General features: G+C 41.4%; 9 protein-coding genes and 1 long non-coding RNA gene across 18 annotated transcripts; 3 read left to right on the plus strand and 7 right to left on the minus strand.

Moving 5' to 3' along the window:
- Positions 1-5866: 5866 nt before the first annotated feature.
- HNRNPC (heterogeneous nuclear ribonucleoprotein C) lies at positions 5867-18526 on the minus strand. Of its 6 annotated transcripts, XM_072149322.1 has the most exons (11): positions 18238-18518; positions 13626-13675; positions 13167-13196; positions 12554-12665; positions 8989-9261; positions 8581-8656; positions 7989-8036; positions 7742-7899; positions 7235-7345; positions 7000-7136; positions 5867-6135 (listed from the first exon to the last, which is right to left on the minus strand). In XM_072149322.1, exons 4-11 carry the CDS (start codon positions 12558-12560, stop codon positions 6055-6057), a joined length of 891 nt encoding a protein of 296 aa, XP_072005423.1. In that variant the 5' UTR covers positions 12561-12665; positions 13167-13196; positions 13626-13675; positions 18238-18518; the 3' UTR covers positions 5867-6054. The 6 variants fall into 6 exon arrangements, with proteins under 6 accessions (XP_072005423.1, XP_072005439.1, XP_072005413.1 ...); XM_072149338.1 differs by lacking the exon at positions 13626-13675 and having other exon boundaries at positions 7766-7899; positions 18238-18526; XM_072149312.1 differs by lacking the exon at positions 13626-13675.
- A 12209-nt stretch (positions 18527-30735) lies between these two features.
- Positions 30736-31677, minus strand: LOC140107419 (olfactory receptor 11L1-like). Its single transcript, XM_072131694.1, has one exon. It carries the CDS (start codon positions 31675-31677, stop codon positions 30736-30738), a length of 942 nt encoding a protein of 313 aa, XP_071987795.1.
- An 8342-nt stretch (positions 31678-40019) lies between these two features.
- On the minus strand, positions 40020-41018 carry LOC140108845 (olfactory receptor 6B9-like). The gene has a single exon (XM_072132013.1). It carries the CDS (start codon positions 41016-41018, stop codon positions 40020-40022), a length of 999 nt encoding a protein of 332 aa, XP_071988114.1.
- A 15395-nt stretch (positions 41019-56413) lies between these two features.
- On the plus strand, positions 56414-93020 carry TEP1 (telomerase associated protein 1). The gene is made up of 54 exons (XM_072149363.1): positions 56414-56572; positions 60308-61145; positions 61223-61351; positions 61936-62070; positions 62192-62353; positions 62456-62620; positions 62887-62958; positions 63058-63182; positions 64686-64843; positions 64925-65034; positions 65116-65206; positions 66688-66862; positions 67002-67212; positions 68221-68373; positions 68855-68941; positions 69065-69192; positions 72038-72100; positions 72282-72425; positions 75341-75517; positions 75615-75735; positions 75909-76036; positions 77093-77206; positions 77297-77414; positions 77760-77957; positions 78072-78235; positions 78544-78697; positions 79356-79535; positions 80149-80241; positions 80318-80450; positions 80704-80857; positions 81266-81402; positions 81610-81698; positions 81785-81899; positions 82006-82282; positions 82369-82486; positions 83543-83667; positions 84030-84129; positions 84215-84370; positions 84458-84667; positions 84866-85022; positions 85106-85318; positions 86603-86757; positions 87022-87132; positions 87218-87325; positions 87405-87543; positions 87796-87863; positions 87942-88074; positions 88155-88291; positions 88528-88646; positions 88760-88892; positions 90057-90156; positions 90499-90581; positions 92533-92637; positions 92715-93020. Exons 2-54 carry the CDS (start codon positions 60330-60332, stop codon positions 92856-92858), a joined length of 7890 nt encoding a protein of 2629 aa, XP_072005464.1. The 5' UTR covers positions 56414-56572; positions 60308-60329; the 3' UTR covers positions 92859-93020.
- A 1115-nt stretch (positions 93021-94135) lies between these two features.
- On the minus strand, positions 94136-156365 carry PARP2 (poly(ADP-ribose) polymerase 2). 2 transcript variants are annotated; one of them, XM_072149385.1, is made up of 19 exons: positions 156226-156365; positions 147460-147652; positions 139912-140048; positions 126447-126653; positions 125556-125669; positions 125389-125459; positions 120088-120138; positions 105708-105804; positions 105449-105524; positions 103888-103990; positions 102662-102824; positions 102436-102574; positions 102292-102355; positions 101103-101237; positions 100744-100868; positions 98304-98403; positions 97138-97236; positions 94678-94802; positions 94136-94528 (listed from the first exon to the last, which is right to left on the minus strand). In XM_072149385.1, the coding sequence occupies exons 1-19, from the start codon at positions 156266-156268 to the stop codon at positions 94369-94371; spliced, it is 2202 nt and encodes a 733-aa protein (XP_072005486.1). In that variant the 5' UTR covers positions 156269-156365; the 3' UTR covers positions 94136-94368. The 2 variants fall into 2 exon arrangements, with proteins under 2 accessions (XP_072005486.1, XP_072005479.1); XM_072149378.1 differs by having other exon boundaries at positions 125556-125678.
- Positions 156366-156484: 119 nt separating this feature from the next.
- METTL17 (methyltransferase like 17) lies at positions 156485-197018 on the plus strand. Of its 3 annotated transcripts, none has more exons than XM_072149398.1 (14): positions 156485-156615; positions 171122-171275; positions 172407-172553; positions 173234-173324; positions 174518-174599; positions 177155-177228; positions 183791-183885; positions 183974-184044; positions 185350-185457; positions 185544-185616; positions 189547-189593; positions 192349-192441; positions 192526-192713; positions 196201-197015. In XM_072149398.1, exons 1-14 carry the CDS (start codon positions 156580-156582, stop codon positions 196310-196312), a joined length of 1371 nt encoding a protein of 456 aa, XP_072005499.1. In that variant the 5' UTR covers positions 156485-156579; the 3' UTR covers positions 196313-197015. The 3 variants fall into 3 exon arrangements, with proteins under 3 accessions (XP_072005499.1, XP_072005508.1, XP_072005516.1); XM_072149407.1 differs by having other exon boundaries at positions 173237-173324; positions 196201-197014; XM_072149415.1 differs by lacking the exon at positions 156485-156615 and adding an exon at positions 156922-157068 and having other exon boundaries at positions 196201-197018.
- A 3832-nt stretch (positions 197019-200850) lies between these two features.
- LOC140077938 (uncharacterized) lies at positions 200851-229129 on the minus strand. Its single transcript, XR_011849863.1, has 3 exons — positions 229061-229129; positions 215266-215366; positions 200851-201512 (listed from the first exon to the last, which is right to left on the minus strand). It is a non-coding gene; the product is annotated as an uncharacterized lncRNA (long non-coding RNA).
- Positions 229130-229345: 216 nt separating this feature from the next.
- Positions 229346-239217, plus strand: SLC39A2 (solute carrier family 39 member 2). Its single transcript, XM_072149426.1, has 3 exons — positions 229346-229686; positions 231738-231856; positions 234735-239217. The coding sequence occupies exons 1-3, from the start codon at positions 229572-229574 to the stop codon at positions 235419-235421; spliced, it is 921 nt and encodes a 306-aa protein (XP_072005527.1). The 5' UTR covers positions 229346-229571; the 3' UTR covers positions 235422-239217.
- Positions 239218-262598: 23381 nt separating this feature from the next.
- On the minus strand, positions 262599-263555 carry LOC140110342 (olfactory receptor 5V1-like). The gene has a single exon (XM_072132282.1). The coding sequence runs from the start codon at positions 263553-263555 to the stop codon at positions 262599-262601; it is 957 nt and encodes a 318-aa protein (XP_071988383.1).
- Positions 263556-278599: 15044 nt separating this feature from the next.
- Positions 278600-279562, minus strand: LOC140111807 (olfactory receptor 6F1-like). The gene has a single exon (XM_072132457.1). It carries the CDS (start codon positions 279560-279562, stop codon positions 278600-278602), a length of 963 nt encoding a protein of 320 aa, XP_071988558.1.
- Positions 279563-285624: the final 6062 nt, after the last annotated feature.

Here is a 285624-nt window from a genome sequence, read left to right on the forward strand (position 1 = left end):
TCAAGCATTAATGTTATTCTATCTTCAGATACTTTCAGGTATGGTTCTTTGATAGATAATGCCTGGATTTCTCCTAGACGCCTGGCTGATGTTATGGCAATAAGAAAGGTTAATTTGAGCGTCAATCCTTTAATATTTTTTGAGTCTAATGGCTCAAATGGAGGACCGGTAAGATAATTTAGGACAACAGATAAGTCCCAACTTGGGACAGCTATTCTTACGGTAGGTTTTAGTCGGGAAGTAGCTCTTATAAATCTCCTTACCCATTGGTGATCCGCTAGAGGACTATCGAAGAAGGCACTCAACGCAGATATCTGGACCTTCAAAGAGCTGGTCTTCAGGCCCTTGTCAAACCCTGCTTGGAGGAAATCCAATACCTGGGAAATATTGGGAGAGTTCTGGTTAGGAATCTCAGGTCCACAGAATGTTACAAACTTATTCCATATGCGGAAGTAAATAGCCTGAGTGACAGGTTTCCGACTCGCCTTTAAGGTGGAGATAACCTTGTGGGACAAGCCCTTGGTTTTTAGCAATTCCCTTTCAGGATCCATGCTGATAATTGGAGAGCCTGGGGATTTGGATGTAGAAGTGGTCCCTGGAATAGTAGGTCCGCACGAGGAGGGAGGTGAATAGGTTCTTCCAGAGATAGCCTCCTGAGTGATGGAAACCATACCTTCTTTGGCCAGTAGGGCACTACGCGGATTACTTTTGCCTTCTCTCTTTGGATCTTCTGAATCACTCTGGAGATTACTGGTATTGGTGGGAAGGCATACATCAGTGCCGCTTTCCAGGGATGTCTGAACGCATCTAGTTGGCTCATAGGTGTTGAATTGTCTAGCGAGAAGAAAAACTTTGTCTTTGCATTTGTGCGGGTTGCGAATAGATCTATTTTTGGAACACCCCATTTTAGGGTTAGATGTTTGAAGATCTCGTTGTTCAGGCACCATTCGTTCTGGTCGATGGTCTTCCTGCTTAGGTAGTCTGCTACCGTGTTTTCTTCTCCTTTCAGATGGACTGCAGATAGGGATAATATGTTCTGTTCTGACCAACTGAAGATCTTTTCTGATAGAAGAAGAAGATCCAAATTTTTTGTGCCCCCCTGGTGGCGTAGATATGCCACTGTGGTGACATTGTCTGAGTATATTCTTAAATGATGGGATTTCATTAAATCTCCGCTGACTTTCATGGCTTCCCACACTGCTCTCAACTCCCGGTAATTGGAAGAACGTTTTTGTATGGATAGAGGCCATTTCCCTTGAAGAAGGGATCCTTCGAAATTTGCCCCCCATCCAGACCGGCTTGCATCTGTCTGGAGTGACCGCAAGGGCCATGGGTGCCAGGCTATCCCTTTTTGTAGGTTCTCTTGATGTGTCCACCAGGCTAAAGCTTCTTTGACCTTTGCAGGGATCTCTATCTTCCAATCTAGATGAGTCGGATCTTTGTCCCATACTAATAGGAGCCAACTTTGTAATCTGCGGGTATGAAACTGACTCCACTGTACTGCTTGGATACATGCCGTCAGTTGGCCTAATAACTTCATCACATCTCTTATGGAACAGTTGACTCTGTTCTGAAATAATTCTACTTCTTGAGAAAGTTTTGATACTTTTCCCTGAGGAAGGAAGGACATCTGGAGTGATGAATTTAGAGAAATCCCCAGGAACGTAATAACCCTGCTGGGATTCAGATTTGATTTTTCCCAATTTATGATCCAACCCAACTGTTTGAGGGTGGTAATTGTGAAATCTCTGATGTATTAGCTCTTGTTCGGATCTTGCCACAATTAGTAGATCGTCCAGATATGGGATTACGATTATCCTTTTTGTTCTTAAGAAGGCAACTATTTCGATGATAATCTTCGAGAATGTCCTGGGAGCTGAGGATATTCCGAAGGGAAGTGCCTTGTACTGGAAATGACTTATGATGCCTTCTGGGTTGAGGACCGCAACCTTGAGAAATTTTTGGGATGCTAGATGTATTGGCACGTGATAATAGGCATCCTGCAAGTCGATTGTGCACATGAAGGCCTCTGGGGGAATCTGGGTGATCGCCAAGTTCACAGTCTCCATTTTGAATTTCCTGTATAGGATGTATTGATTCAGGTCTTTCAGGTTGCATATCATCCTGAATGTCCCGTTGGGTTTTTTTTATTAGGAATAATGGGGAATAGTGACCTTCCCATATTTCTGATTCTGGAACCGGAACAATGACATCCAGATTCAATAACTTCTGAATTTCCGACCATAACTGAAGAGCAAGCTCTGGAGACGGTTGTCTGGTGAGAAAGAATCTTTGGGGAGGAAGAGATGTAATTTCCAGCCTGTATCCATCTTCCAACATCGATAAAATCCATGGATTCTGTGTAATTTTTATCCAATGTTGGTGAAATTTCAGGAGTCTTCCCCCCACTCTGGCGTCATTTCCTAAATGATGGGGTGGTGTTGCTGGAACTAAGGAGGAACCCCCTTCCTCTACCCCCCTTTGGGTAGCTCCATTTCCCTTGCTTTCCTTTCCCTCTATAGGGAAATCTCTTTTCTTTTTGGTCCCGAAAGGGCTGCTTCTTCTGAGTTGTTTTTGCCTCCGGAAAGCCCTTCTTCCTATCGGCTGCCTTTTCAAGAATGGTATCCAATTCTTGTCCAAATAGGTATTCCCCTTGGAATGGAAGGCCACACAGTTTAGATTTTGACCTGAAGTCTCCTGTCCACTGTCTTAGCCACAGTGTTCTCCTTGCCGAATTGGATAGTGCTCCTTCTTTGGCGCTAAACCTTACACCTTCCGCTGAGGCGTCCGCAACAAAGGCTGCTGCTGATTTAAGTACAGGAATTGTTTCTAAGAGAATTTCTCTCGGTGTTCCATCCTTGATGTGGTTTTCTAGCTCAGATAGCCAGTAAAAAAGGGTACGAGAGACTGACGTAGTGGCGATGTTCGATTTAAGATTCCACATAGACGATTCCCATGTCTTTTTCAGCAGGCTGTCTGCTTTGCGGTCCATGGGATCTTTGAGCTGAATAGAGTCTTCAAAGGGGAGATCGGTCTTTTTCGCAATTTTTGTGACCTGGACATCTACCTTAGGAAAGGAATTCCAGATCTTTGATTCTTCTTCCCCAAAGGATAGACGACTCTTAAACTCTCTTGATATAGAAATTCTATTTTCTGGTTCTCTCCATTCCTCAAGGATTAGATCCTTCAGGGTCTTATTGATCGGAAAGACGCGTCTCTTTTTAGCCTTAAGGATCCCAAAAAGCTCATCCTGAATAGATGTTGGTTCTTCAACCTCTAGGGTGTCTCTTATGGCTTTTAATAGAGGATCTAAATCCTCGGACATAAACAGGTATTTGGATTCCATTTTTACTGCTGATGCAGATGGAATTGAATCTAAATCTAAGGAGTCCTTGACCGAACCCTCTAGTGATTCTATATCGGACTCTGACTGATATTCAACTCTGCCTTTTTTGTACAGGTTCCTGAGGTATTAGGTTAGCTAGAGATGAAGCTAACGAACACTGAACCTCCCCTTTTATAAAAGTCCTCATTTCGTCCATAAAGGATGACTTTTCCTCTTTCAAGAGGCTATCAATACAGTCCTTGCAAACTGCTTTTTTATAATCGTTAGACAATTTGTAAAAGCACATGTTGCATCGACGGGAGGTAATTTTTCTTTTCCCGGCATCTTTGGGAGGTGGATCTTTAGATTCTCTATGCTTCTCCTTCTCTTTCGGTTCCTACCAATAGAGAAGGAGAACAGTGTTACTAAGAATAGTAATACTAAATCTTTAGGCATAAATAAATTTGTGTATGTTAGGATATGACCCACAGTAACACTTAGATACCCCGAAACCACTCACAGGAGCTATAGGCGGGGGATCTATAGACACAGCATCCATAGTACAAGATTCCACGTTGCCAATGGTAAAAAAAACGGCACCTATGTGTACACATATATATTAGCATATTTCAAATAAATATATATATATATATATATATATATATATATATATATATAATGGACTGCTGTTCATACTTGCCTTGGACACACAAGATCGTGAGGTAAGGCAAAATTTTGGCCCAATATGGTAGTGCCTGAAAAATATACAGCCCATATATAATACTAAGTCATTGTATATTAAATGTCTCAGGCCGAGTTTACAATGAAAATACCTTAATAGACCGCAGTGGAGGATATGGTGCGCCGGAATACAGGAGCATTAGACCTCAGATCATTGTGCGTCCCCGCCAGCTTTAAATCTTACCGCTCCACGCGCCTGTTTCCGGACCGTGCGACAGATTACCTCACTTCCGGTGCGCCACCGGAAGTTGTCACTGGCGGCCGCGTCAGGCACGCCGCCACCATTTTGTTGAAGTCCGGGTGTCGTTAACCTTACGGGGTCGCAGACAGAGCCGGAACTACCGGCCCCAACATGCCGACAAGGGAAGGGTCGTATGCACCGATCGCTGTCCTGGACCGGAGGGGTAAGAGGATGATCCCCGCGCCACACATGCTCCCCTCTCACTGTCCCTCTTGGATGGAAGGATCAGAGGAGAGATCTTCTCTACAACCTGCCCTGTGTAGGGACAGGAAGACACTGGAGTATGGATGCCGGGGGTGGGGTATTTAACTTCTCTGCTTCCTGTCCCTACAGAGGTCAAGGGGTCATCCTCCAAGTGGGGCCGTCATGGGGGACGCAATGGAAATTCATATTATTATTGTAGTTTCCCTCTAATGTCCCCTTAATAGGATGAATCTCAGGTCCGAAGAAGGGGCTACAATGATAATCAAGCTGTGTCCACACCTCTTGATTCGGGTCTTGAGTCCTGAATGGTGACCTTTGTGCTGGCCTGAGTGCCCACTGAGGGGGCTGAGTGCCACCTCTGGCAGCCGTGCCACCACTGCACTAGAATATGGGAAAATGAATAAACAAGCTTTATTAATCACAAATCATGATAAAAAAAATGTGTTAAAAAGTATGGCTACAGGACAGACCAAGAATGAGATCAGTAGTGATAAAAGGCATAATAAGGTAACCAACCATTATTAAGTGTGCCCATCCGGACCATAAGTAATGTTAACCATATGAAATGCAATATAGTAACACTGAAGTAAAAAACGTAAGTGCATTAGTATAAAATAATGGTCCGGATCCCTGTGACCATGGTTACCTGGCTTGGATTTCGCATGGCTGCTGCTTATGTAAATTTTGGTCTCTCCTGTACCCACACTTTAACACATTTGTTATATCATGATTTGTGATTAAGCTTGTTTATTCATTTTCCATATTCTAGTGTATATCATTCCTCTCATGTTCTTTTTTGTGCAATGGATTTTCCTATTTAGTTGAGAGGAGCACAGTGTCCCTTGTCATAACTGCCTTGTATATTGGTATAGGTTTGATTAGCCTCTATGTACAATTATTAAAGATTTGTGTTTATTATTCTAAGGATAGCAAACTGTACATCATGTATGTGATAACATGAAATCACAGCAGCCACCATGAACTCCTCTCCATCCGCAACGGAGGCTGCTGCGATTTCAGGTGGTACAATTTGCTATTAAGAAGGACCCGATATGATGTCACTCCTGTCACATGACATGAACTGTGACCAGTAAGGAGACATAAGGAAGATTAGATGGGAAGGGCCAGCTGAGCAGGACGCACCCCCTCTGTTGCCAGGTAATACAAGTTAAAAGGTGATTTATGTGGATGCAAGAGAAATAATTTTAATCTAAAAGTAGGGTGTCAGGCAGTTAGTAGAACTCTATAGGAACTTGTCACTGGCTGTATATTTGCAAGTGTTGTGACAAGCTCCCTTTAACTGCTGCAATCTATGCAAACATTGATCCTAGGATAAAAAACAGCAAAACAAAATGTAAAAACAATACACTTTAATTCTAGAAGTTGCAATAGGTATCAAAATGAAAAGAAGGCAGAGGAAATGCAGGGTGCATAATAAACAGGCTTGAAGAGCTGGTGGTGTAAATGATGTACAGGGGAGCTATGAACCAACTATACACAATAGGCGGAAGGGAACAAATCATTAAAGGACTGGACATTTATTTTAAGAATCTTCTTCGTTTGCACTGTCCCCTTCATCTTCTCCTTCTTCTGTTTCTTTATCACCATCTTTTATTTCTTCAAGCTAAACAAAAAAGAAATTTGGTTTAGTTTAATTCTCCAAGGTAAACTTTAACTATTGAATTTTTAAAGGCAATTTCCAATGCTGACACAAGAAATTTGTATTTACTTAACTAAAATCCCCTACTAAACAGGATACAATATAAACTTCATGAGCTATAACTTTGCATTCTTTGAGGCTGTGTTCACACACTGTATGAATTGTTTAGAAATGCTTAAGTTGCTAGAGTTAAACAATTGCAATTGAGCACCATGTATTTTGTAGGTAAACCCTGATAAACATGTGTTGCTCCTTCCCAATCAAATGTTTAGATCTAAACACATGTAATGGGAAGAAACTCCTCCACACTGCACTTGAATTGCATTTCAAAACCCAGCTTGGAAGGCTTTGCTCAATTGTCTGCACGCTGGAAATAATGGTCATTAGCTCCCTTTCTGTGTTAGATGGAACGTGCTAGGTCAACAGTTCCAGCCAAGTTCTGCCACCAGACTGGAAATCCTAAACAAATACCAGTAGCACAGATTACAACATTTATTGAGTAGATGCAAATTAGATCAAGATATTAAATATGTATTAACTACCCTGTGCAGAAATGAGAATCTAAGATGTAAAAAGATGCTTCTTAATTATTTAGGCACCTCTCTGGCCATCTTTGAACTAGAAACGCAACTCTGGTTATGCAGGGCATTTAGAGGTCTACAACAGCTAATTTAAAAAAAAAAAAAAAAAAAAAAAAAAAAAGAAAAACTGCATGAATTAAAAATGGTCCTTCATAAAATAAGCAGTTCATGTGTTCTACCCAAAAGTAGTCTGACCAACAGAAACCCAATGTATAGCCATCAATTAAGTGCAATAGTGGTTCCTTACAGTGTCTTCTCCCTGTTCATCATCATCAAGCAGGTCTCCCTCCTCTGCTGAATCACCCGCCTCCTCTGCAACCATTTTGACGCTTGATTCCTCTTTTTTTGCAGAGCTACTGCTCTGATCATCATCCAGTTTGGTCTCTGAAGTAAAAGTTTATTAATATCAATACACAGCTTATAACCATTAAAAATTAAATGAGTCACATTTCATAATAGACCATAAAAGTACCATGCTTTACCTTGTTTCGACTGCTCACGCTCAATGCGTTCCAGGTTTTCCAGAAGAGAATCTACCCTCTGCTTTATCTGGCTGAGCTCCTTTTTAATGGTCTGCAGATCATCACCCTTCACTGTAAAAGGTAAGGTTCTTTCTTCAGTACACTTATTTGTTTTTGAAGAGTGACTATTTTGAAATTTGTTCAAAATGTAAATAAAAAACCACATACAAAACATTAGCATGCACAATCAAGTCACTATCAAAGTGATTGTAACCAGCAGTATAGAAGATATGCATCATTATTGCTGCTGTGGCACTCATGGCTCCTTATTAATGGCCTATTCTAAAAGAGGTCATTCATAGGACTTGCCCAGAAAACCCCATTAAACACACCAAGCAATTTTACTTTCCGGGCATCCAAGAACGCAACCGCAACAGTGTAATATGCAATGCAAACCACAAACACTGTTTATAGATTAAGTTCTGTGGACAATTGCTTTGTATTGTTCCACACAAATGCTCAACGTACATCTGTTAGATTTGGAAGACCCACCACGCTGACCACTCTTAGAGTTGAAACCACTCTTTCCACGACGGGATGTATTTCCAGAGACTCTTTGACGTTTTGAAGGTACTACTGCTCGAGCAATTGGTGGTGGTGGAGGAGGGACACGTGCCGCTGTATAGCTGTAAAAATGCAATAGACAAAGTAAAGGTTTAAACTATAACCTCTTGAAGCATGCAAAAAGTCCATTTTAGTTGAAGCGCTCACGCACCTGTCATAATAGTCCCGTTGGAAATCATAGTCCAAGTCAAAGGAAGACCTAACAATGAAAGGCAGAAAGCACATTTAGTTTCAATGTTTTGCATAGAAAAAAAAAACCAAAAAACAAAAAGGTGATTATGCAAGGAATTCCATTATGCAGACTATACAGTAGGGCAGACACTGTTAAAGGGCATTATCACCAGGCTGTGGGATCTCACCTGCACACTGGTCCGTTTCCACAGGCCAGCATGTTTGTGTGCATAGGGCTAAAGCCCAAGGGCTCGATAGCTGCAGCAGCCTGTGTATCAGGCTCCTCCAGCTTCCTGTCTTGAGCATTCACAGAGCAGGGTAGGGTACTAATGTAGGAGGAGACTGAGACAAAGGCAAACAGACTGACAAAAGTCTATTTGTCACCAACTAAAAATGACAATCCTGGAGACTGCTTCAATTTAATACTAGTAGTCATTGATGTTCGTGTGCCATCATACATTGTCCCTTTTATAGATCAATACACAGGATTGCATAGTCTATAAAAAAAACCTGTGTACAGTCTATTCTTTTGCAAGGTATGCTCACAGTCCACTTTCACCATTTTTACTCACCCATACATATCAGCTGCGGGTCGCTTAATCCCTCCTTTTCCTCTGTTTGCTTTGGGCTCAGCAGCCAAGTTGATATCTAAAAAGTGTGACACAAGCAGTGGACATTTATATATTTTTTTTATACTGCAATAATCACAGCCTGGTTGACCAAGATAAATGGGTATTCTCATTGTTTTATACATTTATTCCACACGTCCAAAAGGACCCTCATTCCAGAGGTAGGTGCAGGTCCCAGTTAAGACCTGCAGGTTTCAAAAATTCCAAACCATGTTCGACTGTTACATGAAGATATCCAGATACAAAGAAGAACAAACTTTACAAATAAAAACACTTTCAAGACGTAAAGTGAACAGGAATTTTATATAAGCTACTAAATAGCCTATTAAAAACTGTTTTCCAGTCACTCACCCAGGACCTGCCCAGCTATCATTCGTCCATCCTCCCCTGCCACAGCAGTGCGGGCAGTGCGTTCATTGCTGTACTGCACAAATGCATAGCCCTTGTGTACGGAGCAGCCCACAATCTTGCCATACTTAGAAAAGATTGCTTCTACATCTCCTTTCTTCACCACTAATGTGTTTAGGTTCCCAATAAATACTCTTGAGTTCATAGAGCGAGGGTCTGTTTTATTAGTGACATTGCTCGCCATGTCTCTACTCCCTACAGTAGCAATCTGAAACCCTAGAAAAAACAAAAATAGAAACTATTTTAAAAACAACGCCATAAACAACTTTGGAGAAAAAAAAAAGAAAAAAAAAAAGCTGCATGTTAAGAATCGTACAGATGTGTGGGAAAATTGATTCAAATATGATAAAATGATTGTTTACAAGCCAATCGGGACAAAAAAAAAAAAAAAAAAGAATTTGCCACATTTTGGGATATTCAGATTTCTAAAGCTCTTAAATAATTACGTTTTAAAAATATATTGAAAAAAAAAAAAAAAACAGATATAAAAAGAGCCAATGCACATGGTGTGGTCAAACTTGCCTTTATTGCTGCAAGGTTATTTTACAAAACATTAATTCTGCAGTAATCCCAGCATTTCAATTATCTTTTGTGAATTGGGCAATTTTTTTTTATTTATTTATTTTTTTTAATGCCAAGAGTGAAACAAAGATAACTTGTGTTATTCTGGTTTTCTGTAGCCATCCCAAGTTTTTACAACAAAAAACTAAAGATAAATAAAAAAATCACACCATCGTTGAAAAATGCAAAAGTGCAAATTGGCCAAAGTATACTGTTCAGACATGGTGAGAACAACAGAAATTTATCCTAGAGGCTGTAAAATCTTCTGTTGACTAGCGTAAGCCACATATTTAGAGTCAAGTCAACATCGGATTTCTTAAATTTAGGGCAGTTATAAGGAGCTTAAGTGGATTACTGACTAAAATATTTAAGGGGCAATATGTGTTTTTTTTTTCATTCTGCTCAGGGAAAGGTTGAAGTTTTGAGAATATCAAATGGGAGCAGGAGTAAATGACCATCACAAGGCCAGAATTAACACAAACAATACTAAGAGAAAGATCTGCCCCCCACCTCTGACAGAAAGAAATTAGGGTGGATACATCAAATATGTTGTAAGAAATATGTTACATTGCTGCAAACTAGTCATGCATTTTCCACACTTCATCCATTAAACATCTACCACCAAGATCAAGGATTGTAAACCAAGCAAACTTGCATGTTTGGGGTGTGCTGCTCTGGCAGGATCCGCACCTTTTAGATTATGCTGTGGCATAAAAGGCTTTCTAAATTATGCAAAATGAACTGGACAAGTTCCAGGCTCCATTATGCAAATGAGCCAGAGGGGCTTTTTTCTTTTTTAAATTGTGTGTAAAAACCAGGGAAGCAGCAACTAAAAGAGCAGATCCTGCCAGAGGGTGCACACACCAGTTAGTCTCTGATACAGATGGTAGATGTCCTTTAAATACTCTATAATCTTATGCTGGCCATGTGTAAGGCATCTTTTGCGAGATGAGATGGTATCAATATTGTATCAAGTTGGGACCCGTGTGACCTTCGGATCACATTTTATTCAAATATCTATAGATGAAAGAATGGTGAAAAAGTTAAATTTTCGGTTGGGGGTTCACTGACTAAAATTGGTAGATTTCCTTTAAAATATTAAATCAAAATCAAGCATGATTAACCAGGGCACTCACTTATAGATCCATACACACTTCATGCTCATTAACATAATTTTAAAAGTTGTTTTTAGAAGGACCAATATAAGATTACCAGTCACAGTGCCTGGATCTACAAGTGTCCTTGGCTTATGCTTGACTGATTGAATAATAACTAATAATTATCTTTATTTACAAATCATAGGGGACATATAATATTACATTACAGAGTACAAACAGTCATATGGAAGAATAGGAGTGCATTTAATAGAACGCCATTTTGGGAGGCAGGGATATCAAACATGTTCATGTGTTCTAGGAAAATGAGGGGCAATTTGAAGTTTTAGAACTTACTTTAACCCTAGGGAAGTGATGGCGAACCTTTTAGAGACCGAGTGCCCAAACTACAACTAAGACCCACTTATTTATCGCAAAGCGCCAACATAGAAATTTAATTTGTGATTTATACTCCCTTCTCTGTCACAGCTTTCATTGATACCAGCACCTGAGGACACCAATAAAGCAGAAAATAGAAGAAATTTGGATGATCATTGTAACTTCCCTCCAGGGTCTCATAAACAGGAAGAATTGTCAGGGCCGGAGCTACAATGATAATCCAGATCTGCCCCCCCCCCCTCCAGTAGTCCCAGCTAGCGCTGCCACATAAAAATAGCTCTGTGCACAGCAAGTCCTGGGCTGTCTGGGACTGTAGGAAGATAGTGATGGCCTGGGTGCCCACAGAAAGAGCTCCGAGTGCCACCTCTGGCACCCGTGCCATAGGTTCGCCACCACTGCCCTAGGGGATCTTATCGCTCCTACAATATACAGACTGTCCCCTACTCAAGTAAACAGACTTACTGACTGACCCCTCTGCCCACTGTGACCTCTGGCAAAGCTCTCTGGATGCTTTCCTTTAGTCCCAGGGTGCAATGATCAGCTGTAAGGTGCCTGGAATGAAGCTTTATTGATAATCAATATTTGAAGATCCAATTGTCACTGGGACAAGAATTTTTTTGTCTTGAGGTATAATTAAAATATAGTATACAAAGTCAACTCAAGTACAACCCGTAGGAACCCATCTTGAGCGTAAACAAGGGACGGCCTGTATTGAAATACTACTGTACTTTGGTGACTATTGGAGATTAGTAGTAAATTTACAATATACTAGAGTCTGAGACTCCAGGTTGTCATGGCTACTGATTATAATAAACTATTCTTACCTACACACACAAAAAAAAAAACTTTATAATGTTTAATCATGCGTCAATACACATTAGGCCAGAAAAAGATGTGGAACACTTCAGCTATCTTTTATAAAGAGTTATTCCCATGAACAGGATAGAAGGAAAGTGTGGCTGCTGGGACCCAAACTTCTCAAAACAATAACGTTGTATAAACGGAATGGTAGTGAATATACAAAGCCAACACGTCATTCAAGTAATCAAATGAATATAGTGGTGGTCTTGAATGTACACTACTAATCCATTCCCAGAGGACTCCATAATGCAATCACTCATTTGCTATCCCATAATGGTTGTGGAAAAAATTTAAATCACACATGCAGGATTGAGGCCAAAGTCAGGAGTGGATTTAAAAAAAAAATTATAAAAGCAATATAAAGGGGGACTTCTCCTTGCTGGACCCAGTTCTGGCTTTGGCTTGAAAACACATCTCAAACTGCATGTTTGTTTTCTGCATTAGTAGCTGTGCAGCAATTAACAATACCCAAGACCATATAGTAAGGTAAAAGTACAAATCTGAAGTAAAGATAGAAAGAGGGGGCTCATTTAACAGTAACATGTTATCCAAGGACATGTATATTTTTTACCTTATTAATCAACCAGTCTTACCAGGCATCAGTAGATTAACTTGTCAGTGGTCTCTCTCCGTTCTCTGCAGCAGATTGTCAACGGTGGGGCAAAAAGGTATGGGAGGTGGAATGGGGAGGGGCAGGGATAGGGCCTAAATGAAGGGACATTAACTTGAACTGTCAAAAATGCCACTGCCCATAAAGGTAATGCACAGTAGGAAAACATTACAAGTGTTCCAACAGCATTACTAAAAACTATACCAAAGCTTGAAAATATTTAATTAAATAAATCTAGTTAGCTGCATAAGGTAAATCTTACAACAAAATTAAGAAATTTTTTTTTTACATCTACACATCGCAACTGGGAGAATTTTTTAATAGTTCATCACAAAAATTATATATTATGCATAATTAAAAATTATAGAAAGACTCTCCTTCCCAATCCAACCCCCACCATGAAAAATTAAAAAGAAAAAAAAACATTGAGAAAAATTTTGCATCAGTACCAATATTTATACATACAGTTTATATAAAAACTAAAAAAATAAAAATAGAAACACAGTAATGTTAAAAAGGAGACCAGTATGGCAGGAAAAAATTTTAAAAAAAAAAGAAAAAAAACAATTTAAAAACACAGGAAATACGAGACTTACTGTAGTTGACGTTTCAAAAAAAATTCTTCGCTGTGAAAAAAAAAGGGGAAAAATTATGAAAATAATCCAAATCAGGGGAAAAAAAAAAAAAGTAGAGAATTTCAGTCCACTTAAAAATACTAGCAATTCTTAAAAATGATTTTGTTGCTACTTGTCATGATCAGGTAATACACCCCAAAAAATTTGCATTGAAGAGAAGGGAAAGGGAGGGGTAGGGAGGAGGTGCAAGGCTGTTCTGAGCACCTAAGTGCAGCATCCTGTCGTTCTGTTCAATGTAAAAAATAAAATTGGTAACAGCAGCAAATAATGGAGAGGTGTCCATGCTCATTTCCCAGTAACAAAGGGATGCCATTTGAGCACTTGAGGTTTGAAGCACCTTGGCTGTTACATGTGCACTCAAATACTATTCTATTGGGAATAATGAAAGGGAAGGGGATGAATTTAAAATTCTTTCAGAACCGTTCAGGGAAGGTAGAGGGGTAATTTGGAGAACTGCTCAGATCTCTGTCCTGTGGAAAGGAGAAGGGGAGAATAGTTTAGATTCAGGGGATATGGAATAAGGAATAGTTGGGGATAGGAGGTGAAAAAAAAGCTACAAATAAACATGTAGCATCTACACTGTCCAAACTGAAACAAAGAACTAAACACTCATCATATGTGCACAAAATTAGACTTTGAAGCACTATGACTATGTTCATATTTTTAACAGATACTCTGTTAGGAACATTCGTCACCAAGTCAGTCTAAAATTGAAGCATAGATATTCTAAAGATAGGACCAAAAATACTCCACTGTAGTCAATGGGGATCCCTCAATATCTTTGTGTCCATTATAGACAGATGAGTCATTTTCATCCATTTTGTATTGTTGTTCCTATGACTGTAGGAGAACAGACAAACATAGGATGCAAAAAAAAAAAAAAAAACTTTATGGATACTACTGCAAACAAACTGCCTGAACCACCTGTTAAAAATAAAAAAACTGCACACAAACACAGCCTCCAAGACTGTCTATATCTGCCATAAGGGATCAAGCAGATCCATCAGCATGCAAAATATAATCATGTTTCTTTGTGCCATTGTTAAGGGGACAAGTCCTAGGTCATATTCAAATTGTGTATGATGCATGTATATTCCATGCAGAAAGTCAACAGCATAAAGGCTCATTCAAATGACTAGTAAATGAGGACAAGTGCTGCTGCTATTAACTGCACTCATGTGCAGGAGGCCTAATACAGAACAAGTGTAGCAAATGGGATTTATGAAAATCCCATACATAGAGGAAGATTACTCCGACAAGAACAGATTTCTGCTGTGAATAAATGAGCCGCAGCAAGTCATTTTTTTGCTGCTAATCTGGTTTCACAATTTCACTACCTATGCAACTTTATTTTATAAACCCTCACCAGAAACCAGCAGATTTCAGGTAGATTTGATGTTTGAAGAATGCTTGTGGAATTACCACTGGGCAAGTTCTAAAGTGTGTGCAGATAGCCCAATGGCTCATTCAGATGTCTGCATCTGTTTTTTCTTCTCACATCTGCAAAAACCCAAACAAAAACACCATGGATTTCTAATCTGTTAAACCATGCCCAGTTGGTTGCCTAGAAACCTTTGAAAAAAATGACCCATACCCATAGTATTCCATCTTCTTAAAAAAAACAAAAAAAAAAAAATAGATAGCATATTGATGTCAAAAACACAAGTCTGCATGAGCCCTAGGAGTCAACTTATGTCCGAGGGTGCCTAGAGGCCAAAACAGAACATTCAGATACCAATTGGCCAAATACATACAGACTTTACAGTGTACAAGCTTCTTCAGTGGGGAGAAGAGGGATTAAAATCTGCCAGCCTGTTCTGTAATGGAAATTCTCTCCAAAGAGTGGACACACAAAATCAATAGTATAAGCAATCTCTTCTAGACATCTGTCATTGGGTAAAGTCAGCAGAGCTTTACATGGTCACATAGCTGCTAAATCCAGGAAACCATAAGCAAATGCTTAAACATTTTAATATGAGGCTTTGTTGCAATACTTGACCAGAACTTATGGACAAATACATTGGGCATAATAAACGTATATTATTGTGTGCAAGATGTAGACATACATCCTGTCGACTGATGCCAAATGCCTTAACTCGATATTCTTAAAAGGGTTATCTGAGGTGTAAAGTATGGGATGCCATCTAAAAATAAACCGCTTATACTCGCCTCCATTCAGCTGTGGTGCCACCAATCACTTCTGGTTTCTATATGTATACAGACGCCAGAGGTGACATCCCAACCACAGCAGGAGCAGTACAAGCTTGCCCCCCATTCTGTAAATTTTATCTACAATTTTGATCCCACACAAATCTATTGAATTGCAAATAAAGAGGTTCTCTTTTGGAAGCCATGTTAACCCCTTCCTGCCGCGGCCCTTTTTCGATTTTGCTTTTCATTTTTTCACTCCCCACATTCAAAAATCTAACTTTTTTTATTTTTCCATGTACAGAGCTGTGTGATGGCTTATTTTCTGCGTAACAAATTACACTTCAAAATGGTGGTATTAAATATTCCGTGCACCGGGAAAAAAAATTCCAAATGCAGTGAAATTGGTAAAAAAAAACGCATTTGTGCCGTATTCTTGTGGGCTTGGATTTTACTGTGCACCCCAAATGACACGTCTACTTTATTCTTTCTCTAGTCTCAGAGAAATTGGAGTGTAGATGGGTGGCAAATCACCTGAAAATGTATTACAATACAATTCAATAAGGGGCCAACTAACTGAACCTGAAACTCCCATCACTAATTAAACTACTCTACAGCCATTCCCATTTGCTGAACTATCTAACCAGAAGCCTTAACTGCTCTTACTCAGACACCAACACAGGAGTGCACCCAGTCCAGCCATAATCCTGAAATATAAATGCGTTTTTCACAGTGCTGCTACACAAGAATTGATCACAGCTCTCCAGAGTAAATACCCAACAACATATGCCCCAGTTTTTATATATGGTATATAAAGCTGATAAACTATCATTTACAAGTGGAAAAACTTAGGCTGCATACACATGAACGTTTTTGGCGGCTGTAAAACGGACCATCCTGCGGCTTCCATAGACTTACACGGTGAGCACAATGAGGGACCTTTAGTATGGGATTTCCACCTTATTTTGTGGCACTTTTCTCCTTTCTATCCCTGTTTATTAGTGGTTCCCGCCAGAAAACAAATTTGAGTTTCTACATCCTCCAATTCTGAGAAGAGGAGTGGAGTTCATGGTATGGAAACTGACATAATATATCGGTTCTTTCCATTTTTTTGGGCACTGAAAAGTGGTAGAGAATAGACAAAAGAAAAATAGTCTAGAACAATAAAACTAGCACTTGGGACAGAAATATTAATATGTACCTCATTACCGACAGCTATTCTGAAAGCCAGAAGAGACAAGGACACTTAATATAAATGTCCCCCACTGCGTCTCATTCTACCGTGACTGAACGGGAAAGTTGAAAAAGATGGAACATATCCTATACTTGCCCATATTGCATCACTGCCATCTGCAGGTGGCCGTAACTTCCGACCCGCTATGTGCACGTAGCCTAACCGTGCAGAATAGACCATTATTTCGAATAGCACAAAGAAGAAATTAAAGTATTTTTTATAGTAAGTTGCATGTCACTTGCATGCTTTTGAAGATGACCGCACCACACTTTAAAAAATAAAAAAAAGTCTGCTGCTGCTGCTTTATTCCTGGACCAGGAGGTGAAGGGTGTTGAATGGCAACCATTTATCCAAGAAGTTAATATGGCGTGTTTTTAAAGTAATCTCACTAGAGAGGAGTGGACCCACCGTTCCTGTTCAGGTTTCGGCTGCAGGATTGAGACACCGAGCAAACCAAACAGCCAATTCAGCAATACCTCTGAGTTGCACGACAGAACCCAAACAACAACGTTAAGTCGACTCATCTCCAAATATCACTTTTGCTAATGCAGGTTAATTTTCTCCAGCAATTTTCAATATGGATTATTCCTCTACAAAAGTCACAAAACAGATCACACAGGACTATTCCCGTCACTTCACTATACTGGCGTGAACATAGAACTACTGCAATGCCAGATTAATGACTCGCTCCTCTTTAATGAAAAAACGTCAAACATTCACTCCTGCCCCGCTGGTGTATGTGCTGCAACTGAGAGAACCCCAGACACAAGTAGAGCATTAGAATATTTATTAAAAGGGCCAAAGCCACTTTAATGAATCAGATTGACATTAAAGCTCCATAGAAACAGAACTGTCCCAAGGATACCTCTAATGATAAATAACCCCCACAGTGCTCTCATTACTGCTCGAACTATAAGCTCGGGGCCATCACATGAAAATGTTGCTACTCTAATGTCTTACTTGTATATGTCCCCACATAATCTGTAAGGCGATGTGAAATATGTTAGCACTATACAATTTATTATTGGATTTTGAAACTGTCCATCTGCCCTCATTCACATATGGATATGCTCTGCTTTCTATGCCAATGATTCTGGAGCTAAACCTACAAAATAATAGAAGTCTCTTAATTAAGGGTGCACCTGAACCGCCTCAAAATCCAATCCATAGAACAATGAGAAAACAGTCTAATTAGAAGGATTGATAACGTGATGGGGACACATCCCTCATATAACGGACACTGGAAAATACTGATAGACCCCCATTGATCCAGCATGTACAAGAACAAAACCCACTACAGGAAAGCCAGGATTCTGTGAACATATAGTGGCAGAGACCCAACTAACCCCCTACCGTGGTTCGACAAGATGCCCTCTCCATCCGCCCCAGGTGCCCATCATGCGGTAACGTCCGGCACAAAGCTCCGCGCGCGCCATTTTCTAAGCCCAAGCCGCCATAACCAGCTCGTCGTGTCCCGCGGCGCCTCCGTGAGGTAATGTGTGGTATCCCCCCCCCCCTGCTCTACTAGCCGGCTCCGGGAATGAATAACTGCGCCACGTCCCCCTCCCGGCGCATGGCGAAGCCATTGGAGCTTCAACGCGGCCTTTACACGGGAGCCATTTTCAGACTCAAATGGCGTCGATGACTCACCTCTTTCTGCCGCCTTTTCGGCGAGTACCGCTGAGCGTTCTGGATTCAGCTCGTCTAACACGACACGGGCGAGGAAACGACTGCGGGTAAACTAGCGAAAATACGCTGGAAAACGTCCTTTACTTCTTCTGCGCCTCTAGCACAAAATGGCGGTGCACCAACCTTCTCCACTGCGCAGCTCGGTAAGAGATGGACGTAATGAAAGACTGCTTCGTCTTCGAAAGCCAATTGGACGGACGACTGGCCAATTTCAGAAAGAAGGCGGCAAGTCTACCAATGAAACATTAGAGGCGGGACTTGCCAGGTGCACCGTCACCCTGGAAATAAGGCCGGCCAATTAGGACCAAGTGTGTGAGGCTGCTCGTCATCAATTCCAGACGTCCGGGTGACGTCACGAGCATGAACGTTGCCATGGAAAAGGGGAGTAGGAGAGCGCGCGCTGGTGAGGGGCAAGGCCGCGCTAACCAAAAATTTCTCATTGTGCGGCCTGCATATTCGCGGCTGTGCGCGGCATTTACGTGTAATTATTGTATGTGGTAACACCAGACCGCACGAAAAATGGTTGATTATCATTCATATGTGAAAACACCCCCAAAAAAGTAACCCCTTCTATGCCAGTGATGGGAATGGAGTCGTCTTATGTGCTCTCTTTGCACCCCTTGCCAGCTTGCAGGGAGATGTGCACCTAGTGTAAGAGTCCTTCAAGGGTTTCCACCCTACTTCTGGAAATAAAGCTGTCCAATTTTAGAGGAAGCTAAGATGTTTGCCTTTAAAGGGAACCTACCACCACAAATCTACCTATAAAGGTAGATTGGGTGGTAGGTGGATCATTGGGACGTGAGGATAGCCCTTTTAAGGGCTAATCCTCACGTCCCTGCACTTTTTTGAGAACTTTAATTTGATATTTATTCAAATGTACTTATGTGGCTACCGGGGCGTGGAGTAGCCGCTTATGAGATTACACGAGGCGGCTACTCCACGCCCCGGTAGCCACTTTACTCCTCCTACTCACCCATCTTCGGCGCGCAGCTCCGCGTAGCTGCGCGCCCTCGTCCGGCGAGCCTGCCGTCTGCGCATGCGCAGAAGAGCAGGCCCGCGCCTGTTTCGGAGTTGTGACCGCGCAGGCGCGGGCCTGCTCTTCTGCGCATGCGCAGACGGCAGGCTCGCCGGACGAGGGCGCGCAGCTACGCGGAGCTGCGCGCCGAAGATGGGTGAGTAGGAGGAGTAAAGTGGCTACCGGGGCGTGGAGTAGCCGCCTCGTGTAATCTCATAAGCGGCTACTCCACGCCCCGGTAGCCACATAAGTACATTTGAATAAATATCAAATTAAAGTTCTCAAAAAAGTGCAGGGACGTGAGGATTAGCCCTTAAAAGGGCTATCCTCACGTCCCAATGATCCACCTACCACCCAATCTACCTTTATAGGTAGATTTGTGGTGGTAGGTGCCCTTTAAGGGTGTAGTTACATGTATCGCTTTGACAATGTTTAGGGCGCGTTCACACGTTCCGCTAGCGCTGCGTTCATAATGCGATGCTAGCGCGCAGGGAGTGGGGCTCGGGCCAATCGCATATGCGTTTCCAGAGAAAAGCATGAGATCGGGTTATCAACCGCATGCGTTTCCTGGGAAACGTATATGCGATCGGCCTGACCCCTCCTGTGCGCTAGCATCACACCATGAATGCGATGCTAGAGGAACGTGTGAACGTGCCCTTAGGGTGATGTCACACATGGCATTTTTGGTCCCTTTTTGGCTGTTTACCATGCATTTGGCTGCTTACAACCTGTTTATTAAGATAATTGGGAAAAACTGACTAAAACGGATCAAAAACACCATGTGTGGCATCACCCTTTGATATGTAACCAGCACCCGGTGCCTAAAGGGGTTGTCTGGGCTTTAAAAAAAATATATGTATATGTCAGCCTGGCCCCCTGCCCTATGCAGCCAGCCCCCTGCCAGTTATGAAATGCCACATGCAGCCAGCCCCCCCTCAGTTATGAAATGACCAGTGCTGCCAACCCCACTATTGATGAAATGCTCTATGCAGCCAGCCCCCTTTGCTGATGAAATGCCCCATGCAGCCAGCCCCCCGCCAGTTATGAAATGCCACATGCAGCCAGCTCCCCCCAGTTATGAAATGCCACATGCAGCCAGCTCCCCCTACTGATGAAATTCCCCATGCAACCAGACCCCCCTTGCTGATGAAATGCCACATGCAGCCAGCTCCCCCCAGTTATGAACTGCCCCGTGCTGCCAGCCCCCCCTACTGATGAAATGCCCCATGCAACCAGACCCCCCTTGCTGATGAAATGCCACATGCAGCCAGCTGCCACCAGTTATGAAATGCCCCGTGCTGCCAACCCCCGCGAATGATGAAATGCCCCATGCAGCCAGCCCTCCGCCAGTTATGAAATGCCACATGCAGACAGCCCCCCTCCCCAGTTATGAAATGCCCCTTACTGCCCCCCCTATTGATGAAGTGCCCCATGCAGCCAGCCCCCTTTGCTGATGAAATGCCCCATGCAGCCAGCCCCCAGCCAGTTATGAAATGCCATGTGCAGCCAGCTCCCCCCGTTATGAAATGCCCCCTGCTGCTAGCCCCCCCTACTGATGAAATGCCCCATGCAGCCAGCCCCTCCAACTGATGAAATGCCCCATGCAGCCAGCCCCCCTTTGCTGATGAAATGCAGCCTGCACCCCCCTACCTACTGATGAAATGCCCCATGCAGCCAGCCCCCCACTGATGAAATGCCCCATGCAGCCAGGCCCCCTACTGATGAAATGCCCCATGCAGCCAGCCCCTCCTACTGATGAAATGCCCCATGCAGCCAGCCCCCCCCCTACTGATGAAATGCCCCATGCAGCCAGCCCCTCCTACTGATGAAATGCCCCATGCAGCCAGCCCCTCCTACTGATGAAATGCCCCATGCAGCCAGCCCCTCCTACTGATGAAATGCCCCATGCAGCCAGCCCCTCCTACTGATGAAATGCCCCATGCAGCCAGCCCCTCCTACTGATGAAATGCCCCATGCAGCCAGCCCCTCCTACTGATGAAATGCCCCATGCAGCCAGCCCCTCCTACTGATGAAATGCCCCATGCAGCCAGCCCCTCCTACTAATGAAATGCCCCATGCAGCCAGCCCCTCCTACTGATGAAATGCCCCATGCAGCCAGCCCCTCCTACTGCTGAAATGCCCCATGCAGCCAGCCCCTCCTACTGATGAAATGCCCCATGCAGCCAGCCCCTCCTACTGATGAAATGCCCCATGCAGCCAGCCCCTCCTACTGATGAAATGCCCCATGCAGCCAGCCCCTCCTACTGATGAAATGCCCCATGCAGCCAGCCCCTCCTACTGATGAAATGCCCCATGCAGCCAGCCCCTCCTACTGATGAAATGCCCCATGCAGCCAGCCCCTCCTACTAATGAAATGCCCCATGCAGCCAGCCCCTCCTACTGATGAAATGCCCCATGCAGCCAGCCCCTCCTACTGATGAAATGCCCCATGCAGCCAGCTCCCCTACTGATGAAATGCCCCATGCAGCCAGCCCCTCCTACTGATGAAATGCCCCATGCAGCCAGCCCCTCCTACTGATGAAATGCCCCATGCAGCCAGCCCCTCCTACTGATGAAATGCCCCATGCAGCCAACTCCCCTACTGATGAAATGCCCCATGCAGCCAGCCCCTCCTACTGATGAAGTTCCCCATGCAGCCAGCCCCTCCTACTGATGAAGTTCCCCATGCAGCCAGCCCCCCTACTGATGAAATGCCCCATGCAGCCAACCCCCTACTGATGCAATGTCCCATGCAGCCAGCCCCCCCTACTGATGAAATGCCCCATGCAGCCAGCCCCCCTACTGATGAATCTTAGAATGAACCACAGATCCTCCGTTTTTGACCCGAGTTCGATCTATATCTGATGTCTATATCAAAAATGCTCCCTTGGACCTGGCTGACCCTGGCTCTTTGCTGTGTTTTTACACACACAGATAAGAATTGTTAGAAACCCAGTCCTATGGTTCAGGCAAAGGGCCCTAAAGCTCATACAGAATTGTGATGTTATAAATAATGTTATGATTTAATATAGAAGTTTTTTTAAGGACTCCTCACACACTGTTGGAGCATGACCAGTTAATGTGTGGGGGGGGGGGGGTAGGTTACACCTTGGGGTGATGCCACACGTGGCATTTTGAACCCGTTTTTGGTCCATTTTTAAGTAGTCCGTCTAAAAATGCATGCTTTTGTGAAAACACATCCGTTTTTGACCAGTTTTAATTAAGATAATTGGTAAAACCTGTCAAAAACGCATGCATTTTTTAACGGACTGCTTAAAAACGGACCAAAAACTGTTTCAAAACACCATGTGTGGCATCACCCTTATAGGGTTTGATCAGCTACTTGCATTTCTACAACTACAGGCAGTCGTATGCAGTCCTGTTTCCGGGTCTAATTGTAATTCTTTTGGCTTTTTTTCCATTGTGGAAAAATCAATTCACTGATCTTCATTGCGGACATCATAGGTTTTATTTTTTCTTGGCTTAAACAATACCTCTACACTTTTTTCAACATTACTACAAGCAATGCATTTACACAGTGGCTTTCTGCTGCTGTAGTAATGTGTATTTTCAATGTAATCTTTTTCTTATGTTTTTTTTCAAATATATTCATTATACTAACCTTTAAAGTTGTATGCTAATAAGTCAGTCCATTTGCGCATGTATAGTACATTAACAAGCGAATGGTTGGGCATATTAACATATGATCAGCCAACACTGCAATCCTTTCATGGAAACAGGCTGTCTGCCCATATAAGAACATCCTGGTCATTGCATCTCCAGGGTTTTCTTTGTGACAACCTTTGTTTACACTGCAGTCAGTATTTGCTCCTTGTGGATTTGAGTCGATTATCACCAATTGTGGACCAATTAAATGGTTCTGGTCAGTCTGCAATCAGACAATACCCTTTGTGCTGCTTTAAGAAAGGTTCCATTTCAATTCATACCCTTCAGGGCCTTATTTGCATTTCTGTTTCTTACTTCCTGTATTCCAAGAGTCATAACATTTTTATTTTGCCATTTACATGGCAAATGTGGGACAAATCTTCAACATTATCCTTCCTAGTGGCATAATTTACTATGTGCAATATACTGTAAAGCGGGAAAAGAATTGAAATGTGGTGGCAAATTGGCAAAGAAAATGTAGTTGCACCATTTCCGTGCTGTGTGTGTGTGTGTTTTTATTTAGTTTTTTTTTTATAGCTTTCAAATGACACAACATCTATTCTTTGCGTCAACGGGATCAAGGAGATACCAAAGATCAATCCTGTCTGTTTTTTTTACTTTTGTCTCTGATTTGCAGGAACAGACAGGCATAGTCGCAAAAATGCACCTAACAAGTCCTGAAATGTTTTTATTTTTTTTCTCTAATGCAAAAAGAAGAGAAAAAAAGCTGATCAAAATAAAGATACATGCCCCCCATTGACTTTATCTGTGGGCTGTCGGTGCACCACTCTCCTTTTCCTTCATTCTGCCTGCTGGCTTAGAAGCTGAAGGGGGGCACATTTCAGAGGGTTATAACTGGCCCCGGCTATACACGGAAAACTTCCTCCCATTACTATTTTTTACATGAATCTAGGATTATGGAGAACATCAGAAATCTATGAGTTTATGAAGTTAAAGCTGATTTGTGGTGGCCATGGGAACCATTCTGCTCTCAGAAACTTATGATAAATCTCGCCCAGTGTTTCTTTGTGTCAGGGAACTTGAGATATTGTTAAAATGACAGTCAAAAGTGATTTATATAAATAAAAAAAAGATGCAATGCCACCTCAAACAGAGCAACATAAGGTTTTGATCTATCGTACAGGGATGCATCAGCACATTATTTGAGACAATGTCCCAAATGTAACTTATTTAGAGCTGATTTGTTTCATGCTATCTGGCTTTGTCCACCGATATGGGAATTATGGGAAGGAATACAGGAGATTCACAGAAAGGTATGTAAGAATGTGATACCTGATGATACCCCTGTTGATGAATTTCTATTATATGCCTGTAGTGGAAGGGAAGCAACTATAGTGGACATAAATTGTCTCACCTTGTTATCTTAGTAGCAAAAAGTGCATAATGCACCATTGGCTGACACTGGCGGTTCTGAGATTTTGAATATGTTGAAGCAACTTCTGTTGTATACAATTGAGATGGAGAGATACAAAGAAGTTCTATAACTCTTTCCCTGCCAAGGAACCATCTCATACATCCTCACAGGGTGCAATCGGTATGGCCAACGACGGCCATACTGGCTACTAGGAGTCCTAACTCTGGATCCCTGACACCTAGAATCTTAGGGTTTTTATAATCTTCTCTTTCATATGAATCTAGGATTGTGTTTCTAGGTACCAGGGAACCGGAGATATTATTTGTTAAAGTGCAGTTGGGAGGGCACATGAAATTGTCACTTATTTAAAAATGAATATTTCCGGATCCCTGACACATAGAAACGCAGCCATTTAAAAGAGATTCTTTCATAGGAAAAAAATCCCTTAGATTAAAATATCCAAAGTTATTGCCCTCCCCCCCCCCCTCCAGCTTTGCAGGCTGCAAGCAGAAGCTAGGAGGAGGGTGCACATAGAGGCTTCTCTCAGCTCACGGAAAGTAAATATTGACTGTTGCAAAATTATTAATCCTCTCCTTCCAAGAACAATCAGAGCACACTTGCGTGTTTCTTTTTTTTTGAGTGAGTGGATGAACATTCCATTTTCTTCGCTTAATGTGGCTACATATTTCAGGACGTGTCTAGAGACTTTATTCTCGACACATTAGCATATGACTGACTAGACTCCAGGTTATATAGTCAATCTGTCACCTCAAACTCTATTCTGTAAAGTCTTATGGGGCCATACGTTTCCCCCTTTTTTCCCCTTTATCTATTCTTCTACCCCAGGTCATACATCAGGAATCGCGATATACTTACTTTTTTTCCCCGGTCAATTTAGAAGCTTTTTTTCTTTGTGTTGTGTTTTTAAACGCATTTGCGGATTGCAACCAAATATTGTATGGTTTTTGTTTTAGCATTTTTGTTAAACATTTTTTGTAAATTCTTGTTGGTGTTGTGGTATATATAAATCTGCTCAATTTGACCTATTACTTTTAAATCTATATTTGTGTGTAAACCTTTTTAAGTGATTTTATGATTTATTCATGTAAACACATGTCTTTGAGGTATCTTTAAACTCTACAAATATTCATCTATTACATGTGTATTATTTTTTTAAATAAAATTTTACACTTTGAATCAAAATTGCTTGAAGGTGTCTATGTCTTTAAACTCCTTAATGCAATTTTGAAAAAAGGACAAATGTCTGTCTGCTTTCAGAAAGTATATTGTTGGGGTTTAGAATAATTTTTTACACTTTATTTCTGGTTTTATTTGTACACGTCAAATTGTAAAGGTTGCTCTGGCCAATAATGCTACAAAATTTCCAGAAATGCCTTGCAGGGGAAGGGTTAAAAAATGAAGGGATTTTAATGAGAACTATTTTACACCAGAAGAGACCCATTTTCTTATGAGAATATTTTGGTATACCTTTTGGTATCAGGCCCTTAGGGAATGCCTGGTAGGACTGGAATTTAGGGGCGAGACAACAGGATCACCAGTAGGGGTAGGGGAGGGAGTTTAGAGGTTTATATTGTTTATGTTGAATGAAGATTATATAGAGATATGGCGCATGTACAAGAAAAACAGAAAATGGAGTCTCAAACACAAGTACAAACATGTTGTAGAGAACAAACTATTACTCTTTTATGGCTTTGTATATTATATTTACTGTAATATTAATTTTGAGACCTAAAATGTTTAAAGAAAGAAACAGCACCTCAAATTTTCCATTTTAAACGTGAATATCTCCAGATCCCTGACACTTAGAAACACAATTTTAGATTCATATGAAAAATGTAAAATTGCAGAAAAATCTGCAGGGTGCTCCAACCAAAATTGCACTGCGCTTCACTGTGATAAGCATGTCTGTTCTTCTTACAAACATATACAGGCAGTACCCGGGTTACATACAAGATAGGTTCTGTAGGTTTGTACTTAAGTTGAGTTTGTATGTAAGTTGGAACTGTATACTTTATTATTGTAACCCCAGTCAAAATGTTTTTGGTCTCTGTGACAATTGGATTTCAAAAATGTTGGGTTGTCATAAGAACCAGGATTAACAATAAATCTTAATTACAGACACCTGTGATAACTGTTATAGTTGTTTATTGGAGCCTGGGATTAAAGTACAGCAAATTACTAAAATCCAGAGGTCTGTTTGTAACTAGGGGTCGTATGTAAGTCAGGTGTTCTTAAGTAGGGGACTGCCTGTATACATATCCATATTTTGCAAAACTTATCAGCCCAAAACAAAGATTTTTTAAAAGGAACCTCTCACCAGCATTTTCACCACATAAGCCAAAGCACTCTTTCCTATGGTTTTACCAACTCTACTAAACTTTATAATCAGCTATTAGCATTGTGTTGACAAATACATTATGATTTCCAACATGCCTTTTGTAATGTCGTGGTGGGAACCCGTATGATGCAGAAGGAACCGACACCGGATCACTGGACTGCAGGCTCAGAGACAACTTTATTCCATGCTTCTCCTTTGCTCTGTATGTAACAACTGCCCTAAATCAGACTGCTCCTCCTCCTTAGTACATCACTGTTGCTGGGCAGAACATGCAAAACACATTGGCAGTAAACATATTAGCAGAACACATATAGCAACATCACACCTTTATTATTTTTGTCCATTATGATGTTTCTGATATATTTCAATCTTTATGCTAATGAGTGAGTTTTTGTTCCTGCCACCTAAACCGCTTCCCCCTCTCTCCAGTGTTTCCATGCTTCTCACAGGAAACATCTCCTGCTTGTCTGATAAAGAAAGTAGTGATCCAGGGAAGTAGTGCTCCAGGTCATTTTTAGCATATGCAATAAAATGTGAATATCTTGGAAAATGGCATAAAGAACAGAAATAATAAAGGTATATTGGAAAACACAGTTTCCCTGCAACATGATGCCAATTGAGACTTTGATGCTGGAGACCGGCACTTGTCATTCACTGCTGCACCAAAAAGAAAGGTAAAGAATATGATGTGTTGCTGAGATAGGGACTTTGTAGCAACAAGGAAAAAACTTTAGGATATTGGTGCTATCTAATCTTTGTGTGGCCGGGCAAACAAGGATGCAATAGATACTTTATTTTATACCCTCCAGCTAGTCTCTCTAGTTCAGTGCATTCAGCTTTTAATCTTTCAATATTCTTTTCTATCTGTTCTAAGTTTTTAAAAAAAACAAATGTGTGTACTGTACCCCCCTGAACTTTTTTGTAATAATTTATTGGTATGCCTTAAACTAAATGAAAAAATCTATGCTTTATATCTTTTAAAGTTAAAATTCTAAATAAAAGATTATTTTTACACTAGCTATAGGTGCAATCGATTGGATCATAATTGTGGTATAAGAGATTCTCCTTTACTAAGTTGACATATAATATGTCTAGAAGAGGATATTTAATTTTTTTGTGACTTATGATGCCAATTGATGTATAAGCCAGGTGGTAGATTCCCTTTTAAAGGACACCTGTCATCAGGTCTCTGTCACTATTTCTGGCACCACTACCTGTTGGAGCACCTCACAAGGATTCAATCCCAGCCTTACATTAATCATTGTAAAATCATATCTTCTTTACCATGTAAATGAGTATGATCATATGGTCAGACAGTGATGTCACCCCTGTTACCCATCCCCTCTCCTCCCCCTGCTACCCATCCCCTCTCCTCCCCCTGCTCATGTCTGTGTGTATGTCTGTGTAATGAATAGTAACGCATTGCTAGTGTCTGTGCTTTATCTGCTGACATGCTCTCTCCTCCTATGCACATGTGAGAGACACATGGCTGCATCCTGAAGCTGTTGTATTTTTCACTAACACACACAGGCTCCAGGAGGCGTGGCTGCCATTACCAGGGAGCACATAGAGGAGCCAGCACCAGGAGTGTCACATCATTATACAGGCTGTCAGTCGTGTGTATAGGAGTATCTCATACACACACAGGCTGCAGGGGGAGCCAGCACCTGGAAGCACATAGAGGAGCCAGCATCGGGAGTATCACATCATTATACAGGCTGTCAGTCATGTGTATAGGAGTATCTTATACACACACAGGCTGCAGGGGGCGTGGCCACCAGCACCAGGAAGCACATAATGGAGCCAGCACCAGGAGTGTCACGTCATTATACAGACTGTCAGTCATGTGTATAGGAGTATCGCATAGACACACAGGATGCAGGGGGTGTGGCCACCAGGAAGCACATAGAGGAGCTAGTAACAGGAGTGTCACATCATTATACAGGCTGCCAGTTGTGCACTGGGTGTGTGGCTGTGCCTCCCACTCATGAATAAGCTGGACAGCTGAATATCATAATGATTCATTGGACATCTCTTAGGTCATTTGCATACAGCTTTAGTAACTGGTTGCTTAAGTTTACAGGCATGTATAGGAGCAATGCTTTCTAATGGCAGTTTATGAAAATATATTAAGTTTTGGGGGTTGATTTGACTGACGGGTTCTCTTTAAGGAAATCTACCACCAAAATCAAGAATAGATAAACCAGAACAATTACTCTGATCTAGTCACTGTGAATGTGGTAATTCTTAAACGTATTATCCATGGCCTCCTTTCTTCTAAAAATCAACTGTAACTTATGCTAATGAGCCTTAAAGGCTGCTGGGGGCGCTTCCCAGAGCTCTTCCGTGCTGGAGATTCACAGGCTATTACACTCTGACCCTACGCCTCTGCTCCTGCTCAGCACTCCTACTTCCCTCTGCCTCGTGTAATCTAGCTGCAGCACTGGAAGTTTTAGCACACAGTAAGAGAGGGAAGTGCTCCTTGCACACTCTAACAGCCTGTGAATTTACAACACAGAGGGGCTCTGGGAACCGGCCCATTGGGCTTTAAGGCTAATTAGCATATTTTTAAAAGTTAATTTTAGAAGGAAGGAGGCAGTGGATAACAAATATAAGAAGATTACTACAATCACAGCCCCTGGTTTATCCATTCTGGATTTTGTTTCTAAATTTCAGGTGTCAACTTCAGATAATTCTACCTTCACATTTGGATGCTGCATCTGTACTGTAGTACAATAAAAGTACATGATAAAGCAATTCTCTACGTCTTAGGACTCTTTCACATTGGCTTTAGTGCTCAGTTACAGTGTGATATTCCAAAAGGTAATATATTTCTGTGAACATCAAGGCATCTGACGGTATTTGGCTGAAAGGGTTAAACATATAAGCCACTTTTCCATGTCACATTTTTCTAATCATTTTGCGTCAGTATTTGTTGGTATTGGGAGAAAAAGCAGGCAGTGGCCAGCTTCAAATGGCTATATATCTCCTAAACCCTGAGAAGCTCCCCTTTAAATATGATATATGGATTGTATATGGATGCTTCACATAACCTTAGATATCCACCCTTTAATTTGTAGTAAGAAAATTTGATTTTTATAAACAGCTTTCTATTACTGAGATTTCCGATTAAGAGCAGTTATCTCTGGTTCTGAGAAGCATCTATACACAATCCATATAACATATCCTCCTATTTCATATAACACCAGAATTGTGTTTCTAGGTGCCAGGGCTCATTTTTTCACATTTGTGTAATTAATAAAACGTATCAAGCCAAAGTCTCACATATCATGGAAAAATAAAATTGTTTTAATATTTAAAGCTTTTCCAGGATATCATCATTTAGAGAAGCGCATAACAGAACAGCAAAAATTGACCTGGATATTCAGGGATCATAGACCCTCAGTCACCAAGGGGTTAAAGACAGAACATTATAATGAACACATAGGGGGTCATTTACTAAGGGCCCGAATAACGTTTTTCAGTCGGGTTACCCGAATATTACCGTTTTGCGCCGATTTCCCTGTATTGCCCCGGGTTTTTGGCGCACGCGATCGGATTGTGGCGCATCGGCGACGGCATGCATGCGACGGAAATCGGGGGGCATGGCCGTTAGAAAACCCAACGGATTCTGAAAAACCGCCGTATTTTAAAAAAAAAGTGTCGCTTGACATGCGCTTAACTGCACCCAGGGTAGGATGGTGAACTCCGACGGACTTCAGCGAAGCAGCGACACCTGATGGACATCGGGAGCACTACCTTAGTGAATCACCGGAAGACCTCCACAGAGAATGCGCCGCTGGATCGTGACAGGACCGGGTAAGTAAATCTGCCACATAATATTTTTTTGACACCAGCTTATTTCAGATTTAATATGTTAGTTCTTACTCATCATTGTTATGTGTTACATGCTCCACATGTCACAATAGTCTTTCTTGCTTTTAAAGAACCTAAATTAAAACTAGCCATGGTGCCCCATGAAACAAATGGCTCCTCATTTGGGTGGATACTTAGGTTCCTCTTTGGATTATTACCTGTGTAACTTTATGGTAATGAACCACTTTTTAATTTACTCACTAGTTTCCACAATGCATTTTTCATTTCTGCATTCCTTAGACTGTAGATCATTGGGTTTAGAAGGGGTACTACAACGGAATAGAACACTGAGACCACTTTGTCAATTGGGGAAGAATTTTTAGCTTTTGGACGAATATACATAAAAATAACTGTCCCAAAAAATATGCCAACAACTGCAATATGAGAGGCACATGTAGAAAATGCTTTTTGCCGACCAAGTGAGGATGGTATTCTCAAAATAGTGGTAACTACTGAAACATAGGACATAAAAGTAAAGAAAAAGCAGCCAAGAATTACTGTCCAAGCCACGGCAGAAAATATTATCTCATTTAGCCAGGTATCGGTACAAGACAATTGCAACAGAGGACTGAAATCACAGAAGAAGTGGTCAATTGTGTTTGGCCCACAGAAGACGAGCTGTGACATCATAGCAGCTGGCAAAGAGATTGCTAGACAACCTGCAATCCAAGAAGTTGCTGCGAGTTTTCCACAGGTGGACCTGCACATAAGGCTGGTGTACCTTAAAGGGTAGCAAATGGCCAAAAAACGATCATAAGCCATAATAGCTAGTAAAATATGTTGTGTGGCTCCTAGAAAGAAGAGAAAGTAAAATTGAGAAATGCATTCAGTGGAGGAGATTGTTTTATTTCCAGTTCCCAAATCTTTTAGTATCCTGGGAACAGTGACAGTAGTGTACCACATTTCTAGAAAGGAAAAGTTTCCAATGAAGAAGTACATGGGTTTGTGAAGTGATCTTTGAGATGTTACCAAGGTGATGATTAGAAGGTTGGAAATCAATGTCAAGGAGTAGACAATTAGGAACAATATAAATAATAGTAGTTGGGTATTCCTGCCAAGAGAGAAACCTAGCAGAATAAAATTTGTCACTGTACTGTGGTTAGTACTCATTTTGTCCGCCAGGCATCTTGATGTTAAAGTTCTGAAATGACATTAATAAAAAATAACTCCAGAATTTGAATAAGATAAGAAAATTCATTTGGCTCAATGTTAAAAAATCAGTTTGTAAACTTGTATATAAATCACCCTAGTGATCAGAGCATTACTAAAGTCTTAGTTTATATAAAGTAAAAAAAAAGTAAAAAAAAAAATCCAAACAATTTTAAAATAAATAAAAAAGTAGCAACCCCTAATATTACACATTCCCATAGAAACACTAAAAAAACACAAATATAAGATCCATAAGTATATAGTATCAACGTCTGCATAATAAAACTAAAAAGAGTTGAAAAAAATTCTACATGCCCCAAAATGAAACAGCAAAAAATGAGCCCTTAACCAGATTTGTCAGCTGAAAAATAAAAAAGTTATGCCTCTGAAACGATGGTAATTCTAACATTAATACGATTTTCTCCAAATTAGTTTTTAATCAGTAAAATTAGAAAAAAAATAGAGCCATAGCCATAATCAACGTGAAACAAAATTAAATGTTATTTTTATGGTATGGTGAACTACCAAAAAACAAAAAATCTTTAAAAAATTAATGATTTACATTTCTTCCACCAAGAAAGAGATAAGAAAATCTCATCGATTAGGTATAGATAATCCAACATGATGTACCTGAAAATTGCATCTCATCTGGCAAAAAATAAGCCCCCATATATCCATATTATAAATTAAAAATGTAATGCCTGTACAATGTGACTATACAAATCTGCTCTAAATGGCACTCCTTTCATTCTATGCCCAGTTGTGTGGAGCTTTGTGTCATTTGTAAAACTTATTTCATTTAATCCATTGTGAATGTTTCATTTTTCAGGTAAAATGTATATATTGTCCCCAAAAATTGCAATTTCTAGATCGCATATTTAGGCCTCACATAAAAGTTGAGCAGGTGCCTCTTAATATAGGTTTTGGTGATTTCTCCCCTCCCCCCCTCTAAAAGGTGAAAAATCACACCCAAAATCTAAGCCTGAACTGATAATATGATGAACTCGCATCACAACATGCATGGAACTGAAATGCTGAGTTCAGTTCCGGTTTGCAGAGTTCGGGTCGGGAGATCCGGGCAGCACACACGTAGCGAGTGTGATGCGAGTTCATTGCATCACACTCACGAGTGTAGAAGGTGCCTCATAACATTCTAAAAGAATGACTGCATGTTTAAATAACCACGTAAGCTATGAATTAATTTGGGAGGTATGACTATCTGTTTTAAAAGTAGAGAATTTAGAATTTTAAAATTAAAAATTTGGCAAAAATTTGAAAATATTCTAAAAAAAAAAATAATTTTAAAACTAATTTGGAGCACAATGAAAAAACAATATCAAAATCCCCTGGATATTATAAAACTTCTAAAATTATAACCACTTATAGTGACAGTTCAGATTTCAAAAATGGGGCCTTGTCCTCGAGGCAAAAATGGTTGTATCCTGAGTTAAGCAAGGAAAAAAGTGCTCTGTCCTGAAGGCTTTTTTTTGGCTATGTCCTATAAAGGAAATCTACCATCAAAATCAAAGACAATAAACCAGTGACACTTACTCATAGATTCAGGCACTGTGACTGTGATAATGGTATATTTGTTATCTATTGCCTCCTTCCTTCTAAAATCAACTTATTATACTAATCATTATTATACTTAATTATGCTGATGATCTTCCCAGAGCCCCTCCGTGCTGCAGATTCACAGGCTGTTACATTGAGCACGAGCACATCCCCCTCCTACTGTGTGCAGAAACTGCTTGTGCTTCAGTGAGATTAGTGGGGAGTGCCGCAACCAGGAGCAGAGGGGGAGACAGTGTAACAGTCATATATATAAGTAGATTACCACAGACACTGTGCCTGAATATATGAGTAAGTGTCCCTGGTTTATCATGCTGGATTTTGTTTCTAAATTTACTTTAAGGTGTCAATTTCAGATAATTGTACCTGAACATTTGGATGCTGTATCTGTACAGTAGTACAATAAAAGTACATGGTAAAGAAATTCTCTTAGTCTTAGGACTCTTTCACATTGGCTTTGGTGCTCAGCTTCAGTTATGCATCCGTTGCATTTTGTCTCTGTTGTGTCTCTGTTTTTCTTCTGTTCCATGACGGCAAAAAAAACGGAAGGTTTAACGTTGCTATAACCCTTTGACGTTCTGTGCCGTAGCTGTACAGCGCAGAGGTGCGGGGGTGTATGAAGAGGGCTATTAACTCTTCCCATGCCGCCAGCAAAGCTGCAGCATCTTGTATCCGATCGTTGCTCACCCAAACGTCTTCAGGGGGCGGAGATCGGTTGCCATGATAGCCTCGGGTCTTTGCAAGACCCGAGGCTGTCTGGTTTCTGCAGATAGGTTACAATGAGCCAGTAGCTCATTGTAATGAATACTGTGCAAAAATGCCATATAATGCAATACAGTGGTAATACAATATATGGTAGGAACTATCAGACCATCTAGGGTTAATGCACGCTAGAGGGTCTAAAAAATAGTAAAAAATTGTTGAAAAAGTTTCAAAAAAATAGAAAAAACAAAAAACCTAAAATGGATTCATTCTAAAGCTGGGAACCATGAGGCCACTCACTTTATCTACATGGTTACATAGATGGAGGAGCACATACATAACAATGATATCATTATTATACAAATGCCTTTGGTTACAGACTTCGGAGTTTATCTCTCAGCACTGTTTATTACTGTAAGATTCATAATATCTTCCATATTCCAAGGTTTTGTGTCTATTTAGCTGGTCTCAGAGAAGTAGTATGGCAACCCAAAGCCAAAGTGCAGGACTTTCTAGAGACTAAACTGGTTAACATACCTCCTCATAGCTCGTTTTTTATTAATTGTAATTGCTTTTTAAAGGGATAAAATAGTAAAGATTTGTAACTAATATGCACACATCCGTAGTGCAGATACTTAAAAGTAAAAATTTTAAAGTCATTTTACGGTAAGATCTGTGGCAATAGGGTCAAAATCTTTTCTCTCCAAGATACTATCCATGTTCTAAATATTAAATGTTACATAAATGGTACAAAAAATGTAACCTGCAAAAATCACCTCTAAAATATAGCTATTAAATGTCTGCTACATAAAAGCTGCAATAGGTTGAATACCTGCCTATTTTGGATGCTAATATAGCAACATGGCTAGGGTACTGTGTACACTGTTGGCTTATATTCCTTTCTTTAGGATCTTGGGGACCACTTATGAGTAATTGTTTTTTATCCAGGGAGAGTAAAAAGAAAGAAAAAAACAACCCATGGGCAAGTCTTGAGATCTGATGTGTTAACCCACTGTGAACTGAAATTTGTTTGCTTTAACCTTTTTCATTATTTATTTAATATTTAATAGAGTATGGAGAATAAAGACTTCATACCAACAACTGAAAGCTACATTTGATGAGATATTAGGATCCTCTGTTAAAATTTCTACTCTCTAACGTTGTTAGCGTGATACTTCATTAGGCTATATGCACGCTCGCTGACTGGATCGGACTTAGGTTCAGGAAGTGAGCCAGCTGGGTGTCACTGGACCGTGCACTTACAGCTCTCTGCCCTCCAAGAACCTGAGTGATATAGCTGCCACCACTTGTCATATATAGGTTGATGAGACACCTACGATATATTATGCCCCAATATTAGATTATAGTCACAAATTAAGCAATCAATCAATATAGGTAATGTAATGTAATAAGAAGGCTCTTATTAAATAGACGTTTAATATCAAACAGACAGCGCATACAATTAAAAAGGGTTAGTATACCAAAAGGGTGACACATTAAACAGACAAATACAACATGCAAAAAAATAACAGTTTGGTAAAATTAAAATGGATAAAGAAAGCAGAACTCAGGGAATGTACTGAGGGTAACAAAATAACACATTTTCTAATTCACTGTTATTAACAAAAATACAGCATTTCACAGATATAAGTCCAACCTGTCTCTATCAGTCCTGGTGTGCACAATTTCAGTGGAGGATGCTGGATCTATTTTATATATATAGCGGCATGATGTATTGATTTTATATTATATGGTGGATTGTTGTATGTATTTTGTTCTTTGTGGTAGCTTGCTTTGTTTATTATATAGTACACGGTGGCACACTGTATGTATTTCACATTGCTTTATTTTCATATTAAACCACTATAATTGGTTCTGGTCCTGAAACTCCTTGATATACTACATATATGGAGTGGGGGGGGGGGCGTCTTTCTATAGCTTGCCTTAGGCAGCAGAAAGGCTAGGTTCACCCCTGGCTGCAAGCTACAAACTCCAGGCAGATAAGTTATCCAGGGAAAGGGGAGGCAGGCACATATATTTGAGATCAGTTGTAGCACTGCTGACAGTGTGTAATAGGCATCTCATCATCTCTGATCTGTCTAGTTTCTCTTTCTATGTGTCAGATACTAGTACAAGGTTCAGAAGCTAAATGAGAGTGTATATAACCCTGTACCCTGATAATTTAACCACGCTGTCAGCTCACAGCACTAGATGGATTATAATGTGTCTGCTTGGAGAGGCCCCGCCCACACCCTGGAATATTACACTGACCATCACTTAGTGATAGGAGCTAAAACAGCAATACAACTGAGTAAAATTGTAAAGCAAGGGGTCAAAAATATTTTTTATTGTGTTTACATCACAAGGGGATGGAGAATTTTCTTTCGTGGGAAAACCCCTTCAATACATTATGTGATGTTTTAAGTCTGGTGCCTGGGAAAGCACAAAGGCCTGATCAAACTGTCCACATGAGAACCCCAAAGAATGACCATTTTTTAGATGGGGACTTCTGAATAGAGTCTAACATTCACTGAGCAGCCCCCATTCATTTGATGACACCACAAGGCCTGGCATATGATAATTGGGGGGGGGCTCATTTAAATTTTCGCCTCAGGCAGCATATACCCTAGAATCGGCCTTCCCTGCGGCCTGCCTATATTTCCTATGTCAGGAGGTGGCTGGAGTGCTTTTGTGCCTATAATACTGGCATTATAGCAATGATACATTTCCCACATTGAGTCTTGAAGGAGAAGGTATTATGAATCTTTCTAATAACATAGAATAGCCATACTAGAGCCAGAAAAGTGCAGCAATGATTTCTATCTGCACATGATCAATTATGAAAACAAATAATCCACTTCCTAACAAATCAGAGGATTTTTTTTTTTGTCTTAAAACAAAAATTATTAGTAACGATGTTATATAGGAAAATTAAGGAAACTTTCTGTTATCTAACTACATTTCAGGGCAATACTTTATATAATTATGGTGGCAACAAGAGATAACAACAGGGAGAACAGCAAGGAGAGAAGGGATTGATAAGAGGGTAAAAATGGTGTAAGTGTACAGCAAGGCTAAACAGTCTTCTGCTGCACTGAGGTGATCACAGAACCTTATAGAACCATTTTTGGAAATCAGCAGGGCATGACCACTCACTATGAGACAACTAAATCCTAGCATATATTTTACTTCCTATGATACTGTCTCTAGCTTGGCCTCAGGAATTTCATATTGCTTAAAGGAAACCTACCACTTCTGAAGGTAGGTATGAGATACAAACACCGGGCACCAGCTCAGGGTGAGCTGGTGCCGGTGCTTAGTCTCGTTAGTGTTAAAACCGCGGTATCGCGGTTTTAACACTTTTGAAACTTTCTAGCAGAAACTGCTTCGGCGCTTCGTGCACACGATCGTGCGCGCGCCTACATTGGAAACGCCGCAGGCGTTGCGCGCGCACGGTCGCGCGCAGCGCCGAAGCAGTTTCTGCTAGAAAGTTTCAAAAGTGTTAAAACCGCGATACCCTGAGCTGGTGCCCGGTGTTTGTATCTCATACCTACCTTCAGAAGTGGTAGGTTTCCTTTAACATGTACCCTGACCCTGGGTTGCGTTATGAAATCAGGTTTTATTAGCGGTGTTACACCTGTCTTATCAACAGGAGTATAGTCTACTTTTTTTCCTCAGACAGAGAGGTTTGGCCATATTTACATCAGGCATTACTGACACATCATGGAATGGTGGAATGAAATCTGCTCAGTCTGTCCACAGTTTTACCTGAGGGGACTGAGGTAGCAAACAGTGACCACAGTGGTGAAGAATTTAATTGGATTTGAGAACACAGGGACTTCCTCACAAAAGACATTTAGGCTTATTGTCAAATTGAATTGCATCCCAAAACAACATGGTTGAATCAGTGGATCAATAGACTAATGTGATTGCACATGGCATAACAGGCATTATGCCTGACATCAAAAATTATCATCAAGTAACACCTCTTTAATTAATCTTATGAATGATTATTCCACTTACTCTAACACTAATTAACTCCAACCCAAGGAGAAAGTCACATAGAAATATTAATATGATAAACCATACTAATCAAGCAATGTGTGAAATAAAGATAGATAACCATCAAGTGTGTTTCCAGTCTCCAACACACCCCTCATGGCTTCTACATTTTTTTAACATATACATCATATCAGTCACATATGTAGGCATCTGTTTTTACACTTTTAAAACCCTTTAAAATACATTTCTGTTTTTTCCACTTCCTCTTCCTGCACCAGTTGAAGCCATTCCCATGTGTCCTTACCAAGATTTAGTATTCATCCAAAATTCATCCAAATTGTGGCATGAAAACGGATGGAACTGGTTGATGCATACGCTGTAATACTTTATGCATACGTCGTCCCTAAACACAGCTGCCAATGTATCTATAGGAATATAAAAACTGTTATTTCTGTTTGTGAACCCCATTACTGAAAAGGGTGCCCAGTTGTTCAAATCGACACTCTTTGGACATGTCAAAACACCACAAAATGTAAATAGAAATTTATCAAAAGGGCATCCATTGCTACTGACTCTGCCCCCCCCCCCCCCCCCAATGTGACATGCTGACGCCAGCCCGGAAGGATGATGGTGTAGATAGCAGTCAGCTCTTCACATTACTCTTCCTCTACTGCTGCTATGCGCAGAGACCAATAACAATTCCAATGTTAAAATGTAGAGTAAATAACTTCAACTATTCCTGCTAAAATTAAGCCACAAAATATGTAAAAAAAAAAAAATATGGTCCATAGAAAGTATTAAAAAAATCTAATATTTTTTTTTTAAATGCAATCATTAAACATATAAAACCCTATGCATATTTGTAATTGTAGTAACATGTAGAATGGCACAACATTTAAAGAGAACATCTCACCAGCAACACTAACTCACCACAAACCAGACAGATTTATCAAGCTGTCTGAAAGTCAGAATATTCTCAGTTGCCCGTGGCAACCATCACAACTCAACTTTAAAATATTAATGAGCACTGGTAAAATGAAAGCCGAGCTGTGATTGGTTGCCATGGGCAACTAGGAATATTCTGACTTTCAGACAGCTTGATAAATCTGCCCCACTACCTTTTAGATATCTTAATACAGGCAGTCCCCGGGTTACATACAAGATAGGGACTGTAGGTTTGTTCTTAAGTTGAATTTGTATGTAAGTCGGAACTGTATATATATATATACATTGACACTGCTAACCCAGCCCCCCTCATGTGGTTTGTGGGGAGGTGTTGCTGATGACAGGTTCTCTTTATCACACATAGAACAAGCCCAGAATTTCAGTTTTTTTGTCCAACTGGTCCAGTAAAAAACACCCCCCTCATACAGTTATGGGAACAGAGAAATGAAAAAAGTGATGGGCTTAGACAGGGGATATTTAAAAAATGTATAGAAATGCTTGGTGATTCATGTGAAAAATAGGCTTCACATCAAGGACTATGTAGTTCTCACACTTCTGAAAATCCTGAAGTATTCTGAAAGTATATATAACAACCATAAAGCATCACATATATGGAAAATAATACATTGTCATATCTGGATTCTTTATCAGTTACCATATTTTTCATACTATAAGGTGCCCCGGATTATAAGGCGCACCATCAATAAATGCCTGCTAAAACATCTAGATTCATATATAAGGCGCACCTGATTAAGAGGATAAATGACCAGCAGGTGGCAGACCTGTGCACACTTCAAGGCAGCTGTTGTCTGTAAGTACAGTTCATATATAAGGCGCACTGGACTATAAGGCGCACCTTTGATTTCTGAGAAAATCAAAGGTTTTTTTGTGTGCCTTAGAGTCCAAAAAATACGTTATGTTGCCTGTATCCTAATATATAAAGAACGCTGTGAGGCCAGTAAGATTAGGGGATGATGACAGTTGTGGTTATTCCCAAATGTAACAGTGGGCTGATGCTTTTATTTTTCTTTAAATTAGAAGAGAATACCTCATTCACATTGTTACATTGCACATGCAACTTGTTATTGTTTATAATGGAATGCAAGACATGTTTGTGGTTTCTTTACTGTTTGAAAGCATTTCATTGAATCCCTTAAAGACCTCTGCATTGCTTTTTTCACTTCTTTGTTTCTCAAGCTGTAAATAATGGGGTTCATCAAAGGTGTTAAAACCGCATAGAAAACAGAAACAACTTTGTCTATGCTAAAACTTATTGTGGCTGAAGGCCTCAAATACATAAACATAACAGTTCCGTAATAAATGAACACAACAGTAAAGTGTGATGTACAGGTTGTAAGTGCACTGCGAAGCCCAGTAGTAGAGGAAGTGGCTATCACAGTCATTATGATGTGCACATACGATGCCATGATGAGGGAAAAGCATCCAATCATAACAACCCCAGCCAGGAAGAAGAACGTGACTTCACTCATCTTGGTACCACTGCAAGAAAGTTTAACTAGTGGAGAGAAGTCACAAAACACATGATCAATATCATTCGAGCCACAAAAAGACAGACGACTGACAGGTATAATAACAATCATCATAGCAATAACACTAGTAATCCAAGCACCAACTGCCAACAACCTGCAAAGTCTCTCAGTCATGATGATAAAGTATTGCAAAGGGTAGCATATAGCAATATAGCGATCAAAAGACATTATGACAAGTAGAATATTCTCAGTAGACCCAAAAAAAAAGAAAAAATAGAATTGTATGAAACAACCTACCATTGAAATCTTCCTGCCTTGGTCAAGGAAATCAGACAACATTTTGGGGACCGTAACTGAAATGTACCAAATCTCTAAAAAGGAGAAGTTGGCAAGAAAGAAATACATGGGTTTATGAAGCTGTTGGTTACATTTCACCAAGCAAATGATGATAACATTTGATGTGATGGTGAGCAGGTAGACAGAAAGAAACACAATGAACAGAACAACCTTTGTCTGGAACCCTAGGGGGAATCCTAGTAATGTAAATTCAGAAATGTTGGTGATGTTTAAGCTGCTCCATAAACTTGCCATTGCATCTAGAGAATACCAGAAACACGACCATTACTCATCTATTCATAACTATTTCATTTACAAATATAAAGTGACTATTACATTTATAAAAAGAACATGTTGTTGTACGTTATGTTGTCTATGCATCTGTACATATATTATCAAACATCCTACGGCTCAGATAATCTCCATTATGTCCATAATGCAGGTCAATATGATGGCACTACATAGAGGCAACTGTATCTACAGGCAGTCCCCTACTTAAGGACACCCGATTTACAGACGACCCCAAGTTAAAGACGGACCCCTCTTCCCACTGTGACCTCTGGTGAAGCTTTAGTCCCATAATGCAACAATCAGCTGTAAAAGTGTCTTTAATGAAGCTTTATTGATAATCCGTGGTCCCATTACAGCAGTGATGGCAAACCTTTTAGAGACCGAGTGCCCAAACTACAACAAAGACCCGCTTATTTATCGCAAAGTGCCAACACAGAAATGTAATTTGTGATTTATACTCCCTTCTCTGTCACAGTTATCATTGATACCAGCACCCTGAGGACACAAATAAAGCAGAAAATAGTCCCAGGTAGAGCTGTCACTTTAAAATAGCTCTGTGCACAGCAAGTCCTGGGCTGTCTGGGACAGCAGGAAGTTACCTGGAGTCATCTCTGGTGATGGCCTGAGTGCCCACAGAAAGGGCTCTGAGTGCCACCTCTGCCACCAGTGCCATAGGTGAGCCATCACTGCATTACAGCAAAATATTTTGAAATTCCAATTGTCAGTGGGGCAGAAAAAAAAAATTGTCTGGAACTACAATAGTAAAATATAGTTTTGACTTACATACAAATTCAACTTAACAACAAACCTATGTAACCTATCTTGTATGTAACCCAGGGACTGCCTGTATTTCATACATGTTGTTTTTCTCTCCCTGAAAAAAAAAAAAGAATTATAGCAATAATTACTGTGAATACTGATGTTACTAGATATTCTGGTAATGGGCAATTACATTTTCACATTTTGTTTGGGTGTTCTAAACGTGGTTCAATGGAAATGTTATTAATAATGACGTTATTATGTTAGTTAACCCTATAACGGAAGCTCAATGGGGTCTCTAGGTACCGCTGGGTGTTTGCTATGGGTGCTATTCGAGGCTTCCATTATCTTACCGTCCTTCTTCTATAATGGAGAAAAATAATAGGAGACACTGGCAGAGATGTGAACTCAGTTTATTTATTTCTATTCATACATTTAAGCAAGAAAAAAAATTTAATTTTAAAGACTGGGCATTTAGTGAGCATATTTGAAAATTAATTTTTTTAGACAATTTTGATAAATGAAGCATCACTCTAATATTCTCGTTTTTAAACTCAAATATTCCAGATTTTTTAACTTAAAAATTAACTTGTTGAATAATGACTTGGAATCGCCTTTCCAAATGATTGGTGGGGGTCTCGGTAATGGGCACCCAATATTATACATTTATTTAGCCATTTTTCATGAACAGAAGAATGTTAATAAAGCCTAGAGATTAATAAAGAAGTTAATTATTGTAACCCTACAAAAATCCGCTTCTATGTCAGTGTACAAACCTGTTGCCTACCAGTAAAGTCTTCTTGAAATAACACCCATACATTACATAGAGTTGTCTTTGGCACCAAAATGTCTCTGATTTTGTATTGAAGGAAAAATACATGACAAATTTAATATGTTTTTAGATGTCTAAATGGTATCCATGAATCTGATGATAATGTAGCCAATGTTGCCTGCTTTCCTTATTGTATCATTGAGGAATTGGCCATGAGAGTTTTCTTGTTCCGCTCGTTAGCTTTACATACTCAGAGGAATCCCCCAGGGTTATAAATCTCTTTGAGAATTGTAAAAAAATAAAATAAAAATAGAGCCTCTGGCGTATCTTCACTAATCTCTCTTAATTATGTTATTTGGAACAACCATGCATCACTTAATTAGTATATACTTGCAATTACTCGTTACAAATGATAGCCTACATAATGTAAATTCTAGTGCTTGAAAAGTCATACCAGAGATTTTGTTTAAAGGCTTTCACATTGTTTTTCACGTCCGTGGTTTTTTGATTTCCAAGGATGACTCTCAAAGGCATTGGGGGGCATTAATCATAGTGGGTCTCAGGTTTGCCTATTTTTGCGCCTGGTTTGTTCTCTTTTTTGGCTTGTGATCTATGATGGATCTAGTTCTGCCTTAGTAAATGCACTTTGGAATTGTCTCATGTCCGATTCATTTGCGCCAAATTTGTCTCAAATTATTAGATCTCATTTGTGACCAATAATGAAAGTAGAATGAGAAAATGTGACAGAACGTTCAGGGCTTCATCTCTGCACAAAAAAACTATCATTGTGATGCAAATGCAGGGACTAAAAGTTAGTTTTTGCCTTTTTTATTATAATGTATGGAAAATGGAGTCTGATAATATTATCAGATCTGTACAATAAGACAATAATCACTCACCAAGATAATCCTATAGAAAATGATGAAGTTGTTATTTGAGAAATTTTACATTTTAAAACTGAGCAGAAATATTTTTTATGTTGCATAGAGGGAATTCTTCATTTGGCAAATGAACATCTATGTTTTTAGTAATGAAAAGTGAATTTTTTTGGAAGTGCACCTGCTCAGAGTAGGTGCATTTTTGCGCCTTTTTAGGCGCAAATTAGTGATAGATCCCGTGCAAACATCTGTATAGGAGGCACTCACTATATCATATAAGGTGCAGGGACTCCAAAACACTAAGTGCCGAACTTCGCCATGCGCCAGAAAATGGCGCATAAATGCGCCAAATTAACGAGATGCGCCAGATTTTTGCACAAAAAAAACGCTCAAAACAGTCTAACAGACTATGATTAATGTCCCTATGAAGGGGGGGGGGGTTTGGGGAAGAGGGAAAAGTTGTGAGTGTATCACTTTAAAATGTAACTTTTATTTGTTCTTATATTAAAATAACCAAGACTGGTGTGCGTCTACATACACCATGAGGTTCTGCGTGGTAATGCAAACCACACTTAATCAATGTCACCGTGGCTATATACTGTAAGCCTGGGACAGTAATGCAGGAGGAGGTCCCCTTAGTTTGAACAGTCCTCCTGTAGTCCAATGTCACGTCCTCTTAATAATTTTTATAAGAGGACAAGAGGAGACAGTGATATATCGTTTGCATCATCCAGCGGCAGGTGCTAATATTCTGCAGGCCGCCTGAGAGCACAATGCTTCTATGTGTGAATAGAGACACAGTGCCGCGCTGTGTCAGATTCCTTGCTGGTATCGATGCGCTGCGCCGCATGTGTCTAGACACAGTGCGCCAGCAGCTTGCTGTAGCTAGTCTCCGTGCACACACACGGTATGAATTGTATCAGGCGCAGGAACCCAGCGCTGCACTGGCTCACTATTGGTATGTATGCTAGCACTGTCCCTCAGTTAATTGTCCCTATTCTGTGAGCATTGCTTAGTGAAGAGTGTCCCGACACGTGTTTCGCCAGGTCACCCTGGCTTCTTCTAGCCCCTTGAACAGTGGTGGCGAACCTATGGCACTGGTGCCAGAGGCGGCACTCGGAGCCCTCTCTGTGGGCACCCAGGCCATCACCCCAGCATGAAGTTCACCAGACAGGACTCAAAGAATCTTCCTACAGAATCTTCCTACAATGATAGACAAATTTGCCCTACTCCCTTCAAATGCATCGGTGTCTTTATGAGGCTGAACGATTGAAAGTTGTTTAAGAACAAGGAGAAATAAATTACTGCTTAAATTGCTGTGCTGGCACTTTGCAATAAATAAGTGGCTTTTGGTTGAAGTTTGAGCACTTGGGCTCTAAAAGGTTCGCCATCACTGCCCTAGAAGAAAGAAGACAGCCGCTGCCGGGGATCGAGAGCCGGCGCCGAGGATCGGGGGTATCACCGGAAGGTGAGAACTAAGTTTACTTATTTAATGTGTTGAACTTCGGGATCGGGAGCCGCCGCCGGTGGATCCAGGCACCGGAGGGTGAGTATTACATTTTTTTGTTTAATTGACTCGTGTATAAGCCGAGGTGAGGTTTTTCAGCACATTTTTTGTGGTGAAAAACTTGGCTTATACACGAGTATATACGGTACATATATACAGACCTCATAGAAAATATCAAAGAACAATAGACAACAATTTGTACACAATCAATACACTTTATTAATAATATACAACAATCACATATGTATAATCACCAAGACTTAAAAACAACCCATAAAAACAGTCCATGGTGGACACAAAGGTACATCGCTATTCCTGAGCAGTAGTAACATACTACAAAAGTGAATGGACGGCCAGAAAGGCACTATAGAGAGCAATACAAAAATACCAATGCAAATAGAAAAATGTTAACAATGTATCAATCTGTGTGCAATTTCGTAACCCATGTTGGCAATAGTACATAATATATATCACTGGCCATATGAAATGGAACCTGGTTAGTATAAAAGTATAAAGTGCACAGTGCTATGAATTTCATCTTAACTAACCAGGCTGCATAACCCAGTACTTGAACTTGGCGAAACAAATAGCTTCAAGTCCAGCACATATCGTAGAGTGGAAAAGAATCCTTTTATTGATACAAAGGGTAAAAACACAATTGGGAATGCACAGCTAGCGTCACAGACCGACGCGTTTCGACACAGATGTGTCTTTGTCAAGGTCTACATAAAAAAATGAGCGGATCTGATTTTAATAGTTTCTAAGTGCAGAGGAACCTCCCCCTTTCCCCCCCTCCGACGATTTTTTTATGTAGACCTTGACAAAGACACATCTGTGTCGAAACGCGTCGGTCTGTGACGCTAGCTGTGCATTCCCAATTGTGTTTTTACCCTTTGTATCAATAAAAGGATTCTTTTCCACTCTACGATATGTGCTGGACTTGAAGCTATTTGTTTCGCCAAGTTCAAGTTTGCATGGTCGAGCTCCGGACCAGTCCGTGCACTGCAACGAGAGGAAGTTCGTCCATACTACTGTGGTGAGAGCCGGGTGTGGGGGCTTGCTGCAGCTTTACCCCTATAGATATCTTTTCGTGTTTATGTGTTCAGGAGTTTACCCGAGCTCCCCACTAGGACGTGTATATTATTTTCTATCTATTTCATCTATCAAAGGGTTAACACTTGTGGAATTAATTACCTCAGCTGATGATGGAGGCTCAAAGTTCCCAGGCTGCTTCTACGTGCATATCCAGAGACGACTTAATGGATAGAAAAAACAAAGCCGTATGCCTGTTCAATTCGGAACTTTTGGATAGCTGTACTCCATCTTCGTTTTTATTACAATGGCAAAACCTGGAAAAACTTATGGAGAAAGAATTGAAAGTTTGGTGGGATGCGGAAACTTTGTCCTCGTACATAGACAAAAAGATGATTCCTCGGGGATTAAGAATAAGGAAGGCACCCACCACGATCTATTCAGATGAATTCATGATAAAATGGAACACGATTCTAAGTGAATGCTCTACTAAGTTAATGCTTATGATCATTGAGGAGGAAAGGAATTTACTGACGGTAATCAACAAAGACATCAAAGATGCTGAAACGGATATAAAGAATTCAGTTTCCAGTTCAGATTTTGACCAACAATATGCTCAAATCAGGAGTAAAATCGACAAAGTGGAGAAGGATCTTATGGATATGAAGAAAGGCAAGTTCCAAAGGGACGTAAGGGACTACCAATCTAATGAAGTTTATACCTGGAGAAATCACCGCCAATACAGCAAAACGGGAAACGAAACTCCTAAATCAATTTTAAAGAAACCTAGGAATAAACGACGCTCTCGAAGAATGACTAACATCCAGAGAGTGGGTTTCTCTGAAACTGAAGACTCAGCAGCCAGTTCGTCGGTCTATACTTCTGATGAAGGAGACGGCACGTCTGTTAGGAATATAGCCCACGCTAACCCACCACAGACATCAAAAAACGGGGGAGGCGTGCAGGGAGGAAGCACAAAAGGAGGCGGAATGAGTACCAGGAAGAATCAGAAACGCAAGTAGAACTTTCTGTTATTAATCTATCTAGTTATATACTTACTGAGCAACAACTTGCGGTTCTGAGTAAAGGACTAAATTTTTCACCTACTGTGGACTTTGATGTTTTTTCCACTATTTTGGATGTTAATCGTTTTGCTAGAAGTATCACACTTAAAAATCATTTTTCTAAATTACATTGTACAGAGGAGGATTCATATTTGGTTGGTGCACCCTCTCCGGTTGTTTCTGTGAACGTTGTAAATAGTGGTGTTAATTCATATGTTGATGAGGTTTCCTCGATAATTCATGAATGTCCTAGTTTTGGGGAACAAGCTGACATTTTAACACTTAGATCGCTTATGTGTGAATCTTGTCCTAAGAATGACAACACTAACGAACAATTCTTAACAAGTAATCGGAACTTCTATCCGATTGTTTCACGTACATCCAATCTAGACAAATTCCAGGAAGCTGTTGAAAGGGATTTGGTGGAATTAAAAAGTAACATTAATGAGAAAAAATGTGGTTTTTCTAACTTATCTAAAGAGGAGAAACATGCTTTAAAATTGATTAAGGAGAACACCGATCTGCTAATAAGACAAGCAGACAAAGGGGGGTCAGTGGTTATCCTCAATGCTGCATTGTATGAGAGAGAGAATATGTCCATGTTGGGCAATACTGACACTTATCGGAAAGTACCTAACGATCCCACGACAATATGTCAACTTAAATTGAGTAAATTGCTTCAAGAGGGTCTAAACATGGGGGTTTTGGACAATAAGATGGTAGAATATTTACATGTAAAAAATCCCACAATTCCCATCTTTCATTCCCTCCCCAAAACTCATAAGGGTGTATTTCCACCTCCACTCCGTCCCATTGTGGCTGGCATAGGAAGTCTCGGGGAAAGACTGGGCTCCTGGGTGGATCATTTTCTTCAACCCCTTACAAGAGTCTCCCCTACGTTTCTTAGGGACACGAAACATGTGCTACAGATAGTAAATAATTTGGAGTGGCATCCCTCCTACAACTGGGCAACCACAGACGTAACAGCTCTGTATTCGTCCATCCCCCATAATTTGGGTTTGATGTATTTGGGCAAACACTTGAATACTTATAGTAACTATTCTGACGAACTTAAAAAATTTTTACTCATGGCCACCGAGTTTTTATTGGAAAATAACTTTTTTTTGTTTAATGGACAATTTTTCTTTCAGGTAGAGGGCGCTCCCATGGGGGCTAAATTTTCCCCATCATTTGCCAACATCTATATGATACAGTGGGAGGAGAGGTTCATCTTTTCTACTGACAACCCACACCGGGCGTCTATTAGGTGGTTGGGTAGATATATAGACGACCTGGTGTGGGTGTGGATCGACGATGAATCTCACTTCCAGGAGTTTGCCCTCTACCTGAATCGTAATGACATGAATCTCACATTCACATATTTTTTTGGGGGGATAAGTGTCCCGTTTTTAGACATCGAATTAAAAGGGATTCAAGAACTCGTTCATGTAACCCCCTATCGGAAAGAGACTGCAGGGAATTCCACACTTTTGGCTTCCTCATGCCATCCCTCCATGTTAAATTTAATATTCCCTATGGAGAGCTAGTGAGGACCAAAAGGAATTGTTCTGACGATCGAACATTTGAAGCAGAAGCACGCTCTTTATCACTTAGACTCCAGAGGAGGGGATATAAAAAAGATGTTATCAAAAAGGCAGAAAAACGCATCAAAGAGGTTAGTAGATCCAACTTACTTCAGAATACCGATAAAAGAATCACACAAAGCGACACTCGACTTACCTTCAGTACAACCTTTAGTAGACAATTTAATGCCATAAGAAATATAGTGAGAAAGAACTTGTCCATTCTTACACGTGATCCTGAATTACATATTCTCATGAAAGATGGGGTCAGATTTATACCCAGGAGAGCCCCTACTCTGGGTAATCAACTCTCCCCTAGCCTGTATCAGAACAAAGATATCAGAACTCCCCCGTGGCTTGCATACCCTGGGAACCACAGATGTGGCCACAGGGTATGCAAGATGTGTTCCTACATTATTCCCGGTGATCAAATCTCATCGTATTCCACGGGGCAACGATTCAGTATCAAGTCCTATATTAATTGTAACACTACACATGTTATATATGTCATCTCTTGCACACTATGTAAGATCCAATACATCGGATGCACCACAGGCCCCTTGAAGATCAGGCTACGTAGACACCTGTCTGATGTCTCAAACAATGCCTTTAACATATCTGCAGTCTCACGACATTTTAGGGACGTACACAACAAGGATTGTGCAGGTTTTAAATGGCAAGCGATTGAGAAGGTCTACCGTCCACTGAGGGGGGGAGATCATCAAAGAAAATTGTTTAATAGAGAATCCTTCTGGATTTTTTCTATGGACACCAGGATACCTAAAGGATTAAATTCCAGACAGGACATTATCCTTTGTTATTGATTATTCCTTAGGATTATTGATCTAGTAGTTAAATGTGTTACAGTTGCCTTGTATTTTATGCTATTCTATTGGATATTATAGATATACCATTATCTTTAAATTAATGCATATCGTGCACAAACACGTATTTAGTGTTTGATGGGATTGATGACAGATTACACTGCTTTCTATTTTGCAACTATATTGTCTTTTGCCCGCCATCATGATTCATTTTTTCTCCATGCCAAGAACATAGAATGTTTTTTCTTTTTCTTTTTTGTCACGAGTTGACAAAGGTTTTAGCTCCTATGGGCGGTACCTATCAGTGTGCTCCGGACCCCTGTGATCATGTGATGGGTGATTCCCCGTCGGAGGGGGGGAAAGGGGGAGGTTCCTCTGCACTTAGAAACTATTAAAAGCAGATCCGCTCATTTTTTTATGTAGACCTTGACAAAGACACATCTGTGTCGAAACGCGTCGGTCTGTGACGCTAGCTGTGCATTCCCAATTGTGTTTTTACCCTTTGTATCAATAAAAGGATTCTTTTCCACTCTACGATATGTGCTGGACTTGAAGCTATTTGTTTCGCCAAGTTCAAGTTTGCATGGTCGAGCTCCGGACCAGTCCGTGCACTGCAACGAGAGGAAGTTCGTCCATACTACTGTGGTGAGAGCCGGGTGTGGGGGCTTGCTGCAGCTTTACCCCTATAGATATCTTTTCATAACCCAGTACACCCCGACGCGCGTTTTGCCGTCACTTACTTAGCGGGTAGTCACAGTTGGCAATAAGCATTTTTTATATTTTGATAGATCGAGCATTTTGGGACGCGGCGATACCTATTGTGTCTGTGATTTTTACTGTTTATTACGTTTTATATCAGTTCTAGGGAAAGGGGGGTCATTTGAACTTTTAGGTTTTTTACTTTTTTTATTATTTTTTCAACTTTTTTTTTTTTACTATTTTTTAGATCCTCTAGGGTACTTTAACCCTAGATGGTCTGATCGTTCCTACATATACTGCAATACAGCTGTATTGCAGTATATGGCATTTTTGCACAGTATTCATTACAATGAGCCACTGACTCATTGTAACGAATCTGCAGAAACCATGCATCCTAGGGTCTGTAGAAGACCCAAGGCTGTCATGGCAACCGATCACCTCCCCCTGAAGACGTTTAATGGAGCGACGATCGGATCCAAGATAAAACACAGAAAATCATCTGCATAGGGGCGTAAAAAGGTGATAAAATACTGCAATGCTATAGGCTAGCTGAATATACCAGAACCTTCCCTTTAAGACATTTTCCCAAATTGTTGATGAACTATACACCGTTTCTTCCAGAGGCCTTGTTCTCATATAACTGAGTGTTTATATTATACCAGCTACAAAATGTACTGAGAACAGCTACCAAAATAAGATAGGGAGAAGAAAACAGGCTGAAGGACAACTACGGTATCTCTGAGTCAAGGAGAAGCAGGCAGACAAGCAAACAGATTACACAAAATGGCTGAATCATGACATGGCTGGACAGTGGACAACATGGTCCCCGGCTAAGACAAGATGGTGGCTGTGGAAGTCCCACATGGTCTGCGCAGAATTTAACATACACATTACTAGATGTCACAACATGAAAATATGCCTGAAGTACAAAAAATGCAGTCTAAAAGCTAAAAAAAAAAGGTTATTGGTGATGAGATCGAGAAGGGGAGGTTGTATCTACCATTAGGTTATCTGATTGTAGATGTCCTTTAACAGGTTCACGACCGGCTGCCGTGTATTCACGTCGGCGGTCGGGTCCCGGTGCATGAAGAGGGCTCACGGGCTGAGCCCTCTCCATAGCCGGTAAGTCTTTGCTGCATATTGCAGCAAAAGCTTAGCGGTAACACCTGCGATCGGTGGCAGCACCTATCCCGGGTGTTTTCTTGCATGGGCGCCGCCATCTTTCTGAGGATCGTCGCTCCCCGTGATGTCATCGGGGAGCGGCGATCCGTCCCCATGGTAGCCTCGTGTTTTCCGAATACCCGAGGCTACTTTGTTTTAACCCATTCATTACAATGTGCTATTAGCACATTGTAATGAATGAGGAGTAAAATCCCCATATACTGCCATACTGTAGTATGGCAATATATGGTAGGATCGATCAGACAACCTAGGGTTAAAGTACCCTAGGGAGTCTGAAAAATAGTGAAAATAAAAATTAATAAAAGTTTTAAAAAAAAAAATTATAATAAAAAAACCTAAAAATTCAAATCACCCCCCTTTCCCTAGAACTGATATAAATCTAAATAAACAGTAAAAATCATAAACACATTAGGTATCGCCACGTCTGAAAATGCCCGATCTATCAAAATATACTAACGGTTTTTCACTTCGTTTAACCCTGTAACGTAAAATCGTGCCCAAAGTAAAAAATGGCACTTTTTTGCCATTTAAAAAAAAAATTAAAAATTCTATAAAAAGTGATCAAAAGTTAAAGGTAAAGTCCTTAAATAAAATCATTGAAAACATCATCAAAAGTCGCAAAAAAAGACACATCCCACAGCTCCGTACACCAAAGTATGAAAAAGTTATTAGCGCAAGAAGACGGCAAAATAAAAAAAAACATTTTGTACAGGAGGTTTTAATTTTTGGAAATGTATGAAAACATTATAAAACCTATACCTAACCAAATTTGGTACCTGCGTAATCGTATTGAACCAAGCCCACAAGAAAGTTTTAGATTTTTGAAGGTGGGGAGTGAAAAATAAAAATAAAAACAGGAAAGGGCCTGGTCCTGAACCGGTTAAAGGGGTTTTCCCACGAAGTCAAATTAGGCCCTATCCACGGGATAGGGCCTAACTTGCTGATCAGTGGGGGTCTCAGTGGGAAACCCCTTTAACCCCTTAAGGACCAGGCCCTTTTTCGTTTTTGCGTTTTTATTTTTCACTCCCCACCTTCAAAAATCTATAACTTTTTTATTTTTCCATGTACAGAGCTGTGTGATGTCTTATTTTCTGCGTAACAAATTGCACTTCGTAGTGATGGTATTAAATATTCCATGCCATGTACTGGGAAGCGGAAAAAAAATTCTAAATGCAGTGAAAATGGTGAAAAAACACATTTGCGCCATTTCTTGTAGGCTTGGTTTGTACAGCTTTCACTGTGCGCCCCAAATGACATGTCTTCTTCATTCATTGGGTCAATACGATCACGGGGATACCAAATTTGTATAAGTTTTATAATGTTTTCATACATTTACAAAAATTAAAACCTCCTGTACAGAAAAAAAATTCTTCATTTTACAGTGTTCTTGCGCTAATAACTTTTTCATACTTTAGTGTACAGAGCTGTGGGTGATGTCATTTTTTGCGACTTCTGATGACATTTTCAACGCTTTTATTTTTAGGACTGTGCGACCTTTTGATCACTTTTTATAGAATTTTTTCTATTTTTCAAAATGGCAAAAAAATGCAATTTGCGACTTCGGGTGCTATTTTTTCACTATGGGGTAAAACGCAGTGAAAAAAGGTTATTATATTTTGATAGATCGGGCATTTTCGGACGCGGGGATACCTAATGTGTTTAGGATTTTTACTGTTTATTCATATTTATATCAGTTCTAGGGAAAGGGGGGTGATTTGAATTTTTATGTTTTTTTAATATAATTTTTTTTTTTTAACTTTTTTTAATTTTTTTTTTTACTATTTTTCAGACTCCCTAGGGTACTTTAACCCTAGGTTGTCTAATTGATCCTATCATATACTGCCATACTGCAGTATGGCAGTATATGGGGATTTTGCATACCATCTATTACAATGTGCAAATCGCACATTGTAATAGATAGCCGAGATCATGATAGCCTCGGATCTTTATGTGATCCCAGGCTGTCATGACAACGGATCGTCACTCCCCGGTGACGTCACGGGGAGTGACGATCGGAGCCAAGATGGCGGCGCCCACGCGCCGCCGGCAGCTTTGCCGGCGGCAATCAAAGGGTTAATACCCGCGATCGGTGCAAGCACCGATCGCGGGTGTTAGCGACGGGCATTTGCTTCATCATGAAGCAAATGCCCGGTGAGTATGAAGAGGGCTCAGCCCGTGAGCCCTCTTCATACTCCCCCATGCGCAGCAAGACGTAAGGGTACGTCTTATTGCGCTATGGGGTTAAAGGACATCTACAATCAGATAACTTTATGGTAGATACAACCGCCCCTTCCCGATCACCAATAACCTTTTTTTTTTTTTTTAGCTTTTAGACTGCATTTTTTCAGTGCTGAGGCCCCCGCAGATCAGGAAAACGAGGGTCCAACCGAGCCCTTGCCGCTCCATAAGAGTAATGGAGCAGACGGCCGTGTATGACCGTCCTGCTCCATTAATCTCTATGGAGCTGATGAAGATTGCCGAGCGTGGCGCTTGTTTTCACGATCTGCGGGGGTCTCAGCACTGAGACCCCCACTGATCAGCAAGTTAGGCCCTATCCCGTGGATTGGTGCTATTGTTTTAGTCTTTTTTTGTGGGTAGCACATTGACACATTAATCTTAATGGACCAATGTACAGGAATATGTTTTTAAAGGAGGCTGTAGAAGGCAGGTGCTATTCTTGTCATGTTTGAAGCCCGTGCTTTCTCATGCCACACAGGTGTCACCCACATTTGCTCCATATCTGTGGATCAGTTGCACAATCAAGTCACCCTTCAATAGGCCGGCTCACGCAGACGGTTTTTTAACATCGAGCACGCTTTTGCATTTATTTCTATGAGCTTATGCACAAAAAATGTGCAGCTGAAATTGTTGCTCAGTGCAGAAAATAAAATAATGGACATGTCATGTTTCTAGTGTGACTGCAGATTTTTGCATGTGTTTTTTGTGTACATTAAAGTCGATGGACATGTAAAATCTGCATTAAAATTTGCACCAGATTTTAGCTCAAGACTGTGTTCACATAATGCGTTGCATTCCAAAGGCTTGACCTGTGATCACATGCTGAGATTACATTGGGGCACATTTACTAAAGACTTTTGTTGGACTGTGCACGTTTTCTAGGCTAAAACGGCTTGCACAGGTATTTAACCCCTTAAGGACGGAGGGTTTTCCGGCTCATTTCTCGCTCTCCAACTTCAAAAATCCATAACTTTTTCATTTTTACGTGTACAGAGCTGAGTGAGGGCTTATTTTGTGCGTAACAAATTTTACTTTCCCGTGATGTTATTTATTTTAACATGCCGTGTACTGCGAAGCTGAAAAAAAATTCCAAATGTGGAAAAATTGAAAAAAAACCGCACGTGCGTCACGTTCTTGTGGGCTCAGTTTTTACGACTTTCACTCTTCGCTCCAAATAACACGCCTACTTTATTCTTTGGTTCGGTGCGATCGCGGTGATACCAAATTTATATAGGTTTTATTGTGTTTTAATACATTTTCAAAAATTAAACGAATGTGTACAAAAAAGAAAAAAAAATTTTTGCCATCTTCTGACGCTAATAACTTTTTCATACTTTGGCGCACGGAAATGTGTGAGGGGTCATTTTTTGCGAAATGAGGCGACGTTTTCATTGCTACCATTTTGAGGTCTGTGCGACATTTTGATCATTTTTTATTTCATTTTTTATGTTATGTAAAAAGGTGTAAAAGTCGCATTTCGGACATTTGGGCGCCATTTCCCGCCTCGGAGGTCACCGCCGGCCGTAACCGTTTTTATATTTTGATAGATCGGGCATTTTGGGATGCGGCGATACCTAATATGTCTGTGATTTTTACTGTTTGTTATGTTTTATATCCGTTCTAGGGAAAGGGGGGTGATTTGAACTTTTAATATTTTATTAATTTTTTTTATTTTTTAAACTTTTTTTTTTCTTTTTTTTTTCACTATTTTTTAGACCATCTAGGGTACATTAACCCTAGATGATCAGATCGCTCCTACCATATACTGCAATACTACAGTATTGCAATATATGGCGTTTTTGCAGGTCTTACATTACAATGAGCCACTGGCTCATTGTAACGAACCTGCATAAACCATGTAGCCTCGTGTCAAGAGAAGACCCGAGGCTACCATGGTAACCGATCGCCGCCCCCCGATGACGTTCGGGGGCGTGGCGATCGAAAAAAAGATGGCGGCGCCCACGCGCCGCCGTCTTTTAAACGCCGCCCGCGACTTTGCGGGCGGCGTTTAGAGGGTTAATAGCCGCGATCGGTGCAAGCACCGACCGCGGTTATTAGCGGTGGGGGTTTTGTGCAAAATGCAAAAACCCCCACCTCTGTATGAAGAGGACTCAGCCCGTGAGCCCTCTTCATACATCCCTTATACCTCTGCGCCGTAGAGCTACGGCGCAGAGCGTTAAGGGGTTAAGAACTGTCTGCGCTGCTATTCTGTCGCACACGACCCTTTTGTGTGGCGCAGCTGTGCTGGCTTCCATGCGACAAGAATAAGGGGGCTTGTCGTCTGTCTGATTTGGACTGAGAGCCGCATTTAACTTACAAATTGTGGCGCATGCCCAATGTTAAAGGTGCATCACAAAAAAGATGGTGAATTCTGTCGGACCAGTGCGCGGAAGCGACACATTCATGATTTTTGGCGCACAATGTTAGTGAATCGCCACACCTAGCATTATACATGGAAATAGCACTTTTAGTGCTGTTTCTGACTTTCTAATAAATGTGCCCCGTAACCCTTGTGATCAAGGTGCCTTTGGAATACATCAAAAATACAATGCATGGTGTCAATGAAGGAAAAAAACATATGTAAATCTGCATGAAAAACATTCAAAAAAATGTGCGTATGTGATGTAGATTTTCCGCACGAAAACCTGCAACTGTGCAGTAGCGTTAGAGGAAACACAAAGTTTTGGGGAAAATATGTGTTTACCATAGTCTGCAGTAAAACAAAGTCTGTGGCAAATATACAAATTTATCATACACTTCCACTATGAATAGATATCGTACATATCATTGCTATTTGTGGCTTCCTCTGTAGATTCTTCCCAGCAGTGACAGGGTGGACGCGGGATTACCATAGTATGAGCTCCCTGCATTACACGTGTGGGTGTCTCCGGCAGTGAGAAAGCAGGAAGCAGGAACTAGTGACGAGACCGCTCCCGGCCTGTGTGTACGGGGACTGTACTGACGGAGGTCGCAGTAATAGGTATTGACCCGTGTGATAACAAGACACGCCAGTCCTGCACACACTGCCCCCGTACTCCCCCAGGCCGGTCAGCATGCTGCCCACTAGTGGTGGGTCTATGTACGGCCGGTCTCTCTGGGAGGGAGGTGACTGTGCAGGACCTGCGGGCAGAGCTCCTAGATAAGGGGGCAATAGTACATGTATAGTATGTGTGGCTGCACCACTGGAAGCCAGTCAGTTATATCAGTGCAGCTGTTATGGGGTCATCCTTCTAACTTTTGCTTGTTTGTTTGCCATTATTTAGCCAAATGACCACTACAGAATAATCTGCATTCACTTCTATGGAATTCATTTTCAGTTGAAGAAATTTCTGCTGCTTATACCCTAGATACATACATAGACATAGCCTAGATACGTACATAGACATACCCTAGATACGTACATAGACATAGCCTAGATACGTACATAGACATACCCAGGATACGTGCATAGACATAGCCTAGATACGTGCATAGACATAGCCTAGATACGTGCATAGACATAGCCTAGATACGTGCATAGACATAGCCTAGATACGTGCATAGACATAGCCTAGATACGTGCATAGACATAGCCTAGATACGTGCATAGACATAGCCTAGATACGTGCATAGACATAGCCTAGATACGTGCATAGACATAGCCTAGATACGTGCATAGACATAGCCTAGATACGTGCATAGACATAGCCTAGATACGTGCATAGACATAGCCTAGATACGTGCATAGACATAGCCTAGATACGTGCGTAGACATAGCCTAGATACGTGCGTAGACATAGCCTAGATACGTGCGTAGACATAGCCTAGATACGTGCGTAGACATAGCCTAGATACGTGCGTAGACATAGCCTAGATACGTGCGTAGACATAGCCTAGATACGTGCGTAGACATAGCCTAGATACGTGCGTAGACATAGCCTAGATACGTGCGTAGACATAGCCTAGATACGTGCGTAGACATAGCCTAGATACGTGCGTAGACATAGCCTACACGCGCGCGTAGACATAGCCTACACGCGCGCGTAGACATAGCCTACACGCGCGCGTAGACATAGCCTACACGCGCGCGTAGACATAGCCTACACGCGCGCGTAGACATAGCCTACACGCGCGCGTAGACATAGCCTACACGCGCGCGTAGACATAGCCTACACGCGCGCGTAGACATAGCCTACACGCGCGCGTAGACATAGCCTACACGCGCGCGTAGACATAGCCTACACGCGCGCGTAGACATAGCCTACACGCGCGCGTAGACATAGCCTACACGCGCGCGTAGACATAGCCTACACGCGCGCGTAGACATAGCCTACACGCGCGCGTAGACATAGCCTACACGCGCGCGTAGACATAGCCTACACGCGCGCGTAGACATAGCCTACACGCGCGCGTAGACATAGCCTACACGCGCGCGTAGACATAGCCTACACGCGCGCGTAGACATAGCCTACACGCGCGCGTAGACATAGCCTACACGCGCGCGTAGACATAGCCTACACGCGCGCGTAGACATAGCCTACACGCGCGCGTAGACATAGCCTACACGCGCGCGTAGACATAGCCTACACGCGCGCGTAGACATAGCCTACACGCGCGCGTAGACATAGCCTACACGCGCGCGTAGACATAGCCTACACGCGCGCGTAGACATAGCCTACACGCGCGCGTAGACATAGCCTACACGCGCGCGTAGACATAGCCTACACGCGCGCGTAGACATAGCCTACACGCGCGCGTAGACATAGCCTACACGCGCGCGTAGACATAGCCTACACGCGCGCGTAGACATAGCCTACACGCGCGCGTAGACATAGCCTACACGCGCGCGTAGACATAGCCTACACGCGCGCGTAGACATAGCCTACACGCGCGCGTAGACATAGCCTACACGCGCGCGTAGACATAGCCTACACGCGCGCGTAGACATAGCCTACACGCGCGCGTAGACATAGCCTACACGCGCGCGTAGACATAGCCTACACGCGCGCGTAGACATAGCCTACACGCGCGCGTAGACATAGCCTACACGCGCGCGTAGACATAGCCTACACGCGCGCGTAGACATAGCCTACACGCGCGCGTAGACATAGCCTACACGCGCGCGTAGACATAGCCTACACGCGCGCGTAGACATAGCCTACACGCGCGCGTAGACATAGCCTACACGCGCGCGTAGACATAGCCTACACGCGCGCGTAGACATAGCCTACACGCGCGCGTAGACATAGCCTACACGCGCGCGTAGACATAGCCTACACGCGCGCGTAGACATAGCCTACACGCGCGCGTAGACATAGCCTACACGCGCGCGTAGACATAGCCTACACGCGCGCGTAGACATAGCCTACACGCGCGCGTAGACATAGCCTACACGCGCGCGTAGACATAGCCTACACGCGCGCGTAGACATAGCCTACACGCGCGCGTAGACATAGCCTACACGCGCGCGTAGACATAGCCTACACGCGCGCGTAGACATAGCCTACACGCGCGCGTAGACATAGCCTACACGCGCGCGTAGACATAGCCTACACGCGCGCGTAGACATAGCCTACACGCGCGCGTAGACATAGCCTACACGCGCGCGTAGACATAGCCTACACGCGCGCGTAGACATAGCCTACACGCGCGCGTAGACATAGCCTACACGCGCGCGTAGACATAGCCTACACGCGCGCGTAGACATAGCCTACACGCGCGCGTAGACATAGCCTACACGCGCGCGTAGACATAGCCTACACGCGCGCGTAGACATACCCTAGAACCACAGCTCTCAACAGACTAGTGCTGCCTAGTCCAGGGACACCAGCCACATGGCGGGTTTCTATAATGGTTTTTCTTTGACACAACCTGTAGGTAACATGAACTTCATCCTCCTTCCAGCACCTTCCTCTTGTGTCTCTTGGGAAGAAAATAGGGAGACACCAGACAGATATGTGGGATGGAGAGACAAAACTAATGACATGGAATAGAGATGACCTTTAAGTCTGTTAACCATGAGAAAATGTGTTTCAGCAAACTCACTCTGAGCACATGCAGAATTTACTGGACCGAACTTTAGAAGCGCTGAACTGAACCCAGCATGTCCGTTCAGTTTAGTGATTATAGTAAGTCCCACATCTTCTCAGAGCAAGTTTATCAAAACATGCAACAGGCTTTAAAGGGGTTTTGCCACAAATTTAAGTTAGGCCCTATCCTGTTGATTGGTGGGGGTCTGTGATGAGATCCCAACAGATCACAAAATTGAGGGTCCAGTGGGGTCCCACGTACCTCAGTCGGGCCCCTTGTCACTCTATGCATGACTGTTCTGCTACATTCATCTCTATGGAGCTGACGGAGCGTAACTTGAATTTGTGAGAAAATCCCATTAAGGGTTTGTCTGGGGGTTAAACATAGCTGCTTTCTTCCAAAAACAGCTCCTCTCCTGACCATGTGCTGTTCTTGCTGCTCAGTTGTATAGAAATGAATGGAGCTTAGTTGCAATACTGCAGACTACCCATGATCAGATGTGGCACTGTTTTTGTTAGAACGCAGCCATATTTTTGAACCTTGTGACAATCCCTTTAAGCCTGCCTTTGTGGTGGAAATGTGTGTTACCGTTCTGGTGGTAAAAAGACACAAAGCTCTTATTTATGTGAGGAGTATACTGCTGGTAACTTTTGATAACTTTTTACATTTAGTTATCTTTTTGACTAACACAATTGTTGTGTTAAAGTTTTAGGCTCCATATTTCCACCATGCCGTTGTCTGACACTGGACTACGTGGTGCAAGGCATCAATCACAGCCTCGGCGAAGACTTGCGTTAACCTTGCCTGGTGCTAATCGGTTTACATCTGTTCAATCAGAGATGGAGCTCAGTGCGCCTAAAAATGGATTACTCCAGCCTTCCTGGGAAAAGGGATCTCTTCCTCCACTTTTGACCACTAATTCAATATTAGCCGGTGGTGTAAAGCTGTCCTCCAAGTCCACATTTTCATCAAACCTTTCTTCTACCTGCAACTCCATTCTCTATAGTGGCTCTGCTCTTACTCCTGTAGAAACAAAATGCTTATCTACATCATTTTCTGGAATATTAAGTTCATCCCCAGCTTCTAAGACAACAAATCGTTCTCTGACATCTGAGGTTGCTTGTTCTGCCCACACCTCCAATATTTTATTGTCTCCTACATATGCCTTAAGCTCTTCCTTGACTTTTGAGAGGGCTGAAAACCTGCATTATTCTTCAGCTGCTCACATTGATACCTCAACTATCCCATTGTCCACCAAGCAAAGTGAGGTCATTGTGTCACCTCTACCACTGAATGTAACCATGAAGCTTGATTCTGATTTGATTTCTGAGGTTGAAACCTCTAATCTTTCTCTGCATCACAGCAAGGGCATTGAGAAACAACCCATTCTTCAGGGTACAATGTCTAAAGAACTGCAACTCCCTTTGATAGATGACCAGTCAAAAGGTTTTCAATTACATGATGATATACAAGATAACATATTTTTATCAGAATTTCTTGAAGAAGAGGAGCAGCACGGTGAAATATCCATGCCATCAGTTGAGGTAAAGTAGAGCAGTAGGATCACATAGTGATATAAAGCAGCTGAAAAGTTGATAGCTTTTTCACTTTTAAATCACAGCTTGCCATGGAAGACTGGTCAACACGATCGCCTCAATCTGCTGAGATTGAAACCCTTGCCCAAGACCAGGGGAAAAAAACTGACATTATTCCTAGAGAGGAATCGAATAATCTGCTAAAGCAAAGGAAGGTTAGTGAATGTGTTCAGCAAACTCTGGACCTCAATTTTGTTGTGATACAGGCGACTTACAGACGACCCCAAGTTACAGACGAACCCCTCTACCGCCTGTGACCTCTGGAAAGCTCTCTGGATTCTTTACTTTAGTCTAAAGCTGCAGTGATCAGCTGTAAGATGCCTGTAGTGAAGTTTTATTGATAATTCTTGTTTCCACGACCCCAAAAAATTTCAATTGTCACTGGGACAAAAAAAAAGATTTAGTGTGGATTTAGAATGATAAAATATAGCTGTTTGGACTTGCGTACAAATTCAACAAACCTAAAGAACCTATCTTGTATGTAACCCCAGGACAGCTAACCAACAAGATGGTGGCCAAAGGAAAACATTTTTGTTCTACATTATGTGAATTTGTGGATATATTTAACTTATTGTATGTGATAGAAGTTTTCTTGGTGCATACAACATGTAGACACTGCTGACCCCAGAATGAAAGTTTCATTACATTATACAATCTATAAAGGGGCATTCCATGTTTGCCTATGTGAAAACACAATTTTGATTATTTTTAGCTATGCCTTTTACTTTATATTTTACAGATGGCTTTAATTTCTGCTGTATGTTGCTCACTTGTGAATTCGCCCAAGTTCACTGATCCATCAGATAATACCCGTGCTGACATTAAGGATTTGTGTGAAGATGTTGCAAAGTTTGACCCAGAGTTTATATTGAAGGTGAGGTGATTTGATTAGTTTGGAGAATTATTCTTCGATATTCTAGAGATTTCAGGGAGGCAGCAATGTAGCTGAGACTTACTGTTTTCAAGCTAATACAATTCTTCTTTGGTCTCTTCAGGTTGCTCTTTATACAAGACAAGAGCTCAATATACGTACTACTGCTAATTTTCTACTTGCCTTATCTGCTGTTCTTCCCGCCTGTCGACCACACCTGCGAAGATACCTGTGCTCTTCTGTGCAGCTGCCAAGTGATTGGATGGACGTACCACGGATGTACCAGGTTGGACAGATTTGATACAAATTCTCTCTTCTCGTTTGCAAAGTTGTCTTCTCACCATAGGCAACAGAGCCCTTAACTATTACATTTTATTATCATTCACAGAGTTTAATAGGGACTGGAGATAAACTAGCACCACTGCCTTCCTGCCTCCGTAGGGCATTGACCCTCAGGTTTCAAGAGTTCAGTGAATATCAGCTGGCCAAATACAATACCCGTAAACAACGCGGGAAACATGCCTCAAAGAAAAAAAAGGAAAAAAAAACTAATGTAAGAGTTATTCTTATTTTTTTCATGTGTATGTTTTCTGAGATGGCGTTTGAGCTGTAAAGTTGGCAATTGCATCTAGTCTACATTCTAATGTCCAGACGTTGTACAAAGCCACTTGACCAGTAAGTGTTTGTATACCTCTTTTCCTACCAAATTTGCTTTGACCCCTATTGGTTTAGAATGGTAGTTGAGAAACATCATCTCTGCATATGATGGTATATATGAATGAATATGTTAACAATCAACTTTTTTTTTTTTACATGAAGGACTCAAGAGTTTTGAGATGTGGTATAGGTTTACGGAAGCTAGAAGCTTTATTTAAAATACTAGAAAGCAAGGTGAGTTGTTCTACCATAGAGAGATTAGAACATGTTGATTGGCAGTTAAAAAGTCATTCCTTTTATGTATATCTATTGTTATAAAATATCTCCTCACAGTTGAAACTTCCCACTCCTGAAATTACTGGCAAGAAGACTAAAGACAAGTTCTCCATGAAGAGTCTGATTCAGAGATTACATATTTCTAAGCCAGCTAAGCATGTAATGAGTCTCCTTGGATGCAGGTCATTATCTTTTTCCATGTGCAACTTTCCTTTTTCTAAGCTTCTCTTGATCTCTTATGTCCTTAATTTTTCTACACTCCTTGACGAATTAATTTCCACACCATATGAAAATTTAAATCGATATCATTTCAAAATAATTGATTACAATATTTGAAAGGATGCATTTATTAGGGAAAAATATACAGTAGGAAAACTATTAGCCTTTGGGGACATCTCTAGCCTGGATACATGATTTATGTTTAGGCATGAAGGCATAAAAGATCCATATGGTAGTCTGCAGCACATTTGATCAAGCATATTGGAGCTGGGTCTGTACACTCTACACACTGGAGGATGATTCCAAAATACTTAACGGGGCAGCTCTATCAGGACTTGCAAGCCAGTTTTTTGGCACAGAAGCCGTGAGGTGATTGCAATTACCTGCAATCACGATTATTTCCCCCTCCACGCCCTCTTCACGCAAAATGGGTGTGGGGGGTGTGAAGACATGGATTAAAGGGGTGTTCCCATTTTAGTAAAAAAATGTTATTGTTTTTATGATAAAAAGTTATACAATTTTATGGAATGTGTCTATGTTTGGCACTAGTGGACAGAAATCTGACCATAGTCACATAGGTGCACAGCTCATTATAACACAGACAGTATTTAGAGCTGAGTGTTGTAACGCGTTGTGCACCTGTGTGGCCATGTTCAGATTTTTGTCCATTGGTAGTAAACATATAAGCTTTCCATAGAATGACAGCAAGCAAAGATCTATAAAATCGTTAGGAATTGATACAGAAAGTATATTGGAAAATTGTATAACTTTTTTTTATTATAAAATGAATGACATTAATTTCCTGTAATGAAAATACCCCTTTAACTATAGCCTGAGAACATTCAGGCCTGAAAGATTGCAGGCCATAGCAAAATGCTACACAAGGCAAGACCTGCCATAGAATTGTCCACCAGCGCAGCCACCTGTCAGGTACATCAGGAGGCCAACAAGCTTGAGCAAGTCATGGGTCGATCCCAGACATAACACACAGCTTGGTGGAGAAGGGAGGGAAGTGAGCGCTCTTCTTCTCTTCCCGTTCCATAGAAAGATGAGCAGATGCGAAGCTCAGTTATGGCGCGGTGAGATTTTTGTGTGACCGGGTGCCGTAGACCTCTATGAGGGCCAGGATAGCGGATGTATCACAGACCCCATACGGTTGTGTACATGAGGTCTTAGAATTATGTCTTCTGAAGATTTTAGAAACTGTCATCCCTCTAATGTCTACGTAGGTGTAGTATTACATGGTGTTGTATTACAACATGCTCTATTTTTTATTTTATTTTTTTCTAGGGATGACTATCAATTGTCAGACAACAGTGTTCTCTTTTATTGTATGGAGGCCATAAGGGACAGCTTTTGCCTTAAAGGATCATTTTGCTGACAGCTATGTAGTGTATGGACAGCCAAAGACTTGTGTCTTGTGTAACACTATACTTGATTGATCTTATCCTACTTTCTTTTTGCAGGTATCCCAAAAACCTGGAATTATTTTCCCGCAGTGGTCTTGAAGGTCCTTGGCAATCCCATCTATCTGGCCAGAGAATGAAATTGAAGCAGCCTGAAACATGGGAGAGGGAGTTGAGTCAGAAAGGGAACACTGGCCCTGTGTGGGAGAGTTTGCTTGGTGGGTGTCAACAAGTGAAAGACTACTCACAAAATGTTATTATTATAATTTATTACTAATGTATTTGCTTTTTTTCCTTAGACAATCGTAAAGTACCTTTCATGGCATTGTTGAGGAATCTGAGAAATCTGATTAAAGCAGGTGTCAGTGAAAAACATCATCGCAATGTGAATGCACACCTGTCCAACCAGGTATAAAAGGTTTTCAGGGTAAATGTATTTTGCTTGCTTGGTATGACTGTGATCATTGCAATTATCTGACTTTTTTTGTAGAATGCGGTTATCAAAAGCCGGCTTTTCCCATTTCGCTTTCTCTCTGCTTACAAAATTATTCAAGATCTAGAGTGTCAGCTAACCAATGCAGGTCAGTTTCTTGTAATATATATGAAATAGTTCTATAACTTGCTCTGTAAAAAAATGCATTGCAATCTGCAGGTATCATGTTAGGATACATTTAGACAAACGTGTGCTTGCATGGCTGAACACACGTGCTGAAAAATGAGCGCTGCTCAACCCCCTTCCGTCTCCATAGAGAGGGGAGCATAAAACTTTTATAGTTTTGTGAGAAAAGATTCAGTGTAACTTTTCAGTATCAATTTGCATATCGACTCTTTCTGGCTAAGAACTCATAGGGCAGGGGCTCCGCTCCTCATTCTCTATAACATGCTACCTATAAATTACACTACATTTTTTCATAATTGTGCATTGTGTTTATGTTTTAATCCTCCTAAAAGTTTTTGACTAAATTAGCATCCGTATATTGACATTCCCTTGTAGGGTGCATCCTTACTCAGTTCACATCTAAGTAATAACTTCAGTTATCTGCATTAGTTATTGTGAGCCATAACCAAGAGTGGTTGGACGCACAGAACGGGTTTAATCATTTAATTATATATCCTCTCTGTATAGTTGCTTGAAAGATTTGCATTTGTTCTGTGTGTTAAGCCTCATCTGATTTTGGCTTCATTAACTGATGCAAATTATTGAAGAACTAATGGAGATGTAAACTGGGCGTTAGTTGAAAGACTGCAAGGAAGCATCTATATACAGTTGCTAATCTCTCCTGAGATGTGAAATGGGCCTCATTCCAACACTTTGACAATAGGAATGGTAATGCCTGGTTGTCAAATTATTTTCACATTTCTAGGAGCAGTTACAAAGGAGCACATGTAGTGTTAGCAAAAAGTGTTCCACGTTGTTATAGGTCAGTGGTGGCGAACCTATGGCACTGGTGCCAGGGGCGGCACTCAGAGCCCTCTCTGTGGGCACCCAGGCCATCACCCCAGCATGAAGGTCACCAGACAGGTCTCAAAGAATCTTCCTATAGAATCTTCCTACAATGATAGGCAAATTTGCCCTCCTACTTTCAACTGCATTGGTGTCTTTAGGAGGCTGAACGATTTAAAGTTGTCAAAGAACAAGGAGAAATAAATTGCTGTGCTGGCACTTTGCAAAAAATAAGTGGCTTTTGGTTGAAGTTTGGGCACTCAGGCTCTAAAAGGTTCGCCATCACTGTTATAGGTGTTGCATCTCAAACCAAATATTTTAGGTGAAGTTGAATGACATGAACAATAATAAAACCTACAATTTTATTTAAATAATAAAAAAGCACTAATGTTGTTAACGCGCTTTGTCTGGAGCTGTCCTCAATTCATATACATTTATTAAAGCCGCAATAACAAGCTAGGCAATAGTTGGTGCTGTAACTAGATTAAAATCTGGAAGAAAATTTATTTATCTAACTTGAAGGTAAATAATATTCTGTAGTGTTTAGAATGTGAGATATAACTAGTATATGCAACCAGGTAATATCCAAATTTGCTGTATTGTCTCCTTTGTGCACAGAGAAACCATTCCCCACCAATAGTGTCCTCCTCCAAAGAATTTTTCGTAGGGAGAAGACAAATTGTCCAGAGCTTTCTCGCAAGCATTTCTCGCGATATGAATTAAGAGCATGTTTGGCTTTTCCAGTTGTCCATCGCTTGCTTAAAAGAGAGAAGGAAGCAATAAAGAAAGCCAGGTAAGGTCTTAAATGGCACCTATCACCGCTTGCTATAAAGCAAAAGGAGCACGATTGCGGCATGTGATAAATCTCCCCCAATCAATGGATGACTTGTGCTCAGACTGACTTTCTCATAATAATTTTTTTTTATCTTTAGGACAATAAAATTTAATAAAAGTGTTGTAGAAAGCTATAAGAAGTCACTGGAGGAAGCCATTCAGATATCTGCACGTCACAATATCCCACCAATACCAGGACGCACAGTAATTCTGATGTGTGTTAATTATTCAATGTATGTATCATGCCATGGAGCCAAAGAACTCGCTGTTAGCAGTGAAATAAGTTTTCGGAGAAGTGAATCACCCACAGTAAGTTACATAATGACCAAATTGATTTGCAAAATAACTTGTAACCCATGTGTCCTGTTCATTTGTTGACTTCTCCAAGCCACTCAGCTAATAAGAGAGTGAACATGGCATTGTCTGAAGAAAGATCTGCTTTAAGATCTGATAAGTAGCAGACTTGTCAGTCATGATGTACAGTATAAGAGCAGTGATTGGCTGCAGCAGTTTATTGCCCTTGAATAAAATACCATATAAAAGTCACAGAATGGGAGCCACACTATCTGGAAAATCTAAACATCTAACCCTTCACACACACATATATATTGTAGGGGTTCAACTCAAATGTGGGGGTTGGCAATGACAAAGCTCTCATGGACAGCAGGGTTCAGGTTCAAACTGTGCATTTATTCCAGAAAAACAGCAGTATCAAACAAAACATCAAACAAAATCCTTGCCTGTCCGGCACTAACTATACATTTGGCGGCCCTTACTAGCCACTGGAGGGCTTCTCCCTGCCAGCATAGAAAATACGTTCAGTAACCCTGTGTCACTCACGTGTGGCTCTCACATAGTCCAGCCTCTGTGTCTCCAGGTAGAGAGCCCATTCTGACTGCTCCACACCCTTCTTTAAGGGCTTGCGCACCTGGTGCATTGTTAGACACATTAGAAACTGGAAGCTTTGGTCTGGAGCAGTGATTGTGCTTCTGTCTCCACTCCAGCAAATAGAGTCCTGTACCAGGTCTTCCAAGAGACCAACACATGGAAAACAGCTTCCAGTGTGACCTAATGCACATTCTGGTCGCTGTCACAATGTATATATAAACAAAATAAAAACATTAGGAAAATTTCAGAATGTAAATTTTACTAACAATAAACATTTTGTAAGTAATGTTGTTGCAGCTCTATTTGTATCCAATATTTTTCACAGTACTGTAACGTCATGAAACAAAAGGAGTATTTCCAAATTTACAATGTGTTTAGTGATGTTTTGTGTACATAGAGGGTTATTTATACATATTCTCTTTTTCCTAGCTCATAGATGTGGGTTTACTGTTGAGCCTTATGGTAAAGGACACAGCAGAAAATGCAGAAATTATCCTGTACAATCAAAACCACTATGTCAAAGCAAATCAATCATCAAGTCCCCTCCTTGAACGTGTGGGCGAGGTTAAGCAACAAGCTGAGGTAAAAGAACTTAACAATATCATACTTTTATTCTGTACATTGTATAAAACCTTGTAGAAAAACAAATACAAATCTAGCATCAAACACGTTGAGGTCTCAATAAAAACTTTATTCATGATCCATCTTTAAAAGTATTCAGAAAGACATAGGCCATACGTTGCATCAGCTTGCCGACGTGTTTCGAACTTAGGCCGTGCTCTTACTCATAAATCATTGTACATGAAAAGGAGAGTAATATAGAAGTCATAACAAAAATTGGTTCATATTACAGTAAAAAGGGAATTATCATTATCAGTAGTGCACAGTACATTTACAGTACTATGTAACCTACAAAAATGATATAATCCCTCAATATATAATTAGGTTTGTAGTCTGTAGGAGCTGTAGCGACATTACAGGTTATGGTAAGGTAGTAATACTTTCTGCACAAGTTCAAGTGCAAAAGATTTCCATTATTTGTCACACTATAATTTACTTTAAGGGATTGCACCAACTCACAGTCATGCCCTTTGAAGAAAGGAAGCCCATGGCAGAATACCTCACAGAACTTCTTGTGAAACGCACTAAGGTAAGTGTGTAAATCCTGCACATTTAAGACTCCTATAATACAAAAAGTGTCAAATGGCCTTTTCAAGTATTGTTTCATACTTTTGGCATCACGCTATACTATGATAAGTTTCTATTTATACAGGTAGACACTCTGCTAGTTTTTGGAGATGGTCCTTTAAATGAAGAGTTTAAGACTGTGATGAAAGAGTATCGACGCCTAGTGAATGCTGATTGTCTCTGTGTGACGGTGCTACCTAATGGCTTCAGAAGGTACATTTAGTCAATTTGTATTTTCACTCTGCTTTTTCGTTCTCCAAACTGTAAGGACAAATGCAAATGTACAAAAAGATTTGTTTATCTCATCTTTCAGATATTCAGGCTTGTGATTCTGTGATCTACAGAAACACACATAGTGACAGTTAAAGATATAGTTCAGATATAGTTAAATATATAGTATACAATCTACTGATAAAGATTACTCACTTACTTCTTTAACTGCGTGTAATCATACTCCCCTATCCCTGAAACTCCATTCCTGAAATGTGGCCACTGTTCACTTGGCCTACTGCCCAAAATCTAATTTAAAGGGAATCTACCACCAGCATAAGGTATTGTAAACCAAGCACACTGACATACTGATGTCTGCCCCCTCTGGCAGGATCTGCTCTTCTTTAATGGGAACATGTCACCAGGAGACCCATTTTTAGCACTCCCCCAGTCCCCACAGAGCATAGTACATACACTGCCAAAGTGTTTTTGTATAAAAAAAAAATAGGTTTTACAGAAAAAAAGATATGTTATATAGTACCTTTCAATACCATGTGCTGTGTGACTAGGCACTCGTCCCCTGGGAGTGGCTGGAAAGGAGCAGTCCCACCCCCACCCTTGGGAAACTGCTCCTACATGTCTCCTTTTCAAATAAATTAATAACTCACATCACTCGGAATTGGCTGTAGAGGAGCAGGGGCCGTCGCTTATTCAAGTGATGGGTGTTTTCTTATATTTGAAAAGGAGTAGTTTCCCAAGGGTGGGGGGAAGCTGCTCCTCTACAGCCACTCCCAGGTGACGAGTGCCTAGTCACACAGCACATGGCATTGAAAGGTACTATATAACATATCTTGTTTTCTGTAAAACTGAATTTTTTTTATACAAAAACACTTTGGCAGTGTATGTACTCTGCTCTGTGGGAACTGGGAAAGTGCTAAAAATGGGTCTCCTGGTGACAGGTTCCCTTCCTATGCCTATGCTTTTAAGAAAAAAAGGCTTTAAAAATCATGCAAATGAGCCTGGGGGCTTCAGGCTCCGTTAACACATGTGGAGCACAGAACTCCTAATTTGCATAATTTTAAGAGCCATTTAAAGGACACAAGAAGCTAAAAGAGGAGTAGATACTACCAGAGGGGACACATACCAGTATGGTAGTGTGCTTGGTTTATTGTCCTTCATGCTAGTGGTAGATGTCCTTCAAGGACTTTTACATGGTTCAGTTATCGTACTTAAAAATGTTCAACACATTTATTGATCATCTTTGCTTATTGGAAAAAGGGCCAAACTCAGCCACTTGTTATCTGGTCTCATCTTTTATGTGACATTAAAAATAATTGTTTGGAACCAGCACATGTTCCCTTGTAAACAGATTGTGTCCTGCTGGCCGTAATGGAAATGAATTGCTGAAAGAATGTATAGCTGGTTTTGTAGCGATTTGTCCCCCAGTAATTGCCCGGTAAAATATCCTTGAACGTGCAACGATAAACCTGCTGGACCTGTATACCGTCTTCACATTCTGATCTGTCAAATTAATGAACTAGCTTGCCAGAATTCTGAGAAATGGAACTAAACTCAGTATGTCAGTTCAGTGGTTGACTGTGACCGATTACCCTTCCTGGACCTTATGTTAGTATTCATAATTACAAGCTTAAAGGGGTTTTCCCACGAAAGAAAACTCTCACATCTCAATACCCTAGTGATGTTAACACAATAAAGATCATTTTAACACCTTAATTTACAATTTTACAATTTTTATTGCTGTTTTAGCTCCTATCACTCCATAGGCTGATCAATGCAAAATTCCAGGGTGTGGGCGGGGACTCTCTAAGCAGACACATTATTATCCATCTAGTTCTGTGAGCTGACTATGTGGTTAGATTATTAGGGTACAGGTGTATATACACTTTCATCTGGCTTCTGACATTGTACTAACACACTGACACGTAGAGAGAGAGAGATGAGACAGATCAGAGATGAGATGCATGATGCATGCCTATTACACAGAGACATGACTGACAGAGGATGACAGACTTTTAAACTGTAAGCTCTGCTACATCTCTGTTTTCACATATATGTGACTGCCTCCCCCTTCCCCCAGATACATTATCTGTCTGTAGTTTGTAGCTTGTAGATTTTCTCTACACACGATGTGGTGCTGGCAGGAAGTGAATCAGTGAGTGTTAGTATAAGCTCTGTGCAAGCACTGCAGGGTGGCGTGGATACAGACACAGAGCAGAGATAGACAGAAACTCAGATGCACGGAGTCGCACAGGAATCCAAGATGTTGGCCCGACCCTAAAGTCAGAATTTACAGGGTCGTGTCTAGGGGCAACTGAAATTGTATACAGTGGAACTGATAGAGACAGGTTGAACTTGTATCTCTGAAATACTGTATTTTTGTTAATAACAGTGAATTAGAGAATGTGTTTTTTTTATTATCTTGAGTACATGTAAGAAACTTGTCTTTGTGGGAATGCACCTCTAAGATGCTGGAAAGCGATTGGTCATGGACAGGTGGAGATCGCATGACTCTTGATGGCTATTATGACAGCTGATGAGCTAAAAGACATTTCTGAACCTTGAAAGGCATGCAGAACTAATAGATGTATATTGGGAAAATACCTAATATCCTGCCTTCCCCTTCACACACACACACACAGTACAAAAAACATGGAGTAAAATGGCCAAAAGATTGGTGAAGTATCCAATTTTTCTTCAGTCCATGATTTAATGCAATGTGATATAGACATAGATACTTGTTTTCCTAATGTTACATACTTTACACTTGTACCAGGTCTGTGTATATTGCTGATCCTTGCATATTAAATCATGTTGTTTTAATTTACAGTGAGGACTCCATTGATCAGTGTAATGATGTGACGTTGTGTGGTTTTACAGAACAGGTGTTGAAGTAAGTTTATCTTTATACAAAACTAAACTTGGGTGAGGAAGATATTTTTTTTCTGCAAATTTATGTACTATATCCAGAAATGTTTAGTTTATTTTGATAATATTTCCTTTTTCTGTTTCTAGTGACTTAGTTTTTTTAGTAAAAAAAAAATCTGTTTCATTATAGTATTCTTATTTTTTAGGTATGTTTCAGAGAGGGGAACTGCTAGACTTTTAGATCATGTGGAAAAAGTCAATGAAAGATTCAATATTCCAGAGGACCCAGAGAATGTCAAAAAGAGACATGCAACATCTAGTGCTCTAATTACCACTGTTCCCCAGCAGAAGTAAGTGATTTTATCACAGTCTAAGGCTAGATTCACACCGCATTTTTTTTCATATGCTCAGCATACCCAAAGACTTAATCTGGCAGATAAAGGCATAGGTTTTGCGTCCGTTTGCACAGTTTACGTTGCATATTGTGCAAAACACTTGATGGAAAAATGCGGGAAGCGCAGAGCAGTTCCCCAGTGATGTTACTGCCCATACTGTATAAGTAGAGTGAAATCAGGTGGAAGGTATCCTGAACATCATCAGCAGCCAATCAACAAATGCTGCTGATGTTCACTACTCCCTCCACATATAGAAGGGGGGAGGCACCTGGCAGTGTATTTGCATCCATCCAAACATATCCTTACAACATAGGCAAAAGACATGTCGTTATTTTTTTTTGTTATACTTTATGTAACCATTTTATTGCAAACAACACCGTACAAAAACATAAAAAATAAACCACATAGTAGATGCAATAAAAGGGTAGGTAATACAATTTATTACTAGTAATAATCTTTATTTATAGCACCATCATATTCCGTAGTGCTTTACATAACATAGGGGACTTATACAAATAAAATAGAACATGACAGAGCACAAACATTCAAATGGATAAAAAGGAGTGAGCGCCTTTCTTACAAGAGCTAACAATCTGTGAGGATGAAGGTGTGACACAAGAAGTAAAAAGCTTGTATAATGGTCCAGCCATTCTTTATAAGGGAACAGAACAAAATATAATAAATAAAGGTGCTGCTGCTTGAACCAGCAACCAGTTGCCATCTTATATATAAAGTCCAAGGTTAATAGGATTGCAGAGAATCCTCAAGCTTGGTATCTGTTGGTTGCTGGATAACAGACAGGAAGAGGACATTGATTGGGTTAGTAAAGAGAGTTGAAATTTCATGCAGTTAACGAGTGTTCTAGGCTTTCCTAAAGAGATGGGTTTTAAGAGCACGTTTGAAGCTTTTGTCTGATAGTCCAGGGCAGGGAATTCTAGAGAATTGGTGCAGCTTGGGAGAAGTCCTGGAGTTGTGTTTGAGAGGTTTGAATTAAGGTAGAGAATAATTTAAGATCACTGGCAGATCAAAAAACACCGGTTGGGCAGTGGACTGAGATGAAAGAGGAGAGGTAGGGAGGTGCAGCATCATGCAGAGCTTTGTGGATGAGGGTGATTGTTTTAAACTGCATTCAGAAGTAGAATAAACTGAAGCCATTAAGCAATCCAAAATAATAGACCGGGAAGACTTAGTTGAGATATAGAAAAGAAAAGAGGGAGAAAAAATAGAAAGGGAGGGGCAAGTAGGGAGTGCATGGTAGAGTTTGACCCCAGTCTCATCCGGGGAAGGGAGAAGGGAGGTAGGAACCAGCCAATGCTGCCAGGGTAGCCATAGGGTGCAAGGTCGCGGTTAATCTCCAGAAATCGGGAGCAATCTATAGACCCTGGACTGTCTGAACTGAGTTCACGGGAACCAGGTTGTGGAGAACTTTTTGTTGTGGAGGTACCAGCAATAAAAGCAGTTAGGTCTTCCATATGCATTAAATTGTTAACCTTTGAAAACCAGAGGGGCACAGTACGAGCATTCGTCTGGCACCATAATAATGCTTCTAGAATGCTTCTGGGTAGTAATTTCGCAGTGCTAAAGGGGAAATAGGGCAGTATCTAGAGGTAAGGAGTAATCAACAATCTGCCGAATAGGATACTGGAATGGAGTTAGCACTGGGCAGGACCAAAAGATGTGGATACAAGTCAGCAAGTCAGGTCAATATCAGGGAAAATAGAATGAATACAGGTTGGGACCCAGTACTATCTGGAGAACATCTTGTATGTGCTCTCCTGGAAACGGGAACTGATAGAGGTTTTGTGGGCAAGAGTAAAGAACCGTTCCCTCTGTTTAGGAGTGAAGGTCAACTATATAGCTTATTCCCATTGTGAGAGAAATTTAGTAGGGGGTTGCGTCTTTGGTCTCTTCAGGATATTGTATATTATAGGCCATGTCGTAGAGAAGTGGAGCCGAGTGCATTTCCTCAAAGGGGGTCAAGTCGGTGTCAAATGAGTGAGGGGGGGATAAGATGTGCAAGAATGAGCGAAGCGCGAAAGAGCGCCAGGGGCTAATGACCACAACTACTAGGGATGCCAATATGTTAGAGAAGGACTGCCAGTTGAGCCAGTACAAAAGTTTGTCACGTTGGGAAAACCTGGGGCCTTGTAGTTGCGGAAGATAGCATTGTCTGGTCCTGAGGAAAAACAAGGATGTCGGGATGATAGGAGAGAAGAGGGCCACTGAAGGCATCAGAGTGGCAAACCTGTAGAGTTGGCCAGATAGTCGGGTGAGAACGCAGTTGTGTCAGGAGGGCTTTGTTGATCCATCGGGTTACTATTGCTCATTTGATGGTGTTAAGTAATGTTGGAAAGTTCAAGGGATATAGGTCTTTGGGGTTGGTGGGGGGGGGGGGGGTATACGAGTGCCCAAATTGAACAAGACCTCAGGGGAAACAAACCAGCTAGGTGCCCTTTCTCAGCGTGGGACACTGTAATTCTCAACACCTCAGATTTGCCAAAGTTGATTTTAGTTTGACCAAAAGGGAATATTCATTGATGCGCCTCAAGAGATTGGGCACGGAAATCCCCTAAGAGGTCATTGGTCCCCATTATGTTCGATAAAGTAAGCCCTTGAGAGTAAAGATTTCTAACATGTGTAGCCACTTTTAGATTCTGTGTGCCTCTGTATGTCTTATTAAATGGGCTTGTCAATTAGTCAGTGACCTCACTGACCTTTGACTGGCTAAATCACTCACTTGACAATCATTGGCTGAATTTTAATGCTGCTAAATGGATTGTTGTCACATATCCATTGAATTGTTGAAGTGCTCATGTGCTGGGATACAGAATTGTGTTTTAATAATCACATTTACTGTGGTCTGTTTGTAGGTGGCGCAGTGTCCGGGTGTTTATTTCCTCCACATTCCGTGATATGCACTCAGAGCGAGATCTATTGATTGGACAGGTGATGCCACAACTTCGCCAGCGGGCTGCTTGTCACTTCCTCTCGCTAGAGGAAGTGGACCTACGGTGGGGAATTACAGAAGAGGAAGCCAAGAAAGACAGGTTAGATAAAAGATGCAAGTGAGCAAAAGGTAGAATCTCAGAACCTTTTATAAAAATAGTGAAATAACTGGATTATGTTTAATGTTTTTGACATTAGGCAGTTGTCTCTATGTCTCTCTGAAGTTGTGCGGAGTCAAATCTTCATTGGTATCCTGGGAGAGAGATACGGTCATGTCCCCAACACGTATTCTCTACCTCTCCTTCCTGAGTATCAGTGGGTAAGATAATTTTCCTGATATATTAATACAAGGTTTAATTATTAGACCATTCAGAGTATGCACAAGAGTGAAAAAGGTGAATTTTATCCTGACTAATATCATTTAGGCTTTTTACTTTCTTCTTAGTAGTTGTACTTTGTATTAGTGTTTTATTTAGTTTTTTTCTTTTCCAGATTCACACATATCCTACAGGGAGATCAGTTACAGAGTTGGAGGCCATGCAGTTTTTGCAGAGTTGTAAGACCATTAAATCGGGACATCCAAAGGCCTTCTTCTATTTCCGAAATCCTGAAGTCATTAGGTAGAATTTTCTCTAAATGTCTTATCTTAGCCGATTCTGGCACATGGTTTAAGAGAAGCCCCAGGGATATATATATATCTTTTATTTAATAATCAATTAATACATTTTGTAAGTTTTTGGTACCCTGAAGAGTATTATCAAATTTGCATTCACTTGTGTTGGGAAAGTGCAACTACAATAACTTTGAGGTTGAATTGAACCCGTTGTTGTAGTAATAGGTATCTTGGAAATGACTTGTGGAAATTGAAATTCTCCTCTTACTTCTGTGTAGAAACTGTTATATTGTAAATGGGGTTCTCAATGTACAGTTAGATTACAGATTTGAATTGAGGGTGATGGGTGGGCTCCTTTACTTATTACAATGTTGAAAGGAAAATATGACTAAGTCTATTCCATTACTATGATGGAAAACAGATACCATTCAGCTTACCATCCATTCCCATTGACTTGCATGTATGCAAATTTAACTTCCATTACATATCCGTTACTTATAACAACAAAAATAGTGCAACAGCGCACATTGTTATTCTGTTAAAAATAATTATTAAAAATTATTAAGAACAGGAGCGTAACTACAGGGGTAACAGCCATAGCAACCGCTTTTGGGACCACAGTGGCAGGGAGTGTGATATTAGGTGTGTATCGGGAGCGTATATGCTGTAGGTCTGCAGATGGTATTGTATGTTTGCGTATATATGCTACATGGATGTATAGGGTGTGTGTATATGTGGTGTGTGTGTGTATATACATTTATGCTGTATGTGTATGTATACAAGTATATAAATGTGGGAACATATTAATGGGTGCGATTGCATCTCACATGTATGTATATTTTAAAAAATATGTATATTTTTTTAAGTAGAAGTCTGCAATGGGGCCCTGTCTCTCCTAGTTACACTCCTAATTAAGAATAACATTTCTTAAGAATAACAAACAGTTGTGTGAACTGAGCCTTAACATGTTTAATCTTATAATAATTACTCTATTCTAACTTGAGTTATATTTGTTAGGTCCTTACCGCCTAAAATTTCACTTTGTCCTGTGATTGCTTTTTAGATCTGTGCCCAGCCATTGGCTTTCAGATTTTGCTTCCGAATCTCCAGAAGCTAAGAAACGTATTCAGGAACTCAAGAGCACAGTAGCTAAACACCCTGCTGCTATAAGTTACTTGTAAGTTTTCAACTTGTTAGGTACCCAGCAATATACATTAATGTGTTTTTGGCTTAGGACCTACATGTGTTTTTGTTTTTTTTCTTCTAGATACTCGTGTCAGTGGGGTGGTGAAAATGATGGGAAACCACACATGACCGCACTAGAGGACTTTGGAACTAGAGTTTTAAATGATGTTTGGCAAGCCATTGAGAGAGATTACCTTAAGGTATGTACTAAATAATATTTTATCTTTTTATAATTTGTTCTCTTGGTTGCTTCTGGTACAATCAGAAAGGAAGTGCTGACATCATCTTTATTCAGCTAGTAGCCACTGAACCACTCGCTGGCTTTTACTGGTTAGATACAGCCAGGGAATAACTCAGTGGTCACATGCTGACATCAGAATTTCCAGTCCATCAGGATTGGACGCACATGAGCCCGTAGGCTGCAGTTGTTTGCAGCTGAGAGGTAAGGATGTTTTTTTTTCTAATTTTCAACCCAACCTGCGGCCTCAATGCTTTTTGCAAACAACTGAAAACCCATTTAACATATAAATGTCCACATGTCCTAGGAAGGGTCAAATGTATCCGAAGATGATGAAGATCAGCTAACTCAAGAAGGTTTTCAAGAGTGGCATGAACGACATTCCTTTGCTAGAAGCAAGCAAATTAATCATGTGTGTTCACACATCCTTGAAAAGAAACGATCATCAATTGGGAGAGTGTTTGTAGTGGCTGGAGAACCAAGCCAGGGGAAAACTGTCTTTATGGTAATATTTTTGTTTGTTGAATACAGATGATTGGTGGGGTATCAGTAGCAAAATTTCTCCAAGCAAGGCTGATCCTGGAATGTGACTAACATCTTCTCTGTATACACATTGCAGGCAGACCTAGTGAAAGAACTGAGGCTTGTAAGTTCAGCATCAGTCATCTATCATTTTACAGGAGCATCCCATAGGTCTAAAGATGCAGAGATCATGTTAAAAAGTTTTTGCAAGCAGCTGAATAAGCGTCTGCAAAGGGAAAGCAAGAGCCTTAACTCGTATAGGTGAGCGTTTCCAAGTATACTGAGCATGTTTGCTTTATATTATTCAAGGTTACCAAAATACATGGTTTGTGTCTACATTGCAAATCATTGCAGTTGCCGGAATGTTAGAATATCGTGCACCAAAATATTCCTTTTGTGAAAAAAGTCTCCATAGCATCTCACTGATTTTAACAGGTTTTTTGGAAAACTGGTAAAATCTGCAGCGTGAACTTGCTTGAAGTTGAAGAAGGAAACAGTAATAGCACAAACGAAGGTTGCTGTGACATGTCGTAAACATTTCTAAAAAGAAACCATATGTCTTACTGCAGGGATGCTCTGTCCAAGTTCCAGACTCTGCTTCTGTTAATATCTCGCTCATTGAAACGTAATGACACATTAACGCTGCTCATAGATGGAGCTGATGTTGTCTGTGGCAGTGCCGGGGAGCTCACTTCTGACTGGATCCCTGACTCTCTCCCTCAGGTACTTAATGTCTTTAGATAGAGGAAGTTGTCGTATGCAGACTATTGGCTGTAGTATTCATATGTACTCATGAGCTGCACGGTGGCTACAGTATATCTCTGCCAACCCTCCCACACTTTCTGCAAGCCAATGCAGTGATGAGGTGGTCACATTGTGTATGATGGTGGTAGTAGTTTGGTTGAGGCATTTATGACTGTAGTATTTGACAATGGGAAAAAATTTTTAATGTCACTTAGAAGTTATGTCATTCCACTCGAGGTGATGATCTTGAAGGCCCAAACTCTACTCATGAAGTCCTCATGTAGGATATATAATCAACAATATCTACTAATCCATTATTTGTGAATCGTCTTGTAAGGAAAATCCCTTTGTGTCAAGAAAATCACCTTGTTTTCTGCTGGCTATTAGTGGTCCATTATAACGCATTATAGCCTGGTACCATTGGAGGATTCTCTGATGCTCTGGTGGACCAGTCCAACCTGGTAGATTTTAGATAGATAGATAGATAGATACCAATCATTCCTGAATGGGGCACTATCTCTATTTTGTAACTAGATTAAGTTATTGGAGCCAAGACAATAAACTTTCATTATTCCAGTCTTCTAATGTGTTTCTCTTGATTCTAATACTTCTTACTGGTTGTATTTTGTTTCTGCAGAGAGTTAACATGGTTCTAAGTGTAACTGAGGGATCTTCTTTATGTGGTACCTTAAGTAAACGTAAAGGTATAGCTATCATTCCCCTGGGAAGACTGGAACCAATTGAACGGACTCAGCTGGTCAGAGGAAAGCTTGCAGTCTATGGAAAAAAGCTGGAAGAATCTGCCTTCAATAACCAGGTTAGATGTGGTCTCAGCCAATAAAGCTACACCATTTATTTAAACAGAAAATATTATTTTTATAATGATTTAACCTTTTTTTATTGTTATTGTCTAACTAAACTTTTTCTGTGGAATTTCACTTCTGTTTGTAGCAGAATTACATTATGGACATTAAATAGTGCACACTAGTCAATTTACAGTAAACATACCTAGTGCCCTCCTTTCTAAAGATGCTGCCTCTGTTTCTCCATGTTGGAATCCTTTGTGTATATCCCAAAAAGGCTTCCACAGTTTTAGAATATGTGATTTTCCAAAGCAGTCCCTTCTGGGTAGAATCTAGATACTTGTGAGCTTGCTAATAAATAATTGTCAAATCATTGATATTGATTGTGTGAGGAAAAGTTATACAATTTTCCAATATACTTTCTGCATCAATTCTTCACTGTTTTCTAGATCTCTGCTTGCTGTTCTAATTTAAAAAGCTTCTATGTTTACTTCCAGTAGTTAGAAATCTGTCTATGGTCATGTGATGTCACACAGGTGCACAAGCCATTATCATCTCAGAGAGTAATCGGAGCTTCTTCTTATCAACTTCACTTTCTAATGGATTTCCTTGCATAATTTCTTGCAGATGCATCTATTAATGATCAAGAAGGGGACACGAGACCCTCTATATCTTACTCTTGCCTGTGAGGAGCTACGAGCTAATGCCGTCTTTGAGAAGGTGAGTGTGCAATTCATCAATGTCGTATTTAAGGGTGTAGTAAGTCAAGTAATTACTTACATTGTATATTGTTTAGCTCTCTGAGGATATACAAAATTTGCCAGCCACTCTCCCACAACTACTTCAGAAAAGACTAAGTACCCTAGAAGAAGAACATGGAATCGACAATGTCACTGTTGCTTTGACTGCAATTTGTATTTCACGGAAAGGTATGGACATATGTACTTTAGGCTACATTCACACATCCGTATGGGGGACGTATATACGACTGCAAGCTTGCGGCCGTACATATGTCCCCCATAGACGGCAGTGGCCGCATGGAGCGATACAGTGCCACACACGTATTCACTCCATGGCGTTGGAGGTATACCCATCCGGCAGGCATACGTTTGCGTGAATCCAGCCTTATGGAATTACAGTGAGCTAGTGATTGTTGCTTTTAATAATCTATATTCTCCTTAGGACTGTTGGAGAGAGACTTGCTCAGAATCCTAAGTTCACTGCAGCATCTAAAGTCTATATACACAGCCAGCTGGGCCGACATGGTGGCTGCTTCCTCTAATAAAGACAATCTTCCCATGGCCACTTTTTCACTGCTCCTTATGGGACTGAAAAGGTGAGACCATTGAAGCTTTGTTATATGAAAATATATTACTACTATTAGCTTCCCATTCTTAAGTACATGTATTCTTCATGAAATAAAATATAGCGCTATTTATTTTAGAATTCTTCATTGTGTCATTCATTAAAAGGTTTCTAAAGAGACTGACATTCTTAGCTGTTTTTCGGCAGTCCCAGGCTGCCCCATTTAAAAGGGATATGGGAAGGTACAGGAGTACCGATGTATTCATACATTTTCAGGAAGAATATTCAATTCAGAGTTGATGCTCCATAATTATCATATGGGGAATGCTCAGCTATATAATCTCCTATTTATTATAACCAGGCTGACATTAAAGTGAGTAGCTATTACGTTGTTCTGCTGCTGTTTTTCTGATTTCTTATCTCTTTGCTCATTTTACAGTGTTCTTGGTCTCTGGAGCCATAACTTGACTTCTGAGCCAAGGCTGCATCTCCCTAGTGGGCTTCTACAAGAAACTGTGGAGAAACGTTATTTTGGAAAGCTAGAAGTTGTGCGTGCAGTGCATATGCTTATGGCTGGTAAGAAGCTTTCTTATGTCTTCATAATAAGATAGGATTATGGACTTGATGTATTCAAACTCCCCACATAAACACAATACGTTTTAAGGCTACGTAAAGACCCCTGATCTGCAAAAATAGACATAACAAGCTTTTTTTCTCTTTTTGTCTCCCTTGCAATATATTTAAAGAGAAGTGATTTATTAATTGTTGTTTTCCTTGTAATAGCACACTTCTGGTCAGTGTCCTCCCCTATGGATCCAGAGTCTTCTCCGGTGCTCCATGCTGAATGCCTGAGTGAGCTTTCCCATCATCTGGTATGTAATCTCTGTGCAAAATGTCTTTGTTACTATTAACTATGTTAATGCTAATATCTGAACGATTAAATCTATGTTTTGTTCAGCTTTGTGGCATGCAGTTTAAAATTCTTGGACAGCTACTTGTACATCTCCCATTTCTAAGGGCACATGCACACTTGGGCCTTTTGTCGCACCTATGTAAAGTCTACAGCAGTTACGGTGAGTTTCTGCAGTTATTGCTCAGCCAACCTGCTGTACATATATATACCCGGTAATGTGTTTTTGGAATGAATGCATGGTAACCCATGAATTTATTTTCACCAAGGACTCGCCCTTTCAAAAATACCTTCATCTTGGGAGCAACTGGAGAGTGATCCACCAGAACCTCATCCTCCTGTGCTGATATTTAGGGCATTCATTGAGCGATCTTTACATATTCTGTCCCAGAATCCTTCACTGTTCTATCAGTTGGCTGTGAATGAGCCTGACAGTTCTCCAATTTGCATCCAAGCTCAAGAGATATTGGCAGCCTGGAATGGCTCAGAAGACCAGTTCATCACATTATGGGGAAATAAGTTCAATTCTGTAAATTCTTGCAGCAGGTGAGGGATTGTGTAAAAGATTGATATGAATTTTGCCATTCTTCCCTATTATTTTATACTAACAGAAGTAACTTTCTTTATCAAAGCAAATCTTTAGATGTTCCTTCTACTCCCGGATGTGTTGGACTCAGTTGCAAGGGAGATTTGGCAGTTGTTGGCACCAGTGATGGCTCCTTGCATATGCTTCATACAGACAGCGGAGAGGTGATGTCCTCTATTTACACCTGAATCAATGTATTCATTTTGCGATGTGTTAATAATACGATCAATGCACCAAATCTGCAGCTTTGGTTATGGTGGTAAAAATCAAGGTCTGGCATTTAACTAGTTCAGGAGCACATTGGATTTGGGGATATTACTTTTTTTATTTTATGATTAGTTAGGGATTAGTTTTCATACCATTCTAGTGATGGGATATATTAAGCCTTTCACGGCTATAAATGTGCTATTTGCACATGCCCTGTGCAGAAAGGACGTTTATAAACGCCATGACTGTGACAAACTTCAAAAGCTATATCTTCTGAACCCTAGAAAACATTTCTGATGACCTTAAACAGGAGAATCTCTCCTTTTAATATGATACCCTGTTTCCCCTAAAATAGGACATCCCCCGAAAATAAGACCTAGTACAATTTTGTTCAATCTTAGCAATATAAGGCATCCCCTGAAAATAAGACCTAGCTGCAGTCATTGCTACATCTCCCCCCAAGCCGTACATTAGTATTAGTAGATCTTTTATGGGTTGTGACATGGGTGAAGATTTTGTGGAATAAAATCACTGACTTGCAGCACAAATGCGCTACAAGCAGCTACATGGACATGAAGTGGTCATTTAAAGAAAGTGCTATTGCTAAACATGAGATATTGGGGACAAATATTCCAATAGTTCAGAGTTTGGAGAGTTATAAGGATGTTTAAGAAGTAGATTTGTTTAAGAGTATAAACTCTTGTTCATGGAAAAATAAGACATCCCCTGAAAATAAGACCTAGTGCCTCTTTAGGAGCAAAAATTAATATAAGACACTGTCTTATTTTCGGGTAAACAGGGTATATGGATTGTGTATGGATGGCCACAGAAGCAGAGATATCCACTATTAAAGTTGCAGTAAGATTTTTATATACAGCTTTCTGTTTCCAATTGTAACTTCAAAAGCAATTATCTCCGGTTCTGTGAAGCATCCATATACAATCTTTTATTAAATTGTACCATTAACAGACCGTGCTCTTGGGTATTTGTATTGATACGCTTGTGTGTTACAGGAAATCCGAACCTTGTATAGTGGCTGCGATGGAGTCTCTTGCTGTACATTTCTTTCTGACACATTAGTCTGTGTTGGTTCATATGATGGGACATTGGAGATATGGAATATAACAGATGGTTGCCGGTAAGACATCCTCTAAAAGTAGAAAAAAAGCAAGTTTATTTTAAGAATACTGAGAATAAATTTATGTACATATATAAGATCTATACAACATGTGAACCCCTTCAATTCATGTAATATATAGTCCAAAAATAATGAATAGAACCCAAGTTTTAAACAATATTAAGTAGTCATTCCATATTCCATACTTGGAAAGAAAAGTGCGTGATACGGATTTTCTCATTATGGAAGCCACAGGCCACCTTGTATATGTATCTATGCCCTTAAACATATAATTATATCATTTTGAACAGATAAATTCTGAGACATGAAGACAGTGTTAAATGCCAGGAATTATGTTGACTAAATATGTTTTTTATGAACAGAATACACAAAACTGAAGCCCACAGAAGGAAGGTCACAGGATGTTGTGTTAGTGCTGATCGCAGGCATTTACTCACATGTTCCCTGGACTCTGATATCAAGGTGACCTCTCAGACATGAATATATTATCCCATTTTTTATGCATCTCTTCTGCTTTTTCATTTCTTTTGAACTTCTTCCTTTCTAGCTATGGGATACCAGTCGTTGCACACTCATAGGCTCCAGCTCCTTCTCCAGTCCCGTGAACTGTGCTGCATTTCACCCGAGTTGCCATGTGGTTTCTGTGGGATCTTGGGATGGCAAAGTATCTGTTGTTCAACTGGACAGTTGGAAAAGAAGTGCTGTAAGTAACACAATTCAATCTTACAATCTTGCAATTCAAGTTGATCAAGAGTGCATTGATATAAATGTTTTTTTTTCTTCTATGCAGGTTCTTTGTGGTTCTTCATCAGTGAGAACAGTGTCCTTCTCTTTAGATGGCAATGTAGTGGTCTCGGGAAGTCTTGATGGCTGGGTTTCTCTGTGGTCCTGGGAAGCACAAGTTCTCTTGTCTCGTTTCAGAGCTCATAGTGGCTATACACTAACCTCTAACTTTCTGCAGCATGGAGAATATCTCCTGACCGGTGGAGAAGATGGCAAGGTACTCGCATCACAGAATGTACCAGAAGATTTCTCATAAGAAACAACTTCTGCATCAGCACCTAAATTTTACATGATATTACTTTTGGATGAATGTCCACTAATATGTCCACTGAGACATGGGGATCTGGGGATCTAGGGATTTTCCTAGACTTGGTTGTTTTTGATAGGACACCAGGATTAAATCTCATACTTACAGGTGCAGGTGTCTTCTGGAGGACTGGGGAGGTTACATGTCCATGGCTGTGTGAAGAATGCTCTGTCACCTGCACTTTCCGTGGCCATCTCTCCTGACAGAAGCCTTGTAGCTGTTGGCTATCATTCAGATTCAGTTTACATCTACAAAGCAGCAAATGGTAAGAGTCTGAAAGTTTTTATAGGATTTTAGAGAATTTTGGCTTAATGCAATACTTTTGTAGGCAATTTGTTTGCTTTCCAGGGGAGCTTGTATCTCAGTGTCCACTTGAGAATGTGGCAGTGGGCTGCCTTGTCTGGCTTTCGGATAACATGCTGGTTACTGGCAGCTCCGACAGTTTGATTCGTGTCTGGAACGTATCCCCTGGACAGTCGTCTTGTCGGCTCACACTGTGTGGACATCAGCGATCTGTTCAGGCCTTGGCATTATCCGCTCAGTTTCTAGCTTCTGCTTCAGGTGAGAATCGTCTCCATTTTATGATTTTGCTCTGATATAGGCCCCATACACTCGCCGGTCGAGCCGTACATACATCCCCCATAGACCGCAATGGCCGCACAGAGCTATACGACATGTCCTATCTTTCCCCTGTTATGGGCCTTGCGCAGTGCATTGCAATGTAGAGGGGAGGGTTCACCCCTCCTCCTCTCCATCGTGGCCGACGATTGCCCGCCCAGCCGTAGCCGTGCGGTCATACGTTCGTGTGCATGAGGCCATATGCTGTTTTTCAGATGTCCTTATTAAAGTTACAAGAGGTTACATATAGCCTTTGCTCCATAGCCATACTGTTTTTATACCTGAAGTAGATTGATGGATCATTACTGACCTGGACCATAAATGACATTTTGAATGCTGAGTAGTGAAATAATATGTCAGTTTTTTTCTATTATTGAAATACTTATTTCATCCGATAATATTTTATCCTATCCAGTTCACAGTTCTGCCATTTTATGTCATTATGTTTTAACCCAGAAAGGATGTGAAAAGGCAAAAGGCAGTATAGGATTCACCTGAATCCTCTCCTACACTGCACACGGAGAGAGAGAAGGAACATAGTAGGCCATGGTTAACTCCTTAGACTCTGTGGTCACAGTGATTCCTCTATGAGAGCTTAAAGGGGTATTCTCGTCTGGGTATTCACATTCAGTTTGATAAATCTGCCATATATAAACATTTCTTCAATTAGATGTTATTAAAAAAAAGGTTCCTGTGTGAAGATAATTTCTCATAAATGTAGTCATTTTGTCCCTTAGAAACGAGATAGCTTCCTCGGATACGGCCACCTCTGCCTGAGAGATTGCACAAATAAACAAAAAGGTTTTGTATATGAACTGTCCAGGAGTTACTACAAGTCCCTCAGCCACCCTGTGGTTATGAGTCCAGGAGGTCAGGCAGGACTCTATAGCGCAAGTCTGGCCACCGCTGCCAGAGTGTGACGTGATCGTATCCGAGGAAGCTATCTGGTTTCTAAGGGACAACATGACTACATTTATGAGAAATTATCTTCACACAGGAACATTTTTTTTAATAACATCCAATTGAAAAAATGTTTATATATGGAAGATTAGTGAAACTGAATGTGAGTGCCCAGATGAGAATACCCCTTTACTCATTTCCTCAATTCTTTTAGGTCTTGAGAATAAAGTTACTATGTTGTTTATATATTGCAAACTGAAAATATATAAAATATTAGTCTAGATTTAATATATATATACTGTATATATATATATGTTTTCATTACAGAGGATGTTTCCATCTGTTTGTGGTCAGTGGATAATCTCAAAATGGCTGATCCATCGGTTTCTCCTGTCTCTGTTCTTTGGGGACACACGGCAGCAGTTACATGCTGCGCTTTTAGCCCAGGGGGAAACCTCTTGGTTACTGGTGGGAAAGACCGGGTAAGAAACTATAAGAGACTGTAGTGGTTTCTAGAAGGTGTGAGTAATGTGATCGATTTAGCTGATTCTTCTATTTTGTTCTGTCATTGAAGCACAAAAAATAGAATCCAGCCTATGACGCAAAGGCTACTCGATGAACCCATTAACTTGTACTGTATAGAAGTGCAACTGTGATAATGTGTTAACTGAACGTTAATGTGTGAAGATATGATTTTTAACATAATGTTGGTAATTTTGTAGTAATTTATTTTTATTTCGGCACAGTCACTTCTCTGCTGGGACGTTTCGGTGAACCCCCCTGTGGTTGCACATACTCTATTGTCATGTCACAAGGACTGGGTAACCTGCTGTTCCTGGACTGATGATAGTATGTTGGTAAGAATAGCATAGTTTTTATTAAGTGATTTACACAGTTCTATCATAAAAGGCAATGACATTGAGTTTTCTAATGTTCTGACAGGTGTCATCTTCAGGAGATGGATCTGTATGTCTATGGGACATTCAGAATCAGAAGCAGCTCCTGACATTTGGAGGACATCAGAGTGCAGTCAGCAGCGTGCTGTGCATGGTGTGTGTCTTCCTCTTTACTGCTTCTACTAATGTTCCTGACAGTGTTTTGACTTTTACGTGTTATTGTATCTATAAAGGGGGAGCGTGTGATCACTACTGGGCGAGATGGTTGCCTCAAAGTCTGGAGTCTCACTGGGACCGAGATCGCTTGTATACCGACTCACCATAGTCAGATAAATCAGAGCACTGCATACTGGCAGGCAGAACATAGCCGAGGTACAGTTTTGCAATTTATATTAACATGACTGCAAAAATAATATGCTGGTTGCTATGTGTAATTGCTTCTGGTACACTAGGGATACATGGTAATTCAAGGTTTGGGTTACCTGCAGCTTCTTGTATTGTTGTCCGGTAAACTGTTACACACAAAACATGAAAAGTGGACTTGCTTTCCGTGAATATAAGAGGCGGGTTTGTTGGCCAATGCTGTATAATTGTATGTTCTTTATTTTTATATTTTTCATTCAGATGATGCCGATTTGGTTGTTTATACAGCTGGTTCTGATGCAATGGTATTGAAATGGAGTCCCCTGCAGGTAAGATTGTAGCACTTCAGGGCCTGATGAGACAAATGATGCTTATTGACATATACGTCAATAAAATATGTCTTTCAGATGGAACAGATACAATCTCTACATGGTCATGGAGCTCCTGTAGTATCTTCTGCTGCAGCTCCACAGCTTGAAGTGACTGTGACAGCAGCCCAAGATGGCTCCATACGATTATGGGGAACCCCATGCAGAAATGGTATGACAACAATGATGTGGGAACAATAATGATCTAAGAAAAGCTGTTTGTAATCACTTTTATGATTCATCTATTTCTAGACTCCTTATTGGTAACTGGCCACAAGGGAACAATTACTGCTGTTGCATGGTCGCCTGATGGAGAATTGGTTGTATCTGGTGGAGAGTGTGGCGATATAATTGTATGGGACCACCATACCGCTCTACTGACACTGCAGGTGAATACTAAATCTTCAGATTGCGACCGTCATTTTTACCAAAAAAACATGGACTTACCCACTTTTGTATGGTATGAATGCTTTATCTTCAGTTCCATCTAATGAACAGATATTTGTTTAAACAACAACAAAATGTAAAATTTGGGAACCTTAGGCACCTAACTTCTCGGCCAGTATCAGTTTTGGCTGTTTTCTCAATATTGCTTGTGAAACTTTGGTTTTATTTGTTTTTGCAGTGTGGTGAACTCAGCATTTCTTCAATTATTTTTACCACCAAACGTTCATTCTGCTGTGTATCCAGTGATCTGACAATCTCTCGCTGGCTCCTATTGCCTTGTAAAGAACATGGCTTCAGGTAAGTTGAAAGTTTATAAATGAACAATTATATTTGGTGACACTAAGAAGTGTGTGCTATTTTCTTTTGAGCTTTTTCCACTCCTCTTAAAATGAATACTTTATATCATGCAGAGTGAAAAAGGCTTACAGTGTTGCCATAGAGTCCCTGGTATTGTCTGCTGTCCTCACCACCTCCCAGAAGGTGCAGCTGCACACATTGTCAGGAAAAGATTTTCTATTGGACCCAAAGACTGGATCTCTCCAGGTATGGCAGCCCACAGTGTTCTGAATCAACATTTGCCAAAACCAAGAATGTAAAAAAAATATGATGGAAATATTGGTAAAATAATATTGTGAGAAATTAGCCAAGACGATTAAAATATAAACCCAATCCTGACCAATACAGATCCAATAATTCTATGAGCTGAGGGTTCACTACAATGAATATAACCAAGTCGATTCTCTGTAAATCAGAATCACAACTGGTCCAAAGAATTAACTGTTATCTGTATCATCGTCAAAGTCCAATAGGTTTATTTCACTGGTGATTACATAACTGTATAAGATATAAGGAACCAATGTCTCATTTAGGTGCTATGAAATATTCAAATCAAATCATTTTAAGAAGTTGTCAAGGATTTGTGAAGTGAAGAGACTACAACCTTTTAAAGGAGTGTTCCCACAAGGGAAACATTTTTAAATATACCTAGGATGGCAAAATAACCAATTCTCTATTTTATTAACAAAAATACAGTATCTCATAGATGTAATTCTAACCTGTCTCTATCAGTCTTGATGTTGTGTTTTAGGTTGCCATTGGATACACCAACTCAGTCCTGACTATAGTTGGGCAGGTTTTCCTGTCTGGTCAGATTCCTCTCACATAAATGTGCGTCTCCTGTACTGCAGGAGCAGGGTGGAGGAGTCTCTTGAGCCGAGGGGGTGGGGGCATAGCAGTGCTGAGTGTCTGTTTGATTGAATAGGAGAGATAGCAGAGATAAATAAGTCATTAAAAATCTTATATCATTCTGATGATGCTGATCTGTTTTAGCTCTATTTTTCTGTGCCAGATATTATTAGTAGAGCCATAAGAAGCTAAATGAAAGTGTAGCTAAACCCCGGCCATGATAATATAAGCACATTGTCAGCACACAGGAACCGATCTCACCACAGAGGAATCAGCAAGTGTTTACTCAGCTAGTGCCTGCCCACACTCCTGAATCTTACAGTAAGCAACTAATTCAGTGATAGCAGCAAAAGTAGAAATAAGACTGAGTAAAATTGAGAAGTGAATAATTTAAAGTTATCTTTATTATGTTAGCATCTCTAGGAGGTTAAGATTTAAAGGACCCTCTTTCATGGGTAAAACGCTTTAAGCTTTATCGTCAAGGTAAAGCATTTTTACTACAACTTCCTTTTCCTGCAATAGGATGTGAATAGTAATGATTTACCACCAGATCTGGACAATCAACCTCCACAAGAAGAGCTTCATCCTGGTAGCATTATCACTGCATCCCATCCACATTTCGGTAAGCACCAGCTTGCATGGATTAGTTTTGTTTTATTCATTCAAAAAAGGTGCAAATGGGTGCAAATGTAATAAAATTGCAGTATTACAGACTTGCCGAATGAGCAATTCAGGCAATTCAGCACTTCTAAAGTAAAAAAATAATGTCATTGGCGCTGGGGACAGGAAACCATCAGGTTACCTATATGTGCTTCAAATTACTATAAGTCCCTCTTGCAGTAAATAGTGGTCAAAAGGTTATAATGTGTCAAAATAAATTGTAAGGTAAAAAAGCATTTGGTGCAGGGTTTGTACCACATTTAGTACTCTTTGCTAATATTACATCTTTTTTTTTGTCCGATAGGTGTATGTGACTCTGTTGGGGCCTTGTGGCTTAAAATCTCCCAAACTTCTGGTCAAACAGCTTTCATTTGGGAGAAGAAGCAGGTAAACTGAAGCATAGATTCAGTGGTGTATTTATATTAGATGGGTAAATCCTAAAACATGTTTGTAGTCTCTCTCCATATGATACGACCTCAAAATGCCAGTCTTGGTTGTTTTCTGCAGCTTCGTGTCACTTTTCCTTCCCACAAGTAAGACACTGTTAGAGTCAGATTTTCTATACATTTCTATGGGAGACTTGAAATAGCTTCCTGTCCACACATGAAACACTGTTTTGGTTGAAAAGTCAGAGTATTGGTTACATGACACAGACGGGGACAAGTTTTTAGCCATAGATGGATGTCTTCAGTAGAACATGGCAGGCCTTCTCAAGTGCATACACAACAGATAGATAAGGTGGGAAGGCTAATGATTCCCTCGCATACACCTGGAGAATATGTCACTTGATAATTCTGCACAGGTCTATCCAGTGACTATTTAAGTGTTAAAGGGGTTGTCAAGAGATTGAAAAACATGGCAGCCATATTTTTCCATCCTACAGCTGTCAGTGTGTGTACAGGTGGAAAAGCTGACTTACTGGACACTTTTACAAACACCTGAACTATTGGTTTATGCAATTTGATTAAAAGCTCAGTTAAACTTAATCATCAAAATACATAGTATATGATTCATCATCAAATACAGGACTAAATAAGACTACATTTAATTGGCATCAATTGGCCCAGATTATCTTGGGGAGTGGGTGGGGTGAATGACAGCCCATCGACCCCATTTCTTATTAGTGGGGCAACAGTTATCAGCAGATAAAGGTTGCTGATGCAGTATAAGACTGCCAAAATGACGGTGCATTTGCTTAATGTTTGGTGCACACCCCTTTTGCCATTAATTTTAAAAATGTTTACGTTGCTTTGCTCCACATTTGTCAAGGGTTCTAGACAATTCTAGAGAGAATTCTGTTGTAAAATCAAGATAAATCTCCCCATTATCTTTAAATTCCCTGCTGTTCTTATATACACATTCCAGATAATTCATTTAATCTCATTTAATTAATGCAGAAGCAGTGGGTTTCTGTGACATGGGGCTGAAATAACCAGTCCCATGTCAATGTACAGGTTTGGGTTGACAGCTGGATCCTGCTGATGGCATTGTCAGCAAACACAGTACGTAAATCTATGGGCACAGGGCCCGGCTCATTTTTATGTGGTTTGGGAAGGGGTTAAGAAACTGTATAATAACTACCAAATTCTAAGCCTCAACTGCAGAAAAAAACTCATATCCCCCTATAGTTACCTGTAGCTCATATTTAAAGGCGTATTATATATCTAAATTTACAAAATTACTTGAGCCCTGGTAACAGAATAAAGCACTTATCTGGATTTGATAGCCTTTCCATCATGAGTGCAATAATGCTTTAATAAACATTCTTCCATTTACCAAAAACTTAGAATAACACCTGGACCATTGAGTCATACTCTGCCATACTCCATCATCCCCCTCCCCATGCCAGCGCAGGCGGTCAGCTCAAATGGGGGGAAGAGGGAGTATGACAGTTACTTGATTACACAGTGACTTGGTACATTGAGGCCGAGACCCACATGACTTGATGGTGTTTGTTGGCAGGGAGTCAAGTATTCTATTATAGGTGGCACATGTAAGATTGATTATAAAAAGTCATCCTGTTTTTTTAATTGTTTATGCTGATGACAGGTCCTTTTTTAATATGCTACTTTAGAAGAGTTTAATTTACTATAGATTTGCTCTCTACAAATGTGTGTGAATCCCTTAGTGTTTGTACAGCACCATGGAATTAATGGTGTTCTATAAGTAATATTATTCTGATAACTCCTATGAATGGAATAGTTGGTTGTTATTCATTCACTTCTGAGACTGCATGAAATTGACTGTTCTTGTGAGCTGTATTGCGTCTTCAGCATTATGCATGGTTTAGTACAGGACAGTAGTATTCTTTATAATGGACTGTGCTCCTCTGTTTCAGATTCATGCAGCTTCTATTTCTTGCCTCAGTGTGATGGATGATCTTGTTATCACCGCGTCCACTGACCACAGTGTGAAGATTTGGAAACGCAGCCCCTTCACACAGGTTGGTGGCTGTCAGTGTGCGGTGAAATCCTCACCCGTTCTAGTCCTACTGTACATGACTACTATGTTTATTTCCAGGTGGGGGTTTTCTACTGTGAAGGAGCCGTTACTTGCCTGTCGTCCTATCCTGTGTCTGGAAGTGATACACCATCGGCTGTGTGTAAAATAGCCTGCGGTGATCAGTATGGGAAATTGTATTTGCTTACCTGTCTAACAACCTAATGCTGAGAAACAAGGCGCCATGGTCCATATTAGCTTCCTCACACACAGATTATGTAACAATCTATATAGTGGGCCTTACTGAGATGTGTACCGTGTTCAAAGTGAATGTCATTTGAAGGAAATCTTTGAATTAAAGCAATGAAACCTCAAAAATGCATTGGATAACGGTGCTCAGCGCAGCACAACTCAACATGGTTGTATTGTGGTCAGGATGTGGGTAGGATGAGGAATTAGTTTCCGCTCACTTCTATATAAAGCACATGATATAGTGTGAAAGAAGCATGACCATGTGTATATCTCTACATATTGTCAGTATTGAATCCATTTTACATACTGTAGATGTGGGAGGACTTTCCAGCTCAGACATATGCTGCTTTGATCTCATTCCACATGAAACATCCCATTTCTCATTCCATCCTTCATAAGGACTCCAGTCATTAAAGTATAACTCCAAAAAGAAAAATCACATTGTACATAATGTAAAGTGTATAGGATATCCAGTTCAGTGTAGCATGGGAACGATATACAGTATATATGGTACCTCTGCTGTGGCCGTTGCAGCTTTACTTCCCTCAGTGTAATAATTATATTGACCTGCATAGCACACACTAGTGACAAAGACAAACTTTACTGTTACTTGTACATGGGATTTGTGTGGGCAACATGTAATGTTCCTAAATAATACAGAGAAGCTGTAAGAATAACACAGATGAATGCAAATACTACATACAAAAATCCCAAAATAATTTAACTGCTCTTATAATGCATATGGGTATAGGGTAAAACGGTGTGCGGATGCTGCTGAGGAGCCCGCCTATAAGCCAGAGAAATTGGCTGCTACCTAGAGCTTATTTAAGGCACATGTAGTATGTTCCGATTTCGCTGGAGATTGCAGAAGCAGGATTTGCAGTTCTTAGAAACGTTTCTATTCCCTGGCATTGCCTATGAGGCAAAACCGTGAAGGAAGGATGTTTTTTGGCAAGCTTTATTCTTAGCCACAGACCTGGAAACAGTAGGTCATACACTATAGATAGGGGGCACTGAGAAAGAGAGATTTAGCTCAGGCAAGCTTGTGATCTGCCAGAAACCTTTTAGTGGGGGCTTATATCTCCAAGAAAAAAACTGGTCAGGCAGATTAGGTCCAACATCAGCTGTTAGGAGTCTTCTACATAGAACATTACTGGTCAGTCCAAGAAATGGGATAAACTAGACCCCTCAGGATACACATATGAGCATGTTCATATCTTAACATAGGACATAACTAAATCAAGGAAATAGACAATTTAATTAGCTTTTATTGTTCACGTAGGTAACACATTTAGAAAGAAGATATTATAAGTTTATTCATGTATATAACTTCCCAATTCAGGTCTGAATGGTAAATGTTCCCTATCTAAAAGTACAATTGCTATTGGGGTTTCAGAAACCCTTTCTATAATCTACATTTAAAATAGATGTGGTGGATGGGTCTGACTACTTTGTCACTACGTCTATAGCTGCTCCTCTAGAGTTACCACAATGATTCATAGTTGAAACGCACTTGAAGCAAATACTTCATCCGGACCTGGCGGCTGTCATACACAATGTACTCATTGTAATTGAGCGTGTAGCCATCATTATTTTTCAGTCCTGTGTCTATGAGAGGACCCAAGGGCACCACAGCTCCGTTACTGCAAAATATTAGGACAAAGTTTCAGTTTATTCAGAGCAGAAAGATGCTGGAGGAGATTACACCAAAAGTAAAATAGACAAACAAGGCGAAGGTCAGTTTTATCAACTCGTGCACCCTCTGACGATATTATACATGTCTCCAACTTACTGAATAACACTCTTTTTGGGGTCTGGAATGCTACGACCTAGGCCTTTGGTGCTCTGTTTGCGTTTCAGTTTTTTCTGAGCATCATAATCTGCTGCAAGAAGTTCATTGCATTCACCAAGTGCAACCTGACAAAGAGAAAAAATATGGTTAATACCAGTTACCATAATGACCACTCAAAACAGAATATCCCATGCAGAAAAAAAAATAGTTCAGGTTTAATAAGGTTAAACGCACTAGAAAAATAAAAAAATAACTTGCACAGTCACTCAACTAGATTAAAAGTAGGTGCAGACCATATTTCGTAGATATGTAATAACGTCATCAACTCCAACACCTGCACAAGTTGTAAGCCATCACATTTGTCCTCCGTCAGACACCCAAGGTGAGAGAGTACCAGTTTTTCCATCACATTAATCACGTGAAAGGTTATTGCAATCGGGCAGTAGTCTTCTAATTTACTCAGGCCGGAGCATTTTTGTGTATTTTGGTACAATCCCCACTGCTAAACTCCAATTAAAGAAGAAAGAGAAAATCGCACATCTTTAACACTACTGGATAAATTCCATCATATATCTCAGGGCTGGTAATGCACTACATGAATAAGCATTCTTGATATTAACCTCAACCCTTTCCAAATATCTCTCCAACTCTAGTTTGAGCTGGATTATCCATTTGAAGGTTTTCTATTGCTCTAGTTTTACACATAGACATTGATAGAAGTCCGGGAAACACTCACATCCAGTTCCAAATGATTAAAATCCCCTAATATTAAAATTAACGATTCAGGATTATTTTGCTGCACCTCATGCACTTCACTATCCAGATCACCGGCAATATGAGAAGTGCCAGAGGGAAGGACATATACCACGAAGATACAGGAACATTGAATTCCCCTGGCAGGGCGGAGGCTCACATGTAAAATCTCAATATTTGCATCACACAACACTTTCTTCACAGATATATTTCCAGGATGACACCAACGTTCATTCAAGGGGTTTTCCTACAAAGGCAAGTAGGGCCTAACTTGCTGATCAGTGGGGGTCTCAGTGCTGAGACCTATGAGATCGGGAGAACAAGGTATCCGTCTGACCCCTCGCCGCTCATCAGACTAATGGAGCAGACGGCCGTTCATGACCGTTCTGCTCCTTTAATCTCTATGGAGTCGATGGAGATTGCCGCCAATCTCCCTCCGTTCCATAGACATAAATGGAGCAGAACGGTCATGAGCGGCTGTCGTCTCCATTAGTCTGATGAGCGGCGAGAGGTTGGTCTGACCCCTCGTCTGACCACTGAGACCCCCACTGATCAGCAAGTTAGCCCCTATCCCATGGACAGGGCCTAACTTGCCTTTGTGGGAAAACCTCTAACATTTCATCCCACAACCAAGTTCCAGTAAGACATACAAGACAGCTGTCCAGTAGGCAGCGTTCAGTCTTTACCAATGCATGTAATTCATCTTGTTAGCTAATGATCTAACATTACCAAGCACTAAGAAGGAACTGGAGGTTTTCATCTTTTTTTCCTTCTTCCAGCTCTTGTTCCCCTAGCTACCAAACCTCAAGAGGCACACAAGGACATTTAAAGCATAACTGTAAAGTTACTGACAAAAAATAGTGTTAGCAAAACTGGATAGAGCCTTTGACAATTCCAAAGATAATTATATCATGCTACTGGCTTCTTCCTAGCCCTGAGATATATCCGGTATTTTTAACATTAGACTCAGCTATTGCTGATGTTGGTGGGCACTTCCAGGATGTGACATCAGCTCAGGGCACTGAAGCCAAAATAGGAGAGCATAATTGTAATTGGCCGATCTGAAACGTGATGAGTCACATGCTTGTGACATCACTACAGGTCCTACAGCCCCTCTGAACAAGCCACCAATTGTCTTTAGCTGTACTAAACGGTTTCCCATGCCAGCTAGAAAGCATGGTAAATGGAGATTAGCCTGGGACAGCTGAATATTTATATGAGTAACAAAGTGCAAATCGATATAATGGGCCAAACTGGGATATTACTAGAAAATTCCATCAACAGTTATTCTATTTACAAACCTGTCTACCATATGTCGGAGTTTTTTGGGGTCTGCTGCTATATGGCACTGTGCCCATATGCTTGGCTGTAACTTACTAAACATGTAGATAAGTATTCCCAGCTGCAGGATCCAACATGTAATGCTGGAAGCATTAAAGACACTTTACACAGGAAGAAACATCTGTGTCTGAATAGTGGTATGCCAAGTTCCAGCATCACAGTGACATGGACAAATATCAAATATACTGCTTGGAGTTGTGCACTGGTTCTATGTGGAACCTCTTCTATATGCTTTAATTATACTAGCCATTGATTGTGCTGAATGTGTCCCAAATCCAGCTGACTAGACAAGGTCCACCAAGTTCTACCTGCTGAAAGGCATGCTTAAAATAATATTTGTTTCCATCATATGTCACTTGTAATTACCTCCGACAGCATTATAATCCCCACATTCTTGTCTCGGGTTGTGAAGCAATAATTTGCGCTCTTTGAGGAGACATCGGCAAAATAGATTCCTTTTCCGAACTGGTAAGAGAGAATTGCATATACTGTAACAAAGTTACGACCTATTCCAGAGATTTGTATGTTCACAGAATCCATAACCATTGTAAAGGAAAAAAGTGAAGAAGGGGACAGAAGTTTTTGGTGCGTGGCTAAAAAATATGAAAGTGAAAACACCTTAAAAAAAAAGAAAGTACAAGAAAATGAGCTGTTCTCCCGTGATGCTTGTTTCAAATTTTACTGATCTAAGATCATTCAGAAGACCATTGTGGGAACGCATAAATATACGTCACAATAGATGCCTATGGCGTGGTACTGTGAGCACAACATGTGCCTCAAAAAAGAGAGCCTGCTCTGTGCCGTTTCCGATGGAGAGGGGTGAGCAGAACTGAGCTACGACTGGGAGAGCACAACTTCGTCTGAATGAAACCTAAACATGGTCATTTATTCGGTCAACGTCTGTAACAAGCAGACATTAGTGTGGAAAACTCACCATAATCCACAACAAAGACTAATGAGGGGACTGTATGGTTATGTTCATAAAGATATCAAAACATTCTGCAGTTGCCAAAAAGGGGTTGTCCAGGACAGCATTAGTTTCAGTGTGCTGCTGTGGTTGGGACAGCCCTGCTGACCTCCATAAAGAGGCCTGGCAGTGACGTACCGGCAGCAGGTGCATTGGATCGCTGGTGGAGGCAAGTATAAGATGTTTATTTTTTTAATAGCCCCCCCCCCCCCCCAAGCCTTATGTAGCTTTTTAAAAAAAAATTTAAAATCCCGGACAACCCCTTTAATTAGGGTATTTTTTCTGTACTGAAATATATTGTGGCTTTTAGCCAGCTCCAAGAGCTCACTAGAAAAACTCAAAAGATTATAGTTTAGTGTAGTTTTATCACAATGATGTCATGTAAATATGGCTGTAAGAATGTAAACACCTATTCTAATCTTCAAAAAGCTGCATTCATAGTGACCATAGAGCAAGTGTTAGAATATAATTGCTGCCCTAAAAATCACTGATCTAACATGACTGTTACTCTGGCTACTACATAAGAGAACCACAATAATGCAATTCACATTGGAAACTTACTTACCATGTACCCAGTTACTGGAGCCTCCTTAGGAGCCACACGGAGGCCTTGGCTAAGTATACCAACCCAGTTGGACATACGAGATCCATGCCACAACAGCATCCTATGGAGTAAAAGTGAAGGAACTGACAATGTTTAACCAAGATCTCAATGTATCCTCTCTTCACATTGAAGTTTTAGCCTTAAAGAGGCAAAAAATTACCATTTTCTGATATGCAAATTAGCATATTTGACACTTTTATTCAAGATATGACTCTTGTTTTCTCTCGGCTGCCAGCCAACCACACCCCATTATTTTGACTGACAGCTCTGTGTCTCTTCAAATCTCCTGCACTGTCCTTCCTCCTTGTTTCTGATTGACAGGACTCACTGCTATGACATGCTGCTGTATGGAACTAGAACCTAGGGACTGTCTCCCAATATTCAACAACAGCCATATAAAGTTCTGTTTACTTATAGAAAATAGTGTAATTTTTTTTTTTTAGCACAGTGCCTTGTGTTACATTTATGTCATGTGACCGGGGTTATGTCTTCTAAGGTCCTTTAATTTGCAAAATGTGTCCCCATGCATACATCTTATCGTCACAGCATGCTCCATGGTGGATGGAAAGGAGTAGAAGACAAAGTAGGTTCCTGTGATTTTGTGTGATCAGATACATACATGGGTTACATTTTGGAAATGTTAAGGGTAAATGACTTTAGATGAGATCACCCTGGTCACATGACATTAAGTGCTGAACAGTGAGGAGGCATAAGACGGGCTGGCTGAGCAGAGCACACCCCCTTTGATGCCAGTTAATATAACAAAGTTGATTTTATGAGGATGTGAGGCAAACAATTTTTTGCCTTCCATCGAGAAAATAAGATCTGACACTGAACTCATTCAAATCTAAAGACAAACAGGGTAGACCCTCTGAAAGTACGAATATATCAAAATAAGCAATGCAAAAAGAGAAAACACCATTGTTCTTCATAAAACTCGATTACCATATATACCCGAGTATAAGCCTAATTTTAACGCAAAACAACTGGGAAAACCTAATTACCAGAGTATAAGACTAGGGTGGGAAATGCATTTGTCACATCCTCCAGCCAGTATATAGCCAGCAAGCACATGCCCCCCAGTATATAGCTAGCAGCCACTGTCCCCAGTATATAGCCAGCAAGCACATGCCCCCCAGTATATAGCTAGCAGCCACTGTCCCCAGTATATAGCCAGCAAGCCCCTGCCCCCAGTATTTAGCCAGCCAGCCCCTTTCCCCCAGTATATAGCCAGCAGCCACTGTCCCCAGTATATATCCAGCCTCTTGTCACTCAGTATATATCCAGCAGACACTGTCCCCAGTGTATAGCCAGCAAGCCTCTGCCCCCAATATGTAGCCAGCCAGCTCCTTGTCTAGTATCTGGCCCTAGCTAGTCTCTGGCCCCAGTGTACAGCCAGCTAGTCCCTTTGCCCCCAGTATATAGCCAGCAAGCCCCTGCCCCCAGTATATAGCCAGCAAGCCCCTGCCCCCAGTATATAGCCAGCAAGCCCCTGCCCCCAGTATATAGCCAGCAAGCCCCTGCCCCCAGTATGTAGCCAGCCAGTTCCCTGTCTAGTCTCTGGCCCCAGTATACAGCCAGCTAGTCCCTGCCCCCAATATATAGCCCGCTAGCCCTTGCCCCCTAGTATTTATCCTGACAGCCCCTGTCCCCTAGTATACAGCCAGCAGCCCCTACCCCCAGTATATAGCCAGCAGCCCCTACCCCCAGTATATAGCCATTCAGCCCTGCCCCCAGTATATAGCTGCAGCCCATAATTGTTGTGCTTAAAAACTCCGCTTACGCTAGAGTACATATGGCAAATTGTAAATTAATTAAAATATGATATTAACCCCTTAAGGACGCAGGGTTTTTCGGTTCATTTCTCGCTCTCCAACTTCAAAAATCCATAACTTTTTCATTTTTACGTGTACAGACCTGTGTGAGGGCTTATTTTGTGCGTAACAAATTTTACTTTCCCGTAATGTTATTTATTTTAACATGCCGTGTACTGCGAAGCTGAAAAAAAATTCCAAATGTGGAAAAATTGAAAAAAAAAATGTTCTTGTGGGCTCAGTTTTTACGACTTTCACTCTTCGCTCCAACTCCCCTCACTCGGGATTGGCTGTAGAGGAGCAGGGGGCGTCGCTAAGCCAAGTGATGGTGTTTTCATATATTTGAAAAGGTCACATGTTTCCCAAGGGTGGGGGGAAACTGCTCCTTTCCAGACCCTCCCTTTTGGCAACTGCCTAGTCACACAGCAGATGCTAATGAAAGGTACAATATAACATATCTTTTTTTCTGTAAAACCTATTTTTCATACAAAAACACTTTGGCAGTGTATGTACTATGCTCTGTGGGGACTGGGGGAGTGCTAAAAATGGGTCTCCTGGTGACAGGTTCCCTTTAAAACTGAACAAACCTGTTGGGCAGATCTTCACGAAAGCTTTTCTCCGTCTCTTTCTGCACACAGAAAACATTCAACAGTGTCATCGTGTAATCGCTGTGGGTGGGGGCATGGGTGCTTTGCAGGTAACTCTCAATAAGCTGTGGGAAATGTAAAAATAAAATAGCTCAGTCAAGTATAGATGATTAAACAAAACTGGACATGCAAAATCCCAAGCTTTTCTTATTGCTGATCAGTGGGTTCCTGACCAATAACAGACGCACCACACCAGGCCACATCAGCATCGCCAAAACAATGTTTTACAAAGAGAAGAAAATTCACTGGTTCACTTGACCGCGTCTTGTTCCGTTCCCTACATAACAGCCAACCTTTACCTGAAATTCACTTGACTTTTTATCCAAAGGCTCCAGGTTGCATTGTAACTGTCTGTACTGTCTGTCCACGGGATGCTCGTGGGATTGAAGATCCAGACTGGCTAATTTTACAGCGATCTGTATGTCTCCCAAAGCCTGTGGAGGAAAATGTTTTACATTACTGTTGCTAGTGATCAATACAGATCCAATTATTATTAAGACCGACTATTATTCTTAGCACTACCACAAAATATGTTTAATCTTTGGCCTGTTAAGGAGCATTATGTCATTTGTAGTGACAGTGATCTTCTCACCAGTACTTGAGTTATCTTCTCCATTTTCGTCTTGAGCTATGTCATTTGGATCAGCCATTTGAAGTCAACTTTGCTATTAATTTATATGATAGCCCCAAAGAAATGAATGAAGAAATTGAGATTACTGGGCACACGACACCTCTCAGGAAGAGAATGGCATGCAGCCATTGATAAGCATGTCACCTTCTTGTACAGGAGAGTTCTAGCAACAGGCCCTTGTCACTTGTGGTTACCCCACATACAGAAGCAGCACAGCAAACCACAGAAAGTAGATGTGGCCAAGGCACACTGTGTCTGGAAGCCCTGGTGGTATGTTTAACATTCAGCTTGTACAATGTTGTTTTGAAGATTCAGGTTTCAATTAGATGAAGTTTAGGTTTTATGATGCAGTTTGGAAGCTGGAGTGGATCATAGAGGGTGAGAGCGTATATAGCTCAGACCGTGCTTACCATTTTGAGGGCAAAACCAAGTGTTGACCATAAATAAAGAGACACTATAAAGGACATGTTCTAACTCTCATTTCTGGTATTGGACTCCGGAAAATTTGCTTCAAAATGTAAACCCAACATTACCTGACTATTTCAATAGATTTTGTAATAAAATATTGCACTGCAGCAAGTTGCCAGATTTAAGGTAAAGCTTCCTGAATCTTTAAGAAGAACAAATGCGTTGGAAGAAGAAACTACATACAATTGTCAAGCTGAGCTTTTTTATACAGATATGGAGCTATCTCCATGAAAATCCCGGTTGTAACTCAATTCGGACCGCCCACCATTTAATATGAGTGGGAGCTTCCCTCAGTGATGATGCCATGTATTCAGCCAGAAATCTAGTCTTGAAAGACTATTGTACATAACCCTCTCCTCCTATTGAGCATAACATCGGCACAAACTTACCTCAAGTAGACGCACTTTCAAGGTCAACTCTTCTACTGTCCTTATCAGAGGTGGAGTCTTGAGTCTACAAAGAAGCAAAACATGGGAATTTACTTATTACCACATGAAGGCAGCTGTCAACCAAAGCCAACCCAATATACTCACCCAAAGTCATGCGGAATGCGGGTGTAAAACTCATTACAAGCCTCCACAAGTTCCCTGCCAAACTTTTGCTTCTTGATGCAATTCTCGATGCGCTGCAGGGAGCTATATCCAGCACGGATCTGATCCCCTGTTAGCTTTCCTGAACAAAAACACACATATGTCTGCTTGTAGATACATTCTCAGGAAAGCAACATAGAACATGTGACGTAACAAAGCGCTGTCTCACCCAGAGGAGCCTTCTTGGTATCATACTTCATCTCCAGTACAGTTTCTTCCATGTTCTGGAAATTACAGATGAGCTTTAGCAATTCCTGGATAGAATTATCTAGCTTGGATTCCACTTTTGGAACTACGGCTGGCTTATCCACCTCCACAATATTTTCTTCTTCCTGTAGGAAAGATAGACATACTGACAATTACCTGATAACTCTAAGGCATTTTTTTACGCGTTTACAGGATATTTAAAAATCACACAGTACCAAAAAGAGCAAAATACAGAATTTCTAGCCGTAAGGACAATACATGCACAGAGAAGCTTTAGGCGCATCTAGCCTTTAATAGAAAAAGAAAGAAAAACAACCACAGCAGTTTTTGTCCTTTCTTTGCATCACCATAACCCTTCAATTTTTCTATATTTCCAGGGGGTTTTTTGTTGTAGAGATTTTTATTGTTAGCCATCTAGTAGAGAGTTTGACATTTTGTTCACCCATTGTGTCAAAAAAATGTGTGAGTTCCCCCATATAGGATAACTATTTTATTTATTTTAAAAACAGGTATTTTCAGGTAGAAGGATACCTAATGTATTTATAATTTGTTTATTTTTTGTGTGTGATCTGTGGCCCTTCCACAGATCACAACAAAAAAATAAATTATGTGGATGTGCCATGGGATCCCTCTAAGTTGATTTCACCTAGTATAGTTACCCTTTGTTTGATACGTTATACACTAGTTGGATGTGGACAAGATACAACTTTATCTCTGTTTAAGTGTCATCTAATCATTCAGACTTTATGAAGTTGACTGCCTGTCCATGGTTCTCTTATTGTCCCTTTTTTTCCTACTATGACTGGTCCTACATGACTAACCTGTTTGTGCCACCCCTGTGACACTATTGCTTCTCATTGATCCCCTCAATAAAGTTTATTGTTGGTTTTAAAAAAAATAGTTTGATCTCAATAGTGGCATGTCAAGTGTGTAGGCAAACCTCTGAGGCCAACGACTGGCTACAGCATGAACCTGCCCTCAAACTGTCCGTCTTCTGACAAAAGTCAAAACATAAAAACGTGGCTATAATGCTCTGGAAAACCCGCACTGGCCATAAAACAGTAGAGAAGATTTATGAAACGTGGCAGAGAGAACAGTCTTTGCTGCCCACAGCAACCAATAACTTTCACTTTTCAACAGCCCCAAACTCCCCTCCCTAACCCTAACTTGATAGAAGGCTTTGCTTACCTCTTTGGTTGAGTTATAATCCAAATGGAGAAAATCATATTTGCCAGGAACCTTTTCGAAACTGGCCCGTTCAGACCAAAGATTTTTAGTTTTATCAAAAAACCTGCAAAAATGTAATACAGAGACAATAATTAGACTTTATAAAAATGATCACAGAGCAGGTTGGACAAGAAAGATGCATGACGCAGATCCTCTTTAGGGACCAAACTTATTCAGATATTACTCATCACTGAACAACTAATGATTTGAGCACCAATTTCAAATTAGTGTAAATAATACTTATGATTTTCATTAAAAGTTAATTGTTTTATATATTGGATTTTTAAATTTTATACTGTAAAATCCATTTGATTGTTATATCCATTATGGGACACAGTACAGTGGGTATAGGCTATGCTATTGGGGTAGTGTGATGTCTCAAATATAGCCAACAAGAAAGACCTTATGGTGGTACATCAAGCAGCATTTATAATGTGCTAATAACAGTGAATTTAAAGTGCAAACATATTAAAGGACACCTGTCATCAGGTCTCTGCCACTAGTCCTGTCACCTCTACCTGTTGGAGCAGCTCACAAGGATCCCATCCCAGCCTTTATCTAGTTATTTCATACATTATTCATTGTAAAATCACATATTTTTTATCAAGTAAATGAGGCTGGTCACATGGTCAGAGGCAGTGATGTCACCCCTGTTACCCCTCCCCTCTCCTCCCCCTGCTCATGTCTGTGTGTAATGTATAGTAAAGTATTGCTGGTATCTGTGCTGCACCTGCTGACATGCTGCATCCTCCTAATACACAGGTGAGAGACACAGACATCAGCTACACAAGTACCTGACATGTTCTGCTGTAACATGGCTGCCTGGAGCTGCTGTATCTCTCCTATACACACACACATGCACACACAGGCTGCAGGGGGTGTGGCCACCAGCACCAGGAAGCACATCATTATGCAGCATCATACCATTATACAGGCTGTCAGTCAAGCACTGGGGGTGTGGCTGTACCTCCCACTCATGAATAGAGTGGACAGCTTGAATATGCTAATGCTTCATTGGACATTTCACAGGTCATTTGCATACAGCTTTAGGACCTCATTGCTTAGGTTTTCAGGCATCTAGATGGACAATGAAGGGATAGAGGCAATGCTCTCTAATGGCAGTTTATGAAAATATATTTAGTTTAGGGGGGTTATTTTGCATGACGGGTTCTCTTTAAGTACAACATTCAATGTTATTTTTATATTGCATTAGAGACAGCACCATAGAACGTTACAAAGCCCATGGGTGAGGAATTGAAAATCCACCATGTGACCCACTTAATACACAGCAGATTTCATTATATTATGGTGCAAGGAAAGAGCAAATGAAGATCTGCCAGCTAATGCCAGGAAGCCTGATAGTTCAAGTGGAGTAGGCTGTGACTTGGAGGGGTTAGACCCATCTACCTATGATAAAATAACAGAACCTTGGGTAGATCCTCCAAAACAGAGTCAAACCTACATAAAAATCACCAGCTCGTGCAAAAGAAATCCAAAAATAGTCCGTTCAGAGATGGCTTACTTTTTCTCAAAGGTAGTTTTGGCTTTCTGTAGGTCCCTTCCACAGGCTACCAGAGAATGCTGCCCAACCTTCCCCACTGAAAAGGAAGCACACCTCCAGTTATTTTCATGAATGAAGTTTTATTATTTTATATGAAGAAAAAGATTTCACTAGTGTATTATTTGGAACATTTACAGCTCCTACATGAATCCCCACCACAAGTCTAAAAATAGGATGTGATAAACAAGAAGCTCTTTGCCACAAGTGACAGAAATCTCACCTCGCCCCCAGCGCATCCAAACTGAGAAATTCTTAGCGTTGTCATCTTCAAGCAGCTGGATAAGGTAGTACTTATTGTTATTAAACTGCAGGTTTGTCTAAGTAAAAAACACAAAATATTCAAAACATTGTCTACTGCATGAAAGACATTACCATGTTAAAGTTATAGCTAAAAAATCTAAGTGATGAAGATTTATAATTCAATACCTTAAAGCCCCATTATTTTTAGCTGGTAACAGATGCACAGCCTGTGTTTCCTCATGAATTCTTCCTCTCCTCCACACCATCCCCTGCCTGCTCAATGCACATGACAGAAAAGGGGGAGGGAGCTGCATGAGAGGAGACAGACACAGGCACCCACAGGCTGCAGCTGCCCCTCCCCCCATTCTGAAGCCAGGTATTAAACTTATACAAACTACTAAAGTGATTCAGAATGCTGACACAGGCATAGCACAGGCAAAATGCAATTAAATCTAGGACTTTAGCAGAATTCAGAACACTCTGGTACACTGATGAGTGCCATCACTTTCCTTACCCCTTAGCGACTGTTCTAGTTTTCAAAAGGAAGCTGCAGCAGGGGGAGGGGCTAATAGCTAGCTTGCACAAGTGAATCAGACTTCTGTGCACAGAAACTCTAAGCTTTATTCCTTAATTATTTAAATGTCGTTGATCATATGAAGTTGAAAATAAAGCGTTCACCCCTCCCATTTCCAATGGGCCGCAAACTTTTTGGAGCACACATGTGCACTTAACTTAATAGGTAACATCCTTTTGTCTCCTTTCTACCTACAGCCACCAATGCATTGGCAAAGATTAGAACCCCAGGGATGATGGTTAGGAAGCCGTTTATGACTACTGCACTTTGAACTTTATCTTGTAGTATATCACCCATAATCTTTTGACAACCATCAGGACTACATAGACAGTTTATAAAGCAAACTAAACGCGGTTTATGATTCATGATCACACTGCACTTTAAATTTCATCTTACCATACACGCTGCTACATTTGGAAGATTTATGCTTTATGCATTGTCAGTTTAAGTGTGGATATTTTGATACAAGAGTTGCAAAAATATACTACAGCACGTTTGGGGTAAGCTACCTTGTAAAAAAAGTGTGACCCATATTATATACTTTAGCCGTGAGTTATATATTGGATCTTTGAAACTTTTAGACGTGGCTTTTACATTACCTTCCTAAATAGTTTAAGGGTGTCATCCCCATAATATTTTTTTGTAATTTTTCTGGATATTGTAGGAGAATTTAGGTAGTAAATTATTAATTTTGAGTAATGTTAGAAGCCGGAGATGAATACTTCAAACTTTAAGGTAATTAGGATTCAGTCATAAATAGTTTTTAATATTTGGTTTTTATGGATTATGAATAAACATTTGATTAAATACATTGCACACAAATTTCAATCTGTTATAGTGAATAGCTTTATCTCCTTTTTTCTCTTTAAAAACAATGGGTAAATTCTCAGCACAGCTGTTACACAACTTACCACTCAAGCATTAATAATGCTCTCAAATGTAACGTCCACAAAAGATTAGACTTCAGAATATTGCTAGCCAGGGCTATGAGACAGCTGTAGGTTATAATACTTAGTACTGTTACTAAAGCAGGCAGGCAAGATAAGATCTAAGCTCCAAAAATCAAGAACAAACATTATATGGGGTGGGGATGTACAATTAGAAAATAGTAAATCACCAAAAAATTCCCATTAGTTGAGGTAGTATGAGGATTGAGTATACAAATCCTCTTCCTATATGCTTATAAGTCATGCACATCATCAATGAGCATTCAATCAGCTATCTGGTGAGAGCTTCCACTATGCACATGTCTGTAAAGCTGCCCGGTAACATGCAGGGTCAACACTGACCTCACAATGCATATACAACAGCTTGACACCAGAAGAAGATCCTGTCATAGTGTAGGGAGTCGGACAAGAAGTTTGACAGGACTAGTGAAGTAACTTGATTGTATGCTGAAGCTCTCCTTGACTTTATACAAGTTTTACATTTGCTTTTTAGAAGAATGGAAGCACCAAATGACCATATAAAGCCAGCAATGGATGACAAATACAGTGAGCTATAAGGTTTTGTGGGGGGCATTGCTGGTGATCGTTTCAACTTGGTCATTTCAAAAAGATAAAAAAAAAAACAAAAAACACACACACCAGAATTAGGTTTAGAAGGTCTCCTGAATACTGGAAACTTTAAAATATAACTTCTTTGAATTATCTGATCTACATATATATTGTTACCTGCTGAAGCATAGGTTTAAAGAGGACCTGTCATCCATGTAAAAGGCACCAAGAGCTGCTTACAAAAGTAAGCAGCTCCTAGCGCTACAACTGACGCAGACTGTAGACTAGAAACGCCAGATAGCACTGTAAGCGGTTGAGCCTATTCATGAGGGGGCGGTCAGAGGCGCTGCTTCTCCCCCGGACTGCACCGCCCACTACATAGGCAGTTGCCCCTAGTCCCGCCCCCTCATGAACACACTTACAGCGCGTCAGTGTCTGCTAGCTTTATCGAAGGGTTCTGATGAAGCTAGCAGTGTAACACTGCTACATCTGTGCAAGGAGCTGCTTACTTTAGTCCTCTTTAAGTAGGAAAAGGATGAACTAACTTGCAGTAACAGCAATATTTAAAGCTGAACGACAAGCAATTGAACACATTTGCAAAAATATGAATATAAAAATAAGAAAAAAAATCTGAAAAAATTCTAGTAAAGTACCTACAGGACGTAAATTTTAGGAGAAAGAAAATCCACATATATTTACATAAATTAAAAGAGAGGCTATGTACTAACTGGTGTACTTTTTAGTCGCAATTCACATTGTGTTGGGAGTTCTGTTACTCTCTTTGCGAACGGAGAGTGTAACGAAAACCAAGAGAGGAGGTTATTCATAAACATGAATGTTAAAGTTTACCTCCTGTTATTTATAGCACAAAAATTAACATGGGCTACTGCACTATTTTTTTTACTTAACATAAAGGAACACACTTAACGTAGCCATAGGAGTTAAAGAGGACCTGTTACCAGATTTTGTCCACCCTGAGTAACAATGCCTGCTGATAAAGCAGCCCCCCCCCCCCATGTCACCTAAAATTTGCTGCAGTGGTGCCCTGTACCTTAATTACATATGTTTTCTGATATGCAAATTAGCTTTTGTGACTCATGTCTGGTATCTGTGACTGGCAGAGAACCACGCCCCCTTATTCTGACTGACAGCTTTCTCTTCAAATCACTGCTTTGCCTCCTTGTACTTAGGGACTGTTTGCTAATATCCAACTACATACATATAAAGCTCTATGTACAGATGGGAAATATTGTGTCAATTTTTTTTTTTACATGGTGACTTGTGTTACATTCATGACATGTGACCAGTGACATTGCAGGTCCTTTAGCCTAAGAATAGCAAACTGTACACCATGTATGTGATTACATGAAATCCCAACAGCCTCCATGGAGGATGGAAAGGAGTAGAAGTCCATTGAAGCTGAAGTGACTTCATGTGGTCAGATACATGCATGGGGTATTGTTTTCTATTGTTAACCCCTAGGCCCACCACGACGTTATACTATGTCCCCGGGGATACATGCTTAGCGCACCGGGACGTAGTATAACGTCCTGCTTCTGGCACCGGCTCACGAACGCAAAAAATAAGCCCTTAACCAGATTTGTAAGCCGAAAAATAAAAAAGTTATGCATATGAAGAGATGGTGATGCAAAAGTGAACAAGATTTTCTCCAAATTAGTTTTTATTCAGTACAATTGAATAAAATACACAAAACCCCCACATATTTGGCGTCTGTAACAATCTGCATAATAAATTATTAGAACCGCAAAGTGAACCCTGTAAAAAACCCCAAAAAAGCTCCAAAAAAATAGATAATTTTCAATACCCTATAAAAAAAAAAATGCTCTAAAAAGCGATTTAAAAAATGTTATGTAGTAAAAAGAACAATCCTTCCCGCAAAAAATAAGCCCTTAAACAGATTTGTGAGGCGAAAAATAAAAAAGTTATGCATATGAAAGACGGCGATGCTAAAATTAACAACATTTTTGCCAAATTACTTTTTATTCAGTTAAAATGGGAAAAAAAATAAAAAATCTATATAAATGAGGTCTTTTCGTAATCGTGGCGATCCATAGAATAAAAATAATATACTATTTTTATGGTATGGTTCCTCCACCAACAAAGAGTTAATAAAATCTCACCAATTAGCTATAGATGCCCCAAAATTACCTACCAGAAAAGTGCATCTCGTGTGGCAAAAGAAATAAGCCCCTATAGGTCCACATTAAAAAAAAATAAAAAAAAAATTATAGCCTGTAGAATGTGACAATGCAGATCTGGTCTGGATGGCGCCTCCTTTCCTCCTATGCCCGGCCGTGTGCCCATACAGCAAGTTACCACCACATATGGGGTATCAGTTTACTTGGGAGGAATGTTTAATTTTCCACCCAAAATGAGTGTATTGTGAAAAAATATTACAATTTGCAGACTGCACCTCCATTTTGTTTTAACCCCTATAAAACACCTCAAGGGTTAACAAACTTCTTAAAAGTGGTTTTTCATACGTTGAGGGGTGTAGTTTCCATAATGGAGTAATTTTTGAGTCTCGCTATTATTTAGGCCTCTCAGTGTCAATTAGAAGTTGAGCAGGTCCATCTAAATATGGGTTTTGGTGATTTTACAAAAAATGTGAAAAATGGCACCCAAATTCTGAGCCTCATAACAATTCTAGTAAAATATGTGGAATCTTAAAAAACCATGGCAACATAAAGCAGACATTTGGGAAATGTAAGTTATGAATTTATTTGGGTGCTATGACTATCTGCATCAAAAGAATTTAGAACATTGAAAATAAAGAATTTTTCCAAATTTTTACCAAATTTAGTTTTCATAACTAAACACATAAGATTTCATCCAAATTTTTAAACTAATTTGAAGCACAATGTGTCACGAGAAAACAATCTCAAAATCCCCTGGATATCTCATAGCGTTTCAAAGCTATAACCACTTATAGTGACACAGGTCAGATTTGAAAAATGGGACCGCGTCCTTAAGGCCAAAAGAGGCTGAGTCCCGTAGGGGTTAAGAGGCTAAAGGACCAGAGATTATGTCACTCTGGTCACATGACATGAATTATGACCAGTAGGGAGGCATACGGCACGAAGAGTATTAAATGGGAAGGGTCGGATGAGCAGGACATGCCCTCTTTGATGCCAGGTAATAGAAGATAAAAGGTTGATTTAGGTAGATGTAAGCAAAACAATATTTGGCTAAAATAAGGGTATCCGTTAATAGGGCTCTATAGGAACCTGTCACTGGCTGTATATGTAGTGACAGTTTCATTTTAAGAATAACTTTCCCATTAGACAGTAGTGGTAGATAAATGTTGTATGCAGTTTTCATTATATATATATATATATATATATATATATATATATATATATGCCTCATGCATACAAATGTATAATGGGGCTGTGTGCAGGCCGTTGTTTGAACGACTAGCACTTGTAACCATATACTTCTATGAGCTCATGCTCACAGCCGTGCGCAAGTCGACTGCACCAGCATGCAAGAGTCACTCACAAATGGCCGCTAACAAGGGACTACAGTCCCAATGCCAGACTCTATTAAAACAAAATTTAAAAAATTAAAACTTGGACAACTGATCAAATGTAGATTTTTTCACATTTTTTGTATAAGTATACTGACTTCCAGTTATGTTCATTTTGAGGATGGCTTTCCTGATGAGGTTTAGATGGAAATTTTAATATAAAACACCTTTTTTGGTGCACTCTATTCTTTTCTATTTTACATTGATTTCTAAATTTTTTATCACCTATTCACCCTATTGTTTTCTTGGCTAGCTGGAAAAAATCTCCTTGGAAAAAGGATCTGTGCTCCTTCCGAGGCAAGAGCTCATTTTCGGCAATGAGTGCCTCTTGAAAGGATGTTCATATTGAAGTGTGAATGACAGCTCCTAACGTTACCTCAGACGTAGCACTGTTATATTCTAGCTATATGTAGAACCCTCCGATACATTAGCAAACACCGCAGCGCCATAGCCTCAGAACATAGGACCAACCTCCCAGCGGTCCAATGTATTCATGAGGGGGCAGTCTGAGGTGCTGCTACTCCCCTGGACTGCCCCTCCCACATTATAGGCCAGCAGTCATTGCCTCCTCGGACCGCCTCCTCGGAACGCCCCCTCATGAATACGCCAGACTACTGTAAGCTCGGTCCAGCGTTCTGAGGGTATGGCACTGCAGTGTTTGCTTGCTTTATCGGAAGGTTCAGATAAAGCTAGCAGTTTCACACTGCTACATCTTGGGTAGTGCTAGGAGCTGCTTACTTTAGTAAGCAGCTACTAGGGAGTTTTTTAGGGTGACAGGCCCTCTTTAAAGATCTAACTTTTGTAGTCCCTGATGAAAATAAGAGAATCTTGAATCTAAACCAAGGACACTTCCTGAAAGATCCAGACACCGACTGATAATATTCTTATATTTGTTATCCATGGCCTTCTAAAATCAAATTTTAAAATGTTAATGAGTGAAGGGCTTTTCTACTGCTTTCTACACCGTAAATTAAAAACAGATTAAGGATAAAACTTGATTTCTTTAATTTCTTTTGTTCCCCAGCTTCTTAATTTATTCAGCCTCTGACCCTACATATACATAGTCATTTGCACATTAGCTCTACATTACATACAGGGAAATCTACCACATGGATGCAGTGCTTCTAAACCAAGTACACTTACATTCTGGCGGCTGCCTCCTGACACAGAAGCAAAATAGAAATGGATTCTAATAGCTTAGTTTGAGAAAACGGTCTTAAAAATTATGCAAATAAGCCTCATGGGCTCCTGTCTACCTCACATCAGCCGCTTCTGGCTCTGTAGACTGCTTACTATTCACAACTCAATTTAGCGTTTATCCCCGCTTTCTCCCTTAACCAGCCAAAGAGTCAAATGGAGGCATGAATAATTAGCCGACAAAGGAGATAGAAGCGGCTTCTGTGACATATACAGGAGCCCCTGAGGCTCATTTGCATAATTTTAAGAGATTATTTTCTAAACAACATAGCTATTAGAAGCAACAATGGATCCTGTTTCCGGCGGCACACAACAGAATGTAAATCCTGCAAGCCCAGGGTCCATTTTCAGGTGGTCACTCAGCTGAACACTTGAGTATGGTTTCTAGGGGACATTTTGTTTTCCTTTTTCTCAGTATATACAAGAGTGTATATAATGGTTAAAAGCAGAGTTCACATTAAAGTAACCATAATAAAATGAATATAAAACCATCAGTAAAAAAAAAATTAAGAAAATCAAAGTGGACTTAAGTGTTTTATAAGGTTTGGCACCATAATGGGCATTTAGGAAACCAACTTCTATTCTCTTTCATATAGATGTGGTAAATATGCAAGTTATATGTACAATGATCACATTTCTAGGTCAATGTACATGTTTGAATATTCCATGTGAAGAATAATTTCAAAGCTGGACAAACCCCAGAAGCCAACAATATATTTTGTACCCCATGATCTGTAAAGTACTGTGGAATATGTTGTTGCTTTATCATTTCTTTTTCCTGTAAGGCCTTTAGCAAAGTGTAAACAAAATGGAGCAATGTTTTTTTATATTGTTAAATTACTAATTATCATGATGGACTATTTAAGATAAAATAAGACAGACACTTTTTTTTTACTTAAAATTATTCATTAAACCATAAAATAAATATTTTTCACATAACATAAAAAAAACACCCACCCTCCCCTGTAAACTTTTCAATTTACTGTAAAAATACCCCACAATAACAAAAGCTACCCACCCGCCCCATAAGAAACCCAAAAGTAATAAGCATTTTTATTTCAAGGACTACTAAACCTGAAGTGACCACTGTGCATACATTTGGGCTTCCAAAAGGTTAATGAACAGACTGCTTTACAGTCAGCATCACCATAACCCTACAAAAAGTCTGCCTATACACAACCGCATGCACCCAACAGTACAGCAAATACACATACAACTTCAGGTTGAGTGTCCCTATAGATAAAAATGTTTCAAACAAAAAACAATCCCCCAACAAACCTGCCAACCCACAGAGATTACATAGCCCCCAAACTTGTTTCAGTTACAAAAAGAAAACAAAAAAACTTTCCCCACCCACTGAGGATGCATACCTCCATCCTCATATACAACAGAAATTTCATATATATGCAATAAACACAAAAAAAGTGGGAGGAGGAATGAAATAAACCGCTATGGGAGGTAGTGGTGGAAGGATGTTTGGTGGTAGGGGTTTTGGGTGGGTATATTACAGTATGAAACAGAGGAGGGAACACATGTCTGTGGAAGAAGAGTACCAGGTAGACAAAAAAAAAAAAAAAAAGGGGGGGGGGGGTCATAGGAAAAAAAGGATATTAGACAGTTAAAGTTGTTAAATTCATGATAGGGCAAAAGTCATACTAAGAGTTATTGACTTTGGGGTGACTGGAACTGTGAACTTCCTGATTGTGGGGTGCACGCCATCCGAAGATTAGCCACCAACGTGTCAACCTCAGGTGGGTAAAAAGGAGGGAGAAAATACTCCACAGAGCTAAGCACATAAGCCATAAACCTTGACCGACTTGGCTCAGGCAACCAACGTATTCGATCAGCTAGTGTGCGGCTAAAGGCATCAGCATCATCCTCAGCCCATGTCCTCCGCAGCAGGGCTAGAATTTCATCATCCAACTCCTGTGTAATCTTGGCCCTGCTACGGATAATACATTTTCCCCCAGTCTTTGATGGTGGGACACGGGGTGGGGGCACCGGCTCAGTACTTTGTCCAGCAACAGCAAAGTCTGTATTCACTTGTTCAGTTTCGACAACAATGGGCACAGAAGATCCTTCAAGCGGTTCGCTCTCCTTTGCCAGTGGCATCCCCATTTCTTTGTCCAGTCCTGATGAAGTTCTGTTGCAGGAAAAAAAACAGAAAAAGTTAACTTGCTGGTCACCGTATACAGCATTACAAATTTTATCTTAGTGGGGGCTCTCCGTTCTAAAGAGTTACCTCTGATTAAAAACAAGTTTTCAAAAGTCAGTTGGCTAAAGAGCGAAGAATATAGCTTCTGTGACTCGTGACGATCTCCCCTTCTAAACTGCTTACTTAGATACTGTGAAAACACATATACAGAGGGGAGACTGACAGTCATCGTCAATGAAAGATCAGATTACACGCTACCCATAAAAGTCTATGGAGAAAGGACTACATTTTTTAGCTTGGCAACTGTGTCTCCGACTTCCTCTGCTTCCTCCTCTCGTTGTCACTCTTTAGACTTTTATGGATATTTGTAGACTGATCATTCCATGGGAGCAATGAATATGCAATCCAAAAAAAAAATTCACAGGGATTAAACAATTAAGAAAGCGAGAAGAATCTCATAAGTGGAGAGAGCCATTTTTCCCTGATAGATTACAAAGTACTACGGATTTTAGAAAGGTTGGATATATTAAAAGGTACACCAAGATAACTAGACAATCATAAAAAAGTCAAACTTACTAGTGTACACAGTGTTCTCGATCCACGACATTTTCTAATTCTGTGTCAGTTTCGGCGTTAAACAAAGTATGGAATCCAAAAGAAAACATCCATGGACACATTCAGCATCAATGGATGGGCAAAGCAGACTGTAGAATGCTTTATAAGACCGTCATGTCATAAATTGATTATACATTCATATCTCTGAATGTGTGCATCTATGAAGATCATGCTCTGTGTACAGCTGTTTACTGAAAGCCAACAAAAAGTCACAGGAGCCAACGCAAAGCGTAAAGACACAGGCGATCGGAATTATTAAGCGAAACCGGTCTAACCTAGAGCGAACCGCTTATCAGTGTAAACAAAGGATAATAAAGCAGATTTGGAAAAAGTTTATTTGTATCATTTGTTTTATATCAGACCACATCATAGTATGTAACAGTACATGTTTGACATGTCATGCTGTTCAGGAGAGCCCCTGTAATGTTAGAAGTGCAATGCTTACTGCGGAGGCTGCCTGGCTTGTCTGAGGAACATCAGCAGCTGCATATATTGGTACGGTTTTCTTTTGGAAGGAGAGGTCCCACTCTTTTCCTCCATCGACATCTCTTTGCGGAATCGGTCTCGCACTGATCGCCATCTATTTTTGATGTCCTTCTCTGAAAATAAACAAAGAGAAACTCTAAATATCATTTATTAACCAGTAATTTTAAATACAAAACTTATGATTAAACCCTAAAGATTTGACAAAATGATTCATAACCTTTCTATATGGAAGGAAATATTTTAGTTGTAAGTTTTGTTTTATTCCACCACATTAAAGAACACTATTGGGTTTCAGGAGCCATAGACTGTGGACATAGACTGTAGACAAGATGGACTTTACAGTTAATTTCACTTACAACTAAAATGATGTTCTTCAGAATCAATGTGAGTATTCTTACCAATGATCCCCTGGTCTTTGGTGGTGAACGCATCCCAGGTAGGATACAAGTGGCGGAAGATGTTTGTCCAAGCGTCCTCCCTTGCCTGGCGGTCACTATACCCATCTGATGAGGCATCCCAAAGCTCGGGATGAGTTTCCACCTGCAGATGTGAAATAGAATACAAAGATATAAAAAAAAGTAAAAGAAGGTTACTTAAAAGGTGTTGGCCACTTTACCTCGTTTTTTTTGGTAATGTTTGTGTAAGTGTGAGAGATATTCGGTATCGGTAATTTACAACTATTAATACTTCTTGCTCCGCTTTCTTGATCTGTAAGGTGAAGCCTCCCGTCTTTTAACTCATCAGCCAGACATTCCTGACTGTAAAATGGGTCATGTAATCTGTACTGTATATGTCCATGATTAATAGCCCCCCAGGACCTTGATCTTGTATTCATGAATGCCGTCATAAGCTTCTGTCAGTGCGATTGCACATTGACAGGGATCACATGACCTTCCATCTGAAAAAATTTTATGGTCAGGCTGATGCGGTAAATGACAGGAGGCTTCACTTAATATACATCTATTTAAAGTTCTCCACTGTTTTATTAAGTTACTTTATATCCTGTCCCCCACACATTACAAAAACATGAGATAATGTGGCCAGCCCCTTTAACGACAAAAAAAATTACTATACTGGAGTAAAAATACTCCTCTAAGCATTTATAAGGAGCATTTTTAATTAACAGTATGAAATTTGTGGCAATGTAGTTGGCTTCACAGAAACACAATTGGTGCATGGAAACGGGAATGTGCTCAGGTCCTATCCCACGGAACGAGTAACAGTGTATTGGACAGGATCCCTTGCATCACACAGAAATATGACACAAGGAGTCCCACTTTCCCTGCAGAATAGTAACACTGAACCGTCCACTGCACTGTGCTCTGTCTGTGGGTTCTGACCGGCAAAGGGTATCATTCCAATGGGTACACAACCTAAGATGTACCTGGACACGTGCAGATTTTCACAATTAAAGTTTAAATTCATTTTAAAATAAATAGTCCAAAAAAATAGAAACTTAGAAGCTGTAGTATTTCCAGACAAAGTCTTGTCTCATCAGCAGTCTCTTACAGATTTGTAACAAATGTGACTACTTCTTACTGTAGTGTTCAGACAGAATACCCCCAGTCCCCTGGTTGATCTCATGAGGTCACACTTTCCTCTGGAGCAGCTGCAGCTCAGGAATTTGCAGATTGTAATGCACCGAGGCATCTGCAAGAAGGGGTATGCCTTTTGGAAGCTCCACCCACCTTGACCCAACTATAGGAGAAACATGTCAGGGAGGCGCTGTGTCTGGGTACTGCCCATACAAAGAACAAGTGGAGCTGCAGCCTCCATAACAGCAGCAGAGCTCCTCAGCAGGGGCGTACCTACTACTGTATCGGCCAAAGCGGTGGCTAAGCGTCCGGCCGTGGGAAGCGCTGTTGAAAATCTTCAATAATTAAGTCTTAAGATTTGGAAAATAGATAATTATTTTGTCCAATAGGTGGCAGCATTGCTCAGCAATGCCACTTCCTGCTTGGACTAGAGTGGTCTGACAACATGGAGGAGGATGGGGGGGAGGGGGGGGGGGCAAGCAGCTGTAGCATGGTAGCTTCATGGCTACCATAGCATACAATGATAGGGAGCTGGTATTCTGCTTTGTGTCCTCCCCTGCATGACATTTACAATCGCCCATCAGATGATAAGGTTAGTTAGGAGGTGTGTTTACCTTAGAGCTTAGTTTGTCTGAATATATGTGATGCCTACTTGCTGAATGAACCTCCTCTTTAAGCCGTTGATGCGGTTATAACCTTCTTGAGTTCGTGCCATAAGTAATAAATATAACCAACATACTAATCTTGTAGGCACTGCCACTGTAGCCAAAAAAATTTCACATAGCTGCTGGGCTAAAAATGTTTACATGTACCGTGGATTCTAATTTTCTAGATATAGGCAAAGGATTTCCTATGTAATCCCAACTTGATTGTAGAGGTCTAAGTGATAGACATTTGCATCTTTGGAAGCCTATTAGACTTAGAAGCAGAGGTGTAGCTAGGAAAGGCAGCAAACCCCCAACTGTGTCTTTGTGTGAGGAGTCAGTTGCTACTCCAGGAGTTGTGTGTGCTGCCATCCTCATTGTACCCTAGATACAGGGAAAGGTCTATGCATATTAATACGCATGAGGCTTTTTTTTAAGGAATAAAACTGCCTGTACTAGCATCGTGTTAATGCGACATCTGGATAACAGCTATTTATATCTGTGAGAAATAGTTACGTGGAAACATCATTACCGATCATAATAATACATGAATAAACACTGGAGTTACTCACTTGTTGAATGAGGTGCTTCACATTTATGGACATCCTTTGGTGGGACAGTTTCAAATTTGCTTTCTGAAGCTCCCAGTCCTGCTCCCTGAAGCAGTCAGTCATAAAATGCTGTCGAAGTGCTTCCTAATGTTAATTTTTGGGTTTGACATTGTGAAAAACGTATACATATCTACATGTAAGACCGCATGTCAACATGCACATGGGTTCCCTCCTAATAGAGTAAACGATAATACAAGTGGCTGCAGCGTTACTTTACACTTAAAATTAGGTCACAGTGAATTCCAGTTTGCATGTATTGATATGAAAAGTTAGTTAGTTTCTTTGTAACAGGCTGAAAAAGAGATTTAAATGCTCAAATAATAAAAAGGATTGCAGAGATGTACAGTTCACTGCCACATATTGCACAAATGCAGCACATTGTAAAATCTGAAATCTAACAAAAAGATTTTTTACAGACTTATGTATTTAATTTTATTGTGATCAGTGTTGTAGTAATTTGTAAATACTTCTTTCGGTTGACTAATCAGACTGGTCAAACTAATTGACCAAACTTTGTTAATATTACAGCCTTTATCATAAGCTGTATTTGTATTTTTTTTATATATATATTTATCATTTGTGACAGGTTCCCATAGAGTCCTATTAACTAAAGTGAGAACTTTTTTTTTGCTGAAAATGTTTTCCTTCACATACCCATAAATCAACTTAATCTTCTATTACTTGGCATCAGAGAGGTGATGTCTAGTTAGGCAGGCCCCTCCCTTCTACATTTCCCATTCTCCCATGCCTCTTCTCAGCAGTAAGCACTTAACTGGGTCCTTTACCCTACATATGATCATATGAAATCACAGCATGACTCCATGTACTTCTACTCCTCTCCATCCTCCATGGAGGCTGCTGTGATATAATGTGATCAGATACATTTGCAATGTCTACCCCATGTATGTAACTGGGTTTTAAGTACTTTACATGCTATCACCCTGGTCACGTGACATTAAGTGTCCAGATGTAACAGAGCTATTTCAATGTTCCACATAGCTGCATGTCTTGGCAGTGAGACCTATCAGGGACAAGGAGTCAGGGCAACGCGAGTAGTATGCAGGACATTGCAGTATGCAGGACTCGTTTAGTGTGATGGACTCATATCAAGTGAGTTGCATAAGTGTTTACAAACTGATTTTTATTTTATACCTTGCATTCATGGAACGGAACAATTTAGGAATAAGATCATTGCTTTTTAATCAGATTTTAATGAAATATTTATTTTGGGTGGGTTAATTTAAATATCAGGTTCTTTAAAACAGGTAAGGAATCTTGAAGTGGTTTTCACTCGATCGAGAAAGGCCACGAACCTCATCTGATCTTTTATAACTTGGCTCTTAAGAAAAATTTTGTGCATCTAGTGCAGTTATTTTTAAATATAATCACAAAATCATATTACAGTACAAGAATTTAAATTAAAAATGGATGTAAGGCAGGTGTGACTTTTTAGGAACAATGCAATGAACACTAGTTTACAGAACAAGCTCTTCTTACCTGGTTCAACATAACATCGTATACGTCTTCACCTTCACTGTACACGTGAGCCTAAAGAGCAGAAAACCACAGTTAATAAACAGATTCCTTAATGTATCATGCTTCTGCTGCTCTACAAACGGCAGGCTCTGCTTGAAGGACATATACCACCAGGATGAAGGATTGTAAACCAAGCACACTGATATACTGGTGTGTGCCCCTTCTGGCAGAATCCACTCAAGCTTCTTAAGCTCTTGTTTTTACGAAAAAAAGGGCTTTATAAGCTATGCAAATGAGCCTGACGGAGCTCTAGGCTTCATTGAAACCTATGAAGTTTGGAGCACCTCATAATTATTTGCATAATTTAAAATATTTATTTTTTGTAAAAACCAGGACATAAGAAGCTAAAAGAAAAGCAGATCATGCATAGGGGACACACTCCAGCATGTTAGTATGCTTGGTTTACAATCCTTCATTGTGGTGGTAGATGTCCTTTAATGAGGGCTGGTCACCAAGTACATTATGCTGATCGACAGATCTGTGCCCAAATTGCTTCTTAAATATGGTACATAGGTTTACAAGTGAGTTACTGTATCTTATACTTGCCAAGTGTGCAATAACAGCACAAATACATATACCAAAAGACTATAAAAGATTACGGCCGCATTTATAACAGCATCATATCAGTTTGGAAATGGTTTTAGAATCAGTTTCGTCATTTAACAGGTGAACGGAGTCTGCAGCAATATCTTCATACGTCGCTGCAGTTTTCTTCTGCTTCCACACTAGTTGCAGGAGCAGTACTGATTCTCCAGGTGTAGGAGACATATGTAGAACCTGAGAAGAGAGATGTCCGGCGCTCTGGGCTACTAATTATCCACACCCCTTGCACATGTGAATTCATGCCTTTCGCGTCTTATCCCCACACTCCGAGCTGCAAAAAAAACGTCTTGAGACGGCACAGAGAAGCCCATATCTGGACAAATGTGCTGACTAAAACTGAACTTTTATTGTTATTTTAAATTGTAAAACACACTGTGGAGTAACCACTTAGTGCTCAACTCAAGAGGTGTGTTTAAAAACACAGATGCCCTAGGCTGGGTGGCTTTCAGATATGAGATATTGACATAGTGACTAATTCAAAACTATGTCAAAGTCAAAATAGCTGGGAGAGACCCCCTGTGGGAGGGAGGGGGGTTGGTGTTGGAATTGTAGTATAGCGTATTAATAGCTAGTAGGAATAGCGCCAGTAGTATAAATATAAAATAGTATAAATATAAAATCTAAATGCAATGAGTTATTATCTTCTAAACCCATGCATTGGTTTCTGTAGCATGAGATCGAAAGGATCCCAATCGTATACAGAGAGACCTATTCCTCTACTAGGATATAACCCTGAGTTTTATCCAGCTAAATAGGTGAAAGTCCCATCCCAGCCTTAGCGCACTACACATTAATGGACTTTCACCTATTTAGGATTGGGATCCTTTCGATCTCATGCTACAGAAACAAAATGCATGGGTTTAGAAGATAATAACTCATTGCATTTATATTTTTATATCTATACTACTGGCGCTATTCCTACTAGCTATTGATGCGTTATTCCAACACCCCCCCCCCCTTCCACAGGGGGTCTCTCCCAGCCATTTTGACATAGCGACTAATTCAAAACTATCTCATATCTGAAAGCCACCCTGCCTAGGGCATCTGTGTATTTAAACACACCTCTTGAGTTGAGCACTAAGTGGTTACTCCACAGTGTGTTTTACAATTAAAACTTAACTTTTATTGTTATTTGAAGTCAGCACATTTGTTGTCCGGATATGGGCTTCTCTGTGCCGTCTCAAGACGTTTTTTTGTAATTAAGCTAAGAGAAGGACAGCGGCAGGAACAAGATGAAGAGGATCATAGGAGAGTGTTTCTAGTTATTTTTTTTTGAGTGGCTGATTTCCTTTAACCCCTCAAGGACGCAGTCAGTTTATAGCTTAAAGGGGTATTCTCGTCTGGGCATTAACATTCAGTTTGATTAATCTGCCATTAATAAACATTTCTTCAATTAGATGTTATTAAAAAAAATGTTCCTATGTGAAGATAATTTCTCATAAATGTAGTGATATGGTCCCTTAGAAACGAGATGGCTTCCTCGGTTACGGCCACCTCTGCTGGAGGGATTGCACAAAGAAACAAAAGGTTATTGTATATAAAATGTCCGGGAGTTACTACATGTCGCACAGCCACCCTGTGGTAATGATTGCTGAATCCTGGTGGTCCGGCAGGACCCTATAGTGCAAGTCTGGCCACCGCTGCCAGAGTGTGACGTGGTCGTATCCGAGGAAGCTATCTCGTTTCTAAGGGACAACATGACTACATTTATGAGAAATTATCTTCACACAGGAACATTTTTTTAATAACATCCAATTGAAGAAATTTTTATATATGGCAGATTAATGAAACTGAATGTGAATGCCGAGACGAGAATACCTCTTTAAGGCTCAGCCCCTTTTTTTGTATTCTGACTTGCATCGCTTTATATTCTTATAACTTTACTCAGATACTTATCAAAGCGATTCTGAGATTGTTTTTTCCCCACATGCTGTACTTCATTTTAGTGGTAAATGTTGGCTGCTAAGTTTTGCGTTTATTTCAAAAAAAAAAAAAAAAAATTATTATGATTTTTTTGAAAAAATGTCGGAATTCTAAATCATGTTTTCAGGCAGATTTACCACCTAAATACGTTGCTAAATAACATTTCCCATATGTCTACTTATATTTTCATAATTTTTGAAACGTCTGGATAATTTATTTTCATGTCACGCGGCTTACAAATAGAATAGCGATTTTCCGTATTTTCAGAATTTACCATTTTGGGGATAAATACAGTTTTGAATGGAATTTTACATATTTAGCATCAAAACACCCTATATAACCAACCCATTTTCAAATCTGCCCCTCTCAAACTATCAGAAACAGATTTTAGGAAGATTGTTAACCCCTTGAGATCTCCATAGTAAATGAATCAAAATGGAGGTGAAATTTAGAATGGACCTATTGTATCGGTCATACGTTCATTTAGCCCTAAAATTTACACATTTCCAAAAGATGAGAAAACCCATCTCACAATTTGTTATGCAATTTCTCCCGAGTGCAGAGATCCCCCACATGTGGCCGTTACTTGTTTTAAGGGCACACAGCAAGGCGCAGAAGGGAAGGAGCGCCCTGCATCTGCCAGGATTTTAGTTCTCATTGGCCCCTTTTATAGGCTATAAAATTTTCGCTATGTGAGGGCATTTTTTTGAGGGACGAGATGCTTTTTCCAGTGTTACCATTTTGGGGTTGGTATCCCCTATTGTTGAAAATGTATTAACTTTTTTTAGGTAGAAAAGCATCAAATCTGTACTGGATTTTTACATTTTTTATTGGCGTTATAGCCTAATAATCATGGTATCTTTATTCTATGGGTCAATACGATTACGGGGATATCATGCATGAATATTTTTTCTTATATTTTACTAAATTTGCCAAATAAAACCCTAATGTGGGGAAAAATCTATCATTCTTGCATTGCCGCCTTCCAAGTGGCATAACATTTTTACTTTTTTGGCTACAGAGCTGGTTGATGGTTTGTTTTTTGTTTGACATGTTGTACTTTGCAACATACTTTGTCACATTCCGGAGTACATATGTTTTTTTTTTTTTTATTACTTTTTATTGCATTTTTGTGGGAAGAAATAGGTAATCACAATTTTTGGTGGGTTTTTAATATTTTTGCTGCATTGTTCATCAAATGGGTTAAAAAATGATTTTTAAATCTACGAGTTGTTATGGATGAGGGGATGCTATATATGTGGGGTTTGTGTTATGATTTAGAGGTTTTTTGCGTTGTATGTATCTTTGTATGTTTATGGGGCTTATGGGCATTATAAAATTATTTTTATTGAAGAACAATTTTTTTCACTTTGCTTATTCATGTACGGTGGTGGAACTAATAATAATCATCTGATTGCTTGTTTATGATCATACCCCGCAATACTGATGCATTGCAGGGTATTAGCGGTGTCAGACTATGCACATGCATAGTCCGACACTGACTTTAAGATGACATCACAGACGTCATCTTAAAAGGCACGGCCTGCAGACAGCCCTGGGAACCCGATTAGACCTCAGGGCTGCCATGGGAATAATTGCCGCCCCCAAAGATGGCGTCGGGGGAGATCGCGGGGCAGAGACTGCTTACAGGCCACTTAAATGCCACGGTTCCGCTGACCGCGGCATAAACACACAATATCAGAGCTCACTCTAACAGCCAACACCCCAGTGTAACAACAGCGGTCAGTTACAGCTGGCACAGCTCTGATCTCGAGCTGAGCTGGCATCAGCTCTGCGCCCAATATATCAGATGCGTGACTTAGCGTTCAGCGTCCAATATAATGGACACCGCGCTGATGCCTGTTAATAAAAATACAGCATCTCAAATATATAATTCCAACCTGTTTATCAGCTCTGGTGCTCACAATTATGGTCAGATTCTTCTCATGAATAGCTTCTCTTGTCTGCACACTGCCATGCTCTCTGCTTCCAGTCCCTCCGTCTCGCATTGCAGTGATCAGATATTTACTCTAAGGTCCAAGGAAGGCATATAGCAGGGCTCACTGATCTAGGTGAGCTAGTAGAGCTGTGTGTCTATATATATCTAATGGATCTGATCTCTGATTGGTCTTGCCTCTCTACGTGTCAGACTAGTAGAATGTTCAGAAGCCAAATAAGTGTAAATAAACCCTAAAAAAGTGTAGATAAACCCTGTACCCTGAGGAATCATGAATCATTTTACACCAACCATAACCGAATAATATTTTACTCAGTTTTATTGCTGTTTTAGCTCCTATCAAAGCAAGTAAAATTATATATATATATATATATATATATATATATATATATATATATATATATATATATATATATATATCTATCTTTATTGTGTAATCACCACTAGGGGTGGAACTTTCTTTTCATGGGAAAATGCCTTTAACCCATGAATACTGTCATAAGTTGCCCCGGCAGGGCAATCGTTCATGGACAGTTAGGATCACATGGACCTCCATAAGCAGGCATTATATGGACATGAATGTCTGGCCTGATGAGGTAAAAGATATTTCTGAACCAGGAGCTTTACTTTACATATCAAGAGAGTGAAGCTTAACTATTAATAGATATATTTGGGAAAATTACCCAATATCCTTTCCTCCACACATTACAAAAAAAAAAAAAAAAAAAAAAAAAGCCAAACCCTTTAAACAACAAATTAAAGCTCATCATACAACTGACCTTTCCAAGTTTGCTGGAGCATTCTGGATCCACAGGAGCCTTACCCTTTAAAAGAATGGTTCTTATGTGCTCTGCAATAGAGTGACAGATTGGTGGAAAGACATGCGGTAGAATCATTTGATGGAATAGGCATTGAAGCAAAGATTATGTAGACTTAAAGTGATCACCTTTGCTTTCCTCTGATTCACTGTCTCCACTGTCCACACTCCTACTCCCACAAAATCGTTTTGCAGAGGATGGTCCATTACTAAGACTGTCATTTTCATCATCCATTGAAGCATCTAAAGCAACTACAGAAACTTTCATTTAAGAAAAATGAAAAACAACAAACAAAAAAAAAAAAAACAACTCTCATAGAAAAGTTGCTGCTTCCATAGTTTTACATCAACAAGTGGGTGTTACTGAGCCCTGGTCCACTTCTATCTTCATGGTGTGACTATATCATTCATGTTTATGGACTGCTGTATGCATTATCAATGCTGTAATTTCATGAAGAATTTTGTGAAGCGGTTAATAGGGGGGGGGGGGGAATAAATAAAAAAAAAAATAAAAAAAATGTTGAGGGTGTCAGGAAACCTTGGTTGATGTAACACTTAAAAGCAAAATGTCATCAGGAGCCCTGATTCTGTTTCCCTCCATGTCCCTATAGAGAATAGCGAAAGGGTTTTTATAGTAAAATGAGCTTTTTCCCTTTCTGCATGCAGAGCTGTGTCCCTAGTTGCATGAGAGCACCCGGTGAGGAGTGAGCAGAAATGCATCTCTGGGGGACATGGGTTTTTTTTTTTTTTTTTTAAATCACAGCATGATGGCGTGGTTTCCCGAGGGTGGGGGGAACCACTCCTCACTTGCCACTCCCATGGGACTAGGGACACTGCTCTGCATACAAAAAGGCAAACTTTCCTCTAACTTCTCTTTTTTCAGAAAAGGACAGTTTTACTATAAAAATACTTTGGTATTGTATACACTCTTCTTTATGGGTACATGGGGGAGCCAGAAAAAGGGCTCCTGATGACAGGTTCCCCTTGAATACCAATTACTGCCGAGCTTAGCAGACATACCCGATAAGCAACGCTGAATTTGTCGTTCATATTGCGTCATGGTATTTTTTTGCACCATAGCTCCAAGATCAATTATATAAGTTTTCCCACCAAGAGAAAGAGACACAATCTTGCTGTCTGTGTGTAGCGCTGTCTCCAGAAAGATGGAGGTTTTTGCATCATAAGAGATCCAGGAGTCATCATCCGAGAGCCACTGCCACACAAAAACTAGGAAAATAAAATGAAAAAAGAACAAACATCAAAATGTGTTACCCTTATCCTTTGAAATTACCCAGTGTATCTGTGGTTCCATTAACGGTACAATGTACAAAATGTTTGTATAATCTATTTTTGTATAATCAGAATCTTATCCTGTATTACATGTTTTTTAACCCCTCAAGGACGCAGGGTTTTTCGGTTCATTTCTCGCTCTCCAACTTCAAAAATCCATAACTTTTTCATTTTTACGTGTGTCATGTCCCAGGACTTGTTTCTATTCATTGACATGTATATGTGTTGTACTGCTTTGCCTTTTGACCCTCCTGTCTTCCTGTCCTCTAGCTTCAGTATTGTAACTCCTCCCCTCTCCCTCATGTATGCAGCCATCTTTGTCAGGAAAGGTGTATATCTGAATGTCTCTGCTACCCTGGCAAATTATATCCTTTTCACACCGTTGTAACCAGCATTTCTTCAAGATTTCTGCACTAAATAAAGCTGGAATCTTCACCCCTCTCAGTCCAGCCCTACACCATCTACAGATCTCCTTCCTCCAGCAAAGCATGGCGGGGAGAACACAGATCAAGCAGCAAGGTCTATTACAGTATCCTCTTCATGTACAGAAGTCTGCGGAGAAGATCTTTGTGACAAGTCCTGTGCAAGGATATGCCTGGTCAAGGTGTACCCAAATGGTCAGCCAGAAAAGACTTTAAAGGTGTATGCCATCCTGGACGACCAGAGCAACCGATCACTTGCAAGGTCAGAACTTTTCGATCTGTTTAACCTAAAGGGGGATGCTTACCCATATACCTTGGGCACTTGTAGTGGCATTACAGAGGTTTCAGGGAGAAGAGCCAGTGGACTTGTAGTAGCTTCTCTAATGGGAAATCTAGAGGTACCTTTGCCCACACTTGTTGAATGCAACCAGATACCATCAGACAGGAGATCCCTACACCAGAAGCTGCTCTCCATCATCCTCATCTAAGGACCATAGCCGGTGAAATACCAGCTCTGGATAAGAATGCAGAGATCCTGCTTTTACTGGGAAGGGACATTCTCAGAGTGCACAAAATACGTCAGCAAATCAATGGGCCACATGATGCACCATTTGCCCAGCGCCTTGACTTAGGCTGGGTTATTATAGGCAACGTCTGCATTGACCGAATAAAAAGGCCTACCAAGATATCCTCATTTAAGACTCATATATTGCCAAATGGTCGCAGCACTTATTTTCAGCCATGCCCATGTCATTACCAGGTGAAAGAAAAGATGAGTAACTGTAAGGGGCAGCATGACCAGCAAGATGACATTAACATTTGCCTTCCATGGGATGATAGCCTTGGATCTACAGTGTTCAACACCACAAGTGATGACAACAAGTTGGCACCTGCTAGAGAAGATAAAGAATTTCTCAAAGTAATGGATAAGGAATTCACTCAAAATGATTCCAACAGCTGGGTAGCACCTTTGCCTTTCCGTACTCCAAGAACAAAACTACCAAACAATCTGCAGCAAGCAGCCTCAAGATTTTCATCTTTAAAGCGTACCTTAAAGAGAAAGACAGAGATGGAAAAACACTTTGTAGACTTTATGCAGAAGGTGTTTGATAGAGACCATGCAGAACCTGCACCGCCACTAAAGGAAGGAGAAGAATGTTGGTACCTGCCATCATTTGGTGTGTATCACCCTCGGAAACCAGACCAAATCAGAGTGGTGTTTGATTCTAGCGCACAGTTTGAGGGAGTTTCTCTCAACAACATGCTGCTCACTGGTCCTAACCTCAACAACAGTCTTCTAGGGGTCCTAATGCGCTTCAGACAAGAACCTGTTGCAATAATGGCCAACATTCAACAGATGTTCCATTGCTTCATTGTTAAAGAAGACAACAGAAACTATCTTCGGTTTCTTTGGCACAAGGACAACGACGTCAACAAGGAAGTCAAAGATTATCGAATGAAGGTGCATGTCTTCGGCAACAGCCCATCTCCTGCTGTAGCCATCTATGGACTGAGAAGGACAGCCCAACAAGGTGAGAAGGAGTATGGTTCTGATGCTCGTCAGTTTGTTGAGAGGAATTTCTATGTTGATGATGGTCTTAAGTCTTTACCCACAAGTGAAGAGGCAGTTGATCTTCTTACCAGAACACAAGAGATGCTGTCTGCAGCAAATCTCAGACTTCACAAGATCATCTCCACTAACCATGAGGTAATGAAAGCATTTCCCTCAGAAGATCATGCCATCAACTTGAAGAGTCTTGATCTCGGTTCTGACGCTCCTCCTGTGCGCAGCCTAGGGTTGCTCTGGAACATTGAACAAGATACTTTTACTTTCCAAGTGTCTGCTTGTGATAAACCCTTCACCAAGAGAGGAGTTTTATCTGTTGTGAACAGTATTTATGATCCTCTTGGGTTCATTGCGCCCATCACCATCCAAGGCAAGATACTGCTAAGACAGCTTACCACTGAAAATACGGACTGGGACTCTCCGCTACCTATTGAGAAACAACTAAGGTGGGAAAAATGGAAAAGGTCTCTGGAAGTGTTAGAGCAACTCCAAGTTCCACGTTGTTATTCAACCAGCTCCCTTTCAACAGCCATCAGAAAGGAAGTCCACATCTTCTCTGATGCATCGGTGGAAGCCATAGCTGCAGTAGCCTATCTGAAAACCACAGGAGCCAGCAATGAGACACATTGCGGATTTGTCTTAGGTAAGGCAAAACTTACTCCAAAACCTGCACACTCTATACCAAGACTTGAGCTTTGTGCAGCCGTGCTAGCAGTTGAAATTGCTGAACTAATACGAGACGAAATAGACATTTCAATTGATTCGTTTACCTTTTACACTGATAGCAAAGTCGTGCTCGGTTATATACATAACCAGACTAAACAGTTTTACATGTATGTCAGCAACCAAGTAGAACGCATCAGGAGTTTTTCTATGCCTGAACAGTGGCAGTATATCTCCACGGAACTTAACCCTGCTGATCGAGGAACAAGACCTGCACCAATTGCACGTCTTTTAGATCACATGTGGTTATCTCCTCCGAAGTTTCTGTGTGAGGAAACTTGTCTGACTCCATCCAATGATGTCTTTGAGCTAATTGATCCTGAGTCTGATAAGGAAATCAGGCCCACAGCCTCCACGTTGTACACTTCTGTAACTTCAAAGGTCAAGCTGAAGTCACATCGCTTCGAGCGTTTCTCAACTTGGTCATCCATTGTGCGAGCTATTGCCAGATTGGTTCACATCTCTCGCTGCTTTGCTAAGGACACACCATCACAGTGTCATGGGTGGCATATGTGTAAGGAACACCCTACTGCTTCAGACCTTGAACATGCTGAACAAGTCATCATCTGTTGTGTTCAACAAGAAGTGTATCATCAGGAGATAAATTTTATCTCAAAAAACATCAGTTTGTCCAAGAGTAGTGCACTCTACAAACTCAATCCAGTGCTCGATCACCACCAGTTACTGAGAGTGGGCGGCCGGATAGAGAGATCTGACCTGTGTAACAAGGAACAAAATCCTATCATCATACCAGGTGGACATTACATTGCTACATTGCTGATCAGACACCATCATGAGCTAGTACAGCACCAAGGCAGACAGTTTACTGAAGGTGTCATCAGGTCGGCTGGTTTCTGGATTGTGGGCATGAAGAGATGTATTTCCTCTGTACTCCACAAATGTGTTAAGTGTCACAAGTTAAGAGGAAGACAGCAACAGCAGCAAATGGCAAGCTTACCAGCAGACCGTCTAAGTGCTGATCCACCATTTACTTATGTTGGGGTCGATGTCTTTGGTCCATGGCCAGTAGTTACTCGTAGAACCCGTGGTGGAGCTGCAAATAGCAAGCGATGGGCAGTACTGTTTACTTGTCTCAGCATTCGAGCAGTACACATTAAAGTAATTGAATGCATGGATGCCTCTTGCTTCATCAATGCCCTTAGAAGATTCTTCGCCATTCGTGGACCTGTCAAACAGTTGAGGTCCGACTGCGGTTCCAACTTTGTGGGAGCTTGCAAGGAACTACAATTGGAAAACTTCTTGACCAACAATAGATGTACTTGGGTGTTTAACCCTCCACATTCATCCCATATGGGAGGATCCTGGGAACGCATGATTGGAATTGCACGCAGGATACTTGAATCAATGCTAATGGACAGCAAGTCTTCTTTGCTTACTCATGAGACATTGGTCACTTTCCTTGCTGAAGTATCTGCCATAATCAATGAAAGGCCTTTAGTTCCAGTTTCCTCAGACCCTGATTCTCCAATCATTCTTACTCCTGCAACACTTCTTACTCAGAAGATCGGAACTGCTGATATTCCTCCAGGCACCTTTGACCATAGTGACATCTACAGACGCCAGTGGAAACAGGTGCAACATCTGTCTAATGTGTTTTGGCATAGGTGGAAGAGAGAGTATCTACATATGCTTCAAAGCCGTCAAAAGTGGCAGACTTCAAAACCTAACCTCCAGGAAGGCGATCTTGTTCTTTTAAAGGATAAAGAAGCCCATCGTAATGAGTGGCCCATGGGTCTCATCACTAAAGTTATGCCTAGCGACGATGGAAAGATTCGCAAAGTGGAAGTCAAGGTAACAAAGGGAGGTTCCGCAAAGGTTTTCTTCCGTCCTATCCATGAGCTAGTGCTTCTGCTACCAAAAGAAGAAGCTACATGAGTGACTTGGATACCCACTTAGTTTATGGCGGGGAGCATACCGCCATAGACTATGATATCACCTGTGGATTACAGTGTGGGTTTGTGGAAGTTTTGCTGATTGCGTCTTTCCCAATCCGAAGATGGGTTTACTTGAACTTCTTCACAGTTTCGCATCAGGATTTCAAATCTTCAACCTCAAGATTTGGACTTATTGTTATTGTTTGCATGTTGTTTTTTCTCTTGTTTACAGGTTTTAAGAACAACCTTTGGACTCATGCGACATTCTTTCAATTTTGGTATATTATGAAATCTTAAGATTTCAGACGGGGAGTGTCATGTCCCAGGACTTGTTTCTATTCATTGACATGTATATGTGTTGTACTGCTTTGCCTTTTGACCCTCCTGTCTTCCTGTCCTCTAGCTTCAGTATTGTAACTCCTCCCCTCTCCCTCATGTATGCAGCCATCTTTGTCAGGAAAGGTGTATATCTGAATGTCTCTGCTACCCTGGCAAATTATATCCTTTTCACACCGTTGTAACCAGCATTTCTTCAAGATTTCTGCACTAAATAAAGCTGGAATCTTCCCACATGCTTCTTCGATGGAGTTGACACTATCTGACGAAAAGTGATTTTCGGTGTAAGTACTGGTTAAAGCAAAGATATAAGACTATCTATAAACACCTGCTTACAGCCAGGTCATTGAGTCAGAATAACGTGTACAGACCTGTGTGAGGGCTTATTTTGTGCGGAACAAAATTGAAAAAAAAAAAAAATCACGTTCTTGTGGGCTCAGTTTTTACGACTTTCACTCTTCACTCCAAATAACACGCCTACTTAATTCTTTGGTTCGGTGCGATCGCGGTGATACCAAATTTATATAGGTTTTATTGTGTTTTAATACATTTTCAAAAATTAAACGAATGTGTACAAAAAAGAAAAAAAATTTTTTGCCATCTTCTGACGCTAATAACTTTTTCATACTTCGGCGCACAGAGATGTGTGAGGGGTAATTTTTTGCGAAATGAGGCGACGTTTTCATTGCTAACATTTTGAGGTCTGTGCGACATTTTGATAATTTTTTATGTTATGTAAAAAGGTGTAAAAGTCGCATTTCGGACATTTGGGCACCATTTCCTGCCTCGGAGGTCAACGCCGCCCGTAACCGGTTTTATATTTTGATAGATCGGGCATTTTGGGACGCGGCGATACCTAATATGTTTGTGATTTTTACTGTTTATTATGTTTTATATCTGTTCTAGGGAAAGGGGGGGGATTTGAACTTTTAATATTTTATTAATTTTTTTTATTTTTTTTTTCACTATTTTTTAGACCATCTAGGGTACATTAACCCTAGATAGTCAGATCGCTCCTACCATATACTGCAATACTTCTGTATTGCAATATATGGCATTTTTGCAGCACATTCATTACAATGAGCCACTGGCTCATTGTAACGAATCTGCAGATGCCAGATAGACCCGAGGCTACCATGGCAACCGATCACCTCCCCCCGATGACGTTCGGGGGCGCGCCGATCGTAATAAAGATGGTGGCGCTGTTGAAAGGGTTAATAGCCGCGATCGGTGCAAGCACCGACCACGGTTATTAGCGGTGGGGGTTTGCTCCAATATGCAACAACCCCCACCTCTGTATGAAGAGGATTCAGCCCGTTAGCCCTCTTCATACATCCCTTATACCCCTGCGCCATAGAGCTACGGCGCAGAGCGTTAAGGGGTTAAAGGAAATCCACCAGTCATTTTGACAGGTTTAAACCATTCACACTGCTGCTCCCTTTAAACATATAAATTGGGAGTATTCCTATCTGGCCATTCAAATCGAAATTTAATATACACGCATGATTTTGGAAATTAAAAAGAAAAAAAAAATAAAAATTTCCACAAAGGGGATGTCATGTCCTATATAAACAAGATGCTTGTCGTTGGATACGACCACAACCCACATCCTGGCAACATGGCTAACACCCAGGATCGGTGCTAGAGTATTAACTCTTCCGGGAGCACTTAAAAGACAGAGGTGCGTGGGCACTGCCATCTTTGTTTTCCTGATCTTCACTCCCCAGAGCGGCGATCGGTTAACATGACCGCCTTGGGTCTCCATCAGACCCAAGGCTGCATGGTTTCTGAACATTTGTTACAATGAGGCAGTGGATTGTTGTAGTGAATACTATGTAAAAATGCCATATGATGCAATGCACGTTCGTTTCGATTTTGAGTATGTATAAAAACACAATAAAACCTATATTAATTTGGTATCACCGTGATCGTATCAAACCAAATGTTTGAAAAAGGAGAAGCTGTGTTATCTGGAGCATACATTGAAAGTCGTAAAAACTGAGCCCACAGACACGCAAATACTTTTTTTTTTTGCCAATTTCACCGCATCTGAAATTTTTTCCAGCTTCCCGGTACATGGCATGGAATAATAAATAATGTAACTGAGAAGTTAATTTTTTTTTTACGCAGAAAATAAGCCCTCACACAGGTCTATACATGTAAAAATGAAAACAAGTTATGGATTTTTGATGGTGGAGAGCGAAAAATTAACAAAAAAATCCTGTGTCCTTCAGTGGTTAAAGAAAAAGACCTTTTAACACCACTCACAGGCTTCTTTGGCTCTCCCACGCCCTCTGGATGCTGTGGTATCGCAATTGACAAATGCTGTTTATTCTTTGGGTCATTACAAATCATAGAGATACCAAATTGTTAAAAATTTGGTTATGCCCCAACACACTTAAAAAAAAAAAAATCTTTTTGCAAAAAAATATTTTGCAGGAATTGATAAAGTTTTCATTTAAACCATTTTGACAATTGCGTTCATGACACGGCATAATATTTATATTTTGATGACATTTGGAATATCTTAAGCAATTAATTTATATATGGGTTTCTAGGGAAAGGGAGAAACCTTATTATACTATAAAACAAATATATTGTGAATACACTGGAGATCAAAATTACCACAAAAAAATATGTGGTCTGCAGAGCAACCAATCATATATTAGAGCATATAAGATTATACCTCAAACATCACGAAGAAGAGATATGCTCACAGACACAAGGCAAATACAAAAAAAAAAAAAAAAAAAAAATTAAAAAAATTTACATTTATTAACATATAAGAAAACAAATCAAACATCTAAAATCCCTAAAAGCATGCATAAGACACAATACCCACTAGAGCAGTGGTGGTGAACCTATGACACGGGTGCCAGAGGCGGCACTCCGAGCTCTTTCCAAGGGCACCCGGGCCATTGCCCAAGCACACCAGACAGGACTTTTTCCTGCAGTTCCAAACAACTTAAAAGATGCTGCTTTTAGTGATATTTTAAAGTGATACTTACTTGGCTACATGGGACTGTAGGAAGAGGGGAATGTGGCTCCTAGATTCTCTGTGTACAGATGGACACTGGAAAGAAGCTATGATGCAAATTTTCCATTTTTTTTTTCTATTATGTTGGGGTCCTCAGGAGGCCAGGATGATTGAACGTTTTTGAAGAACAGGTAGCAATAGGTTACTGCTTTATTTTTGGTTGGCATCTTGCGATAAATGAGGGGGATTTGGGGTTGCAGTTTGGGCACTCGGTCCCTAAAAGGTTCGCCATCACTGCACTAGAGGGTGAAAACTGGTATAAAACCACTCTCCAACACCCTAAATCTTCAAAAAACACTAGTAAAAAGATATAGATGCCGAGCTAGGAAGACGGGTCCCTGGAGCTCCGTGGCGCACAACACCCTCTCTCTCCCCAGGCAGCCATCCCTCACCTGTGCACACTCGATCCGGCGCCGCTGTGCCCCAGGCACCTGCCGTTGCCCACCGGAGCGCCGCTCCCCCGCACTTTATCTCCTGCAGCCGGATCCTAGCCATCCGGTGCCGCGGAGGTTAGTTGGCTGAGCGCCGACCACCTGGGGCAACCCCCCCCCCTCCTGCAGCTTGAGACGCCGCTCCCACCACCGGAGGTACCGCGGCAGTACTCCAGCTGGCCCTGCATCCTGCCGGAGGCGCCATCTTGCCGGACTTCCCTGCTGCTGCCCACCTCCTCCATGGGGACCCCAAGTTGAGCAGCTCTCCCCATAATCCCAGTTATCCCCTTGTTCCTGGGTCCAGGTTTATATTAAATATTGCTGCTGCAATACTCCACGTGGGTTTGGACTTTATCTCTAATTACTGGACGCTGGGCCCCTCAATTGTTTATCACCTGCCCTCTCTGCCCAGACGCCATGGGTAACCGGAGGAAGACTGCTAAATTGCTCAAAGCCGCGTCCAGGGCATCTGCACCTCCATCGGATTGTGAATCCGTCCACGAAGATCCTCCATTACAGTCCCTGGAACCCCTGGACGCGCAGGTATGCTCCACATCCCAAGCCGTTCTTGCGCAGATACAGTCGAACGCGGCAAAAAAGTTGGGGAAATTCTCCCGCACACAGCCCTGCTCTCCTCGGGGGTCCCCAAACGCCTCACAGAGCCTGCCACAGCTTGTGAGCTATGAGGAGGGCGACGACACGTCTGACCCAGCCACGGAGCTGGACCGCAAATTTGCAGAGGTGCTGGCAGCCATAAGTTGGTGCCAGTCCAAACTTGTCACCAAGGTGGATGAGCTGCGACAGGACTTTGTTTTACTAAGGCATGATGTCCATAAAGCCAAAGAACAAGTCATCAAAACTGAACGCAGAATATCTGAGGTGGAGGATGTTCAGAGGCCTATGCCGACACAGATCAGAGAACTTCAGCGCCAAATGTCTGCATGCATCAACAGAGCTGATGACCTCGAAAACTGTCTGCGACGGAACAACATATGAGTGGTCAGCCTCCCCGAAAAAGTGGAGGGGTCAGACCCTGTATCCTTTTTTGAAAATTGGCTCAAAAATATGCTACTTGCAGATACCTTCTCCCCGTTCTTCACAGTGGAAAGGGCCCATCGAGTGCCATCCTGCCCTGGCCCCCCAGGGAGCAATCCAAGACCCTTCCTGGCCCGGCTGCTGCACTTCAGGGACAGGGACTCTATCGTCAGGGCTGTCCGTACCAAGGGAGAAATATGGTATGCTAACAGCAGAGTGTCCTTCTATCCTGATTTCTCAGCATCAGTCAGGAAACAGCGTGCACAGTTCACCAAAGTTCGTGCCCGCCTCCGTGACAAGGGGTATAAATACTCAATGATGTACCCTTTCAAGCTCCGAATTGTGGACGGCCGGAAGACTCGATTCTTCACCTGCCCAACTGAAGCCCTTCATTGGGCTGATGCAGCGCCTCGGGCACCTGCTGGAAGGCCCGCACCTCCTAAGTGACTGAACCGATATCCTTTATCTGATGTGCTCACTCTGACAATGCATGGACTGTCCTGAATAGATGTCAAGGGGTTCCAAATCACTGTTCTAGTTTTCTAATATTTGTTTACATTGGGGCTCGCGCCTCACAAATTGTACCCTGTGACCGATTTGCTTTAGCTTTTGGTCAGCTTGGCCTATGCGCCACATATGGCATTTCTTCCTCTCCCCTCCACTCCCCATCCTGTTGCCGCTCCACCCCCCCCCCCCCCATCTCCCTCTTTAGTGCTCTCAAAATATGGCTGCCTAACAATCTCCTGTTTATCTATACATTGAGGGTTGGGGTCCCGGGACAAATGGTTTAGGTTTGCCTTGAGTTAGGGACCACTGCTCTACTATTTGACTGTTTGTGGGTATAGGTCTACACTACTGCTGGTAGGGTGTTATATTCTTGGGATTGTTCGTTTGGTTCTGGTTATATTTAATATGTTCTCTGTTGTCCGTCTGTGTCTCTGTGGTATGAAAGGATGAATGCCTGGTTCCTCAAGTCTCCTTCCCCACACCCCTCCCTCCCCTCCCCTAAGTCTTCACTTAAAGTAATGAGTTGGAATGCGAGGGGACTCAACTCCAAATTCAAGAGGGCCCTGATGTTAGATGTCATTAAGCGACAGGCCCCCCACATTGTGTGTATCCAAGAGACACACCTTATGGGTCAGAAAGTCCTCTCTCTGAAGTGGCATGTGTGGCAAGAGGATATCATTCCTCTTACTCCGTCTATGCTAGGGGAGTATCTATACTTATATCCAAAGCGCTCCCCATAGAAGTCATACAAGAAGCGCCGGATCACTTCGGCCGGTATGTGGTCATACACTGTGCTCTATGGGGCTTTACTGTCACAGTAGCATCGATCTATTTTCCCGCTCCCTTTGATCCAGCGCTGCTGCACCTAATATCCAGTAAACTGGCAACTATGCCTCCTAGTCTGCATCGGAGACTTTAATGAAGTCCCTAATCCCTCCTTGGATCGCGCAAGTGGCCTAGACTCAGACTCGGTCCGTCTGAATGAGTGGCTCACTTCTCTAGACCTCGCTGATGCTTGGCTTAGTAAGCACCCTCAAGAGAATACTCATTCTATTCCTCTGTGAACAAGAGCTTCTCTCGGATTGATTTGGCCGTTGTCTCCCCAGATGTGTTACCGCACGTCGATCAAGTATCATATTGCCTGCGCAGTGCATCAGACCACTCTGCCTTGCACATCAGCTTCCTTGTAGGCCCCACCAGCGACTCCCGCCTATGGCGTCTGCACCCGGCCTGGCTCTTATCCCCAGCAGTCCAGAGTACTGTTAAGACAGCGCACAGCGAGATCTGGGACGTACACTCAACCCATCCAAGTCCTCGGTGAGGGGAGCATTTATGTTGGGGGTAGCTGGCCATAGGAAGTCATTAAATGCGCAAGAGGAAAAGGCTGACCGCTGCACTAGTGACTGCAGAAAAGGAATATCTAGAGAAGCCTACTCCGGGGAGTAAAAAGACTTGGGCACAAGCGCAGAGGAATCATCTAGCTGTAGTGAAGGAGCGCACCAGCAAGCGCCTGCTAGCCAGGGAAGCATCCATCTTAGAATCTGGAGATAAAAATGGGATGCTGCTTGCGTATCTCTCGCAGGCTGAACGTCCTTGTGCACCGTTCCCTCTATCCTTGATGGTAACAGTGCCTTAATTATAGAAACACAGGCCATAAACATGGTATTTCACGAATTCTACTCTTCTCTTTACAGCTCCAGATTGTCTGCCTCTTCCATTGAGATTTCCAGTTTGGAGGCTTACACCGGCGCAGTCATCGGAGATGGTCCCCCATCTCCTTAGCCTGTACTCCGCTGCGCTTGATAATGGTTCCCTCCCAGATTCATTGCGAGAGGCCCTTTTTGTAGTTCTTCCTAAGCCTGGTAAGGACCCGCTACTTCCCGACTCATACCGTCCAATTTCCCTCCTAAACTCAGATGTTAAAAGTAATATTATCCTTGGTTCACCCAGACAAGACGTGCTTTATGCCTGGGAGGGGGAACTGGCATAAACATACAAAGACTACACTTAAACATAAACATGTTTCTTCAAGCTGGTGGGTGCCATGGTCAAAGCCAAAAATAAAAATTGGAGGGAACCTGTCAACAGAAATGGGCCTAATAAACCACTACTAGCATGTTGTCAAGAAGCTTAACAGCTTCCAGATAATGTTTCTTTCATGGCTCAGCGTGGTTCTATCGTGCAGAAAATCAATGTTGAAGGGAGATGTAAACAGGTATAAAGTCAAGGAGGCGCAGAGTTTAAACATCAAGCTCTCCCCCACATCCTCCCATACGATTGACACAATGCATTGGACTCCAAGAGATCTGCCGAGTGATGTTTCTGGATGCAGTACTATCAATTACAGTGAAGGAGGTAATCTGAGCAAGGAGAGCAGTACCAAGTTCTCCGCCTCCTTGACTTTATACTTTAACTAATTCACACTCCACATCAAAGCCGATTTTCTGGATGATGCCACCATACAGGACCATGAAAGAAACATGATCTGGAAGGTGTTTGGCCCCATGACAACATCATAGTAGTGGTTTATTAGGTCAGCAGCTGATGACAGGTTCCCTTTAAAAGTATCCTAAAAGTTCAAATCATTCCCTTTCCCTAGAGTGGATATAAAAATAAAAGAAATCAAACATGTTAGGTAGTACTGTGTCCTAAAAGTTACGATCTATCAAAACATAAAAACTGTTATTACCAGTATACAAATAAAAAGACCAACATTTACAGTTTCCCAGTGGTGAACGGAAAATACTGAAAAACGTCTGAAAAGCCACTTTTTAAATGTGTGTTCCTTAATGGGAAAAGAACTTAACTGATAAAAAGGTCATACACTGCCCAAAATGGTAGCAATGAAAAAAAACAAAAAAACAAAACAAAAAAAAAAAAATACACGGTTCTGTACACGAATGATAAATGGCGAAATTATTTTTTTTTTCGTACCGAGGGTTTTAATTTCAAAAGGTATTAAAGCACATTAAACCCTGTATAAAATGTGGTATCCAAGGAGATGTGTCATTTGAAAGCTCAGAGTCAAAGAAAATGGCGCAATTGTGTTTTTAACCAACTGCACATTTTTCCCCCCCACTTTGCAGTACATGGCATGGAATGTTAAATACAGTCAATACAAAGTACAATTGTTACGTAGAAAACAAACGCTCATACAGCTACAAAAAGGTCTCAACTGTTTCATCCTAGGATAATTAAAGACTATAATAACCACACCTAAACAAAAATAAATATGAGCTCACATTGATCCTGCTCCTTCACGGCAAGTCGTATGGGTCGTTGGTAGCCACTCTTTTTGTTCTTCTGGACCATATTTCTTAGATCCACTACTAAGGAGATCCCAATCTCAGGTGAGATGGCCACAGACTGTCTTCCAGTACTGAAACAAATTTTTAAAGAGGTCAACAATTTATAAGCATGAACAAAAAAAAATAAAATTCACTAACCAATGCATGCATACAATAAGGAATGGAAGAGTCTGGATTAATATGAACTTTACACTAGTAGCAGCTGGCTCTTGGATTTGAATTAAAGCAAAATGGGTAACCTCTGCACTGTTCCCAGCGTGCTTGTGTAATTGGAAACAAGATGGAGAGCGCTTTTGGGACAGCTACCGAGTGTCGTCAATACATGAAATTTTCTATAAAAAAAAATGTTGGCACAAGACAAAATTGTTTAAAGGGGACGTGTCACCAGATATTGACCACCCAGAGTAACAATGCCTGCTGATATGGGGAGAACTTGTAACCCTTTATCACCTTAAATTAGCTGCCAGTGGGGTCCTGTACCTTAATTATATGTTTTTCTGAAATGCAAATTAGCTTTAGCGACTCATGTCTGGGATTTGTGACTCTTCTCTCTCAAACTAGCAGTGAACCACGCCCTATTATTCTGACTGACAACTCTGTGTCTCTTCAAATCACTGCTTTGCCTCCTTGTACTTAGGGACCATCTGCTAATATTCAACTACAGACATATAAAGCTCTATGTACAGATGGGAAATATTGTGTCAATCTTTTTACTCTGTGCCTTGTGTTACATTCATGACATGAGACCAGTGACATCATCGCAGGTCTTTTACACCATGTATGTGATTACATGAAATCACAGCAACCTCCACGGAGGATGAAGAGGAGTAGAAGTCCATGGAGGCTGCTGTGCCTGCATGTGGACAGATAAGTGCATGGGGGACAGTTTGGTATTATAAAGAGGCTGAAGGACCCGAGCTGATGTCACTCTGGTCACATGATATAAACGGTGACTAGTAAGGAGGCATAAGGCATGAGGAGGATCAGATGGGAGGGGCTGTCTGAGCAGGACACCCCCCCACTGATGACAGGTAATACAAGATAAAAGGTGATTTATGTGGATGTAAGCGAAACAATTTTAAGCTACAAGAAGGGGGTCAGTCAGTGAATAGAGCTTTATAGGAACCGGTCACTGGCTGTATATGTGCAAATAGGGTGGCAGTTTTATTTTTTTAAACTGTATCCCAACATAGGGTAATCAATACAAACATTGGGCCTGGGACCCACAGGAGAGAGGTGAAGGGAAAGGAAGGGAGAAGTTCTATCAAGTCATTAGGTTACATTAAATTTAGAATGGCAACTCCAGTTCTCTTCAGCCGTTAGCGGGATCCTTTTCCAGCTTAAAGGTCGAAAGGTATTGGCTGGAAGAATGATGGCTTGCACGATAGTTTTATCCTGTTCTGGGGGAAAGGACAGGAGGGGAGGAACATATAATATAATTAACACAAAACAAAACCAAAAGAATCATGGCACTTGCTCATCATCTCATCCCCTGAGGTTACGTCAACCCCACCCCAGGCATGGTGCATTATAAGATGTTACGACCTTTATGTATTAGGTTACAAACACTAACATTCCTGATCCAATTTCAATCAAGTTCTACAGAGACATCTCCAACAAGCTGTCGTTCCTGGTACAACACTGTGTTCACAAAGCAATTTCTAATATCTCGCCTCATCTCTGGTGACAGCACAGTAATAAAACTTTCCCAGGTGGTGAAAAAGGACTGTACTCGCTTTTCCCCACTCAGGGAGGCCTCTATCTAGTCTATATGCCTTATATACGTGAGCTTGTCTAGAAACATTCTGAAAGGGGGCGCTGTGGAGCTCCTTGTCCAGAGGGGCCTAGCCAGGCCTTTCAATAATAGGGCCTCAGTTTTTTTCCAAATTTAAAGACTAGCCGGACAGTCGGCGTATTCTAGATATGTCCTGCAAAACCAGAGAAACTAATCTCCCTGGTTCTCAGCTGTATGCCCTGAGAACTGGAAGTGGTAGAGCAGGAGGTCTAGAGATATTGAAGAGAATAGGGGATTTTGGACAGCACTGTCTGGTTCGTCTAAATATATCAATCTGTGGAGTGTTCCTTTTGTTAACTGTGATCACAGTCTGGGATAACAAGTGGATGAGATTTTGGAAGGGTCTACCAAAGTTCCTTTGGACCAATGTGGCTTGTAGGAAAGGCCAGGAGACCATATTAAATGCCTTTTCCGCATCAAGCCCTAACAGCATTGAGACCTGGCCTGCAGTTTCTGGCGCTCCTTTGTAAATTCTGGCCCTGGCACTTTTCCTGACCATGATCCTGAGATAGCAGCCTTGACCTTGTCCTCTGTAAAGGGGACCCCTAGCACCTACCTCTGTTCCTCAGTTACCCCTGACAAAGAGAATCAAGGAACGCCTCAATGCTGGCAGTTTCAGTGGGCGCAGCTCGAGAAAGATTCTCAAAGTAATCATGTATCAGGGACGCTCCATCATCGGTGCTCGTAACTAGTTCACCGAAGTGTCTCAGGCGAAAAATGAGCTTGGTAGTTCTCCATGGCTTGGTTAAGGACCCCAGGAGTTTGCCCATGCTATTACCTCCCCTATAATATCTATTTTGTGTTCTTCCAACACTCCAGTGTGCCTGTCCTTGGACTTAGGTGTCCAGCAGTCTTATAGCATCCATGTAGGCCTGTTCAAACTGAGGTGTTGTAAGTGCAACATATGTCTATAGTGCCTGCAATAGGGAAGTGTGAAGTATTTCCCCAGTGCAACTTTGCGTTTGTGTGCGACATGGGCCATCATGTGGCCTCTCATAACGGCCTTTGATGCTGCCCAAATTAAAGCCAGGTCATCAGAATGTTCCAAGTGATCATCTAGGTGATTTTAAGAAAGTTATGGAAGTCTTCCGACTTCGCTAAATATGTGGGGAAGACTGTGTTCTGGTAGGACTGTCAAAGGTCAGTGTGATCACTGTGGTCTGATATAGTGATGTAGTGAATGTCAACCGAATGGAGGGAATAAAGTAGGGTGATGGGTAACAGGAACAGATCTATATGGGAAATGGCGTTGTGTACGGCCAAAAAGCATGTGTACTCCTTAGCAGTGTTAGGAGTCGTGTGCCAGGCATCACATAGTGAGAGTTGTTCCATTAGGTGTGATAGCGATCTAGAGGAAAGTGTCGGTCTACTATTGGGTGAGGAGCAGTTAAGCAATTGGTCAGTCACCACGTTGAATTCTCTCACTATCAAATTTTGTGCATCTACCTCCAGCATCATTTCAATGAGTTTAGGGAAATTAAAAAAAAAAAAAAAAAAATCTGTATTGGACTGATTCGGGGATTATATGTTTAATATGCAAGACCAGATATCTCCACAATCAGTACCTTGAGTAATAGATAGTGTCCCTGATCATCAGATATAAACATCTAAGACTTCATAGTTAACACTTTTTTTTTTTTTTTTTTAAATAGGATCGCCACTCCTCTAGATTTGGAAGCGTGGGAAGACGCATAGCAGGCGTCCACCCAGTGGGCTTTATGTGAACGCTTCAAATGCGTCTCCTGTAATAATATGACGTCTGGTCTAAAGCGGTAGAGATGCCGAAGAACCTTGTTTCGCTTGATATGGGGTGTTTAGCCTTGCTACATTCCAAGAGAGGAACTTCAGATTAGGGGTAGTCGTGTATGTGTCAAATATAAAAATCGCCATATTTCAGCCCATATTGAAATGTTGTTTAGCTTCCTCTGGATCTTCGATCATCAAAAGTGCATCCATTGTGTTGGACTTGCAGGCGGACAGGGTACCGAGGAATCATGTGCCCTGGTCGTGTAGGTAGCGGCAGACTTTTACAAACCGCTTTCTACGCTGTGATACTAGGGCAGAAAAGTCCTGAATTAAAAGTAAGCAATGCCCTTGGATTGTGAGCTGTGCCCGACTTCTATAGGCTCTGAGAAATTTTTTCTTTCGTTGCCCAATAAAGGTATTTGGCAATGACTGCCCTAGGACATCCTCCTCCATTATGCCTTGGTGGCCCTATACAATGCACCCATTCAAATGGATTGTCCTCAGGACTCTATGACCAATGAAGGGCTCTCGCAATATCCTCAATGAGATATTTTGTTTATTTGACTCCGGGATGCCCACAAATCGCAAATTATTTCTACAGTCCCTGTTTTCCCAAGTCCTCCAGTTTGTTTTGTAGAGACTCCTCCATTATAATTCTTTGTTGCTCTGACTGTTCCAAGGCAGCAACTGAGGTTTCTCTGGCTGCTACTCAGGTTTTCAGCTCTCCTGTATGCTGTGTGTTGTTGTAATTTGCATTAGTTCATTGTTAAAGGACACCTGTCATCAGGTCACTCACCATTTCTGTCGCCACTACCTGTTGGAGCAGCTCACAAGGATCCCATCACAGCCTTTATCTACTCAATGCATACATTAATCATTGCAAAAGCATCTTTTCTTTATTATGTAAATGAGGCTGGTCACATGGTAAGAGGCAGTGATGTCAACCGTTACCCCTCCCCGTGTGTAATGTATAGTAAAACATTGCTAGTGTCCGCTTTATCTGCTGACATGTTTTCCTCACACACACGTGGCGAGACACAGACATCAGCTACACAAGTACCGGACATGTTCTGCTATAACATGGCTACCTGGAGCGGTTGTAGCTCTCCTATACAAACACAGGCTGCAGGGGGCGCCAGCACCAGGAAGCACATCATTGTACAGGCTGTCAGTCAAGCACTGGGGGTGTGGCTGTGCCTCGCACTCATGAATAAGCTGGACAGCTTGAATATGATAATGCCTTATTGGACATTTCACAGGTCATTTGCATACAGCTTTAGGACCTCATTGCTTAAGTTTACAGGCATGTGGAGGGACGATGAAGGGATAGAGGCAATGCTTTCTAATGGCAGTTTATGAAAATATATTTAGTTTAGGGGGTTATTTTGCCCGACGGGTTCTCTTTAATGCAGGTGTGAAGGACTTTTAGTCTCTTGTCTAAAAGGTATACGCACTTGTGACACTTATTGGGCAACAGCCGCTGCCCTATCATGTGTGGGTTCCGGTGATGAAGGTGCATTATAGACAGGTGACAAATTTGGAAGAGTGCTTCATCTTGGGGGACGTACGTTAAGAATGGCTCTGCTTTGCGTTCCCTTGCGGGCCAGCCTCTAGTCCTTTTCAGTAACTAAGTCTTTTGGGAGGTAGATTATGAAGCTTTAGTAGGCATGTTGAATTGTAGAAGTAATAAAAACTTTTCCATGCCCAGGTGCTAGAGGAAGATTTAATGAGAGGAGGCAAAGTTAGGGAGCAGGGTTAGCAAGATCACTTTATATTTTATTCTAAAGTCCACTGATGGAAAGAAAAGGCAGTCCCCCAGAAAAGCAGATGGGGCAATAAATCGCAGGGACAGCAGTTAGAGAGTTGCTATAGTGTAGTGCACAGGAGGCAGATTATGGGGTTATTTCAGCACTCTGCCGATCGTACCTCCAGAGTAGCATATGGCTGTGGAGGGATGTCAGTGCTCAGGGGTAGCAATAGTATTTCTGCAGCAGTACAGCGCTACCACTCCGCAGGGCCTCACTAACGGCAGGCTGAGCTACGTGGCGGATTCAAAATAGCGGCGCCGGGGGGTTTCGCCCCTACATCCCGCCACAAGGTTCTCCTTGGCCCAATCCAGCCGCTTCGGATGCTCGAACAGCTCAGCGGGTGGTGGGGCAAGATGGAGCTCAGCTCCCTGCAGCAGAGCAGAGCCAGCAATGACAGCCTCCTCCAAGACGGCCGACGGCAGCACATGTGGTGGGGGCTCCTTTAAGCAGGACCCCGGGGCTATATATGTTGCGGCAGCTCTGGCACCAGCGCCCCCACTTGCGGGTGAAAAGAGGCCTGTAAACCACCTCCACAGGAGCAGGAACAGAGTCAGGAAAGCCATGTACGGGCAGTGTGGCGCGGAGCTGCGGCCATCCACGATGATTGGTCAGAAACAATGCAACACCATCTACACAAAACCAACTTGTGCATCAACTACTGGTCAAAACATAACGTACCACAGAGTATACTGCACACAAAAATTGGTAACACGTGCAACAGGTACTGGTCAGGAAATACAATAAGACAAGCGTACCAATTACTGGTTCATTTGGGTGGGGGGTTCGGCAAGGAAAGATTGGCGTGACCACAGGGGGTCATTAAAAGGGGTGAGACAGGATGATGATAGTGATCTTAAAGGGGAGGAGAAAGAGGACAATGAGACTATAAAGGAGTGATCATGAGGAGCGTGGGTATAGTAGTGGTGGAACAAACTGCTCTCTCCAACAAATACAGATTCAGAATCTGAATAATAGGAATACAGTTTAAACTGGCCATTTTCAGTGTAACACACCGATTGGTCAATCAAATCCAACTGACCAATCGCAGCAGTGGCCATGGCGAGACCACTCTGATTAGTTGGGGGATGTCAGTAGGAGGGCTCTCAAGTTACATCCTCCTGTCACCATGGCTGATGACCTTAACTGCATGGAGCACTATGTGACAGCGCTATGTGGTTAACCCCTTACCGCATTTGGACATTCCTGAACATCCTGTTGCGGTACGGGGAGTATGGAGAGGGCCCACGGGCAGAGCCCTCTTCATACTCAATGGGTGTTTGCTACACAATGCCAGCGCCATTAAAAGACCCGATGCAGTCTGATTTTAGGTCATTAGAGTGTTCAATTTGGGGTCTGAAAAATAGTAAAAATAAAAAAAGCCTAAAAATTCAAATCACCCCTTTCCCTAAAACTGATATAAATATAAACAGTCAAACTCATAAACAAGTTATGCATTGGGAATCTATTTCCCAAAATGTCCAATCAAAATATAATCACATTACAAAACATATATAAATTTTAATGGATGAGAACATATCATGGAGAGGTGCTACTCTCTCACGCCACACTTTGCCTGGACATCAAAAACTGTATCTGCAAACCTGCATGTGTGGACACCCACAGATTAAAGAACTAATTCCATATAACTGAACACTGCATGTGCAAGCTTCAGGCCCCTTTAGTCTCCATTTAAACAGATGAAAAAGAAAGCACATGTGCAGTGTTATCCTGCAGTCATGTGTGAAGGTAGCTAGGAGATATTCATAACCCCTCACCAAGCATGAAGATTTCTAAACAGAAAGAGGGGAAACTCCTGCTGATTATTTCCCTTGGGAACCTGACATGCACATTAGATAGTCAGGTGGTCCCAGTGTAATCAGTGGGGTAGGCAGACATACACCGCCCCCTCCCATCCTGGGCTAGAAGTGACAGGACTCTCATTACTACTATGGCCAGTCACTGAACTCAGAGGTCACTTGTGCCAGAAGGCCCGTTCATGTTGCGTATAAAAACACAATGGAGACGCAACATGTGAATGCTGCTGAACTACATCTTGTATAACCAGTGCCAATATTGCTTACTGCCCTTCTGCATGCAGAATAAGGTAATCTCTTCTTCTAACTTATATCTCACCTAAATGCCTGGTTAATCTGGATGTTTAGGTCATCTGCATAAACCATCCACAAATCTCCATCACTGAGCCATTCCCAGCGAGTCTCCATTTCTGCAGATTCCGGTTCTTTGTCAGAATCTGCAAGTGTTTCACTTTCATCTTCAGTTTTTACTACAATCTCAATATCCACTGCAGCTTTTCTCTTCTGAGATCCTATTGGAGTGAAGATAAAAATATATTAAAAAAGTCAGTGACACAGAAAATCCTATCTGACCACTGTAGTGCAAAAGTCTTAAAGGGGTTGTCCAGCATTTGAAAAACATGGCAGCTTTTTCCATAAACAATGACAATGGACATGTTGGAAGAAAGCTGCCATGGTTTGCATCCCCTGGACAAACACTATAATGAACAAAACAAACAAACAAACCTACAAATAGTCACTGAAACACTACAACAAACCAGACTTGTCTGCACACGTGCTGAATAAACATTAAGAGTTTAGAATACAGGCCCGGATGAAACAAATGAGAGACAATGGATCTGAGAGACATTCTATACAACTGTCAAATTCCCCCTGCAAGTCACTTTATAATCTAACAAAATATCCTGCACCCTGCTGCTGTGCATTTTCCTCTCCCCTTTCCCCAGCTGGCAATCATTTCCTGTAAGGCTCTATTCACACTTTGCATTTTGATGTAGTTTTGCATGCAGTGTTGTTTTTTCCTGGGAATGGATCCAAGGAGAATAAAGCTTTTAGCTCTCCTCCCTTTATGCTCCACTCAAACAAAAGAAAAAAAAAAAAAACTGCAGCAAAACTGCAAGGAGTGAACTGAAGCAGACCGTGCAGAGTACCACTACCCTGCAGCTTTAACCCTCAGTGGTGTCTATACATATATTTTATAGGAACACACATTTAATATACAGGCCAAGCCAGACTTTCTTCAGAGGATGCATTTACATGTAAGATTTACATTGCATTTTGAAACACAATACAACATCTGAGAAAAGGAGACAAACCCAATTAGATTGCTGCTTTACAAAACATTTATAATAATACCTTTATATAGCGCACACAGATTACACAGCACTGCACAGACCTTGCCAAAAAGGGCCCTGTACCCCATGGGGCTCACAATCTAATCAACCTATCAGTATGGTGTTTTTTGAAGTGTGGGAGAAAACCCATGCAAACTCGGACAGAACATACAAACTTTTTGCAGATGTTGACCCTGGGACTTGAACCCAGGTCCCCAGCACTGCAAGGCTGTAATGCGAACCACTAAGGGTGATGCCACACATGGCGTTTTTGGTCTGTTTTTCCCAATCATCTTAATAGATAAACAGGTTTTAAGCAGCCAAAAACGGACAGAAAACGGATGTTTAAAAACGGACCAAAAACGCCATGTGTGACATCACCCTAAGCAGCCCGTAAAAAAAAAAAAAAAAAAAAATGCATCAGTTTGTGACCGGTTTTAACGGACTGCTTAAAAAAACGGCACAAAAACAGGTTCACGTGTGCCGCCAGCCTAAGCCACTGTGCCGCCTAAGTTAGCACACAGTGCATTGTTTGTGCTTTAAAAAAAAAAAAAAAAAAAGGTACCAAGAACGCATTGTGTGACCACACCTGCCACAGCTGGGGAGGTTTTTCTAGTTAAATTGCAGTTATCTAGTGTTAATACACGCGTTAACAATTGCATTTTTTAAACGCAAAAGTTAACAGCAATTTAACTAGACAATTCTCTCTTTTCAAAAAACGCATGCATTTTTTAACAGACTGCTTAAAGGACACCTGTCATCAGGTCTGTGTCACTATTTCTGTCACCACTACCTGTTGGAGCAGCTCACAAGGATCCCATCCCAGCCTTTATCTAGTTATTTCATACATTAATCATTATAAAATCACCTATTCTTTATCATGTAAATGAGGCTGGTCACATGGTCAGAGGCAGTGATGTCACCCCTGTTACCCCTCCCCTCTCCTCCCCTGGTCATGTCTGTGTGTAATGTATAGTAAAGCATTGCTAGTGTGTGTGCTGCATCTGCTGACATGCTGCATCCTCCTAATACACAGAGACACAGACATCAGCTACACATGAATCTGACATGTTCTGCTGTAACATGGCTCCTGGAGGTGTTGTATCTCTCCTAAACACACACACATGCACACACAGGCTGCAGGGGGCGTGGCCGCCAGCACCAGGAAGCACATCATTATACAGCCTCACATCATTATACAGGCTGTCAGTCAAGCACTGGGGGTGTGGCTGTGCCTCCCACTCATGAATAAGGTGGACAGCTTGAATATGCTAATGCTTCATTGGACATTTCACAGGTCATTTGCATACAGCTTTAGGACCTCATTGCTTAAGTTTACAGGCATGTAGAGGGACAATGAAGGGATAGAGGCAATGCTCTCTAATGGCAGTTTGTGAAAATATATTTAGTTTAGGGGGGTTATTTTGCCTGACGGGTTCTCTTTAAAAACAGCCCAAAATGCCATGTGTGCTGCCGGCCTTAGGCTACATTCACACGAACGTATGGGGGACGTATATACGGCCGACGTATATACGGCCGATATACGTCCCCCATACACTCCTATGGGCGCACGGCACCCTACGGGAGCGGTACGGTGCCGCACACGTGCGGCACCGTACCGTTCCGTACCCGGGAGAAAGATAGGACCTGTCCTATCTTTCCCCGTAATACGGCGCCGTGCGCCATAGGTTGCTATGGAGAGGGGCGGGGGTGAGCTGCGCTCACCTCCTCCTCCTCTCCCCGTACACTGCCGTTGCCCGGTACGGTACGGGCGGGCAACGGCAGTGTGAATATAGCCTTAGGGTGATGTTTTCAAAAAACTAAGAAGATTATCACAGTCAAGGTGCTTGGATCTATTAGGAGTAAGTGCCCCTGGTTTACTATGATGGTTTTTGATGGTAGATTATCTTCTAGGTACAGGAACGCGTGAATATTTTTACTTTGATTTTTCCATGATATACAAGGTTTTCAACGCAATAGCCCCTAGTGTACAGCTCAAATGCAACAACATGTGCTTCCAATTACTGCGAGGGAAAAAAGCATTGTATAAACAAAGCCTTAGGCCTTATTCACACCTGTGTTTTACACATCATTGCAAGCCAAAACCAATGGCGGGTGGAAAATACCTACGTGCAAACCTTTCCATTTTATCTTATATAGTTTCCACAACTGGTTTAGGCTCAAAATAACTGGTGTGTGAATAAGGCTGTAGGCAAGAATAAACCACACTGAAATACAGTAAACACAAGGGCATGTTCACACAGCTTGTTTGTGGAATACACTAAACTTATACATTATAGCACACAATTATCTGTGTGGAAATAAAATATAGTATCAACAAATTTTTAATGGGCTTTCGATGCAGTTTCAAAGATTTTACCCAGTTTGTTCATGACTGTTTCTATTAGGTCTGAGCAGCAATTAAAAGCATACGCTCGGGTGCAGACTGCCAATCGCATGTGCTTGAAAACAAACGCATATGCGATCAGCCGTGGCCCGCTGCAGTTCCTTTTGATTCCATTACAAAACGGAATCAAAAACGCCAACGTGTGACAGCAGCCTTACGTTTAGAGACGCAATACAAATATACATGGGCAGGGCTTGGCCTGATCACATATGTATTTCTACTGAAGTACAAGCAATTGGTAACTAGCAACCAGTGTTTTGAACGCAAACAATGCAAAGTAATGGAAACGACATGCAACCGTGCCCACGTAAATTTGCCGTGCCCACATAAATTTGCATTGCACAAGGCAAATTCAAGTCATTAATGCAGACTAAGGATGATGTCACACGTGGCGTTTTTAGTCCATTTTTAAGCATGTCCGTTAAAAAAAACCACATGCGTTTTTGAATATGCATGCGTTTTTTAACAGACTGAATATGCATGCTTTAAAATGGACTAAAAAGCCACGTGTGACATCCCACTAGGAGTTTCTGCACATTTTGCAGATTGTCATACTAAAGAAATACATAAAATATGCACAAAGTATGTACAGTTTAGTGAAAGAGTTTAAAAACCACATGCACATGAGACCTGAAGGGTGAAGACACACATGGCGTTTTTGGGCCGTTCTTACTAAGTGCGTTTTCAGATCGTTAAAAACGCATGTGTTAAAAAACGCATCCGTTTTTTTTAAAAAGCATGCGTTTTTGAAAACGCATCCGTTTTTCCGAAATTGCGCAATGAAAAACGGACAAAAATGCATGCGTTTTTAACGATCTGAAAACGCACTTAGTAAAAACGGCCCAAAAACGCCATGTGTGTCTTCACCCGAAGTCATTAGAAGAAAAAAAATCAGCATGAAATGCATTTCAATAAAAAAAAGTTTTTTTGCAGATTTTTATCATGGCCGTAGACTTTCATGTTAAAACCCACAATGCATTAGAAAAGTGACATTATCAATTTATTCCTGCGCTGAAAAAATGAAAATAAACCATCAACTACATTACTTTTACCAAATCACATTCACTTTCAAGGAAATCTTGGTCAGGAATGTACTTATTTGGAAGACCCTTATGGGCAGATTCCCCACATCACCTTTTATTATACTCTAAAAACTAAACTACACGTTTTTATACTTTAATGGTAAAACCTTCAGAGGCTACTGCAGCATGGCGTAAACCGAGCTCCTGGGCGAAGGCTACTCCTACTAAATGGTGATTATAGAAAAGCAAGTTAGGCCCTGAACAATGGGAGACTCACTGATGGGACCACCACGGATCACATGAACAAGGGTCCAATAAACCACAATGGTACCCCGAGATGACAAGAGCAGCCGGTCGCTCATGCTCCCCCGTTCAGGTCTATGGAGTGGCCGAGCTTCACCAAGACAGCACCGATCAGGGCCTAACTTGCTTCGGGCGACAACCCCTTTAATGCTAGCGCACAAAAAGAGATGATTAAGAAAAAAAAAAAAAAAAAAATCAAACGCAGCGGGGAGGAACCACTTTCCACACATCCGATTAGACCTAAACACTTGCAATCAGGAACAAGAAACACAAACTTTGAAGGTAAACTATAAAAAATAGGTGGTCCTCATTCCTGGATACAAGAGTTTAGGTGTAAATGTGATCTGGGGATTCTCCACCCCACTGCACTTCAATTACATTTCTAAACACCATTCAAAATGTTGCGTGGGAAAGCCTAAAGCCTCCATCACAACACAGAAAAACCTGTGCCAAAATTGCTCTCCAATAGAAATAAAACAGGAGTGCGCCATGTCTTTATACCACACACAGGAATATCTGCTGACGGAAAAGCAGACCTATGCTACAGCTCCTTCTCTGAATAAAGGGCAACTTGGTCAAAAGTTTTGACCGAAATAATCATAACCACAAGGAGTTAGCAATTCACTTTTTTGTTGAATATATTTGAACCTGCCACCCCTTCCTTTCTGTATAGGCAGTGTTCAGAAAGGCTCTCTTGATTCCCTTCCTGACTCTCAGACCACTCTTTCAGCACCTCTTTTTATGGCTGCAAAATACAGATCTACTAGCTATTTTACCAGAGTCTGAGATGCATGACCACAAAAATAGGTTATAGGTCACTTGAATTTGTTAATCCACAAAACATGGGAGGCCGGTAAATTATATCACTGGATTGTCCTTACCCCCTCTAGAGAGTCACAATAGTATAACCCAGCAAACTAATCCCTATATACGGGCTGCAAATGTATTATAACCGTGTGCCCACTGTTTATTGCGGCTCCAATGAATTCTATAGGACTGGTTGAGCCGCAAACACAGCCAAAAATAGGACCTGCTTAGTTTTACCTTAGGGGCAGTAGGCTCAGACAAAAGGCTGAGGAATCATGCGCTTCATGGCTCCTCCTCAGTCACTGCAGTGGCGGCCTATCAGAAGATCACTTTCTTTAATTCAAAATTCTCAGATATCCACGACTTCTCCCAAGCTGCACCAACTCTCTGGAATTCCCTAATGTTGTCAGACTAATGACCACCAAGCAAAGTTTCAAAAGAATCAAACATATATTATATATATATATATATTTTTTTTTAAATCTGCAGGTAGGCCTCTCGCATTCCCCAACTGCATGTAACTACTACTCTTTTCTGTAACCTCTGCTGTTTTCTCCTCCCGTCTATGTAATCCCTCAACATTTCATAACATTATAAAGATTTTCTGCAGACCATTTCCCTCTGGTCTGTGAAAACATTGATAGTAACTGTTGACTGGTTCATTCTATTTATTTGATCGCTTTTGAAGATTGCCTGGACTATTACACAAGCTGTCATCTTCTGCGTCATCGCTTCTTCCTTATAGATTGTAAGCTCTTGCGGGCAGGGCCCTGATTCCTATAGTTGCATCTGAAACTGGTTTTGCTCTGCAATGTCTTATTTGTGCAAGTATCCCATGATCAGTAAAGCGCTACGGCATATGATGGCTCTATATCAGTAAAGATTTATTATTAAAAATACATCATTTACACAGGAGAGGAGAACACAGAGGCAGTCACTTATCAGGCCCGTTTTTCACAGATGGCACACTGACAATAGGGAGCCTCTTACTAGACTTAATGCCCCCCCCCTTAATTTTATTGGGCCTATGCATGTGAACGTGTTCTTCACTGACCCACGTGGAGGTTGCAGAAAACTCAGTGTGGTTCCTAATCCTTGCTGTATTTACTGCTTGAGAAATATGGAGGCAACGCAAGTATCATTCAGGGGTTTTTTTTTTTTTTTTTTTTTAATTTGCAGATCAGTTGTTATTTAATACATGACCCTCCAAGTGGTAGGGACAGGTTAGTGACATTTGTTGGCCTTCCGGCGTTTTAACTTGTGACATACGGATGACACACAGACCGTTTTTGTGAACATATGACTCAAACTGAATACACACGGATGACACATGAACCACAAAAACAGACCATGACACTAAACAGAGAAGTGAATTGATCAATCTGAGGTATCTTTGTAAGTCTGCATTCACACGACCATATGAAAAAAGCTGTATCCTACCCGTACCGTTTTTTTGTACCGCAACATTAATTTCACTGGACAATACATCCAACCATTTATATTACTGTTGCATGCTACAGTACTTTAGCCATACAAAAATATAGAGCATGACCTATTTTCTCCCATATTTCTGTTCTGTATGCCCCAAGATGTCTACGTGGACATATAAATATGGGTTAAAAACACGTTGCATACGGATGAAAACCGTCCCGGAAAACGGGAATCGAGAAATCACACGTTGGTGTAAATGCAGCCCAAGGGTACATTCCGCAGGCATACTGGTACCCTAAGGTCCCATGCACACAATTTTATGAAAACAGCTCATAGAAGTCAATGGGAATGTTTAAAATATAGGCTGTATACATATGTTACCGTATATACACGCAGTATCCAGAACCAGTGGGAGGTGCATTCTGTCAGCCAGTCAATAGTCTGCCAACCATCATCTGCCAGTACAGATACGGTGCCATGCATCCCGTATTTACGGCCAGAATACAGTCGTATATACAGAATAGGAACGAACATACGATTGTGTGCACGAGACCTTACCCTACAAACACTAGTAACCAAAATACAGACTACTCTGCAGCCTTATTAACAGTTGTGCATATACTGATGGTGTCTGGTGACTAGAGATGAGTGGAACCAATGTTTGCGTTCAGTCGCGTGACCCAGACATATTGCCAGCCCAACAGAAAGCCAATCATGGCCATGGTTAAATGCATTAATTATCCATATTGTCCGTTTGGCTGCCAATCCGGCAAAATGCCAGGGTCACACTGCCAAACTAAAACATTGGGTCTGCTCATGCACCATTATGTATGCATGTGTTGGACAAGTACCGTCATCCCTTCCTCCTCAGATTCTCCTCCGGGAGCAGGGCCCCCCATTTCTATTGTGTCATCTGTGCTTTTACACTAACATTTTAGTCTATGTACCCCATGATCTAGAAATAAATTAGGCTCCAGTGCTACTCCATACTGAGGCATTCTGCAAAATGTACACCTCAGGGCCTTTCATGAAGAGTGGGAGCTTGAGCGATGTACATGCTCCGTGTAATACACAGGATCCATACATACAGCACGCACGGTCCTGACATCTCTCTGCGTTTTGTTAGACCACAAACATTCTACAAGTATAGGTTTCTGCCAGGCTTCAAAGACTTCTGCTGGATAGGACGTGACGCTTGGGCGCAGTTCACAATGTGTGGTGGCAGAGGCCACAATACTGTGCTGGCTTATAATGGGGGTCTGTCAGTTTGACACCAGACCGATATTAGCCCTAGAGGTGTGAACAGCGCCTTACACAAGCATACATAGAGCTGTTGTGACCTGGAGCAGTGTCTTATGAAGTAGACTAATGTGAACCAGGCCTTAGAGCAGGGGCAGATTCTTCTCCCCGTCCCAGCTCTGTTCCTAGGTCAGCACACATCTGCCAGCTCGGAGGAGATAGCCACACAGGTCAGGCTTGTGCCAAACCCCCTTCTAGCACCAGGCTGCAGGAAATGGAAGCGCTGCAAGGGACGGGGTGAGAAGCCGCACTTTTACTTTACGATAATGCAGTTCTTGTGTGTGCAGTCCCATGTAACCCTACCGAGGACCATGTAAACCCGACAGAACGTGCCGCATACAGCGGGGGATAAGTGCGGACATGCACGACTCACACCCGAGCACTAGACGTAGCGAAAGCCCGGATACGTCTACAAGTAAAGTCATGGTTTATTGGCATCCGGGCGACGCTACTCATTCATGCAGTCACACTTCATCTCTCACCCCGGGGATTACGCTCCCGCCCTGAGCCTCTGCGCCCGGACATCTTCCGCAAGCAGCTCTCTACTTCTTGCCTCTCAAGACTCCAATCCTGGACGTAGGTGCGCCTCTCATTGGCTGGCCAAGCTGTCACTCAGCGCATAACACGTTACAGAACGTGGGTCCTGATCGCCGGTGAGGAAGCACGTGATTAGAGAACGCTGTTTTCGCGGGAGATTGGCTAAGAAACGCTGACAGTTCATTGGCCCTTCATATTCAGGCGGGGACAAAACAGACGTGTGCTGGTTGGCTACGTCTTGGAGACGGCCATGTGATTGGCATTCTACGGGGACCGCTCTGACATTGAACCGGCGCACTATGCTGTCATTACGGATCCGTTTCCAGCAGTTGCGGGTGAGTCAATCACGTGCCTCTGTCTGGTCACGGGATGTGTGTTTGATCGGGAAACTGTACGCTGAGCTTGTAAACACGTTTTCCGTAGGTCCCACCCCTACTATTTGCATACAAGATGCGCAAGGTGTTCTGGGAGGGCTCGTACCATACAGCCATATTGTATTAAACTGTAGTAATTACTGGTCAGGTACAACCTGACCGCCAGGCACGACGACTACATAGTATCCTAAATATTACACAGAGACTCCTTCAAATCGCTCTAAGTCTGCTACTTTCGCTTTCCTGGGCATATAAATACTCTGCGGTACTGCCCTGTGGACGAGCGGAAGGGAAGCTCAATGCTGAGGTCACGTGCTGAGTGCGTCACTCCGGTGATGTCATCTCTACCCCGCCTCCGGGAAGGTCTGAGACAAGAGCTCCTCGCCGCCCTCACAGGGCGTCACCTGATGTCGGGTGAGTGAGTCCCCAGCAACACCACGCTGGAGTGGACCGGTTCGCTACGTGGGAGGGGCCATGCAGGAGACGCTGGGCGGGGAGCTGTGAAGTGGGTGGATCACTGATTTGAGGTCCTCCCACCTTTCATTCGCATCTTCGCCCGGCTGATGCCGCCCCTTCCCCGGACCTTGGAAGTGGCTCACGGCTGGCGCATTGAGTCCAATGGCTGAGATGAGGCAGAGGCACGGCGCGCGCCTCATAACCCAAGTCAGACTACTCTCCCGCCGCTCTTTTGTTCTCTCGTACAAGGGGGCGGGGCCTTCCTCTGACACAGAAAGCACATCCCTATCAGCGGCACCTGGTAACATCGTGACCGGGGTGCTTATTCCTATTATGTTTTAATAAAAAAATATTATCAAAGGGTTTGACTATAACTCAGTAACCCTGTAGTAAAAAGCCGCTGGTTCCCCAGGCTCAGTACCCACCGAGGACCCCTCCATTCCTGCCCACATCACCTCCCTGCTATTCCAGTGTGGTCCCATACTTCATATCATCCTGATGAGCAAGAGCACCGCTCCTGGTGCTGAGGACATGACCTTCCTCCTTATCACCTGGAGTAAATAATCAAGGTCATAGTGCATCTCTCTATAACAGAGGTTCTCAAACGTTCTAATGAACAGCGTTACACACCCCACAATACAGTTCCTCTTGTTGTGGTGACCCCAAACCTTGTACAAGAATATAACTACTATAATACTGCCTCCTATGTACAAGAATATAACTACTATAATACTGCCCCCTATGTACAAGAATATAACTACTATAATACTGCCCCCTATGTACAAGAATATAACTACTATAATACTGCCCCCTATGTACAAGAATATAACTACTATAATACTGTCCCCTATGTACAAGAATATAACTACTATAATACTGCCTCCTATGTACAAGAATATAACTACTATAATACTGCCCCACATGTACAAGAATATAACTACTATAATACTGCCCCCTATGTACAAGAATATAAATACTATAATACTGCCCCCTATGTACAAGAATATAACTAATATAATACTGCCCCCTATGTACAAGAATATAACTACTATAATACTGCCCCTATGTACAAGAATATAATTACTATAATACTGCCCCCTATGTACAAGAATATAACTACTATAATACTGCCCCTATGTACAAGAATATAATTACTATAATACTGCCCCATATGTACAAGAGTGTAACTACTATAATACTGCGCCCTATGTACAGGAATATAACCACTATAATACTGCCCCACATGTACAGGGATATAACTACTATAATACTGCCCCACATGTACAGGGATATAACTACTATAATACTGCCCCACATGTACAGGGATATAACTACTATAATACTGCCCCACATGTACAGGGATATAACTACTATAATACTGCCCCACATGTACAGGGATATAACTACTATAATACTGCCCCACATGTACAGGGATATAACTACTATAATACTGCCCCACATGTACAGGGATATAACTACTATAATACTGCCCCACATGTACAGGGATATAACTACTATAATACTGCCCCACATGTACAGGGATATAACTACTATAATACTGCCCCACATGTACAGGGATATAACTACTATAATACTGCCCCACATGTACAGGGATATAACTACTATAATACTGCCCCACATGTACAGGGATATAACTACTATAATACTGCCCCACATGTACAGGGATATAACTACTATAATACTGCCCCACATGTACAGGGATATAACTACTATAATACTGCCCCACATGTACAGGGATATAACTACTATAATACTGCCCCACATGTACAGGGATATAACTACTATAATACTGCCCCACATGTACAGGGATATAACTACTATAATACTGCCCCACATGTACAGGGATATAACTACTATAATACTGCCCCACATGTACAGGGATATAACTACTATAATACTGCCCCACATGTACAGGGATATAACTACTATAATACTGCCCCACATGTACAGGGATATAACTACTATAATACTGCCCCACATGTACAGGGATATAACTACTATAATACTGCCCCACATGTACAGGGATATAACTACTATAATACTGCCCCACATGTACAGGGATATAACTACTATAATACTGCCCCACATGTACAGGGATATAACTACTATAATACTGCCCCACATGTACAGGGATATAACTACTATAATACTGCCCCACATGTACAGGGATATAACTACTATAATACTGCCCCACATGTACAGGGATATAACTACTATAATACTGCCCCACATGTACAGGGATATAACTACTATAATACTGCCCCACATGTACAGGGATATAACTACTATAATACTGCCCCACATGTACAGGGATATAACTACTATAATACTGCCCCACATGTACAGGGATATAACTACTATAATACTGCCCCACATGTACAGGGATATAACTACTATAATACTGCCCCACATGTACAGGGATATAACTACTATAATACTGCCCCACATGTACAGGGATATAACTACTATAATACTGCCCCCTATGTACAAGAGTGTAACTACTATAATACTGCCCCCTATGTACAGGAATAACAAAAATTTACTTACCCGAAATTTTCTTTTCCTGGAGTCCAGGGGCAACACACACAAATGGGTTTTAGTCCTCTAGAACCAATCAGATATACAGGTTACCAAGCAGTACACATGTATTCAATTAACTAGTTAAGGAGCCCTATAAGAGGGAGGAGGAACTAGGAGACAGTGTATTATTATAAAGCAATATAAATAAGGGAGGGAAGCATGTGCTGCCCCTGGACTCCAGGAAAAGAAAATTTCGGGTAAGTAAATTTTTGTTTTCCTGATCGTCTCAGGGGCAGCACACACAAATGGGATTTGTAAAGCAGTACCGAAAAATTCTATGGGTGGGCCAGATAACTTAGTTGGTAACTCAAGCACTCCTCTGCCAAAGAGTGCACTCTGCTTAAGAGATAGTCTAGCCTATAACATTTGACAAAGGTTAAAGATGACGACCATGTTGTAGCCTTGTCCACTTTGCCCATGACATAACTCTGTTCAAGAGGTAGTAGGCCTTATAGAAAGAATCCTTATTTCTGAGAAATAACTTGATAGCATGTATGCTGTAGCATTCTTCTATGGTGGCCTTAGACCACCTGGTGATTCTACTTGTCCTTTGCCCGTTATTGGGAGCACTGGAATAGGAGGCACAAAAATAATGGAAGATCATTTTTGAAGGGAAGACATCAAAAACTGCTATTCTTAAATCTTGAGTGTGGAGACTTCATTGATCCTAATGAGAGGTTTGTAGATAAAAAGGAACATAACAAAAATGTTATTATTGATTTTTTTTATGTCGCAAAAAAATCTGGCATCGATACCCAGATGAGGAAGTCATCTCAATTTTTGAAGTATGGATCTTAGGTTAATGGAACCTGTAGTTCAATAACCCTCCTGGCTGCGATGATGGCGGTCTGAAGAATAATTTAAAGGGAACCTGTCACCAGGGACCTCATTTTTCACTAAAGACAGATTGTAAAAGCCCATGACACCTGCAGTGCTAATCTGCCTTTCTGCCTTTTCTAAGCATTTGCATTACAATATAATTGTGTGTTATAACTTACTCTTGCACCCTGACAAAATCCTGGGGTAGTCACAGGGGCTGGACTTTGATTTGGATGCATTTCAAAAAATAACATGTGACCTGTCTGAGCTGCAGGCTGTCTCCATGTTTGTGCTCCTGTACAGCTTGTCCCTCCCCCACTGATGTCGGGCTGAGACCTCTGAGAAGAAGCAGGAGGTGGAGCTAGATAGGAGCACAAAGGTGGGGGGCCAAGCCTCTGAGGAGGGAGTAACAGACAAGCCACATGTTGTTTTTTGAAACTCCAGCCCCTGTGACTACCCCAGGATTTTCTCAGGGAGCAAGGTAAGTTATAACACACAATTACATTGTAATGCAAAAGCTTAGAAAAGGCAGAAAGGCAGATGTGCATTGCAGGTGTCATGGGCTTTTACAATCAGTCTTTAGTGAAAAATTAGGTCCCTGGTGACAGGTTCCCTTTAAATGTGAGGGAACTTTTTGTAACAGTTCTGATAGGGCCCTGTATAGGGCTGAGAAGACAACCGATAGGAAGGACAGCAGAACTTAAGGTTTTGAAGAATTCTTATTAATTTGAAGATGAGCAGTAGATGCTGGTTAGAGAATCTTAATCAGCTGGACATTTATTGTTGACAATTTGATCGAGATTTAGTCGAGATTTTTTATTTTTTTTTAAATTTGAGACAAGTTCGAAGACCTCTGGATCAAAGTTGATCAAGAGTTGATCCTCTCATACTCCGTTAGTCTTTCAACCTGGTAGGTCTGTGGGCAGCCTGTAGGGTAATAATGACCTCAGGATACGATCCCATTTGTGACATGATCCCTGCGTCAGCCTCCAGGCAATTAGCTGCCGGGTGTGTGGATGAGGATGGTGTACGCTCTTTTTGGAGAGCAGGTCCCCTGTTGCTGGCGACTTACAGTACCTCTCTTTTGACAGCGACTGTGGCAGGCCCTGTGGAGCCAATGAGGCGGGAAAACATAGTCTTTGCCTTAACTTCTTCTGAAGCTGTTCAGGACATTTGGACCAAGGGAGTAGGAAAGGAACATGTACACCAGAGCCTGGTTTCACTTAAAAAGAAAGTCTGTCAATTGCCAAAGTATGGCTGAAATAACTTACATTTTTGGAAGTTTTGAATTTTTACATGATGCCATGGCATCTGGATAGGGAAAACCTCATTTGACCATTAAATACTTATAACTGATGAGTTTAGACTCCATTCTTTTGGGTGGAATGGCTCACGGCCCAGAATATCTGCAGTGGTGTTCTATAATCTTTTAATGTGACCTGCAGATGTACTGTGCAGAAGATCTTCTGTCTGTGCCATCATCCTTACATTAGCTGGCTAAGTAATAGCTTTTCAAGCCTAGCGCTTGCTCAGAGAATATGGTCAGTCCGTTATCTAACTGGACTGGGTGATGACAGTGGAGAAGGTACTGAACGTGGAGAAAAGGGCTAGCTTTACTGCCCTAAAGTTCTTTTAGGATTTTAAGAGGAATTCATCATCTTGTTTGCTCCACTTCTTCTTAGTCCATAGATGACTAACATTTGCACCCCAACCCTCAGAGGAGGCATCTCATGCAAGTCCCTATCGGAGATAAGAGACCAGAGATTTTTTGGATGATCGAGTTTGAGATTCCTACCGTCTTTTCTGGTGTTTGAAGAGCTCTTTATAGGCTTGAGAGGAATGTCGTGTCCCTTGTTCCACTTTGTCTGAAGATCAATCTGCAGAATTCCAGTATGAACCTTGGTTCAGAGTTGCACATCTATGTAAGATGTCAGATACCCCAAGAGGGTGAGCGCACTGTAACCCTGAGATGAGCTTCTTACTTTCCTTTGGATGGCCCCCCACTTATTCTGGGGTTACATTCACCAATTGAGGTGTTTATTTAAGAAGCTCAAAACCTCGGTGACTGACGGGACACAAAGCAAGATTTCTTTGCATTAAACAGGAACTTCTAAAAGATGGGATTGGAGTAGAGGTTCGGAGGAAGCTCTATCAGCCGGCTGTCTGGATACTCTACCATTATGATACCCTTATCCTATTGCCATGAAAACCCACTGCCAATAAAGAAAAATTGGACATGCGATCTTTTAGATGTGGTTTGAATCACTATACAACACACTGTGAGTAGACAGGGAACATTGTGACTAGATAGTCCTCTTTAATTAGAAGAGCCATTGCAGACTGGATTGCTTTAATCCTGAAGTTCTCCCCCCTATTTTTTTACTTTCAATGCTGAGAGAAAAAAATGAGGGTCTATACAAAAAGTAAAAGGTCAGCTGGTAGAGTTCTCTGGACACTACGGTGCAGCCTCCTGTGATGACTGATCTCCCCAGTTGTCTGATGGTAGATCTTGACTACTGAGAGTAATATTTCTGAGGTCTTCCTCCCCACCTGATGGATGTGGGGCTTGGCGTCACATGACAGTAGGACTGGTAATAGGTAATCTTCTCCTGGAAGAGAAAACGTCTTCTTGCTTAGCCACAGACTTCTGCCTCCTAAAGACTCTGCTATGGAAGCTCTGGAGCTTCAAGAGAACCCGTCAGGCAAAATAACCCCCTTAAACTAAATATATTTTCATAAACTGCCATTAGAAAGTATTGCCTCTGTCCCTTCATTGTCCCTCTTCATGCCTGTAAACCTAAGCAATGAGGTCCTAAAGCTGTATGCAAATGACCTGTGAAATGTCCAATGAGTCATTAGCATATTCAAGTCCTGCTTATTCATGAGTGGGAGGCACAGCCACACCCCCAGTGCTTGACTGACAGCCTGTATAATGGTGTGAGGTTGTATAATGATGTGCTTCCTGGTGCCCCCTGCAGACTTTGTGTGTGTATAGGAGAGATACAACAGTGCCAGGATGCAGCCATGTTATAGCAGAACATGTCAGGTACTTGTGTAGCTGATGTCTGTGTATCACACATGTTATAGCAGAACATGTCAGGTACTTGTGTAGCTGATGTCTGTCTCGCACATGTGTATAGCAGAACATGTCAGGTACTTGTGTAGCTGATGTCTGTGTCTCTGTGTATTAGGAGGATACAGCATGTCAGCAGATGCAGCACACACACTAGCCATGCTTTACTATACATTACACACAGACATGAGCAGGGGAGGAGAGGGGAGGGGGAACAGGAGTGACATCACTGCCTCTGACCATGTGATCAGCCTCATTTACATAATAAAGAATAGATGATTTTACATTGATTAATGTATGAAATAACTAGATAAAGGCTGGGATGGATCCTTGTGAGCTGCTCCAACAGGTAGTAGTGACAGGACTGGTGACAGAGGCCTGATGACAGATGTACTTTCACTCCCTTACCTTCACTTCAGCTTTCCAGGATCATCTGCCACTTGAGGTTCAGACATGGATTCTGGCTAGAACAGGAAGCTTCAGAAGTTGTTCTTAAAAACACCATTTCCATCCTATTACTTGACCCTTAAGACTCTTCTAGCCGTACTGGCTAGGGCTAATGACTTACAGGAGAGCCTCGGCGTATCCAGGTGAGTAACAGATAATCTGTAGCTTTGACCTAGAGAAAGAAAAAATACACCGTCTCCTAGTTCCTCCTCCCTCTTATAGGGCTCCTTAACTAGTTAATTGAATACATGTGTACTTCTTGGTAACCTGTCTCTATCTGATTGGTTCTAGAGGACTAAAACCCATTTGTGTGTGCTGCCCCCTATGTACAAGAATATAACTACTATAATACTGCCCCCTATGTACAAGAATATAACTACTATAATACTGCCCGCTATGTACAAGAATAGAACTACTATAATACTGCCCCCTATGTACAGGAATATAACTACTATAACACTGCCCCCTATGTGCAGGAATATAACTACTATAATACTGCCCCCTATGTACAAGACTATAACTACTATAATACTGCCCCCTATGTACAAGACTATAACTACTATAATACTGCCCCCTATGTACAAGACTATAACTACTATAGTACTGCCCCCTATGTACAGGAATATAACTACTATAACACTGCCCCCTATGTGCAGGAATATAACTACTATAATACTGCCCCCTATGTTCAAGAATATAACTACTATAGTACTGCCCGCTATGTACAGGAATATAACTACTATAATACTGCCCCCTATGTACAGGAATATAACTACTGTAATACTGCCCCCTATGTACAAGACTATAACTACTATAATGCAAAAAAGGAAAAAATCATCGGCAGCAGGCAAAAAGAAGTATAAAAAAGCAAATCTTTATTTCCAAAACATCATTAAAAAGTGATCACTGGGGAGAGAAAAATGGTTACACGTTTCGGACCATAGGGATGAGGTCCTTATTCATACCTATATTTTGTCTGGTGTGAACTAGCTTTATAGAGGGAGGAAACACGTCAGTGTGGAGAGACCTCCCTCCTGCAGAGCTAACACGGGTGGAGACAAATTTACAACACATGGGGTGGAAACAGGAGATAAGAATGACGAAATGACAAAAGAATACAAAGTGCAAAAAAAAAAAAAAATAGACATTTCAATGCAGGTAAATATAGTAACATAATTAATAGATATAAAGTAAATCACTTTTGAAATTTAAACCTGCAGGATGACGGGTGCTGAGAGAGAGAATCCACTTAGCTTCCTTCATATGAAGGCTTTTAACCCTGTCGCCTCCTCTTTTGTTTGTGGGAACATGATCGATAGCCGTAACTCTGAAACTGGACATGTTACCAGAATGATGGTCACGGAAATGTTTTGACAGTCCAGTGATATTACGGGTACTGGATATGGTGCGAGGATTGGCACCAGTAATATGCTCTGGTAGGCGATCCTTCAATTTTCTGCATGTACACCCAATGTATTGTAAATTGCATGTGGTGCATTCCGCCAGGTAAATAATAAATGTGCTTTCCCAATTCATATGTCTGAGTGTTTTAAAATGTTTACCATTAGAGGTGGAGACAAAAGAAGATGTTTTGTGCATAAATTTGCAGATATTACAAATTATTTCCTCCGCAACAGAAACTGCCCTTACAACTCAACCAAGTAGGAGTGGCATTGGAGTTGGAAAAAATGTTGGGAGATGAGATAGTAGCTAAGGTGGGGGAACGGCGAGGTACACACGAAATGCCATCAGAAAGGATTTTTTTTTAAAGAGATGTCAGTTTCAAGTATGGGTAAGTGTTTGTTGATGATGGCAGAAATTTCCGTATATTGAGATGAGTATTGAGTACTAAAGATCGGTTTAGAGGGAATGCGGTTTTTGGTAGGTTTGGAAAGAAGATAGTGAGAACGGGGGTGAGCATCAACAATGCGCTTGGCGCGTTCACAACACGCGCGTGTATAGCCTCTCTGTTGCAGCCGATTTGTCATAGTGAAACATTCGGCTTTGTAGGAAGTATCAGTGGACGAGGAACGTTTAGCTCGAATGAACTCCCCGATGGATAGATTTCGAGTGGTATGGCGGGGGCGACAACTTTCCGCTCTGAGGGTAGTATTGCCGCTATTGGGTTTTCGATAAAGACTGGTGTGTATTCTGGTGTGTTCCAAATCACCAGTAAGAGTGATATCGAGGAAAGAGATGGAGGGACCCCCATATTCAAAGGTGAATTGGAGGTTTAAATCATTGTGATTAATGTAGGCGATAAAGTCGACGACTGTCTCCCGGTGCGAGGAGGAGGGAGAGAAACGGGCACCCATAGGACATCCAGAAATCTGTAAAAAGAAATTATCATCAAGCATGAAATAATTGTTGCGTAACAAAAAAGAAAGTACTGTGACAATGTATTCCTGGAGATCCATGGCATATTAGCTGTATTTATCAAGATGGTATGCGATGGCCACGGAAGCTAAATGGTGAGGTATACAAGTATATAGTGCGGTGACATCGCAGGATACCCAGGAATCTGTGTCAGTCCAAGGTATTTGATCAACAGCTGCAAGAAGAGCCTTCGTGTCTTGAATGTAACCCGGGAGTCTTGCGACCAAAGGTTGCAGTAAATTATCCAGCCACTGTCCAAGTCTTTCCATGAGTGAATTTGTGCAGGACCTCATGGATTTAAGGGCACATTCACATGGCCGTCTGCAAATTTGCGGCCGCATGTACGTCCCCATAGACGGCAATAGCGGCAAAAGCCTGGCTTCCTGCTGTGCCCCCCAGATAAACAACTTAGCTGCGTGTAGCTTGTAGTTGTCCCCATGCTGCTGCCACCTCAGGAACTCAGATTCTGTGTCTTAGGCCCCTTCCACACTCGCGTTGCATTCCACGTCAGAGTTTGATCAGGGTGCGATCAGTTTTTGGTCAGTGAAAAACGCGCATTTTGCATCAGAGTGCAATCAGTTTTAGGTCAGAGTTTGTTCAGTGTCTCAGTTTTTCACACGCGTTTTGATGCAATTTCAATGCGTTTTTCACGCGCAGAAACGCGCGTGAAATGGACTCAGGACTGAGCTCTATCTTTTCTATGGCAATTGATGCGTGAAAAACGCATTGCACTTGCATTGCACTTGCAAGTGTCTCAGAGTGCAATGCGTTTTTGATGCATCTCCATAGACTTGTATGGTGCGTTTTTCACGCGCGTGACTTGCAAAAGTAGAGCATGTCGAGATTTAAACGCGCGTTAAAAAAAACGCACGTGTGTGCGTGAAAAAAAATGCAAGTCTGAAAAGACCCATTGATAACAATGGGTCAGAGTGCACTGCAAGTTCTGCGCGTCAAAAGCACGCGCAGAAAACGCGCGTGAAAAACGCAAGTGTGAAAGGGGCCTTAGTATGCAGCTGCTACAGTGCAGAGAGCAGAGAAACTCCATAGCAAGGTGATCACACAGAAATCCAAGATGGCTGCCCCGACCCGAAGTCAGAAGTTACTGGGTCGTGTCTAGAGGCAACTGAAATTGTGTACAGCAGGACTGATAGTGACCGGTTGGAATTATATCTGTGAAATGCTGGATTTTTGTTAATAACAGTGAATTAGAGAATGTGTTATTTTGTTATCCTGAGTATATATTCCCATTTTTGTGGCAAAAACCCCTTTAACCCTTCACGCTCTGCAATGGATATATCCGCCGCAGAGCTATGAAGAGTGTATGAAGAGGTCTCACGGGCTGCATATCGCAGCAAAGACCCATCGCTAACACCCGCTGTCGGTGCTTGTTAACATCTTGTTTCCCGCCAGCCTAGACACCGGCAGTACTTAAAACACAGAGGCGCATGGGCGCCGCCATCTTTCTCTCAATCGTCGCTCCCCCGAGCGTCATCAGGAGGGGGGGAATCAAAATGTCCCACAATCTTTAACATGATAGCAATGAAAACGTTGGTTCATTTCGCAAAAAATGACACCTCCCCCAGCTCTGTACACCAAAGTATGAAAAAGTTATTAGTGTCAGAAAATGGCAATTTTTAAAAATCTTTTTCGTATACATTTGTTTAATTTTTGAAAATGCAATAAAACCTGTATAAATTTGGTATCATCATAATCGTACCGAACCAAAGAATAAAGTAGAGGTGTTATTTGGAGCACACAGGGAAAGTTGTAAAAACTGAGCCCACAAGAACGTGACGCACATTTGTTTTTGTTTTTCAAATTTTCCACATTTGGAATTTTTTCCAGGTTCCCAGTACACGGCATGGAATAATAAATAACATCACGGGAATGTAAAATTTGTTGCGCACAAAATAAGCCCTCAAACAGCTCTGTAGAAAATGAAAAAGTTATGGATTTTTTTAAGGTGGAGAGCGAGAAATGAGCGAAAAAAAACCCTGCCTCCTTAAGGGATTAACACTGAAGGGCAAAATGTTTGCTGCATGGCCCCCAATAACTTCTGCACCTCGCTGTATGCCACGACAAGTAACATCCACATGTGGGGTGTCTCTGTGGGTTTTCTCCTTTGGTTTTTTGGTAATGTGTACATTTAGGTGCTGAACGGAACGTATTACAGACAAAATTAGACCATTCTAAATTTTGCCTCCATTTTTTAAATTACTATGAATCTTTCAAAGGGTCAACAAGCGTGGTAAACACTGTTTTTATTAGTGTGAGGGGTGCAGTTTTGGAAATGGGATTTATAGGGGGTTTTAAAATAGTTTTTTTTTTTTCAAAACTCATTAAAAACAAAAATATGCTCTAAAAAATTCAATACTGACATTTCAGTGTAAATACAGAAAATCACTGGTTTTACGCACACATTTTTAAGCTATGGGAAATCCTCATGAAATATGAAGACATTTTAAACCCTACACGTCTTTGGACGTAATACTTCCCTGCAAGAAGATACTTCCCGTTTAAAATAAATAAAAAATTATTAAAATATACCGTATATACTTGAGTATAAGCCGACCCGAGTATAAGCCAAGACCCCTAATTTTACCACCAAAAACTGGGAAAAAATAATGACTCGAGTATAAGTCGAGGGTGGGAATACAACAAGCCCCTGGTAGTATACAGCAGCCTGCCCCCACGGCCCTTAAAAAAATAAACTTAAATACTCACCCTCCGATGTCAGCGCGGCTCCCCGATGTCGGCGCGGCTTACCGATGTCCCGTCTTCTTTCTTCTCCGTGGCTCCTCTTCTCTCTTCTTTCTTCCGGCATGGACGCGGCCATGTTTTCTTCTAGCATGCGTATACTATGACGTGGCCGCTGCTGATGTCAAAGTATGCGCGGCCACGAAGAAAACATGGCCGCGTCCATGCCAGAAGAAAAGAAGAAGAGCCGCGGAGAAGAAAGAAGACGGAACACGCTGACATCGTGGACATCGGTAAACCACGCCGACATCGGGGAGCCGCGCTGACATCGGAGGGTGAGTATTTAAGTTTATTTTTGTATTAAGTGGGTAATTTTTTTTTTGTACTAGACTCGTGTATAAGCCGAGGGGACGTTTTTCAGCACATTTTTTTGTGCTGAAAAACTCAGCTTATACACGAGTACATACGGTAAGCCCCTAATATAACACATTCCCATACAAACACCAAAGTATTAAAAACCCAAATACACAATCCCCCCACATATTTGGTATCACTGCATCCGTAGCAAACTGTTTAATAAAACAGGATCATTACTGGACTCGCGCAGTGAACGGCGTAAAAAAAAAAAAGTTCCAAAAAAGGCTCATTTTAAATTATTACCCTTTAAAAAATGCTTTAAAAAGTGATTTAAAAAATGTTATGTGCTCCAAAATAAGACCAAAGAACAACGCTAAACCAGATTTGTCAGCCGAAAAATAAAAAAATTATGCATTTGAAAAGGCAAGGATGCTAAAGTTAACATCATTTTCTCCAAATTTTTTTATTCAATAAAATTTGAAAAAAAAATTAAAATCTATATAAACAAGGTATTTTCGTAATTGCGGCGACCCACAGAATAAAAATAATATACTATTGTTATGGTGAACTGCCAAAAAAAAAACAAAAACAAAAAAAATCTTACCAAAAATCAGCTTCTAATGTGGCAAAAAAATAATCCCCTATAGGTCCACAATAAAAAAAGATAAAAATTTGTAGACCACACCTCCATTTAGTTTTAACCCCTATAAAACACCTAAAGGGTTAACAAACTTGTCAAAATTGCTTTTTCATACGATGAGGGGTGTAGTTTCCATAATCGGGTAATTTACAAGTCTTTCTATTATTTAGGCCTCTCGCAGTCAATTGAAAGCTTAGAAGGTCTAAATACTGCCCAAAATGTTTAAAATGGCACCCAAATGTAAGCCTCATAACAGTCTAGAAAAATACGTTGATGCTTAAAAACCATGCCGACATAAAGCAGGCATTTGGGAATGTTATGGGAGTTATGAATTAATTTGGCTGCTATGACTATCTGCTTCAAAAGTAGAGAATTTAGAACTTTGAAAATAAGAATTTTTAAAAATTTTTGCCAAATTTTCCATTTTTAATAACTAAACACAAAAGATATCATCCAAATTTTTTAACTAACTTGAAGTAGAATATGTAAGGAGAAAACCGTCTTAAAATCCCCTGGAGATGTTAAAAAAAAATCTGCCACGATTTTCTCGGGTGTAAACTGTCCTATAGTGCACCCTCCTTACCTGCAGCAGGTGACTGAGCCTTTTTTAGCTTCTTCTGGGGCCCGAAAATAAGTTTATAAAAAATATTCAAATGAGCCAGAGGGGCTCAGGGTCCTCTCTGGCCAAAGGGAGGGTGCGTAACAATGAAGCGGGGGGGATGCATAAATTGGGTATCGGAGGAGCCAGGAGGCAGTGAATGTTGCATAGCTGCAATGTGTCGCGACCAGCTGCGCAAGATTCAGTGACTGCGCATGCACGAGAAGTGCTGAAAGCCGAGTCCAAGCAGGAGGAACACAATAAAGATGGGGCATGCATAATTAAATATTATTATTATTATTATTACTATCTTGAAGGGGTTCTCAGGCCACCACTGTTGCCTTTTGTAGATCTTCCAAGGTTGAAACTGATGGAACAATTTACTATTTTCCACTTTGTACAGGCTCTGAGCTCGGTGGCCAGGACTGCGCACCAGATTGACAACTCCTCAGAATTCTTGTCTCAAGCTCCTCATCGAAAACACCCTGGAATTCTACGATTGAATATGGCCTGCTTGCCAACGGAGGCTCAAGATGCAGTTCAGGTGTTATTACAAAGTATGTAGTAAATGCATCTTACTATTTCTCCTTTATAATCTGCTGTACAATCATCAGGACAAGATATGATTATACTTTGACCTTATGTCTGTCTGTCAAATTTAGCCTGCTCACGTTTCACATGATGCCTTGTGTTTTCTCACTGAGGCTTTGTTCACACGTGGCATTCACATTGCGTTTTGAAACAACTGAGAAGAGATTTCTCTAATTTCATTAATGTTAACATTTGTGTTTACTAAACACAATCTTAACAGCATGCAGTTAATAATATTGTGTTGACATAAACCAAGTGTAAACACACTAGGGGGTGCAGATCCAGAGTCTTTTGGCGTTTCTGCATTTCCGTCTGCTCCTGTGCTAATTGCAGGAGCAGGACTAGATCTAACTAGGCCAGAGAACCTAGGAAGAAGCTAATAGAAGTTTACAGTTTCTGCCTTCTTTCTTCAATACATAGCTCTGTTGGTCACGTGAGCACCGGGTCTTCAGGGGTTAATAAAACCCACTACAGCTCTGATCAGCCTCCACAGGGGGTCCATTTAGATATGGCTCTTTTAGATACTCCAGTTACAGGGGAAAACTTTTAAAGAGGACCTTTCACTACCTCACTTATATGGTTAGATTTAGCATACCATTCTGTGGGAGCTGCTACACAGATTCAGGGGCACTTAGAATTTTCTTTCTAGCCCCCACAGTTGTGGAGTTCTTAGTCCTGAAAACTGTGTTTGGTCAGAGAGGAGGAGCTGGGGGCGTGTGTTATGCTAATCTTCTCATACTGTCAGTAGTGAGCTGTGATTTCTCTATGTGCATCTAAAGGTTACAGTATGTTCGCACACATTGTAATATTCTGTTGACATTGTGTTTACACCATGTTTACACATTGTAAACATGCATGCAGTGTAAACAGAAAAGCAAACACTATTTAAACGTAAGTGCAAACGAGACAGCAACGCATACACCACATAAGGAATATTTGATCTTTTAAAAATTAAGAGTGGTTCCCTGTAAATCCTGCAATTGTGACCCTGGCTTTCAAAGCCTAATAGATTCATTTACATGACAGGATTACAGCAGAAGATAACCCACAATGCATCGTTATGTATCATTGATAATATATATTTATTTGTGTTTTAGAGAACAATGTCAGACATCTGGAAGAACATGTCCTGTCTCTAAATAACTACTTGTGGAGCCGAAAACGACCACCCGAAGATAGACAATTGAGAGAGAAAGCTATGGAACTAGAAAATAAGTTTAGAGAAAACACAAATTTTAAATCGGGTACCTACTTTAAATGTATTCTGATCTGATCTAATAGTTCGAAGATCTCCTTAAACACTGAAGGACAGAAGAAAGCTGGTATTTTTTATATGGATGTTTTGCTCGATTTGCAGCTAATTCTGTTAGGTAGCAGCCCTGGAGAGCTTTGTAACCATAACTTTGTGTAAGTTGTTAGCAGCAGCAGAACTGTGAAGAATTGATTCAGGATTAAAGCTAGCAGTGCTGCACTGGGGAAGGGGGGTGTCCTCACACTGTTGTGTTGCTAGATCTCTTTATTTAATGCTCCTATGAATAAATGCAGTACAGAAACTGCATTCTGTTACACTGTAAAAATGGATTTACATTCCAGTATAGTAACTGGACTTGGTGCGGTGGTGGAGTATACTTACTCTGCTGTGCGATCACTCCAATGAACCGCTCTTTGGTAAAGCAGGAGAGACCAAAGAGTGGTTCATTGGAGTGATCGCACAGCAGAGTAAGTATACTCCACTACTGCACCAAGTCCAGTTACTATACTGGAATGTAAATCCATTTTCACAGTTTAACAACACACACAAAGATATATTTAACCAGATCTCAAGCTGCTACATAACATGGTATGCAGTTTAATAGGGTTAAAACTGCTGACAAGGGTTCTTCATGTGTGTTATGATTGTTTTATAATATTTCTATTTTTAAAGCAGATCTAAATATTTATCAAAAGGAAGAAAAGTTAAAAAATGATGTGTTGAATACTTTACGAAAGAATACTTATCACTGGCAGCCTTTAAGGTAAGCAGTTGTCTGGTGGCCTCAATAGCCTGGTCACTCTAACAGTATTTTTTGGAAATGTGATGAAAGTGTGAAGGATGGATTCCATGTTGATACTGTGTGTTACACATATTTATTGGGACGAACCTGTACTCCATGGGTTAACTCAACCTAAATGATTTATGCTATTAAATCCAAGTGACACAAGGACTGATTTCATGTGTGAACTGGCCTGTGGAAAAAATTACACTTTCATATCCTGTGGTCAGGGTGCAGTCACACAGTGCGTTCTCGGACCGTTTTTAAACGGACTGAAGACGCATGCGTTTTTGTATGGTTACCATGCGTGTGGCTGGTTTAAACTCTGTTTACCTTAATTTCTAGAATTGTAGGTAGGTGTGCAACAGATTAAAACGTTAAAGCGTTTTCAGTCCGTTTAAACATGTCACCTTTCAGGTATTCTGTATGGCCTTTCATTCATGGAGAATCTCTGATTGGACTGTCCTATTCCTAGATGACTGCTTCTAGGCATAGAGAAGGCACAGATCTAAATGAACACTTGACAAGCTATACATACAACAAAACTATATACAGGTAGTCCCCTGGTTACATACAAGATAGGGTCTGTAGGTTTGTTCTTAAGTTGAATTTGTATGTAAGTCGCAACTGTATACTTTATCATTGTAACCCCAGCCAAATTTTTTTTTGGTCTCTGTGACAATTGGATTTAAAGGGGTTATCCGGGTTTAAATTTTTTTTTATGGCCGGGCTGGGGAGGGCTAGTTAAACATAATAAACATGTACTTACCTCCTCCGGCGCCGCCGATGTCCCGCGCCGCGGCCCATTTGATCCGTGCCCCTGTTTGTTTCTATGTTTGCGCTAGAAATTTTACCACTTTGAGCCAATATTTTAGGACAAAGAAGACCAACTCATAGGAGGTATAAAGTTAGATAAAAGTGTTTACAGATATACTATATCGTTATACAGTGTGACCACTGACACTTTCAGGTCTAAAATCACTCTCAAAATATAATAATAATACTATTTTTCTACTAAATAAAGTTTATCTATTTATTTTCTTTCAATCTAATCACTGTAGGGTTCTGATATCTGGCATTTACATACGTTTCTAATAATGTAACCTTTATCAGTGCCTGTGTGATAACTAGTTCCACATAACATTCATACTGATAGTGTCCTATCTTTATCGCAGCTACACAGACCAGCTTGGCTTGGTGTATTTAGCTGCACGCTTTGATGGAGGTTTTGCTGCTGTCTCTAGAGCACTACAAGAGGTGAGAAAATGCAAGAATGTGACTTGTTATGGCTTTTATATAAGTACCAACAGCAAGGAAGTGGCATTTAAGAGTCATTTATTAAAGGACATCTACCACCAGTTGAAGGATTGTAAACCGAGCACACTCACATACTGGTGTGTGCCCCCACTGGCAGGATCCATTCTTCTTTAAGCTTCCTATACCTTTGTTTTTAAGAAAAAAGGGATATTGGATTATGCAAATGAGCCTGGTGGGCTCATACACCTATGGAGCCTGGTCATGTGATGGACACACAGGAACCGTGATTATCACAGAGCGTAATCAGAGCCATGTGATCCAAACGGATCATGCACCTGCATGTTCATCACAAGACCATGGACACATTTCTATCCACTGGACATGGACATTGAAGCTTTCTGTAGCAGGACAGCAAGCAGAGATCTAGAAAACGCTGAGGAATTGTTACAGATACTGTATTGGAAAATTTGTGTAACTTTTCCTTACACAAACCATATCAATTATTTGCTGAAAGTGGACAACCCCTTTAACTCTCACAATCAGTGCTGCCACCAGTAGCAGCAGGTAACCTATTTTGTGTTGTGGTTGAACCTGTGACATCATTTCTTTCAGAGGCTCCTAGGCCTGTCATTTGACATTTTCCTATACAGCCTACCAGAATATTCAGAATATTTGTTGTCTGTTTTTTTTTTTATGAATGCAAATTTTTCAATAAAAATGTATTGCATTCTTTTTCAGTATATTTTTATGAGTGATCTGGCCATGTAGGGTTCCAATTTTGAACTGAAAAAATAGTAATAAAATGTAAAAAAAATATTTTAAAAAAGGAAAAATGTACCTTATATACTCGAGTATAAGCCTAGTTTTTCAACACAAAATTTGTGCTCAAAAACCCTAATTTGGCTTATACTCGAGTCAACTAAAAAATAAAGTCAAAACTCACCTTTCTGACATCACCTGTAGGTCCTCTTCTGTCTGAGACAGTCTGAGACAGAGGACCTATGGGGGACGTTGGAAAAATGAGTAGTGTTATTTTTTTTCCTACTACAGGGGCTGGGCAGGCTGTATGCTACAGGGGCTGGGCAGGCTGTATGCTACAGGGGCTGGCAGACTATATACTGGGAGGCTGTAACCAATGCATTTCCCACCCTCGGCTTATACTCGAGTCAATAGGTTTTCCCAGTTTTTTGTGTTGAAATTAGGGGTTTCGGCTTATACTCGGGTCGGCTTATACTCGAGTATATACGGTAAGTCTTCATTCTCCCAGAAAGGTCCAAAATGAAATGAATACACAGTTCTTAAAATGGCATCAGTGCAAACAGCATTTGCCCTGCAAAACTGACACCTTTACACAGGACTGTACACTGAAGTATGAAGTGGTCACAGGAATTGGAATATGGCGATATAATTACATCTCAAAATTTTTTGTTAATGGTATAACAAAGACATAACTATGTAAGAGGTGGTATGGTATAAAGATGATTGTATGGAGACAAATAATAAAGGGAGGGGGTCATTTGGAACACACAGTGTGAAAGCCCTAAAACAAAACCCAAACAGTGGCTCTGTATATGGAAAAATAAAAATGTTTTGGGTGATTTTTGAAATGCAGGGTGTAAGTAACAGTAACACAAAAAAAGAAAAGGTCCTACCTGGCAAGGGGTTAATAGTTATCCATATTACAGGTAGCAGCAGCATTCCAGCCCTCTATTAATAACTCTACTTTTTGGAGTGGAGTACTTGCTGTTGTGTATTATGGAGGAGTGGGCCTAAGTCTTTATCTAGTTTGAGGTGTATAACCACCTGGGTGCTGTATCCCAGTTCACTACTCAGCACTGTAAACTATTTTTAGACTAGTCGTGTTCTGGATTAATAAATGATATAATAAATCTACAATCTGATAATTGATAGCTTTGTATTGAATATATACCATAAGGTCTGCAGATGGTTAATTTGCTAACATCAGATTGGACATAGGATGAAAAAAGTGTTTCAGAGATCTGACCACATCCCATCCTATTCTTGTCCACAGTAGCTTACTCGTAAAATAAATGCATGTATGTTAATCCTTTAAAGAGAACCTGTCATCAAAAATTGGCTTAATAAACCACTACCAGTATGTTGTCACGCAGCTGAACACCTTCCAGATAATGTCTCTTTCCGGCCCCAGGGTGGTGGCATCATTCAGAAAATAAACTCTGAAGTGAGATGTAAATTGGTTGTATGAAATCAAGGAGGCGGATAATTTAACACTGAAATCAATCTCTCCCTGCTTCAGAACACCTCTCTACCTGTAATTGATGGTCCTGGATCCAGAAACATTACTAACCGGATCTCCTGAAATCTGGCGCATGTTGTCAGTCACCGGGGAGGAAGGATTAAGAGGTGAGGAGAGATTGACTTCAGTGTCAAACTCTCCACCTCCAAGGGGTGGAAACCTTGCCATAGTAAAAGGGAGAAGGAAAAAATACATTGATTATGAAATCCTTGTAAAGTGACAATTAAGCATAGTCTCTATTTGCCAATTTCTCATGAACTCTGTTTTGTGTCCATAGATATATCAGCGTGTTCCTGATTTCAACCCACAGACATTGATGGATTTTGGATCTGGTGTTGGATCAGTGTCATGGTGAGAAGCCTTAAAGGGAGGTTACCAGCTAATTTCGGGTTAAAACAGTATTGTATAGGGCAGGTTATAAACTTTCTTGACTTTCTTGCTTCCCAAGTGTCATTTTAGAGAAAAGTTTTATCTTTAAAGACTACCTGTCATGAGGAAGGTAATTTTTATATGACAGGTTCCAATAGCCTTTGGCATGTTAATTTCCAATATGCATCTGAATAATTGGACTGGTTTTTAATTTTTTCTTTAACATTACATCCCTGCCGGCAGTGTGTGGTGAGTTCAAATGCCACAAGTCATCTTCTCCTCAATGCCTCTTCACCCCCCCTCCCCCACTCGCCTCCCCTCTGCTTACGTCAGCTCACTGCCACAAGAATTCCCATTTGAACTCCTCCCCCACCCGTCCGTGGGACTCGTCACATGCTACCGGCAGGGAGCCAGTTAATGTTAAAGAAACTGTTAATAAGCACTGGAATTATTCAGATGCACAACAAAAACTCATTTTTTAAATCAACAAGCCAGAGGCTATTGGAACCTGTCATCATTAAAAATGACCTCCCTGATGACAAGTTCCCTTTAAAGGGGTATTCCAGGAATAAACATAATTCATATTCAAATGGGTCATTAAAATATAAGCTGGGGTGCAATTATTTATTTACCTTCACTTTGCAAAAAAATGCTGTGAACATACACTATGATGGAGAATTAAAATGCTACTGGCCCTATAATCAGTCCTGTGACTTGGCCCCTGTGGAGGAGGCACAGGACAGATGATGGCTGTTGATCAATTGTCCACATCACATGTCCTGCACCTGCCTCAACAGGTCATGTGATCATCATTATGTTAGGCTGTAGTGGGTTGGTTGCAGTGCACCCAGTATGGCCAGTGTTATGGTGAGACCCATCTCAGTAAGGTAATGTGCAGTTATGCACATCATTACTTTGGTAACAGTGCAGGACAGTCTGTTACATCTTCACTGGGAGCAGAGTGTAAAAGGGAAAAGCTGTTGGTGAGAACTGAAGGATCACGGGAGTTGTAGTTGTAGATGGTGGCCATCTTAAACTCTTCATACTTTAGAAAGAAAATGTTGTCAGTCATAAAAGCAAACTATTTAACCCCTTCCCGACATTTGACGTAATAGTACTGCATCGCGGGAGGTGCGTTCCCGCAAAATGCAGTACTATTACGTCAAGCTTCTGGCGCCGGCTCCTGAACGGAGCCGGCGCCAGAAGCTGCGGGTGTCGGCTATATATTATAGCTGACACCCGCCTCTAACACCCGCGATCGGAGATTTCTCCGATCGCGGGTGTTAACCCCTAACACGCCGCGGTCGCGCTGACCGCGGCGTGTTAGAGGCATTTAAAGATAATTAAACCTGAATCAGACCCCCCCGCGGCGCTTACCGGGGGGGTCCGCTGCTCCGATCGCAGCCCCGGGACTGCCGGTGCCCGGGGCTGCGAGATCTTGATCCGGAAGCCGGGTCCCTGCCTTCTGGCAGGACCCGGCTGTAAGACACTGGGCATGCGCAGCATGCTCAGTGTCTTACATTACACAGTGCAATACATCTGTATTGCACTGTGTAACCTGTAAAAAAGCTTGCACAAGTGGTCAGAAGATCACTTGTTCAAGCTTAGATGTCATTAACTGTAAAAAAAGTAAAAATAAATAAATAAAGGTTTTTTACAATAAAAATAAATAATAAAAGAAAGTGAAAGTCCCCCCAAACACCACATTTCCCTTTACACAAGTAATAAAGTATAAAAAACACTAAATCACGAAAAAACCCCACTTATTTGGTATCGCTGCGTCCGTAACAATCTGTACAATAAATCCTAATCATAATTGGACCCGCTCGGTGAACGTGGTAAAAAAAAAACCAAAAACTTGCCAAAAATTTAAACTTTTTATCAAATTGCTTTACAAAAAATGTTCTAAAAAGTGATCCGAAAAAGTTACAATCACCAAAATGATACCAATAAAAAGAGCAACTTGTCACGCAAAAAATAAGCTTACAAACAGCTCCGTAAACCAAAAAATACTATAGTTATGCTGCTATAAAAATGGCAATACTAAAACAAATGCAATTTTTTCTATTCTAGTTTTCCTTCAATAAAATTGGACAATTAAAAATAAAACTATATAAATGAAGTATCACCGTAATCGTAGTGATCCGTAGAATAAAGATAATATATTATTGTTATGCTACAGGGAACACCCCCCCCAAAAAAATGCTAAAAATCCAAAACAAGAATTGATGATTTTATTTTCCTCCACACGTAAAAAGTTAATAAAATTGCTTCAATAAGCTAAAAACCCACTAAAATGAAGTTATTTTTACAGTGCATCTCGTCTCGCAAAAAATAAGCTCTTATCTGTCTAAATTGCTTAAAAAATAAATAAAGATTGTATAGCCTATTCCCAACGAGCGTTGTTATAGAACGGTGCGGCGAGTAGTGACTTTCCAACACCGGTCAGGGTAAGACGGCGGCTGTTCACTGATCGGGGTAAGACGGCGGCTGTTCCTGACAGCCATCCATCCTGCCCCATGGACCAGAAGGGTTACGTTCCCCCCACACCCCCCCAGTTTATTATCGCTGCTATTGGCTCATCAATTCAGACGAGCCGATAGCAGCGAATTTACTTATGACGTCAGTAATACCGGTCACCATGTCTGTAGACACGGTGATTGGGGCAGGATGGCGGCTGTTCCTGACAGCCACCAATTTTGCCTTGCGGTCCAGAGGGGTTTTGTTGCCCCCCCTCTGTCCATGTTTGCCGCTATTGGCTGGTCGATTTGGTCCAGCCTAAAGCAGCAATATTCGTCACAATGGGCATCGCTAAGGTGAATAAGAGCAACACTTGGCGATAATTTCCCTACTAAAACGAAGAAAAGTGCTGGCCGTGCACATTGTACAGATTATGCTGTACAACTCTTACGAGCTGTTCCAATGTGCAGGTCCTGCCGTATCATTTCTCCATTTTCAAGAGGAAGATATTAGGAAACTAATATTGGGACAAGAAGGACGGGGCCCCAGTACCTCTGGTTTAGATGTTCCTGTGTTTTGCCAGGACAGCATTTTCCCGGTGAATTCTGCTGCTTCTAATGGTAGGACTCAATAAAGAGTCTATTCCAAAAGAGGAGTTAGGATGGACACTACATACTACTAAGAGACCTATGACAACTCCAGAGTGACAAAAGTTTAGTTGGTCCCTTGATATATTCTACCTCCTTATACACTAGACATTCACAATTCACGCCCAACCTGTTGTGAATTAATTTCGGTAAAATGAATAATTGTAACAACTGTTATGTCCCGTTGCTCCCTATACCCCTCCATTATTTCATAAGGGGCGCCACATAACGGCACTGAACTTTCCAGAAATAATTGCAATTTCCATCTTGGACTCCATTGTACATCATATTTGGAAACCACCTATATGTTCAAAATGCTCATTTCACCACATGTATTACACTATACCACATATTACACCTTGCTATATTCCCCAAGGGGTGTACATTCAACAATTAGGGTCACTTTTGGGTTTTCCTCTGTTTTGGTACCACTACGGCTCTCCAAATCCCTGACACATGTGAAGGATTTCTTGCAAATTTGGCCTCTAAAAGACAAACATCCCTCTTTTCCTCTACTGTGCGCCCATAATGCATTTTATATGCACATGTGGGGTACTTCTACACTCAGGAGAAATAGTTTTACACCTTTTTTGGGGTTATTTAATATATTATCCCTTGTGGCTTACATAAATTAGGGGTAAAGTGACATTTTATAGGAAAATTTTCACCTTTTTAATGATTAGGGCCTAATTGGATCATTCACCTGTAGGGGCAAATACATATATTACACATTGCAAAATTCTCTAAGGGGTGTGCATTCAAAGATTAGGGTCACTTTTCGGATTCTTCTCTGTTTTATACCACTAGGGTTCTCCAAATGCATGTCAAATATTTCTGTCAAATTTGGCTTCTAAAAGGCAAACATTCCCCTTTCCTTTTACTGTGCGCCCATACAACATTTTATATACACATGTGGGGTACTTCTACACTCGAGAGAAATAGGTTTACACATTTTGGGGGGTTATTACATTTTTTATCCCTTGTGGCTATATAAAATTAGGAGTAAAATGACCTTTATAGGAAAATGTTCACCTTTTATCTATTTAAGTCCTAATTAAATCAAACACCTTTACGGACAAATACACATATTACACCTTGCTAAATTCTCTAAGGGGTGTGCTTTCCAAAATGGTGACACTTGTTGGGGTTCCCCTCTGTTTTGGTACCACTACGGCTCTCTAAATGCATCCTGACACATGTAAAGGATGTCTGTCAAATTTGGCTTCTAAAAGGCCAACGCCCCTCTTTCCCTTCTGAGCTTCACTGCGTACCCATACAACATTTTATTTGCATGTGTGGGGCAATTTTATACTCGGGAGAAATGCTAGTACACATTTTTTGGGGTTGTTTCATCTTTAATGCCTTATGGGATACAAAAATTAGCCGTAAAAGTGACTTTTTTGGGAAAATGTTCACCTTTTTCCTTTTAGGGACCTAATTGAAGCAAACACCTGTAGGGGAAAATACACATATCACACCTTGCTGAATTCTCCAAAGGGTGCACTTTCCAAAATGGTGACACTTGTTGGGGTTCCCCTGTGTTTTGGTACCACTAGGGCTCTCCAAATGCATCCTGACACATGTAAAGGATGATTGTCAAATCAGGCTTCTAAAAGGCCAAAGCCCCTCTTTCCCTTCTGAGCCCTACTGTGTATCCATACAACACTTTATATGCAAAAGTGGTGCAGTTCTGTGCTTAGGAGAAATAGTTTTACACATTTATGGGGTTGTTTCATCTTTTATCCCTTGTGGCTTACAAAAATTTGGGGTAAAAGTGACTTTTTTGAGAAAATTTTCACCTTTTTTCCCTTTTGGGGCCTAATTGAATCAAACACCTGTTGGGGAAAATACACAAATTACACGTTGCTAAACTCCCCAAGGTGTGTACTTTCCAAAATGGTGTCTCTTGTTGGGGCTTTCCTCTGTTTTGGTACCATTATGGCTCTCCAAATGCATCCTGACACATGAAAACTTTTTCAGCCATATTTGCCCTGCAAAAACGAAACAACGCTCTTTCCATTCCAAGTGCCCCCCTGTGCCCATACAGCAGGGTACAGTGACAAAATGGGTATTGGCATACTCAGGAGGAATTGCCCTCAACATTGTAAAATGCATTTTCCTTTTTAACCCATTGTGAAGGTGCAAATTTTAGTGTTCAATGAATCTATAGTGAGATAAAATTACATTTCTCTAATTTCACTTTCATTTATCTTTCACCCTCATGAAACGCTCAAAGGGTTAACAAAATTCCCAAAGGTTGTTTTGAATATTTTGAGGGGTGTAGTTTCTAAAATGGTGTCATTTGTGGGAGGTTTCTGTCATGTGGGCCTTATAAAGTCACTTCTAACTAAATTGACCCTCCAAAAGTAGGTTTTGATGATTTTCGTGAAAATCTGAAAAATTGCACCTAAAGTTATAAGCCTCCTAACATCCTAAATAAAGGAAAAGATGTTTGAAAAATGATGCCAAGTTAAAGCAGACATATGGAAAATGTTAGTTATCAAGTTATTTTAGTGATATGACCAACTTTCCAAAAAGTAGAAAATTTTGAATTTGGAAAACATTGTTTTTCTCAAAATTTTTGCCAAATTTCCATTTATTTCATAAATAAATACTAAATATATTGATTAAATTTCTCAACCAGCATGAAGTACTATGTGTCACGAAAAAACAATCTCAAAATCAACTGGATATGTTAAAGCGTTCCAAAGTTATAACCACTTAAATAGACACATGTCAGATTTTAAAAAATGGGCCGTGTCAGGAAGGTGAAAAGTGGCTTCAGCGTTAAGGGGTTAAGTTCCATTTTGTGACTAATGGCACTGAGTATTGTTGTAATCATTTAGTTATAACATTATGAGTTTTGTATCAGACATTTCCCGGAATACCATTTTAAACAAGTGAGATTCTTGTTGCACTGGAGGTGGGGCACTCCTGCTGGTGCACCCAATTTCGTCTTTTGCACTCTTTTTCCTATAGGAGATGTAAAGTGGTAGTGCTGTAGTAGTGGATAGTATAGTAGAAAAACGGGTGCACCTGCAGGCACCACCCTACTCTACTATTTTCTCTAAAATCAGTGTATTTGAATACAAAATGATATTTCTGGAAAGTGGATAAAGTAGTTTGTGTTGTAAGGAATGTTTTCTCTATTTGTTGTCCCCATTCTCTTTACTTGTGGATGGAGGTGGGCTTTTTTCTGACAAACCATAGGGATCATCAGATATTATTGGTGAAGCTGTGAGTGCCTGAAGATTTGTGAAGTGAAGTATTACATGACAAAGAAAATATTAGCAATCAAGGTTTTCTCTATGATGCTGCTTTTTTGGACATTGTGTGGCTGTTGTTCCACAGCATCTGATATTCATAGTTTCGCAGCATGTGATCACCGAGGGGTTACCCATTGCCTGTTTTCTGTTTAACATTCTTCTGTTTTTCAGGGCAGCCCATGGTATATGGGGTAATAAACTGAAAGAATACATGTGTATTGATTCTTCATCATCAATGAATGATCTCAGTGAATTGGTATTGAGGGGTAATACATTCATTTATTTTTAATTTTACATATTCAACTCTTTACTCTTTCTAGCCATTAACCTTTCTCTTTTTGTGATTTTTATCAGGCGGGTCAGATAAAGGTGAGATGCACATCTCGGGCATTCATTTTAGACAATTTTTGCCAGTTTCACCAAAGGTAAGTCTTTGTGGCATGAACCTTCTTCTGCAAACTGCCCAACATTTTGTATGGTTAAAGAGGAATGCTGAAACCAGATTCACAACATGCATGTAACAAAAACATTTAATAAAACAAGGCAGTAACTTAAACTTTAAATGGCAGCGGGGATATAGGGTATTTACTGTGTGCTCTAGCTTCAAAAATGTACAGTATTTTTCGGACTATAAGGCGCATCGGATTATAAGGCGCACCATCAATAAATGCCTGCTAAAACGTCCAAGTTCATATATAAGGTGCACCTGATTATAAGAATGAATGACCAGCAGGTGGCAGACCTGTGCACAGTTCAATGCAGCTGTTGTCTGTAGGTATGGTTCATATATAAGGCGCACCTTTGATTTCTGAGAAAATTGTTTTCCCATATTGTTTTATATCATCACTATGAAGGCAAACAGGCCTCTGGATGTTGGTAATTTGCTGTATTTTATCCCCTGGCTAAAACAATCAGTTGTAGGAGTTAGCAAAGGTGTCTGCTATTAAACTTTATTGTTAATCCTGGTACTTGTGACAAACCAAAATTTTTAAAATCCAATTGTCATAGAGACCAAAACATTTTGGCTTGGGTTACAATTCTCATATATTCTGTTCAAAATTGCATACAAATTCAACTTAGGTCCTGTAGGTTTGTTCTTATCTTATGTAACCCAAGTCGTACCTGTTCTGGGGGTTTTATCACATTCTTTTCTTTTCAACTTTTTTGACATATTGGCATCTGCGTAACAAATGTTTCCAGTGTTGCACCAGATTTATCTTTGGAATTGAGATGTTTATGTTGACTCAGATGCCAGATATAACACCATCTAAGATAAATCAAACAAACCCAAATTTAAAAAATATAAAAGGCTGACACAAATTTCCAGACAAAAGATAAGTGAATTATAAATCCTGTATCCATTGATTTTAATAATTTACTGTACTGTAATTTAATGTTTATAATAATAAACATTTTAATTGAGTTTATATAACGTGAAGTTTCATATCAAAACTGTGAAGGGATACAACATATAACTAGACTAAACCAATTGGTAGTTTCAGCTTCCTATTGTTTCCTGATAGTAACTCAAATTAACAGAGTAAAAATGTGACAAATGCTGCTCAAAAACTCAGTTCCTTTATAGAAGACTACTACTGTCAAAATCCTTCTTGTAAGACTAGTTATAATTGGAACAGTATCAGACAAGATTGTCAGTTACATTTGATAATTTGTGTAACTACTTTGCTGCTATATTAAATTAATCTTTTTGTTGGGTTATGTCTTTTTAGGTACAGTTTGACCTAGTTGTGTCTGCATACTCTTTAAATGAACTTCCTAATTTTGCTGAACGTGAGAAAATAATCCAGACATTATGGAGAAAAACAGGAGGCTTCCTGGTTAGGATTTATTAGCTACTTTTTTGTCTACTGGATTCTTTATGTATCATCATTTAACATCCTTCTATCTGTCTTCCGGACCTTAGGTGCTGGTAGAAAATGGAACTCGAGAAGGATATCAGCTTTTAATGGAAGCTCGTGATATAGTTTTAAAGGCAAGTACCGTATATACTCGAGTATAAGCCGACCCGAGTATAAGCCGAGGCCCCTAATTTTACCACCAAAAACTGGAAAAACCTACTGACCCGAGTATAAGCCGAGGGTGGAAAATGCATTGGTCACAGCCTCCCAGTATATAGCGTTCCAGCGCCCAGTAGTACATAGCCAGCAAGCCAGCCCCCTTGAAGTGTATACAGCCTGCCAGCCCCCTTGAAGTGTATACAGCCTGCCAGCCCCCTTGAAGTGTATACAGCCTGCCAGCCCCCTTGAAGTGTATACAGCCTGCCAGCCCCCTTGAAGTGTATACAGCCTGCCAGCCCCCTTGAAGTGTATACAGCCTGTCAGCCCCGTTCGCCAAGCACATAAAAAAAAAAACCTTTCATACTCACCTACAGGCGGCTTCCTGATGCTCCATTCCGCGTGGCTGGTCTTCGGCTGGTGCACAATATCACGTGGCGGTGTCGCCGCTGATGACGTCATCAGCGGCGACACCGTCGCGTGATAGTGTGCGCCAGCCGGCAGATCGCGTGGACGCGTGTCTGCCGGCTGATACAACACAGAGGAGACCGAAGACCAGCTGCGGGGAAGACAGCAGAGGAGCCGCTGAACATCGGGAGCCACGCTGAACATCGGGCCTCCGGAGGGTGAGTATGGAAGTTTTTTTTGTGTTTTATTGACTCGTGTATAAGCTGAGGGGAGGTTTTTCAGCACATTTTTTGTGCTGAAAAACTCGGCTTATACACGAGTATATATGGTAACACCTCTAGTTTTTACAATCTTGTTACATATGTACTTAAAAACAAGAACAGAACTCCAAAAACATCCTGGATGCTTGTCACGATTTTAACAATTTGTGTTTACAAAGTTCCTTTACGTGCCTACATCGTTTCAGGTAATAACCCTTTCTCAGACTGAGGCTATAAAGTACATGAAACAAAAACACAATGGCCCACATTTACTAAAAACCTTGTGCATTTTGCCTGTGTAGCACGCAGAAGGCACCAGATTCCTGAATTGTGGTGTTCTTCATAAATTTGGCGCTCCCTGCACTGCCCTGACAGAGTGCACCAATTTTTTTGGTGCACCTTTAACATGGGGCATGCAACACACTTCTGTCAGACTTTGCATGTTAAATGTGGCGTGTGCAAAGTCCACCAAAAAACTGCCTCAAGGACTTTTAGTAAATGTGCCCCAATGACAAGTATATGGGCCTCTGCCAAAGAATATTTATACTGTATAATAATGTCACGGTAGAGTCTGCAGTGAAGCAAGTCATAACTAAATATAAAGTAAACTTTCCAGCTAATGTGTTAAATTATTGAATCATAAGAACTTATTAATATCTAGAAGCAAAAAGCTGTTGTGTATAAATAGAAAATATACCAAGGATTGGGGTATCAAATTGGGTAAGTTGTATTTTAGCAGCAAATCCAATGAGATTTCAACACGTAAATCCACTGAGCACTGCATAGTCTGTTCTATGTTCTAATATGTTCTATAAACCTGAAATTATTAACAAGCACAAAGGATGCTTGGAGAAGGGGGCAGATGAGTAAAATTGTCTAAGGTACAGAGAGAGGCACTAAAATATGTGCAGGGTCACATACTGGGATGGAGGGACTAATGGGTAACTGGGGTGATCCTCTGTCAACCATATTCTTTGCAGGAGACTTTTGCATCTTCCGAGCTGTACAGGCAAAAGGCTCTGCTAGCAACTACATAGAGCAGCAGCACATAAGTAGCAGCAGCTCGATTAGCAGTTGGATGCATAGAGATAATCAGCCGAGAGTGAGGAGATAACTCAGACTGCTTTGATGGCCTAAACTGAGGGACATATCAAAGGAATTGCTGGATATGGGTAATGAAACATGACCTACTGGACTGACAAGAATAATTCCTTTGTGAAAAAAATATATTGTCACACATGCACAAACCTTAAAGGGTTTGGCCACTCTAACATAAATTGCCTATGTGCCTTTACTGCCTTAATAATAATCCCTAAATGCTCACCAATCGATTCTTCATCCTTGATGCTTCCTTTAGTGCTGTGTGCAGACTCACTGTGCATAGACATTTAAACAAAGATCCTACACTGGTAAATAAGAGGCACCTGTAGAAGGGGATTATGGCTCATCCTGCTGCCCCACCTCCGCTCTCCCTGTTTATGTCAGTGAGACAGACTGAGAAAAAAACACACTGCTATTAGGACGGACTGCAGGAGTGAGAACCAGGAAGTTGTGTATGTATGTAGAGGGCAGCATGGGGGGAACGGGGAAAGGCTGAAGCCCTTACAGGAGGCAAAGACACAGGTACATATAAATGCAAAGATCGGGCCCTTTCCTGTTTTTTAATTTCCATTTTTCACTCCCCAACCTCAAAAATGTATAACTTTTTTATTTTTACACGTAAAGAGCTGTGTGCTGGCTTGTTTTCTGCGTAACAAATTGCACTTCATAGTGATGGTATTGAATATTCCATGCCGTGTACTGGGAAGCGGGAAAAAAATTTACAAATGCAGTGAAAACACATTTTTGCGATTTTCTTGTGGGCTTGGATATTACGGCTTTCACTGAGCGCCACAAATGACATACCTACTTTATTCTTTGGGTTGGTACGATTACGGGGATACCAAATTTGTATAGGTTTTATAATGTTTTCATACGTTTACAAAAATTAAAACCTCCTGTACAAATTTTTTATTATTATTTTGCGCTAATAACTTTTTTATACTTTAGTGAACGGAGCTGTGGGTGGTGTCATTTTCTGCGACATTTGATATTATTTTCAATGATCAAAAGGTCGTACAGTCCTCAAAATGATATCACTTTCTATAGATTTTTTAAAATATTTTTCAAAATGGCAAAAAAGTGCCATTTTCGACTTTGTGCGCTATTTTCCGTTACGAGGTTAAACGCATTGAAAAACCTTTAATATATTTTGATAGATCGGTCATTTTCGGATGCTTCGATACCTAATGTGTTTATGATTTTTACTGTTTATTTATATTTATGTCAGTTCTAGGGAAAGTGGGGTGATTTGAATTTGTAGGTTTTTTTATTATAATTTTTTTTTTTAACTTTTTTTTTTTTTTACTATTTTTCAGACTCTTTATATATGCCAGTTTATGGGGATTTTCCTCCTCATTCATTACAATGTGCTACCAGCACATTGTAATGAAGGGGTTAAAACGTAATAGCCTCGGGTCTTCGGAAGACCCGAGGCTACCATGTAGGCGGATCGCCGCTCCCTGATGACGTCACGCGCCACTATCTTTTTGAGGCTGCCGGCAGCTTTGCCGGCACCGATCGCAGGTGTTACTGGTAAGTCTTTGCTGCGATATGCAGCAAAGACTTACCGGCTATGGAGAGGGCTCAGCCCGTGAACCAGTTAAGTGGCCAACCCCTTACAAAAAAGCTACTTTAAAATTACAAAAGTTTGTTACATCGTAATATTTTTGGATTGTGGGATGAAACTGAAGTAAGCTGATAAAACGCAGGGAAAACATACAGTTGTCATGCATATGCTATGAGGTAAGGATATGAGTGCTGTATGATAACATTAATATTCTCTAACCCAATTACTGGGTATAATGAAATTAGTTAAAGGGGTATTTCCATCTCGGCCACCACTGAGACCTGCATCTGTTTAATAACAGAGGTCCCTCACCTTGCATCTGCAATGAGCAGAGGTTGTCATACATGTATGTCTTCATTTTCTTCAAATTTTTTGTAAATTTCCACAATAACATACCGTAAGTAGTGAATTTTGACCACTTTAGGAAGTCCCATAGATGTGAATAGAGAAGGCCTCTTCTCACCATGGCAATGGGATATGGGTTTAGTAAATGCTGTTCTTATAATAGAAGTAGAAATATCCCTTGAACTTAAATTTAATTGGAATTTATTTTAGAATTTTTCTCCAAACAGGGAGGTGACAAAGAAGTGTGGGACCACCGTCCAGCTTATGTGTTTGCACCAGTAAGAACTTTTTATCTTTAATATATATATTTGCTACCTCCATAAAGACAACTGTATAAACCAGAATGTTCATCTATAAATTATAAAACAAAATTTGCAACTGAATACCTTTTATTGGACTACTATTAAAAATATTTATTAGGATTAGCACATCCTTCCTTTTTTTTCTATTCTTGTATGCTTTAAAGGGGGCTGTACCAAATTTAATTGCCCCCCCCCTTCCACAGATGTAGGGGGGGGGGGGGGTTAACAATTTGATCTGTGAGTGTCTGACTTTCAGAACTCCCACTGATCAAGAGATTGGGGGTCTCACTAATTAATGGAGTGGCAATTTTGGCATGTTTTCTGCTTCTGCATTGAATACTATGGGATCATAGAAAGTTTCAGAGCACAGCGCTTGGCTATCTCTGGCACACCTCTAGACAGTGGATGGGAGGGTCACACATAGCTGAGTACTCTGGTTAGGGGGTAACAAATCTAATTAATGCTCATTTCCTAGTGTTAATAGCAGAATTATTTCTGCATAACTTTATAGGTTTACCTATAAATACCCCTGAGTACATTTCTTTCTATGTAGTTCCCTTTTTTCCTGTCATTTAATGAAGTGTTTGCTCATTTTCTGTTACCTTTTCTACTTAATACCAGCTAAGCATGCAAGTTGTATATGGGGGAAGGAATTAATACTTTATTATTACACCTTATTAATGCATATGTGTAATATGGACTGTTATTTATGTTTTTCTGACAGTGAATTGTTAAATAAAATGAGATCTATACAATAATGTCATGTATGAAGCTGTGAATTTTAGATGTTATGCAGGAATCCAGTTCCAGTTTTTCAGCAGTAGATGACGCTGTAGCACAATTGCTGTGTGTAACTGATTAAACTTCTACGGTTTAACTAAGAAATAAATATGTATCTGTGTATGCAGGTTACATCCAATCTTGTTATAATACACATTATCAAATATATTTAATAATAATCTTTACTTATATAGCGCCATATTCTGTAACAAATCATATATACAAATATAATACTTCATTACAGAGTACAAACTGTTATATGGAACAATACAAGTGAGGGGCCTGTTCGCAAGAGCTTACAGTCTGTATACAGGAGGAGGTGGTGGCATAATGTAGAGCTTTGTGGATGAGTTATTATTTTAAAGTCCAGCACAACCCCAAGACAGCGGGCCTGCTGCCTCAATGTTATAGTGATCCCATTCAGCGAAATAGTGTAGTCAGGGTTGGGTCTGTTAGTAGATGGTCGAAAGACCATAAGTTCAGTCTAAGGCCCCTTCCACACTAGCGTTTTTCATGCGCGTGTTCTGCGTGTGCTTTTGGCTCACAGAATTTGCATTGCACTCTGTCCCATTGTTTCCAGTGGGCTTGTCCTTACTTTAGTTTTTTCACGCGCGTGCATGCATTTGTTTTCACAAGCGTCAAAATTGCAGCATGCTCTACTTTTGCGTTTCACTGCGTTTTTCACGGCCCATTCAACTCTATGGAGACCAATGCGTTTTAAATGGATGGGTTGCTAGGTGATGTGAAAAAAAGTCAGGAAGTACCAATTTAAGCATCATGTGATTTAAATAACGCAAAAAAACCTGCAAAAACGCTAATGACACCAAGGAACAAAGGACCAAAAACGCAGCAAAAAATGCTGTTTTTCCCGCAGTGCACCCTGACGTGAACTGCAACGCAAGTGTGGAAGAGGCCTTAGAAAGATTAAGTTTTAAGAAGAGAGGACCTGTTAGAGACAGCAGAGAGACGGTCACTGGTGTTCCACAGTAAGGCGGGAGTGATATAATGTTCAGACTTATATAGCTGGGTATCATCAGCATAAAGATGATACTGGAAACCAAACCTGCTGATGGTTTGCCCTATAGGGCAATTTAGAGGGAAAAGAGAAGAGGACCTAGAATTGAGCCCTGAAGAACTCCAACAGGGGGCGGAATATGAGAAAAGAGAAATCTAGGAAAGGAGACAATAAAAGTGCAGTCAGGGAGACAGGAAGAAAACCAAGAGAGTGCAGTATTTTTAAGGCCAATAGGGCAAATTATCCTGAGGAAGAGCTGGCGGTCCACAGTATCAAACTCTGCCAAGAGATTCAGAAGAATGGGGAGAGTTACTGGGGAAGCTGATGCAGGTAGAGGGGCGAGCAGAGGAAAGGAGCCTGGACACTTCTTCCTCTGTGACTGACTAAAAGGAAGAGAACCAACAGCATGAGGTACCACAGGGAAGGGGATTCGTGGAGTGAGTGAATTGAGAAATTAAGAATTTGTAAAATTAGATATTGAAGAAAGTCGAAAGAAGACCAAGTAGAGGATGTTTCCCTCATAATGAGTAAGAGAATCAGAGTTGTGAAGGACCTACATAAGTAGTTAGTGATGATGGTTGTAATCTCACATGATAGAAAATGAGGAAGCCAAGAGGCAAAGTGCCTCTATATGTGCCACTGTATGTGACAGTATGTTATAAGGCAAAGGAGGTTCCCTGGAACCTAAAAAACACAATCTTCCACAAATATATTAAAAAAAAAAAAGAAAATCTCCTCTTTAATATGATGACACCTGAACTGTGTTTCTAGGTGCCACAGTGCCCTGTTTGAAGCTGTCCACTGTCATGATGTCTGTAATACGGGTTAATATGGTTTTTATTAGCCCATATCCATGTCCTTTTTATCATGCTTTTCGTGAGTGATTTGTATCTAGAGTCAGAAATAAAATGTTCCAATTGTTTTTTTTTTTTTCAGTGCCCACATCAGCTAGAATGTCCCAAACTTGCTGGAAGATCGCCGTTACCCTGCAACTTTATGCAAAAGTATCAACCACTGCGATTTAGCTGGGTGAGAATTATACATCCTCATTCTTTATTGGTTATATTGTGCTACTTCTAAACGTGTTTACGATTTCTTCTTTCTATGCTATAGAACCCATCTGTGGGCTGGGAGAAATTTTCTTACATGATATTCTCACGTGGTCCTGTGGGGGACAACGACAGCCAGTGGCCGCGTGTGATTGGACCGGTGCTGTGCAGACCACGCCATGTCCATTGTAAGATGTGCTGCTCTGACGGAAAGCTGCACCATGATATCATCACAGCCAAAAGACATGGAAAGTAAGTGTGAACCACTGAACACATGTGTGATTTTTTTTTTTTCTTTATGAACCATAAATGTGTCTACTATCATTATCAGGGTCCTCTTTGAGAAAGTTCTCTGAAGTCATGAAATAAGAACAAAGTGGAAATTGTACCCATCCTCACAAATATAATGGGGGTCATTTACTAAGGGCCCGATTCGCGTTTTCCTGACGTGTTACCCGAATATTTCCGATTTGCGCCAATTGTACCTGAATTGCCTGGGATTTTGGCGCACGCGATCGGATTGTGGCGCATCGGCGCTGGCATGCACGCGACGGAAATTGGGGGGCGTGGCCGAACGAAAACCCGACGGATTCGGAAAAAACGCAGCATTTAAGAAAAAAAATGTGTCGCGAAAATTACTTACCTTCACCAGGTATAGGCCGGTGAATTTCAGGGCATTCCAGCGCGCCTCCGGGGAACTTCAGCGCAGCAACGCCACCTGGTGGACGGCGGAGGAACTACCTTAGTGAATCCCGGCCGGACCCGAATCCACCGCAGAGAACGCGCCGCTGGATCGCAAACGAACCGGGTAAGTAAATCTACCCCAATGTCTTCTAATTCTACACCATTCGCTTTAAAGGGGTTTTCCATCTATCTTTACTTCTATGTCTTGATAAATGGCCCCTTGTGTTCTCACAATAGGGGAAATGTACTAATTTGTCATTCTTTAAATCAGTGTACAGTAGAACTAGACGGCTTTCTGCTGCGCCAGATTTAACCTTGTGTCTGATGCTGGATGATTAATCTAGTGCACTAGAAGACTGGCGAGTCCTACTTTGCGTCTCCTTTTAGTTGGTCTAGTTTAGTGTATAACAAAAATGAATTCACTGACTAGACTTCACCCCTTTTCCAGCAAACTCAGAAGCTGCCTAAAATGGTCTAAGACCCCCAATAACTGTTGTAGATTGATGCATCTTCCCCGATATGTTTTAGCCTATGGGGCACATGTATCATAGCTTTTCGGCTTGGTGTAATACTCTTTGGTCCCAAATAGTAGTTTACAAAAAGTAAGTCTGGGTCCAGCATTCTCTGTATTGGGACTTGTTAGGTGCAAAAATGGGACAATTTCAGAACCCAAAAGTCTCAAAAGTTAAACATCTGGGCTACAAAGATAAATACAGCATTAAATACTGGAGGGAGCTAACAGTGGTACACTGCTTCATTCTGCACCTAAAAAATGTCTCAAACTGTGAAAAGTCTCACAAAAAGTTGCACAAAAAAAAGAAAGCAATAGGAGTGTGATACATGTCCCCCCAAATTGATAATAACTGCCCATCAGGAAGAGATCTTAGCTGCTGAGTGTGATGCTTTTATGTAGCTGATCCGATGAACAAAGAGTAATGTTAAATATGAACCTAAGTTATGTTTGGTAATCATTTATGTATATTTCATAAAGTATCAAATCTGACAAACTTTTGATAATGATGTGGTGCAAGATCTACAGTAGCTACAGAAAGTATTCAAACTCCTTTAAGTTGTTTCATTGCAGCCAATTGGTAAGATTATAAAAGTTTTTTTTGCTTATTAACTTCTCGACAGAACAAAAAACAGAAATGTAGATTTATTTGCTAATGCATTAAACCAGAAAAACTGATGGTGATAAGTATTCAGAATCTCTTTTGAGCTAGAAGCATCTTTTTGAGCTAGTACAGCCATGAGTCTTCTTGTGATCAATGCAACAAGTTTATCAAAAAGTTTGGGGATCCTCTGCCATTCTTTCTTACATATTCTCTCCAGATCCCTCAGGTTCGATGGTTAACATTGGTGGAAGCCATTTTCAAGTCTCTCCAGAGATGTTCAATTGGGTTTAGGTCAGGGCTCTTTCTGGGCCAGTCAGTAATGGTCTCAGAGATGTTCTGAAGCCACCGCTTTGTTATTTAGCTGTGTGCCTAGGGTCATTGTCTTGTTGGAAGATGAACCTACATCCCAGTCCAGAATATCTCTGTACTTGGCCGCGTTCATCTTTCCTTCAATTGCAACCAGTCTTCCTGTCCCTGCAGCTGAACCCCACCCTCCCCCGCATAGCATGATGCTGCCACCACCGTGTTTACTGTTGTATTTGGTTTAGCCACCCATAGAATTAACATAAAAAAGTTCAATCTTCTCATCAGACCAGAGAATCTTATTTTTTATAGTTTTGGAGTCCTTGGTGTGCACTGAGAAGAGGTGTCCGTCAGCACACTCTGCCATAAAGCCCCAGCTGGTGGAGGGCTGCAGTGATAGTTGACATTGTGGAACTTTCTCCATTCTCCCTGGTACATCTCTGGAGCTCAGCCACACTGACCTTTGGGTTTACCTCTCTCACCAAGGCTCTTCTAGCACAATTGATTAGATTAGCTGGACGGCCAGGTTGAGAAAGAGTTGTGGTCGCCCAAATTGTTCTGCAGAAATTCTTTTGTGTGCCACAATTCAGCCTCTGAGCTTCTTGGGCAGTTCCTTAGACCTCACGATTCTCATGTGCTCTGGCATGTGCTGTGAGGTGTTATAGGCAGGTGTGTACCCTTCCTAATCAAGTCCAATCAGTTTAATTAAACACAGCTGGACTCCAATGAAAGAGTAGAACCATCTCAAGGAGGATCAGAAGGAAATGGACAGCATGTGAGTTAAATCTGTGTCACAGCAAATAGTCTGAATAACTATGACCATGTGATATTTCAGTTTTTCTTGTTTAATAAATTAGAAAAAAAATAGATACTGTATAAGCCGAGACCCTTAATTTTACCACCAAAACTGGGAAAACCTATTGACTCGAGTATAAGCCGAGGGTGGTAAATACATCGGTCACAGTCTCCCAGTATATGGCCAGCATGCCCGCCCCCCCAGTAGTATACAGCCTGCCCACCCCCCCCAGTAGAATACAGCTTGCCCTCCCCCCAATGCTATACAGCCAGCCCGCCCAGCACATAACAAACCCCAAACTTACATACTCCCCCTCTGGGGCCCCTGATGCTCCCCGCGGCTCCCGATCCTTGTCGCGGCTCCTGACAGCTCCTCTTTGGTCTTTTTTCTGCTCCATTAGCATGCAGAGACGCTTCCTTGTGATCTGCCTGTGCAACACTATGATGCAGCGTTGTTGTCGCTGATGTCATAGTGTTGTCAGAGACGCTTTTTGTTTTTTCATTGACTCGTGTATAAGCCAAGGTGAGGTTTTCCAGAAAATTTTTTTGTGCTGAAAAACTCTGCTTATACACGAGTATATACGGTATGTAGATATTTTAGGTGTCAAGATGGAGTGCAGAGTGTACGTTAATGAGCGTAAAAAGAACTTTTTTCATTTTACCAATTGCCTGCAATGACACAAAGAGTTAAAAATTTAAAGGAGTCGTCTGAATACCTTCTGTACCCACTGTAGGTTACACAACTTTTAATGTAGATATATTTTCTATATAGAAATTCTCAATTGCTATAATGGATAAACATATTTTTTTAATGTGTAATTTGTGATTTTTCTGTTTGCCAGGGACCTTTACCGATGTGCTAGAAACAGTGAGTGGGGGGATCGTCTTCCAGCTATGATTTCCAGCTCTTGTCCTGATAAAACACAATTTGATGAAAAAGAATCGTCTTCATAAAAAGTGATATAATGAAAAAACTGTGACCAACAAGATGTGTTATTTTTTTTCAACTATGTTTCATTCTGCTGGGAAATTCATTTTTAATGTCTGTATCGAAAAAGCAGCGTACAGGACCTTTGTGGATCTCTTTGGATCCTGATATTAGTAGGAATGAACTACAAACCACATTGCCATTCAAAGCATTGTTGTATTAAACTGCTCTAAAATCTACTTGCAACTTAACTCTGTTACATATCTAATAGAAGCTTGCAAACGGCTCATACACATTGAGACAAAATGTGAAGATGTGTACTACATAGGACATTGCCTTATGTGTTGTGTTAAACACAAATTTCATTAGCTGATTTTTTTTTGTTTAAAATAACATTCATCCTCTTCAAAAATTGATGTTTTTATGGATACCAAAATAACCAGGCAAGCTTCTTATGTGTCAGCTTTTGGTGAAGTCAGTGTTTTCCGTGCAAAAATGGGGCCCACAAGAAAATGATGGAAGTAGGTTTTTTTTGTCAATTTCACCACACGTTTTAACAGCTTCTCAGTACATTGGACAGAATATTAAATACTGAAACCACAAAGTACAATTTGTTACACAGAAAACAAGCCGCCTGGATTTTGAGGCTTCTTGATGTATCCATCAGGGGGGAAGCTGGGCCAATCTGCTAGAGGTGGGTTAAGGAGAGGGCATCTCCACACAAGTTTGGAGATACATTAAGTATTACAATTAAGCATATCAGTAGGGTGGGCCCCTAAAATCAACCCCTCCCCAATAATAAAAGGCTATAAAAATGATGCAAATGAGTCTGTGGTGCTTCAAGCTCCAATAAAACCTAATGAGCCCAGAGCCCCTCAGCATCATTTAAATAATTTTAAAATCCTTTTTTTCTTTTGTAAAAACCAAGGAAAAAGAAGAGCAGATCCTACCAGAGGGGAAACACTTGTATATCAATGTGCTTGGTTTACAATCATTCATCCTGGTGGTAGATGTCCTTTAAGAGTTAATTTGACAGTCATATAAATCCTTTGTAGTGTTCCCTGGGAGTATTTTTCTCAAATACTGCCCTCCAGTCCTTCCTGGCTTTTGTTACATGTGGGGTGTGTTTATTCCCCATGGCCCCAAGATTTGCGTGTGACCCTATGATGGTCACACCTATTTGCCTAGGGTAATATTAATATTGACTGGTGAGTTGGGTCATGAGTCTGCAGATTCTTTTATTGGTTATTTAGTCTCACACCATAGTGGTAGTATTCCTAACCGTTGACATCTGCGGGAGGGGTATGCTGGAATTTATAAATGATATCAGTATGTTTTTATGTTCTAAGCATACATTTGCATTGAAAATTGTGACACATGAACTTAATAGCCTTTTCATAAGATTATTTAATCATATCACAATCAATCTGTCTCTATTCAGTATGGGTTTCAAAGTCTACTTTGTCCACAACACTCCTTTTCAATAGTCATAATAATCATCTGGTCACAAAGAAGATGCAATACAAGAAATCCCCTAATTGAGAACACCTGACTTACAGGTGACCCCTAGTTACAAATAAACATCTCTGTCCACTGTGACCTATGGTGAAGCTCTCTGGATGCTAGTAATTTACTGATATTAGCCTCCGGCTGCAATGGTCAACATAAGGTTTCTTTCACATGAAAGTATGCTACGCTATGGTCAGGACCCAGGCGTAGCATGTGCAACACCCCTGCCAACACAGAGGCAAGGTGATTGTTGAGAATAGCGCCTTCTACATGTTAGGGAGACTGGTCACCTATCTAGGAAGTCTCTAAATACTGGAGAACTTTGTAAATGCAACTGTAGCCACTGTCTAATAAGGCAAGAGTTAACAATGTGAAATGTTGTTATCCAATAAAAACCTTCGTACTATTGTTAAGGAAACTGGTTGGAGGATGCTACCACCTGACCGAGGGAGTATAAAAGCCCCTGATGGGCGGGAGTACATGGTCTTGGATTTCAATAAGCCGAGTGAAAAGCGGGTCCAGTGTGCAGCACCTGCAGAGCTGCCATTCAGACACACTACCAGGAAGCAGAGCTACCTCAGCCGTATGCCTGGCACCCTGAGGGCAAGTCCGGAGATTAAACCCCTGAGCAGAGGTCCACCATCTGGACTCTGCTCCATCCTTTACCAGCCCAGCCTGAAGTTGCTACCAGGCTGTGAGCAAGTTTCCTGCAGACCATCTAACTCCATCAGCCCTCCAGCTGAATCCGCTGCTGTTGATGTTTGGCCGTTGCCTGCCTTTTGAAGTTAAATAAGGAACTTAAATTGATTTGCACAACGTGCCTCAGTATAATCCCTCTATCAGGCCACATCACCATCATGGGCTCCCCAACCTCCATCATCCAGGGACTTCTAGATACACCTCTGGGGTTGCGCTTCTCAACCCTTCGCTCCCCATAGGGAAGCTTACTGCCAGGGTGTACTTATGGCTAACGAATGTGTATGCTCTATATTTTTTTCAGGAATGGCACGGTACAGTGACCCATGTGTGTGCTCACCATGCTGTGCCGTGCACAATGCACTCCTATGGCGGCCGTTTCCTAGCTGTAGTTCATACAGCTAGCATACGGCTGCCGTATATGGTCGTCTGAAAGGGGTCTGAGAGTTATGAAAGGTGTTTGCAATGATGCTTCATTGTTGATTCTTCCTATAATAGCCCAAAATTATGAAAATTCTATTCACAGGGGTAAAAAAAAATACTTTGTCTGGAGTTACACTTACAAAATAAACCATCTTTTTTGACCTCCAAAAAACCTATCACCAGAGAACTGTATTTTGTAGTGCCCCAGGTTCACATAGACACAGACAGTACCAATGAAGGAAAATTGAGCGATATAATACTAAAAATACAAAATGTATTGAGAGTACCTAAAAATAGAACATATAAACAGACAGGGTAGTTACATGGCAAAACCATATGGGTGCCGGACAGCGAGCACAAAAATGGGGATACCATATCTGTATAGGTTTTATAATGTTTTCATACATTTACAAAAATTAAAACCTGTACAAAAAAAATCTTCATTTTGCCATCTTCTGGCGCTAATAACTTTTTCATTCTTTGTTGTACGGAACTGTGGGTGGTGTCATTTTTTGTGGCTTTTGATGATGTTTTCATTGCTTCTATTTTTAGGACTGTACAGCCTTTTTATCACTTTATATTGAATTTTTAATATTTTTCAAAATGGCAAAAAGTGCCATTTTCGACTTTGATCGCTATTTTCCATTTACGGGGTTAAACGCAGTGAAAAACCATTTATAATATTTTGATAGATCGGGCATTTTGAAACGCGGCAATATCTAACATGTGTATGATTTTTACTTTTTATTTATATTTATATGACTTCTTGGGAAAAGGGGGTGATTTGAATTTTTAGTTTTTTTCTAATATAATATTTTTTTTAACTTTTGTATTTTTTTTTTTACTATTTTTCAGGTTAAGGTACTTTAACCCTAGTTTTTCTTATTGATCCTACCATATACTGCCATACTACAGCACAGTAGTATATGAGGATTATCCTCCTCATTCATTACAATGTGCAAATCGGACATAGTAATGAATACGTTAAAACGAGACCGCCTCGACAAACACTTACCGGCTATGGAGAGGGATCAGCCCGTGAGTCCTCTCCATTCACCCACAGCCGACGTATGAGGTACTATTACGTCACGTGCCGGTAAGGGGTTACCCCTGTGTATATAATGGAACAAATTTATTAATTTATTTGTTTGTGCCAGTGTTCTGTCTAACTTTGCACATAAAGGGCGCAACTGCTTTCACATGTATTTATTAAGTGTCTGCGCCAGTTTTGTGTCGCGGCTGCACTGTGTCCCACAAGACATAAAAAATTTGCACATAAAGGGGCATGTTACTGCTTAGTCAGAGTTTGTGCAACATTTATTACTGACGTGCACCACAATTCTGTCTGCGCTACAATTCTGAAGCATAAACTCACTTCCCAAGCAGTGCAGGGGGCGCCAGATTAATGAAGACCCCGCACCAGTTTTGATCAATCTGTCGCACTCTGCACAATCCACGGGCAAACTTTTCACTACTTTTCATAAATGTGACCCTATAACAGTGATGGTGCACCTTTTAGAGATCGAGTGCCCAAAATGAGACCCAAAACACACTAGCTTTTCCCAAAGTGCCAACACGGAAATTTAGGCAGTAACAAACCTATTGCTAACAGAATTTTTGAGCTCCAATCCGACCCTGTCCACACCTTCTCTCTCTTCGGACAGGACTAAGCAGCACAGGATGGGTCACTTTAGAAAAGCAGGGCACTTCTTGGACTGCCTGAGACTGCAGGGTGGTGCCATGTCTGGCAAACTGTGTGCCTGGGAGACAGCCTGTGTGGCAGCAGAGATGCCTCCGAGTGCCATCTCTGGCACCAGTGCCATAGGTTCGCCACCACTGCCCTATAAGTACAGATACTATGCACATTGCTAAAGTGACCTGAAGTATATAATAAAATGTACCCATAATTGTTTATTTAACATTAATCTTACACCAGGAAATATGAATAAATATTTGATTGTACTTTGCTGGATCTTATCTTCTGTAAAAACTACAGAGTGCAGGTATCATGCCCTGCATTTCACGTTCATATCTACCAGGATAAAACAGACTTATCAGATTATAAATGGCTTCTGTATTGCAATGGTTATGGAAGTATATTATGTCAATACATGTACGTAAAGCTGATTGCATCACTACATGAATATCTTTTCAAATTTGCAATGTGAACTTTGAAATACTGTAAATAATATAAAGGAATTCTCATAACCCTATTAGTTATTACTGTTTGCCTTAAAGAGGTTGTTCACTATTTTATATATCGATGGACTTTTCTCAGAATAGATCATCAATATCCCAATTACAAAGAACTCAATTTTGGAATTAGATAGTTTTCTGCTCCATAAATGCTGTAATGTCCTGCACTCCTTGAGTCACTGACATTATGCAGCTAACACATATGGCTAAAACCTGTGATTAGTGCTGGCACCGATAACGTGTGTTAACCCCTTAAGTGAAGCCTTCAAATGCTACGGTGGCACTTAAGTGACGATGCTCCATGGACGTCGCTATCTTGGATCCAGTCGGCTCCCCGTCTGACATCATTGGTGGGCGCTGCCAGGACCCTAACACAGGGTTCTGTGGCTGTCATGGAAGGATCTGTAAAATAACCATTAGTACAGTTTATTGTGCCTGTTCTTGATGACAGTTTCCAATCAAGATGGGCTCACAGATCTCCCCTTTTGCTTATCTCATGACGTACCCCCTTCCTGCAGAACTTGTTTTTTTTTTTTCATATGGCTGCTCCTCCTTACATCTTCCTCTTTAAAGTGGCACTCAACTTTCTCTCCCTCTCTATTTTATTAAAATGTTTTCAAGTCATGGAAGGTGGAATGGTGCAAGATTTTAGATGGTGGTTTCTTGGTTGGTTGGTCAATGTGCCAGCTGGACATACATTTTCCAGGTCACAAAAAAAATTGTTATTCTATCCCAAGTGCCTGATTTTTGGATATTACGGGTTAATATAAAAAATAAAGCTCCTAACTATAATTAGGATTATTTTGCATGCACTAGAGTCTTTAAAAAGCAACACTAGGAATTAGCATTCATTAGACATAAAACAAACCCAAATACAGTTCTTTACACAAAAAGAAAAAAGTTATGGAGGGGAGCAAAAAATGTAAATGCAAAAATAAAGGGAGGGACAATAAGTGGGTGGCATGGAGTCAGGGGGTACAAGGCGTGCTGGGGATAGGTTGAACATACTGGCTCCCTGTATGTTGTAAGTGGTATGCAGGTAGGCAGTCTGTGTTCGTCTTTATTTGGGCCACTCATAGTGTGGCCTCCCTCGTTTACATACTGTGGCCTACTGCTGGAGGGACGCCTCTGTAGTGCTCAATAGGCAGAACAAGTTTATCTCAGTATTCATATGGTCCTTACAAAACTTGTACCCTATAATATAGAATAATAGGCATTGGATAATGGACACACAGTTGGATCAATGTCCTGTGTAGTGATTCCTAGTGAGAATTTGAGGTCCCTCCATTGCTTCAGCTTCCTTTCTTTCCTGTTCATCTTTATTTACATGGCAGTGGTGATGACATGACACATAGAGTTAAGGTATAATTGATATATTTACACCTGTTCTGTATATTTACCCACTCCTGGTTTAAGCTTACAACATATGCAAAAAAAATCTGAGAAATAACTCACATGAGAACTGGCCCTTACTTTGACAGTAATAATAATGTTACTGCTTAATTATTTCCGTAAAAATAACACAATTATGGTGTAAGGAAGGTTTTGTTTTTACTCACATTAAAGTCTATCTAAAGTTGATAGATAGAAGCTTATTTAAAGGAAATGTGTCAGAAATATTCTTTTTATGTAAGCCAGATAACTAATGTATTACTTTCTAATCTCTATTTATATTCTTATTGTAAATTTTTTCTTTTATTTTTTATCCATGATTATGGGGACCATCATCTTATCTGAGCTTTATTAGCAGAACTTAATGATATACTTTAACCCCTTAGTGACAAGTTAGTAGGAATTTTTCATTTTAGAAGTGTCCTTTTGTGATATTATGACGCTAGAAAGATCATAAATCATACAGTATTCTCTCAAATCATTCATACATTAATTTAGCTGCAAAATTTACCCACATTAACTGTATAAAAGTAGAAAATGCATCTAGGAATATGTTGTGCAGTTTTTTTCTGAGTAAGAGGATACCTCACATGTGGATGTAAACTGCTGTCAGGGAACATGGCGGGCGCGGAAGGAAGGAGCCAATGAGCCTTTGTAGGGCAGTTTTCAGGTGCCATGACGTGTTTGTAGAGCCCATGGGGCCGAGTTCATGCGTGGAATTTTGGTTTAGTTTTGAAACACAACTCAAAGGCTCCACCTGCAATCGCATGTTGATGTAAGATTGCTTTTCCTTCGCATTCAGTTAACATATTACCAAAATATGTGATCACGAGTGAAACCTTTGGATTGAGTTTCCAAATGTAACCAAAATGCCACGTTTGAACCGTGCCAGCACTGATCGGCTTCAAAAAAGATTTTTCTGAGGATCGTCACTCCCGTCATCGGGGAGCAGCAATCCAAGGCATCTTCGGGTTAACCCGTTCATTACAATGAATGAGTACAAAAATAAAAAAAAAGTTTTGAAAAAAATTATAATAAAAAAACCTACAAACTCAAATCCCCTCCCTTTCCCTAGAACTGATATCAATATAAATAAACAGTAAAAATCATAAACACATTAGGTATCGCCACGTCCGAAAATGCCCGAGCTATCAAAATGTAAAAACTTTTTTCACTGTGTAACCCCGTAATGGAAAATCAAGCCCAAAGTAAAAAATGCCACTTTTTTGTCATTTAAAAAAAAAATAAAAAATTCTATAAAAAGTGATCAGAAGTGGAAAGTGATTGGAAGTCGAAATATAATTCAAAATGCAATAATATTGACAATAAACTGCATTTATGTTATTTTCTTGTGGGCTCTGTTTTTACGTCTTTCAGTGTACATTCCAAATGGCATCTCTAATATATTATTTGGTTCCATACGATCACAGGGACACTAAATGTATATAGGTTTTATTAGTTGTTAATATTATTCCAAAAACCTTTTGTACCAAACAAAAAAAAAATACTTTTGCCATATTTTGACTTCAATAACTTTTTCATACTTAGGAGTACAGAGTTGACTAAGATGTAATTTTTTCCAGGACAAGCGGACATTGCTATTATTTTGGGGCATGTGCGACCTTTAGAACAGTTTTTGTTACATTTTGTATTCGTTGTGAAAGGGCAAAAAAGTGGCAATTCGGACATTTCATAGTTTATATGGTTGAAAAAAGACACATTTACATCAAGGTCAACCAAGGAATGGAAGGGATTGGATGAGGAAGGGATTTAGGGTAAACAATACTATATAACATAACCATCAATGTTATTTAGACCCATAGCATCTAGACCTATGGCATTTAGAAGCTCTCTGCTGTCCCTGCTGTGACCAGCGCCTGAGGTAGGCTATTCCACAGGTTGTCAGTTCTCATTGTAAAAAAAACCCTGTCGCCTCTGGTGATTTAACCTTGTTTTCTCCAGACGGAGACAGTGTCCCATCCTCTTTTGAATTGATTTAATCTGAAACAATTTACCACCATATTTTTGTATGGATCATTCATCTATTTATATAAATGAATCATGTCCCCTCTTTGTCGTCTCTTTTCCAGACTAAATAAATCTAGTTGTTTTAATCTTTCCTCATAACTGAGGCACTCCATACCTCTTATAATTTTTGTGGCTCTATGTTGAACCCTCTCCAGCTCCAAGGCATCCTTTTTATGGACCGGTGCCCAGAACTGGACAGCATATTCCAGGTGAGGCCGAACCAATGCTTTGTACAGTGGTAATATTACATCCCTATCACGAGAGTCCATACCACTTTTGATACATGACAAGATCCTACTGGCTTTAGAGGTAGCTGATTGACATTGCATGCTGTTATTCAATTTATGATCTACTAGTACTCCCAGGTCCTTCTCAACAAGGGACTCTCCCAGATTTACTCCCCCAAGCACATATTTTGCCTTTGGATTATTAGTCCCCAGGTGCATAACCTTACATTTATCCACATTGAACCTCATAATTTTAGCGCATTTTTCCATTATGGGGTCCACTTTTTTTTTTTATTATTTATTGTTTTATATGGCTTTTGGAACATTTTAATGAATTTTATTTTTTTATTTTTTGTGTTTTTTTAACTTTTTATTTTTACAATACTATAATACGAACTAGTGATCATATGACCATGTATTGCAGTGCATTAGAAGTGTCAGCCTATGCATCTGCATAGGCTGACGGGCATCTTCTCAAGCAGGCAGATGCCGATGGCAGACCCAGGGACATTCATTAAGGTCCCCGGCTCTACGGCTGTGAAGACGGCACACTGCAAGTGCTGGGAGGAGAGGGAGAGAGACCCCTCCCTCTGAAGGTATGTAGATCCCGTGGTCACAACATTGACTGCGGGATCTAACAAGTTAACAGCTGGATTCCGGACTGTTAGAGCAGGGTCCCAAATGTCATAAGAGCAGAGAAACCCATTGGCCTAGCGTAAGGCCCCTTAGTGACCGTAGAAACCAGTATGGGCTGTCACTAAGGGGTTAAAGTAGCCTTATGCCCATACATAGCAATGGTCTAGAGATAAATCCATAATGATAGTGTTTTCTACAGAGGTGTTTTAATCTACTTTAGCCGTCCTGTCTTGTCGACACTGTGTTAGCCCTATTATTAATCCAACTGGTCAGAGTTCCTTAAAATGTGTTTAAAATAAAAAGTGTTAAAAAAGGGAAAAATGGAGATGTCCACTGCGCTGCCAAGAAATAATTGCTAGAAATATCAACTTTTCAAAAGTTTTATTTCAGCAATAAAAATACTTAGGAACTAGGCGTTTCAAGAGCACAACGCTCTCTTCATCAGGTTATGAACAAAGCACTACAAAAAAATACGCTATAAAATAATCAGCCACATATGGATAAAAATGTAAAAAAGTTTTTTACAGAATTGGTTGTGAAATATTTTGTTATAATTTAAATAAACAGAAAGTGACTTGTGTCTTATTTTACGTGATACATATAAAAATATCAGTCAAAATAACAAACACTTTAAGTTATATCAGTTCATCATCCATTAGAAACGTATACATTTTTTCAAAGATTTGTAACATAAACCAAATACCAATGTGAACATGGTCTTTATCACCTGTACACATTCCATCATTTCATCAGTTTTTGGCATCAGTTTTTGTTAGCCAAAACCAGACTTGCACCTGTTCTATGTGGGTTGACCACTCCTGGTTTTGGCTTAAAATAACTGTTGCCAAAAACTGACGTCAAAACAGTCCCTGGCATGTTTTATTGTTCAATATTAAACAATAGATTTTATTGACCAGGAAAATATGTGTGTGTATCTAATCTTTATCTAGTGGCATGGTGGATAATAAAAACGGAGGCCCTTGGAGCCTTGGGTCTAAATGACAAAAACGATATGGGGGTCTTTTTATGAGGCCGAATTTGCCTCTACAGAAAATAGAAGGCCTAATAACAAAATATATGTAATGAGAAGATGTTGTACTGACATGCCGCCACGTCCGTACCCTTAGAACTTCTAGATCGGGTTCGGAGAAAGATGTGCATAGATTCTCCGTATTGCTCATTCGTACAGAGAAGGACCCGTAGCCCCTTTCCTAAAGTCTCCGCTAAAAAATCCTCTCTTTCTAGCCACGCCCTCCCGAGAAGGTATTAGATACTGCACCCTTTAGGTTCCTTCTCTAAACTGTCATACCACGCCCCCCTCTATGACATGGATGATATGTAATCTCACCTTAAACTCAGTCTTCAATAAGGTCCGTTTTGCTGTCTAACGCCTAACTCCGCCCACCTAATCAGTGATTGGAGGAGAGTGACGAAGTAGTTTTCATTCTGGTCCGACGCAACATTTAGCTCTTTAAGGGAGTGGCCGAAAACCGACCACTCCCAGATTTGTTTTTAACCAATAGTAATAGGTAAAGGTTGTGGGTGTGTTCTTTGTGACGTCAGTGAGGTATGTTTGGCGGCCAGCATAAATTGCTTGGCACGCCATGCAGCAGTAGGCAAGATGAAGCGCTAGGATAGCGCGAAACGACTCGTCCCTCTAACCCTCACCCCCGTTTTTTCCTGCTGTCGAATGCCTCTCCCTGTGAAACGAAATACTTTTTAAAGGATATGAAATAAAGAAAAAGATTTTATGAAAAAAACGGTGAGTGCCGACTATTTCTCTACTCCTTTGATGTAATCTTTATCTAGAGTAACCAGATAACATGTCATAAAAGATAAACATATGGGATGCAATGTTCCCTACAAGTTGTTGCTTAACGCTGTTAAACACAGTGGGGCACATTTACTTACTCGGTCACTGGAGTTCACAGAAAATGCATTGTCCGACATATAATGCAGCGTGCGGCCATTCACTAAGATCGTGCGCCCGATAACCTGCATGTGTTGCTTCCCCGCTCAGGTTCGACAGAGTTCACCATCTTTTTAGTGGTGTATCTTAGGGCTTGGGACACCATTTGAAAGTTAAATCCCACACTCAGTGTGAATCAGTTGGTTCGTCCGACGGCACCCCCCCAATTTGTGTCAAATGAAAGCCAGAGTAGCTGTTCCACAAAAGGTTGTGTGGCCACAATCCCAGTGCACACACTTCTTTAATACCTGTGCAAGCCGTGTAGTCCCCGAAAAAGGCACACAGTCCGACAAAAGTGTGCACGCGATCCTTAGTAAACAAGCCCCAGAGTGTGATCAGCTCGTGATCACGGAAAGTGCAGAATCCTGTGTCACAGACTGACAGCACTGCAGGAACGAAAGAGCCGATTTGCAAATTATTTGCAAGTTGTGAAAAGTGAATAAACTTAGGCTTTAATCACACAAACTTATGGGGGACTTATATAAGGGCGACGTATATATGCCATATATACGTCCCCCATAGACGGCAATGGGCACATGGCGCCGTACGGGAGCTATCCTATCTGTCCCTGTAATATGGCGCCATGCGGCATAAATCGCTGTGAAGAAGGGTGGGGTGAGCAGTGCTGACGCCCTCTCCCAGGCGCCGGTGCGCGCCGCCGTGCTACAGTATAGCGGGCACAACTTCGTGTGAATGTAGCCGTAGGGAAACATTTATTACAGCCCCAACACCAGTTTTCTGTCTGACTTTGCATGCTCTTTCTGGTGCAAACTGCTTGCATACATATTTAAAGGGATTTTCCCATAATTTTAACCCTTTACTTCACAATTTTACTCAGTTTTATTGCTGTTTTAGCTCCTGGTGGTTAGTGTAAGATTCCAGAGTGTGGGAGGGACCTCTCTAAGCAGACACATTTGGGCACATTTACTAAGAAAGTCGGAAACTTCACTAAAAGTGCTCTGCCCGTATATAATGCTTGGTGCGACCGATTCATTAAGAACGTGCGCCAGAAATCATGAATCTGTCGCTTCCCTGCACTGGCCCGACAGAGTTCACCAACTTTTTTGTGGTGCACCTTTAACATAATAAATTAAAATAAAAAAAATATGAAGTAAAAAAACAAAAGAAGGTGATCCCCAGGAATTAAAAACTTGCAGTGTTCCCTTCAGTCTTGGAATGGCAACCTGCAGTACATGGAAGATATTACTTCTGATTAGAGATGAGCGAGCACTAAAATGCTTGGGTGCTCGTTATTCGAGACAAACTTTTCCTGATGCTCAAATGCTCGTCTCGAATAACGAGACCCATTGAAGTCAATTGGAGACTCGAGCATTTTTCAAGGGGACCAAGGCTATGCACAGGGAAGCTTGGCCAAACACCTGGAAACCTCAGAAAATGATGGAAACACCACAGAAATGGACAGGAAACAGCAGGGGCAGCATGCATGGATGCCTCTGAGGCTGCTTAATCGCACCATTATGACAAAATTATGGGCAACAGCATGACAGAGTGACCGAATGAGGCTAGATAGCATCTAAAACATGCAATAATTGACCCTGACACTATAGGGGAAGGCATGCAGCGGCAGCAGCTGCAGGCTAGAAAGTGGCATGGCGACATACCCCAAAAAGACTAATGCTTCAAACTAATTTAAAAAATTCCTTTTGGCGAGGATAACGTGTAGCACTGTATGTATCAGTATTTTGCCTGGTTAAGGCGGCAGAGAGGAACCAAAGGAGGTGAGCAAGAAGCGCTGAAATGATTTCCTATGTGAACAAAAGGTTGACGGTATATTTAGTCGATAACACAGCATGGTTGCGACATAGTGACCAAGTTCCATAATGTATCTGGTGAAACACCCGAAAAATGAGCCTGACACAGCTCGTTTGATAGGGGGACGACATGTGGAGGCAGCCATGGAGACGACTTCCATGATTAAGAGCGACAGTATGGGGCATCCATATTGTGCTGCTATGATTGCAACTTCAGGTCTCCAGCATGGTGGCGACAGATGCGCCGAGTTCCATTATGTATCTGGTGAAACACCCGAAAATTCTGCCTGACACAGCTCGTTTGATAAGGGGATGATGTGCGGTATTTCCTCTCGCGCTCCAGCGTCTGGAGTATAGACAGTTGAAAGTTGCGCATGGAAACATTGGTGGATGCTGTGGAGGATCGTGGAGGCGAAATGGACAGGAAACAGCAGGGGCAGCATGCATGGATGCCTCTGAGGCTACCTAATCTTGGGATGCAGCTGGCGTTCCGTTGCAAGCCGAGCTTTCGCCTGTCCAAGCCCCTGTCTCTCGGCTCCTCCCCACCCAAAATGGGCGTGAAAAAATTATCATTTTCAAAGCAGACGGGGGCTACAAACAGCACTTCTAAGAACTTTTGGATAAGATCAAGCGTAGTACTGTTCTTATAAGTAATTGGCTTGGTTATGGCGGGTGAGGGGAATGTAAACAGATGCGCAAGAAGTGCTGAAATAATATCGGTAAATAATAAAAGTTTGGCACTATATTTTGTGGATAACACAGCAGGGTGGTGACAAGTTAACAAGTTTGATGCGAAAGCCATGAAAACAACCCAAAATTCTGCCTGACACAGCTCGTTAGATAAGGGGACGATGTATGGAGGCAGCTATATGGACGACTTTTGGAGGCAGCTATGGAGATGACGTGTGGAGGTAGCAATGGAGACAACGTGTGGAGGCAGCTAAAAAGATGACGTGTGGAGGCTGCTATGGAGACATATAAGTTTTGATAGTGCCTGTATGTGGCAGTCCACAAAAGTTTTCAAATCAGAGGAGCAGGTAGGTGGCCCTCCAGAAAAATTAAATAGATTGAGTGCCTGTATGTGGCAGTCCAAAAAAGTTTTCAAACCAGAGGAGCAGGTAGGTGGCCCTCCAGAAAAATTAAATAAATTGAGTGCCTGAATGTGGCACTCCCAAAAATTGTTTAAAACAGAGGACCGGGTAGGTGGCCCTCCAGAAAAATTAATACATAGAGTACTATAGCTAGAGCCAGTTGGCCCCGGCAAAAAATAGCCAGTTTCCTCTGCTTTAGTGTACAAAGAGGAGGAGAAGGAGGAAAATGAGGAGGAGGAGTGCATACATTATTCAGGTTGAGCTTCTTTCACCTGGTGGAGAATGGAAATCCTGAGAAATCCAGGCTTTATTCATCTTGATAAGCGTCAGCCTGTCAGCGCTGTCAGTCGACAGGCATGTACGCTTATCGGTGATGATGCCACCAGCTGCACTGAAAACCCGCTCAGACAACACGCTAGCAGCAGGGCAGGCAAGAACCTCCAAGGCGTACAGCGCCAGTTAGTGCCATACGTCCAGCTTTGAAACCCAGTAGTTGTAGGGAGCTGTGTGATCATTTAGGACGATGGTATGGTCAGCTACGTACTCCCTCACCATCTTTCTGTAAAGATCAGCCCTACTCTGCCGAGACTGGGGACAGGTGACAGTGTCTTGCTGGGGTGACATAAAACTGCCAAAGGCCTTGTAAAGCGTACCCCTGCCAGTGCTGGACAAGCTGCCTGCTCGCCTACTCTCCCTCGCTACTTGTCCCGCAGAAGTACGCCCTCTGCTGCTAGCGCTAGAAGGGAAATACTGTTTCAGCTTGTGCTCCAGGGCCTGCTGGTATTCATGCATTCTCACACTCTTTTCCTCTCCAGGGATGAGAGTGGAAAGATTTTGCTTGTACCGTGGGTCCAGGAGAGTGAATACCCAGTAATCGGTGCTGGAATAAATTCTTTGAACGCGAGGGTCATGGGATAGGCAGCCTAGCATGAAATCTGCCATATGCGCCAGAGTCCCAAAGCGCAAGAATTCACTCCCCTCACTGGCCTGTCTGTCCATTTCCTCCTCCTCCAACTCCTCTTCTTCTGCCCATACACGCTGAACAGTGAAGGACTGAACAATGCTCCTCTCTTCTGTCAGGCATAGTAGGCCTGAGAGACCTGGACCGAGGTAGGCCCTGCAATCCTCGGTGTCGGCAGTATATGACCAGCCCCAGGGTCAGAATCGGTCCCAGCCTCCACCAAGCTAACCCAATGTGCCGTCAGCGATATATAGTGGCCCTGCCCGGCAGCACTCGTCCACGTGTCTGTGGTCAGGTGGACCTTGTCAGAAACGGCGTTGGTCGTGGCACGGATGATGTTGTCTGACACGTGCTGGTGCAGGGCTGGGACGGCACATCGGGAAAAGTAGTGACGGCTGGGGACCGAATACCAAGGGACGGCTGCCGCCATGAGGTTGCGAAAGGCACTGGTCTCTACCAGCCTATAGGGCAGCATCTCCAGGCTGAGTAATTCGGAGATGTGGACGTTGAGGGCTTGGGCGTGTGGGTGGGTTGCACTGTACTTCCTCTTGCGCTCCAGCGTCTTGGGTATGGAGAGCTGCACGCTGCGCATGGAGACATTGGTGGATGCTGTGGAGGATCATGGAGGCGAAGGTGTGGTTTTCGCACGGGAGGTGTTTGGGCCGGGGTCCTGGGCAGGGGGCTGACTAGCAGAGGCAGCAGATGACTTAGGGGAAGGAGCAGTGGTGTGCCCGGCCGGAGGTGAACGGCCTTGGTTCCATGGAGTGGGGTGTTTAGCATTCATATGCCTGCGCATACTGGTGGTGGTTAAGCTGGTAGTGGTGGAACCCCTGCTGATCCTGGTGTGTGGCACAGGCTGCACACCACAGTCCGTCGGTCATCCGGTGTTTCTTTAAAGAACCTCCAGACTTCCGAAAATCTAGCCCTCGCCACGGGAGTTTCACTACGTGAAACATTTGGCGCTGATGCACCAGCTCTGGCCCTGCCTCTCCGTCTGGCCCCACCACTGCCTCTTCCAACCTGTACTCGTCGAGGACTCGCCTCCGTCTCAGAAGCACTGTGTTCACCCGGCCTATTAACCCAGCTTGGGTCTGTCACCTCATCATCCTCCGATCCCTCAGTCTGCTCCCCCCACGGACTTCCTGCCTTGACAAAAACTTCACCACTGTCTGACAACCGTGTCTCCTCATCGTCCGACACACACTTATACACTTCTTCCACTATGTCAACAATGTCATCATCACCCACAGACTGCGACCGGTGGAAAACTTGGGCATCGGAAAAGAGCTCAGCAGCAACCGGACAAGTGGTTTGTGACTGTGGGAAGGGTCCAGAAAACAGTTCCTCAGAGTATGTCGGTTCAAATGCCAAATTTTCCTGGGAGGAGGCAGACTGGGGGGAAGGAGGCTGAGGTGGAGGAGCTGATTTCGGTGACATGGGTGGACTGCGTGGAAGACTGACTGGTGGACAAATGGCTAGAAGCATTGCCCGCAATCCACGACATCACCTGTTCGCACTGTTCTGGCCTCAACAATGCTCTACCAGGAGTCCCAGTAACTTGAGACATGAACCTAGGGAGTGTAGCTCTGCGGCGTTCCCCTGCTCCCTCATCAGCAGGTGGTGTCTCACCCCGCCCAGCACCACGGCCTCTGACCCCTGCAGTAGTTGGACGCCCACGCTCTCGTCCTCTACCCCTAGCCTTCGGGTTCAACATTTTCAAAATTAAAGTGTAAACTGTAAATTTTCTAACCTACACTGACAGCGCACAACAGGATTTTGTGCTGTGCCTGATGACTTTTAGTTTTGAAAAAAAAAAAAAAAAAGCAGACTGTGCCTAATTCAATCAAACCCCTAATAAATTGTCCAACTTAGGTGTTTGAGATGGATATGTGTGTCACTAAGAGCTAAACAGAACGTTCGCAAGACTCCCTGCAAATTCGTCACAATATGGTACTAGCTGCACTACTAGTGCCAGCAAGGCCAGCCACAAGCAAATCAACAAAAAATAAAATATATAACGCTATTGTAGCGCTAAGAAGACCTGTTGGGTTCTCGTGTGGCTAGTTTCTAGCCTACCCTGACAGCGCACAACTGGATTTTGTACTGTGCCTGATGACTTTCAGTTTTGAAAAAAAAAAAATCGTCAGACTGTGCCTTATTCAATCAAACCCCTAATAAATTGTCCCACTTAGGTGTTTGAGATGGATATGTGTGTCACTAAGAGCTAAACAGAACGTTTGCAAGACTCCCTGCAAATTCATCACAATATGGTACTAGCTGCACTACTAGTGCCAGCAAGTCCAGCCACAAGCAAATCAACAAAAAATAAAATATATAACGTTATTGTAGCGCTAAGAAGGCCTGTTGGGTCCTCGTATGGCTAGTTTCTAGCCTACACTGACAGCACACAACTGGATTTTGTGCTGTGCCTGATGACTTTTAGTTTTGAAAAAAAAAAAAATTGTCAGACTGTGCCTAATTCAATCAAACCCCTAATAAATTGTCCCACTTAGGTGTTTGAGGTGGATATGTGTGTCACTAAGAGCTAAATAGAACGTTTGCATGTCTTCCTGCAAATTCGTCACAATATGGTACTAGCTGTACTACTAGTGCCAGCAAGGCCAGCCACAAGCAAAGAAAAAAAAAATTCTAGCCCTAACAAGGGCTGTTGCGTTCTTGCAGACTCACTCCTGCCTAACAGTAAGCTAATATAACACCCTAACGCTTTCCCTGACCAGCAGCAGCTCTCTCCCTAACGGCATCCAGACAGAGAATGATGCGAGCAGCGCGGACAGGGGCTAGTATATTCCAGGGTCACCTGATCAGGCCAGCCAATCACTGCTATCGACGTGTAAGTGTACCACGTGATGCTGGGTGGAGTGCAGAGTCTCCTGGCTTGTGATTGGCTTTGTTTCTGGCCGCCAAAAATCAAAACGGCGGGAGATGCCATTTTATCGAGCTGGTGAAATATTAGTCCGAGCAACAAGCAGTTTCGAGTACGCTAATGCTCGAACGAGCATCAAGCTCGGATGAGGGTGTTCGCTCATCTCTACATCTGATCTAAAATGTAGCAATAACTCCTGTTGCAAAACACAGAGTCCCTTTTTTACTGTTTTCCCCCTAAATACAGATAGATGCCTTAAATCTCCTACAGTGTATTTAATACTCAAATGCATTCATGTCCCATCCTCCATTTATCTGCCTCCCCTGTTCTACCGTCTCTCTTTTCTCCCTCCCTCCACCTACTCTTTCATACAGTATATCCTATGTCAGAACTTGCTGAACGGGTTCTTGCTGCAGATTTCTGGGCTTGTGAACCACACACCTAGGGATACTCTGCTTGAGGCTGTGAATGAGAGCCAGCTCTGCAGTGTTACTTCTTTTGGGTGTTTATACTGTGGAAAGCTGGGCAATTACATTTTTTACCAGTGTATGCTTTGAGTGATGGACAGCCAGTCCAATCAATGTCTGGGATGATTTCTAGGAAATCCATAAATATCTAATGCTCTGTTTTCTTAGGGCTGCTTATACTAGTCTCTTCCTACTTGTAGTACCATTGACTCTTTTCTCGCCCTTGTCTTGTTATCTGACTTTTGCCTAATCATTGAGGAACCTAATTTTACCACAAAATACTGGGAAAACGTTTTGACTTGCGCATAAGGCTAGAGTGTGAAATACATTGGTCACAGCCTGCTTGAGTAATGAAATGCCCAACAGCATCATCCAGTAATAAAATGACCAGCAGCCTCCCCCAGTATTGTAATACCCAGCTGCCTCCTCAATATTGAAATGCCACATGCAGCTTCCCCAAGTTATGAAATAAGCCTGAGGCAACCCTCCAGTGGTGAAATTCCCTGAAGCAGCCCTCCCCTAGTAAAGCCCCCTGAAATTAAATGCTTCAGCGGCCTCTTAGTAATGAAATGCCCTGCAGCATTCACCCCCCAGTAATGAATTGCCCTGCAACAACTCCTGCAGTATTTAAATACACTGCAGCTGCCTCCCCGGGAATTATATGCCCTTTATGGCTTCTTGAGTCCTGCAGCTTTTGTTCTATAAGAGAAATAAACTCAAATACTTACCCTCTGATGCTCCCTGAAGATCAGAGCAGGTAGAGATGTATCCATGCACTCGGCGTCATAGCGTGTAGCGGGCAGAGCTCATCGACGTGTCTCTGCTGCTCCTATACACACAAAGAAGAGAAGGATGAGGAGCCAAGTGGAGCATTGGGGAGCGTCAGAGGGCAAGTATATTGGGGAGCGTCAGAGGGCAAGTATATTTTTTATAAGCTGAGTAGAGTTTTAGCGCATTTTCTGTGCTTAAAAACTTGGCTTATGCACGAGTGTATACAGTATCTGTGTTTCTCTCAGTATTCACTTGCCGTCTTTGATAAGTCTGCAGGTTAGTAGGTAGGAACGAGGGTGATGGGTGAGCTCAGGGCCTGCTCTTTCTCTGTCTTGCCATCCTACATACTACATTATGTCTTTAGTACGTTAAGCCCTCATTGGGCTGGTCAATTGATTGCTATTCAGTTCTTATATATGTAGATTATGTGTTCCCCGTTCTTCCTCTATGTTTCGCTTGCACTCACTGACAGAGGGAAAGTGTATGAGTTTTTCACTAGAATGTTTTTTTGTAGCTGGAGGTTGGATACTAATCACTAACTTGCTTTTCCTCTTGCTGATTTGATTATATTGAACCCACTATTTGGTCTTTTATATCTCCTGTAATTGAAAAACCCTGAAAATATTCTAGAATGTTGAAACTTGGTAATTTTAGGTTTGTCTGTTACCAGCTTGCCCTGGTGATATGTGCCTAGCACCAGAGCCTAGTAAGGCTAGACTTGGGTTCATATGCTTATCATTGCCATGGCTGTTAAAACATAAAAAAAAACCCTACCCCTTAATGATCTATATATAAGGATTTTTTTTATCGTCAGCTGTGTGCATACACTGTAGGATTAATGCGAATGATGTATTCATACTGCTTCCCAATAGTTCTGTGGACTTTGACCTTTTAGACAAGGTAATCAAATACCTGGCAGCTGTATAACATACAGCTAAGTGACTAACTTTTACATTTTTATCAGATATATTTCACTCCTTTTTTCCCCATGTAAATAATTGAGCACTAACACTGATTTTTTTTTAGTCCTTATCTAATATATTCAATATTTCTCCACCCGTGTCTCTTTCCAAATCCCTAATATTAACTATTGCCATCACAGGGAAGAGAAGGCTTTTGAAAAAGTTTGAGTATAATAAATCTGATGTACATTTTGCTTGCCATGTAAACAGTACCCACCGTCTCTTCCACATTCTAAACTGCCGGTTACAGTGTGAGAACAAAGTTGCCTAAAAAGGGGCGTTTATTAAAGGATTATTTTAATAGTTTTATCAGAAAACTGGCAAACACTAGCCTGTGAGCCCTCTCCATGCACACACAGCCGACCAGTGACCTGCTATTACATCACAGGTCGTTAAAAGCTTAAACTAACTTTTGTTAAATTTCCCCTTTTTGGTTTATTTTGTGCAGTTTCTTCATAAACATGTCACCGACCTTATTATAGACAGTATACAGACAGTATAAAGATACCCTGTTTCCCCGAAAATAAGACATTTGTTTGCTCCTTAAGAGGCACTAGGTCTACTTCTCTAACATCCTTATAACTCTCCAAAATCTGAATTTCCAGCTGTGTTTCTTGTGACTCCATTTCTATTAGAATCATTGGCCCCAGTCTCTCATGTTTAGTAAAAGCACTTTCCAAAAATGACCCTTCTTATCCTGGTAGCTGCTGGTATCACATTTGCATCACAACAGTCAGTGATTTACTTCCATGAATTCTTCCCCATGTCACAACCTTCTGCAGCATCTAAAAGATTTCCTAATACTAATGTATGGTGTGGGGGGAGCTGGAATGATGGCAGCTAGGTCTTATTTTCAGGGGAGGCCTTATATTTCTAAGCCTGAACAAAATTGTACTGGGTTTTATTTTCGGGGGATGTCTTATTTTAGGGGAAACAGGGTAGTATAACATTGCTGAGGGATTTGTGGAGGCTGGAGACTTTGGCAGAGATTAATACAGTTAATAAAGAGAAATGTAGGCATCTGCTCCCTTGGTAAATACAGTTAAGTAATGTAAAACGAAAAGAATATACAGTATACTCATGATAAGTATTGCCCTCTATACATTCTAGTCAGACCACAACAATAAATATACTTCTTCACACATTTGGCACACTTTTCCACTGCTGCAAAGCTGGTATTCATTCTGAAAAAGATCCCAAATACATTTCTAGAGGAAGATAGACTACTGGTTATGTAGTCATCCAGAGTAGGGCATCCTACTAATTTCTCAAAATACACCAAAAACCAGGTTGATAGATTCATGGTTACTCCATAGGTTCTAAATAGCAATTTTCTCTCATAAATAAAGTAATACAAATAAAGCCCAGTAAAGAACTTATTCCATTGGACTAACTAACCAGCTTTGCTTTATATCTGAAATGTCTGTACCTGTCTACCCCTCTTCTCCCCACTGTATGTGTTTTGTGTCTCTGTTTGTCTTATCCTTCCATCTAATTCCACTAATATCCCCACATCCACAATCGATATTTAATGGAAGAAGTCTTCTGGGCTACCACAAATATATTCTGGAAGGTACAAGACTGCACCAACATATAAGAATTATATTCCAGCTAGCCTTTTTGCACATTTTTTGTTAGTTAACCCAGTGATCTAGCCCAGTCTAGACCGTTAGATACCGAGTGCCCAAACTACAACCAAGACCCACTAATTTATCGCAAGTGCCAACACAGACATTAAATTAATGAATAATACTCCCTGCTCTGTCACAGCTTTCATTCATATCAGCACCCCGAGGACACCAATAAAGCACAAAATAGAAGAAATTTGGATGATCATTGTAGCTTCCCTCTAGGGTCTCCTAGACAGGAAGAATTGTCATGGCCAGAGCAGGAGCTACAATGATAATCCAGATCTGTCCACACCTTCCCACTCCTTCAGTAGTCCCAGTAGCTCTGTCACATTAAAATAGCTCTATGCACAGCAAATCCTGGACTGTCTGGGACTGCAGGAAGATACCTAGAGTCATCTCTGATGATGCCTGGGTGCCCACAAAAAGGGGTCTGAGTGCAACCTCTGACACCCCTGCCATAAGTACGCCACCTATAGACCTATAGGTCTAGCCTATATCTGTCTGGTCAATGGAATAAGTTCTTTCCTGGGCTTTGTTTGTATTACTGTATATATGAGGGTAATTCCCCACATTTTATTCAATATGGATTAAAAGTTATGTTTTAAGTGGTATCTCCACATTTGTATTGTTCCCCTACTACTAATTTCTGTCCAGATAATCACTGTGGTATTGATACTGTCAGTCTAATCAACTTGCGGCTTCTCTTTATCTCTTTGGTAGATAATGTGGATTATTGCCACCTATTAGCCTGTTCTGTTATTGTACTTGTATTATGTGCAATATATGTTAATTAGAATATTTTATTATCCATAACTTACTGTTAACGTCACCTGATCGTAAGCAGGAAATTCTATTGGTTGGTGACCCACAATTTTTTTTAGGTGGAATCCCATAGATTATAAATGCATTCTGCCATGGATCTGGGGTGTTTTCTAGTCTTTTTTATGCTCTTGTCTTTTGTGGATTAGAATTATAGAGGACAACTGTGACATAGCGGAGTCAGGTATATGACAGAGCCCATGACCATTATCATCTGGGAGTGCCCTAGGGGGAACCATACCAAAGTGTTTCCCTTCCTTCATGTCAGTCCAGATGGGTGTGAAAGAGTTCCCTATGCCAGGAGACAACTACCATGAAAACCACTTGACCTCTGGACTAATATTGCAAGTGTCGGCTCCACTTTTCAGTAGGTTCCTGCGCAACAGATCCCCTGTGGGCCCTTTTGAAATGAACTCATGTGATGAGCGGCATTGAAAATTCAGAAACTTACTAATATTATCTAGTTTATCATTCCCAAATGCCCTGTCAAGGTTATTTCATATACAGCCCCCTAACAGTTTAACTATATACAGCCCCCACATGGAATCATTATTTACACCTTGGGTCATGTAAAGGTATGAGCACCACTTTATCACCAAGGCATGAATCTGGAATTTTAAAAATGTTTAGAGGAGAACCCTGATTATAGGTCTGGTTACCTTCTGCCTCTGCATAAACTAGCTAGACAGGTATGGTCTGATGCTAAAAATCTGTTAGCTATACCAGGCACCCTGGTTCATGTTCCTTTATGGTCTCACCCTGGGTTATCTCATTTTGCAGAATTTCAGGATTGGGTATAACGTGCTTTCTGGGGAGGTATTACGTTGAATACAATTACATTACACCTTTTGGCACAGTTTCCTCCAGCAGAGACAGCTTTTTCCTCTTATTGATGTTTTACACTCTCAGGGTCCCAGGGGGCTGGTTTTTGTGGGAGGTTCTACGTTACCAGTTAGAGCAAGATGGGAGGCGCCAAACCTTCTTTGTCTGATGATGATTGGGAAGTGGCACAAAAGTTTCATGCCTCTGTATCATGGGCGGGTAACAGCAAAGTGATTCAGTTGTTTATTATTCAATAATGTTACATAACAACAGGTAAGATTATGTCATATGCATAGGTCCCAGGCATCCACTTGTCACAAAGGTTGAACGCTCAGATTTTATTCACGTGGAGCTGTGACTACATCGCTTTGCTCTGGAGAGAGGTTACTTTTTTACAGTTTTCTCTCTGGACGAAATGGTTTTGGTCAACTCTACATAATCCTTGTTGGGCATAACAAGGGACCAAGATTGGACACACCATGAAACCACTTTCCTTGTAAAGACATCACTTTTTGGTGGATGTCTGACTGAGTTCCTATGATTTCTCAGTGGAAAAAATTTTGAACTAACAAAACCTTATAAGAATATAGTACATAAGCGCAGAGGCTGTCTGTATTCATTTCCAAAGGTGTGGAGGTGTGGATGGGGTACCTATGGGCTCCGGCCCATTAGCTGGACACTCTCTATTTAATAATGAGACATTTCTCTTCATTTTAATTTATTATCCTGCACAACTTGTGTGAGTTTAAAAATAATCTTTATCCAAAAGATCAATTAAACCACAACCAAATCAGATGCATTCATATGTGAATTGATATGCATAATCATTCAGCAGCTTTAAGTAAAATCCATGCTGATATGTTTTTTTAAAGTGTGTGTGGTACCAAGTTATTGCAAACATTTGGGTACTAAACAAGTAGCATAACTCTGCAGCTGATACATGTGTTCGTGTCACCTAGCAGCGTGATAACAATTTACCAAATATAACTTGTAATGTTCCCAGTTGTCCACGCATTTTAGGTTCTGTTTCACCTGACTAATGTTTGATACCTTTTGATACCGTTTTTAAGAAATAAAATTTTATGTCAAAACAGCATAAAAATATGTAACATCTTCATCTGTCTGAAAACTTATATCCTGACTATTTCATGTGTAAGGCCCAAGATCAGTATTGGTCTATACCCATCACTTTGACCTATACCCATAATCCTGAGCATCATGATTGCTAATTCTCTCCCCTAAAATCTCTGGGGATGGAGGCAGGGCTGCTTCTGCCATGAGGCGTGGTGAAGTCCCGCCTCAGGTGGCAGTTTGTGGACCCTTTTAGAGGTGGCCTTTAGCTAGCTGTTAAGTCCGTACTACCTGAAAAAATCAACTACATCGGCAAAACAGGGTTGCCTGTGTATACAGGGGGAGGCTGTGTACTTCTGGGGGAGGCAAAATTAGGGCACCTAATAAATTGTGGGTGCCATTTATACTATAATTTATTCAGTTGACTATATAAAGGATGTTTTATGTTGGGAATATCCTCTTATGAGGATAATATAAATTGCTAGCATGCTCCATTATACTGTAAGTGACTGTAGTATTTTTAGGGGTGCCACGTGAAGTTGTGCTGCATAGAGCTGAAGACGTTTGACTATAAATTCAGAAGAGAAAAACCATGGCCGGGAGAAATCGTAAAGAAATTCTCTTCCTGATGGAACAGATCATCACCTGTAAGGTATTAGGTACTAGATGTCACTAATGTCTGTGTCACTTACTGACTACTAGTGTGTAAGGTAGCATGATTGGTCACAGGGGGGCAGCATTTTCAAGTTTTGCCGCAGCCAGCAAAAAGGCTAGTATCGGCCCTGGGTGGAGGTAACCCTCTTCTCAATATAGCTTTCGGCTTCATAGATGGATCCTGCATCTTATGTTAATTTTGGCATATCCTGTGGATATTGCTGAGATGGCTATACCCCTAAACAGCTTGATGTAGATACTGCTGCTAATCTTGAAACAAACTGAATTATACTAAGGAGAGACACTTCACTGATGCAAAACTAAAATTAGATTTCTTATTAGATGCTTTGCATAAAAGGAAATTATAATAACATAATAATAATATCAGTTCCTTATATAGCTGAGGATAGGAATGTACAGCATATAATTATGCAGATTGGCATGCATGTTGTAATGAAAATATAAATTAGATATAGTCAGCCAGCTCTTGTATGTAGGCAGCCAGTCTCTGTATATAGCCAGCTAGTCCCCTTTATATAGCCAACCAGTTCCCTGTATATAGCCATCCAATCCCCTGTATATAGCCAGCCAGTCCCCTGTATATAGCCAGCCAGTCCCCTGTATATAGCCAGCCAGCCCCCTATATATAGCCAGCCAATCCCCTGTATATAGCCAGCCAGTCCCCTGTATATAGCCAGCCAGTCCCCTGTATTTAGCCAGACAGTCTCCGGTATATAGTCAGCCAGTCCCCTGTATATAGCCAGCCAATCCCCTGTATAGAGTCAGCCAGTCTCCTGTATATAGTCAGCCAACCCCCAGTATATAGCCTGCCAGCTCATGTATATAGTCAGCCAGTCCCCTGTATATAGCCAGTCAATCCCCTGTATATAGTCAACCAGCCCACAGTATATAGCCTGCCAGCCCATGTATATAGTCACCCAGTCCCAGGTATATAGCCAGCAAGCCCCTGTATATAGCCAGGCAGTCCCCTGTATATACCTAGCCAGTCTCCTGTATATAGTCAGCCAACCCCCAGTATATAGCCTGCCAGCTCTTGTATATAGCCACCCAGTCCCAGATATATAGCCAGTCAGTCCCTTGTATTTAGTCAGCCAGTCCCCTGTATATAGCCAGTAAGCCCCTGTATATAGTCAACCAGCCCCCAGTATATAGGCTGCCAGCTCATGTATATAGCCATCCAGTCTCCTTTACATAACAAGCCAGCCCCCTGTATATAGCCTGCCAGCCCCTGTATATAGCCAGCCAGCCAGCCAGCCAGGGGATTGACCGAGGGAAAATCGCAAGTAAAGGTATGTGTGGCAGTAATTTTGAAAATGTTTGAGCATTTTTCTGGCATGAACTAATAGGAAGTACAATGTTAGACTTATATTACACTAGGTATTATCATTCAGCATTAGACACATTGATAAGTTTGATGCAGTGTTTTTGGGAACCTGTCATGGCAATTTGGGACATTCGTCCTTACGGATAGTGGTTTGGTTTCCCAAATCAGCATGTAGTTTTTTAAAAAAACATTATACTCTCCTTGTCCCTTGCTCCCTTTGACAGCTGCACAATGCAGCAAATAAAGGCAATGTAGTACACCCCGGCTATATTCGCTGGATTTTCTGGGGACGTATAGATTTCAAAAAGGTCAATTTGGGACCCAAAGCCATAGGTCTATAAGGACCTGTAGTTGGTTTCTGGGTTCCATATCGACTTGACAGGTCTTCTTTAACGCCTCACATTTTTAGCGAGTTTCCGTTTAAGGGCCATAACTTTTTTTTTTGCATGCTACCTTAAATTTTTGGTGTTTTTTTTTCGGGACACATAGAGCTAGTTAAAAAGGTAATAAAAGTTTGAACATTTTTTGGAAAAGGTTTTTGTTTTGTAATTTATAGTACTTTTTAAAAAATTTTCAAATGAACTCAAAGGGGGATATTTATCATAGGCTTCTGCCTCTTGATATATCGGGCTGCCAGCAGCGCAGCGTTTATCCTGCCTGGCGTAGAAAAGGACGCAACCGGCGACTTTTCCCGTATGAAAAGTCGCTGGCAGCAGCGAGTGCACAGGCGCGGGGACTGTAACGCCCCACGCCGGCCCACTCCCGTCCGGCCGCGCCCTCCGCTGGCGTGACGGTGGCGGATTGGGGAAAATAATTGCAAAAGCTAGCAATAAGCTAGCATTTGCAATTATTTCAGGGCCTCTGCGCCACTGGCGGTGCGCAGAGGTCCTGATAAATATCCCCCAAAATGAACATCATTAATGAATTCCCTATTTTGTTTTGGTCGTTTTGATATATTTTGGGGCAGATTTACTTATCCGGTTCGTTCGCGATCCAGCGGCGCTTTCTCTTCGGTGGATTCGGGTCCGGCCGGGATTCATTAAGGTAGTTCCACCGACGTCCACCAGGTGGCGCTGAAGAGCATCGGAACGCACTCAAGTACACCGGCCTATCCTGGATGAAGGTAAGTGCAAGCTCCGCGACACTTTTGGTTTTTTAAATGCGCCGGTTTTTCCGAATCCGTCGGGTTTTCGTTTGGCCACGCCCCCGATTTCCGTTGCATGCATGCCAGCGCCGATGCGCCAAAATCCGATCGCGTGCGCCAAAACCCGGGGCAATACAGGGAAAATCGTCGCAAATCGGAAATATTCGGGTAACACGTCGGGAAAACGCGAATCGGTCCCTTAGTAAATGACCCCCAATATGTATAGTCTCGGGCAAACAGGGCCACTATGGCGATGCTTTTTGTAGTGTAGCGAGGGATTTTTTTTAATTATATGGGGAAATATCATTGGGTTTTTATGAATATTTATTAAAAGATTTTTTTTGTCTTTTTGTATTTACTTGAAAGACCACTGGGGACACTTTTTTTTTTAATTTTACTTAATTTTTTTTTTCTTTTTCAATGACCACCTGTGACTGGTCGTGCTGATCAGAACTGTACTGGGTTCTAATTAGGCCCAACAGCTCTGACTAACTCCTTTAGACCCAGTGCTCACGTGACTGCCGAGTCTATGGAGCCGGCAGCCGCGCCGGCTTTGCTCCTCTATTCATTGCGCTCATTCAGCACATTGCTGTGAGGAGCATCTCCCTTCTCCCTAGTGTCGAGACCGAGTTCTGCTCCCTCGGCTCGCGCGGACTCAGACTCCGGACCTGTTTAGACGTCAGCGGGCAGTCCTAATAGAGTTAAACTAACTTTTGTTAAAATTCCCCTTTTGTGTTTTGAAGAAACTGCACAAAATAAACCAACCTTATTACAGACACCTTGAGGAGAACATTTTAAGACTAGTGTTTTGCACGTCAGGTTTAGCCAATCGGCTCTGCCTGCCCTGCTCTCCACCCTATTACTCACAATATGACGTGCAGTGCGGAAAAGGTTAAAAAGTGGCAGGTTGGGTGTAATGAAAGTGGGCCACTGGATTTTTTGTAGTCTTCAAACTCTCGGCTTCGGTACATAATTATTGTGGGAACTATTAACACTGAATATCATTTAAAAATATTAGTAGAGTTGAATTTTAATATCTGCAAATTATATTAATCTATTTAAAGTAGTCAACATTAAGGAGGATAGTGTCTTGGGCAGAGATTAATGTAGTTATTAAAGAGAAATGTAATGTTATGCAAAAAGGTCAAGGCATCTGCTGCCTACGTAAATAATACGGTTATGCAATGTAAAACAAAAGGAATATACAGTATACTCATGATAAGTATTGTCCTCTATACATCCTAGTCAGACCACAACAATAGATATACTTCTTCACACATTTGGCACTCTTTTTTTACCAAAGCTGGTATTCATTCTGAAAAAGATTCTAAATACTTTTCTAGAGGAAGACAGACTACTGGTTATGTAGTAATCTGAAGTAGGGCTACTTTCTGTCCAGATAATCACCTCGGTATTGATACTGTCAGCCTAATCAACTTTCAATCATTTTCCCTGTAAATACATCACTATTTCTCAGTGGAAAACATATATACAGAGAAGCCACTGGTCATCTCGTCAGTCAGTGGGCAGATTCTACAAGACCCAATCCTGTACCGCACTGAACCCCTATGCCTATTCAATTTACGTACTAACCCGGTGCGCATCTTATGTTCTTCTGGGCCTTCCATGGTTACAGGACCACCCACCGGTGCGTGACGTGCAGACGGGTGAGGTTCTCCGCTGGGGACCGGAATGTCAGTCACGTTGTCTGGAACTGCCTTGTTCTGTCCCTGCCGTTTCACTTCCAAAGTCCTCCAAGCCTCTGGTGAGCCTTCCTGCTCCATATACAGACTTTGCCAATGTTTTTTCATAGAAGCAAGCAGAGATTATGCCACCAAACAGACCCTATGACTGTCCAATAGACTTGATTCCGCCGCATCCCCTCCATGAGGTCGAGTGTACCCCCTATCTGTTCCTGAAACTGCAGCCATGTCGGCCAATGTAAAGTAAAACCTGCAGAAGGGCTTTATATGCAAGTCTTTGTCCCCTGCTGGTGTGGGACTCTTCTTTGTGGCCAAATAGGATGGTTCTATCTGTCCGCGCATCAATGAAAAACCGCAACCCACTACCCCTGATCATGGATCTGTTTGATCGTCTACGCGGTACCAAGGTTTTCACCAAGTTGGACCTGATGAATGGAAAATGCCTTCAATACTCGAGATGGGTACTTTGAATACCTTGTTATGCCCTTTGGACACTGTAATGCACTGGCGGTGTTCCAGGAGTTTGTCAACAACATATCCCGACTTACTTTATACCTGTGTTGTGGTCTACTTAGACAATATCCTGGTGTTCTCTGCGGACACTGAATCCCATCGGGTCCCTGTACGGCAAGTTCTCAGGTGCCTATTACTACCGGCAGTTTATCCCACATTTCTCCACCCTTGTATCTCCCATTGTGGCGCCGACCAAGAAGAACACCAACCCTAGGCACCGGCCTCCGGCGGCTAAAGGCGCTTTCACAAAGCTAAAATCTGTCTTTTCATCTGCTCCCTTCCGATCCGGCCTGACTCTGAGAAACCGTTCCTGCTACAGACTGACGCCTCATCCATTGGTGCTGGAGCCGTTCTCACCCAGAAGGGGCCCAAAGGCCGAACTCTCACCTATGGGTTCTTTTCCAAGACCTTTTCAGCTGCAGAAAGGAACTACTCTATTGGTGATCGGGAGCTTCTGGCTATTAAACTTGCTTTGGAAGAATGGCGTTATCTTCTGGAGGGTGCTCGTAATCCAGTCAGTATCTATACTGATCACAAAAATCTCCTGTACCTCCAGACTGCTCAGTGTCTCAATCTAAGACAGGCTCGTTGGTCTCTCTTCCTCTCCCGTTTCAACTTTCTGATACATTTCCATCCTGAAGAAAAGAATAATAAGGCCGATGCTCTCTCTCGTGCCTCAAATGTTGTTGGGGAAGATCCTGCTCCCAGACATATCGTTCCTCCTGAATGGCTGGTTCTTGCTGCTCCTTTGGACCTTCAGCAACTTCCTCCTGGCAAGACGTATGTCCGACCTGACCTTCGGAAAAGGATACCGACTTTGGGTCATTGTTCTCATGTGGCTGAGCACCCTGGGGTGCAGCGCTCTGTCGCTTCATTCCCCGTTTCTACTGGTGGCCAGATATGGTCAAGGATGTACAGGATTTTGTGGGCTCCTGCACTTCCTATGCCCGAAACAAGCCATCTCATCTTAAACCTGCTGGTCTTCTTCTGCCGTTACCGATACCCAGCTGGACTCACGTGGCAATGGGCTTTATCACCGATCTTCCATCTTCCTCGGGTAATACCGTCATCTGGGTGGTAACAGACTGGTTCTCCAAGATGTCCCACTTCGTTTCTCAGCCAGGCCTGCCGTCGGCTCCACGCCTTGCTAGCCTGTTCTTCCTGCACATCTTCCGGCTTCATGGACTTCCCTTGCACATTGTCTGGAAATGTGGGGTCCAGTTTGTTTCCCGTTTATAGCTATCCCTGTGTGGTCAACTACAAGTGAAGCTGGACTTCTCATCTGCTTACCATCCTCAGTCCAATGGACAAGTTGAGAGGGTTAATCAGTCCCTAGGCTGCTATCTCTGCCATTTTGTCTCCGCCCGACAGGACGACTGGTCCACCCTGCTACCATGGGTGGAATTCTCCTACCACTCTCAGGACTCTGAATCTGCCGGCTCCACTCCTTTTTTTATCTTGAAAGGACAACATCCTCGTCTACCTCTCCCTCTTCCTGAGAGCTCTGATGTCCCTGCCATGGATTAATTGGTTCGAAACAAATCCAGGCGGACAAGAAGCGCAGGTCTCCTCCAGTCTTCTCCCCAGGTGACAAAGTATGGCTGTCTTCTAGGTACGTCTGTTTGAAGATTCCCAGTTATAAACTTGGTCCTCGATTCCTGGGTCCATTTGAAGTACTGAAGCACATCAATCCTGTGGCATATAAGCTTCACCTTTCTCCCACCATGCACATCCCGAACTCCTTCCATGTCTCCCTCCTGAACCGCTTCTCCTGACATGTACCTCCTCCCACTCCTGAGGCTGACGCAACTGATATCTATGAGGTAAAGGAGGTCCGGGATATGAAGTTGGTCAGAGGAAAGAGGTTCTTTTTCATCAACCTGAAGGGGTTTGGTCCGGAGGAGAGGTCCTGGGAGCCTGAAGCTGCTTCGGCGCTGTGCCGAAGCAGCTACAGCTATAAACTTTAAAAAGTGTTAAAACTGCGATACAGCGGTTAATAACACTAACGAAAGTAAGCACCTGCACCAGCTCACCCTGAGCTGGTGCTCGGTATTTACAGCTTACCCCTACCATTTCAACTGGTAGGTTTCCTTTAAGTAAAATCCATGCTGATATGTTTTTTAATGTGTATGGTACCAAGTTATTGCAAACATTTGGCTAACATATAGCATAAATCTGCAGCTGATACATGTGAATATGTCAGCTAGCAGCATCAAAACATTTGAGTTGTCCATTCATTTTAGGTCCTGTTTCACTGTACAAATGAATGATAATTATTTTATGGAATAAAATTTAACATCAAAACAGCATAAAAAATATGTAGCATCTTCATCTGTCTGAAAACTTAGATCCTGATTCCTGACCATTTAATTTGAAAGCACCAAGATCAGAATTGATTACAGTGGATAACAGAAGGTGTTCACTTTGACCTATACCCCTCATCCCTAGCATCATGATTGCTAATGCTGATGATTAAAATCTTTTGGCATTATTAGCTCTTTTTTTAATATTCTCCTAAATCCCATAGAATTGAACAAAGATAAAGTTGTGCAAGTGTCTCTCCAATCTCTAGAGTCAGGTGGAGGGACCCCTCTTCTTAATATAGCTCTGGGTTTCACAGATCAAACCTGTATTTTATTGTAATATTGGCATACCCTGTGGATATGCCATCAATTTCTGAGATGGCTATACCCCTTAACATCTTGATGTATATACTGGTGGTAATCTACAAAAAAACTGAAAAGAAAGACACTCAAGGAATTAAGGAAAGACTCTTCACTGACACAAAACCAAAATTAGATTGCTTAATTAGATGCTTTGCATAAATGGAACGTATATTAACCCAATTATGTCAGTTGCCTATGTAGCTGAGGACATTGATCAAGTAACATGACATAAAGCAAGTTATATGTAGGAATGTACAGCATATAATAATAAGGTTGGCATGCATATTGTAATGAAATTATTGATTACATCATATTGCTTTTAAATGTTAGATTAGTTCTCTAAATATTACATTAGATATTCCCTATATAGTATAAGGAAAAGAATAGTATAAAAATATTATAAAGAAAACTATTCACTGTACCTTTGACCACACATGTGCCTTTCAGTGTGTTATCTACCTGCTTCAGAAGCAGAGAAAGGCCAACTTGTCCTCAATGAGTATTTAATAATGACGCTAGCAAACAAAGAATATTGACACTTGAGCCACTACTTGGCATTCACCAGTTTTCCAGGATTTTTAATGAGTCACTGTATATTGGGAAAGCTCAACAGACAGGTCACTTGTCTAGAGATTGACAGAAGGAGTGGTAGACTTGGTGATAGTATTTAAAGAATTACGAGTATCAGGAAACAGTGAAGAGGAGGAGGAGAGGAGAGGAGGAGAATACACTACAAGGAAATCAATCTGAGAAATAACATTATATATCAAAGAAAGAAGGTAGAGAAGGAATGTGAAAATGGAAAACCAAATATTATGAAGTGAATGCCTTCATTTGTGGCGAGCAGGAAAAGTGTGACAGAAAGTGAGTGACCAACAATTGGAACAAATTTTGTAGAAGAAAAGACGGCAGTACATCATACCAAACAGCATCATGGATCAGCTTCTGGATGTGAAAGTTGGATGCCTGGTGGCACTTCTGTTCCTGACACTGATTTGCGGTTTTGCCCCTCCCTTTCTCAATTGGTATATGAAAAGCAGGATTACAGGTACAGAGTTAATTATATATTTTTTATATATAAAAGCATACAAAACAACCTAATTTATTCCAATGAGATACTGAGATATTCAACATAGCTTCTCCATGTTTACACCTATGAAAATGTAAATCAGCAGAACTTTACCAGGAGCTAACAATGTAGGAAAAAGCTTCATCAAGTGAAATGAAATGTTATGAAATATGAAATTGGGCTGAATCCAGCAGCTCATCCCCATGTATTCCTCACAGTTTTCTAGATCTCTGCTTGCTGTCATTCTATAGAATGCTTCATTGTTACTTCCAGTGGACAGAAATCTGACCATGGTTACACAGGTGCACAGCTTGTTATATCACACAGCTCTGATGACTCTCTGTGATACTAACAAGCCGTGCACCACGGCTGTGCACCACAAGTTGCGCACCACAAGTTGCGCATACATGGAAAAGTCATAAAAAGTAAAAAAAAAAAATGTGCGTTTTTTTCTGCACTTAACATTTGAGAGAAAAATAAAGCTAAATCCCCCCAATTGGTAATTATTAGAGATGAGCGAGCACTAAAATGCTCGGGTGCTCGTTACTCGAGCCGAACATTTCCCGATGCTCGAGTGCTCGTTTCGAGTAACGAGCCCCATTGAAATCAATGGGAGACCCAAGCATTTTTCAGTAAAATTATAACCTGAACGAGCACTGTTCAGTGCAGATGTTTTCACTGAAAGAACACAGTGAAAGAACACTGCAGAACAGATTGCAGATTGTGAACATCTGCGATCTGCTCCGGAGACACGCGTGCAGAACGGTGTTCTCAGCAATAGTATTTGAAGAACAATATGTGTAGAGAACAACTTGCAGATGTTTCCAAACATCTGCAAATTGTTCTTCACACATATTGTTCATCATGACTTCTTGTTCTTGTTACTGGGTCCGTTCCGTGATGCCCGCTCCGCTCCGTGATGCCCGCTCCTCCATGCCCGCTCCGATCCTCCATGCCCGCTCCGCTCCAGCCCAGCTACACTCCGTGATGCCCGCTCCAGCCCCGCTCCACTCTGTGATGCCCGCTCCAGCCCCGCTCCACTCCCTGATGCCCGCTCCGCTCCGTGATGCCCGCTCCAGCCCCGCTCCACTCCATGATGCCCGCTCGGCTCTGTGATGCCCGCTCTGCTCCATGATGCCCTCTCCTCCATGCCCGCTCCGATCCTCCATGCCCGCTCCACTCCGTGATGCCCGCTCCACTCCGTGATGCCCGCTCCAACCTTGCTCCGTTCCATGATGCCCGCTCCGCTCCGTGATGCCTGCTCCACTCCGTGATGCCCGCTCCAGCCCCGCTCCGTTCTGTGATGCCCGCTCCAGCCCCGCTCTGTTCCGTGATACCTGCTCCGCTCCGTGATGCCCGCTCCAGCCCCGCTCCACTCCGTGATGCCCGTTCCATCCCCACTCCGTTCTGTGATGCCCGCTCCGCTCCGTGATGCCCGCTCCTCCATGCCCGCTCCGATCCTCCATGGCCGCTCGCTTCGCTCCTCCATACCTGCTCGGTGATGCCCGCTCCGCTCCACTTCAGCCTCCGCTCCTGCATGCCTGATCCAGCGTCGGCGCTCGTGTCTTTGGCTAAGTTAGCAGATGTTCGGAACATCTGCAATGTGTTCTTCACTGTGTTTTTCACTTAAATGATCCTGTGTTCACTGTTTTAATTGTATTCTTCACTGTTCTTCACTGTCTTTTCTTAATTAAATGCTCGATCTCGAGCAGGGGAAAAACTCGTCAGAGCAACGAGCCGTTCCGAGTACTCTAATACTCGAACGAGCATCAAGCTCGGAGGAGTATACTCGCTCATCTCTAGTAATTATTGATTAAAATAAATGCTCTAAAATACACTAATTTCTTGGATTTCAGTAGCCAATAATATTGGCATTCTGACAGCTCAAATGTCTGTAGTGGAAAATATATCCTGGGCTTTCCAGGAATTCAAATATTTTACCCACATTGCCAAATCTTTCCAGATGATTCAGTTGCTGAAGAGTAATATATTTTGGCTTTAATTCTCACTTGACTCATTATTTTCCACAGCGACCTATGAAATAATAATTTGCTTGATCAGTTCTTTTGCTGCTGGCATTTTCTTGGGTGCCTGCCTGCTTCATGTTGTGGCAGATGCCCTCACAGATATTGCGACAGAACTTGCATATGTAAGTATGACGTTATTATATAAAAATTTCAAAACTTTATAACCTTCTGAAATGGCAGTTTCACACCCAGGTTGTTCTGAGCCCTAAAGTTCACAGCAAATTTTTTTCCCACAAAAGACTTACGCTATTCCATATTATTTCCATATTATATATTACATTTAACACACAGCAAAAATACCTTCTATCTTTCAGACACAGGCATTTTAGGAAGTAGAATTTTTGTTAACTTCAGGATTCTTTATGATTACTCATGAAACAAACAATATCAATTATTTACTGAAAGTGGACAATCCCTTTAATAGTGGTAAAATCCTGAAAAGTTTGAAAAGCCGACGATAGTGTGATCCACGGGACCCTTATTAAATAAGTACCATTGTGGAAGTTGGTAGCCTGCTCAGGGTAATCACAATAAGGCATAGCAGAGAGTTAAGACCTTGAACTTGAAGTGTTTATTACATAAAGGGGTTATTAATCTGAATGGCTCTATGTAAAGCTACTGCTGGAGGAATTAGGCGGCTTCCTGAAAACAGCTAATCACCATTGATTATTGACTTTTATATTACATTCGATTATGCTTTTCTTTAGATTTAAAATTAAACATTCATATCTGAAAGCATACATTTAACTTGCCACTGATAAGATATCACTCTGCATTAACTTATATAAGAAAAAAAAGTCATTGAAAATGTCATAAACTTTGAAAATATATTTTTAGAATAGAAAATGGAACCCTCATAAGTAAAAGAAAGTACGCTCTTTGAATTCATGTTTCCTGTATCAGGATATTACTAAAACATCCTATTGTTAAAAGGTCCTAAAATTAGGTAAATACAACATCAGGATAAAAAAACAACACACAATAGATTTTGCAATGTAATTTATTTATGGGAAACCAGGAGGAGGGGGAGACAGTGTAACAGCCTGTGAAGCCGCAGTGTGGAGGGGCTCTGCCCCCTTCCCCAGAACCCTCCTGGCTCATTAGCATTAGTTTAAAAGTTGTTTTTAGAAAGAAGGAGGCCATGGATAACAAATATAAGAAGATCACCCAAAGTTACTGTGTCTGAATCTATGAGTAAGTGTCCCTGTTTTATCATGCTTGTTTATGAGATTTCTATTTAATTAACATCTAATTAGCAGCCAGGAGCTGCTAATTAAATGACCTTCATTATCTGATCATCAGCAACTGTGACTACTCCTATTAAAGCAGAAGTTTCAGTACTTTGATGGTATAAAGCATTCAGGCATGTGTTAAAGCCAGGGAGAAATATATAGCAATGATCTAAGAGAAGCAATGGTTACTGGCCATCCATATGGAACTTTGATATAAGTCTATTTCCAAACAATATTAAGTCTGTCATTCAGTGCAAAACAAGCAGTGAGATGATTTACTAGTGGAAACCTGTCACCAGATTTTACACCCTTAAGACTACTGACCCCCGTAGCTGGGTTATGAAACATCCTTTTCAGAATTCCCTCTTTATGTGAAATCTCAATTGTTTACTTATAAAAAAAAACTCCTCCAAAGTCATGTGAAAATTAGCTGAGAAGAGCCACATTTTGCCAGAGCTGAGGCTGCAGTAGGAGTGACACTACAGATACTTCTATTTTCGGTTGTATAGTATAACAAAAACATGCTAGATGTGTCATATCCAAGAAAAGAAATTGACCTAATAAACCACTACCAATATGTTGTCAAGTAGCTGAACACCTTCAAGATCATGTTTCTTTTATGACCCAGTGTGGTGGTCTCATCCAGAAAATCAACTTTCAAGTGAGATGTAAATTGGTTGTAAAGTCAAGGAGGCGGAGAGTATAACACTGAAGTTATGTTCTCTCTTCCTCAGAAAGCCCATTCACTTTAATTGATGGTCCTGCATCCAGAATCATCACCAACCACTTCTCATGAAGACCGATTTATGATGTCGATCACAGAAGAGCAGGCGATCAGAGCTCCCCACCTTAACTTCAGTGTTATACTCTCCGCCTCCTTGACTTTATACACCCAATTTACATCTTACTTCAAAGTTGATTTTCTATGTGATGCCACCACACTGGACCATTAAAGAAACAAAAACTAGAAGGTATTAGGCTGTTTCACAATATACTGGTAGTGGTTTATTAGGCCAATTGTTGATGACTGGTTCCCTTTAAGAGTGCTTATTTCTTGAACTCATCAACACATAGTTATTAAAAAACGCATATCTGTCCTCTGCATTACAGTGTCTATGGGAACCTGTCACCAGTGAAAACTAGCCATCTGGTGACAGATTCCCTTTAACGATCTGAAAGACGAGATTCTTATATTTAATATAGGTAAAATGGTGACATTTCACATAATAGGGAAATCTAGATAGGACATTACACTAGGACATACACTAGCTGAGGGCACTGGTAGTTTAATGTTAATTTACATACATGATTATTAGAAAAAGGTTGACTGCTGCTCACTAGTTTAAAATGATTTCCTTTTCTTTCCGAAAATAACATGTAAGAATGGCTTAGGTTGGCTAAGTTTCATTTCAACAAACCACAAGCACCGTTATGGGTTAAGATTTGGCCTTATTTTACCACAGGCATGTGGGGCCACCTATTGAATGGCTTGGACAATGATACCAAGCATGCTAGCCAATCTACAGATTTAAACGGAAGCAACACTGTAAAGAAGATAAGATGTGAGAGAATGATAAAACCACAGAGAAAACAATTATGTCATGTGATTGCTGATAAAGATATTGCTTCACGCCATAAATTAGTACAAAGTGTTATTTTAAATCCATAATTTTCATATGCATTATCTCAACAAATAATGTATGTAGACTAAGCATTCTGAAAATAAAAATGATATAATCTGTATATTTATATGTTTTCTTTTCCACAGATTAATTATCCAATGGGAGAGCTGATCTTGTCTTTTGGCTTCTTCTTCGTCCTTTTCATTGAACGCATTGTTCTTCAAATTTCTATGCGCTCCCAGAGTTCAAGTCATGATGGAATTCCATTGCCATCTACTCCAACATCCCCCGAGGCAAATTTCTCAGAAAAAAGTGAACCTCCAAGTGAAATAGCAATGCCACCTGAAGATCCACATAATCATATCCATCCTAATACGTATTCCCTTTCCTCTTTCCGTTCCTTGATCCTGTTTTGCTCCCTTTCCGTCCACTCAGTGTTTGAAGGTTTAGCTATTGGTCTTCAGTCAAAATATGCCAGTGCTCTTGAAATTGCAATTGCTGTTCTCATCCATAAGGGCATCATTGTCTTTAGCCTTTCACTCAAGCTAGTGCAAAGCATGGTAACACCAGTCTGGTTGGCAATTTACATAATAATCTTCTCACTCATGTCTCCCATTGGTATTACAATTGGTATTGTTGTTACACTGAAGAAGAGCACTGTTGTTACTGTAGTACAGGCTATTCTGGAAGGCATTTCATCAGGAACCTTTGTGTATGTTACCTTTTTGGAAATTCTTCCTGCAGAACTTAATACTGGGTCAAAACCACTTCTTAGGCTTTGTTTTATTGTTATTGGTTTTACGATAATGGCAGTAATAGCTATTTGGGCCTGAGAATCTAAAGTGCCTGTCAGGTGTAGATTCTACTGCTTTCGGCCGACTTCACATTTTCTGGTACAGTTATGATACCCTTCTGATACAAGGAATCAGCATTTAATTGCAGAAATGTCTAGCACACATTGACCATACATTTACATTTTATGACCATTTAATTGAGAACCAAGTTACTGCCTACAAGGTTGCAGCTAAAATGAATAGTAAAAGTGTGCTAAACTTTACTGAAATCATATGCAGTTAACTACACTACAGACATAACTAATACACGAGGGGAGATGAACTAATACTGTCTAAATGATTCAGATTATTCAGCTCATTATTCAGATCCAAGTGATTGTTGACTTTAGTATACTATCCGTTTTTTTTGCAGGTAGCATACTAACCCATTGATTTCTATGGGTCTGTTCACATGTACCTTTTTTTTTTACGATGTGCAGACTGTGAGAAAAAAATAGCAGCATGCAATATCAGGCCGGGGCACACCCTCATACCCTAGTGCTGTGTTTGTAAATGCAGTGCTAGCGGTACGTGTGACCGCACACTTAAACTGTGGCAGATACTGATCATAAATCTGGCTCAGTTTAAGCCTACCTGCATATTATGAAGACTTTTGGATGTGTGCTTGTCATTGTTTCAACAGTTTTCACATGGACGTGGACCGCCCAAACGCAAAGGTTTTTTTGTGTCCTGTATAACTGCACACGTCCTGTGCACGTAGACTTTAGTGCAATTTTACATCTCCGATTTGTTGGCTTCATGCCGGAACAAAAAAAGCAAGATTTAGGACACATTAGCACATTTTTTTGCTGCATGGTATGCCCCAACTAAGACCACCTCTCTTTTCCATGCAAGTGATAAAAGTGACCAAAAACTGTGTAAATAGGCACATAAGACGACCTTCATAATAAAGTCCCTACCCATCCAGAACCGCCAGATAAAGTGCATATAATTCTATGTCAGGCCCTGCCTGGTGTTGAATTCTGCTATTACTTAGCGACTGTTTAACATGAAACAGTTGTAGCAAGTATCGGCAGTGCACCTCTCCACGCGTCTCCATGCCTACATGCGTTGAGACAGAGTGAAGAATGAAATAATCGCAATTGTTGAGAGTTCGCTTGTAATTGCGATTATCTCAGTACTTGTACAGGCAGTCTCCTACTTAAGAACACCCAACTTACAGACGACCCCTAGTTACAAACCGACCTCTGGATGTTGGCTATTTACTATACTTTAGTACTAGGCTACAATAAACAGCTGTAACAGTTATCAAAAGTGTCTGCAATTAAGCTTTATTGTTAATCCTGGTTCTGAGGACAACCCAACATTTTTAAAATCCAATAGTCACAGAGACCAAAAAAAATGTGTCTGGGGTTACAATTATAAAGTATACGGTTCCGACTTACAAACAAATTCAACTTAAGAACAAACCTACAGAACCTATCTTGTACGTAACCCGGGGACTGCCTGTACACCACAAAACTGGAATACAGATCCTGATAAATCTCCCCCATAGACAGCTAAGCATTGAGTCAGAATTTTGGTGCATATTTCTTTGTAAATGTTCCTCATTGTGTGGCCGTGTTATTCCCTTAATGAGAGGGGGCATGGCAAAAACATTCCCTCTATAAATCCTTTTCTCATGTCGTACCCCTTTAGATTATACTTCAAACATAACATTTGGTACTATTTATACTGTACCAAGGGCCTGTCTTTAAACCTTTTCCCAAAGTGTTAGGGAATTCCCCTGTATGTACTGTACCTTTTCAAAGTAACACTGCTGACATCGTGATGATCTAATTTTAGAATTCCATAGTTTTAATAGCTTTGCTCATTAGTTTACACATCAGTAAACAATGCAGCACTACTCCCAAATCAATGCACATATTTAGTTTCATGCCCCAGTTGGCCGTATTACTAACATCCAGTGCCCTCATAAAGGGAACCAGTAATCTTAATGTTTCCATTGATAGATTTATTGATTTAGTTTACCCTAACTAACTGCACTTATGGCTGCAATTTTCTCCTGCATACACTGTGGAGAATATAGAATACTGCTGCTTCTATCTCCTCCTGCTTTAACTACATAGCACTGACCATGGGTGTAACTGCCAATGTAGCAGCCATACATAGCAGTTGATGTGCGTCCCAAGGTGTCAGGAGGTTACAGCAGTGTAGTCTAGTTGCACACACACAGGAAGAAATAGTCAAGGAGACAATATTGTAGATGGCCTTTAACATATTATGATAGGGGTACTGTAGATGTACGAGTATGTGTTTTATTTTTAACTAGCTGTAGTCCCCCCACGTTTCCTGGGATAGTAAATAACAGCTCGTAGCTATCACAAAATAGAATGGGTTAACAAAAAATATTTTATATCTATCTTTATTCATCTAGAGATCTCTCTTGATGGGGGTTATAGAGCGCTCTTCATGAATCTGACAGGGCCCTACCAGGCACAAAAATTTGCAGGCTGCAGCGAGTGTGCAGGCGCGTGGACAGGAACGCCCCGCTTCTGCCCACTCACCGCTGTCTGCGCCCCCTTTATCATAGATGCTAGAAATAGGCTACCATTTGCAATTATTTCAGGGCTTCCATGCCACTGGCGTAGTGGAGGAGCCACTGTCTCTCTCTGTTTGTCTGTCTGTTTTTCTGTCTGTCTCTATCTCTATCCATATTGCCTCACATTTTACTTCACATCTTACCTCACACATAAGCTGTCTTACACTCATTGGGGGATATTTATCAGGGCCTCTGTGCTAGCACTTGCAATTATTTTCTCCAATCTGCTACCATCATGTCAGTGGGGCGTGAAGGGGGTAGAGGGGGAGGAGGGAACGTGGCCAGGCGAGCAGAGGAGATTCTTTTAGCGGACATACATACACTCACTCAGCTTTATAAGCTGCTAAACTTGCTAAGCTGAATCCTTAATTCCTAGCCTGTGGAGTTAAGAAGGCCCAACTACAATTTTGCTATGGGACCCAGCATTTCCTACCTATAGCCATGGCACTGAACATGCACTTTTTGTTGAACAGACTTCTGCTATTTGACATGATTGCTGGGTGTCATGGTGTTAAGAAGAGCTGCTGGGTCTCATCAGAGCCATCACAGCTCTGCTCAAGACTTCTCCCCTCAGAGGGGCATGTTTCCCCCACAAATGGGGCTCATTTATCAATTAGAAAAAGCTTAAATACAGCCACAGAACAATTTAAACCTCAGCTTCCTAAAACACTTTGAACATAATCTATAACAATGGTGCTTTTCAAGTTTGAGTGGAGTAAGACTTAAAGTGTGACTAAATGTTTGATAAAATCGCATGAATAAATAGTACAGATGATAATAGTAAGCTCTGTAATATTAAAGAAAAATGTTCCTGTGTCCCACTTTTCCCTGCCTTTCTTCCTGTTTTAGCAATGTATATAAATAGGCTTTCCATATTGTTCACAGACTGACAGCCCATAGATAAGGAACTGATAGTTTTAATGATTTAACTCTTTACAGAAAATATGTGAACAGACTTATCTCCTTACAGAGCTGTCCTTACCTAATTGTTTTATGGACTTGAGAAGGCTTTCAGACACAATTCTCTCTACAGGGAGAAAAAGGAGCAAACATGAGAAGTTTATTACAATGTTTACTATTATCACGTACTTTTTATATCTTAATTTAAAAAAATCTTCATTTGTTTAGTTACATTTTAAACATACATGTTTTTTTATTGATCAGCATAACTAATTTTTAATTTTAACATGTTACAAAGTTCATTTTATTATATAAAAGTGACGTCAAAAAGCATTGTTTTGCAGTGAATGTTTATTAATAATATGTCTGATGCTTTTCACTAATGTGTTTTTATTAACACCAGACAAAAATATACCACAATAAAAAAAAATCACTTAAAATGTATCAGTTTAAATATGATACCAAATAACATATTGATGTGCATTTGACAGCATAAAGGGAATGTGTCTCCATAAAATTTAGGATAGATAGGGTTTATGCGTACTGATCACTGGTTGACTGGGTACTCGAAAGGTCAATTCACATAGCAAAAAAATTTGTCCATTGGGACATCTGTACCCATTAGTCAATAAAACTTAACTTTTATTTATGTATCGGGGCTATAGCTAAAGGATCCCTGAAATAGCTATAGCCCCGGTACCCCTGAGGACGCCACTCCACGTGGCGAAACATGTCGGGGGGGCTACTGTGTGAATGTTTTTAGAATCATCAGTTCATTTAGGCAACTTTAAAATTGTCGTACGATTGTGTGATGGCAGTGAGTGCTTAGACAATAGGGCAAGTGTACAGGAATCCTCCCTTCCCCTCTCCCCTCCTCCCCTTAGCACGCTTAGTCTTAATGTCAGAGTTCTTGTGCACTCAACTAGACCTCGTATGGTGCGATCTTTAAAGGGGAAGAGTCTATGTGGGATAGGGTCCGTACACCTATAGAGCAGTAGCTCCACTCCGTGACTACCTCAGCGGTCACGTATGAGAGCCATAACGGAGCAGCACGATCGTCACACACCCAAATATACATTACTGTGGGGCATTTCTGTTGTTGTATATGCCCTCGACTATACTGCTTCTAGTAACGACCATTTCGAACTGTTTGAGAAATTTTATACATTTTCTTTTTTGGTTGGTCCACCTTTTAAGTACATAAATAAAAGTTAAGTTTTATTGACTAATGGGTACAGATGTCCCAATGGACAAATTTTTTTGCTATGTGAATTCTCCATAAAATTACACATTTTTTTGAACATCACATCACATCCATATCACAATATACATTTACATAAAAAACAATATATACGGCACTTAGGCCACAATAGTAGACTGATCAAGGGCATCAATTCTGCAAGGGCTTTCTTTGCAGCAGGGGCGTAATTTTTTCTCATATACAAGGCAGTCAGGATTACAGTTGAACCACCTTTGCGTTCACTGCTTTAATGTCACTGCTTATCAACTGCTCCTCCCACAAAACATGGGTAGAAGACCCTTACATAGATATAAAGTCAGTTCCTTTATATTGCTTTCTATAGGAAAAGGATCCCTGAAATCAAGTGTCTAAAAATTGATAATTGACTAGAGAAGAAACATGGGCAAGCAAGCTGACCATCAGTAATCAGCAATCAGTGAGGAAAAATACCAAAAAGTTACAGTCAATCATTTCCCTAACATAAATATCCACCGTTAACTTCACAGCTAATTAGTTAGGTAAACGGTTGCCAACCCTAACCGTTTTGGAAACTTAACCCTTATACATAGTAAATTACTGGTATTTGTATACCATATATTTTGCAATAGCTCCACTACCCACACATAGAGGCAGATGTGCTACATGCACACACACAGCTCTGCTATACTTGGGCATTCCACCCCCATTAGCTCTTAACCCCTTAAACTGATTAAAACCCCTAAACACCCTCAGCTCCAGATCCACCATATTTTCTAAATCTGCTTCCTATGCTTTAAGATTACGGCTACACACATACAATCAGTTCACAATCTCTTTTAACTAATACCCCCATTAACTGTCCCAGATCCCCAGCCCCACAGCTATCCCACAGTATCCAGCTACAGAGCATGGGCATTTCATCCTGTATATACAGCATATTCTTCCAGGTCATGTGACTTGAGACTGTCACATGACATTTCGGGACAGCAGGAAGAGGAGAGGAGTGCACAGGTACTTCTCTCATTGAGATTGGGTGAAATGCTTTATCAGCGCTTCACCCGATCTCCATCAAAGTGTCATGTGGCAGTGCTGGATACTCCTGACCTTTGGACTATAAGACACAGGCACTTTTTAGCAATATTTTCTATTATGTGTCTTATATAATATGATTGATTTAGCAAGCTCTGTGCAGCACTGCGTAATCCGTGTGCGCTATATAAATAAAGAATTATTATGGTAATTTGCTTTCTTGGGTTAGCACAAGACATGAAATGGCTGAAGCTCATTATGGATTTTTGAGGCTTTACCTTTTGCTAGTTTTCTGACACTACACTAACATTACAGATGTCGCCATTCACCAAAACATGAGAAACACCATCAGAGTAACTAATTTCATAAAGGTTGGCATCTAAATGGGTTAATTTAGGAAATTGTATTATTCTAGTACTAGTGTGGTAATCCCATAGATATTTCGCAAGCATCAGAAACCACCTGCTTTCAGCTAGTTTCTGATATGTAAAAGGCACAATTGCTGAGCCAAAATGAAATAAATGACATGGCACTTATGTGCTGCAGATAAAAAAATCACAGTAGTAAGGCGTTTCTGCTGCTGATTTTTTCTGCAAGGTCTGTATGTAGTATCTGTCAATAAAATGCTACTCTATCCGTTGCGGATTTGGTATGCAGCAAACCTGCAGACAATATGCAATGTGTGCAATGCATTTTTTCAGCATTTTTTTTAATGTCAGTTACTATAAACATTTATATTGATGTATATTTATTGATTACATTTTACTGTGTTAAATATAGGCCTTATAAAAAATATAAAGAACAATGTAGTGATTTATAGAAAGATCTCTGAGAAGATACATCTCATATATCACTATTTGGGGTTTGTAAAGCAGTACAACCGAAAAAAATCTTTTCCTGTACCCAGTGCAGAAAATAGCTCACTTGGTAGAGTGCATGGCTGTGATGCTCCAACCCGAGGTTTTAAATCCTATCTAGGACAATTTCAACTAATCTCATAATAAATAACTTTGGGTCTGGGGGGAACCCTTCCCTGGTTGAATGACTATATATATGCATCATCCCCCACCGTGGCCTAGCCTTTTCTTGTGGGCTTGGATGCACCCAGGACCCAGAATACCGGAGTAGCTGGCTATTGTGGCCTTGGGCATGCTGAGGTGACCGGTGGGCTGTCCTACAACCTGGCAGGTCTCCAGCAGGTGGTGTGGAGAGTTGATCTGAAGGAAAGGTGCACACAGGCTGATAGTAGATGCAGGCTGGGCTGGTTCAGGTGGAAGCTGTGGAAGCTGCGGAAGCTGCAGTTCTGGGCTAAAGTCTCCAGATTTGCCCTCTGTGCCAGGCAGTAGGCCTGAGGCACTGAAGATGTGCTGGTCACTCTGTCTGCTGACTCTGCAGTCTGCCTGTACAGACTGACTAGACTGAACCATGTGCTCTCACCCAGCAGGGGTTTTTATACTCCCCCTGGTCAGGTGGTAGCACCGCTCCAAACACATTCCAGCTGACTTAACAGACAGGTCATTGGATAATTACTTACACCAGTTAACTGTTGCCTTGCCAGGCAGTATCCACAGCTGAAATTACACAATCCTCATGGTTCTAGAACCTTCCTAGAGGCTTTGCGACCCCTGCTAACAGTTTCTGACCTGGAGAGGGTGCTATTCGCAACTACCAGCCTGCCTATGCATTGGGAGGGGTGTTGCATGTACAGAATCCCCAACTGCTGATATTGAAGCAGAGGAAATCCCTATATCAGTCTGAGTGGAGATTCCCTAGCAGCCCTGAGCCAGATCGGAGATTCCCTATAACATTGGGAGAATGTGCAGTGTGATCTCAGCTCTCTGGGGACAGCACAATCACACTGCAATATTCCACAACATATGTGTCTTAATAAGCTGATATATATATCTCGGCTAACAGCTAATAGCCTACCACTGTGATGTATAAAGTTGTACAGTGGTAAGCAAGATTTTAACTTACATTGTTTCTATTGCGTTAAAAGCTTTTGTTGTGTGATAATACAGTGCAGAAGTTGTTCAAACATTAAGTTTCCTAGCATGCTAGTCCTGTGCAAATGTGTGCATCGCAGCCCTAGCCACCATCGGGAGAAATACTGTGACTCCAGTCATAGTCCTGGTCTCTTTAGGATGCCGGTATAATTCTTTACCGTAGTGGTGCAAGCAGGTATTTCGCCTGTATGCACTGATGCATGCAACACAATACTGGGGCAGATAGACTTACACAGTCCATTCACGATCCAGCGGCGCGTTCTGTGCGCTGGATTCGGGTCCGGCCGGGATTTATTAAGGTAGTTCCTCCGACGTCCACTAGGTGGTGCTGCTGCGCTGAAGAGCATCGGAACGCACTGGAATACACCGAGCCGGGCCGAGTGAAGCTAAATGCAATTTTCGCAACACATTTTTTTTTAAATGCGGCAGTTTTTCCGAATCTGTTGGGTTTTCGTTCGGCCACGCTCCCAATTTCCGTCTCGTGCATGCCATCGCCGATGCGGCACAATCCGATCGCTTGCGCCAAAATCCCAGGGCAATTCAGGGGAAATCGCCGCAAATCTGAAATATTCGGGTAACACGTAGGTAAAACGAGAATCGGCCCTTAGTAAATGACCCCCAATGTTTTGGATGATTTGGAACTGCACTCTGGGTACACCCCCTAGTGTAAGACTGAGCAGAAAACCGGTGGCCTCCTGCTAGGTCTATGCAGCCTGTGAGATGGAGAGATGGCTCTGCCACCAGCACAGATGACTCCCACAGCTGAGAAAGTCTGTATTTACATTTTAATTGCTACCTAGGAACCCTTTGAATATAAGCTACAGCGGGACCCTGTGACTATTGGTTTCAAAATGGCCCAGTAACTAATGGCTAAAGAGGGGCCCTGGGTGTAAAAGGGTACTTGGGTAACTGGAACTATTGGCTACTATACGGGCCATGTGACTATTGGCCACAGAGAGGCCCTATGACTATTGGCTATGATGCGGCTCTGTGAATACTGGCTACAGGGGGCACTGTGTCTATTGGCTAGAGAGTGGCAAGGTGACTGTTGGCTGCTGAGGAGCCTTTTCACTGTTGGCTATTGTAGGCCACTCTGACTATTGGCTACTGTAGAGGTAGAGGCACCCCTACTATGGGATACTAGATAGACTATGACTATTGGCTGCTGGGGTGGTAAGACTAGTGGTATGACTAGTTTGGCTATTGTTGGGGGATTGTTTATATATTGGCTGCTGTGGGAGCACCCTTACAATATTAGTTACTGTGGTTGCCTAATTGTGACCTATAGGGGATCAAGAGAACAGTATTAAGTTTGTGACAAGAAGGTGGAGGAGAAAATGATGAGCAACCTAAAATTTTGTGCTTCTAAATCTGAAGAGATGAGTCGTGCCTGGAAGAAACTGACATGGAGATTCATTATCCATCAATAAACGCTGTGATAAATCTGGAGCAGTATAAGGCTGTCTGTCCTGTATGTATTTATAGTAAGTATTTATATTAGTTTTGGTACTTTTCCACATGTAATACACTTAGGTATGTTATAGTTTCTGTGTAGCAAGTACTGCTTTTATGCACTAAACATCAAATCATTTAAAAACTCTAGATGGCTAGGAAAGCCACCATATTTTTCCAGGATTGGGGCTTGTTATATTCACCATTTTGACCCCTCCTCCTGCCTGATTAAAATAATGTTCTGAACAGATGTCACAAAAGTATTTCAAAGTATATATACAGTAATAGAATGCTACAAGTAAAACACTGATCTTTTGGTTCCTAGAGGTGTACAAAGGTATAAACAACAGATAAAATATAGATACAAGCATAATGCTAAATGCAAACTCACACACAACCAAGTGCTACAAATCGAATAATAAATACTTAGGTCATTTCAATCAATCATGTTAACACTTTGCAATCTTGCAGCCAAAGGTTAAAGGCAGAAAACTATTGCTGATCTCCATTGTGTAATAGGACTTAAGATAAAATTTTTTCTTATGATTGTGAAATGATTTAAGAGGAAAAAAGCAAAGCTATAATTAGTTCTAATTCTGCAAATACTACTGTGTTGTACAGAAAATCCATTAAAAAAATTTCCCCCTGCTGATACATGTCAAACTTTTATCTAAGACCCAGTTTACAAAACACTTCAGATGTCCAGTCCTTACCTCTGCAAATAAAAGTAATAAATGGAGGTTGACATCAATGTAAATTTCAGGTCATCCTTTATGCATGTTTATTCTTCACAGAAAAATTACAGTTGTTGCAGCACTTTTTCGGAAATAATGCATGCATAATGGATGTGTCAGGGCTAACCCATGCCCCTCGGTGCCCGCTGGTGCTGCGTCTGTGCTGCTCACCTGTCCCCACTCCGGATTGCCTTCCACGGCCCGTGCGCGGATCCCTGTCTCCTAGTGTGTGCGCGCCGGCTTCAGGAAATTTAAAGGGCTAACACACCGTTAATTGGCGCTGGCCATTTCCCTGAAGGCTATTTAAACCTGCCTCTCCCATCACACCCTGCCGGATCTTCGTGCCTTGTGCCTTAGAGAAAGCTTTATCTGATGCCCTGCTTTGTGATTTCCCGTTGTGACCCCGGTTCCGTTCCTGACTATGCTCCTTCGCTGCCTGCCTTGACCTATTGCTATGTCCCCGACTCTGATCCCATGCTGCCCGTTCTGACCTCCTGCCTGTCCCCGACTATGAGATTACCTGCTGTTCCTGTACCTCGACCTTGGCTGCCACCGCAGGCAAGACGCGCCTGTGGAAAGACTTGGTGGTACCACACCGCAGCAAGACCATCCTGCTTTGTGGCTGGCTCTGGTGAACACAGGGTGGCACTTAGATTCCGGTCCCATGTGTTGGCATCATCCGCAGTGATTGAGAGGATCCACCACCTCCGATCCTGACAGGTTGTTAGAATTTTTACGTGGAAGTCAGCAAAAGGCAGATTTTACTATATATATATATATATATATATATATATATATATATATATATATATATATAGCTGAGGCACCTAATTGTACTCCAAAAAACTGGGAAGACTTATTGACTCATGTATAAGCCTAGGGTGGGAAATGCAGCCGCTATTCTTTAATCAAATTCCAGCAGCAGCCTCCCCTCACTAATAAAATCTCCAGCAGCAGCTCCCCCATTAATCAAATGTCCAGCGGCACTCCCCTCTTTAATAAAATGTTCAGCAACAGACGCCCATTTATAATATGTGCTCCAGCAGTAGCGGCTCCCCCATTAATAAGATGTCCAGTGGCAGCCCCCATTAATGACATTATTATGTCTTTCTTTCCAGGGTTTGATCAGATTGACATGGTAGATCTGCAAGGGCTTCATCTTCCCTGGCTGATGGACCCTATAGTTGGACCTCCCCAAACTTTTCCACTATCTGATAGGGCCCCTGCCATTTGCTCTCCACAGTAGGGGCTAACATCAGTATGCAATCTCCTGGTTGAGGAATGGGGCACTTCTCTGATCAAAAACAAAAGGTAAGGTAAAATTTCCAGTCTCGCCCATCCTTCTCTACCACCTTTTTCAGCATGGCTTTCAGGGTCTTGTTAAATCGCTCCACGAGACCATCTGTCTGGGGGTGGTAGGCTGATGTGCATAACTGGGTGACTTTTAACACCTTACACAGTTCTCTCATCACCTTTGAGATGAACGGTGTTCCCTGGTCCGTTAAGATCTCCTTGGGAATCCCTGTGCGGGAAAAAACATAGAATAACTCCCTGGCATTATTTCGGGGGGAGGAGCTCCTTAGGGGGACAGCCTCGGGGTAACGTGTCGCATAATCCACAATAACCAGTATGTGCTATTCTTTCAAATGGGACCTCAATAATTGGCAAAGGGACCAGAGGGCTGCGGAAATGTGCTACTGGGGATGTGATCTGGCAGATAGGACACGATTGACAGTAATCTCTGATTTCCCGGGAACATCCTGGCCAATAGAATCACGGTAGTACCCTCTCAAGATTTTTGTCCACCCCTTGGTGACCTCCCAACATGTGTGAATGGGCCATATCCATAACCATATGTCTATATGGCACTGGAACTAGTAGCTGCTCTACAATCTCATCCCTTATTTTAGTTACTTGATACAAAAGGTCCTGATTCAGGGCAAAATGTGGGAACCGGTTGTCTGCCCCAGGTTCTTGAGGCGCTCCATTTAACCCTGTAACATTCTTAGTGCCCCTTTTAAGGTCATTTCCCAAAGTTGGGCCGTGTCAAACAATTTCCCCTGGATACATTAAAGTCAAGGACAGCTGCCTACTCTGAAGTTGAATCTTCTCCATTCTCCCCTGTTAGGATATTCAGAGGAAAACCTGGTGTTTCCTCACGATTCCCATCAACAGGGTTGACTGGGTTCTCTGGGGAACTTCGCAGAGTTGCCTTGGGCCATAGGTCTCAGAACAGGGGGCCATCACGTCCAACAATTACCTCATGCACATTGTGCGACACAGTACCCTGGTCTGTCCCAAGCATAACCTGAGCCACCGGGTAAACCTTGGTGTCCCGATGGATGAATGTGACACCCAGATTTTTCCTGGGGGCCATAATGTGAAGGAGAGTGGCTGAGATGAGAGAGACCAAACTTCCTGAGTCCAACAGTCCCCCCTTGGCTGGCATGGCACTACATGCAGGCTGGGAAAAAGGGAACTGTGGTGACACAAATAGCAATCCATGGGCTCTGTGGTGAGGGGACACTGGGCCGCCATATGACCCGGAGCATGACATCTCCAATAGATTACCTCCCAGGGTATCACTTTGGTCACTGGTTTGCGCCCCTCTTTGTCCTTGGTGTGACCATCATGAGGGGTTTTAGGCCCCAGTCTCTGATAGTCCAAATCTTTTTGGGGCTCCCAGTATGGGGATTTCAGATCCACTGGACCTCCCAGGGATTTCTCCATAGTGTGGAACCTCTCCCCCAATCCCACTAGATCATCTGCATTCTGCGTGCATGCATATGTATAGTGTATGTAGGATAGACTTACATAAAATTTAAAGAATAGCTTGCTACGGCATGTAACAGAAAAACACAGTCCATATAAATGGGCTTGGTTCACAATCCATTGTAGGTTGTGTATCCATCCACCAGCATGAGCAGACAATGGGACACATTGAGAACCCTTATCCGGAATTCACAGAAAGTGCATTGTCCGGCGATCATGCACTCTGCCGCGAGTCACTTAGATGCGCCCGATATCCTGCATGTGTCGCTTCCCCACTCAGGTCCAGCAGAGTTCACCTTCTTCTTCCTGGTGTATGTAAGTTATCTTGCAACAAGAATTGAAAGTTAAATCCCGTGCTCAGTCCGACTCAGTCAGATCGTCTGACGGCACGCACCCCTCAAAGTCTGTCGCATTAAAGCTGTGCCAAAATCTGATCGCAAACCCCTGTTAAATACCTGTCAAAGCTGTGCAAACCCCCAAAACAGCGAACAATCCGATGAAAGTGCAATCCATGACCTTTAGTAAATTTGCCCAATGTCACTATTGCTGATCCTTGGCTGTGTAACAGCTCCAGCTCTGCATGCAGTATTGCAGACTCCCAGACTGCAAAAACATGCCACCCAGCTCACCTGAGCTTCCCGGCTTTATTTTTCAGCCAAAACCTGGCCTGGATATGTGGGAGTAGTCACCCACCCTGCTCTTTGACCAATGAAAGCCGCCCTGGATCAACTGCATTATACAGCTTTGCTACATTAAATAAAATATCAGAAACCTAAGGTTTCTGACAAACATTAACTGGCTCATGTAAATAAAGACAAGAGATAGCGGCACTCACCCAGTAATCTTCTTTATTCTGCTTAGTGCATGTGACAGGGAGGTGCAGCACAAAAAGGACTTCGGCGACGGACCGTTTCGCGCACTCCTGCGCTTCGTCAAGCCGTATGGGGGACGCCAGTGGAGGCGGAATTAAATACCTCCTCCTTCTGACGTCACCCATAAAGGAATCATGTGATCGGGGAAGTCATGTGATTAAACAAAAACAACAACGAGTATGTGTAGAGGCGTGGGCGGTGCCCGCCCGGGGCCGTCAGCTGACCAGTCACGGGACGGGCGTCGCCATGACGCGTCAACATCTCTCGAACGCCCACAATGAAGGAAAAGTAATGGGTAAGTGACTATTAATATCACATAATTTAAAAACAATTTCTTTGAGGTGTGATATATCGAAGGGGGAGTTACAATAAACAAAGTAGCAACTAAAGAAAAACCGCCATGTCGTTTTTATCATTTAGTCCTACCGGACCTTCAGCTTCAGTTTTGAGGATCCATCTAGCCTCACATCGGAGTAGTTCCCTATGTCTATCTCCTCCATTAGTATTCACTGGTACCCTTTCTATGCCCGCAAAAGACAATACTTCGGGGTTGCCCGCATGCTTAGTGTGTACATGTTGGATTAATCTTGGAGATCCTTTGCCTGTGGTTACCGACCGGAGGTGTTCCCTAAACCTGATATATAAAGGTCTGATGGTTTTTCCTATGTGGAATCGTCTACATGGACAGAAAATGACGTAGACTACATAGTCTGTTTTGCAGCTGATGAAGTGTTTTACGGTAGTTGTCACCCCTCCTATCAGGAGATTTCTGTCCCTTATGTGAAATTTACAAAAATTACAGTGGTGGCACGGAAAATTGCCTTGTGGGGTGGCTTTATCTAGCCATGTATTTTTGTCGTCTCCAAATCTACTTCTAACGAGGAGGTTTTTCAGAGTGGGGTTGCGTCTGAAGGCCACTATAGGTCTATTGGCCGTAAGTGTTCTAAGTTCTGGATCTCTTTCTAATATATTCCAGTTTTTCTGGATGGCTTTACGGATATTGATCTCGTTGGGTCCGAAATCGAAGGTGAACGTGAACCTATTTCTCCCCTGTTCCTTATTATGTCCTTTGTAAATCAGTTGCCTCCTCTCTAGGCATGAGGCCCTCTCAAAGGCCTTACCGATAATCTCATCTGGGTACCCTCTGGCCCTGAGTCTGTCCCTAAGTTCCACTGCTTGTTTCAAAAAGGATTGGTATGTGTCGTTAATGCGTCTTAAACGGACAAATTGGCCATAAGGGATAGCTCTCTTTACGTGGTCCGGATGGGCACTATCGTGGTGTAGTAGGGCATTAGTAGCTGTGGATTTGCGGAAGCCACTTACTTGAATATGGTCCTGTACCGTATCTACCTGGACATCTAAAAATTCTAGGTGTGTGTTGCCAAAGACACTAGTGAAACGCATGTTCATTTTATTCCCCTCATTAAGGTAATCTACCAACCCATTGAAGTCTTGTTCAGACCCGGACCAAGCTATAAATATATCGTCCACGTATCGTAAATACGTATGTATATGTTTAATAAATGGATTGGCCGTGCTTAGAATGTACCTACTCTCAAAAACGGCCAGGAAGATATTTGCGAAGGTACATGCTACGGGAGTACCCATGGCCGTTCCTGTTATTTGATTATACCATTGATTGTTGAATTAGAATGAATTGTGGGTAAGAATAAACATCAGGGCTTCACGTACGAATTCTATAAGGGCATCACTTTTCTCTGACTTCCGTAGGACAAGACAAATGGCTTCCACTCCCTCTTGATGGGGGATCCTAGTATATAGGCTCTCAACATCAATAGATGTGAGCTTCAGATCTTCTCGCCAGGGAATACCTTCCACGGCCCTTAGGAACGAATTGGTGTCCTTCAAATACGAGGGGATGTCAGCTGAAATAGGTCTAAGTAACCAATCCAAAAATTGGGACAGTGATTCGGTCACCAAGCCAATTCCCGCGACAATCGGTCTGCCGGGGGGTTGGCTCGGTGACTTGTGGACCTTGGGGAGGAAATACCATGAGGGTTTCTTGGGGAACTTGGGGAGTAGCTTTTCTGCCATTTTATCAGAGAGTACCCCTTTCTCTACTGCCCGTCGTAAGACGGAACGAAGAAGGGACAGGTATTTGGACGTGGGATCTCCTGTTAACTTTATGTAGGTGGAAGTGTCGTTCAGTTGCCTTTCGGCCTCAGCTACGTAAAATTCTTCCTGCATGATAACTATGTTTCCGCCCTTGTCGGCCGGCTTTATGACAAGGGATTTATCCTTTTTTAGTTTTTGTAAGGCATTCCACTCCTCCGTAGATAAATTTGGAGCTTGAGTGGGATAGATCAAGGCCTTTACTTCTCTGCAAACCTGTTCATAAAAAATGTCAATAGAAGAGCCGGCCGGCAAGGGAGGACAAAAGGTGGATCGGTTTCCACCTCTAAACTCAGAAGTGTTAGGGACATGGTGTACCGAGATATTGTCATCATTTTCTGTCAAAAGCTCGTGCAATACGTCTAAGCAAATTAAATCTGTATTTTCAAGGGGGCTGTTAATGTGGAAACCTAATGGTCCTATGCAGGGAGTCTCGCCTTCTAATTTTTTCTCGTGAGTTATGTCCCTAGGATTCTTATTGTCGTATAGCTTTCTCAATGCTATTTTTCTAATGGCTTTATAGAGGTCGATCTGAAATTGTACAAAATCAAAATTCCTAGGGATACTATAATTTAAACCTTTAGAGAGGGCTGACATACAAGCATCGTCCAAGGTTCTATCAGACAGGTTAATCACATTACAATCCGACGCGGGACTTTGGGCTGGATCAGTGGGTTCTAACGCCAGGAAACTTTCTTTCTCTTTTGGCTCGGTTTCCATCTTCCTCTGCCTCTTCCTGCACCTTCCCCTCCGGATCCTGCGTCTCGATTCGGTCTCCCTAAAGGGGTTCCTGGTGTTGAGGTAATGGGTTCATCTCGACCGTCCGTTGTTGATGGACCTCGTTCCTCAGAGCTACTGGAGTCCGACTCAGTTGTCCAGAAGTCCGTAGCACGGCGTTTATTTGGTTTAATACGTCTTGTGGATTTTTTTGTTCGCCAACTAAAGATGCGACCCATTTCGAAGTCGCTTTTATCGCGTATAAATTTATCGCGTTTCTTTTCTTTGATCTCTGCCTGCAACGGGATCAATCTTTTTTCTAATTTTTTATAAAAAGTTTCATTCTGCTTTTCTGTGAGGCGGGTCCTCAACTCGATCTTTGCTCTGCATAATTCAGAGGTAATAAGTTCGTACTCTTCTTCATTTTTATTTAATACGAGGCGCATAAGTTCCAGGGAGCAGGTTAGTTGGATACTATTCCACCTTTCTAGGAAGTGTGGGTCATCTTGTCCTACGGAAGTCAGAGAAAAGTGATGCCCTTATAGAATTCGTACGTGAAGCCCTGATGTTTATTCTTACCCACAATTCATTCTTATTCAACAATCAATGGTATAATCAAATAACAGGAACGGCCATGGGTACTCCCGTAGCATGTACCTTCGCAAATATCTTCCTGGCCGTTTTTGAGAGTAGGTACATTCTAAGCACGGCCAATCCATTTATTAAACATATACATACGTATTTACGATACATGGACGATATATTTATAGCTTGGTCCGGGTCTGAACAAGACTTCAATGGGTTGGTAGATTACCTTAATGAGGGGAATAAAATGAACATGCATTTCACTAGTGTCTTTGGCAACACACACCTAGAATTTTTAGATGTCCAGGTAGATACGGTACAGGACCATATTCAAGTAAGTGGCTTCCGCAAATCCACAGCTACTAATGCCCTACTACACCACGATAGTGCCCATCCGGACCACGTAAAGAGAGCTATCCCTTATGGCCAATTTGTCCGTTTAAGACGCATTAACGACACATACCAATCCTTTTTGAAACAAGCAGTGGAACTTAGGGACAGACTCAGGGCCAGAGGGTACCCAGATGAGATTATCGGTAAGGCCTTTGAGAGGGCCTCATGCCTAGAGAGGAGGCAACTGATTTACAAAGGACATAATAAGGAACAGGGGAGAAATAGGTTCACGTTCACCTTCGATTTCGGACCCAACGAGATCAATATCCGTAAAGCCATCCAGAAAAACTGGAATATATTAGAAAGAGATCCAGAACTTAGAACATTTACGGCCAATAGACCTATAGTGGCCTTCAGACGCAACCCCACTCTGAAAATCTCCTCGTTAGAAGTAGATTTGGAGACGACAAAAATACATGGCTAGATAAAGCCACCCCACAAGGCAATTTTCCGTGCCACCACTGTAATTTTTGTAAATTTCACATAAGGGACAGAAATCTCCTGATAGGAGGGGTGACAACTACCGTAAAACACTTCATCAGCTGCAAAACAGACTATGTAGTCTACGTCATTTTCTGTCCATGTAGACGATTCTACATAGGAAAAACCATCAGACCTTTATATATCAGGTTTAGGGAACACCTCCGGTCGGTAACCACAGGCAAAGGATCTCCAAGATTAATCCAACATGTACACACTAAGCATGCGGGCAACCCCGAAGTATTGTCTTTTGCGGGCATAGAAAGGGTACCAGTGAATACTAATGGAGGAGATAGACATAGGGAACTACTCCGATGTGAGGCTAGATGGATCCTCAAAACTGAAGCTGAAGGTCCGGTAGGACTAAGTGATAAAAACGACATGGCGGTTTTTCTTTAGTTGCTACTTTGTTTATTGTAACTCCCCCTTCGATATATCACACCTCAAAGAAATTGTTTTTAAATTATGTGATATTAATAGTCACTTACCCATTACTTTTCCTTCATTGTGGGCGTTCGAGAGATGTTGACGCGTCATGGCGACGCCCGTCCCGTGACTGGTCAGCTGACGGCCCCGGGCGGGCACCGCCCACGCCTCTACACATACTCGTTGTTGTTTTTGTTTAATCACATGACTTCCCCGATCACATGATTCCTTTATGGGTGACGTCAGAAGGAGGAGGTATTTAATTCCGCCTCCACTGGCGTCCCCCATACGGCTTGACGAAGCGCAGGAGTGCGCGAAACGGTCCGTCGCCGAAGTCCTTTTTGTGCTGCACCTCCCTGTCACATGCACTAAGCAGAATAAAGAAGATTACTGGGTGAGTGCCGCTATCTCTTGTCTTTATTTACATGAAATATCTACCTAGTGTAACGGCAGAGCACCACCCGCACAGTTTCTCCTACCCGGCATCAATTTTGTGTCAACTCCTTCTTTACCAATCAATCCACGTTTAGGTCTGGCAGTGCCGACATCCTAGTCGGGCGATTCGGTAATCCCCGGCACCCTACTTCTACAATTGACTTTGTGCATACTGTTACGTCTGAGCACGCCGAGAGACCGCCGCACCTAAGTAACCTGATGGAAATGGACACTAATCAAGAACCGGGCTGCAACAATATTGCATTAAACATTGGCAGGGAGGATGCAAGCACATTCTTTGAACAGTGTGACCAAAAAGACGAGTTACAAGTTTTAAGCACTAAAACCTTGGAACAACGAATATCACATCTGGCAGAAAAAGAAATACGCCTGTTTTGGACCATCAAGTCCCTTAAAACCTACAATGAACACAACCGTGTCCCTAGAGGACTACGTCCATATAAAGAAGCATCACAGTACCAAGATGACCCGCACTTCCTAGAAAGGTGGAATAGTATCCAACTAACCTGCTCCCTGGAACTTATGCGCCTCGTATTAAATAAAAATGAAGAAGAGTACGAACTTATTACCTCTGAATTATGCAGAGCAAAGATCGAGTTGAGGACCCGCCTCACAGAAAAGCAGAATGAAACTTTTTATAAAAAATTAGAAAAAAGATTGATCCCGTTGCAGGCAGAGATCAAAGAAAAGAAACGCGATAAATTTATACGCGATAAAAGCGACTTCGAAATGGGTCGCATCTTTAGTTGGCGAACAAAAAAATCCACAAGACGTATTAAACCAAATAAACGCCGTGCTACGGACTTCTGGACAACTGAGTCGGACTCCAGTAGCTCTGAGGAACGAGGTCCATCAACAATGGACGGTCGAGATGAACCCATTACCTCAACACCAGGAACCCCTTTAGGGAGACCGAATCGAGACGCAGGATCCGGAGGGGAAGGTGCAGGAAGAGACAGAGGAAGATGGAAACCGAGCCAAAAGAGAAAGAAAGTTTCCTGGAGTTAGAACCCACTGATCCAGCCCAAAGTCCCGCGTCGGATTGTAATGTGATTAACCTGTCTGATAGAACCTTGGACGATGCTTGTATGTCAGCCCTCTCTAAAGGTTTAAATTATAGTATCCCTAGGAATTTTGATTTTGTACAATTTCAGATCGACCTCTATAAAGCCATTAGAAAAATAGCATTGAGAAAGCTATACGACAATAAGAATCCTAGGGACATAACTCACGAGAAAAAATTAGAAGGCGAGACTCCCTGCATAGGACCATTAGGTTTCCACATTAACAGCCCCCTTGAAAATACAGATTTAATTTGCTTAGACGTATTGCACGAGCTTTTGACAGAAAATGATGACAATATCTCGGTACACCATGTCCCTAACACTTCTGAGTTTAGAGGTGGAAACCGATCCACCTTTTGTCCTCCCTTGCCGGCCGGCTCTTCTATTGACATTTTTTATGAACAGGTTTGCAGAGAAGTAAAGGCCTTGATCTATCCCACTCAAGCTCCAAATTTATCTACGGAGGAGTGGAATGCCTTACAAAAACTAAAAAAGGATAAATCCCTTGTCATAAAGCCGGCCGACAAGGGCGGAAACATAGTTATCATGCAGGAAGAATTTTACGTAGCTGAGGCCGAAAGGCAACTGAACGACACTTCCACCTACATAAAGTTAACAGGAGATCCCACGTCCAAATACCTGTCCCTTCTTCGTTCCGTCTTACGACGGGCAGTAGAGAAAGGGGTACTCTCTGATAAAATGGCAGAAAAGCTACTCCCCAAGTTCCCCAAGAAACCCTCATGGTATTTCCTCCCCAAGGTCCACAAGTCACCGAGCCAACCCCCCGGCAGACCGATTGTCGCGGGAATTGGCTCGGTGACCGAATCACTGTCCCAATTTTTGGATTGGTTACTTAGACCTATTTCAGCTGACATCCCCTCGTATTTGAAGGACACCAATTCGTTCCTAAGGGCCGTGGAAGGTATTCCCTGGCGAGAAGATCTGAAGCTCACATCTATTGATGTTGAGAGCCTATATACTAGGATCCCCCATCAAGAGGGAGTGGAAGCCATTTGTCTTGTCCTACGGAAGTCAGAGAAAAGTGATGCCCTTATAGAATTCGTACGTGAAGCCCTGATGTTTATTCTTACCCACAATTCATTCTTATTCAACAATCAATGGTATAATCAAATAACAGGAACGGCCATGGGTACTCCCGTAGCATGTACCTTCGCAAATATCTTCCTGGCCGTTTTTGAGAGTAGGTACATTCTAAGCACGGCCAATCCATTTATTAAACATATACATACGTATTTACGATACGTGGACGATATATTTATAGCTTGGTCCGGGTCTGAACAAGACTTCAATGGGTTGGTAGATTACCTTAATGAGGGGAATAAAATGAACATGCGTTTCACTAGTGTCTTTGGCAACACACACCTAGAATTTTTAGATGTCCAGGTAGATACGGTACAGGACCATATTCAAGTAAGTGGCTTCCGCAAATCCACAGCTACTAATGCCCTACTACACCACGATAGTGCCCATCCGGACCACGTAAAGAGAGCTATCCCTTATGGCCAATTTGTCCGTTTAAGACGCATTAACGACACATACCAATCCTTTTTGAAACAAGCAGTGGAACTTAGGGACAGACTCAGGGCCAGAGGGTACCCAGATGAGATTATCGGTAAGGCCTTTGAGAGGGCCTCATGCCTAGAGAGGAGGCAACTGATTTACAAAGGACATAATAAGGAACAGGGGAGAAATAGGTTCACGTTCACCTTCGATTTCGGACCCAACGAGATCAATATCCGTAAAGCCATCCAGAAAAACTGGAATATATTAGAAAGAGATCCAGAACTTAGAACACTTACGGCCAATAGACCTATAGTGGCCTTCAGACGCAACCCCACTCTGAAAAACCTCCTCGTTAGAAGTAGATTTGGAGACGACAAAAATACATGGCTAGATAAAGCCACCCCACAAGGCAATTTTCCGTGCCACCACTGTAATTTTTGTAAATTTCACATAAGGGACAGAAATCTCCTGATAGGAGGGGTGACAACTACCGTAAAACACTTCATCAGCTGCAAAACAGACTATGTAGTCTACGTCATTTTCTGTCCATGTAGACGATTCCACATAGGAAAAACCATCAGACCTTTATATATCAGGTTTAGGGAACACCTCCGGTCGGTAACCACAGGCAAAGGATCTCCAAGATTAATCCAACATGTACACACTAAGCATGCGGGCAACCCCGAAGTATTGTCTTTTGCGGGCATAGAAAGGGTACCAGTGAATACTAATGGAGGAGATAGACATAGGGAACTACTCCGATGTGAGGCTAGATGGATCCTCAAAACTGAAGCTGAAGGTCCGGTAGGACTAAATGATAAAAACGACATGGCGGTTTTTCTTTAGTTGCTACTTTGTTTATTGTAACTCCCCCTTCGATATATCACACCTCAAAGAAATTGTTTTTAAATTATGTGATATTAATAGTCACTTACCCATTACTTTTCCTTCATTGTGGGCGTTCGAGAGATGTTGACGCGTCATGGCGACGCCCGTCCCGTGACTGGTCAGCTGACGGCCCCGGGCGGGCACCGCCCACGCCTCTACACATACTCGTTGTTGTTTTTGTTTAATCACATGACTTCCCCGATCACATGATTCCTTTATGGGTGACGTCAGAAGGAGGAGGTATTTAATTCCGCCTCCACTGGCGTCCCCCATACGGCTTGACGAAGCGCAGGAGTGCGCGAAACGGTCCGTCGCCGAAGTCCTTTTTGTGCTGCACCTCCCTGTCACATGCACTAAGCAGAATAAAGAAGATTACTGGGTGAGTGCTGCTATCTCTTGTCTTTATTTTCATGAAATATCTACCTAGTGTAACGGCAGAGCACCACCCGCACAGTTTCTCCTACCCGGCATCAAGTTTTGTGTCAACTCCTTCTTTACCAGTCAATCCACGTTTAGGTCTGGCAGTGCCGACATCCTAGTCGGGCGATTCGGTAATCCCCGGCACCCTACTTCTACAATTAACTGGCTCATTTCACTGAGGCCAGGCACCTCGGTGACACATGTATGCCATCAATAATGGCCCCTTGTACCTTCTCACAATATATATAGGCATATATGTGTATATGTATACATATATATACATATATATTAAGGGGAAAAAAGTAGCCAAGTAAAGAAAAACAAGTGACCATCATTACTTTAAGAAATGAAGGTCTCTCAGTCCGAAAAATTGTGAACACTTTGAAAGTGTCCCCAAGTGCAGGAAACTGGCTCACATTAGGACCACCGCAGGAAAGGAAGACGAAGAGTCACCTCTGCTGTGGAGGATAAGTTCACCAGTGTCACCAGCCTCAGAAATCGCAGGTTAACAGCAGCTCACATTAGAGACCAGGTCAAAGCCACACAGTTTTAGCAGCAGACACATCTCTACAACAACTAAGAGGACACTGTGTGCAGCAGGCCTTCATGGTAAAATAGCTGCTAGGAGAACACTGCTAAGGACTGGCAACAAGCAGAAGAGACTTGCAAGGAATGGACATTAGACTAGTGGAAATATGTGCTTTGGTCTAAAGATTCAAATTTGAGATTTTTGGTTCCAACCACCATGCCTTTGTGCGATACAGAAAAGGTGAACAAATTGATTCTACATGCCTGGTTCCCACCGTGAAGCATGGAGGAGGAGGTTTCATGGTGTGGCGGTGCTTTGCTGGTGACACTTTTGGGGATTTATTCAAAATTGAAGGTATACTGAACCAGCATGGTTACCACAGCATTTTGCAGCAGTGTGCTATTTTATCTAGTTTGCGTTTAGTTGCACCATCATTTATTTTTCAACAGGACAATGACCCCAGTCACACCTCTGGGCTGTATAAGGGCTATTTGACCAAGAAGGAGAGTGATGGGGTGTTATGCCAGATGACCTGGCCTCCACTGTTACCGGACTTGACCTTATTTGAGATGGTTTGGGGTAAGCTGGATCGCAGAAGGCAAAAGGGCCAACAAATCAGTGGCGTAACTAGAAGAGGCAGGGCCCCATAGCAGATTTTTGCATGGGGCCCCCCTTAAAAATATTCATACATACACAAAAGTTTATACACTTAAAGGGGTATTCCGGGAATATGAACGTCTGACACAAAAACCCATGATGATATAAATAAATGAATCCAACAATACTCAATGTCATTAGTCACAAAACGGAGCTAAAATAATATCATTTTATGATTTACAAAATGTATGGCCTCTCTAAAGTAGGTGGAGTTATCACTAAGATGGCCGCCACTGTAAACTACAAGTTCCATGATCCTTTAGTTCTCAGTAACTCCTCCTACCACTTATGCTCTGCTCCAGGTGATGATGTAACAGGTTTTCTTGCTCTGTTACCATAGTAATGATGTGTAACTGCCATCACCACAACACTGGCCATAATGGATGCACTGCAACCAACCGACTACAGCCAAACCTAGTGTTGATCACATGACCCTGCCCAGGCAGGTACAGGACATGTGATGTGGACATGTGACCAGCAGCCATCTTCTTTTCTGCGACGGACCGCGCAGAGGAAATTAACGGACTGATTAAAGGGCCAGTAGCATTTTAATTCTGCATTACAGTCTATGTCTCCAGCATTTTCTGCTAAGGGGAGCAAAATTTTAAATAACAACTAATTACACATTGGCTTATATTTTGAGTGCCCACTTGTATATGAATTATGCTGATTCCTGGAATACCCCTTTAAATACACAACATAACATTCTACACTCACTTTTATATACTCGTCCACACATACATACATATACACTCATATGCACACATTTATGTACTCATATATACATCTATACACTAATACATACAGTATATACAAACTCACTGTATATACATACAGTATATGTGCATCAATGTTGCATGCATACTGTTTTTATACATATATATAGCATACATACATCATATTCTTTTACATACGGTTTACACCCAATGTATATACAGAAATGTGCAGTATAAAGACACCATATGCACATATACTGAATGTATATACAGTATATACACACAAAATGCATATACATACAGCATATAATCACACATACGGTATATACAGCTTTTACACACATACGGTATATACAGCGTTTACACACATACGGTATATATAGCATATACACACATATATACAGTATATACAGCGTTTACACACATAAATACAGTATATGCAGCATATACACACATACATACAGTATATACAGCATATACACACATACATATAGTATATACAGCATATACACACATACAGCAAATACACAACATATACACACATACAGCAAATAAACACATACAGCAAATACACACATATAGCATATGCACACATATAGCATATACACACATACAGAAAATACACACATATAGCAAATACACACATACAGCAAATACACACATATAGCAAATACACACATATAGCAAATACACATACAGCAAATACACACATACAGCAAATACACACATACATACAGCATATACTGTAAGCAAATACACACATATGGCATACATTCATTAACTATACATACATATATAGGGAATTACATATCTTGCAGTGGGGTGGGTCGGTTAGGAGGCATCCTGGGAGCCTAGGAAGTGTGCCGGCCGGGCAGCCGCGGCAGCAACTTGGTGGGCGGCCGTGGGAGCAGTGTGGAGAGCTGGGCGGGACCAAGACGGGCGGCTTTGGGAGCAGCGTTGAGGGGATCGAGGTAACGGCCGAGCGGCCACGGAGCAGCGCTGAGGATGGGTGCGTAGCTGCGGGACCAGGGTACCGGCCTGGCAGCCATGGTAAAAGTGTGGAGGGTCGGCGGGCAGCTGTGGGACCAGTATCCCAGCCGTGGGAGCAACATGCTGGCCACGCGGTCTGTGCGCTGGTGACGGGACAGAAACACTGGGGCGGGCCTGACAAAAATGGGGGCGAGCCATTGTATTGACCTTAACGCACCGTATAGCAGGGCCCGGGCACTCACAGGCCCCATAGCAACCGCTACAGCTGCTAGGGCGGTAGTTACGCCACTGCAACAAGTGCTAAGCATCTCTGAAACTCCTTCTAGGCTGTTGGAAGACCATTTCAGGTGACTACCTTTTGAAGCTCATCAAGAGAATGCTAAGAGTGTGCAAAGCAGTAATCAAAGCAAGAGGTAGCTACTTCGAAGAACCTAGAATATAATACATACTTTCAGTTGTTTCAAGGTTTTTTTTGTTAAGTATATAATTCCACATGTGTTAATTCATAGTTTTGATGTGTGAATCTACAATTTTTATAGTCATGAAAATACAGAAAGCTCTTTGAATGAGGTGTGTCCAAACTTTTGGTCTTTACTGTACATGAGAGATGTTAATGTTACTGGGTAAAGCAGATCCTTGTTTCTTGTAACAGGGCCTTGGATGACATCTCCCTGGTCACATGAAATAAATTATTTAATAGATTTAAAAGAACTTTTACTCAGCACTCCAGCAAGACATGATGTAAAACATTTGACAAAGCTTTCTCTACCAATAATAATAATAATCATAATAATAATAAATATAATAATTAAATAGAGCTGTATCTGTCTTTAGCTGAATATAGGCAGACAGTCCCTAAGTACTAAGTAAGTAAAATTTTATATGCAGGACTCCATTAATATCATTTGACTTACGTCAGGTGAGTTGCACATAAGTTCACACAGTGATTTTTTTTAACATTGCAGCCATGGAAAGGAACCATTTAGGCATAAGGGCAATGCTTTTTAATCATTGTTTTCATTAAGTATTTATTCTAAGTGGGTTAATTTAAATGGCAGATTTGCTTTAAGTGGATAACTTCTTTGCAGTTACTATTATAGTGTAATTCACTCCTTCAGACAGTAGGTGGTAATGAAGCTCCTTTTTACTGTATATTGTATCCAGGCAACAGATATCTATGCTGCCTCTCATCTATTCCCTCAAGTTTCTTTTCCTACATCTGCTATTAGTGCCCACTCATGATATATTGATATAATGTCTCCACTAACTGATATTCATAATTCATAAGCTCAGACCCAGAATAATCAACTCAGACTATCTCCTTATTTTGGTCCCCCATCCACAGCATAGGGAATCATTATCAAGCAAACTGTATATTTAAAAACACACAATAGTCTCCCTCCCCAACATGTTTTGAGACATCAATTGTGTGATATATAGGTACAGCCCCTGATAATAGGTCCGTAATATTCCTTAATGCTAGCATAATATTTGGTCATGGACAGATTTCTAGCCACAGGAGATAAACAGAAATTTTTCGATAGAATGACAGAAAGCAGACATCTACAAAACCATGAGGAATATTTATATTTTTTCATTACCTAAACAATGTCAATTATAACTGAAAGAGGACAAGCACTTCAACTAAAATGCTACATATTTGAAACATACATTTTTGAGTAAAAAGTTTTATTGATTGTCCTTTTCATGGCACTTTTCACCTCTTTATTCCTTAGACTATAAATAATGGGATTCAGGGCAGGGGTAACTACAGCATAAAGAAGAGATACAATGTGGTCTTGTTCCAGGGAATACCCTGATGTTGGCCTCATGTACATGAAGCTTATACTTCCAAAGAATATGAGGACAACAATTAAATGGGAAGCACAGGTGGAAAAAGCTCTGCTTCTACCTACTTTAGTGTGAATTTTTAGGATGGCTGAGATTATTTGAATATAGGATACAAGCGTAAGAAAAAAGGAACTGAGGCCTAAAAATCCACCAGCAGTTAGGATGAGTAGTTTGTTTAGGAATGTATCCGAACAGGCAAGTTTTAGCATTGGCGGAATGTCACAGAAGAAATGAGAAATCCGATGTGATTTACAGTAGGGCAATCGAGCTGTGAAGACAGTATGTATAATGGACGTTAGAAAGCCAGTAAGCCACAGACCGGTGGCTAGTTGGACACATTTCTGTCTGTTCATAATTGTAGTGTAATGCATCGGATTGCAAATAGCCACATACCGATCAAATCCCATCACTGAAAGAAGCAAACACTCTGTGCTACAACAGGAGACATAAAAATAGAGTTGAGTCATGCACCCTCTGTATGAGATCTCAGAGCCTCCTTCTGTAAGACTTAAAAGTAACTTGGGCACAGTCACTGAGGAATAGCATATGTCCAGAAATGACAGGTTACCCAAAAAGAAATACATAGGTTTATGAAGTTTACTCTCCACCCATATTGTTGTAGCAATGGTGAGATTTCCACCCAGTGACATGAGATATAACAGCAAGAATATGACAAAGAGAAAGCACTGAACACTTTCATCATTGGATAGACCAGCCAGAGTAAAGTCCGCCTTGGATGTCCAGTTAAACCAGTTCATTTTATAACAAACTTTCTGGGGAAGAAGAGGCTCTTATTACTTCATTGTACCATACAGAGCACATAACAATATACACATCCAATACAATTTAGTATTACTTCTGTTGTTTCCTATATTATATATAGGCTTAATGGTGTCATGTTAATCGGGCAATAGACATTAGTCTATTATGTGATAGATTAGATTATACCAATTTAGCAGGATTTGTCCACAATTGATATCTTTCTGGACTGTTATTCTTTTAGCTAAATGATTCCACTGTGTTAAATACAAATTTACCAGTTTTATTCTCCAGTGCTGTCTCCCGACCAGAAAGAAACAAGGTCGGTCCTCTTTTCCTACAACTCAGGGGCATTCGACAGCAGCAAATTGGCTCCAAACTTGAATGTCACTTATAAACTAAGCTCAGACAGACAAAACATAGGTGTTCTATTTAGGTCACTGTAGTGCATGAAATTAAGTTCTCCCAGAAATATATATTGATAGGAAATATCTCACGGAGTGTGGCAGCACTCAAGATACGGCTGAGAACAACTCAGGTGCACATCCCAGGACCTAGACCAGGGTCCATCCACATACAAAAACGCGAAAAAATGGCAGCACTCCGACATTCAAAATGTGGCAAAAAACATACTCGTTTATTCACACATGTGTCAAGGCTACGTTTCGGCTCCTTACACCTGGAGCCTTTCTCAAGGAAAAGTATTAGATCATTGAGGATATGAGGCACCACAACTGCTCAGCTTTAAAGGACAAGTAGTGCCCTACCTTGCATAGTGGCTATGTGTGGCTTAGAAAGAGCTGCAACTAAAACACATCACCAGCAAACATGACAATACAAGCCTGGGAAGTGGAAGCTGCACTTAGTGATCTGATATTGAAGACTTTTTGGATATCAATATCATCATCCCAGAAAACCCTTTCAACAATTAGGCTTTTAGTCACAAATTAATACTGTACTACCTCGGATGTCTCTATTGACGTATAGTGGGTCTGTGGATCTTTATGTTGATTTTCTTAATTTTACTGGCAAAAATATTCTTGATGTCACAAAGCAATCCTGATGGTACTGTAGCAAATGTGTAATTCAAATGGTATCACAGCACTTTGCTAGGAGTCCATTGCATATGCCTTGTAAAACATGATGTGGTAGCATTGTTAAAGTTTTAATAATTGATATAAAGTGGTTCTCTGGGCCATTTAAATATTAATGTTCGATGATAAGGTTGATGGGTGAGGGCAGAAACGCCAGAGACTACACCGATCAGTGGAATGCAACATACGGTCAGAGCAAGAAGCAAACATCGCCGCCATCTGACTTTATTGGTGGGATCTGCGAGTAGGAGCTGTGCTTGCAGCTCCACGTTCTGACCTATGCATTACTGCTTCTGGCTAAACATACTGTAGCACCATGCTGGCACTGCTGCATTCTGCATGCTGCCCAGAAAACCCCTTTCATCATTTTAGAAAAATGGGCATAAACTCACCTGGATATGAAGATTATATAATAAATGTTCTTTAATTTCAATGTAAATTTATGAAATAAAGCACAATGTACCATCTTATAATGCTGTACATAATTCCATTAAAGTTATGCTAGGTGGCATACAATTTGCTGCTCTCCATTCTAAATAGAATGTTAAAAGATAAAAATCAATGTAAAATGTTAAAGAGAAAACAATTCCACATTTTTGAATGCATATTGTATAAATGGCTTTAGCAAGAATGTCTAAATAAAAGCTGAAGGAATCATTTTGAAATATCGATGCCATTCATATTGAGCTTTCCATAATGTACTGGTAGATTATGAAATGTATCAGCACGTAGGTTTGGACCTGAAAATAACATTCTATTTAAAGTTGAAATTAAACCTCATGTTTATTGTGACCTTTGAGAACTATAATATGTGAAAAATTAATGCAATGTTTTAACTCCCGAATTTAAAAAATGACAGAATATATCTAAATGCAACCAATCCTAAGAGGAAACATTAATGCTTCTTTTATCCAAATCATGTAGATACCTATACTACCAAGATCACATATTACCCAGAAAATATTGCATGTTGCCTCACAATAAAAATGATATATAGACATGCACCATGAGCTCATAATATGTAATATAGGAACTATAACAATAAACTACTAAACATATAGAAAAACAACAAGCTACCGTGTGCCATTTAAAGATTAAACGGCAACACAAATTATTAGCTGTGATATCAAATTTTTTAAGTAAAATGATTCTCAAATGTTCACTCTTCTGGTTGTCTACTTCTGCTGGTGTGTAATGAGTGATCAGATCCCATTGAATTGCATTGTACATTGATCCCTATCTAGTTTCCCTGTAAATAGGCAGTTTTCACAGCTATGCAGTGTTAAATATCATTACACAACATTTCTTAGGCCTCCATGTATATCTGAAGTTTAAATCAACGGCCATTGTATTTTATAACCAGTAAGTGCAACCAATGCGTGCGTAGTATAATCTGCAAAGGGAAGGCATTATCCTGCCAATACAATATTTCTATACTACCTTATTTAAAGTGTTTAGCCTCCCCAAAGTCTTGTGCTGCAAGAGGGAAATGTGTTAGTCACACCTTAGGGATGATGGTTAACTGAGATAAAAAAAAAGAATGCAAAAGTTTTGATTTAAGAAAATATTTCTTAACACTTATTACAGAAAACTTCTCTATAAAAATTATACAACAGGAAGCCGTAACAGAAACAGAGTTTAGGTAATATTACACTTCACCTGAGCCTCATCATCCTGATCTCACATTGCTCAACAAGGGAACACTAAAGTACCACTTACTAGAGCTAAATGAATTAAATATTCTGTATGAATTCTTTATTAAATGCATAGTGGAATTAATATCCCACAGAGGGTCTGGATTTGGAATGATACTCAAAATCAAAGTTAGTCAATCAAATTTCCGCCCAATCCAACTTCAGTCGAAAAATGTCTGCATATGGTCTCACAATGGTTCTGAGGATCTCATCCTGTTACCTAATCACGTCTGTTCCATTTGCTCAGTGTGAACCTGCTCTCATCCATGAAGAACAGTGGCACTAATGTCGAAACTGCCAATGTGGATGTTCTCTAGCAAATGGCAATCTACAGTGTGTAAACATAACACCTACATATGGGCAACGGGCCCTCATACCATCCTCATGAAATGTGCTTCCGACAGTTTGAGCAGGTACTTGGATATTGGTGCCTGATGAAGGTTATTTTGCAGCGGTCTGGCACTTCCAGGTTCCACTCTGCACAAAGGAAGAGGTAACAGTCTAGCTGTTGGGCTATTGCCCTCCTATGTCCCCTCCATGTCTCCTGGTGTACTGGCCTGTCTTCTGGTATATGCTCTGGACAACAGTAACCTACTACCTGTGCAATTTCAGTGGGTTGTAGACACTACCTATAGCTGTAGGGGTGAGAGCAATGGCAAAATGCAACAGTCAAAAAGGATGAGAACACAGAAATGGTCTTTGGTCTCCACCTACAGAACCACTCCTTGTCTTGCTTATGTCCTATCAGTTGTGCCTGTTCTCTCTTCCATTTACAGTACAACAGAGGAAATTGATTCAATATCACTATTGATTTATTAGTGGACAGGTTGGTATTACAGAAGTGTCATTGACTTAGGGCTCATGCACACTTACGTATGCCTGCAGTGCATTAGGCCTGGGCACACATCAAAACGCAGGAGAGGAGAAGGGGGTGAGTGCTGCTCGTCCCCATCCCTCTCCATAAAAAATAGTAGCCGTACGGCCATCGATACGGCCAAAGATAGAGCAGGCTCACCGTACCAAGCATCTACCATAGCCATCTATGGGGGACTTCTGTATAGCCACAAGCTTACAGCCACACATACGCCCCCCTGACAGTAGTGTGCATATGGCCTTAGAGTTACATTGTGTTGTTTAAGTGTTTACTTATTGGAGCAGGGTAGTTAAGCTTTAGTCTTCTATCCTTACCTATCTGCTTTAAACGGACTTGACAAAGTGTTCAGATATAATGATCACTACAGGAGAATTAAGGAGCAGAAAAATCTGAGTTATAAGAGTTTGTCTTCCTTAATAAATTATATTGAGGACTTTAGTTTCTGGACCCATAAATTATATTGAATATATCAAAGACTTTACTATTTTACTATTCTAGCCTGTACTATTCACTAATGATGCAGGTCATCTAAATTAGAATTTTAAAAAATACTATTAAAGGGGTATTCCGGTAATATGAACGTCTGAGACAAACCGCTATAATGCTATAAATAAATGAATGTAACAAAACTTAATGTCATTAGTCATAAAATGGAGCTTAAATAGTTTGATTTTATGATTCACAAAATTTCATGTCCTCTCTAAAGTTATCACCAAGATGGCCGCCACTGGAAACTACAAGTACCAGGATCCTTTAGTTCTCAGTAACTACCTCTTATGCTCTGCTTGGAGTCATGCTCTAACAGGTTTTCTTGCTCTGTTACCGTAGTAATGATGTGTAATTACTCACGGGCTGAGCCCTCTCCATAGCCGGTAAGTCTTTGCTGCATATTGCATATTAACGTTTTTTCAATGCGTTTAACCCCGTAACGGAAAATAGCGCCCAAAGTCGAAAATGCCACTTTTTTGCCATTTTGAAAAATATAAAAAAATCTATAAAAAGTGATCAAAAGGTTGTACAGTCCTAAAAATGATATCATTGAAATATTATCAAATGTCGCAAAAAATGACACCACCCACAGCTCCGTACACCACAGTATAAAAAAGTTATTAGCGTCAGAAGATGGCAAAATCAAAAAAATAATTTTTGTACAGGAGGTTTTAATTTTTGTAAATGTATGAAAACATTATAAAACCTATACAAATTTGGTATCCCCATAATCGTACCAACCCAAAGAATAAAGTAGACATGTCATTTCTGGCGCTCAGTGAAAGACGTAATATCCAAGCCCACAAGAAAATGGCGCAAATTTTCACGGCATTTGGAATTTTTTTCCCGCTTCCGAGTACATGGCATGGAATATTTAATATGATCACTATGAAGTGCAATTTGTTATGCAGAAAACATGCCATCACACAGCTCTTTACGTGTAAAAATAAAAAAAGTTAGATTTTTGAAGGTGTGGAGTGAAAAATGGACATGAAAAAACAGGAAAGGGCCCGGTCCTTAACCGGTTAATGTATTGATGAGCGGAGGTCAGTGTTCAGAAAAAGAGCCAAGCTGCTTGATTGACTGCTGAAGCAGCCTACGGCTTGCAGTCGCTTGGAATCCACAGGCATGTCCCCTGTAGGGATGCGTGTGATTGGCCAGGCTGGACATGTGGACACAGTATACGAGCAAATCACATGTCCAGACACTATTATACTTAGGAAACAGAGCAAGTGAGTGCTTGCTGCTCATCACAGGGTCAGCCAGATAGGCAGGCACTTCTCAAAAACTAGCAATTGCCTTTTTCAGGGCAATTGGGTGTAAAGAGGAGGCTATTAGAAACAGGTGCAAATCTGAAATAATTGCCCTAATTACGGCACTCTAAAGAACTGCATTAGGCTACTTACAGGCTACTAGTGCAGGCATACTATTACCGCTTATAAAGGATTATACAGCAATACTTGGAAATACCAGACACAAAGTTTTATGGAGTTTTCAACTCCAGAAAAATGATAAATTATCATTAATCATATCTAGATTGTAAAGGTGTTCCAGTTAGTGAATAGCATTCAATACATAGATACATAGTTCATAAAGGTGCTGTTGTCAGTGAATAGGTCGCAGTCATACTTAGATTGTAAAGTTGGTCCTGTCAGTGAATAGCATCCTCAATCATAGAAAGCAGCATTCCAAATGTTGGAGAAGAAAGTGTTTTTTTAACTTATCTGGCAAACATCAATGTTTCATCAACATTTGGAATGCTACTATCTTCTGTGTTCAAAGTTGCATATTGGGGATTCTTGGACCCGGGATTTACAGGTTACATAATTTCTATCTTTGAGAAAAGATGTTACTGTCAATTGCTGTCTATCGTCTATAGTAAATAGCATCCACTAATACGTGGATCATAAACGTGCTGTTATCAGTGAAGAGCACACACTAATATATGGATCATAAAAGTGCTGTTGTTAGTAAATAATGTGCGGTGATACTTTGATTGCAAAGTTGCTTCTGTCATAGAATAGCATTCAGTAATATGTAGATCATAAAGTTGCACATGTCAGTGAATAGCATGCACAAAATATAGATCATAAAGGTACTGTTGCTATTACATAGTCATTAAGGTGCTGAGGAAGCACCCCTGAGGAAGCCAGTTGGGTGGCGATACGCGTGGGGCTGTGTGCCCCAGCTTCCCCTCACCTCCCCTTTGCGTTCATCCCGGTTGCAGCAGGTAGATATGTGGATCCATCTTGTACATATACCTCATTGCACTTGCTTACAGATTGTTCTGTTGGAGGATTGCGGGTTTACTTTTTGTTGATTCTCCCGGGATTATGAGCTTTGACCACATACACTGGATATTTCATCCACTATAAGATACATTTCTGGATTTTGTACGGCTAGGGGGGTGTTATCTCAGGAGGGGGAGCTGGTGGTTTGTAGGGGTGACCAGCACTATCACATGCTAGGTCCCCTTGCTGGATTGTTTGTTTGTGTGTTGTTCACACTTTTAAATGTTTTTATGTTTTTTTTTGTGTTGTGGTATAATTCATATCAATAAAAGTTGTTTATACTATATATTTTTTTGGTCTTGTGGCATACTTCTGTTTTCTTGTGAGTTCCATAGTTTATATGTATAGCCTTGACCCTCATTATACTTATCCTAGGTGTGCTAGTCCCGCTTTTTTCGTTTCTGTGTATTAAGGTGCTGTTGTCAGTGAGCATTGTTACCTTGATGGTAAAGTTGCTCCTGTCAGTAAATGTTAATTGCTGGTGCTGTCTACTATCTATAGTGAACAGCACCCACTAACATATAGCTCATAAAGGTGTTGTTGTAAGTGAATAAAGCCCAGTAATACTTTGATTCTAAAGTTGCTTCAGTCAGTAAATAGCATCCAGGAATATCTTCATTGTAAAGTAGCTCATGTTATTGAATAGGTACTGTTGTCAGTGAATAGCAAGCACTAATATGCAGATAATAAAGGTGCTGTTGTCATTGAATAGTGTGCACTAATACATTGATTGTAAGGTTGCTCTTGTCAATGAAAAGCATCCAGTATTACATAGATCATAAAGTTGCTGTTGTCAGCAAAAAGCACATACTAATACCTTGATTGTAAAGTTGCTCCTGTCATTGAATAGCATCCAGTAATACCTTGATTGTAAAGTTGCTCCTGTCAGTATGTAGCGTGCTCTAATACATAAATCATTAAGGTATATACCCATCTTAACAGCCTTATGTCTCACACCCCTGATTCCCCACCCCACAATTCTTGATAAAGGAGAAAATGTAGAAAAGTGGTGAGGGGTGAGGGACACAGTCCTTTGAAGAGGTAGTGGTGACTCTGGGTCAACAGAAAAGGGTACTATCATATAGGGGAAAAGTTCAAGGTTATAAATAAAGGAGTCCCGGAAAGTCTCTTAAGGATTAATAGGCGTAATGGCAGATAATGGACTTCAGCCCATCAGGGAGTTACTCACAATTGGAGTCAGCCACTGGGCTCGGACCTCATGGTCTGAAAAATGTACCTGTTTGGGTTTATGACCCTTGCGCTCGGACAGCTGATACTCCTGCAGGTATGCAGGAGCCTCCCCTCTTGTCTCCCGTTGAGACCTCCGGAGTACCTGTTTGGAGAAGATCACTGTCACGTCGTCATCGTCCTCAGAGTCAGGCACTGGAGCTGAAGACACAGGTGCCTCGGGTGTGATGGGGGCAACAGGTTATGGAACCAGGTCATCCTCCAGGGGCAGCAGTATCGGGGATTGCAGCAGGGATGGTTACCTCTTCGGGATGGATCTTACTGATGTGGAGACAAGCACACAGAGTTGGGGTACAGTCATAAGGTCAAAGAAAGTGGGGGTAGTCAAACACAAAGGGTCTCTTGGACTGGGTGTTTGGTTCAGAGATGTTGACACAGGGGTGAAGGAACGCAGACATCTCTTCAGCCGGTTCTTGTGCACCAAGAGTACTGGACAGTCTCCTCTTGAAATCTCCTAGACTTCAGGGGAGAGACTGCCCCTAACTAGGTATGGCTCATGCTCCCATCGCCCATCTAACTTACTGGTGGGATGGTTATTTCACAGCCACACTCATTCTCCAGGGGCAAGAGGCTCAGCACAGGCATGACGGTCAAAGTCCCTCTTTTGCATCCGCCAGGCACCTCTGATGTTCCTGGACCCAATCAGTCTGAGGGAGCAGAGATTGGGAGTCAGGGGCTTCCATATCCAGGGCCATATCTGCAGAGAGATGGCTATGTCTCCCGAACATCAAGTTGTAGGGCGTGTATCAAGTGGAGCAATGAGTGGTGTTATTGTACAGATACACAAGCTTTGGCCAGTTAGCCCTTCTTGCAGGGGTCAGAGTCCTCAGCATGTTGATTAGGGTCTGGTTCATTTTCTCGCAAAGTCCGTTATCCTGCGGGTAGTAGGCTGTGGCCCTCAACTTCTTACAGCCATAGATGGTACACAGCTCTTGGAACACCGGGGATTCAAGCGCTGTCCCCTGGTCCGGTAGGATTTTATCCGGACAGCCGTAGGGGAGGATGAAACTCTTCCACAGGGCCGTCGTGGTGGTTCTGGTGGACAAGTCTCTGACTGGCACTGCGACTACAAACTTGTTATAATGGTCTATTATAGTCATTGCATAGGTGTGAACAGACCTGCTGGGCTCCAACTTCACGTGGGCCACAATCTCCAGAGGGCATTGGCTCACAAGGGGGTGTAGAGGGCCCCTTTGATTATGTGGCTCTCCGCAATCGCTAGCACAGGCTGGGCACTCTCAACACCAGGCCTCGATGTCGGGTTTTGTGTTCTCCCAGTAGAACTCCTTCTGGAGGGTAGTTTCAGTCTTCTGAGAGCCAAAGAGTCGGGACTGATCATGGTACATATCCAGCACTATCTTGGCATGCCTCCTGGGGATCACAATCTGGTACAGTCGGTCATAGGTGATGCGATCCAGAGTTCTCCTCTTTAGCAGGCCCTGATGCATACTGAGGGTCTTCCTCTGGCACCACAGTTGGGACAATTCTCCGTCAGCCCTGCGTCGACAGATTCTTTCAGGCACTTGCCCACTAGAGAGATAGTCCATCAAATCGCCTATGGCTTGGCTATCAGTCTGAAGACTCAACCAGAGGAAGTCTTGACGCACAAAGCGGGCATAGAACTTGCTTAACCTCCAAGTGTTGGGAGGCAGACATGGAGGATTCAACAAGGTCTTCAGGGTGGACGCTGAAGAGAGTGTCTACAGCTTGGTATCTTTTTAGATCCAGTGGGGATCCCCCACTTTTAGCAGTCTGATGGGTATTTGTCCTTGAGATACTGTGACCAAGCTCCTGGCTGAGGATCTTTGAACTGGACTCCGTCGGGGCCAGCAAACTTCTGTTGCGCCACCAGGACTTGCATTGTCTCTATAATCACCTTCTGAGAATCACTAGTCACCATTGGTAGGGAGTTCTGGAGAGCCTTCAGCATTTCAGGATAGCAGTGGTGAAGGACATTGGTACCCAACACCAGGGAGAAGTTACCGTCTTCAGGCACTTACCACTGCGTCCTCTCTGGAGACTGTAACAGGGATGTTCTTCTTCGGCATTTCTGAAAGTTAGCACTGCTAGTGGTGGTCACTTGAGAGCCGTTATCGATTAAGGCCGGTGAACATGAACCATGGGGTGAATCCCCACAAACCTTGGCATCGAGGTGGAATCTTGGGGAATTTGAGATGTTTCCCTTGGAGGACGTCCCGTAGCTTCAATGGTTTGTAGTTTAACCGACGACATTCATTCTCTTAGTTCTCTTCGACTCCAGGTGTTCAGGGATTTTGCCTAGTTAGCTGATGTTTGGCCTGGGAGTCACGGGGAGCAGCTGGCTGTAAAGACCTATCAGGCTGTTTTTTCCTCCTTGATGGGACAGCTACTTCTAGCTGCACCAGTCGCTCGAGCATTTTGCTCATGGTGTCTGCCAGGATGGTGATCTGCTCTGCCAAGACAATGACTTCTCCGGACAGTGGAGGCGGTGTTGCCAGTTGCGCTGGAGGAAAGGCTAGGACAGCATCTTCCAGATCCACAGGCTCAGACTCCTCATGAGCCTGTGGATCAGGTGCCATGCCAGTCCACAGAAGGCTCTCAGGATAGGTTCCCAGAGCAATGGTCTGTCCAACCAGGGAACAGTTTTGCAACAAGAGGATGATAATGAGGGGATGGAGTTGGGTGATACCCAACACTTGGGAGTTTAGCTGGGGAGATATAGAGGAGTAGGAGACACCTCCCACCTGCGAACTGACACCTGAGTTGTCCGGATACTCAATAGTGCTACATGCTACAAGAATAGCTTTGCATCCTTCATTCCAAAACTAGAACGTGAGATTAAAAATGAGTGAGTTCAAGCACACTTTGGTGCAGGCACTACTGGCTTAGTTCCCATCCCACATTAAAAGTTTGACATTGGCAGCACGAGGAGGATGAGGAAGTAACCTACACAGAAGGAAAACCTCCACGGCCACAATGTAGACAATGTTGACTTCTGCTCATGCTCTACCACCATCGGATGGGGCATGTAGAAGCAGGAGGCAAAATCTGACTCACATGGTGGAGGATTATTTGTCCACGTGTTTCCTGGTACTGAAAGATGGGTCTTCCCCATTCAATTTCTGGGTCAGAAAATTGAACATGTGGCAAGAGCTTGCCTTCTATGCCTTGCAGGTGCTGTCCTGCCCTGCAGCTACTGTGCTGTCAGAGCATGTGTTCAACACCACCTGTGCTGTGGTGTCATCATCAAAAAGAGGATCCACCTCTCTACAGTGTGGACATCCTAACATTTATTAAGATGAGCTAGGCATAGATCTCATGCAACTTGGCTTTGCCGGTGGAAAAAATACACATTTCTGGAACGTCAATTTTTCAGTTCTGCATTCCCTAAACTTTAACTTGAAATTATTCAATTCTGCATTCCACGAACTTCAACTTGAAATTTTTCAATACTTCATTCCTGGACCTTCAACTTGAAATTTTTCAAATTCACATTCCTTGAACTTCAACTTCAAATTTTTACAGTTTTACATTCCTTGAACTTCAACTTGAATTTTTTACCTTTCATATTCCCAGATCTTGAACTTGAAATTTTGACTTTCTGCATTAGTATCATTGTATATAAGCCTGGAAAAAGACGCAAGTCCATCAAGTCCAATCTTTAAGAATTAAGCTAATTATTTTTCCCCATAACCCATGATATTTTTGCTCTCCAGAAAGGCTACCCAGCCTCTTGTGAACATGAACATAGAGTCCGTCATAACAACCACCTGCGCCAGAGAGTTCCATAGTCTCACTGCTCTTACAGTAAAGAATCCCTGTCTATGGGGATGGTAGAACAAGCTCTCCTCTAGGCTTAGAGGATGCCCCCTTTTCCTGGTCACAGGCCTAGGTATAAAAGAACTTTGGAGAGATCCGTATAATGCCTGTTCGGGTATTTGTACATTGTACTGAGGTTTTCCCTCAGTCGTCTTTTTTTCTAAACTGAATAACTCCAAATTGTCATTGTATTCTAGTCCCCCAATTCACCTAATAACCTTGGTTGCTCTCCTCTGCACACGTTCTAGTTCTACTATGTCATTTTTATACACTGGTGCTCAAAGCTGTACACAATATTCCATGTGTAAACTGACCAGAGATTTTTATAGGGGCAAAACTATGTCCTTGTCAGGATCGGTGGTGGTGAACCCACTGAACCTCCACGAGCGATGAATTAAGCAACACCTAGTCTAAGTGGCACCCAGAATTCATCAGAGCCCATCCCAGCAGGTTGGACTTGCTGCAGTGGGATACCACCAGGTCGCTCCACAGGCGCAACTTGCTCACGGTATTGGGCTAGGCAAGGTACATGAACAGCAGACAGTCAGAGTTGAAGTCAGACAGGAGCTCAGGACTGGCGGCACAGGATTGGAATCAGGAACGTGGCAAAAGGTCAAGGCAGGCAGCAGAGAATCGAGTTCATAAAATGAAGTGGAGGTCACAATGCATAAATCACAAGAGTCTCAATACAAGGCAACTGGGTACAAAGATCTGTCAGGAGTCAAAGGAAAAGACAGGCTACATAACAGGGCAGCGCGCTGGCCCTTTAAATTTCACAGGGCCGACGCCCGTAGGACCACAGGTGTCTTTGCTGGAACGCGGATAGGTGAGTATGCCTGCAGCACGGATGTACACGGGTGCGCCCGAGACCTTGGGCGCAGTAGCAACCGTGACAGTCCCTATCATGAGAATCTATTCCTCTCTTGATACATCCCATAATTTTATTTGCTTAAGAAGCAGATGCCTGGCTCTGGTCACTAATATTAAGTTTACCATCCACCAATACACCCCAGTCTCTTTCAGCTGCAGTTTTACCAAGTAATTAACTGCTTAGAACATAATTGTACTTTTTGTTTCCATGGCCCAAGTGCATAACTTTACATTTATCTACATTAAACCTCATCAACCATTTATCCACCCATTCCTCCAGCTTCCACAAATCCCTCTGTAATGCTATATAATTGGTCTCAGTATTAATTACTTTACACAGCTTAGTATCATCTGCAAATATTGAAACTTGACTGTGTCATTTATAAAAATATTTAAAAGAAGTGTCCCCAAAACTGACCCCTGTGTCACCCCACTGGTAATGTAAACCCAATCTGAGAATGTACCATTAATGAAAACCCTCTGTTTTCTATCACTAAGCCAATTGCTTACCAACTACACAGATTTTCCCCTAGTCCTAGCAGTCTAATTTTATGTACCAACCTTGTATGCGGCACTGTACCAAATGCCTTAGAAAAGTCCAGATATATAACATCGCAGCCTCTCCCAAGTCCAGTCTGGGATTTACCTTCTCATAGAAGCCAATCAAATTAGTCTGACAGGACCAGCCTCTCATAAACCCAATGCTGATAGTGAATTATATGGTTACGTACAGTAAGATACTCCAGGATAGCATCTCTAACAAATATTTTCCCCACAACAGAAGTTAGATGCATAGGTCTGTAGTTTCAAAGATCGCTTTTTGATCCTTTTACCAGAATTTTAAATGTAGTAAGAGAGGCAGGTAGCCTGTCTGGTTTTTCTATTTCCACTTAAATCCTCTATTTAAATAATAGAGCACCTATAACTGCAGTGAGAGGAAGGGTTTTGCTTCTTTTACTTCAACCATTTTTGGGTGTTACAATTCGTATTCACCATTGACTTCAATGAGATTTGTGTTGGGGTTGAAGTTCGGCCCAAAGTCTGGGCCTTGAAGTGATTTGTGCCGTGAAATTTGGTTGAACCTGTGAAACCCAAATTTCAACAAACCCGCTCATCTCTACCCAGCAATAGAAAATACTTTGTTTAAGTTGCTAGCATAGCACAGAAAGAGGGTGTCACAAACACCTCTTATTCAGATCAAAGTCATGCTTTATCACTGTCTATATTTTAAGCTTCTGTACAGGACCATTCTACAAATTGCTGTATTAATGTGTTGCGGGGGTTAATGAACTCTTGTAAAGTAGTAATATTGATTTATGATGGACACAACTTCTGTACTCACATGATTAAGAGCTGAGGTCTTTCTAACATACTGGGGCAGATTTATCAAGCTGTCTGAAAGTCAGAATATTTCTAGTTGCCCATGGCAACCAATCACAGCTCCCCTTTAAAATATTCATGAGCACTAGTAAAATTAAAGCTGAGCTGTTATTGGTTTCCATGGGCAACTAGAAATATTCTGACTTTCAGACAGCTTGATAAATCTGTTCCAATGTGACTGTAAAGAAAAATACAGATAGCATTATATAACTTACCAGGGAGCCCCTAAATAGTTGATGTGCTGTGAACCTTCCAGTTTGAACAAAATAGCCAAGGGATTGAGAACATAAGGTTCTAGCACAATCACAACCACACTCTATTATCAGAAATCCTATTTATTATAAAAATATATAAAATTGTACCATACAAAGAATAATAGTATTGTACATAGAATCTCTTCAAATCTATGTTACTGTTTGATATTTCTAGTGACTCAAGAGACATTTAAGTATTGCATCTATGTGACTATGTGAGTATCACCAATAAAAGAAGATGCCATGTTTTAAAACCTGAGTGGTCACATTATCCGTGCATATCAAAGACTGTTACGCTATGGGGCTGCAAAGTATTGCTGAGCAGTAGCCACTCTATTTCTTCTTCTCATTGCTATAAGAAATGTTGACTTGAGTTTGCAAAAAGTACAAATAATGGACAATAAAAGATTAGACATAGACTGAAATGAAAGTCAATAGTCTAAGCACTGACGGGTGCAAATGGTCTGGAAGAATCAAATGGAAGAAAAGGCTACTGCACTGAGAAAATAAAGGAACTGTCACTTTCAGTGGAGGAAGTAGACAAAGAGTTGGAGCATACAATGAGATTGGTGAAGAAATTGTTCATTGACAATGCAGTACAGTTACGATATTACCCCCCAAAGTCCCCAACCCTAAACCTAATTGAATACTTGTGGGTAGGGTGGAGGAAAAAATTCTATTTGTACCAAACTTAGTCCACAAGTATGCTCGTCAGGGCCGCGTAGAAGAGTCTTCGGATCAGATTTTGGCAGATGCTATGCACTTTGATCTGATAGAGAGAATGCCCTATGAATTTAGGCAGTGTTGAAAGCCAAATGTCGATTTACAAAATACTATCAAATTAATAAGTAAAATAAGTAAAATCTGCAAAACTAAGCATGTGCTCAATAGTTGCGAGTCAAATTTATGTATGAATTGGTTGAGATGTATATCTATAATGATGGTACTCCAAAGTTCAAAACATTATTACTCTGTGGCTTCTCAGTGGATCAATAAATATGCCTGTTTATACAATATATACTATATTTACATAACATATATTGAACATACTCTAACTATATTTTAATAATTTGCATCGTTTTGCATGTTTCATAGCTTTCTTGAATTGTCTGTTTCTAAGACTGTATATCAAGGGATTTAGAAGTGGAGTGATAACAGTATAAAACAAAGATATGATTTTGTCTTTGTCTGAGAAGTAAGACGCTCTTGGGCGTACATACATAAATATAACAGTTCCATAAAATATTAAAACCACTGTTAAGTGGGCTGTGCATGTGGAAAATGCCTTTTGGCGTCCGAGACTGGATGGAATTCGGACAATAGTTGTAATTATGTAGGAATAAGAAACAGCTATAAACATAAGTGAAGTAAGTACAACCACCCAAGCAAATGAGAAGAAAACTGTCTCACTAATGTACGTGTCAGAACAGGAAAGTTTTACTACCGGAATATAATCACAGAAAAAATGATCAATGATATTGGGTCCACAGAAATTCAACATGGCTGTTGGTATTGTCAACACCCATCCAGTAAGGAAGCCGCTCATCCAAGAGCCAATGGCTAAGTAGAGGCAGATCTGGCTGTTCATCAGTGTTGCATATTGTAAAGGGAAGCAGATAGCGAGATATCGATCATAGGCCATAACAGTTAGTAAAAAGAATTCTGTAGGTCCTACAGAGAACACAAAGCAGAGTTGGGCGAGGCAAGCCGAATGTGAAATTACCTTGTTTTGCGTGATCAGATAACTAAGTGTTTTAGGTATGACTGCTGTCGAACACCAGGTATCGAGTATTGCAAAGTTACTGAGGAAGAAATACATGGGATTATGAAGATAAGAATTTATGCTGACCACTGTGATTATGAGAAGATTGGCCAAAACTGTTAGGATGTATAGGACCAAAAAGGCAGAAAAGTAAAATAGCTGCATCTGAAAAGTGCCAGGAAATCCCAGTAGAATGAAGAATGTGACTTCAGTTTCATTCCATTTCACAAGAGTCTTTTTAAAAGAACCCATCTGTGTGGAGAACATAGAAGAATAAATGTAAGAAATATTTGTGCCAGATTAAGTTATGATGAAATCATGCAACATGATTATTAACCTTTTCACAACTGGCCGTATGTGGGGCCAAAGATTTTACTATTTGGTTTATTGAATATTAAAGGTGAAATTTGTATTTGTTTTTTTGTCTCCCCCGAAATTTTTTTTTTATATATTTTAAGGTAGTTTGTTAAAGGAATAAGATGTCACATATGTGCAAAATGTATGTTGCATGGCATTGCAATACTGCCATGAATAAAAGCACTAATTTATAGTTAAATGTATTTCCCTGACAAATCTATATGTGATGTCATCAGAATACATATCCTGTTAATTCACAATACAGGCGGTCCCCTACTTTAACTACCAAATTACAGATGACCCCTAGTCACAAACTGACCTCTGGGTTTTGGCAATTTACTATACTTTAGTCCTAGGTTACAATAAACAGCCATAACAGTTATCAATGGTGTCTTTAATTAATATTTATTGTCAATCCTGGCTCTTATGACAATCCAACATTTTTAAAATCCAATTGTCACAGAGATCATCAAAATTTGGCTGGGGTTACAACTATAAAATATACAGTTCCGACTTACATGCAAAATCAACTTAAAAACCAATCTATAGAACCTATGTTGTACGTAACCCGGGGACTGCCTGTATACTGAAATATGGTAGTATTGCTGTATTTTGTTGTCCAGCATATTACATGTCCACATGCAGCTCTGTACATGGAAAAAAATAAAATGTATGGTTTTTGGAAGGTGGGAAGTGAAAAATGGAAATGTAAAAACCAAAAAGGGCCAGGTTTTTCCACAAAAGAAAATTCTCACATTTCAATCACAATAAAGATAATTTTAACCCCTTACTTTTCAATTTTACTCAGTTTTATTGCTGTTTTAGCTCCTATGTCTACCTCAGCTGCTCCATGCATAATCCCAGGTTGTGGGTGGGGCCTCTCTAAGCAGACACATTATGACCCATCTAGTTATGTGGTTAGATTATCAGGGTACAGGTGTATATACACTTTCATCTGGCTTCTGACATTGTACTAACACACTGACACATAGAAAGATGAGACAGATCAGAGATGCATGAGATTACACATAGACTGACAGAATTTTACACTGTTACACTGTGAGCTCTGCTACATCTCACAGATATGTGCCTGCCTCCTCCTTCCCCTGGATCACTTATCTCTTTGTCGTTTGTAGTTTGCAGCCTCTCTCTCTCCTCTTGATGTCGTGGCAGGAAGTAATTAGTGAGGGGGCAGGGCTACAGGCACAGAGCAGAGACAAAAATCTCATCAGCACAATCTCATCCAAGATGGCACACCCCTGACCCAGAAGTTACTGGGTCATGTCTAAGGGCAACTGAAATTGCGTACAGCAGGACTGATAGAGACAGGTTGGACTGTGAAATGTTAAATGCTATATTTTTGTTAATAACAGTGAATTAAAGAATGTGTTATTTTGTTATCTTGAGTACCTATAAGAAACTTGTCTTCATGGCGTATGGTCCTTAGTAAATGTCCCCCAAGTTGTCTAAAGTGCTACTTATTATGTGGTATTTTTATATTATATATTTATATTTCTACTATGGAACATAAATAAACAGGCTATGTGCAGATTTCCTCTTTATTGTATATCACAACCCAATGTGGTCAAAGAATCTGATGACATCATTACTGATATGTCCAAGTACGCTGGTGATTGCAGAAGAACATTCTCATTTTTAACCTTCTTAATAGAGAATAATGTCACAGGGGACTTATTATTTCAGTTGCCTGTCACAGTACAGTATCTAGCTGTCACCGTGCCAATCAAAAACATCACTTAAATCCCTGTCCCCTTAATGGTCCGTTATGCATCAACATGGCTCCAGCACTTCTCCACACATAGGGGCACATTTACTTACCCAGTCCAGTCGCGATCCCGCGGCACGTTGTCCGACGCTGATTCAGGTCTGCCGGGATTCACTAAGGTCCGTGCGCCCAATATCCACCAGGTGTCACTGCTGCACGGAGGTCCGCCGGAGTTCACCTTCTTCTTCCCGGTGAGTGCTGATCTTGCGACACAAATTCTTTTTTAAATTCCGCATTTTTTCCAAATCCGTCGGGTTGTCCATTGGCCCCCCCCCCAACTTCTGTCGTGTGAAATCCCGGGGCAATTCGACGGAAATCGCCGGGAGACTTGACGAAAGTGCGCGATTCGGCCCTTAGTAAATGAGCCCCATAGTCTTGGTCTATCCACTATCTATTCCACACTATACAGTTCTTGTGATCTTGTTACCTGTATGCTTTTCTCCTTCCTCTGTGTCCCCTTCCCAACCCTGGTTCCCCTATTTTTTATTGTTTTGAACGATACAGAAGCTGCCTATGAATCAAAATAATTCTGTTTTCATTACTAATCCCCCTGCGTGGGGTACACCATGCGCCTTGTTCAAACTAAAAACATCACTTAAATTACTAAGCCTGCTAATTTATGCCACTGCAATATCTGCATTAAGGTCTTTGGCTGTTAAACATCCAAAGATCCTGGAGATTAAAATGAATTCCTGGCTTTAGGTCAAAAAAGTACAGCAGAAAATGAACCAACAATTTGACAAAAACTTCAAGGAGGTCTACAGTATGTTAATATTTCCTTGTGTATTCTTTGTGCTTTAAATCACTTTATTATATCTTATATCTGTCATCTTACATCATTTCTAGGAAAACAATTTGCACAAAATCTGAAACAATACACAGTTCTGCATATAAATCTGTGCAGTGAAACTGGAAGTAAAGTTCTCCTTACAGAGACTGCCAATTAAGGCCGCTTTGTAGGAGTTTGGAGTCTTATCGTCACTAGGGGGATTCTGGGAAAATATGCAAAGTTTTCCAGGATGGGATAAGGAAAACCTTGCCTCTTTTAGTTACATTGTAAGGCCTTAATTGGCAGTCTCCGTAAGGAGAACTCTTACTTCCCGACCTTAGTCACAAGCCTCTCACTCAGCCAAACCAGTTCCCTAAGCTGTACTGAAGAGACCCAACTAGGTAGAAACATTGCTGTCTACAGTTGGGAGTCTTTTCCTTCTGAAATAGGTATACTGGTTTGGTTTTAATCCAGAAGCTTTACACTGGGCCACATCAGCTTCAAGGTACACAACTGCCGATGAGGCACATTGAACTCACATCTGGAAACCTCGGCGCCTCCTCTGTCGATGTTTCAATGAATCTGAAATAACATACCGGCTTCATAGTGCATGCTGCATACTACAGGACTGTTTGTAACACTAAACCAACATAAAGACCTGTGGGTGGTTGTCCCAAATCCATCTGAAGATTACAACAAGATCTGTTTGGTGAAAGCTGTCCTTTTCACGTTACAGTGCTGTCCATGATGATGCACATGAAAGGAAAATCTTCAATTTATATCCAACAATTTAGCTTTTTCATTACTAGTACTAGCTGTGGCCATATATATAGGATAGAAGTAGTAGTACTGATCTGTGCCCATATATACAGGATAGGGGTAGTAGTAGTGAGCTTAGCCAATATATACAAGATAGGGGTAGTAGTACTGTGCTCTGCCCATATAGACAGGATAGGGGTAGTAGTACTGAACTGTGCCCATATATACAGGATAGGAATAGCAATACTGAGCTGTGCCCACAGGGCCGGATCAAGGTTGGTGGGGGCCCCTGGGCGCAAAATATGGTGGGGGCCCCCATCGAATGTAGTCCAGACAAGGAACAGCAATCGCTACATACCACTCCCCAGCAACCGTTGTATCCTGCTCCCCCAGCAACCGCTGTATACAGCTCCCCCAGCAATCACTATATACAGCTCCCCAGCAATCACTATATACAGCCCCCAGCAATCACTATATACAGCCCCCAGCAATCACTATATACTGCTCCCCCAGCAATCACTATATACAGCTCCCATCAGCAACTACTATATACAGCTCCCCAGCAATCACTATATACAGCTCCCCCAGACATCACTATATACAGCTCCCCATAATCACTATATACAGCCCCCAGCAATCACTATATACAGCCCCCAGCAATCACTATATACTGCTCCCCCAGCAATCACTATATACAGCTCCCCCAGCAATCACAGTATACAACTCCCCCAGCAATCACTATATACAGCTCCCCCAGCAATCACTATATACAGCTCCCCCAGCAACCACTATATACAGCTCCCCCAGCAATCACTATATACAGCTCCCCCAGCAATCACTATATACAGCTCCCCCAGCAATCACTATATACAGCTCTCCAATAATCACTATATACAGCTCCCCCAGTAATCACTAAATACAGCTCCCCCAGCAATCACTATATACAGCTCCCCCAGCAACCACTGTATACAGCTCCCCCAGCAATCACTATATACAGCTCCCCCAGCAATCACTATATACAGCTCCCCCAGCAACCACTGTATACAGCTTCCCCAGCAATCACTGTATACAGCTCCCCAAGCAACCGCTATATACAGCTCCCCCTATATACTGTCCCCCTATAATAACTATATACAGCTCCCCCTAAAATAACTATACACTCCTATAATAACTATATACTGTCCCCCTATAACTATATACAGTCCCCTATAATAACTATAGACCCCTATAACTATATACAGCCCCCTATAGTAACTATATACCCCTATAACTATATACTGTCCCCCTATAACTATATACACCCCCTATAATTACTATATACTGTCCCCCTATAACAATATACAGTCTCCCTATAATAACTATACACTCCTATAACTGTATACAGTCCTCCTATAATAACTATACACCCCCTATAATAACTATATACCCCCCTTAAACTATATACAACCCCTATAACTAAGTACAGACCCCTTATAATAACTAACTACATACAATCCCCCATAACAACTATACACAACACCCTCCCCATATAATAAATATATACAGACAATCCCCCTATAATATATAACTATATACAGTCACAGATAAACTAAAATTGTTCTCACCTTCCAGCGTTCCCCTGATGCGCGCCGTCATCATCTTCCTTCTCGGTGTCGGATGTAAACAAAGATGGCGGCGCCCTGCTACAGGAAGCGCGGCGTCGTCGCGGCGCCGTGACGTCACACGCTGAGACGTCACGCACTGCGCCGCTAGTGGCAGGGGGCCGCCATCTTTGTTTATATGCGATCGTCTATGGCAGAGCAGAGAACTTATTGTTCCCTCGCTCTGCCATAGACGAAAGTGAGGAACATCGCGCTAATCGGCCGGGAAGCCCAAAGCCAACTACACTGTTGGCGATTCGGGCGGTCGTGTGACCGCCCGAATCGTCCACATTTGGTGGAGCCCCTTTAAAGGGCTAAGTGGTGGGGGCCCCGGGGCTCGCGCCCCAGGAGCCCCTCCTATGATCCGGCCCTGTGTGCCCATATATGCAGGATAGGAGTAGCAGGTTTTTTGGGTTTGTTCTCAAGTTGATTTTGCATGTAAGTCAAAACTGTATATTTTATAATTGTAGCTCCAGGCAATTTTTGGCCCAGTGACAATGGGATTTCAACATTTTTTGCTGTAATGGAACCAAGGATTATTAATAGAACTTCATTACAGACTCCTTACAGCTGATCATTGTAGTCTGAGACTCAAGTAAAGCATCCAGAGAACTCCACCAGAGGTCATAGGGGCGGAAGTGTCTGTAACTAGGGTTCGTTTGTAAGTTGTGTGTCCTTCAGTAGGGGGGCATCTGTATATGGATAATAGTACTGAGGTGTTCCCATATATACAGGATTGGGTAGTAGTATTCGTTGGTGCCCAAATATACATGATAGGGGTAATAGTACTGATCTGTACCCATGTATACTGTACAAGATAGGAGTAGTAGTACTAAGCTGTACCTATATACACATGATAGGGGTAGTAATACTGATCTGTGCCCAAAGAGGGAATGCGTTACAAAGACATATAAATAGAACAAACACAGGCCGGCAGACACAAATACACACAGAAAACACATACCAATTACTTCAAATATGTGTTCGGTCTCCCCCAGCAGTG

The sequence above is a fragment of the Engystomops pustulosus genome, chromosome 1, assembly GCF_040894005.1.
Source record: "Engystomops pustulosus chromosome 1, aEngPut4.maternal, whole genome shotgun sequence".
Taxonomy (NCBI): Eukaryota; Metazoa; Chordata; class Amphibia; order Anura; family Leptodactylidae; genus Engystomops; species Engystomops pustulosus.

Bases quoted from the DNA above. Each gene is read 5' to 3' on its own strand.
- HNRNPC (XM_072149330.1), bottom strand. The intron at 7,346-7,741 runs GTACGTTGAGCA...TACCTTTTACAG, and splicing joins GTCTTCCAAATCTAACAGAT to TGAAGGGTGATGATCTGCAG. The intron at 7,137-7,234 runs GTAAAGCATGGT...CTTTTACTTCAG, and splicing joins GCGTGAGCAGTCGAAACAAG to AGACCAAACTGGATGATGAT.
- LOC140107419 (XM_072131694.1), bottom strand. From the start codon at position 31,677: ATGAGTACTAACCACAGTACAGTGACAAATTTTATTCTGCTAGGTTTC.
- LOC140108845 (XM_072132013.1), bottom strand. From the start codon at position 41,018: ATGGCAAGTTTATGGAGCAGCTTAAACATCACCAACATTTCTGAATTT.
- TEP1 (XM_072149363.1), top strand. From the start codon at position 60,330: ATGCCGTTGTCTGACACTGGACTACGTGGTGCAAGGCATCAATCACAG. The intron at 63,183-64,685 runs GTCATTATCTTT...TTCTTTTTGCAG, and splicing joins ATGAGTCTCCTTGGATGCAG to GTATCCCAAAAACCTGGAAT. The intron at 80,242-80,317 runs GTGAGTGTGCAA...TATATTGTTTAG, and splicing joins CTAATGCCGTCTTTGAGAAG to CTCTCTGAGGATATACAAAA.
- PARP2 (XM_072149378.1), bottom strand. From the start codon at position 156,268: ATGTCCGGGCGCAGAGGCTCAGGGCGGGAGCGTAATCCCCGGG. The intron at 140,049-147,459 runs GTGAGATATAAG...AATTTGTTTCAG, and splicing joins CAGATTAACCAGGCATTTAG to TACTGGAAGACAGTCTGTGG. The intron at 105,525-105,707 runs GTGAGATTTCTG...CTTCCTTTTCAG, and splicing joins TTGGATGCGCTGGGGGCGAG to TGGGGAAGGTTGGGCAGCAT.
- METTL17 (XM_072149398.1), top strand. From the start codon at position 156,580: ATGCTGTCATTACGGATCCGTTTCCAGCAGTTGCGG. The intron at 174,600-177,154 runs GTGAGAAAATGC...TTGTGTCCATAG, and splicing joins TCTCTAGAGCACTACAAGAG to ATATATCAGCGTGTTCCTGA. The intron at 185,617-189,546 runs GTACCGTATATA...CCAAACAGGGAG, and splicing joins TGATATAGTTTTAAAGGCAA to GTGACAAAGAAGTGTGGGAC.
- SLC39A2 (XM_072149426.1), top strand. From the start codon at position 229,572: ATGGATCAGCTTCTGGATGTGAAAGTTGGATGCCTGGTGGCACTTCTG. The intron at 229,687-231,737 runs GTACAGAGTTAA...TATTTTCCACAG, and splicing joins TATGAAAAGCAGGATTACAG to CGACCTATGAAATAATAATT. The intron at 231,857-234,734 runs GTAAGTATGACG...TCTTTTCCACAG, and splicing joins TTGCGACAGAACTTGCATAT to ATTAATTATCCAATGGGAGA.
- LOC140110342 (XM_072132282.1), bottom strand. From the start codon at position 263,555: ATGAACTGGTTTAACTGGACATCCAAGGCGGACTTTACTCTGGCTGGT.
- LOC140111807 (XM_072132457.1), bottom strand. From the start codon at position 279,562: ATGGGTTCTTTTAAAAAGACTCTTGTGAAATGGAATGAAACTGAAGTC.